Source organism: Cyprinodon tularosa, unplaced genomic scaffold (assembly GCF_016077235.1).
Source record: "Cyprinodon tularosa strain WSP-4 unplaced genomic scaffold, ASM1607723v1 ctg248, whole genome shotgun sequence".
NCBI lineage: Eukaryota > Metazoa > Chordata > Actinopteri > Cyprinodontiformes > Cyprinodontidae > Cyprinodon > Cyprinodon tularosa.
Genome location: NW_024038921.1, coordinates 235,790 through 494,798, shown reverse-complemented (window position 1 = coordinate 494,798; position 259,009 = coordinate 235,790). Strand labels below are relative to the sequence as shown.

General features: G+C 38.9%; 6 protein-coding genes across 12 annotated transcripts; 3 read left to right on the top strand and 3 right to left on the bottom strand.

Moving 5' to 3' along the window:
- The first annotated feature begins 9,134 nt into the window (after positions 1 to 9,134).
- LOC119785414 (E3 ubiquitin-protein ligase DTX3L-like) lies at positions 9,135 to 10,678 on the top strand. The gene is made up of 3 exons (XM_038288091.1): positions 9,135 to 9,905; positions 10,014 to 10,231; positions 10,321 to 10,678. Exons 1-3 carry the CDS (start codon positions 9,135 to 9,137, stop codon positions 10,388 to 10,390), a joined length of 1,059 nt encoding a protein of 352 aa, XP_038144019.1. The 3' UTR covers positions 10,391 to 10,678.
- Positions 10,679 to 23,381: 12,703 nt separating this feature from the next.
- On the bottom strand, positions 23,382 to 156,364 carry LOC119785421 (low-density lipoprotein receptor-related protein 1-like). Of its 4 annotated transcripts, XM_038288099.1 has the most exons (91): positions 155,827 to 156,364; positions 132,770 to 132,892; positions 111,783 to 111,920; positions 105,760 to 105,879; positions 105,086 to 105,214; positions 103,726 to 103,989; positions 88,755 to 88,917; positions 85,271 to 85,493; positions 84,138 to 84,327; positions 83,904 to 84,047; positions 83,279 to 83,515; positions 82,656 to 82,836; positions 81,646 to 81,868; positions 80,430 to 80,619; positions 80,225 to 80,350; positions 78,111 to 78,251; positions 77,784 to 77,909; positions 77,558 to 77,674; positions 76,128 to 76,208; positions 75,878 to 75,928; positions 75,236 to 75,403; positions 71,551 to 71,733; positions 71,282 to 71,479; positions 70,966 to 71,211; positions 66,142 to 66,339; positions 64,170 to 64,374; positions 63,922 to 64,086; positions 63,578 to 63,822; positions 62,646 to 62,777; positions 61,821 to 62,048; positions 60,726 to 60,900; positions 58,351 to 58,445; positions 58,102 to 58,251; positions 57,850 to 57,990; positions 57,563 to 57,688; positions 57,308 to 57,439; positions 57,049 to 57,183; positions 54,763 to 54,892; positions 54,513 to 54,639; positions 54,291 to 54,442; positions 54,081 to 54,205; positions 53,624 to 53,998; positions 48,183 to 48,372; positions 47,900 to 48,104; positions 47,596 to 47,788; positions 45,529 to 45,654; positions 45,109 to 45,237; positions 44,904 to 45,023; positions 44,627 to 44,740; positions 44,379 to 44,528; positions 44,148 to 44,270; positions 43,948 to 44,064; positions 43,502 to 43,630; positions 43,303 to 43,425; positions 43,065 to 43,205; positions 42,323 to 42,510; positions 41,893 to 42,076; positions 41,731 to 41,816; positions 41,524 to 41,643; positions 41,205 to 41,392; positions 39,661 to 39,866; positions 39,398 to 39,586; positions 39,176 to 39,324; positions 38,985 to 39,078; positions 38,781 to 38,897; positions 38,582 to 38,701; positions 36,242 to 36,364; positions 36,030 to 36,155; positions 35,833 to 35,949; positions 35,140 to 35,246; positions 34,922 to 35,054; positions 33,933 to 34,055; positions 33,712 to 33,834; positions 33,383 to 33,523; positions 33,173 to 33,310; positions 32,963 to 33,082; positions 31,096 to 31,361; positions 30,825 to 31,006; positions 30,631 to 30,737; positions 30,437 to 30,556; positions 30,165 to 30,341; positions 29,266 to 29,406; positions 29,014 to 29,187; positions 28,771 to 28,932; positions 28,401 to 28,584; positions 27,673 to 27,780; positions 27,518 to 27,591; positions 27,344 to 27,437; positions 27,166 to 27,204; positions 26,455 to 26,599; positions 23,382 to 25,058 (listed from the first exon to the last, which is right to left on the bottom strand). In XM_038288099.1, exons 1-91 carry the CDS (start codon positions 155,921 to 155,923, stop codon positions 24,918 to 24,920), a joined length of 13,761 nt encoding a protein of 4,586 aa, XP_038144027.1. In that variant the 5' UTR covers positions 155,924 to 156,364; the 3' UTR covers positions 23,382 to 24,917. The 4 variants fall into 4 exon arrangements, with proteins under 4 accessions (XP_038144027.1, XP_038144029.1, XP_038144028.1 ...); XM_038288101.1 differs by lacking the exon at positions 75,878 to 75,928; XM_038288100.1 differs by lacking the exon at positions 27,166 to 27,204 and having other exon boundaries at positions 155,827 to 156,363.
- LOC119785422 (delta-type opioid receptor) lies at positions 49,307 to 51,441 on the top strand. The gene has a single exon (XM_038288103.1). It carries the CDS (start codon positions 49,856 to 49,858, stop codon positions 50,891 to 50,893), a length of 1,038 nt encoding a protein of 345 aa, XP_038144031.1. The 5' UTR covers positions 49,307 to 49,855; the 3' UTR covers positions 50,894 to 51,441.
- Positions 156,365 to 179,223: 22,859 nt separating the features above from the next.
- Positions 179,224 to 229,109, top strand: LOC119785389 (RNA-binding motif, single-stranded-interacting protein 2-like). Of its 3 annotated transcripts, none has more exons than XM_038288016.1 (14): positions 179,224 to 179,411; positions 203,014 to 203,177; positions 215,928 to 215,986; positions 216,381 to 216,472; positions 222,051 to 222,208; positions 222,314 to 222,393; positions 222,490 to 222,599; positions 222,785 to 222,828; positions 223,026 to 223,119; positions 223,357 to 223,407; positions 224,712 to 224,822; positions 224,902 to 224,982; positions 228,568 to 228,655; positions 228,927 to 229,109. In XM_038288016.1, exons 1-13 carry the CDS (start codon positions 179,340 to 179,342, stop codon positions 228,646 to 228,648), a joined length of 1,197 nt encoding a protein of 398 aa, XP_038143944.1. In that variant the 5' UTR covers positions 179,224 to 179,339; the 3' UTR covers positions 228,649 to 228,655; positions 228,927 to 229,109. The 3 variants fall into 3 exon arrangements, with proteins under 3 accessions (XP_038143944.1, XP_038143943.1, XP_038143942.1); XM_038288014.1 differs by having other exon boundaries at positions 179,226 to 179,411; positions 203,011 to 203,177; XM_038288015.1 differs by lacking the exon at positions 228,927 to 229,109 and having other exon boundaries at positions 179,225 to 179,411; positions 203,011 to 203,177; positions 228,568 to 228,659.
- Positions 229,110 to 237,081: 7,972 nt separating this feature from the next.
- faim2b (Fas apoptotic inhibitory molecule 2b) lies at positions 237,082 to 242,942 on the bottom strand. 2 transcript variants are annotated; one of them, XM_038288012.1, is made up of 12 exons: positions 242,716 to 242,942; positions 241,722 to 241,770; positions 241,539 to 241,606; positions 241,388 to 241,452; positions 241,260 to 241,313; positions 241,118 to 241,168; positions 240,608 to 240,647; positions 240,475 to 240,512; positions 240,282 to 240,369; positions 240,091 to 240,186; positions 239,787 to 239,840; positions 237,082 to 238,049 (listed from the first exon to the last, which is right to left on the bottom strand). In XM_038288012.1, the coding sequence occupies exons 1-12, from the start codon at positions 242,728 to 242,730 to the stop codon at positions 237,900 to 237,902; spliced, it is 768 nt and encodes a 255-aa protein (XP_038143940.1). In that variant the 5' UTR covers positions 242,731 to 242,942; the 3' UTR covers positions 237,082 to 237,899. The 2 variants fall into 2 exon arrangements, with proteins under 2 accessions (XP_038143940.1, XP_038143941.1); XM_038288013.1 differs by having other exon boundaries at positions 237,900 to 238,049; positions 241,722 to 241,767.
- A 4,549-nt stretch (positions 242,943 to 247,491) lies between these two features.
- LOC119785409 (nuclear receptor subfamily 1 group D member 1-like) lies at positions 247,492 to 258,766 on the bottom strand. Its single transcript, XM_038288084.1, has 8 exons — positions 258,164 to 258,766; positions 251,892 to 252,203; positions 251,704 to 251,792; positions 251,451 to 251,595; positions 249,510 to 250,075; positions 249,212 to 249,397; positions 248,915 to 249,125; positions 247,492 to 248,690 (listed from the first exon to the last, which is right to left on the bottom strand). Exons 1-8 carry the CDS (start codon positions 258,180 to 258,182, stop codon positions 248,494 to 248,496), a joined length of 1,725 nt encoding a protein of 574 aa, XP_038144012.1. The 5' UTR covers positions 258,183 to 258,766; the 3' UTR covers positions 247,492 to 248,493.
- Positions 258,767 to 259,009: the final 243 nt, after the last annotated feature.

Below are 259,009 nucleotides of genomic sequence, written 5' to 3'. Positions count from 1 at the left end.
CTTTAGGGCTTATACCAAAGGCCACACCCGTAAACCAACAAAATATCAGGCAGCTCACATTATGAAAGTCCTTTCAGAGAAAACAGAATAGACATGTACAGTAACATTATTTTTACATTTTAGCATTCAGATTTCAGGGGGTCAAATTTTTGTAAAATCATACATCACTGTCTTTTTTGGATAACAGTATTTTTTTCAAAGACTTTCTACCATTTATTTCTGAAGAGTCCAAATATTTTCCATATTCATTCCATAATTTTGCACCACGATGCCGAAAAGAAAATTGCACTTGAGTTTTAATACTTAAGGGTAAATGAAAAGACAAAGCTTGTCTAGTATTATAAGAATGCACTTGGCAGTTCTTAACAAAATATTTCTTGAAAGTATCAGGAGACTGACCTTGTTTTATCATAAAAACAAAGGTACATGTTTGATAAATATTAATTTCAAAAATATTCAACAGCTGTAATTTGGAAAAAAAGAGGAGCACTAGCTGCATCAACTTTAGAGAATGTTGCTAAGCGAACAAAAGCTTTTTGCAAAAGTAGTATTTTTTTTAAGATAACTAGGAAATGTACTTGCCCAAACAATATTACAGTATGACAGATATGGATAGATTAATGAATAATATAGAGTTAACATCACTTTATTGTGAACAAAATTTCTAATCCTTCTCAAAATACCTAGAGATTTAGTGACTTTTTTGCAGACTGTACCAATTTGTTCTCTCCAAAGGAGTTTGTCGTCAAGTTGGACACCCAAAAAACGAACAGTAGAAACTATATCAATTTGTTGGTTTTGAATACAAATTCTAGATATTGTAGAACTTGTGACATTAGCAAGATCATTAATGTAAACTAAAAACAATAAAGGTCCTAGGATGGAGCCCTGCGGTACTCCAAATTGTATTGAGTTTTGCTTTGAATCAAGACCATTCATTGATACATACTGATATCTATTTTTTACATAACTAGTTAACCATTTATGAACAAAACCGTGAAACCCATATTTAAATAACTTTTTCAGTAAAATTTCATGATGAACACTATCAAATGCTTTAGACAGATCCAAGAACACCCCTATTGTATATTCATTATTGTTTAACGCAGTTAATATTCTGTCAGTAAGTTCTACAAGTGCCATATAGGTGGAATAATTCTTCCTAAAACCATATTGATACTGATAGATTATATTATGTGTATTTAAATGTTTTAATAATCTTTTATAAATCAATTTTTCTAAAACTTTTGAAAAACATGGTAAAACGGAAACAGGACGGTAATTTGTAAACATACTTGGGTCACCAGTTTTAAATACAGGGATGACTTTAGCTACTTTTAAATCTGTAGGGACAATACCAGTAATCATTGACAGTGCACATATGTGTGTCAGAGGTTTGCTCAATGGGGTCTGCACATCTTTTATCAGAGAGGCTCTAATGCCATCATGCCTTGGAGCTGAGTTTTTTAACTGCATTATAACCTCACACACTTCATTACTGTTTGGAAGATCAAAGCTATCCATTATTGGAAATGAATCTTTAATATAGTCAACTGGATCAATCGTTGTGTTTTGGATCTTGTTGGCAAGTGTGATACCTATACTTGAAAAAAAAATTATTAAAATGACAAACAATTTTATATGGATCAGACAGAACAGAGTTTCCATTAACAAAAGTTGAAGGAGTTTGTGAGCAAATTTTAATGACTGAATCCAACAGTCAAGTTTGTTTTGCTTGCTGCTGATAAATTATATAAAAAAATAAAAAATACTGATCAAAGGAACAAAGGTGAATTAAGCACATTTAATGTATTTCTGCTTCAGAGGAAGAAAGTGTAATACACTTGATTAATAAGTGACGAAAGCAGGAGAAAGAGAAGGAACCATCACAAAATTGTGAATATCAGTTTAAAGTATTGTCACATGGTAAATTAAACCTGGTTTAATTATAGCATCTATATGAAAATTAGTTTTACTTACAAAGAAATTCTTTTAAGATAAGGAGTTATTTGCCAAATCTTCTTGAAACATAACTGTTGGGATCTGGAGATCTACCACCTGTCTCCAGCAGAGAACGCCGTGGGTCTCCTGGGCTGGAGCCCTCAGCACACCTGAGGATCATCAGCCCATCAGGAGACCTTCTACATAAGCAGCAGTCAGACCTTCCTTCAACGCCACAGTGTTGACCAAGTTTGGTTAGCGAAACCTGAGCCTCTGTTGATCTAGAGAATCTTAGTAGACTCTTGAGAGAAACTAGATTCTAACCTGCCTCTGTCTTCTTTGCTCACAGAAAACCCGACTGAAGTCTGAAACTCTGGATGAGCTTTGCCTGGAAACCTGCCTGCCTGCCCAAGGAAGCCAAACCTGAAGATATCAGTCTGGATCCCTCCACCAGCTCTCAAGGAAGAGCTAGGAAACCAAGCCAAGGTCTGAAACTCACAAACCAGAAGCTAGACGTTGCTGCTGCTGCTGAGCTCCCTGCTGAATCTACAGTCTCTGGACCCAACCGGTTCCCCCTCTCAAAGGGATCTGCCAGAACCTCATCAAGGTACATTCTGAATAAAAACACTCGACAAACCATCGAAGCTGCCTGGCTAATCAAACTATCCATCTCTGCAGATATCAGTGATTCCAGTCCCGGACCTGTACCAGAACCAGTTCATATTACTCTGTGTGTGTTTCCTCAATAAACTCTGTTAAACTTTTACTCAGTTTCGTGTGGTGTTCTGCATGTGGGTTAAGTCTCTTAAGCCCATCATGACAGAACACTGCGGCCAAACACAAAACCCAGCAGAACACCTCCGGAGGAGGCTTGAGGAGCAAGCTGCCCAAATCCAAGGACATGCGCAAACCCTCCGTGAGTTAAACACTTATATCGAACACCAGAACCAGGTTTTGCAGGAATACACCCGCTACATGAGAAATGCTAATGCCGCGCCAGCTGTACTTCCTGTTCCGGAGCCACTTCCGCCTCAAAGGTCAGAGACAGTCACGTCACTTCCGGAGTTCCGTCCGAGGCTACCTGAAAAATTTTCAGGTACTCAAAAAGAATGTAAAGGATTTTTGTTCCAGTGTCATTTGCTTTTTGAAAACTCTCCTGTCAGTTTTCCAAATGACAAGAAGAAAATTGCCTTCATTCTCTCTCAACTCTCTGGTCGAGCTCTAGAATGGGCGGAGGCCAGGTTTTCAACTAAATCCAGTTTTTCTTGTACCTTCTCTGAATTTTTAACTGAATTTTCTCAGTTGTTCAACCAAGATTCAGACCAAACAATTGACTCCCAAGCCTTGCTCAGCTTAAAGCAAGGAAATGTGACGGTGGCAGAGTTCTCCATTGACTTCCGGGTTAAAGCCGCAGCCTCAGGCTGGAATGAGTGCGCACTTAAGAGTGCTTATTTCAAGGCTTTAAATGATAACATCAAAGACGAACTCGCCACAATCAACGAACCAGCTAGTTTGGAGGATCTAATCCGGTTAACCATTAGACTGGATAACCGACTCCGGACTAGAAACATCTCTAGACAAAGAAGCTTAAATTTTTCTGTTTCTGTTCCTGCATCTAACCACACCTCTGTTTTTTCTGGATCCCCAGAGCCCAGTACCAGGCCAAGAACTAAGTGTCAAACACCTCCAGCTCCTGTCCAAATCTCTCACTTTTCTTCCTCATCCACAGAAGGAGCGGAGGTCGAACCCATGCAGATTGGGCACACAAGGCTGTCACCTGAGTAAGACAACGAAGATTCAAGGGGAATCTGTGTCTGTACTTTGGTGAGCCTGGCCACTTTATTGCTTTATGCCCGGCTAAATCAAAAGCCGGGGTCTGTCAGAGGATGTGAGGAGTCTGACGGACCATCTAAAAACTGAGAAATCTCCTCATTTATTGTTACCTGCAACCTTATTTGTTTCTAACCAGACTCTTACATTGTCAGCCTTCATCGACTCTGGGTGTGAGAGAAACCTCATTGATTCAGATCTGGTTCAGCAGCTGAGGATTGAAACTATTCCATTGAAAAAGCCTCTCAGAGTTTCTGCTTTGATGGGAAGAAGCTACATCAAGTCACTCATCAGACACAACCATTAGAGCTTCTTATCTCTGGAAACCATCGTGAGACCCTAACATTTTTTGTTTTTCCCTCAGCATGCTCTCCTCTGGTGCTTGGATTCGAGCGGTTGGAACGTCACAACCCCCATATCAACTGGGCTGAACGCCACATTGAGTCTTGGTCTACTTCCTGTCACATTTCATGTCTTCGTTCTGCGGCTCCTGCTATTCAGTCCCCTAGAGGTAGGGGGGAGATGGACTCTCCTGACCTTACTTCTGTCCCCTTCGAGTATCATGATCTGGCATCAGTCTTCAGTAAGTTCAGTGCGACATCTCTTCCACCTCACAGACCATACGACTGCGCCATTGACTTATTACCAGGAGCCCCCCTTCCCAGCAGTATATTATTTAACATCTCCAAACCTGAACGTGAAACAATGGAGAAATATATTAATGAGTCTCTAGCTGCTGGTATTATTCGGCCATCTTCATCTCCTCTCGGTGCTGGTTTTTCTTTTTTGTGGGAAAGAAAGATGGTTCCCTCCGACCCTGTATTGACTACAGAGGATTAAATCAGATAACTGTCAAAAATAAATATCCCCTACCACTACTGGCATCAGCTTTTGAACCTGTTCAAGGAGCGACAGTGTTCACCAAACTCGATTTAAGAAACGCCTATCATCTCCTTAGAATAAGGGAAGGAGATGAATGGAAAACAGCTTTTAAGACCCCCATAGGCCAATTTGAGTACTTGGTCATGCCTTTTGGTCTTACTAACGCTCCTGCCTGTTTCCAAGCTCTAGTCAACGACGTCCTCAGAGACTTTCTGAATGTTTTTGTTTTCGTATACATTGATGATATCCTGATCTACTCTAAAAACCTCTCTGATCACAAGAAACACATTCGTCTGGTCCTTCAGAGACTGCTGGAAAACAAACTCTTCGTTAAGGCTGAAAAATGTGAATTTCACCAATCCTCTGTTACATTTCTAGGGTTTGTGCTCGAGGGCGGGCAGGTGAAGCCATCCGAAGACAAAATAAAGGCAGTTCTGGACTGGCCGACACCTGAAAACCGTAAGCAGCTTCAAAGGTTCCTGGGGTTTGCAAATTTCTACAGACGCTTCATCAGAAATTATAGTCAAACAGCTCTACCCCTCACAGCCCTGACTTCTGTGAAGAAGACATTTCAATGGACACCAGAAGCTGAAACCGCATTTAACAAGCTTAAGACTCTGTTTTCCAGCGCACCCATCCTGATCCAGCCTGACCCCTCTAAGCAGTTCATCTTAGAGGTGGACGCATCTGACTCCGGTGTAGGAGCTGTATTATCGCAAAAATCAGATTCAGACCAGAAAACTCACCCCTGTGCATTCTTTTCACACAGACTCTCTCCGGTAGAACAAAATTATGATGTCGGAGACAGAGAACTACTTGCCATTAAACTCGCCTTGGAAGAATGGAGACATTGGCTCGAGGGCCCCAAGCATCCGGTATTGGTTTGGACAGACCACAAAAACCTGGCTTACCTTCAATCAGCAAAAAGATCCAACCCACGCCACTCTAGATGGTCTCTGTTCTTTTCTCGCTTCAATCTCATCTTCTCTTACAGACCCGGTTCCAAAAACATCAAGCCTGACTCTCTCTTTCGTCTGTACTCCTCTGATCAACCTGAGACACCCGAGCCTGTTCTTCCTGCCTCATGCACGGTTGGAGCCGTTTCCTGGGAGATCACTGATCTCATCAATTTAGCCCTGGCCTCGAACCTGACCCAGGTAACGGACCTCCAAACAAAACCTATGTTCCATCTTCTGTTAGATCCCGTCTCATCCAGTGGATGCACGCAGCCAAGTTCTCAGCCCATCCCGGTGTGAGCAGAACTATCGCACTCATTACAAGACGCTTTTGGTGGCCGTCCCTTCACAAGGACGTGAAGGAGTACGTGCTGGCTTGTCCAATCTGTGCCAGAAACAAAACCACTCACCCACCACCTTTTGGGCTCCTGCGTCCTCTACCTGTTCCAACCCGTCCATGGTCCCACATCGCTATCGATTTTGTTACCGGTCTTCCAGTCTCCAGAGGTATGTCCACTATCCTAACCATTGTTGACCGTTTCTCCAAGGCCTGTCATCTAATTCCACCTCAGGAAATTACCCACTGCATTCCAGACCGCCCAACTCCTCGTGAAACATGTCTTCCGTCTTCACTGCATACCCCAAGAGATTCTCTCAGATCGTGGTCCCCAGTTCATCTCGCTGGTCTGGAAAGCTTTTTGTTCTGCTCTCAATTGCAAGATCTCCCTCACCTCCGGTTACCATCCACAGACCAATGGGCAGACGGAGAGAATGAATTAACAGCTTGAGTCCACTCTCCGCTGCCTAACCTCTAATAACCCGACTGACTGGAGTCAGCTTCTCTCCTGGATAGAATACGCTCACAACTCACAGAAATCCGCTGCAACTGGTCTGTCCCCATTTCAGGTCTCAATAGGATATCAACCTCCACTTTTCCCCGCAGACGACAGAGAGATAACGGTCAGGTCCGTCCATCATCACATCCGCCGCTGTCACCGCATCTGGAACAACACCATCACCACTCTCAACCGCACCTCCGCCACAACCAAGAAATTTGCCGACTCCAAGCGACGCCCTGCTCCCGACTATACCCTAGGACAAGAGGTATGGTTGTCAACCCGGACATCCCTCTTAAAGCCATGTCCAAGAAACTCTTGTCACGATTCATCGGTCCGTATAAAATAGCCCAAGTCATAAATCCCTCCACTGTCCGCCTGCACCTGCCACCTGCTCTACGCATCCACCTAACCTTCCACGTTTCACAGATCAAACCAGTCATCACCAGCTCTTTGTGCCCACCTTCCGACTCCCCTCCACCCGCCCTGGACATTGACGGCCATCCGGCCTTCACAGTCTGCCGGATCGTGGACTCCCGTCGGCGAGGTCGCGGTTGGCAGTACCTCGTCGACTGGGAGGGCTACGGTCTGGAGGACCGCACCTGGGTTCCTGGTTCTTTTGTCCTCGATCCATACCTCATCGAGGTGTATGAGAAGTCCCTCCCGTCCACTTCCTCTGGACCGCCAAGAGGCGGTCGTTGCGGGGGGGTACTGTTGGGATCTGGAGATCTACCACCTGTCTCCAGCAGAGAGCGCCGTGGGTCTCCTGGGCTGGAGCCCTCAGCACACCTGAGGATCATCAGCCCATCAGGAGACCTTCTACATAAGCAGCAGTCAGACCTTCCTTCAACGCCGCAGTGTTGACCAAGTTTGGTTAGCGAAACCTGAGCCTCTGTTGATCTAGAGAATCTTAGTAGACTCTTGAGAGAAACTAGATTCTAACCTGCCTCTGTCTTCTTTGCTCACAGAAAACCCGACTGAAGTCTGAAACTCTGGATGAGCTTTGCCTGGAAACCTGCCTGCCTGCCCAAGGAAGCCAAACCTGAAGATATCAGTCTGGATCCCTCCACCAGCTCTCAAGGAAGAGCTAGGAAACCAAGCCAAGGTCTGAAACTCACAAACCAGAAGCTAGACGCCGCTGCTGCTGCTGAGCTCCCTGCTGAGTCTACAGTCTCTGGACCCAACCGGTTCCCCCTCTCAAAGGGATCTGCCAGAACCTCATCAAGGTACATTCTGAATAAAAACACTCGACAAACCATCAAAGCTGCCTGGCTAATCAAACTATCCATCTCTGCAGATATCAGTGATTCCAGTCCCGGACCTGTACCAGAACCAGTTCATATTACTCTGTGTGTGTTTCCTCAATAAACTCTGTTAAACTTTTACTCAGTTTCGTGTGGTGTTCTGCATGTGGGTTAAGTCTCTTAAGCCCATCATGACAATAACTTACATTAAATTAAATTTCATGGGGATGCTCCTGTAAACAAAACACTTAAAGATTCTCAATTATACAAAGATGTTTTTACTAAGAGGTCGACTCCAAAAACAAATACATTGGTCTGAATCAGTGATGTCATTTAGAGTGAAGGAAAGTTATTCCAATGAAACACAAAGGTTTTCTAGAATAAACCTAAACAAATGAAGGAGTATACATATTTGTGCATGGCATTGTAGAGTTTTCAATGTTTTGGGAAATTATTAATCTTTTTTTTTTTTTTCAGTTTAAGATGATTTCTCCAAAGCAGCAAAATGAGGTACTTCTAACTCTCCCTTTAAAGTGGAGTGAATCCAAGAAATCTCAAATTCACCTGGAGCTTTCTCTTCAGTCTTGGTTCAACAAAAATAGAATTAAGGTTGACTGCTCAGTTGAAGATATCCTGGCAGATGGGAGTGCTGTGATAAAAATTCAACCTCTTGCAGGTGTGTTAAAACCAAAGAATGTCATTTTCCAAAACATCTGATAATCCAGTATCCTCATAGCAACAACAAAACTGTAAACAACATGAGCTGCATTAGTTTTATTTTGTATGTTTTACTCCTTTTAAGCCGTGGCTCAGCTCTGGAAACTGAGAGGTCAAACTTTAATCATGAAAGATGAGAGAAAAGTCACCATTCTTTCACTCAATCTGGGGGCACCAAATATTGATGAACAAACTGAAGATGGTGATTTAGTGAATACTGCTCCATCAGCTGCTTTAAAAAGCCCAGGACCTTCAGTGTCACAGCTGCCATTGGTATGTACTGAAACACAGCTACATTTAAAATTAATTATGTATTTTGCATAGCTAGTAACCTACTTCACTATTCTATAAAGGAGAAGATGCAGATTGAAGAACCAACAGACCAAGTTAATGAAGCAGGAAACACCCCTGCAGACAGTAAAAATAAACCTGTGGAAATTGTTGTCCCACTGGCTCATTACTGGTATGTGAGCCAGATCTACAAAGATGAAATCAGACGCATAAAGAAAGAAACTAAAGTTAACATAATGCCAAATGTCACTGTGACATTTAACACTGAACATGAAGGTGGAAATCCAAGTGAGGCTCTCAATAGGTTTGCAGATATTGTCCAAAAGTGTTTGTCTGATTCCTCTTCCTCAGTTATTCCTCTGAAGTTTGTAGATCCTGATCAGTGGGGTGATGCACTGAAAGTTATTAATAACAATGACAGCAAGCTTTTAGTCACTATGTCCTCTGAGGTAATGACTGTCTGTGGGCCACAGCATTTTCAGAATGTTCTCAGTTCAACCTTGAATGCAACACAGAAATTCAACTCTCCTTATGAAGAATTTGAAAAGCCATCTAGGTCTCAAAACTTCAATGAATATCTCGCCGATGCAGGACTAACCACAGCTAAGAACTCATCTGAAAGGTTGATTTCTTCTTATGGTAACCAACTTGCAAAGATCACAGCTAAGTTCAATGTGGAATCCACCATCAGTGGGAGCAAAGTTAATGTCAACGCTTTCTACAAGAGACCTGGAGGAAACCCAGCCATGAAGAGCCATGCTAACAGACCTCTGCTATGTCTGAACGAAAAGATGATGACGTCACACATAGACCATCCTTCACCTTACGGTGCCACTGGGCTCAGTGGTTCTGAAGAGGCTTCCAGCAGAGCTAGACTGAACAGTCATACAACACAGAACAGCGAAGAATCAGCTAGAGGGGGCGCAACCAATGACAACAAAGATGACCAATGCCCTATATGTATGTCTGTATTTACTAATAAGCAACAGCTGAAGTGTAAGCATGCATTCTGTCTAGAGTGCCTGCAAAGTGCAATGAAGAACATTGGACCAATCTGTCTTATATGCAAAGATGTGTTTGGTGAGATGAAGGGAAACCAACCTGATGGAACAATGAGATGGATAAAACATAACTATGGAGACCTCCCTGGATTCCCAGGCTGTGGCCACATACAGATCACCTACAATATTCCAGATGGAAAACAAAAGGTAAATGTCTTTCATGTTTTAATACATAAACACAAAAAAAAATGCAATTTTTTTACTCAGTTCTAAGCTGCCTGCAAGTGAGCAGTTTTTTTCCATTTTGCTTTGTAGGACATTCACCCCAACCCTGGAGAACGATATTGGGGAACCACTAGAACAGCATATCTTCCAAACAACAAAGAGGGGAATGAAGTTTTGCGCCTGTTGAAAAAAGCTTTTGACCAGAAGCTGATTTTCACCGTTGGAGCTTCTAGGACAACTGGGGCGAAGAACGCAGTGACCTGGAATGATATCCATCACAAGACATCCATGATAGGAGGACCAGAGTGGTATGGTTATCTGGTTTGATCTCAGTGTATCCCTGTGGCCGAGTGTTCAGTTTCACGCATTAATCCATTTACTTTTTATGTTTTCACAGTTATGGATATCCTGATGAGACCTACCTGAGCAGAGTGAAAGAGGAGCTGAAAGCTAAAGGCATCGAGTGAAATCTTTATTCTATATTAAGTGAATAAATCTTAAATTTATGAATATCTTCACAAAATCTCACCAAAAATGAATTTACACTTTGTTCTCATAAAAGAAAAACCTTTGTAGTAGATCTTAATGATTAGTTTCAAGTTCCCTGGAAGCTGTATCACATATCTTCTTAAATGCAGCTAAATGAATTACAGAAATTTGAAAGAATTTGTTGAGTTTTTTTCTTGATTAACTTTTCTTTAAATATACTCTATAAACCTTGGGTGTAATTTACAATAAACTGTGATAAAATGTCATTTAAGGAGATTCGATGTGAATTTTTTTTTTAAATAACTAATTACATTACATAAAAAAATTACTAAATTTATCCATTGAAGATACTTCCCTTTTGCAGTCCCTGCTAGGTCGACGACTTTAAAACAGAATTGAAGATTGAATTAAAATATTTGTTAAATTAGAAAATAATGAAGAAATAGTTAGAGAAGCAAAACTTATAAACCACAAGATGTTTACACATAAGTCGCTCAATCTATGTATAAAACAGAATTGAAGATTGAATTAAAATATTTGTTAAATTAGAAAATAATGAAGAAATAGTTAGAGAAGCAAAACCTATAAACCACAAGATGTTTACACATAAGTCGCTCAATCTATGTATTGATAAGTTACCATAGTTTCTTAGTTAATACAGTGAAATGATGTTATAACTTACTGATTCTACTCTGCTTAGAGATACTCTGATTAGTCTATTTAGGGTAGTAAAGTCCTTTCTGTTCAAAATAATAGTCCAACATCACCAAGTAGATCACTTTATTTGGGGGAAATTATATTTCTCAGTGGAAAACAACTAATTGACTGAGATGTAAAGTAGAAAAATAGAAGACCAACAGTCATGATATGCAAGGCAATGATTCTGTGTAATCTAATCTTTTTTCTTAAATTGTGAGTTGAAAATAGCAGTACAGCGATATATATTATCTCAGACCTCACCTTGTTTTCATGTACCAAAGCCACACATCTCTTCTCTGGTTATGGTATATATTTTTATGATTTAAAATGCTTTAAGACAGATTTAGACTTAGACAGATTTATTTTGTCATTTTGTATACACAAGTGTAAACAAAACAAAAATTTAGTTTAGAACAGCTCTCTAGACAATTTCATTTTTAAAAGTGCAGCCTTGATAAGGTAAGCAGCAGTGATAAAAAAACAAAAAAAAAACATTGTGATATTAAATCACTATATCTAGTTATGGAATGCGCATCAATCATTTTTGCTTGGCAGCAATTATGTCAGACGGATCTGGATAGGCTCTAGTATCCAAATTGGATTTTTACCCTGGTAGAAGAAGATCTGATGCTGGAGCGATTAGGGGCCTGTTGCCTGGGCTTCACCCCATCAGTTGTTGTTGAGCTGCTACTACTGCCTCACGCTCCTGAAGCACTCACTTTTCCTGGCTCGGGGGAGGAAGAGGACGATGATGACAATGCTGTGAGGGTGGTAACTCCCTGGGTTGAAGAAGCTGACGTGGTTGAAGCAGCAGTGGTGCCATCAGCAGGTTTAGCAGCGACAGACGATGCTGGAGAAGGTGTGGAAGCCGGTGGAGCCGGCTGGGGATGTTTCAGCATTTGGCAGGGAAGCATCTAGAGTGTTCTCATTTTTTACCCTGCGGGGCTGTGCTTCCCTTGTAGATGCTGAAGATTGCCTGGGAAACAACTCAGAGGAGTTTCCATTGATGCAGAGCTCTTTGTTTCTATTTGCGCTGTATAGTATAAGCCCTTCCAGGCTAATAGCACTGTCTGGTATTGCTGGATGCAGCCAAGACTCCTTCAGAATAATGTCGCAGCAGTTAAATATCTCCTTTTAGAAAAGAATTTGAGTTGGAGATTATCCATTTTGTTTTTCCAACGAACGGACATTGGAGAGCAGGATTGATGGAAGCGGTGGTCTGTGGGGATCTCTCTTTAGCTTCACAGTTAGACCCCCTTTGCAGCCCCGCTTTCTCCGTCTCGTGCATCTCTTCCTCCGTCCGTTATTATCCGCTGTTGTCTTGTTTACATCCGTCCATAGCACTCCGCAGCATTTTAATCGGTCAAAAAATGTAAGTATTTAAAACATTTTGTGTCAGTATCTCCAGCAGGCGTTGGCGATCATAGATGCGGTTTTGATGTCTAGTTAGTATCGTTTAAGCAGCATATTTTGTGAAATTGTCAAGAGGAGTTGTTCTTGGCCACTGCCTTGGAGCGCCGCCATGATAACAAGATGGAAACCAAAAAAAGAAAAAAATTGTAATAGAGTAGAAGAAACTTATTCCAATGGATCAAAGAAAACTCAAAATGGCAACAACTGGGACAATCAGCTTCAGAGCAACCAAAGTAAGTATCACCTATGTCAGTGGTCGGCAACCTGCGGCTCCAGGGCCGCATCCAGCTCTTTAGCGGCTCCCTGAAGCTTTTCAAAAAGTAATGAAAAATTTATTTTGTTGTTCTTTTTTTTTATTTTAATTTAGTGTACAGGAGGTCAAACACACATTCATTATGTTTTCCAATGCTGCAAACATTTTTATAATAAATACATTTAAACATACAGTATATGTATACATTTATTTCAACAAAAATGTGCATCATAGCCATAGAGATCAGTGCTCAACGCCTGCAACACGTGTCTTTCCCTTGCACAACACGTGTGCAAGGGAAAGAAAGTGGCGGGTGTGTCTTGGGCCATGGATCCCAAAGGGAAAAAAAGGAAGATAGATGATGAGAATGGGGATTCAAGGAATAATGAACTGAATCATTTGCTTTAAATATCAATGCAGAATAATTGCCTGCATTTTTGCTTTGGCATGAGAATTTGTCAAATAATAACAAATGTAATTTGAAAAGGCATATCCAGGTAAGGCTAAATATGCAACCGATCAAAAAGTTGTGAGTGAGAGAAATAATGCGATTGCAGAACTTTTGGATAAATTAGAGGAGAGCAAAGATAGATTTAAGAAAAACTCAACTGCTGCTGCTAGTTTTGCTTCAAGCATGAAAAAAACCATCCACAGATCAAACAGGCAGTGCTCTGATACAGGCATGTGAATTTTTTTCCCCCCAAATCCTCAAAATAAAAATAAAACCAAGTAACGCTGGTGACGAAGGATGTCGGATTTCTGGCTTAGAGAGCACTGCTCTGATGGATGTCAGTTCCTGCTTGGTTTCTCATGACTCAATCAACTCCTCTCAACAGAAACACATCCACCATAGAAAGATTCCTTTATTGTCAGGGGCGGATCTAGAAAAATATTTCTGGGGTGGCGAGAGGGGGGCAGGAATTTTTGAGGGGTGGCAACATATGGCATATGTTTACACTGAATTTAATCACAGTTATCACAGTTTGGTGAGAATAGTATGTACAGTACTAGTGTTTCATGTGAAACAGTTCATATTAATAATACATCGTACAATGTGATCTCACTTAATAGGAGATAGAAGAATGATAACACTACTTCTAGAGGGACCTTATGACAGGAAAGGTATTAAGGTAAGACACAGGTGCTGAGTCGCAGATGTGTGAGATTGACTGTCAGAGAGGCAGCTTTGCAGCATTTGCAAAGGAAGAAACTATAGAAAGAAAAAGTTTCCCATCAGAGATCTATGGACTGAGCTGTACTAAAGTGAGCATTACTACACAGTAGAAATAAATGGGTATTTGTTCCTCAGTAACTTGACATACAGCAGTTAAGGCAACATGAAAGGGATATTTCATGCATGTAAATATGCTGTAGATAGAGCTGCTGTATCAACAAATAAAAAAAAAAGGCAGGTACTGTATGTTACATCAAAATCTACACAAATCTGAAAGAAGCAACATAAAAATATATTTTGCTTCCAGTCTGAAAAAGTACAAAATATTTTGTGAGTAGGTTCAAACAGGTCATTTCTGGATAGTTTCATACTATATATACAAAAAAAGAAACAACACTGCTTCATATCAAGCAGGATTTACACCAGTATCACATTTTTAACTTTACTTTTAACACTTTTGGTTTTATTAAAGGAAATATCAGATTTTCTCTGGTGCCAAAACAAAATATAAACAGCTCTGTAAAGGCTCACCAGAAGGCATAACATAAAGTTGACATGCCTATAACAGCTGAATGAGATAATTTCCATGTTGCTCAGCAAAACGCTTCACAAATGTATAGGATTGTCACGATACTAAACTTTTCAACTCGATACCGATACTAAGTAAAATATTTGATACTCGATGTCATTTTCGATACCACAAGGATAAAAACAAAGACTCCAAAATTCAACAGAAACAATATTTTGAGGTTGTATGCTGTGCACAATATTAAGCAAGCTTGATAAAAAACTAAATTAAAATTAAGTGTTCCTTCCTTGGCTATGCTTTGCACACATAGCAATGACAATAGCCAAACCAGTTAAAAAACAAAATGAATTCTCAGCAGCTGCACCTGTTACAGAAAAAAGTCTGAAACCGAAAAGTGCACAGAATTATTCAATCACACAGTGTTCCAAAAGTGCCTTTTCCTCTAATCTGCGCATAAGATGAATGACTGTTTAGGTGCCACTGGTGGTAGCACTGTATCGATATTTTTGAAAATGAGTATTGTATCCGGTTGCAACTTTTCAATATCGATACTTTTGACAACCCTACAAATTTATTTAGATCCAATGCCTTTTTGCGTTTTGATTTGAGTACAACAAAAACTTGATCGTCTCTTTTCTGTCATAGTTGACCGCAAATATGTCTTTATGAGCCTGAGACGTCAGGCCTAACTAACATCATAGTTAGAGAAATAATGTTCTGCTACCTGATTTTTATCATCTCAAAATCAGCATTGCTGCAGCTATGCTAGCAACATTGTGCTTTCATTATGATTTCATTTCTCAATAGATAGTTAATCAGTTTTTACCCGTTTCATCCCGTGTCTCCTCTCCCCATGACCCCTGGCTCCCTCGCTTTGCCCCACTCGGTTTTCAAAACTAATCAGGTTCAGGCGCTCTCGCGTCATCTCATGCTGCATTCACTGCAGTCTGACATTGGGAATTAGCGGTCGTAATTCTCAAATTATCCATGATTTATAAGCCTTTCCACCCCTACTGCCAACTGGGGTGGCAGCAGGGGTGGCAAGGCTGTCATTTAGGGTGGCATTTGCCACCCTATGCCACCCCAGTAGATCCGCCTATGTTTATTGTGTTTCTATATTTTTATCAATGCAACAAATCTTGAACCGTGCGGCGAGAGCGTTCACTGCTCCTCCCTCACCTCATGCTACAATGTGACATTTGCTCCAGGATAAACATTTAATCATGAATGCTTGTAATATATTTAAGCCCAGGTAGTGCTTTTTTTATAGTGGGCTAATACACTTAGAGCCTGTGTTGCCATATAAGGCTCATAGAAGACTTTTACATTTTTGCGGCTCCAGACAGATTTGTTTTTTGTTTCTTTGGTCCCATATGGCTCTTTGAGCAGTTTGGGTTGCTGACCCCTGACCTAAGGTGTCTAGTCTAAGATGAGAAGCCTACAAATTCCCAATGGTTGATAGAATTGTGTGACAAAAGCAAGATAGGGTTAAGGAGTTGCAGTTTGTCAGAAGACTCCCAAACACTGAATTTAGGCTGCAGTGGTATCACGGTACATTGATTCTTCTAATACTAGATTTTGGACCTATTAATCACATACCAGGGATTCTAAATCAGTTTTCATATACGAAAAAGCTTCATTTTGTCTTAATCTAAAGTGAAAATGGCTTATAAATGTGTGCTTTAACAAGTCAACAACCTCAAACCCAGCAGTAAGCAAGCAGCATCTTTGCTCCAGACCAACAACTTCAATGGTATGGAGTGGTCAGCCCAATCCCTGGTTGTTGGTCTGATAAAAAAAACCTGTAGTGCAGGATAACATGAACACACACTCAGTAAAATGAAAGAAACAAAACGTTTATTCACGCAACCAGATGCGTGTTATCTGGTCTTTGCAAAAGGAAATAAGACAAGCAAAACGCTCCAACCCTTCCTTATCATCTGGAGGAAGACCTTTGTAACCTAGAGCTAGATAGTGCAGATATGACACCTACTGTACAACAAACCACTGTTTCTGCAAATCAGCCAACATAAAAGTGTAAAACTAATAATGTCAGTGTATGGACTGTCACACCCACAGTCACACCTTAATCTACACAGTCCTGCAGGAGGACATTACTCTATGTACCAGGGGGGGCTAATCAAGGTGAGGACAGGACAGGCTATACCAGGGCTGAGATCCTTTTAAGTGAGCAGATCTCTGCTTAAAATCTGCTAAGACTCTGTGGTGACATCAGCCCTTGTCTGTTGTCTGCTGGGCCCCTGGTAGCGCAGAGCAAAACAGAAGGGGACTGAACAAACTGGTGAGAAAGGTTGTCCTAGGCTACACTCTGGACTCAGGGGAGGAAGTGGCTAATAGGAGGGTACTGACCAAACTTAAATCCATCATGGACAACAAAAAAAAGCTGTCACATGTGGACGCACTATATATAATGTATACAGTAGTAGCCATTCAAATGTCCCCACTTTCCTTGATGGGCCCTTGGCTGGTCCCCTACCATGGGCGTAGGTTTGCATAGGGACCATAGGGACATGTCCCTACCAAAGTTTTGAACCGACCTAATTGTCCCTACCAATAATTGGATGTGAGCAACATGTTTATAATTTACAGCAGTAGTTGTTACAGCAGTGGCTTCTTTTCCTCCCGCAGCTCCTCTGCCTGGTCTCTCCTGTCGCTTTCACGTAGCAGCGCATGGAACTGTGCTGCGCTGTTTAACTCCACTCTCATTGGTTGTTCTGCCTTAGGTTCCGCCTTCTCTCTCTCTGATTGGCTGTTTTCTAGTCCTGGTGTGCTTGGAGCACAAAATTGAAAATTTTTTCACACTAGAATGCTGCGGTTACTACAATAAATATTAGGCTACAAAACTAGTCCCAATTAAAAAAAATGAATATCATGTACACTAAAAAACAAAAACCTTTTTTTTTCTTTTATAAAGCGAAATATTCTGAGTCAGCCAGGAGTTCTGAAGACACAAAATGGGCAAATAAAGGCTGTAAGCCATCAACATTTCTGATTCTTATCCACAGCCAACTAAAAAAGAAAAAGTGAGTGTTTCCTTTTTACCAATATTTAGTTGCTATTACTGTTTTCATTTTTTTATGACTCTTTGAGAAAGTTCAGGTATAATTATTAGCAGGTGTTATTTCTCTTATAGAGTACAACAAGAAATGGGGTCTAAACATCTGCTGTTTTTCATTTAAAAAGCATAATTAGGGTTCCACATAATAATAGTTCTATTTTATTGACTATTTATACTTCTAGAAATAGGATAAAGACAAGAACAAACAAAGGAAGAATATAAACATTGATTTTATCTTACATAGATTTCCACACAGTCTATAAGTAAATTAGTACAAACATTAATGTCTGGTAAAAATGCTTGAATCTGGCTGTTTATTTTGCATAATGTTAAATTACAGATAAGATAGTGTTATATTGTCTTTTATAATTGTTAAAAATTATTTCATATTTGAATACACTTAGGCTCATTCTTAGTGTTGTGTTTGTAGATGATGCCCATAAAAAAGAAAATAAACATACAGTAAGGAGCTATTTAAACAGTCAGACAGTAAGCAATATAGGACAATGATAAAAGGTTGAGTTACATTTAATCCTTTACTATTAAAATTGCACTTATACATTATATGATTATAGGAAACACAGATATCCAGTAATAATCATGCAGGGCAGCTTGTAGGTGAAGCAGCTGCCCTTCAGTGCTTCAGGTGATGTCTAAATAAACCAGGTGAAACTAAAATATTTCCACATGAGGAGTACTGGATGGAGAATATTGACAGACAAAACATTTTTTTTAATCTTATATATTATATGTATATATATATATATATATATATATATATATATATATATATATATATATATATATATATTGTATTTTTACAATTTTGGTATAATTACTGATCTAAGTGGATTGCTCTGTAGGGGAAAGGGACATTTTACATTTATATTATGTTTTATAGTCTCCATTCTCCAGTTAATGATTAATCACATACTAAATTAGTTGACGATTATTGAAATAATCAATTAATACGATTCATTTTTTCAGCCCTAGATAAAATAGATGAAATGGGCTATACAGAGTAACTACAGCCCAGATGTTCAACTTTTATAGTGAAGTTAATTTTTAATGAATGTATTATTTTGCTTGATACAGAGAGAGCATAGTAGGTAAAATATAAGATTGGGGTTTAACTCTGCACAATTCTGTATCTTCAAAAGAAAATACTGTATTTACCTTCTCTATTAATCATGCAAATGAAACCATTTACAAAGTGGAAAACAGTCCTAATTCCACATTCATCAGAGCCGGTGATACTTCAAACATTGATAAACAGCATCTAATGAGTGTAGTGCTTATAAGATTTTTATTAATGTAGCAAAATTATGCTTTTCTCTTTTAACAATGAATTCGTCTTATCAGTACGGATGCTCACATCGAGCATAAAAAAGGGCACGCATATTGCAGCACCAATGACACCCGATCAATAGTGTCCCCACCAAAATTCAAATCAAACCTATGCCCTTGTCCCCTACAATTATTTTTTAAACATTAATCTTTGTCCTAAAATTTGCTTTCTGTTATGACTGACATTAAGATCTAAAGAGAAACGTTATCTCCTGCTATGTTATTTCTAAAAGCGAAATGGCATATGTTAGCTATGATTTTAACACAAGATAAAACTAGTGGCTAAATTTAAAATAAAACCAAGCAAATAAATAAAAGGGAAGAGCTCTTTTGATTTTCTTTGACAACTCTGACCACTGAGGTCATCGCGACAGATTTACGACTTATCCTGACTGGTTAACAAGGCTAGCGTATTTGTCTTGCATATTTAAAAAACTGAATGGACTTAATTTCTTCCTGCAAGGTGAAAATACAAGTATCCTGTCCCTGAATGATACAATCCAGGCATTCATAAGAAAACTCCAGCGCTGAATTGTACATATTGAAGTGGGTATTCAATTAAATTCAGTTTATTTATATAGCGCCAATTCTCAACACATGTTATCTCAAGGCACTTTAAAGTTCAACCAGATCATACAGTTAAATTGATTCAAAGTTTTCTATCTAAGGAAAACCAGTTGATTGCATCGAGTCATTGACTCAAATGCAGTCCCTCACACTAAGCATGCTTGTAGTGACAGTGGAGAGGAAAAACTCCCTTTCAGCAGGAAGAAACCTCCAGAAGAACCAGGCTCAGTGTGAGCGGCCATCTGCTGAGGCCGACTGCGGTTCAAGGAGACAGAAGCAGAGATACAAAAAGCAGCTGTAAAAGGTTGCCTGGTCCAGGCACAGCCAGGCAGAAGAGCTCTGAGCCAGCTCCCATGTCAGAGGATGAAGAGAGCACATCCAGCCAGTCACAGTCAGAGAAACAGGACATTGGAAAAACTATTGAAAAAAATATTGACTTTTTTTTTTTTTTTTATTTCTAGATTGTTTTTGCAGGGTGTAGCTAATTAAGTTTTTTTCTTGGTTGATGCTAAGGTATCCAAGGCCACATCAAAACTTCCGTTTTAGGATTCTGGGACTATCACGGATATAATAAATATGTTATTTCTGCACTACAACATCACCTGTTGTGCACCTTGCTCTTGGTCAAGATGCAGAGCCGGTATTGGTTTTTGTGTCATTGTGTCAATCATTTATGTTCACACACACACTCCATGTAGAGATAGAGAGATAAAGAGGGAGAGATGCCTGACAACGGAAAGCATTATATGTTATATGCATGTACTTCTTCAGTGTAACTGCATGTGTTGGTTTTCTCCAAAACAGCAAGATGAGGCACTTCTAACTCTCTCATTAGAGTGGAGTGAATCCAAGAAATCTCAAATTCACCTGGAGCTTTCTCTTCAATCTTGGTTTTTTGCTTAAAAAAAGATCTACAAAGATGAAATTAGATACAAAGAAAAAGAAACTTAAGTTAGCATAATGCCAACTGTCACTGTGGCATTCAACACTAAACATGAAGGTGGAAATCCAAGTGAGGCTCTCAATAGGTTTGCAGATCTCATCATGTCTGATTCCACTTCCTCAGTTATTCCTCTGAAGTTTGTAGATCCTGATCAGTGGGGTGATGCACTGAAAGTCATTAATAACAATGACAACAAGCTTTTAGCCACCATGTTCTCCGGGAAAATGACTGTGACATGAAATCATGTCTGTGGGCCACAGCATTGTCAAAATGTTCTCAGTTCAACCTTAAATGCAACACAGAAATTCAACTCTCCTTTTGAAGAATTTGAAAAGCCATCTAGGTCTCAAAACTTCAATGAAGATCACAGAGTTGCAGGACTAACCACAGCTAAGAACTCATCTGAATGGTTGGCTTCTTATTATGGTAACAAACTTGCAAAGATCACAGCTAAGTTCAATGTGGACTTTAAAGAAACCACCATCAGTGGGAGCAAAGTTAATGTCAAAGCTTTCTACAAGAGACCTGGAGGAAACCCAGCCATGGAGAGCTATGCTAACAGACCTCTATGTCTGAACGAAAAGATGATGATGTCACGCATAGACCATCCTTCACCTTATGGTGCCACTTAGCTCAATACTTCTGAAGAGACTTCCAACAGGTATAGAATGAATACTGATTCAACACAGAACAGCAAAGAATCATTTAGAGGGGGCGTAACAGATGACAGCAAAGATGACCAATGCCCTATATGTATGTCCAGATTTACTAATAAGGAACAGCTGAAGTGTAAGCATGCATTCTGACCTCCCTGGATTCCCAGGCTGTGGCCACATAGATATCACCTACAATATCCCTGGTGGATTACAGATGGTAAAGTACCAGCTCATATCCGCTACATTGGGAACTTAACATATATTTTTGAAATGGCTATAATTTACCAGACCTTTTTTTCCATTCTATCAGGAAAATCATTCTAAGCCTGGACGGTACTATGCAGGAACTACTAGAACAGCATATCTTCCAGACAACACGGAGGGGAATGAAGTTCTGCACCTGCTGAAAAAAGCCTTTGAGCAAATACTGATTTTCACTGTTGGAGCTTCTAGGGTATTTGGTTGGGAGAACGCAGTGACCTGGAATGATATCCATCACAAGACATCAATGACAGGAGGACCACAGTGGTACGGGTATCTGATTTGATTCCTTTACTCAATTTTGTTCTCTCGCAATTTTGGATATCCTGATGAGACCTACTGTACCTGAGCAGAGTCAAGGAGGAGCTGAAAGCTAAACGCATTGAGTGAAATCTTTATTCTACATTAACTGAATAATTTTAAATAAATAAATGTCTTCTCAAAATCTGACAAGAAATTTACAGACTTTGTTCTTTCATAAAATTGTGTTGCATAATGTTGCATAATCAGACCTAAAGGGTTAGTTTGAAGTTCACTAAACACTGACTCATCTGTTAAAATGTAACTGATTAATATACATTTAGAAGGCTTTATACATCTGTTTTGTTGATTATTTTTTCTTCACATGTATTTTATAAACTACCAGGTGTAATTTAAAACACCTGTGGTTTTTGTAAATAGTTGAACTTTAGTCAACTATGTAAGATTGGATTCTCTCAAATAAATGATTAAATTAAACAGACCTCATTTTTTTTATTTGATTGAAAAGATATACATAAATAAGATTAGAACCTCATCCCACCCTATAAATCTGATCATTTTAACCATAGAAGCTTGTTTCCTTTCACAGTCGTGGTAAGATGATGGTTTGATGTAATGTTTTAACACTAACACATTATTAAACGCTAAATAATAAATTAGAAATTACAGAAGTGTTATGCAACAGTCAATCAATCTAGGTATTATTTGACAAGTTAACAATGTTTTTAATTAATACTGTTACTGGTATTAATATGGTTTAAAGTTGTTTTATCTATTCATTGTGGTGATGTCCTTCTTGTGTTTGTTCAGTTGGATATTTAATTATACATTTATCAAAGACAATGTTTTAAGAAATTTAAAATGATAATAGTCCAATATCTCCAAGTAGACCAATGACTATGGCATGAAAATATTTCTTCATGACTTCGAGTTCTAATAAGTTTATAGAAAATGAAAGGTCGTAACCTGTAACCTAATGATGTCACTAAGTCATTACTAAAAGTTTTGGTTGAAAATAATAGTATCAAGGAGAGGCGGCCTGTGCTTCTGTACAAAGGCCACAACTATATCTGCTGGTTATGGGGCTTACTTGGATGGTTTCTAATGTTTTAAGTTGGAGACAAGAAAAGAAACAGAAGATAGAAAAACATTGTTCTTGTGGATCACATATTAGCCCGAATAGCAAAAATGGAGATAGTGATTAGCTCCAGGGTGATTAAGAAAGTGTCATTTCTATAATAATTTATCTATATGAAAAATAAATTGAAAAGCATCATCAGACCTTTTGGTTTAATTTCGAAAGTACTTCCTAGTCTATAAAGAAAAACAAAACGTATCTCTAAGGAGTCGCATAACTCCTGCTGTCTGTGGATTGATAATTAATCAGATAACTACAGTTTTCTTTATATTTTGCTTGAACTAAAGAATAATAATCCAATTAGTGGTATGAAAATACTATTAAAAGCTTTAACTTCATAAGTTCATATGTTTTTCAGCTGAGCATCTGTGTGTTCGACTGTTATGCAACATCTAATACCTTTACTTTAATATTTTTTTTATTTGAAACTTTTAAACATGTATTATAATGAGGAACTTCTCAAACAATTACATCTTTCTACTTGTACTCTTGTGCCACCAGCTTTATAACATTTGGAGACCGACTCTGAAAAGTACATAGTTTAATCATTAACATTAAAATGCAAACAGAAACCATGAGAGCCGCTTTTCTTAGTGATTTACTTTGCTTTATAACAACAGGCTTTAAATAAAAAACACACACTGGCTGGTTGTCTGTACAATTCTAAAAAATTTATTTATGACAATATCTTATTTAGTTTGCAAAGTACTCCAGCAGAAATTAAACATTGTTCTTTTTTTCAGAAGAAAGTCAGCGTTTCCATGCATGGTGTTCTATATAAAAGCTATGAGTCATTCCTGATTTTAAAAATAACAAAAATGACTTATCCAAAAGAAAAACTCCTGGAAACGCATTTATGATTCAGCAGAAAGTGTTCTTTAGGTAACATGATTGTACTTCTCTGGATTTTAACATGAAAACATACAGCGTAAAATAACACTGAACAGGTAAGCAAAGCATAAACTCATCGTCGTCACGTAGAAAACTCTTATCGTCTCACTCCAGCGTTCAGATATGGCTGATGCTTTTCTGACAGAAGCAGCATTTCGGGGACAGAGGCCGAGTTTGAGGACCAACGTTAGCAGCAGCAGGGCACAGAGGAGAATAAAGAGGCGGCTGCTGAGGACAAAATGAACATAATGCACTTCAGACGGCGAGAGTGAACTTACAGACTTTGATTCTCAAAAGGCAAAAAGACACATTTATTCACACAACCAGATGCGCGTTATCTGGTCTTTACAACGGGAAATAAAAGACAAGCAAATCGCTCCAACCCTTCCTTATCATCTGGAGGAAGACCTTTGTAACCTAGAGCTAGGATAGTGCAGATATGACACCTACTGTACAACAAACCACTTTATCTGCAAATCAGCCACCATAACTGTGTAAAACATTAATAACGTCCGTGTATGGACTGTCACACCCACAGTCACACCAACACGCCTCCTGAACCTTCCTCACACTGTGTGGTAGAAAGCTAGCAGTACACATTGTACCGTAAAATGTGCGGTTCTGTGCAAGGAAGACGACACGATCATTTAATGAACATCGCTTTCTGAAGGGAAAAAAAAAATCTATGTTAAAAATACTGTTGCTGGCTGCTGATACTGACATTTTACATGTGCTATACACAAACCCCTACACAGTCCTGCAGGAGGACATTATTCTACGTACCGATTCAGAAAACTTTGACTCTTTCTATCCTTATCCTGCTCAAAGTCCACATAAACCACAAGCAGTTGGCACTGGCTGAGATCAAACATGTTTTCGTTTCTGTACAGTTCATACAAAAATAAAAAAATTAAAACTGCTCCAATGGTAGCATCTTTTCTGATTTTCCTGTTTCATTGTTTTGTTTTTTTTTTTATCTATTTTTTTACTCAAAGAGGTAGTGGCTATTTAGGTAAAGGGTGAGGAACGAAGTGTAAATTAAAAATCTCATAGAAAATGCTTTTATTTTGTTTTACTTTTGACCAGAGGAATCTCTAAAGAAAAAAATATAATACTGCAATCACATACAAAAGTAGTCCTTCATTTTGTACATTTATACAGTGTTCACACTGAAGCCATTTTCTCTCACACTTTGTTTTGATTTTTTTTTCTTCTGCTGTTGTAGTTTAGATTTTCTTTAAAAGGCGAGAAGATGGATGCGTTCTGAGGGGGAGGTTGTAGGATGAAGGACAGTCTATGCCAGGGGGTCTACCAGGGGCTCCTCATCTCCACGTGACAGCAGCTCCTTCTTCTCATCTGTGCTGGCCAGAGAGTTGCGGCTGTTGTGGGCGCCCATGTACAGAGTGGCGTATACGGGGTTGGTGAAGTTGGTGGGCTACAGACGAAAAGTTAGGAAATAAACAGTCAGTATTTATTGCCACTCAAAACAACATTTTTTATACTATGTCATGTTTTAGCCCCAAACTGCAATTATTTTAAGAGACAGATCAAACAGGGTTCCTCATTTTCTGCAAATACAATCTAAAAAGTGTTAAATGTGTAAAATGAACATAAAAACAATTATGCATCAAATTGATGGCAAGGAGAATATTGAACACACACACAAAAAACAGCCAATAGGCTCCCTGTAACTCTGGGTAAGCTGCAGAGGTTCACAGCTTAAGTAGAAGAATCAGTTTTAACAAACCTGAGGCTAAGAATCAGAAATAATCAGGCTAACATGACTGCTCACTGAGGGGGTCATTCAGAAAGGCACATGTGAAAGACTGGAATTGAAGAACCAAGGATTATATTCAGTGAAAGCCTTAAGCTGGGCCTACACTGTAGGATTTTTTTTGCCATTTCGGGCTGATTCTCCAGTTGTCTGAGAATTTTTTCGATCGGGCCGAGTTTCAGCCTCATCCTGCATTATGTAGTGTACAGGGGGTGGCGAGGGGTGATCATCCTCTTACGACACCTCAGGTCAGGGATCGTAAGGTCGGGAGACAATCCAACATGTTTGAATTTCAGTCCGCCCTCGTGTGGCGTTCGTAGGCAAATTCTGCTGTTGCAGCAGAACCATGAGCCAGGTTACCAGAACCTCGCTCACTGCACATGTGCAAACAAGGGAGTTCTTCTTCTTCCAGATTAACGAGTGCAATCAGCACCTTCTCTCGATAATTAGTTTGATGTGTGTTTTTTGGACGTGTAGTGTTAGCAGGTAGATCACATCAGAGCGTTGGTTCGTAGAGTGTAACAACATACAACATGAGCTGTGAACTTTTAAACTCTGCAATTTCATTGTGCAATTAGGGCTGTAGCTGAGTGCAACAATTAAAACTATACAAAATACAGTGCATGCCTGGCTTTAGATAGAAGTTCTACCTGCATTAAAATTCTGAAATACCAGCGATGAAGGAGCAGTTTGAATCAAAGCATTATTAAACATTCATGATTTAAAATGGCTCAGACCTAAACCCAATTCAGAACCTGGGAAAAGTCTCACAGATACTCTCCATCTAATCAGAATGTGCTTTACTTAGATAACAATGATGATGGACAAACATCCATGACTGCACTGTCCATGAAGTATTTATAGCAGCTAAATGCATATGGATGCAAAACTATGATTCTTTTAGCTGGGATAAAAAATAAACATTACATTCATTTTTTTACATTTCATTATTATTTGCTTCCCAATAAAGTTTGTGGGTTTAATGTGAAAGTGTGAGAAGTTCAAGGGCTATAATGCAAAGGCAATATAATCATGACTGGTGGCTGCTGGTATCTACCTTATCTGGATCCAGAGTGAAATCTGCGTCCAGCAGCTCCCCAGCATCATCATCAGGCTCACCCTCGTAGATCTTGTAAGCAGGGTTTCCGATCTCAACATTCATGGCCCCGTTGGTCATCCTCTGGTGCTGGAAGCCCTTTGCCCTATTAAAGAAAAAATAAAATAAAAATCAGATTCTCCTTTTCCTGATTGAAAATATTCTAAGCTCGATCAGTGGAAGCAGAGAAACAACCACCATCTAGGCTAAGCCACAACACAGACACAAAGACGAGTCACCGGCACTGATGCAGCAAAGGTCCAGACCCTGTGGACCTCAGCATGATCACTTATATTTGACAGAAAATGCATTTTAAATTGATCTCTTCCTTTCCCTATCACAATGAACCTCCTATTTCTCACTATGAGAAAACAAGGCCACAGTACAAACCACAGCACAGAACAAAACTGCACAATGATGAGCAAGAACATTAAAGATCTACATCCATGTTATAGACAGATCTATTAAATGCATTGTTTTCAATAGATCTGCTAAGAGGAAACTGATCCTGTAGGCTCAGAAACACCGGAATAAATGGCACAAACATTGACCATAGCACCAAACACTGCGCAGCAACCAAAACTCAGGATTAGGGAGAAGAGAGAGAATCAGAGTGCAAAACAGAGAAGAGCAAAAGTATGAAGGAAGGCGTGAACGCCTGGCAACTATTACCGCAAACGCTTGGAGCCGGTTTTTCCGGGCCGGCTAGACCTGAAGAGCAAACAAGATTAGAGAGAGAGGAGAGTAAAAGTGGAACCAAAGAAAAAAATTAGAGGTAAAACAAAGAGAGGAAGGGAGGGAGAGACAGAGAGAACAAAACCATAGAAAGGTGAGGGCTGCTGGTACTGACCCGCTCATTCTTTTCCTGTACCACAACAAGGCCCCGACAGCGAGGAGAATCAGCAGCAGCAGGATCAACACCGAGACCACGATAGAGGCCGTGTCTGCAAACACAAAAACATTCATCTGTGCAGCCACACCGGTTAGGAATTAGGTTTAATGCTGCTTTACAGAAACAACTTACGTCCACTTGAACTGGTGCTGTCAGCTCTGCTGGCCACAGACTCACAGCGATGCCCCGACCAGCCAGGAGAGCATCTGCACAAGAACAGGAGTATCTATCAATCCACTGAATAATAATAAAACCAACATCAGCTGCAGAAAAACAGTCCTCCTCACCTGCACTCTGGAAGGTGGGTGATGGCATTTATAGAGCACTGGCCATTCGCACAGTACTCATTTGTATCGCATGTATAACAGGTGGAGCGGTTTCTGCCATCTGTGCAGCTATGGCCGACAGAGGGGAACAAACATGGATAAAAGTTTTTATTTTACATTCAATATACAATGAGTGTTACAGCACATTTTATTATAAATGAATAGTCACAGACCGAATATAAAAAAAAAAAAAAAAAAAAGGAATATAGCCGTAGTTTGGTAGTGCAAATAATCTTTCTTTGTTAACATTTTCTTTCTAATCAATAATGTGAATTAGATGTTGATTCTGTCTAAAGTCATCGTCTTGGTGAAAGATCAAATTACATATTATTCGTATTTTAAAGGTAGGTAGCAAGTATAATTTTTTCTGGTGTGTTCTTTTTCTTTCCCATTTTGAAGACAGACTAAATATGGGTTTCTCTATGAAAACAAATCTATAAAACTGAAAAATCTTGATTTATAGCTTAAAACTAAGCATCTTTCATAGAAGTATAAAATGTTAAAATTCAAATATATTGTATATGAACTGATAAAACTGTGCCTGTTGGTTGTTACCCCTGCCTCTTCCCAACTTAATAAACATTTTGGTTCGGGATCATGCTATTACTCTAGATTAATTCAGTTAATTCAGACTTTTACGTATTTCTTAGCAGGATGGATTTGAAATATCTGTCTCTTAGTGCCCTTACCGACAACTGAAATCCCCCGTAGTCACAAACCCATCCCTGGGGATGCACTCGCCATCCCGACAGTAGTGACACCTGTCGATCTCGCAGGTGGCGCCGATGTACCGAGGAGAACAGCGGCAAGATTTAACGCCGCTCTCACTCTGCAGGCAGGTGCCCCCGTTAAGACAGTGGCCTTCACAGCTTCCTGCTCAGACAGAGAGACCCACACAACACTTTATAAAAGTTTCTAAATATTCAATCATCCACATCACAAATACCACACAAGATAAGATTGAATTGATCTGTATTATCTCATGTTGGTCTGCATGATAATGAAGCCAAACCCCAGTAATTGGCTTTAGCTCCAACAGTAAACCCTGTGAACACTCACTATACTGGCACTGGTCGCCCAGGAAGTCAGCAGGGCAGCGACAGGTGGGCTGATTTCCAGCACTGACGGTGCAGTTGCCACCATTCTTGCAGTAATTCTTACATGTGTGCAGGTTACAGGTAGGTCCTGTAAATCCTGTCAGGCACCTGCAGGTAGGAGAACCTGCAGAAGGACAGATGTTTTAGATGATCAGTAAGAACAAATGTTTCTTCGGAGGATGTGTCCTAAACCCTTATGTGTTACCTGTAGGGGAGGGTGTGCATGTGCCCCCATTCTTGCAGTAGTCCTTGCACTGATCGATCTCACATCGATCACCTCTGTAGTTAGGCTGACAGCGACACTTTGGCTGCATGTGGGCGTTCAGGATGCAGCTGCCACCATTCATGCACTGGATGTTACAGGGGCCACTGGGGGGAGCTGGAGAAAACAAAGGCTCAAAGTCACGTAGAAACACTCAAAGGTTTTCATATCATGATCTGCTGGCTGCTCACGTACAGAGAGGAGACAGCGTGGGAGTCGGCAGCTCTACGCAGGTGCCATTATCCAGGGTACGTCCATTAGGACAGGTGCAGACTGGCCCGCTGGGGCTGAGCAGACAGAGCCACTCGCATTTCTTTCTGTCACAGGGATTGTTTCCTGGCATGAAGATAAAGAGAGAGAATGAGCACATAGATTACAGTTCCCCCGAGAGCCACTAGAGGGAGCCATTCAGACCCTGAGTAAGAGGAGCTTTGCTGTTATGTGATCTTATGTGCTGTCTTTCTGTGCCCTGATATGAATCACCAAGCCCCTTTTCTACAAATTCTTCCTATTCACAACTGTCACTTTTTTCCCAAAGCTAAGCCTGATGGTTTCTAACTGTTCTTATGTAGTGTCATTCTATTTTATCTCTAGTTCTATGTGGTTCTGCTGTCAGGTCTCAGTTTTTTACAGGAATCAAATTTTTTACAGGAATTAAAATCCTCTCCACAGCATGATGCTGCCACCATGGTGTGTTATAGAACGTTTAGGGTTAAGTCGGTTACACATTCATTATTTTTGCCTTTTTTATTTGTTAAATATTCTGATTGGAATATATTGTCTAGGTTCATATTACTTGTTTGACATCGCGTTTTTGTGCCAAATTAGTTTCAAATCAAATATTACAGCTTATCCTGTCAAAACTATCTATACTGTTATTTTTAATTATCTATTTAAAAACAAATCAGAGGATTTATTGGGTTTTTGCAGCAGGTCTGTTTTAACATCAGTTGTTTGGGCAAGCATGGTTGCTATCGTGATGAAACGCAGGAGTTATTTTCTTTATATGCTGTTAAAAAGACCCTCCCAGCAGTTCTAGCTAAGCTGACTTTAAGCTGGTGATTCTGTTGGTTTTATTTCTGGGCTTCACTCACCATCAGGCTGCTTATACTTGTGGTGCAACACCAGATCTGTGGCATGGTTCATCCCATTCGCCAGGTTCTCAATAGGTCCCATCCCGAACTTATTCACTCGGAAGACGGAGTTGGTCATGTGGGTGACGCCGTAGATGTGGTCCTCGAATATGTCAATGCTGAACGGATGATAAAGCTCTGCAGGGAGACAGAGATGCAGCACAGACAGGAGGTGACTTCTGGACTAATGTAAAGTTTGCTCGCAGACCAGCATCTCAAAAAAATTACTCAACTGTTTTTCAAAGTGTTCACAGCCACGACCATATCACTGCCGTCTAGCCTCACGCTGCAGATCAGGGAAAGTTTGGCGTCGGCCCAGTACAGGCGCTCATTGAAGTAGTCAACAGCCAGACCTAGAGTAGAGGATGAGTTTTCATGGTGACCCTGATAGGATTGCCAGATGATCAGGAGGATTTGGATATGTTACCAGTTGGCCACTCAATGTTTTCTTCAACCAGTGTTTCTCTCATGGTTCCGTCCATAGCTGCTGTTTCTATCTTTGGGTGGTGTCCCCAGTCAGCCCAGTACATTTTCCTAAAGAATAAGAAGGAAATCGTTAACCAATCATAAAAACTGATACGGATCTACATCCAGCTCATATTTAGAAGTTCTCCCACTAACCCTCTCTGGGGGTCGACCACAATAGCATAGGGCTCATCAATCATGCCAGAGATCAGGGTCTTGTGGTGCCGTCCGCCGCCCATCTGAGCCACCTCAATGACATCCCTACCAGAGTCGGTCCAGTACAGGTTCCCTGCTACCCAGTCCACAGCAATACCCCGCGGCATCTTCAGCTCCGGAATCTAATCAGACAAATAACATGCATGCAAACTTTATATCAGCTCAGTCAATACTTTTGCATAAAGCGTAAAACATTAATCACCACCAGCACCTCGAGGTTGTTGACCCGGGAATCGCTCTGCCGTCTGTTCCGGTTGCTGTTTTGAGAGGACGATGAGGACGGCAGGTCGTAGTAGGAAATGCGCCCCGTGTGCCAGTTGGTCCAGTAAAGGCGACTTGTCTTCACATGCAGGTCCATGGCATCGATGCGCACGTTGGCGTCACCCTGGAAGATCAGCTCGTAGTGCCAGTTTTGCACAGAGGGGTCCAGGCTCCGGATTTCATTGTCGTCCCCGAGGTAAAGAACATGTCCCTGAGCTGTATGGGTGTGAAAGAAAACAAGAGGGAGCTCATAAAGGAGACTTTTAGGTACCCCTCCAAGACCTGAACAGGTAATTAAACACCCATCTTAGGCAGATTCACTACAAAGAAAGAGATTTAGTTCCATTAAATCTGGGATTACAGTTACTGTAATGAACCTGTTCTGTTCATGCCACTTCCAACACAAAATAAGCCACAAAATGTCATAAAGAAAAAAACTGTCTGTTTCCATATTGTGGTAAGCATGCAAATTGAAAGCTTAGTGGAAGGAAAACGTGTGGTGGAAAAAAGTAGTAAAGGCAAATGGGATAACCACTGGTGAAGAAAAAACTAGTGAAAAGTATTTAGTTAAAGCAGTGATTTATTTTAAAAAAAGCCACATCACACTGATGTGCACAGAATATGGCTACATTTTTTATATTCTTTTTGTTAGAATATCAAACATAAGCATCTTCCCAGAGGCATTACTGTTGCTTTTGCACCTTTTTCTGACATATGTTTTCTTCCACTCAACTTTCTTCTTAATGTTTTGACACCGAACTCTGAACAGTTAGTCTCTTTAGGTCAGCAGCTGCTGGGCAGCTGTCAAGTCAGCAGTCTTGCCTGAATGTCTAGACCATTCCTAAGCATTTTTCTACTAAAAAATCCATTCATTATTGCTCCTAGATTATATACCGGTATTTGTCTGAAAACCTGAAGTTTGGATTTTCTTTAATCTGGACATTTCCGTAGAAAGTACTAACCATCATATTTAATAGTACTACTAGTTTCCAGAATTAACCCAACTAAAGCCCTGTTATGGGCTGAAATGAACTTGTCAAATACGATACAGAGTACAACTGACTAATGGTGATTCTTTAAACCCTTTATTTTACATTTTAGTAGCTTTAATTCCTAAAAGTAGCTGTTTCACTGCCTTGCTTGGATTTAGACAAAATTTTTATATTTATGTCTGGAAACCAAACAGGTAATAAATGTATTTGTTTAATGGTGTGTTCAGTAAGTAAGCCAAACATCATCAAAGTGTGATGTGGCAAAATAAACATACATCTCATTATTTTAAAGGTATAGTTTAGGATGGTTTTTTTTTTTTCTTTTCAGGTGGATCATCAAAATTAGTGTTCCTCCTCATTGTCAATCGTTCTGGTGATATGTTTACCTAAGGCCGTCCTACGTGCTCGTCCCCATTTTCACTTACTGGTGGTTAGTCTAACATAGTGGAAAAATTGCAAATCTTCTTTTGGAAAGTAAAACAGAGCATGCACAAGGACAAATGGGCTTGTGCATGCTCTCATGTGTTTAATAGGTGTTCCCTCACGCAGGTACAGGGTTGTGCATGTACATTTTTTTAAAGTGAAGAGGGCGGTGCTTTTAAAAAAATTGCAAAAATCCTCCACTATACCTTTAAAGTTTATGTAGAGTAACTTAAAATTTAATCCAATATTTCTCCTGTTATGGAAATTGCTAAAATTGAATTTTTAAGACTATATAGGAAGCTTGAATAATTGGCTTTTATTGCTGATTTGAAATATATAAAGAAAATACATTATTTTAACGTATATTCACTGAGATGCACTAGTATGTCTCTTCAGCCTCACCATCAGCCTTGCAGGTGTTGTTTATTCTGCTGAAGTACTTGTGACAGCTGCACTTGTGGGAGCCTTTGGTGTTGTTGCAGATGTGGGAACAAACTCCAAACTGCTTGCACTCGTTCTTATCTGTGAAACATCCGAAGGCGATGTGACCGATGTTAGCCAAAACATGAAGGGTCAAGAGAAACACTGTGACAAGATATCAGATGTTCTGACCTTCACATCTATTCTGTCCGGTGGACTGGAAGCCGGGCTTGCAGGAGCAGAAAGAGACAGTGCCGTTGATAACACAGTGTGCTTCGTCTCCATCTCCACACATGGTTAAGTTGCTGCGGCATCTGTTCAGCGTCATATCTGCTGGACAGCATAAAGTAAGCACTGATAATGTCTCCAGGTTGCATCGAAAACAGCAAGGCTGCAACGCACCTTTCGTGTCGCAGCTCATTTCATCTGAACCGTAGTCCTCGCAGTCATTGAAGTGGTTGCAGAGCAGATCAGTGCTAATGCAGCGACCGTTAGAGCACTGGAATTGGTTCTTCTGGCAAACCGGCGTCAACGGAAGTGATGCTGGATAAAAGGGAGACAGCATTTAATGATGCTTCTGATTTTAAAAGGGACAGGAAAACATGTCTGAAAATGCTACATTGTAGGTGCAACAAACCAAAAGTTGTTTCTATTATTATTGACGCAGCATTAGTTTAGAAATGTACTAAATCCAAATGTTAGATTTAGTGTAGATGGATGAATAAACTCACGGCAGTTGAGCTCATCGCTGTTGTCCCCACAGTTGTTCACGCCATCGCAGCGCTTGGAGACTGGAACACACACCCGGTCGTTGTGGCAACGGAACTGCCTCATCGGCGGACACACAAATTTAACTGATGGACCATCAGAGAGGAGCGTTAGAGGGGAGAACAACTACATCAGTGACTGCTGTGGAGGGGAGAAATACAGGAGGAAATGTGGCAAACCTCACCGCACTCTGTCGGGTTCTCATCTGAATTGTCTCCACAGTCATCCTCACCATCACACATCCAGCGGTGAGTATTACACAGAGTGTTATTGCACTGGAACTCCTCCAGGGAGCAGTGTCTGCCCACTGGAATGCCACAATGACATAGAACACATTACACTGAGGTACTAATACCCCTGATGTTACAGCAACTTACTGTATTTTAATTCATAACAGTAAAGGTAAACTATGCTCTTTCTTTTTTCTTTACAAATAAATTTTTTTTCTTTCTCTTATCTCCAAAAAAGTTTATATTCACATCTGGATTAAGCTCTAAACTTTGACATACATACAGATTCAGATTTAAAATCTGGATAAATCTTCAGGGTTATTGTCCTGCTGGAAGATGAACTTCCGTCCCGGTCTAAATTCTAAACAGCTATTCTGCATCTAAAAAAAGGCATCTCTCCACAGCAGGATGTTTAAACCACCATGTGTCAACGAGGGGACCATGTGTGTGCGGACGGATCTGCACTGCAGCTTTACATGGAGGCCTGAAATATCCATTTTGGTCACATTTGTTCAGGGCACTTTGCTCCAAATATTAGCTGTGACCCTACATGGTGAACTTCTAATGGATTTTGTTCATCATCTGCTTTCGTCTTTCCACTCTGACATAAAGGCCAGATCCATAGAGAGCAGTTATCCTGTCTACAGAATTTGAATCTTTACGTCTCCTAAAGATTTACTAAGAGTCTCTCTGATTAATCATTAGGGATTAAAACAAATTAAATACTTGGTGTCTTTTTTTATATGCAGCTAAAATCCTTTAACGAAATCATTCTTTTTTCCTTCAACTCTACATTTTTAAGATGATCCGGAACATAGAGTGCAATCCCACTATGAAAGTCTGTAGTTATAGTGTGACAGAATAGGGAAAGTTTGAACAAGCTAACAGTGTGCTAAGAGATGAAAATGTGGACTGGTTTTAGTCAGCTCCAGCCTCCTCTCACCACTGCTGTCGCATTTCTCCTCGTCGCTGCCATCCACGCAGTCGACATCAGAGTCACAGCGCCAGCGGATGGGAATACAGTGGCCGTTTTTGCATTGAAACTGATCACTGTCGCATTTTACATCACAGCCATCCTAAAAAAAAAACAAACGTTTCCATTATTAAACGCTGTCGCTGTTGTTTAAAACAGAGATAGATGGTAAAATATCTGAGCCATACCTCATCTGATCCATCTGCGCAGTCGTGATCCCCATCACACTTCCAACGACCAGCGATGCAACGGCCATTTGTGCAGGCGAACTCGCTCTCTGAGCACTTCCTGGGCACTAAGGGCAGAAAAAAGAGAGGCTCAGAAGAACATTTGGGAAAAATTTGGAAAGAACAGAGTAGAGGGAACCAATAAGGGAAGGCTTAAGGGAAAGATAACTAGAGAAGCTCAGAATAGAATAGAGTAAAAACACAAAGTTAGGAAGAAGATTTAGGTTTATATAAAACAAGGCATTTCAATTTTATTATAGGGATGGTATCAATGGGTGAAGAAAGGAGGAGAAGGATTGAAAATGGATAATAAAAGCTGGAGGAGGAAAAAAAAGGACTTGGGAATTAAAAGGTTTGTGGTTGATCTGAAACAGTGACAGCACCTACCTCTGGCTCACAGCAACAGGCCAGTGTGGAATGCAAAACAGACATGAGATGATGTGAGATGTGCACTGAACCGACTGGCTAAACAGAAATCAGTCCAGGAGCTTCAACAGACGGAAAGTGAGGAGCGACACATGTCTTACCGCCTCTGCTATTCTCCCCACAGTGGAGCTCATGCAGAATTAGAAATAAGGCGGCTTTCATTCACACAACGAGCTGCGCTAACGGGTTATGTTTTATCAGAGGGTGACATTAAAACGAAGAACCTACCACACTTCTCCTCATCCGAGTTGTCTCCACAGTCGTTGTCATAGTCGCACTGCCAGCGGCCGGGAACGCAACGGTTGTTCTTGCACCGAAACTGGTAAGGCTCGCATGTCCGCTCATCTGTGAACAAACGGGAATGGTCAGGCTGCACGGGGTGAAATCAAAACACTTTGAGCCTCCTCGGCAGAGGTGACGCTTACCGCACTCATCCTTGGGTTCATCTGAAGCGTCCCCACAGTCTGCTTCGCCGTCACACTTCCAGAGCGCCGGGATGCAGCGGCCTGAGTCCTTGCAGCGGAACTCGTCTACGCCGCATGTCATTTGAGCTAAGATGGAAAGCAGGACATAACGGTTTCTACAGACTCACAGTGAGCACAGGTATGTCATCACTGACGTTAAAGGCAGATCTTACTGCAGTTGGCGGGCTCATCAGAGCCATCCACGCAGTCATTGTCCCGATCACACACCCACACTCTGGGGATGCAGCGCTTACTCATGGCACACTGGAACTGGTTTGGTGCACATGTGACCTCAGCTGCAGTAGAAACACACACAATGGAGTTTTCATCACAAACTATAAAAAAAAAAAAACTGATGGGGATAGTTAGAGGCAGAATAACTAATGTCTTTGTTATCAGTAGATGGCACTGCAGTCATTATATCACACAAATAGGCCTGAAAAATTGGCCATTGGAAATGTTATAATCAGTTAAATATGCTCTAAATAACATCAGCGTACAGCAGATTCATCTGCACTAATAATTACATTCTGAGATACAGAATAAACAATTAGATAAACTAGATCCCATATTATTAGTAGTTGGCACAGCTGTTGGTCCACTAGTAGTCAATCCAAAACATCCTAACAACCAATATTGGATTCTATCAGTGTGCATCTAAATTCACAAATAAAGATGCTGATTGATGAACTCTTCTCCATCTTTTTGTCCAGCAATGGAGTAGGAGCCATGTCAGCAGTTTGGCTGGACTTTTGGTTATGGTGCAATAAAATGTGAAGGTTTTTATGCACAAGTTTGCCCATATTTTTAGTTCTATTCATTTATATGTTTAGGTTGAAAGTTTTTGCAACCAATTTGTTAAAAATAACAAATAAATAAATACATAACTATTGTTGAGGAGTGAGGACTGTTGTTCTGTGAGTAATATCACCAAATCAAACTTTTTTTAACATTCATACAATGCCAGCAAGAAATATGATTCCTGCTTAAATCGTATCAGGTTATTATCAGTATTGGTCAACACTCAAATGGACTAACCCTGTAAGAAAGTACTTAGTTTCCCCCTGTTAGGTTTCATAAGGTTTGAGCAAACAGAGACAGGGCTCTTTGCTCCTGTTTCCTCAATCTGTATAGACCAGTGGTTCAGAGTAAGGACTCTGCTGGCAGTTAGCGGCTGTCTAACCTTTCAAGAAAAATAGCAATAAAGAATGTTTATGGTAGTAATATTGGAAGAGATAAAATAAAACCCCAAACTTATAAACAGATGCTGATGAAGGTTCTCAGTCATCCAGGTCATAGTCATTCCGTAAAAATTAAAAAAAATATCCACTGGACTTGGTTTCCAAGATTTGAAGACGTTTCGCCACCTCTACAGGAAGCTTTACTGCACTTTAAACAGAGGTGGTGGACTCAGATTCCAACTTCCAAAAACATACAATTCAATCATAGACATGATCCCTTCCAGATATCACCAAACCCCCCACCCCATCTCAGAGGAAGGAGGGACCTACCCGTTCCAGCCGGTGAACAATACCTCCTTAACGACCGACTCTTAACAATCATAGACAGGTTTCAGATATTACAGGCTAACGATGGAACCAAACGAACCATTCATTGGTTACCATTTGCATGTTTCCAAGCGATACAAGGCTTTGTCTATATAAGACTCAAACTCACTGCGGATCCAGACATTTGAATTGAGAAAGCTTCCTGGAGAGGTGGCAAAACGTCTTCAAATCTTGGAAACCAAGTCCAGTGCATATTTTTTTGGATTTTTACAGAATTATAAACAGATGATACCAGTGGGATACCAACACTGTTTCTGCTTTTATACCCTAAACTAATTCTCAGTAATTGAATAAACTGATCGGACCATTTTTCTCTTTAAGTCATTTTTAAGCCAGAAGCTGAAATATTTAAAATCTGCAGTCTTAGGATCTCTCTTATACCTTGTTCTTTTACTGCTCCCTTATGTTTTCTTAAAAAACTGAGCTCTGGGAGCTAAAATATAAGAAGATAAAAAATATTTTTTTTCTGTAGTGAACTATGTTTGTGCTGCTGTGGTTTGGATAATCGTCCTGTAGAACGACCCATCGATGACTCGTTTCCATTTTACTGGGAGAGGCAGCATGAGTTAGATAAAAAAAATCAGCAAGTTACCACACAAGCCCACAGCATCATAGATCTTCTACCTTACCAAACTGTGTGTAGTGCATTTACACATATTTACCCTTTGGAGTGCTTGTTGCTAAAAAAAATCAGAGAGTCCCAGTGAAGCAAAGTTAGTGCTCACTTTTGTGACGCAAGGAAGAAAAGTTTATTTCCTTGGCATCAAACTAAACCAATCAGTTGGTGTGGCAGTAGGTTGTCATGACGACTTGGTGAAAGACAGATGGGTATCTTTGTGATGTCTTCTTCAGATGCCAGAGAAACAATTACTAATTAAAATTCCTACTCCTGACAGGCCATCATGCAGGACTGAAACAATCCAACAAACAGCAGAGATGACTCACGGCAGTCCTTCTCATCCTCTCCATCCCCGCAGTTGTCCTGGCCGTTGCAGCGGAAGATCCCCGGGATACAGCGATTGGGATGAGAACACTTGAACTGACTTGGCAGGCACACGTGAATGTCTGAGAAAGTCCATAAACAATGAGTAGCAAGGGGGTGGAAAGTGTAAAACTGTGATTATATATGAACAGGTGTATCTACCGCAGTTTGCTTCGTCAGAGTTGTCCTGACAGTCATTGTCTCCATCGCAGATGTAGGCTGGGTTGGTACAGATGCCGGTGCCGCACTGGAACTGGCCTGGTTTGCACTTAAACTCGGCTGAAGGGGAGACAACACAGTACGTTGTCACAATCTAACCATCTCGAAAAATAAAAACGAAAAACAGCCCAACAGGAAATCCCTTACGGCAGTCTGCTGGCTCATCGGAGCGATCCCCACAATCATCCTCTGTGTCACATTTCCACCAAAATGGAATGCATTTGTCATTCTTGCAGACAAACTAAAGAAATAGATGAGAGATTTTTTTTTTTTAATTTACAAGTTACCATGTCCAAAAATAATCTTATTGTTAGAGAAACCCCTTTGCACAACCTCACCTGGCTGGCGGTGCAATTGGACAGACACTGTTTGCCATCAGAGGCTAGGTAGAAGTTGGTGGGGCATGCACACTTATAACCCCCACCAGGTGAGAGCAAACACAGGTTACTGCAGCCGCCGTTATTTATCTGACACGGATGGCCTTGCACTGGTGGAAACAGAGGGAAATGTAAAACCCGCTTAATGGAGAAGCAGCCGTTAAGAAGGGGACCTGTCTGTACCATCGGGCTGGCGGTATGGGTGGAACACATGGATGTCCATCGGCCTGTGCAGGGTGCTGATCAGCATGGTCTTGTTGGTGCCCTGTGTCTTATGAGCTCTGTTGATAGACTTTGTTTCCCAGTCGGTCCAGTAGATGTACTCCTCGAACAGAGTCATGGCAAAGATGTGAGGGATATCCTGAGAGAGGACTAAAGGAGAGCAGACAGACACGTGAAGCCGATTGAAAAGAACAAAAATGTGTTTTTTGATTTCGGTGTGTCACCTGTGTGCCTGTTGGTTCCATCCATGCTGGCGAAGGCGATGTAGTCCTCTCGAGCATCCGCCCAGTAGATGCGGTCGTTGATGAAGTCCAGGGTTAATCCGTTAGGCCAGGTGATCTTATCCTTAATGATGACGCTCCTGTTGGTGCCGTCCATCCCAATCCTCCCAATGTGAGGGTTGTCCCCCCAGTCAGACCAGTACAAGTACCTATCAGGGAAGAATAATTTGGAGAGTGCCCAATAGACCAACACAAAGTAGGAAGGGTAAGGATACAGTTTTTGTTTTAATAAACATATTCAGCTTTTATGGAACCATTCTAACACATCTCTATCTCTGGTTCTGGTTGTGTTTCAAAGCTTGTGGCCCAAACAGAATCTTCTTTCAAGATTCTCCCACACATTTAGCCCCATCCATCATCCCTTCCTCTCTAAACAATTTCACTTGGCCCTAAGAGGGAAAAACATTCCCACACCATATTGTCTTAAGTGACACATTTTTGCAGTTTTAGATTTCTTCCACAAACTGCATTTTTGTAGAAGTATGACAAGTTAAAATTTAGATCTAAACTGATGACTTTCTACACTTTTGACATATTCCCAGCATGTCTGGTGTCAGATTTGAACCGTTAATCTCTTTCTTTCAATAGTGGCTTTCTTGCAACTTTTTTAGAGAAGCCCTGAAAGGCAAGTGAGAAAAAAGAAAAAATCTGGGTAAGAAAATTAGCATAAAAAAACAACTGGTGTGTTGATAGAGGGAAAAAAGTTTTAGAAAGTTACATTTTTTTAGCAGTGTGTTAATAGAGAGAAAAAAATTAGAAAATTTCCCACTGTTGTTTGAGGTTAAAAACTGTTTAGCTTCCTAAAGAATTTTTATTTTGCTGTTATAAATAGATAAAATCATAAGTACATATATTCATATATAGATTTTACTCACATTATTTCTTACACCCATGCCTATTTTTTGTCACAAGATAAGCATTTACTGACCTGCTTATAAATGGGGAGTGTTTGCCTATTGGTTAGAGCAATGCGCCTGTGCTCTAAGAAGGTTGCAAGTACCCTGGTCGATCCCCACAGCCTGCACTCTGTGTATCTGAGCAAGACCCTTAACCCCACACTGCTCCCTGGGCGCCACACAATGGCAGCCCACTGCTCCCCAAAGGGATGGGTTAAATGCAGAGAGTGAATTTCCCCATTGTAGGACAATAAAGGGATTTAATTATTTTTTTTACATTACATTTTTTTTTTTTTACAATAAACAAGGTAGATATGATAATTGTATAGCGAGGCAAACAAATTAATAGTTTTTGTACCTCTATTGTGGCTTATCTTACTTTGCAAAACTCTAGTTTATAAATTGGGACAGAAAAAACCCCATTAAATTAGGTTGAACCCAATAATATCCATTAAACTGCGTAGTTATAACGGAATAATATGTCCCTTTGCAAGGCACTGTATGGTAATGTTCAAATATTTGAAATTAATATGAATATAAATGACACCACAGTAGAGATTAGAGACCAATTTGGCCCATGAAGGCTCTTACCCATAGCGAACATCCACAGCAATAGCACGTGGCTCCCTCAGACCGCTATTTAGCAGAACCGTCCGGTACGCTCCATTCAGCTTTGACACCTCTATTGTGTCCCGGCCTTTATCACACCAGTACAGGTTCCCTCCGACCCAGTCCACAGCCAGACCGTCAGGATTGTTGAGCAGCGTGCGGTGAAGAACCTGACAGTTAAACGGAAATGTGTTTAATTATCTCTACTGCATGCACAGCCACACACAAACATATTCTTGAGGATGAGGGAGTTAGAAAGACTGCAGGTTAAATCATCCTCTGATGCTTTAACAACACTGACCTGAACATTGCTGCCATTGATGTGCATCCTTCTGATCATGCTGCCCTGCGTGTTCACATCTGTCCAATAAATCATCTGCTGCCGATAGTCAAAGTCCAGAGCCACGGCATTGTTTAAGCCCTGCACAGGAGCCACATTAGTTTTAGGACAGGATAAAACTCTGGATGAGATTTTGCAGGATTCATCCAAAGGAAACCTTGGTCTCACCTGTTTGAGCAGAGTGTAGTTGGAGCCATCCAAGTTGAGCTTCCTCAGGTAATAGCGGTTGGCAAAGATGAGGAAAGGCTCCTCGTCTGCAGATCGACAGCACAAATGAAGGGATTTACCTGAAACACCTGGCTGGCTGTTATTAAACTGTCACTTTCCTACCAGAAATAGATTTGCATAAGGTTGGGTTCTCATCGCTGAGCTGGAATCCCTCCACGCACAGACAGTGGTAGCTGCCATGAGTGTTTATGCAGCGCTGTGTGCAGGGATAAGTGGTTGTGCATTCATCTATGTCCACACAGGTCTTCCTATCATCTTTGAGACGGAAACCCGGGTGGCATCGGCACTGTTAAAGAGCAGAAGAAACAGCTGGTAAAGCAACAGACTCAGAAACTAGAAAAGTTAACTTTGAATTTAAAGCTAAGATTTTCTGGCTTTAAATATGAAACCCAGCAAAAAAGAGACATGGATAGATGTGGAGAAGGACAGGGAACTAATAAGACAGTTTCCTGTAAATCTTAAATTAAGTTCCAAACTTTCCAGACCTTTCCAGACGACTCTGCCAACATTTCATTTCCTGCTCATCGCTCACCTTGAAGCCTTTTTTCAGGTCCTCACACTGCTGTGAGCAGCCGCTTAGTTTACTGTTCAGGCACTCGTTGATAAAGCAGTTGAGCTCATCAGAACCATCCCCGCAGTCATCCTTATGGTCACAGAGCAGAGCCTCCGCGATGCACTTTCCATTACTGCAGGCATACGCGCTGTCATTGCATTTCTTTTCTGTTCAGTGAAACAAAGAAATTGAATTAGAAACGTGTGAAAAGAAGAAAAATATTTGAAAAACTGAGGTTGTTTCTGCTCTGCTGAGAGATACTTCCAGCCGCCTGTTTTTAACACTTTCTGTTTTGAAAAGCAGAATCTATTCCTTTATATATTGTAATTGTCTTGTTTTTTTATTAAAATGAATTATAAAGTTTTAAATGAGCTTTTCATACTTAAGAAAATGTAATTTTAATGACTAAAGAGAGAGAACACCTATAGCACTGACTCCTTTATAGGCAAATTCTAAACAGTTAATTTGTCTTCATAGATTTTGATAAACAGATGAAATAATTAAAAGCAGCTGGTTGCTCAGTAATCCTCCTAGTGTTTTCATTAATATAATGTAAGAAAAAATTAACTGAGCAGCTTTAAAAACTTTTAAAGTTTTTACTTTTTAATTGGTATGAAATATGAAATAAATTAGGCTGATTGAGGTAGGAAAAAAGGAGCCAACAGATAATAAACAAATACTAAAAAAACTAAAGATTTGAAGTGTTCTGTGTCCCTCTAACCTGGACTTAAGCAGTGAGGGTTTAACGGGGCTTCGTCTGAATGGTCATGGCAGTCGAACTCGCCATCACACTCCCAGGACTTATGCATCAGACAGCTTCCGTTAGAGCAGCGGAAACTGTCAGGACCACATGGAGGGTAGTCTGTGGTGACAAACAGTGAGTGTTTTTAAATAAAAGTGGCAGCAGAAGGAAGGAATGGTGAAATGATTGGCCCATTTGGTGTGGCGGGACTCCTTACAGCACTCCGGGGACTCATCTGAGCCATCTCTGCAGTCTCTGTCATGGTCACACACAAAGTGCTTGGGGATACATTCCCGGCTTTGGCACATGAACTCATCACCGCTGCATGTGTCATTAAAGACTGATGAGAGAAAAATGTAGTGAGAGAAAAATCTAAAAAAGAGAGCGGGAGAGCGGGAGAGGTAAGGTGTGCTCACCACATCCTGCTGTGACGCTCTCATCGGCCCCATCAGGGCAGTCTTTGTCGCCGTCACATTTCCAACGCTGGGGAATGCACACGTTTGATCCAGGGCAGCGAAATGTTCCTGGACTGCAGCTTTTATTCTCTATCAAAAGAAAATATGACAGTTAAGCCACACAATTTTAAAGAGTCATAAAAAATGTAACACACCAAAGTGATTTATTCCTAATTTGTCCCCAGTGGCTTAAAAATGTAACTTCAACCTTTTAATATATATTGTCATGTTGCAGCGATAAACCTATAAGGAACTTTAACTGACAGCTCAACAGAAAGTAACAGCAGAATTTTAGTTTACTTTTATTTAGATTTTAGATTTTATATACACAATACTGTTATTTTCCAATTTTTATTACTTAATCACTTTATAAAGTTTTTGTAATGGAATAAATGACCTCCACTTACTGCAGTGAGCGCCCTCGTCACTGTTGTCTCCGCAGTCGTCAGCGCCGTCACACACCCAGCGGCTGTAAATGCAGCGGTGGTTCTTACACTCAAACTGTGACGGAGAGCAGACCTTATCTACAAAACCAAAGATATGAAAGAGGTATTACTCCTGCACGATTAAGAAATTCAGCTGGATCTGTGGTCTCCATGGTTCGTACCGCAGTTTTCTTCGTCGGCACCTTTCTCGCAGTCATTTTCGCCGTCACATGTCCAGCTCATCGGAATGCAGCGGCCGCTCGGACACCCAAAGTAGGGTAAAGCACACTTTGTCCTACCGGCCCCTGATAGAGAGACAAAAGGGGTTGTTTAAAGAAAATCCCTTACCATGCTATAACTTCATAGACGTTTTCGTATTTTTCAGTTTCTTTGGTGTAAACTAAGATGAATACCAGGGCAGTTCTTTTCATCGGAGAAGTCCCCGCAGTCATTGGCCCCATCGCACTGCCAGGTGAGGGCGTAGCAGAGCGTAGTGAACTCACACTTTTGAAACGTCACGCTCTTCACTCCCAGACGGAAGTAAGAGGAACAGTCCGTCGGAGCTTCACAAGGAAAAAAGAAAAAGCAAAGCTTTCTGTGCAACATGCTGATTTTTGCATTAAAACCAAATAGTCAGAGTGAGCTAAACGGAGGAACTTACGGCAGTTCATCTCATCACTGGCGTCCTCACAGTCAACCTTCTGGTTACACTTGCTGGAGTTGGAGATGCAGCTTCCGTCTCTGCACTGGAATTGATCGGCTGAACACAGCGTGGCTGACAGACATGGGAGGAAAAGACAGTGTTCAAGTCATGAGCATGAAGTCTTCCAGTTCATTTTTACAATTGTTTCAAGCAGCTAAGCCATCATGCAGTCCTCTAAAAAGATTTTGATCAACAGCTCTACCTATTTTCTGAAAGTAGCATAAAGTAGACTCACTGTTGCAGAAGATTTCATCCGAATTGTCTCCACAGTCATCCTGCCCATTGCACCAGGAATTATGCCCCACGCAGCGTCCATTTGCACACCGCCTGTAGCCCTTCTTGCACACGCGATTAGCTGAGATCCAAAGACATATATGAAATTACAAATATCAGGAATAAAAAAAAGGAAAATGTCTTACAGAGGGAAAGATTGTACTCACCACAGTAGGACTGTTTCTCGTCGGACTTGTCTTTGCAGTGAGCCACGCCATCACAAGTCTGAGTGTAGTTGACGCAGTCTCCGTTTCCACACTCAAACTCATCGACGCCAGTACACGTGGAGTTGACGCCTGAGGCAGAAAAAGAAACCAGCAGAAATGAAACACAAAAAATTTAACTGAAACAAAAAGTATAGCTCTAAACTTCTATTTCTTTATTTTTATTCAAAATGGAAACTGTTTTGTTGGGACTATTATATCTTCAACTGCTAGCTTTTCCATTGGTTGTGATTTTTTTAAGTTATGATCAATAAGCAGAAGAGAAAGATGAGCCGATACCAGAAAACATTCTCCTGAAATAAAGTCTTGTAAACACTGATGTTAGGCTAGATTTGGTCTTAATGAATGTGGTTCTGCTTGTACCAGTGCAGGTGTTGTCTTCCAGAAGCTTTCGGTCGCCTCGGCAGCTGCAGGTAACTCTTCCTTCAGAGCTCAGCAGACAGAGGTCCTGACATCCTCCGTTATTGAAGCGACACAGAGAGAACTCACCTGTTAGAATATTAGGATGTTAGAAACACACAATGCCACACATGATACTTAGAATTCAGTGAAATTGATGACAAAACACTTCATCAAATAATAATCATACAGGATCCCAAGAGGAAAGCCTTGATTTTTCTCATGCACAAATATTGAGCCTTAAGCTGCAGATTTCTATAGGTACCTAAATTATTTTATTTCAAATCACTCTATCTAGATAGTTCTATTTCACACCACATGCCATCTTTACAAGAACAATTCCATTAAAGAATTCACACAGAAAGCTAAGGAAACCTTCTATCTGGAATGAAAATTAAGAAAATCTTAACCAGACTTTTTTATAGAATAGGTTTAAGATAAACAATCAGTTTGTTTGACTTCAGATTTCCATATAAATATGTCAGTTACTGAATAAATCAAATATCCCTTTACTAAAACATTTAGAAATTTAAAGACAATATTTTAAAAGTGAAACATGTCACCAGAGGTATCTAGCATTGATATTCTGTTATTTTAACATAATATCTAGACCCCTAAGGAAATAATATTGTTTTACAAATTAAAGAGTAACTAAACCAGATGTAAAAGTATAACTCTGCCAAGAGATATTTTGGAAAATGTCACCATGGCTAACTACGGGGATGATTGCAGGGAGTTAAGCTGGGCTGTGGTTCAGATAAGATGAAGAGACAGTAAATTGAATATGACTAAATAATGGAAGGAGTAATAGGTAGTAAAAATGCACACCTGGGAAAAGCAGTTGATCAGTGCTCACTATTGCAGCAATTCTAACCCCTGAGTCACTATATGGCGTGTTCAAATGAGATTTATGGTGCGTTCAATTAATACTCAGAAATCATGGAGAGCAGTGTTTTGGTCATAGTTACGGTTGTAAGAGTCCTTCATAGCCATTTAAAATTATATAGTGATTACACTGATTAAATGTAATTGAATTAAAGAATGGATTTGTTAGAGCGAGATTGTATACTGTAATACAAGGGGACCTTATCTAGGACCTTGCCTAGACATCTTTATCCTTAGGGGTTAAAAATATTGGGCACCCTTCATAAATTTAGTAATTAAACTAAATAAGCACTAAAATGCTGCTGATTTCATGAGTAGATAAAAATTGGCATTTATCAGCTTTTTATTCTGCTCTCAGATGTGGTCTCCCCTCCCCTCTGGAGAAGCAGGAAAGTGTCAGCCTCTATGAGAAAATGTGAAGATATGAGCCTCAGTCTGTTGAAGTAAGCAGCAAGAAGGTAGAGCCCATAATGGATAACACTGCAAAATACGTCATTTCCAGTGATGTTAAACCTCTTATGGGATCTCTGGAGCAGGGGCGGATCATGAAGCGGGTTGCTTGATGCTGATTTGCCAACATAGTTAAGGATTTTTGACTGCCGGGGGCCAGACAGTGAGAAGGTTTTCCTCATGAGAGGGAAAAGTGATCATTCAGTCAGAACTGTAGTCTTGTGCTGAACTCTTGCAGTAGTTTCTGGAGTTTATTATTTTAAGAGAGCTTCACTGCAGCTATTTCACCAGTGATGTATTTGATGTGTTTTCTACATTTAATTCAATACGTGATGTTTGGATTTAATTAACACCATTGAGCCTCCCCTGTTTCAGAGAGCAGCAGTAGCCACTACCTGCAGGTAATTCTTGCATCCTTCTTTAGATTTACTTTTCACTCGTAGACAACAAAATCAATCCTTTCCTGTTTTTATCTTGTGGTCTTTCATTGAAAATATACATCCAGACATGGCAAGAGTGATTAGCAAAGACAAACCTTTTTTTGCTGAATTAATATATCATAATATGAACAAAAACTGTACCTAGATCAGACATTGACGTGCATTACACCCTTTAGAGCATCCATGCAAAGAGCTGCAATCAATAGTAACACAATCCCTCTCAGCAAATCCCACATCTCACTGAACCCAGACTTACAACTGTTGGTGTCATTGGCCACAGCGACAATACCCATGGGCTGCTGGGGGATGTCAGCACGCAACACCTTCATTTCACCACCAGTGTATTTGTCAGCCCTAAGCACAGCCCTCCTGACCCAGTCTGTCCAGAAGATGTAGTCTCCGTATACAGCCAGGCCAAACGGATGAACCGGCTCGTTCTTTAGCACCACCTAAGGAAGAAACAGTGATTCATTGGTGTGTAAGAAAATCAAAGGCACATTAAACCACTATTATTATTATACCATTAGCACAGCCAAACTATTTTCTGATATCTTTCTTACGTATCTCCGGCTGCCGTCATACTCGCAACGCTCAATCTTGTCAAGAGTGGCATCCGAGAAATACAGCTTCTCAGCTCGGTGGTCGATGGCCAACCCGTTGGGGGTTCTGATATGTGTGTTAATTATCACCAGGACGTTTGAACCTGCTAGTGTTGCACGCATGATGCTGGGAGACTGCTCATTCCAATTGGTCCAAAACATCAGGCTGTAGGCAGAGACAGAGTTATGTTAACAAGGACAGAGCTACGTGCATTTGTAGATTAAGCGAAGAGCATCAGCTGACCTCTGACACTCGTCAAGCACGAAGGCCCTTGGGTGGTCGTCTCCAGACATGGTGACCACGACGTTCCGATCGACAGCGCCCCAGCGGCTTTGGTCCACAGTGTGACGGGTGATGGTTGAGGTGGTGAAGCTGGTCCAGTATAACATATCCCAGCCCCTGTGGTATGCCAGACCTTCCACAGAGCCCACATCTGAGAAAGAATGGAGGAGACAGGGTCAGCATGTCAGTCACAGGTTATATTCAAATGATGGATGGATGAATGGATGGCTTGATTGATGGATGGACGGATGTTTGAATGGACGCTTTCATTTAATTTCCAAAACTTATTAAGACCTGAAAAACTCCTACATTGTAATGCCATGTTTTCCAGGATTCTGCAGAAACACTGTTTATAATACTGAAAGAAGTCTCTTCTCTGGGCTTGTTGTGACCTCACTGAGTCACTCCTCCCAACAACCCAGCGAGGCTCTCTGCCAGATGAGACACATCTTCAGTCTAACACCAGACATGATTCACTATTTCTGTTATGAATGTTGAAGTTTTGAGAAAAGCAATGCTGCTGGGAAGTTGAGAAACTTGCCAATCGACTCCTTGATTCATAAACCACTGCACAAAAAATCAATGCAAATATATTTCACTTTTTCCCATGTCATTTTTCTTTACAGCTTTAAATAAGTTGCAAAACTGTAACTTCTATTGCTTTAACCAAACCTTCCTCACCTTTTTGATGACCCCAAAGCTAAGTATCCATACATTTGTTGTATTACTCACATAGATGCCTTCCCTAATGGTGGCTTTTCTGACACGGATTGGAAGGTGGCTGCCTGCAATAGGTGTTATAGCTTCCTCACTGTTTGCTATCAGACTGGAAGTCAATAATTAGCCAGATTTTTGCAGGCGAACTTAGTTTCACTGACTCTTCTTGTTTGTTTACAGTATCTATGCATGTTTTGTACATGCATGCACAAGGACAACGCTTCTAAACAATCTTATCCTTTCAGATAAGGTGCTGATATGATGAAGCATGGGAAAAAAACTTTTCTAGGCCCCATTAGGTCCTCCCACAGAGAGCCGACCAACCCATTTCTGGCGTGATGTCTCATAATCAGTCCAGAGTTCACTTGCTACTTATTCGCTTACTGTCAAGCTTTTGACCGGTCTCCATTCACCTGCTGCCAACCTTTTTGGGATATCCCTCTCTCTCCCACGAGCAGGGGGTTGTGGATCAATATGTGGAGCTGCAGGCTGCTGTGAGGTGTCAGGAAATTACAGATCTCAACTGGCAGCTTACATTTCATCTCAACAGGATAACAAATAGGGGCAGAAGAGCAACTGGGGGTGTCTAAGCTTCTACAAAGGCATCACTGTACCAAGCTGACTGGAAGGTACATGGATAATAGATGCAACAATACACAATTGTGTCATGTCTTGATGGGAGCATATAAAGATGCAGGTGTTTATCCAGGTTTAACAATCACCTTCTCCTCTGAAAACCGGCTGGTAATTGTCAGCAACCTTTTGGTTGAATGTCTGGAAATCTGTGTGATGTTATTTCTCGGCAGACTGTTATTGACTATGAGTAATCATTCCTGTATTTATTATCAGCTGTTTTATGACTGGTTGAGCGAAAAGACCAAACAAAGCTAGCTTCGGTGAGTCTTATCAGTGTCAGGATGACCGGAACTGAGGACGGCATGCTGAACTCTTCAGGTTCCGATGGTTTGCTGGGGAACAGCAGCAACGCTGGGATGACCAGTGTGGAGCAGATCCTCGTCCCCATACTGGATTCACTCATTCTAATTCTGGGAATTACTGGACACACTTTAGTGATGGTGATACTGTGTGGACGGCAGAGGAGGGGTTTAGGACAAGCCCCCCGGGGCTCCATGATGAACACAGGGACGGACATACTCCTGCTGGCTCTGAGTGCGGCAGATCTGCTTCTGCTTTTCACAATTCCCTTCCAAACCGTTTCCATAGCCATGCAGAGGTGGCCCTTTGGGAACGTCATGTGCCGTCTGGTGGGCTTCTTGGGTTCTGCCTGCTCATCTGCCAGTGTCTTCACCTTGGCGGCTCTGGCTGTCTCCCGTTACCTGACCGTGGTGAAGCCCACCAGGGCGTACAGTTTGCTCACCCCCCGCAGGGTCTCCATCATCGCTTTCCTGATTTGGGTTCCAGCCTGCTGCCTTGGAGCCCCTCAGCTGGTTTTCCGCTCTGTGGGACCCCCTCGACAAACCCCTGACGGCCTTGCCTGTTTTGCATTCCTGTCCCAGCAGCAGCAGATGATCTATGGAGTATTTCATTTCCTCGCAGCCTTCATGCTTCCACTCATCACCATCGCAGTGGCATACGGCAGCATCTATGTGTTCCTGTGGCGGGGCCAACATGCCGGCAGGACCCCTCAATTAGAGCGCTATCAAAGCAAAGTGACCCAAACAACAGCCATGCTGGTGCTGGCTTTTACTCTGTGCTGGCTGCCCTCATATGGACTGACTCTGGCCTTACTGGCGGATAACAACTCGGGGGCAACAGGGGCCACGCCGCGTTACGGTGCCTTTAGTGTGTTTGCACGCCTAATGGCAACCTCCTCCACGGTAATGAACCCCTGCCTCTATGTGCTGATGTCCCAAAAGTTCAGACAAGATCTGCTGAGAATTTTCAAGATGAAGCGTCGAAAAGTAAAGACCAACGTGGCGATGTCTGCAGTCTGACTCACCCAATGAAAAAACTAACTTAATGAGCTCTAGATCCAATGTCTCAAAGCAGCAATCTGCTGAACTTGAAATATTAAGCCACTGTGTGACGGTCCCAAAGGTTGGGACCTGTGTCAGGTTGGGTTGTAAGAACAGTAGGAAAAACTCATTTTGAATCACACTTCCCAGGCAGAAAAGACAAAGAAAACACCATAAGAAAACTGCAGGGGGACACAGTGAACATACTAAGGAATGTGCCCTGAAACCTGACAACACATCACTCTGAGCTAAAACATCCCTGTATTGAAAAAGGGTGGTTGTAGTATCATGCAACATTTGAGTATTGATACTTTTTGGAGTACTGATATTTTTGTCTCTTTTGAAATATAACCATATTAATGGATTGTTTTGTTAACTGATGCATGAGATTTGTTGACCAGGCTAGCTACCATCAGCAGTACAAAGACCTCTTATCTCAACAGCACAGCAATTAGTTTAATAAATAATGTTGAGTGGTTGAAGTATGTGACTTATAGATATAAATTATAAGAATTGAGGAAAACAAATGTTGCTTTTGTTCTTATTTTACTACTTTTGTAATGAAGAAGGTTTACAAACATGGTGGCCATATTGGATTTGAGTTTGGGGTTGGTAACCCACTTGAACCTCTGACTATAAAACTGTAAATATCAGATTCAGAATAACAAGGAAGCATGAAATTAAACTGCGTTATCTGACTAATTATACAAAGCTATGGAATAATAACTAAACAACCTGTTTACGGCAGCCTAATTTCTGTCAGTGAGCCCCAGGGCAGCTGTGGTTACAATGCGGCTTGCCACCATCAGTGTTTGTGTGAATTGGTGAAACACTGAATGTAATGTAAAGTGCTTTGGTCCAGTCTCCTGACTATGTAAATATGGGCCATTTACCATATTTACTTAGGCGTTGTCCTTGCAATAAGATTTGAGACAACAATCATATTCACGAGTAAATGACCTGTTTAAAGTCCAAACTTATATCTAGTTTAAAAAATTGTGTTAACAGACATTTTTTGTCCAATCTTACTGAGCTATTTTGCGACACAAATCTTCATTTATTTTTCATTTATTCTTTAGTCATAAGAAGTCCTTTGGGTGTGGATGGTTATAAGCACAGTAGGAGAACCAATTCTCAATCACATTCCTTGTAAAAAGATGAAAGGAAAAGCACTTTGGTAAAACATTAACACAGCACCTGTGTTTTGTTGCGCCGAGATAAGGTAAAAGAAGGTCTACTTGTCCCTGGACCTGTTTATGTTCCTGCCCATTCTGTTCTCGAAGCACGGATCAAAAGAAATTGCTCTCTTTTTTCATTTTGGGTTTGGCAACGACTTAAGAAGAAAGATTTCCTGGTTCTGTTTAGATAAATGGGAGTTTTTGTCAAAATTCATGCAGCTCTCCTCTTCAGGAAGATTTCTCATCAGGGGGTTGATGTTTAAACAGAGGCCCACCTTTTTAGACTAAAGGAAAGAGACACGGGGGAAAATGGTTTTGGCAAATAACAGGGTTTGTGTCTTGGAGGAGAGTGTGGGAAAGCAAAAAGATAAATAGAGAAAATAGCAAGACCTTGCACATGTAGCCTCACCCTCAAACGTCTGTGTATTTATCCTGTTAAAAACATAAACTTATACATATTTTCATGCAGATTTTATTATAGAAACCAGGAGAAAGCTGTGACATGCACCAGTTTCCTTCACTCATGCAGCTAGATAATGTCTAGCCCAACCAAAAGCCTTCTATGTCAACTAATACGCACTGATACTAACATGGATCCATGTATTCAACCAACAGGGATCCATGTATTCAGTAAAGGCCTCAGAGTTTGGTCATAGAATATAGGTGATCAAACACCATCAGAAACACCAAGGACAGCTGATAAAGTCTGTCTCTAAATATAGTAAGGCTAGGATGCAAGGGTTTAGGTCTGAGTCTGAAACCTGCAACTAAGATGCCCTACAGGGAGTAACAATTATTATGGCCAAAAGTTATCAAGGCTGGAACTGTGTTTTAAATATATAAATGCAGTGAAAAGAAGAAAAGTTTCTGAAGTTTTTTTTTGCTGTTGTTGTTTTCTGGGGGGGGAGTTTTCATGAAATATCAATGCAAATTATTTCCACAACTAAATAACCCTTCTAGTAAACCAGGTAATTGTCAGTCTTTTGTTTAGCTGAAACAAGGTGAAAAGTAAAATTTTTCTTTTAAGCTTTCTAAATGGGGTACTATATGGCCTCTCTGACATTTTTGTTTTGGGGGCACACTTAATTGATTGTGAACATATTTGTGTAGATGGTAAAGACTGCTAAACTTAGGTTAAGGTTGATGAATAGATGTTGATTACTATAGTCCTGTCGAGACATAAGTTGCTCTCAATCAGTTCTGCCTCAGCCTATACTAATTAACAAAGGGAAATGCGTAGAAATTCCAGGCAATAGATGCACAAAGCTATTAGAGACAAAAACCAAAACACATGTAGCTGAAAAATGATTGATTGATATTTGCCAAATTTATAAAATGATATATACCTCTCCATCTACTTTGCACAAGTGCACTTATACACTACTTTGTGTTGCTTTGTCATATGACACCTAAATAAGATCCACTGAAGTTTGCTGGTTATGTTTCAAAATGTGAAAATGTTTATGAGGTATGACTGTAAAAGGTTGGGTTAAAGATCCAAAACCAGAGATGAAAAGTGGGAAGAACTCACTCTCTACAATGGTTCTGCGGTCCAACCCATCATCGCTGATCTGCTGGATGTTACCGAAGTGAATGTCGCTGAAGAAGATGCGGTTTGCTCCTTTACCGCCTCCTCCTCTATAATCAAATGTCAGCGCTATGATGTTCTTCATGTGATCGGGATCTTCAAACGGCTTTATGGGCGCGTTCAGGTTGTTCTCGTCCGACAGGTGGACGCTCTTTAGTATGGTGCGCTCCGAATAGAGAAGGTATCCGTCATAGTCGCGGCATCGGCAGCCATCTTCCGCTAGCATGCCATGAGCGCAGGCGCATGTGCGCTGGCCGTTGCCACGGTAAAGACAAAGCTGCTCGCAGCCGCCATTTTTCACTTTGCAAACATTTGTTCCTGTGAAAGATGGCAAAATGAGAAACAGTTTTTAGGAAAAAAAATCAAATTATAGATACTTTTATTCTTTGGTTTTGCTTACCTTGCTGCCTGGCTCTGTTGAAAACCTTGATATCTTTAAGCTGCACCCCAATACCAGTTCTCAGAGAGACGGATTCTGTTGCATTATCTTTACTGCCTCTCTTAATAGAACCATTAGCATGTGTCCTGTATATAAAAAGGAAGAATCGAACAAGAGTTGATGAATGAAAATATGAAGAAAAACATCCTGAGCAGCTGTGACGTATCTGACCTATCACTCCAGTAGATGTAGCTCTCAAACAGAGAAACAGAGAACATGTCCATGTTATTGCTGGCCAGCACCACCTCCCTGTTTTCTCCAGTCTCCAGGTTAATTCGCTCAATCTTGTCTGTCCTGGCATCACACCAGTACAGCAGACCCTCCTATGGACAAAAACAAAGTAATCATGCTCCCTGCACTTCAAATATAAGCTGATCATTAGTTGCGGCCTACCTTATAGTCAATAGAGATGCCGTTGGGCCAGCTAATACTAGCGTTGACCAGAATGGCCCTCTGTGAACCATCCAGGCGAGAGCGTTCAATGCGGGGGTACTGACCCCATTCTGTCCAGAACAGGTAGCTGCATCCAAGAACATGCAGGGAAAGAGAAACACTCTGAGATGGCTTCATTTCTAATCAGTACATACAAATCTATAGATGAGGTGGTTATAATGCACTGTGTGTATTCTTTTAGAAGCCTCACCCTTTCTCAGGATGTACTGTGATGGCGCGCGGCTTGTCCAGGCCCTGGGAGATCACCACATAACGGAAGGAGCCATTCAGTCGAGCCACTTCGATCACATCAAAACCTTGGTCGGTCCAATAGATGTTTCCTTTTGTTGGATAGAGGAGAAACATTGATCCATAGACAGATCTTTGGGCAGGATGTAACTATGTATGATGGAACACTTTTCAAATCTATTATCTCTGCCATCTTATTCAGCCGGAGAAAAGTCTAGTCTTTTTTATCTGTCTCCTTTTTATTGCAAGGTTGTCATATTTTGTCCCTAAAGAGAGCTGAGTCAACTTAAAATAAAAACATAATGCCATGATAGCAGGGTTTATTACCCACCCTAAGTGAACTTTTAAGCTATTCCTTAAAATTCAACCAGAGTATGGTTGCTAACAGGGATGAATATTATTTCTCCACTTTTCTTCAAGAAGTTATTAACAAAAAAAGATTTTGCAAACATTTTTCTAACAACTGTGACATATTTGCCTTTTCTGTGCATTTGAAGCTATATTATAGATAAGGCATCCAATTTTGTCATTTTAAAAAATCTTAATTTTTCCTTATATTGTTGTTTTTTTTCTTTAAAACGATATTCATAAATAAGAGACTGCAACGGCTGCTGCAGCTTCCTCTCTGTCTGCATCATGCTATTTGCATACTGCAGGAAATCACAAAACCTAACTAGAGCATGAGTCAGAAAAATTCAGGACATAGAGAAGCACTATTTCTTTAAGTTTTGTCCTCACGGTAAACTTAAAGAAGATACCACCAACTAAGCACAGCTTACCAAAGCACAGCAAAAATGCTACCATTAGGCTAAAACTTTAGCAATCTGCAAGAGCGTAATTTCCATGGAGGGATTAAGGGGATTATGGCCCCTATCCAATCAATATCATCCCAATATATAAAAAAAAACCCACATTACTAATTATTTATAAAATTATCTCACATAACTGACAGATTACTTTTATTCATTTTCAATTGCTAGTGAAACAGTAATTTCCCCTATGCTGCCCAAAACTAGGTCCCATTCAGCCCATTTACCAAGCATTAACTGTTTGCTGTACTTTTGACACAGTCGCTAGTGCTAGTGGTTGGCCTGTGAAACCATGAAAAGAGGCATAAAAAGCAGAAATAAATATTTTTTAACTTGTGACTATTTTTGATATAGCACAAAATCTCACAACAGAAGATATTTAGAACTACGTCTCTGCAAAAAAAGATGCATTAAGCTCAAAACTAAAAATAGGTTTTCCATTTTAACAAAAAGCATTTTCATTTTTCTTGTTTTCCCTATGATCATTGTCTGCTTTACTTGACCTGACTATGAGTCAAAAAGGAAAGAAGACATAACAATAGCTCCTTTCATAACATTGCACTTTGGCTTAGTGCTGTTCATGAATAACACAATGCTTGCGAAGACCTCAACCCCCCTAAAGGGAGACCCAAAGTTACGCCATCGACATGGTTTGAGTCTCACTGACATTATGGTTGAGTGTTGGATGAGGTATATGATAACAAACCATGGATACACTAGCTTTAATGTGATAGGATTGGTGCAGCGTACAGCAACTGTTCTGCAGAGGGTTTTGCTTCAAGTAGGGCCCTCAATGCCCTGAGGAACTGACTCCAGCAGCAGCACCACCTTAGTGAATCTCACTGAAAACTTTCAAGTGCAGTCAAACCTTCTAGTTATATGGTTATCTACGCAACTAGTGCACCCTCACAATACCAAGCCTCCATTCAACTTTCAAATGAATTAAAATGCTTAAATACAACGCCCTATGAAAAGTTAGCCTTCTTAGCAATGAGCCTTCGTGGTCCCCTATTTATGTTGCGGGTCTGGATAACTGTCTGCTGGACAGTCCATCCATCCATCTTCTGTCATGCTTTATCCCTACAAGATGATGTTGTACGACATAATGTAATGTTTCTTTATTGGGGTCCCTTCTTTATTAATTTGATATAACCTAATTTATTTAAAAAGGTTTGGGTTTTCTACAAATAATAGCCATTTAAATGAAAAGAAAAAAACTACTATAACTGTAACTATTCTAGGAGTTTCCTTTTAAACTGAATTAAAAAAAAATCTTCAATAATTTCTACAAAATTTTGACAGTAATGTTCTTGTTCTTAGTTTTTCTTTTTTTTTTCATTTGAGTTTAACAGTTGAAAAATAAAATGGTTTTCCAATAACTGAAGCATGTCTTTGTAAAGTTGTAAGTTGTACATTCAATCCCATTTGACGCCTCCTACCAGCTATCCAGTCAACAGCTATTCCCTCCACTCTCCCAATGCCGTTGGTAACCACGTCTTCCCTCCAGGTCTGGTCCCTCTTGGCTCTGCTGATGGTACTCAGGCCCATATCCACCCAGTAGATTGTGTCATTCTCTGTAGGAATGAAAAGAAACAAGCTTCCAATAACTCTAAATAATATAGAGTCCTAGGTTAACTTGTAAATTAACATTTTAACTTCAAGGATATAGAAAAATATAAGATTTATGGGCAGCCTTACCAGCATGAAAATCTATGCCAACAGCTAGTGAGGTGCCAGAAACTGGAACCAGTGCATCGGATTTGTCTGAAGGGTCCAAAGGAATACCCCTAATGCCTTCATGAACAGAGTACAGAAGGAAGGACCCCACTCCTGCAGCAGACAAACACAGTGACCCTTTCAAATCTCCAAACCACTCTCTGACCATTAATATCAGCTTGTGAAACAGAATTGGCTTGAAATGAGGATCTCTGTATGCAAGCAAGCACATCCTACCCTCGCAGGACTGCTCCCCAGTCCGTAAGCTGTATCCCGCAGTGCACATGCAGGCTCTAGTGGTCGGGGATGTGGGGAGGCACAGCTGGGAACAGTCTCCATTGTTTTTGCTGCAGAGATTGGTGCCTGGTAGCCACAAAGAAAAAATACAAAAAAAACAAAACCAAGATGAGTGACAGCAGCTTAAACAGAGGTGCTTGGGATAAACATTCTACATCCAGGCTTCAAATTAGACCCTCTGTGAGAAACAGATGCCCTTGTCTTATAAAGATCAAAAAAAGTTGCACCTTTCTGCACAGTTTCGTTGTAGATCTTCATGTGCATCATGGGTGATGTGCTGTTTCTCAGGACTTTCCAGTTGCCTCCATCTTTCTTATCACATGTTCCTATCAGGTCAGCTCCCTGATCTGCCCACCACAGCTTATCCCCTTTGGGTGAACATTACAAACACAGTGATTGGCAGTTTTTGCTGAAACCAAAGCTACATTTAAGCAGAATGGGTGACACTAGGTGGGTATAAACATTTCAGAAGGTCATACCCATAATAGCAAGAGCGCTTCCCTTGATGAGTTTTCCCTTAGCTGCTTCAAGAAACTCCAGTTCAGAACCATCCAGTTTACAGCGGTTTATGGTGCTGTTTCCTGAACTGATCCAGTAGAGCTGCTCTGTGTCAAAGTCAATGGAAAGGCCTGGGAAAGACAAAAACAAATCATATGTATGACCAACTTTCTATCCTCGCCACTAGGGAGCGCTGTCCTGACGTCAAACAGGGACTGTAGGTTTCTCACCGATAGGGCCTTTCTGGTTGGTGAAGAGGACCCTGAGGTTGCTGCCATCTGTGTTGGCCATACTGATGTTGTCGCCATCTGTCCAGTACAGCTTCCTGATGCAACAACACACATTTACAGGATTTTTAAACAAATAACACAATTTTTAGAGTTGCAAGCTTCATTTTACTATTCTAAGCAAAAGTATTCATACACAAGTTGTCATGTCAGTCTCAAACTTCTATGTCTTTCACAGGAATTTTGTCTGTGAAACAAATGATGCATGGGTTTCACATCATTTTTCAAATTAAAACCTAAAAAAAGGGCTTAGGATATGTTTCTACCACTTTGGGAGAACAAAATGCACTTTTAAAAAATGCACCAGTTCTTCGTAGCAAAAAACTCTGATTAAATAGAAAAAAGTTCAAAACATGCCAAAGTTTACAAGCTTGATTTAGGCTAATCATTCAGGCTTTATGAGGAGGAACTCAACTTTTAACTCTTCGCAATGTTCTTCCTGACCTGTCTGCTGTGTTCCACGTACTTCTAACAAACCTATGAGGCCTTTATAGAACAGCTGGATTTATTATCTTAAAAAAAGAAACAATCAGAGTTTGATATTATTTGCTCATTTACGGAATTGGTTGTGGTGGATGTTATTCAGGGGTGCCAGACTAAATGGAATGGATTCTTTTCACCTCACTTCCCAGTTTTATGCTACGTTTCTTTCAGGTAGAAATTATTTTCCCAATTTCATAACCTGCCTTTACTGTAACAGAATACCACCTACCAGACAGACTATAATATTGTGTTTCATTGGGTATACATTATCTCCCAGTGTATTACATATTAAATAGGTTTAACTTCCTGTTGATTGCAACGGGATCCAGACACACTCTTTAATACACTTGTTGACATGTTTCGAAATAAAAAAAAAAAAAGAGCTAAGGCATTAAAGCCCACTCTCTTATGATTTTTTTTGTACAAACACAAGTTTATCCTGCCCCAACCTTTCTTGACTCCACCCACTACAGTTGGGGTCAAGTGTGTTTGTGTGGCAGAGAGAGCAGACAGCCCCAGCACATGGTTCTAACATCTGCTTCTCATTTTCTCCAACGCCAGCAACGCTCAGATCGCTAACAGCCCTCTGCCTTACCAAGTCCTTCAAAGACACGACGCAGTAAACAACAACAGACACACTTTCCCAAATGCAAATAAAACACTGCAACATAGAAATTTTCGTGCATAACTTAGATACGGTGTATTTATAAGTACAGATGGTTTGTCTTTGCGCTGTCTGACTGAAAGGGAGGCTGGGGCCACGTTCTGTTTGGAGATTAGGGGGGAGGAAGTTTCAGGAGGGAGAAAAAAAAAATGAATGTTTTAAGTATCGCCAGAGGGGACAGGATGTAAGATAAACAAAGAGAACTGAAATGGAAAAAGAGACAGAAACACAGAGACACTGGCAGAGAATCAGACGTACAGTCTGAGTATCACAATAGAGAATAGAAGTAACCCAGGAGAATAATAAAATAATAAAATACACTGTGAGAAGCCTCAGAGATTAGCAACCTGTTAGCTTCAGTACAATTTAAATAATAGTGACCGCATGAAAGGGGAGGATAATAAGAATCCACAGTAGAGTGTAATAAATATATTTTTTTACATGGATGATATGTATCTTCGGCCAGAGCAGAAGACCTGGGTACCCAAAAACAAAGTTGTCTGTTACTTTATTCCAAGCAACATTTTGTTGAGTGTTTCGTTTTACAGATTAATTGGATGTCCAGTCAGTGGGAAACTGCAACCAGGGAATTACATCATGTAAGTAAATATGTCATTATAAGGCTAAAACCTGAATCTGAGTTAAAGTTTCCAAGAAACTGCAGACTTAAAGGGTTTGCTCCCATTTTCAATGCAAGAAACTGAACTGCATTTAATCAAGTCTATTTCTAAATCCCAAAAAAATCTTTATTAATCCTAAACTCACTTCTTATACACTCAAAAGAGATTCTTCAATAAGAATTTTTAAATGTATTTTCTTTGTGGGCACTTTAAATTAAGACAAGCATGCTTTACTTTAAGTTTGTCATTTCAGAAAAGCTCAAGACTGACTTCAAAATGATGAATCTGATTTTGTTATTTAGGTGTTTGACAAGTTACACTGTTATTACTGAATGGTATGACAGGCCTTAATTATGTCATGGGTGTGTATTTGCTCCTGTGGGGGAATGCTTGGGCCAGAAAATATGGGGGTTAGCCAAAGCAGCATTTATGGAGGAAAGGCCACTAGCTGAAAGAAGGAAGGTGCTGGAGAGCTACTTCCAGCTTCCCTACAACTGAGAGCTTTATGATAGGCCTGTTTCTCTTCCTTTGTGTGAGTGTGTGGTACTGACCCCAGGATTGGATGCATCACCAGACAGTGTGGTTTGTCCAAGCCCTGGATAACAGCATTTTTAAAGGAGCCATCCAGTCTGGCGACGTTAATCTGCTTCTTATTGGCATCATAACTGGTCCAGAACAGGTTCCTAGACACCCAGTCCACTGCCAGGCCGTGTGTATTGGGTAGATCTAACGAAACACAAGAAATTTTAATTATTATTAGCTCTGGTGTTTCTATAAAAAAATAAAAATAAAACTCCAAAAGCTTTTCATTGAATCAGAGTTAAGACTAGAGTGATTGTTACTTCAGTATATCTTCTTATTATTGCTGCAGGAAGCCTTAGGGGTTGTGTTGTTAATACGCCACTGATTTATGAAGATATAGTGTTCAGATTACTAAGAAATTATACTGGAAATTTTAACATTTTATAAGTAATGTGTCTATATGGAAAAATGGACCTTAGGATGCTTTGCTACCTCTTAATTTCTCACTGAAACTGTAACTTAAGGACATTTTCTTGTTTCTGTAAATGGATTCATTTGAACATCCATGTCCACTGATGGGTTGCTAAGCTTTCTAATATCCTCTCTATCTAAAAAAAAAAAAGGAAACTTTAATTTGTATCAGCCTTATTTTTATTAAAGAGTTGGAGACAAGAAGAACCAAACATCTCATCTTAAAAAACGGTCTAATTTGAATTTAAAAAAGGTAATGCAAATTTGTTAAATGTAATGATTTATGAAAATATTTGCATCAATGTTTTTATGAACTGGACTTTTCCTGTTGCTGCACAATATTAATACCATTTTCTGAACATTTTCAAGAGGGTATTTCCTTTGTTTTAAGACAAACTAGTCAAGCATGAAGTGGTTGGATGAATGTAATACAAATGTCTTAAATAATGCTCAGATAAAGTTTGTGTTTTTCTTTTTAGCATGTTTGACTGCAGACTTAAAACTCATATTTCTAATCATAAAGGGAAGTTATAGTTAAATAAAAAAAAATCAATATGAAACATCTGGGTGTAATCTGTCCAAACCGACCTTCCCTTTACTAGACTAACAAGCCTTTAAAAGATGCCCTGCCTTGTCCTCTATCGTTTCCTTACCAGCAGAAACAACAGTCTCGACTCCGGTCCCGTTAATAAAAGCTCTCTTTATCGTTTTTGTTCGCACATCTGACCAATAGATGCGGTGCTCTAGAGCGTCGTAGTCCACCACAGTCACATTGTCGATGTCTGGCACAGTGAAGGAGATGATGTAGTTGTAGTATGGGTTGTCAATGTCCACTCCCCTGATCTCTATTTGTCGAGCATATAGCAGGAACTGACGAGACTCTGCAGGTGAGACAAAATGGTGACAGGCCCCCATTAGTGTTCAGTGAAATCAATCTTTTGGTAAATGCTGCAACAAGTCAAAAGGGGAATCTCTGAGAAGGAACTAATGCTGCAAGGATGAGTGCTCCTTTGTATTATTCCTGCTGCTTGAACAAACACTTAATTCAATTGGACTTTTGACTGAAGTGATCATATCTGGCAGGGTAACGCAATAGCACAGCAACAGCAGTGGGAGTAAATTCAATCAGTGCAAATACATAACTGATAGCATGAATTTAACAGTCAGAGCTCATTTAAAACTTTACGGCTTCAGTGACAGACAGAAAGGAATTGAAAGAGGAATTGAGATTGGGGACTAATGGCTCTGTCAGAATGAAACAATGGGTCACCGGATCCAATATCAGAGAAGGTAATCGAGAAGCACACCCTGAATACTGCACTTTAACAAAAGATAAACAAGCTTGCTGCTACTTAGGGAGGAAAAACTATATTTTTTAGAGTTAAGACTTCCCCTCCACAGAGCTTCCTTTTTTGCAGACATGCAACAACAACAAAAAACAAACTTTTTTTGCTTTCATAATATGTGGTCAAACCTACCAAAGCATGTCCGTCTGTCGGGGCCCAACTTCATCAGGTGAGGACAAGCACATGAGAAAGTCTGATTGTAGTTGATCAGGCAGAGGTGGGAGCAGGGCTCTTTGCCATCTTTAGCTGCACACGGGTTGGGAGCTGGACAGATGAAATGAAAGAGTTCAGACTTGGAATGTGTACATGGTTATTTTATTTGGTGTAACTGATCTAGTATTTGTAACAGGAAATACTGATTAAGCCAGTTAGCATCCAGATAGGAGAGAAAAGGTTAAATACTGTAGTAATGGCAAGAAGGTTGGTATTTGCAAAATAGCTGATCTACTGGGATATTCATGCCCTGCCATCCTTCAGGTTTACAGAGAGAAGAGAAAAAACCAAAATAAACCTTATCGGTGAATATTTAATACCAGCAAATTGACTGATAGGAGTGCTTTTGCTCTTTATTTGACCCCTGAGGTGCTTAAAATTGAAGCCTACTGTTTGCCTTACTAAATAAATGTAGTTCGTATTCCCACCAAGGTTGATTTTATTAATGCATAGGAATATAAACAATATTATATGAATGTAAAAATGCATATATATGTGTGTTTCAGATGTTTATTTGAACTATAAAACAAGGATTACCCTGCTCCCTAGAAAGCAATTCTGTTGGGTTTCTAAACCACGATTTTTAACAATGCACTTGGGTAACAGTTCTTTTCTTATGAGTTACATTGGAATAGGTCATAATGGAGATGGCCAGGTTAGATGTGAAACAAATTGGAAATCAGTATTGACCGAGACAAACCTGCTTGATGCATCGCTGCAGTCAAAACAAAATGAAACCCGAAACGTGGGAATGTATAATACTAGAAGAATTGTGAGCTTTTCCCCTGTCTAGTAAATTTACAACAGATTTTGCCGCTACTAAGTGAGCAGTGAATGTGTGCACTTCCTACCTTGAGGCTGTCTGGATGGATGATAGACCTGCAGGTCAAAAGGTTGTGTATTGGTTCTCTGGACCACGGTCACATTGTTCCCAGTCCACTTGTTTGCCTTGGCAAGTGTGTTGGTTCTCCAGTCGGTCCAGTAAACCTCTCCACCGTACATGGTGACCGCAAATGGATGCGAGAGGTACTCATGGCCCCTCAGAACCTCGATCAGTCCAGAGCCGTCATACTTAGCAGAATAAATGGCATCAGATCTGTGTAAGTAAAAATGTTAAATAATTTATACGTTTTATTCTTGGAAAACCATTTAATAAAATGTGAGGATAAAAGGCTACTTTTGTTGTTTGTTTTACCTGGCATCAATCCACAGGATGCGCCGCTCCAGATAATCCACAGTGAGTCCGTTAGGCCAGCCTCCGTTGCCCGTCTCCTTGTGGATTGTCTTCCTGCCTTCACCACTCATGGATGCAGCCTCAATCCTCGGCAAACTGGCGTCCCAGTCTGTCCAAAACAGAATTCTGCCAAAAACATAATTTTATCATTATAAGTTGTTTTCCTTGCTTTACTTTACAGAGGTTTAAATAAGCAGTACAGCTGTTACCCGTCGCGAGGGTCAAGAGCAATAGCCCTAGGGTGTTCCACCTCCCCAGCCAGCAGTGTAGTCCTCATGGTTCCATCCAACTTGGCTACCTCGATCTGATCAAGGTTGCTTTCCACCCAATAAATGTTTCCTGCTATCCAGTCCACTGCCAGACCCTCAGGTGTAGCGAGACCGTACTGGATCACTACATCAAAGCTGGTTAAAGCTGTAGAACAGGTATAGAAAATGACAAGAATTCAATTCAACATGCTGATTTTTATCAGGTTCTTCATCTGCAGCCATTTATCAAGTTGTATCGACTGAACTCTTCAAAGTTTTTTTTTTGTCTAAAGTCAAAATCAATCTCTTAAATTCATTGTGCTATCAAGTGAAGCAGTTAATTATCTTGCGTGATTAAGGTATTTTGTTGTATTCTATTAAAATTCACAAAAGGTTTTGCAGGAATAATTCCGCTGATGCTATTTTTTTTCAGATGTACTGTAGCCGACAGCATTGATCAGCTGGGATTTAGTACTTAGAAATCATGTAATTGTAATAAGTATCACAAACTGTCCACTAATGAAGTGTTTAGATGCCACGTTGAAGAGGAAACACATCAGCAAAAGAGGAAGTGACAGTACAATTACAGAGTAGCGCTGTAAAAACTAAATATGTGGTGTCAGGGCTAACAGCCCCCCTCTAACCCTTTAATTTGCCACTGCCCCCACTAATGAGAGAGATGCATAATTATTTAGGATGAGTCAGTATGCTGTTCGGAACAATGTTAACACAAACTTAAAAGCCAAACAGCTTTCTGTACTTATTTCATTGTTTCCCTCATGGTCTTTGCCTGTGTTGCTGGTTATAACTTTTCTGAAATGGAGTTAATGAAGTCTTTAAAAGATAATCTTTTATTTTGTCATGGATGGTGCTCTCAGTTGTCTTAATCACAAGAAAAGACAGACATTTGGGAGACTGAAGCAAAGGCAAATCAGGTAATAGCTATTCAGCCAAAAGCAGGTAAAACTTAAAGGTATCCAGATTAAAACTAGTCAAGCCAAAAGCTAAATAAGCTCAGAGGTACAGTAGTTTTCTGAAAACTAGTTCATATAAAAGCCAGTTAAAACTAATTGCTAGTCAAAATAAAAACTAAATTCAGCTCATGGTAAGTCAAACCAACATCTAGTTAGCTACCTTCCAAAAATGGTAAAAAAACAAAACAATCAAATGGACTTTGCTTTTTTTAAGTTTGAAGATGTTTCACTTCCCATCCAGGAAGCTTTTTCATTTCAAAATGTCTGAATTAGCATTGAGTTTAAAGCTTTATAGAGCAGACCAAAACAGAGCCATGTTTTGGCTAAGAAAACATGCACGTTTTCTATATTTTGTATTATACTATGTTACTCTGAGCATGTGTAGTGATGGTGCCAAACGAAGACGAAGGTAAACGCATCAGCAAAGTCATCACTACCATTTTACACACTGCAGTTTAGTGCGTTTTATTATTATGGAATATAAAACATAACTTTTGCTTCCTCTTCCTGAGACACATTTAGTCACGATCAGGATGTATTACCGGCTGCGCCTCCATAAATGAGGGGATGGTACAGATTATTGGTGACAGATGGGGAACCAATTACCTACTATATCTTTCCACAAGAATGGAAAGCAAGGAGATGCATTTAAAATGCTTTTATGTACTTAACTGGATTAAAAAAACAGAAAAATTATCTCGTTTAAAATGGATGGGTTGTTTGGACATAGCCTGAGAGTAGTTCGTAATAAGCTACCTAATGTTTTGGTTTCGTCATCATTTATCCAATCTGATCTGTGTCTAAAAACAAAACTCCAGAACATATCTCTCTATGATCTCTCTATAAGCTCATGATCGCCACTGAAGAATAACATAGACTGAAAATGCTAGAGAAAAGTAAAAGCTGCTTATCTGACAAGTGACTAAATCAAACATAATGACAGAAAATAGAGCAATTACCTCCATTCTCAGACAACTTTCCACGATAGATCTTGTCTTCCACCACATCAGTCCAGTAGAGGGAACTCTGGTTGAGATGGAAATCCAGGGCGATGGTGTTTCTGAGGCCGGGCACCAAGACACTGAACTCCCCCTTGTTCAAATCAATGCGCCGAATTTCATGGCGGTTTGAGAAAATAATAAATGGCTTGAAGGGATCTATAAAAACACAGGAAGAAAAGATAGGAAAATATCCCGGTGTTATAGCAGTTTTTTCCCCCTAAAAATAATTTATACATTGTTATGAAATGTTTTACTTGTTCTTAATGAGGGTGATGATCAAGAGGAAGGTCACTAATTAAAAAAAATATATACCGGTATTTTTTTATTCAGCGTGTGAATTAGGACTGGTCTTTTATCCACATAGATGAAAACTTGCATTAAAGATCCTTCATAAAATCTATTTGTCTTAGAATCTGATGAGTCTAACGTCAAATTTAAACGTCACTATTCAAAGACGAATAAATATCTCACATCTTTCCAAACAAGGTAGATGTTTGTAACAGATATGGAAGCTCTGCCTGCAATGTTCCACATCAATTGTTTTCTTTTGTCCAGCCTTGACACATTTTTTTTGCAAATTTCCTTCTACTCTATTAACAAAGTACTCTCCAAAAGTATTGATACTTAATAGTATCATATTTTTTGCCTTTCAGAAATATACATCCAGTTCTCTCCGGAAGGAAGTAAAAGCTATCACATCGAATTGCTAATTGCTGACTGCTTCTTCCGTTACACAATGGATTCACGAGGTTGTGTCTTTTCTAAAGATAGAAACTAATAGATTTATAATGATTAGAAAAAAAAAAATTATAGTAACCTGCCACCATTTATTGACTTTTTTTTGGAGTGAACACAGCTAATTTTTTCGATTGTCTCTGCTCTGTTTTAACTTTTTCTTGCAAATGTCGGTATCTTCATTTACATCTGAATACACTTAAAAGTTTAATTGAAGTTTAATTGTGTATCAGACAAATATAAATACAGTTTAGTTAAAGGAAAATTCCGGTTTTTAACACTTTTAGCCCATTTTCTGTAGTGTCCAGGATGAAATCGAATGATCGACACCAAAATTTTGACGATTGGTCCTGTCTCTGCTATTTGGCTCATGCAGAATCCCCCCTGGCTGCTTCAGAATGGCTTCCATAGTGCATGTCCGATAATGTCCTTAAAACAACCTTAAACGTTCTTTTTTTAAAATATGCTACTCACCGGGTCATCAGCGCTGTTCAATGACGTTCCAAAAAAAGTTTCATGAAGAAAAACCGTTCCTGTAGTGTTTTATTTAGCATTACTCAGGTCATATTTCCCTAATATTGAAATGTTTTGAGGAACTGAAATCTGTTAGTCTGAACAAAAAAAATAACCAAGTGAAGTCATCTTCCCCATCTGAGAGCCAGTCTGTTAAATCCAGGCCACCGCTGCAAAAAGGACTTTTAATCTTACAACTCCAGCTTAAATACATGTATTCCGAGCAGTGCAGAAGAGCTCTGCCTTGCATTGTACTGAAGCTGGCAGTCATGTAACACATGCCCTGGGTGACTCTCCCTATAGAGGCTCTGCTTAAAGCTGCTTCAATCCTATGTAATGAAAACAGCGAGTAAATTAGCAGCAGTTATCTGGAGCTAACAGGCAGCCAGACAGGCAGCAGGATGAACAACAGCAGGCAGCTGGCTCATCTCTAAAGCCTGTCGGTGAGGAGCAGCCGGAGAAAGTCATGTTTCCTTCGTGAATATAGTTTATTCCTTTTATGCCGGTGATAAAATTGCAAACCATTTTAGAGGGCCCTGTTTCTTTTGATTGGACCCTCCAATTTTCAATTAATGTTTGCAGAAAATAACGTACCGGTACATTAAAAAAATTATAGCAGTATCTTTATGGTCTCTTAATGAACCTTCTGACCAACCAAAAACTTAGGTTGAGTACAGACATACTTTATGACTCTTTCAATCTGTAGAGTACATTATTTTGGGTTTGATGGTGTCATGATCTTGAAGCTGATGACTGACTTAATCATTAATTTCATTCACCTGTCCAATTCTGCCGGGTAGCTCATTACCTCTCATCTGATCCATCTGCTCCTGCCTGTATTTAAGGTGCTTGAATCCAGTCAACAGGGTTTATGTTGTTCTCTCTAGCAAGTGGTGAGAGGGTTTTTAGAGTTCCTTGGTGTCTCTCATTTTATGAGCCTGACCTGTTTTGCCTTTCAACCACTGAGGCTGCCTGTTCCCGTCTGATCTGTTTTCCTGAACTGTCTCTGGACTCCTGGACCTCTGAGCCTGTCTGTTCCTGGTCTGATCTGTTTGCCTGAACTGTCTTTGGACTCCTGGACCTCTGAGCCTGTCTGTTCCTGGTCTGATCTGTTTGCCTGAACTGTCTTTGGACTCCTGGACCTCTGAGCCTGTCTGTTCCTGGTCTGTTCTGTTTGCCTGAACTGTCTTTTGTCTCCTAGACCTCTGAGCCTGTCTGTTCCTGGCCTGATCTGTTTGCCTGAACTGTCTTTGGACTCCTGGACCTCTGAGCCTGTCTGTTCCTGGCCTGATCTGTTTGCCTGAACTGTCTTTGGACTCCTGGACCTCTGAGCCTGTCTGTTCCTGGCCTGATCTGTTTGCCTGAACTGTCTTTGGACTCCTGGACATCTGAGCCTGTCTGTTCCTGGCCTGATCTGTTTGCCTGAACTGTCTTTGGACTCCTGGACCTCTGAGCCTGTCTGTTCCTGGCCTGATCTGTTTGCCTGAACTGTCTTTGGACTCCTGGACCTCTGAGCCTGTCTGTTCCTGGTCTGATCTGTTTGCCTGAACTGTCTTTGGACTCCTGGACCTCTGAGCCTGTCTGTTCCTGGTCTGATCTGTTTGCCTGACCTGGCTTGGGACTCCTTCATGTTCTCCTGGGTTGCAGCATCTGGGACACTCTAGGTGGCGCTTGCTGCATCGGGTTGGCAACCCACCGGCCGGATCCTACCTCTTTCTCTGGACATGGACTGAACTTGAAAACCAGGTTATAGATTCACAAGGATAAGCATCCTCCATCAGATTATCATGGTCACTAACCTGTGTTTCTCTCCTGCAGAGGTTACAGTCTTAGATGCCCTAGCTGCTGCTACTCCGATCTGCTGTTTTTAAATTAACACTTTTTGAGTAAGCCCACTATCTGTCTTGCCTGAATACTGGGTCCTCTGTTCTGTGTTGTGACAGTCAGGCTCCACAGACAATGCAGTTTCTGCTAGGAGCTAATGTGTATATTCAGTCCGTGACCATCACATACAATTTTAAACTTCAGCTGAACTATGGCAACAACCATAATTGTGTACTTGTAAAGGTTGGGCTGTTATCCACCTCTGGGATATCAATTCCCAGAGCTATAGTGGCAAAATAGGACACAAAAACAGTTTCCAGCTACAGTCCTGTAGCTTTATCCAAATTCCTGTGGTGATATGACTGAAAACTAAAATACCCTACCTTTATATAGATCCCCTTACTTAATATAGAAAATACTCCTTTAGTATAATATCATGTTCAGCAAGACCCTCATCCTCAAATTAATTAACAGCCTTCCAGTTTAAACTTTCTACAACCTTTTTTTAGTATTAATTAGTACAAGGTTAAGGTGTACAGAGCGCAGGATATTAAGACCAGATGTTTTTGCAATATGTTAGAGTTTATAGTACTCTCATGCACTCTAAAAATAGTTTTAGGAGCCTCTTAAAGAGAGAAACAGGCCCACAGCATCACAAATTCTCAATCTCCACCAAACTAAACAAGAGACACGTTTTTGTTTCACACCAGAAAACAAAATGTTAATCTTCTATCAACAAATCCTTAAATGCATGTGAATATTTTCTAATGGCTGTCATAGAGACCTGGTGTCCCCGGATGCCACGTTTAGCTGCAGCTAACAGTGAGCTTTGGAGTTTACATACACCTCCATCCTCCTCCCTTTTTGTGACTGCAACATGAATGTAGGTCCTTGTCTAACCTTGTTTGCTCCAGCTCCTTTTCCATCAGCTTTCAAGTTTTAAATTATTATAGGGAAAGTTAGTCTATTTTCTTGCAGCCTTTTTTTTCTGACATATATATAAACACACATCATCTTTGGTTGAATGGCATGCTATCCTGTCTTTCCCATTTTGAAGAGTCGCTGTGAGAAATTGGCCTCAAATACCAGAAGGAAACAGGAAGTCATGGATTGCTTTGCAGGGATTCGAAGTTAACTTGAAAGTAAAGCATGAATTAAAACAACGCAGCTAGTGTTGGCATTACTTCCTTGGACATGGTGTAGGACGTGTGCTATTTAGAATTTCTTCTAAAAAAATGAATTTCTTAGCTTTTTTTTTTTAAAGAAATAATAATACTCAAATAAACCTTTTTTAAGTTTTCAAAGTGATCTACTGTGACAGTAATAGTATTTTAGTATTTTATAAAGAGGTCGCAATAGATATATTTTTGTGGGAGCGGTGGCCTAGTGGTTAGAGCTTGCACTCGGGTCCCAAGGTTCTGAGTTCAAGCCCCACTCTGGGTTCCTGAGCAAGACCCTCAACCCTGACACTGCTCCAGGCGCCGCACAATGGCAGCCCACTGCTCCCTAAGGGGATGGGTTCAATGCAGAGTTTATTTCGATGCTTTGTACTTATGACAGTGTAACAACAATAAAGTTGAATTCTATTCTTCTATTATACAGACAGCATTGTATAAAGTAATATTTTTTTTTTTACATTCACACTAATTGTTTAGATCGAACCCCATGTCAGGGCCCTTTTATCATGCTCTGTTTGAGTGGATCTGTTACCTGTGCTCTTGCAGCTCTCCATATCTGACTCAAGTTCCCAGCCATCGTAACAAGAGCATTTCACACTGAATTTGTCCTGTTCGCAGCGCTGACTGCACTTCAGGTGTTTGGCGCAGAAGCTCTGTATCTGACAGGTCTTGTTGTCAGGGCCAAGCTCCATGCCCAGCGGACAGGAGCACATCACGCCCTCAATGGGAGACACCGTGCAGTTATGGCTACAGTCGCCGTTGTTCATAGAGCAAACATCTACAAAGAAAGAAATGATGAGGCCATGAAGGTTTTCCCTCCCAGTTCCTGGATACTGTTCTTTTCTTACCGCAAAGTTTCTCGTCAGAGCCATCTGGGCAGTCGTCGATGCCGTTGCAGATTTTCTCTGCAGACAGGCAGATGGTAGTGTTGCTGGCACACACGTGGTGGGAGAGCTTACACACCAGGGCATCGCAGTTTTCCTCATCCGAATTGTCCTCGCAGTCGCTGTCGCCATCACAGACCCAAGCTTTACTGATGCAGCGAGCTGAGGACAGAAAGCCAGGTTAGGACTAAACTAGGCTTTTACCTACCCAATGTCTTTACGAGTCTCCTCACCGGAGTCTCTGCAGCCAAATTTGACAGTTGGATCACACATGGGTGTGACGCCCTCGCAGTTCTTCTCATCACTCATGTCCATGCAGTCGGTGTCTCCATCGCAGCGCCAGCGCAGCGGGATGCACAGGCTGTCCATCCGACACTGAAACTCATCGGTATGACAACCACCGGGTGGACGTGTGGCTATGAGGGGGAACAAAGAGGTTTTTTTTAGACATGAGCACGGTTAAAGTGCAAAACCATGAAGCAGAAAGGTAACAGGAAGGGCAGTTTTAGCACAACAGATTACAGGACACATGGATTAGTCATCACTCCAGCTGAGATGTGAATCATTTTATTCTCCTCTTGCTACGTAAAAAAGGTGAATTATAATCAAACAGTACAATAATGGGATTGTGTATGCATGAGGCATAAGGTTTTTTTTTTTATGTGGGGATTGCTCTTCTTGCAATAAAAGTGTAAAATAACAATCTGAGGTAAAATGCAACAAACTACCCATGATAATAACAAACATCTGCAACAGGAGACTTTGATGAGCTCAATGCAACAGATAATAAAGACAAACCTAATAATCAGCTCATGCTGTATGAGCCCTTAGTCTATCTCCGTATAAACCGGTATTTGTGCTATTAGTGCTATCAAAGGAGATTTTTATTTTAACCCATTGTAACGTTGCAGATTAGGGCTGAGGAATAAATGTTGGAAAATATTTAAAAGGCTCTTTCAAAAAAGTCACAATGACCATCAAAATTGTGGATAGATAAAATGTCAAAAAAAGTGGAAATGTCCTAAAATCAATTACAGTGATTCGTAAAAACTGTTATAATGTCAAGAAGCAATTACAACAAAATGAATCAAGGAAGAATGTACAACATTGAGAAAAAATCAAATTAAGGAAAAATCATGAAACTGGTATGAAAAAGTAAAGATTTGACTGAACCCATTGAACCAAGTTTTAAGCCTGATTGGCTCAAACATAGGAGATACAAGGGAGCTTTGTGATTGGTGGCAAACCATCCCGTTTAAAAAAATGCATTTGTGTATCGAGGCACGTCAAGGGAGTCTCAAAGATCCACACACAAATGCAGGGAAGTTTAAAGACCACTGGCACTTCGTGATATAATTTATAATTTTTTATGGACCAGAAATATTTTGGTGATCTTGTTCTGTGCATGTGTGGATCTTGTGTGCTTGTGTGAATCATTCTGTACGTCTTTGAATCTTGTCCTTTGCATGTGTAGATTTTTTTGTGCTTGTGTGAATCGTGCTGTGTGTTTGTGGATCATGTCCTGTGCATATATGAGTCACATATGTGTATTTGTGATAACTGAGACCGATCTAACTCCATACTATCTTCTTTCTCTGAGCAGTGAACAGGGCATACCAAACGTTATTAGGTTGCATTTACAAAAAAACCCTCTTTTGTTTTGAAAGTTAAAATTAGAAGCAGAGGGGACACAAATAAAGAGACAATTTTAAAGGAAGCTATATTTTATGACATTCAGTAGCAGCCATTCAAAAAGGCCCTTCCCAGTCAAATGCCAACAGAATGGCAACTCACTTCCATCCAACTTCCAGCCCCTGGAGTGACCCGCTCTTGCATTTCTTTTACTCTGACTCCACCCTTTCACTGAATTACAGGGTCTGACCAGGAGATGACGTTTCTCTTTAGATATTAATGTCCACATATCATGACAGAAAGAATATTTTAGTAAAAATATTGATCTTTAAAAAGAAACTGAAGTGGGACCAGTCAAAGACCAGCCAAGGGCCCATCAAGGAAAGTGGGGGGATTTTTAATGGCTACTACTGTAGGCAGACATACACTATATTGCCAAAAGTATTTGCTCACCCATCCAAATTATTGGAATCAGGTGTTCCAATCACTTCCATGGCCACAGGTGTATAAATTCAAGCACCTAGGCATGCAGACTGTTTTTACAAACATTTGTGAAAGAATGGGTCGCTCTCAGGAGCTCAGTGAATTCCAGCGTGGAACTGTGATAGGATGCCACCTGTGCAACAAATCCAGTCGTGAAATTTCCTCGCTCCTAAATATTCCACAGTCAACTGTCAGCTGTATTATAAGAAAATGGAAGTGTTTGGGAACGACAGCAACTCAGCCACGAAGTGGTAGGCCACGTAAACTGACGGAGCGGGGTCAGCGGATGCTGACGCGCATAGTGCGAAGAGGTCGCCAACTTTCTGCAGAGTCAATCACTACAGACCTCCAAACTTCATGTGGCCTTCAGATTAGCTCAAGAACAGTGCGCAGAGAGCTTCATGGAATGGGTTTCCATGGTCGAGCAGCTGCATCCAAGCCATACATCACCAAGTGCAATGCAAAGCGTCGGATGCGGTGGTGTAAAGCACGCCGCCACTGGACTCTAGAGCAGTGGAGACGCGTTCTCTGGAGTGACGAATCGCGCTTCTCCATCTGGCAATCTGATGGACGGGTCTGGGTTTGGCGGTTGCCAGGAGAACGGTACTTGTCTGACTGCATTGTGCCAAGTGTAAAGTTTGGTGGAGGGGGGATTATGGTGTGGGGTTGTTTTTCAGGAGCTGGGCTTGGCCCCTTAGTTCCAGTGAAAGGAACTCTGAATGCTTCAGCATACCAAGACATTTTGGACAATTCCATGCTCCCAACTTTGTGGGAACAGTTTGGAGCTGGCCCCTTCCTCTTCCAACATGACTGTGCACCAGTGCACAAAGCAAGGTCCATAAAGACATGGATGACAGAGTCTGGTGTGGATGAACTTGACTGGCCTGCACAGAGTCCTGACCTCAACCCGATAGAACACCTTTGGGATGAATTAGAGCGGAGACTGAGAGCCAGGCCTTCTCGTCCAACATCAGTGTGCGACCTCACAAATGCGCTTCTGGAAGAATGGTCAAAAATTCCCATAAACACACTCCTAAACCTTGTGGACAGCCTTCCCAGAAGAGTTGAAGCTGTTCTAGCTGCAAAGGGTGGACCGACGTCATATTGAACCCTATGGATTAGGAACGGGATGTCACTTAAGCTCATATGTGAGTCAAGGCAGGTGAGCAAATACTTTTGGCAATATAGTGTATCTGCTTTTCCTTCAAGCTGCAAAAAAGGAGTGTGAGACTTAAAACTGGCAACAGGAAGGCTCAATGGATTAAAGCAGAGATTCTTTGTTTTATTAAGATGCTAACTGCTACTATGCTAGAGTTGAAGGTGTCCTTTTTTGTGTTTTCAAATAGAAAAACATCACTCTATAGCAACTGCTTCCTCACATTAATGCTGACACTGCCTTCTATTGCGATATAAATGTTTAATGATTAACAGGAGAAAGTCTGGAAAGCTCAAAGTTCTGTCGAAATTAGAGATTGGTAATTAAGCCAAATTAACAACCTTTATTGAGGGTAATTTGACATTTTTCCAAGGTTTTGCACAGCACTGGAAATTGTTAGGCACTTCATTGTCTTTTGACATCCAATCTATTATGGACTACTATTAAGGCAGATGTGGTCATGGTTGAGTGCTCTGTCAAAACAATACTGGCTAGAATGTTAAATTATATAGACAACAGACTGGCTTAAATTACACAGTATGACTCTGGTGTTCTGCATGAAAAAAATCATCCTTAGTAACTATTTTAAAATGTGCTTCGAGCCGGTGAAATAGACCACGAGCTGATCAGCAGATAGAGACACAGACCCGTGTTGGTGCAGTTTGCATGGGTCTCGTCGCTGTAGTCCCCACAGTCATTATCTCCATCACAGGTCCAGTAATTAGGGATGCAGCGCCCGCTGTTACACTTGAACTGAGTGGTGGAGCAGGAGTGCCGACACCCAGCTTCATCACTGTTATCCCCACAGTCATTATCTGGAGAACAGACGGCAAACATCACTTACAGGTCAAACAATTGAGCAAATATAACCGATCCCTTAACACATAAGAGTGGAAGCAGACAATACAGAATATGAAAGATGAGAGTTTAAATGACAGAAACTGCATAGATCAGAACAGGCACCATTAGTGATGACAGATTGAGCTCTACGGCACAAAAACAGCTTTTTAAACTATTGGGTTTTCAAGTCTTATGAAAAAAAAAGATACTTTGTAACTATTTACAACTGATGTCTTGCTGATGTCACAAATTTGATGGTCGGATCAAGTTTGTGTGCAGCACATCAGGAAAGAGGCGGAAAGCTGAGGTTTGTGTTGGGTCCAACATCTGTTGGAGGCTGAATGTCGGTTAGAGAAGAATCCCTGGCTGTCTCTAAGCCTTCGCTGGTCAGTTTAAAAGCTTTGGCTAGCGCCATCACTGCTTTGGTGCATTCTGATCTATGCACTAACCGGTCAGCTTTGGACAATTCAACTCATCAGAGCCGTCGTCACAATCCTTTTCTGAAAGACAGAACCAACGGAAGACAGCACAGTGGGCGAACAGCACGACACAGGACAACAAAACCAAAATACACAAAATGAACAAGATGACATCACGCACAAGAGATAAAGGTCCGGTGATTAAACATGCAGGGCCAACTGTGACCGAGGGAACTACAGGGCTGCTACAGGATGAACCAAACAGAGAATAGACACTAACCATTATCACAGCGCCAGTTGATGTTGATGCAACGCCCATTGTTGCATGTAAACTGTGTGAGGGGGAAGCAGGTGGGGTAAGCTGCAAAAACAGACATTCAGAATTTAAACAGCGATCTGCTTTCACCTGATGAAGCAGCCTTTATAATATAACCTACAGTAACTAGAAGAAAACTAGAGTAACTTTCTGGATTTAATGTGTAATTAGAAAAGGAAGAGAATGAAAAGTGATGTGATTTCATTGTTTATACAATCTGCTCAGTTCTGCGAGGCAGCATCCGAGTTAATAATGTGTAGAACCAGCCTTTGCTGCAATTACAGCTGCAAGTCTTTTTAGGGATATCCTCAGCTGCTTTGCACATCTGCAAACTGATTACTTTCCTTTATTTTAAAACCATTAAACTCTGTCAGATTAAAGTGAGAACACACATAAGCAGATATTTTCACATGAATGTTTTCTAAACCAGAAATTGCAGCCCTTTGTGTGTTCACAGTTGTCGTTCTGGAAGATAGAAATTCGTTTGCAGCCTCTGCAGAGGTTTTCCTTCATGTTTGGCCCAAATGTTGCTCTTTACATTTCCTCATAAACTCTGTCAGGCTTCCCTGTAAAAAAAAAAAAGCATCCCCACAGGGTAAATCTGCCTCAACTCTGTAACACAGTGGAGTGTTCAGTGTCACCTGTCTTTGACACATTGGGGGGTTGGTGGCCTAGTGGTTAGGGCATAGAGCTTGGAATCCTGATGTTCTGAGTTCAAGCCCCACTCCCACCGACTGCCACTCTGGGTCTCCGAGCAAACCCCCTAACCCCACACTGCTCCCTGGGCGCCCCATGATGGCAGCTCACTGCCACCCAAGGGGATGGGTTAAATGCAGAGGTAAATTTATCCAATGTGAGATCAATAAATTTAAAATATTAGAATGACCATGTAGGACAAGTTTAATATTGAACACCTCACGCCTCATCTGTGTGAGTTTAAGAAGCTTTGGTAAACTGCTCATCTCCACTAGAATTACCATGGCTCTCTTTTCTACCTCCGCTGATTAATGACTCCTTATCCAGTCTGTCGGCTTAGATGAATGACCATGCCTTGATAGGGTTGCATACTTTCTATTAATATCCTTTTTTTTTGGCGGGGGGGTTCTTTCTCTTTGTGATACTTTTTGTTCAGTAATGTTTTCTAAAAAAAAAAACCTCTAAGGCCTTCACAGAAAAGCTGGATTTATAATGAGATTACAACACACATGGGGAGACTGTTCAATAATATTTCAATTGATTTCAGTTAGGGTATCAGATTAAAGTGTGTCGGACAAACAAAACATGTTGAAAACAGGTATTAAGAAGCATATTTGTGTTGTAGCAAACTATGAAAATGTTCCAGGTATATGAATACTTCTGCAGAGACCAAATGGCAGGACAATTAGTAGACCAACCACAGGATGCAGGCTCATCGGACCGATCGCCACAGTCATCATCCAGGTCACACGTCCAGGAGACGGGGATGCAGCGCCCACTAGTGCAGGAGAACTGGTTGGGTGGGCAGGTTCGGGCTATAGGGCAAAGAAACAAGAACGTGTGTGTTAAAAATTAAGAAGAAGAAATAAATGTTTGGAATATGATATAAATGATATAATATTATGACGAAGCATGTAGGTGCACCAGAGCAGGTGGTGTTGGATTCGTCCTCATCGTTGCCGCAGTCGTTGTCCCCGTCGCACAGCCAGCGCAGAGGGATGCAGCGGTTGTTCTTGCACTTAAATTTGTCAGCAGGGCAGGTGTGCTGGTCTTAAGAGAGGAAATTCAAGAGATTATTAATTTTTTTTGGAAGGCTGATTTAGTTTGCAAAGAAAATATGTCCGCAGTTGACCGCACTGAAAAACAGCTTTTACATATCCACAGTCACTGCTCCAACTCTACTTACACAACAACACACATTAAGAACCTGTGCGCTTATCAGGTTTTATATCTGGTGTGTTGTCGACTTACGACATAAATCTGGAGTCTCATCACTGTTGTCAAGACAGTCGTTATCCCCGTCACATTTCCAGCGCTCCTGAATACAGCGGTTATTCTTGCAGGCAAACTCCCCTGGCTGGCACTGAGGTGGCGGAGCGTAAGACGGGTTGACTGAGAAACAGGAGAGAATAGAAGTCAAACATTTCCAGGACACAAAAACAATCCTTTCCATTAATGAAAAGTGGAAGTATTTTGAGGAAAAGCTCATCTATCTAAATATTTGAAACCCATTTGTCAAACCTTCCGCAAACCGGTGGCTGAGCTGTAATTGCTAATAAATCATAATAGAGAAAGTGAACATTTAGGTTCATTTACAAAAAGAAAAAAAATCATATTTCACCCCTTTCTAATATGCAGCTGTTCTTCTAGTGGTTTACCCTACATCCATCGTAGTGCAAACAGTCCCAAAGCTCCACTTATCATGTCCCACCATGCAATGAAGCAAAACCGACCCTTTAAAAGACCCGACCTCTCCACTTTAAAAAAAAAATGCGAGAGCATGCACGGGCACAGTTCTCTTTGTGCACGACCTGTTTAAAATTAGCTGTTCTCATAGCTCAAACAAGCTTACTGTGTCCACATACAACAGGGACTATATTATGGACTTCATAGCCAACTCAGTTAACTGACCGTTCGGACAGATGATCACTGCTTTTTGCGCCATTGGTCACGTAACTTGTCCTCCACCGCATGGTGCCTGCGCCATTTTTGTTATTAGTAGTGACTGCCTATGGCGACTGCCTATCGCCTTATGTAAGCATATCACCAGAATGATTGATGATTGAGGACCACTTATTTTGATGATCCACCCAGAAATAAAAGATTGTCCTATATACCTTTAAATACCATTCTAAAGTAATCATATTATATTAAATTTGGATCAGAACAAATTGATCTTAAATAAATAACAGTCGTTCTCATATTTTGATTTAGTTTCTTTTAGTAACTAACTGTGGAGGAAGCCATATGCCGCATCATAAAAGTTAGACGAGCATAGCTGTAAAATATATCTGAGACATACTAAGAGTTAGAAAGTGGGGAGCAACAGCAGAAGCTAAACGTTATAGGACTGATCTTCAAAGGTTCTAAATAGCAGGTGATATTTGCATTTGCAAATCAGTTTGGTTCCACCCATCAGAATGAGTGGATTGCATGTTTACAGAAAGATTAAGAGGGGCCATAAAAAGATGAGGTTCAAAGCCATATACATATACTGTAGTTGCAGGTAAGAATAATAATGATTGAAAGAAATTATTTAAACGTTAATTATAGTTATAGTGTATCACACATCTCTCAAAGTACTACAAACAAAAGTAAAAAAAAAATACATTTATGAAAATAACAAAAGTGAATACATAAAAAACATGAGCTATCTACATAAATATAAATATTATATATATAATATAAAAATATCTGTAGTTATTATTGCCACAAAGGACTCATTGGTGGAACGACAGATGGTGGAGAGAGAATCTGTGCGTATGTAAACATAAAGCTGGACTGTCAGAAAACATATCAGAAAACATAAAAAGGCTGCGAGACGGTAGACAATCTGTATGCAAATAAACTACAAATGAAAAAAATTATGAAAATTAAATATTGCTGCATATCCATATATAAAATGTGACTATTAAAAGAGCCTTCAAAAAGAACTGCATGGCTTTGAAGATCATCTTTCCTTAATGGCGACTCTCAAACTGCCTGTGGAACATGCAAGCTGCTCATTTTAATGGTCAGAACTAAACCGCAGCAATCATTGTTGATCACCTGCAACATGCCACCTTATTGCACCTGCTAAAACAATTTACACCGGCAATTTGGCGCCTCTTATTTGGAATCTTTAAAGATCAGACCCTAAGCAGTGTAATAAAATCAGTAGAAGCTTTTACAAAGTATTTCTTTTTTCAGTAAGTGTGTACAGGATTATACATCCACCTTATAGTTTGTTTATTTACCCCCCAACATGTTTTTTCTTTATTTAGTTGTAGAGATTGTAGGTCACATTAAAGGGGGTAAAAATTAATAAAATAAGATATTTTAGTCACATTAGTTTTCATAAATCCTATATTTTAAAGATACCATACCTTTGCAAGTGGTATTGTCAGATGGGTCCAGTATTTGATCTTCTGCACAAGCACATTGTCTGCCTCCTGGTATGGCCAGACACAGACTGCTGCAGCCACCATTAAACACACGGCATTCATTAGATCCTGCAAAATAAAGGATATCAATTAATATTAATTCAGTGGTTTGAATTTTCAAAATTCTATTTTGAATCTTGTCCAGCACCTTGCTGCTGCTGAGCATCGTACATCCGAATTTCAAATATGGGAGGGCGCTCATTTCGAAGCAGGGTGGCCGTGCCGGTGGTGGTGTCCAGTTTGTAAATGCTGCCGCTTCTGTATTCGTTCCAGAACAAGAAGTGTTTATAGTGGCAGAGGCCGAAGGCGTGGTTCAGCTCGTTACCTTCGTACACCGTCTGATGGCAGAAAAGCACCCAGATGGAAAAGTTTACGTTTAATGATGCTAAAACATTTAGGTAGAACTTTTACAATCGAAACCTATCAAAGTTTTATCTTTATTTCACCTTCTGAAGGAAAAAGGGCAATGACTTAAGCTCACAACACTGCTATCGTATATTATTGATGAGTCTAAAAATTCATTTTATTTAGCCTTAAACCTGAATATATTGTGTTTGTTATTTTGTATGTCTAATTATGTTTGGTTTTGTATGGGGACTCCACGTAGAATAAAGTATTTCAGATGCATAGTGTTGTATTATGCTAGGGGCAAGTATTTTACTTAGGGTTCCGTTCATTCGTTGTTTCTAATAAACAAAAATTAAGGGTTTCATTTACAGTATATGATTGTCCTCAGGTGGTCGAATAGGTGAATTGATTGGATTAAACAGAAAGTAGGTCGGGTTGCTGTCAATTGGAACCACTTTCAACATTCTGCATTCCAAATTGAGGCAATCTTCATCAGTGCAAAGTGTTTGCACTGTGTTGCATGAGATTATGGAATGATTGCATGATCGCTGTACTTTGTGCAGCATTTGTCTAAACTCTGTATGGTATATGTGTTCAGTTTGTATAAAATAATTTTTTCATAAGGCTGTACCTCATCTGACTAAAGAACTGAATTGAGGCAGAGCTATTATTCCTTTTTGGGCTTCTTAATATTTCCAAAAAGCTTTTTTTTTCAAATCCTGCACATATTTTGTCCAACATAGAGCAGCTCTACATTTACTAACAGCTATTTAAACATCAGATCATTAGAAACCTGCTACTGTAATTGTATTTTCAAATGATAGGGAAAAAAATATAATTCATTTATTCAATATAATCATGTTATGTCAGTTACTGTATTATGTATTTTAAACATACTATAAAACCATCAGCAAAGGCTACAAAATACTTTATACCAGTACGTTCACAGAAAGATCCAGATTCTATAACCTAGTCTTTAGTTGCTTTAGTCGTTTAGAACATAATCCTGGTCAGACCTTTCGTCCAGAATTGTTGAGATAGACCATCTCAATGCGGTCATAGTAGGCATCCACCCAGTAGAGGATGCCCTGTGGGATATCCAGGCTGAGTCCGTTGGGCCAAAGCACCGTTTTGCTTGTCAGGAAGACGTTTCTGTTGGAGCCGTCCATCCAGGCCCGCTCGATTTTGCCTCTTTTGCTCTCTTTGGGATCCTCTTCCCAATCTGTCCAATACATCCACCTGAGAAAGAACATTAGTAATTGTCAAAGGAGAATCTCATGATTAAAAAACAATATTTGCCTTCATATTTTTTATCTTTTTTAGTCTTAAACAGTTTTGGAGCTTTGAAAAAAAAAAACAGACATTGGGAATCACACTTTCTGGCCCCCAAAAAATCCTTATCCCTCATCAATTAAATTAAACTTTTTAATCAAATTATAAAACGTTGCAGCATTTAGCTAAGTCTAATATTCGCTGTTTGCAGTAACATGGCAGATATAACCACTCTTTTTCTTCAATCTTTTTGTCCTTTCTTTTCTCCAAACCTCCCTCCACCCCTTCCCTCTTTCTGTGCCTGATGGATTAGGTGCATTAGTGGAAGCGAGGGCCTTTCTCCCGGGAGTTGTGCGGACACACATCACGCTGTCACCACCAATCCAAACAATGCGTTTGCAAACGCATGATTCTGTAAAGAAAGCTGGGAACTTCTTATCAATAAACACATCCACGCACACCAAGATTAAGTGTTCTCTGAAGCAGCAAAGGATGGATCTGCCTGCACGTCTGTTGGAGGAAATCAATCAGTTATAATAGGAGGGGGCATCAATAAGCATGATAAATGCTCTGTGAGATATGATGAAGAGATAAGCAACAAGATGAATAAAATAAATCTTTTTGTGTCGATGAAGCTGATCCAAATTGATGAAACAACTGCAGCTCTGGATTGAAGCCCTTTCAGTGGAACAAAAAACATCAAACACCCTCCATCCCGCCCACCTCCCCTGTTTCTCTCTCTGCCCACCCTCACCCGTGCAGAGGATCCACCACAATGGCACGAGGATGAGTCATTTTCCCCTCAATGAGTGTTTTGCGGGTCTGGGAGGCCTTTTCCAGCCGAGCTACGCTGATGGTCTTCTTGGGTCCGTCATCCGTCCAGTACAAGTTGTTTCCCATCCAGTCCACAGCTATACCTTCCACTGTGTGGATCCCTGAACCAGACAGGAAGGTTGATTGTTATATGACATGCTATTTACAATCTAGTTTAAACAATCTTTTCTTTTTCTGCTGGTGCATTTTTGTTCTTTTTTTTTTAACAAATCACTGATTTGTTACAAACGTGGGTTCTACTTTGCAAAAATGGCTGCAGAAAAAGTTGCATCTCAAATTTTTCTGTGATGTAAATTGATCTCACTGTGCTGATGCAAAATGCCTAAATTTAAATGATGGGTTTTTTGAAAGAATATCTATTTTAATGTTTTTATTAACCACTGCCCAAACAAGAAGTATGCTATTCTTAAAAAGCAATAACATTTAAAAGATCCTGTTTACCTTAAACTGAGAAAAATTTTACTTCACAAGAATAAAGGTATTTTAATGTAAAGACATTTCCTCTATAAGCATGCCTAGCAAATTAATCTGCTGTGACTTTACCTTCTTTCAGGATTGTATCCCTCTCTGTTCCGTCGATTTTCTGTCGCCCAATGATGTAGTTTGTGGCGTCAGCAAAGTATATGAACTCACTCCCTGCATGAAAGTCGAGAGCTCTGGGGTTCATCAGGTTCTCGATGGGGATCATGTATTCGTCTGGTACCTTGGCGTTCATGTCCATGCCCCTGATGACACCTGGGCGGCCCTTGCCATAGACCAGGAAGAGCTCATGCTCAGGCTCTGCAGCAAAACAAGACCAGCAGGGCTCAGACTAAGTCTTGTTAAGCTGAAGTTCCTAAACCAGTCATTAAAAAAACATCTATTGACTAAGAGAGTTCAGATATGCAAGTTGTGCCAAATTGGAAAGATAGTAAGTTTCCCTTGGTAAAATCAATTCTTCAGTTTTAGAAGTAAGTAGGTTAATAATGATTGTAAATTAATAACAAACAGATCAACTGGATCCCATTAATCCTTCTATCAATTCTGCTAGAATGCTGAGTTGAAAAGAGTTGAACTTCGATTAAATTCTGAAGCAAATTTATGGCTTATAACTTCTGATCACAGCAGCTGTAGAAAATGACTCGACTGCTTCTCATCCAGCCCTACGGCAACAATTTCTTGATCTTACTTTTGCAGGACTTCCCATCACTGCCCAGACTAAATCCAGAGCGACAGCGGCACGTTCTTGTCTTATGTCCGTTCCCGAGGAGACAGAGGTCTGAGCAGCCTCCTGCCTTTCCAAACTGATCCATCTCGCAGGCATGACTGCGTACTGGAAACCAGGAGAGGGCAGAAATAAAGACGGACTGCTACAATGGATGATAAATGACAGCATATGAGAGTGTGGCGTGTGGGTGAACACCTGGAGGCTGACGTCTCTGGTGGTAAACATGCAGAGCTCCTCCTTTGTCCACTCTGGTCACTACTTGGTAGTCGGTGCTGTTAAAGCGGTTGATCCTGATCACGCTGGTTTTAGGCTGCATGTTAGCATTGTCTGAGTTGGTGGCATACAGGTAGTTCTCAAACACAGTCAACCCGTACAGATGCTCAATCTAAAAGGAAAGAAAAACACAGAGTGGGATGTGATGGCACTTAGTGAAAAAAAAGAGCTTTATTAAAGTCCTAAAATTTGAGTTTGATGAAAGCTGCCATTAATTCTATTTAAAACTAAATCTAAACTAATCATTTTAAATCAGCAGTTAAATCACATCAGTCTAAAAGGCTGATTAGGGTTAAAAGACAGATTCACATAGTCTTCTAGACTGGTTTGTAGAATAATATACATTCAAATACATGTTTTTCTCTTGTACTGAGCTTGAAATGTAAATACTTTGATTATTTATTTAAAATATCAACTATTTTAAAGGTTGGCTAATATTCTGTTTAAGCTCTCAGGGTGTTCAATAACCTCCCTGTTTACACAGTTATCAACTTGCGATCAAATTAACACCCTAGTAGAGACTAGTTATAATTTTAGGACCCTCTGAAGGTAACTGGTTGTATGTGTGATACGATTTAGGGGTAGAGGGGGGACTGGTCGCATGCTTTTCAGATTTTCATTTGAAGAAATTTTGGTTTTCTGTTGTTCTGTAAAGTAAAATCCAAATAAAATACTTTCAAGTTTGTGTTTGTAAAGTGACAAAATCAAAAGAGCTTTAATTAGTATTATTTTCTAAGCTACTATATGTTCCTTTCCTAAACGGAAGGAATGAAAAAAGCGTAAAACATGAGAGCAAAAGCTTTGAGAATCACTGTGCATCAGCAGCGCTGCTACATTAAACAGCACTGGACACATTTATCCAGCTTACTTAATGAAAAAGCAAATGTCCAACAGCTACTCTCAGCTTGCAGTTTACTTGCCAAGAACACATTACAGGAGTTCTCAGGGGTAACATTGAATGTATTTAAGGCATACGGGGAACTCTAAAGGATATTACAAAGCTTTTCAGCTCATAATGAATAGCCAACGACTAAAGAGGGATAATCTCCTCTCACCAGTAGACCCTGGATGATGGTGTGACGGTTCTTGCCCTCATAGTCCACCACTTCGATGTAGTCCAGGTAAGCATCAGCCCAGTACACCAGCCTGCTGACGAGGTCCAGGGTGATGCCATGGGGGAACACGATCTTAGTGTCGACTAGTTTGGTACGGTTCTGGCCATCCATGTCACAACGCTCCACCTTAGGGATCTGACCATAATCTGTGAAGAAGACCTTCCTGTAGAAACAAAGAGAGCTGAGTGAGAGCAAGCAGACTGGCAGAGAGATGGACACTGAGAGAATATATTAGGGTAGACTGCATTAAAAGAATGGTTTAGAGAGAATAGAAGTACCTATTTTGGTACTTACTCCAAAAAAACAATCTGTATTTCCAATTTTATTTCCCTACTGATCTTAATGGAAGCAATATTCTGGACACTATCACTGGCTTCATAAAAAGCAGATCACGTCTAAATCCGTGTATCATTCGTTCTTTCGTTTTTCAAATTAAAACCCAAAATTAAAAATGGGAAAATGCACTTGTTGTTTCAATATTTGTTTTTGAAACAGGATCATGATTTGTTTTTTTCCTTTTTGTTTTGAAAACAAATATTGAGAAAAAAAGTGAATTTCTGCATCTTTTATTTCTGGTTTTAATTTGAAAAACAAAAGAACGAATGATACACGGATTCGTCTAACTATAAATGTCACTTAAATAACCAAGGCTGAGGCATAGTAACTTAAAGAACTGACTATAAGTTTCTTTATATCTTCTTCATAAGCATTATTATGATATGTGGGACTTTAAGTAATTCATTTCCTCCATTTTCTTTTCAATGTAGAAAAATTCTGCTACAACTTCAATTCAATTCATTAAACAAGTTAGAATTATTTTTTCTTTGAAATTTTTTGTTGTAAATGTAATGTAACATGCTTCCTTTTTTATTTATTTATTTATTTATTGTCTTATAATGGAATTTTTATAGCAGTGTTTTTACGTGTGAATGCAGTGAGACACATAGTTGGAATATGTAGCAGCCAGAATCTGTACCCAAATCAAATTTCCTTTGGGACAATAAAGTTAATCTTATCTTATCTTAATTTATTGTACATTCCTCAAATTTTATCAGGGTAAGATTAAGACACACAGGCTCCAATATATTCATACAGCCGGGCTAATATTATTTGTTTATTATGTTTAATGCACCTCTCTCACTGCTTGGTAGACATCAATAAGGTTCAACTTTTTCTGGTTTGAGCCACAGATTGTGGCTCCCCTACACTGGTTTTAAAAAGTTGAATGGAGTTCAGGGACCCTCCAAAAGCTTAAGATGAACCCGTTTCTCCCAATCCAACATTTTTAATGTATTTTTTGTAACCATTGTCCTGTAGAAAATTAAACATGTTGAAGTTTGACTCATTTGGCTGCGATGAGTTGAAGGTTTTTTGTGCTGTGCATGCAGATCTTGATAAAACTAATTCTACAGAACAGCACCACAGCCTGCTGCTTTGACTTAGGTTTGTTCACCAAGAACCTAGAATTCGATTGGAATCAATTACATTTTTTATTCCTAATTCTGATCCCCACTCTGCCAACAGGACAAAAACTAAGAAATACCAGTAAAGATGAAATCTGCAGGACTGTGCGCGCAAAAGTCTGTTTGGAACCACCTGTACGGAGCTCACTCCAAAGAAATCACATAAGCACTACCATCATGATTCATAAGGCAAAACGCATAGCCAATACACAACATTCTTAGACATTCTGCACATGTGTAGAAAGCACTTAAAAAACTGAGCAAAAGTCCAGTTGCCTCCCAATTCAAGCCTGTTTGGTTGTTACCATTACCCAGATGACTGACAATTTACACAGGAAACCATCTGTTGCGCTGCATCATTTAAAAATGTAGCTCAATATTTATTAAGCACTTGATCAGTCTGCTAAGTGCAACAATTGTGATGAAGTCATATTATGTAAAGGAAAAACGCACAGCAAACAAACCGCCGTCAGCCTCGTATTTGACCTACTGCACCAGTGTTGTGCTAACCCCCCCCTGAACTGTAGCGACCCTTCCTTAAGCAGAGCAGAGCCTTTTTGATCCTTTCGTCCTTTTGAATTTTTTAACAGATATCTGCCTGGTTTGTTACGGGCTCTTGATAACATGAAAATCATTATAATATAGATCTACTGGACTCAGTAATAATGTAAAGGGCAACTATATTCATTGCTTATTTTATTTCATTTGGGATCTGTTTTATATGATGATACCCACTAACTGAGCGACGGAGTATAAAATCCCATTGCTCCTCTATCCACAAAATGAAAACATCATTACTTCCTACTGTAGTGCAGTTGAGTGCAACTGAGTGGAACTCAGGTAAAGTGAACGTTACGCAAGCTATAAATTCTGTGGGGATAAATACTTTAGTAAACCTGTTGCACTGCATTATTCTTCAGCTCCTAGCACAGAACCACAATCAGAATCAGTTCAGTAAAATAACAAAAAAAGATGTCATGGTTTTGGTTCTGTTTTTTTTTTTCTTTTTGAGTTTTCATTGGTTTCATTTCCATTTTGTGTTCTTCTAGATGTTTTTGGTTATGGTGGGATTTTTTGATTTGTTGTGAAATTCTTTTTTCCTTTTTTTTGAGTTTTTACAGCACTGTGGGTTGTGTGCGCTAACCCCCGCGGCACCAAAGCCCGCCTGTGAAATCCTTTTTTCCACGTCCACAAACTCAGATTCACCTACTCGTTTAGCCTGACTGATTAACTAACAGGAATGATAGAGTGCTGGGTTAGAAACAACTGAGTTGGAGATACACACATTCACAATCAAAAAAACCAAACATGTCAAGTAACTAAGTTACTAGTTAATGTACTTCAGTAGCTTTTTTGGCTTTTTTGTTGGCATCTGTAATTGGGCCTTTTGTTCCTGAGGACTGACTAAATTTCAATACAAAAATATATACTATTACTATACTTTACTATTTTCTTTATCAAAACTGGGACGCTGCTTCTACACATCCTGTTAAAGAAATGATGTAACAGGTGCAGAAAAATTGGGAAAATCTAGTTTCTTTGCATAGAACTTTCTTTTTGTTTAGAATTTTTTGAAGATATTTTTTATGGTTAAAGGCAAACATTTCTTTTTACTTTTATACTTAATCACAATGATAAACCTTTACTTTTTAACTTTTACTTAAGTAAAATAGTTTAATCAGTACTTTTGATCTTACCGGAAGTTGTTTTATTTTACACGGGTATCTTTATTTCTAAGTGAATCATGCTAGTAATTTTTCACACATCTGCTCAAAACCTACAGTCTGAGAATCATAGCTTAGACAGAAGATCATCTGAAAGCAGCTTCTACCGCCTCCCCCTAGCCAATTCTAAATAAGGTGTTTCAGAACTAGTCATGACAAATAGCACCTCAGGCAAACCTTGAATAGAATAAAATCTCTTTAAAAGCTTTTTTGTATAAAAAGAAGAGCAGCACTGACCCCATGGTTGGATCCAGAGCAATGCCTTTAGGATTGTACAGCTCCTGGTCTAGGAGGGTTACGCAGGTCTGCCCATCTTTGTCACATACAAAGATTCTGTCATCCACATCGTCCACAAAGTAGAAGTTTCCGGTGAGCCAGTCAATGGCCATCTGTTCAACGTCTGAAATAAAAAAGGGGACATTAAAGGATAAAACATCAATCAGTGTTTAACCCTCACAGGAGTTATCAGCTGGCCAAAATTAGTCCAGAAGCACACCATAGACTCATTTAGAAGGTCACATCTAAAGCACTAAAGGCCTCAGCTGTCTTGTTGATTTCAGTGTTCATGGTGAATCACTAAGGAGCATCCGCTGCAGGTCCAGCAGGTTCTGCAACAGCTTTTCATCAGACTGTTGAACTTTTGAACTCTAAACTGGACTCAGCATCACACTTGCCACATTATACCAATGGCAAACTTTTATAATCCTTTTAAATAAGTCACATTTCAATGTTCTACAGCATTTTGCACAATACTTATTTTACACTGCACTGAACTTTTTTATATTAATGCACTATTTTAAACTGATTTCTTTTTCTCCTATATTGTTGCATTTTGATCATTGCTGCACTTTATATCGGTAATGTTTATCTTACTCTAGCTGCAATAATTACACTGCTGTGAGCTGTATGCAACACAATCGCGTTTTTGTATACACTCTGTCCATAGAAAAGGACAATAAAGTTTGTGTAAGTTTAAAGACTAGGCAAAGATAGCATCTATGGATGAGGGTTTTGTCCAGGAACCCAGAGTGCAGGCTGTGGGGATCAAACCAGGCTTACCGCTTCTTTTCTGCAAGTTTATTGATATAAATTAAATAAATCTTTGTTGTCATTGTCATGACTGCAAGGTACAATGCAATTTAAAATGCTATTTATGATAAAGAGTTTACTCCAACTAAAAAAGCTAATAGCATTAAAAGAAGGATTGAAAGGGGCCTGGTAAAATATTCAGATTTTTCTTACAAAGGCAAGCAACGAAACTTACAAAGAAACTTTCAGGATCTTAAACTAAAATATGGCCTCGAAAAAAAAAAGATCTCATCCCTTTTCTACAAATTCAGCACTATTTAGAAAAAACAAAGAGGGACCAGACAGTTGTTGATAATTTGAATATTTATCTAAATTTATACGAATCAGCCTCCATTAACAAATTAACATCCAAAATGTATTAGTTCCAAAAACTGGAAGGTAGGGATACATTATATATTAAGAAGAAATGGGAAGGCAAACGTAAGATCCACATGGATGACTGGTTCAATATTTCGCTTTGAACTCAGAGAATATGTTCTTTGGCAAACAAACTAATTGTGTGATGAGGTTTTGTTAGACATATATGCTTTATTTAATGCTAAATGCCTGTGAAAAAGCAAAAAGCATGCTGGAGTACTGGATTCATGGTCTTGAGGACATTTTCCACATGAAAGAACTGACATTTGTACGAAAGCTGGAACAAGACAGATTTGAAAAATGTTGGTCGCCATGGTTGACCTTCATGAACACTATATATGAAACGAAGTGACTCCGACAGTTCCCTCGCTACTCTGTTTCATTTTCTTTCATTGTATTGAAACATTGCTTCAATATGTTGATTTTTCTTTTTTCCTTTGCTTTTTTCTTTCCTCTTTTTGGCAGACTGAACAGAGAAGGTAGAACGGAGAAGGTAAGTAGTAGAGAGGAGGGATAAAGGGGTTAAAAATAAGAAAGAGGAGAGTAAGAAGAGGGTAGAGAGGGGCAGAAAGGAAAAGAAAAGGGGAAAAAGAGGGAGTCAGGGAGAGATTACAGGCAGTAGAAAGAAAACAAGAGGAGAAAAGGGAAGTCAGAAAAGTAGAGAACAGGATATTGGATGTTTAACAGTCCTATTGAAAGGTGGAATATTTACACTGTCCAAACTAACTGATGAGAGGCTTGATGGAGTTCAGTATACACACTCTGAACATATTAAACACTCTCTTGATGGTATTCCTAAAACAAATTTTAAATTAAACAAAATGCTGTTAAATTACTGTAATGAATATAAACAGTAGAATAGCAAAATAAAAGATTGGAAAAAGACTTAAGGCATTTTTCACTGTGAGTTTAGGACAACTATGGCCATTGTTACCTAAAGCCCAGTGATGACTTCTGGGGCAGATAGTCCTGGTTTGCATTGTTCCGCATTTCCAAATGTATGACTGTGTATTCATTCATAATAGAAAATTTCCCTTAGCGTCAAAAAAATAAGAAAATCCTGCAGGGCTGAGGGTGGAAAAGAAATACTGCGGTTTGTATTAAAAGGTCATGGAAATGACTCATAAACTTTGTGTTTCTTCTTCTATGACAAGTCAGCTGTGGCGATCCAGCAAAACAGCAGCACTGGGTCAGAGTTCCAACTCGAGCTGATCTCACTGGTACCCCACTGAGGAAAGATCCTGAGACCACAACATAACACAACATTTCATAGACAAGAGTACCCTGTGAAAACAGGGTACTGCCTGAAGGGATGGAGAACCACCGGTTGGGTCTTTAACCAAATAAATATCCCGACAGACATTAGGTATGATAAGAGGTAACACTAGAGTACCAGCAGCATTCACACAGTTGGGTCTCTTCTGCCATTGAAGCTAATTTGTCAACATTGTAGAAAATCACAAATATCCTTATCATTCCTGGTTGAAGCACTGCTTGAAGCAAAACACCTCTGATTTGGTGTTAATAAAACAGGGCTGTAAACCCAAGCACTGGTTGCCAGTTATCCAGGCACAGTGATTACAGTACACTGGGATTTATCAGCCTACCTGGAATGTCTATACAGGTGCTGGTCATAAAATTAGAATATCATGAAAAAATAGATTGATTTCAGTAATTCCATTTAAAAAGTGAAACTTGTATATTATATTCATACATTACATACAAACTCATATATTTCAGATGTTTATTTTGTTTAATTTTGATGATTACAAATGACAACAAATGAAAATCTCAAATTCATCATATCAGAAAATTAGAATATTACTGAAGACCAATAAAAACAAAGGATTTATAGAAATGTTGGCCAACTGAAAAGTATGAACATGAAAAGTATGAGCATGTACAGCACTCAGTATTTAGTTGGGCCTCCTTTGGCCTGTATTACTGCAGCAATGCGGCGTGGCATGGAGTCGATCAGTCTGTGGCACTGCTCAGGTGTTATGATAGCCCAGGTTGCTCTAATAGTGGCTTTTAGCTCTTCTGAATTGTTGGGTCTGGTGTATTGCATCTTCTTCTTCACAATACCCCATAGATTTTCTATGGGGTTAAGGTCAGGAGAGTTTGCTGGCCAATTAAGAACAGGGATACCATGGTAGCTTTGGCACTGTGTGCAGGTGCCAAGTCCTGTTGGAAAATGAAATCTGCATCTCCAAAAAGTTGGTCAGCTGCAGGAAGCATGAAGTGCTCTAAAACTTCCTGGTATGTGGCTGCGTTGACCCTGGACCTCAGAAAACACAATGGACCAACACCAGCAGATGACATGGCACCCCAAACCATCACTGACTGTGGAAACTTTACACTGGACTTCAAGCAACGTGGATGAAGTGCCTCTCTTCTTTTCCTCCAGACTCTGGGACCTTGATTTCCAAAGGAAATGCAAAATTTACTTTCATCAGAGAACATGACTTTGGACCACTCACCAGCAGTCCAGTCCTGTTTCTCTTTAGCCCAGGCAAGACGCTTCTGACGCTGTCTGTGGTTCAAGAGTGGCTTGACACAAGGAATGCGACAGCAGAAACCCATGTCTTTCATACGTCTGTGTGTGGTGGTTCTTGAAGCACTCACTCCAGCTGCAGTCCACTCTTTGTGAATCTCCCCCACATTTTTGAAGGGGTTTTGTTTCACAATCCTCTCCAGGGTGCGGTTATCTCTCTTGCTTGTACACTTTTTTCGACCACATCTTTTCCTTCCCTTCGCCTCTCTATTAATGTGCTTGGACACTGAGCTCTGTGAACAGCCAGCCTCTTTAGCGATGACCTTTTGTGTCTTGCCCTCCTTGTGCAAGGTGTCGATGGTCGTCTTTTGGACAACTGTCAAGTCAGCAGTCTTCCCCATGATTGTGTAGCCTATAGAACTAGACTGAAAGACCATTTAAAAGCTTTTGCAGGTGGTTTGAGTTAATTAGCTGATTAGAGTGTGGCACCAGGGGCCATCAATTTTGAACCTTTTCACAATATTCTAATTTTCTGATATGATGAATTTGAGATTTTCATTTGTTGTCATTTGTAATCATCAAAATTAAACAAAATAAACATCTGAAATATATGAGTTTGTATGTAATGTATGAATATAATATACAAGTTTCACTTTTTAAATGGAATTACTGAAATCAATCTACTTTTTCATGATATTCTAATTTTATGACCAGCACCTGTATGTCTTACCCACAGTCGTCCATTCCTTACAATATCAATGACTGTATAATCTACATTAGTCAGCTATGTATTGATAATAGATCAGTTCATTCTAATAAAGTGAGAGGATAGAATCCGGTGAGATCCTGCACAAAAGTAAGAATATAAGACAGTCTCTGTTTTCAGTAGTAGATTCATACTCCTTATCAGCTTAACATACATCAGCACATTTTTTTTGGTAATACATTTATATTGTGCTTTTTTCTGGCACTCGTTTGTTCCTTTCTAATGGCTCCCCTGGGTAACCACCCATACAAGAAAAAAATAAGTGGGTGAAAACTATACTTTTGGAACAGAAAAGAATTTGGGAGTGCAAGAAAAATGTTGGAAGGAGGGTTTAACAAGCCACAAGATCTCATATTTTCACAGCTGCTGCCAGCTCCACTCTCCACAGAGCGATCCTGACACACAAACACTTGAGGTTACAGTCATACTCCTCAGGCCTTTGTGTTTGTGCAGAGCTCAGTGCTGAGGATGGTGGTCCAACACGGCGGTTTCTTTTCCAGGCTGATCCTGTCCCTGCGGTGTTTTAGTGGAGACCAGAGAATCCATTTCTCCGACCAGAGAAGAAACACATTATGGCAGGAAATGATGGAGCACATTTCTAAGTGCAAGAGTTTGAATAAAAGTGGACATTATAGACCAATAAAACTGAGAGTATATCCAGTGGAGCTCTCTGTGTCTGAGAAAAACTCAATTTGGGTATTTTGTGTTCAAGTAAAGTTACCCTTAAAGTATAAAGGAAGAAAAACAGGTGAAAAGGTGAGAAAAGCGGGGAGGGAAACATTTGTATCTGAACTTGGAAACTTGGCCATTGTGCAATAACATTTCTGAGGTTTATGGGAATCTGGGAACTGATTGCAAAGCTGTTCTGAGTTTTTAACTCACATTTTTCAGCTTAAACGATTCCAGGTGTTCAACAACACACATTGGCCGATTAAGTGACAAAAAAACAAAGCCGAGGAGGAGAAAAAGGGAGTGTGCTCGGTCTGTCTAGATTATTTGCCTTCTTGGGCGCAGACCTGCAATTCTGCTGAGTTTGACAACAAAAATGTCCGGAGCAAATTAGGAATCTTCTCAATCACCTCCCATTCTTTTTCCTCTCCTGCTTGCTGCATCATCCTTTCCCTTTCATCTGCTCCCTAGAGGAAGGGATAGAGTCTGGATTCATTAGGCCCAGCTCTGTCCGTCTGAAACTATCCTATAAAGAAGGCATTGCGTAATTAAACAAAATACAGAACAGATTTTTTTTTGGCCTCATCCCTCTGTACTGTCTTATAGAAGAAAAATAAAAATCCGTATCCAGGTTACTTATCACACAACTGTAGTCTAAGGAAAAATAGAAGTAAACAAATGTGAAGGCGTGTAATGATGTCTTACATCCTAAACTTCAATTTGATTGAAGTTAATGTTTCGGTGATACTATTAAACTATCAGGACTGATTATTTAATAAAATCTTGACTAAACACAAACTAAAAACCTGTATAGAGTAAAATGGGAGGGAAGGTTAACTGGATATGAGTATAAAAACCAAACCGAAGAGTAAAAATCTACAAAAAGGAAAGTAGGCAAGAAGAGCCGACTTAAGGCTGACCACAGTGTTGGAGGGGAAAAAGGATTTGAAAATATTCTGTCTGGCTTAGCTTTTAAGTTCACACCACCTTAACAGGAGATCAATGTCTGTCCTAAGCAGCCAGCTCGGTGTGTGAGGGCAGCAGTGGAGCTCTGTGACAGCACCAGCAAGAACAGAGGGCCGCTCTGAGATCAGCCCTCAGGTAATGTGGATTGAGCAAAGCCAAAGGCCAGAACACACAGAATCTGATTTTGTGTCCGATCTGACAGAGGTTGTGCTCTTTAGCTCACATTGAAAGTCAATGGGGATGATCACATCCGGCCCGATTTCACGAACGGGGGCTTGCCTAACTCTGACTGAGATAGGCCCCGTGTCTTGTTTAGGCAGACTACGAAGCAATTAAGCTGCATTTTCATGGGTGACAGGAAGACAGACGCGGTTACAAAGTAAAACACATCCAATTGGGGGGAAAATTCCATTCCATTTTATTCCGCTTTATCTGGGGCCGGGTCACGGAGGCAGCAGTCTAAGCAGAGATGCCCAGACTTCCCGATATACACAACTCCTCCAGCTCTAGGGGGACCCTGAGGCGACACCAGGCCATCTAAGAGAAATAGTCCCTTGAGGGTGTCCTGGGTATTCCATGAGGCCTCCTCCCAATGGGACATGCCTGAAAAACCTCCCGAGGGAGGCAACCAGGAGGCATCCGGAACAGATGGCCGAGCCACCCCAGCTGGCTGCTTTCAACATGGAGGTGCAACGACTCAATCTGAGCTCCTCCCAGGTAACTGAGCTCCTCACCCGCGCTCGAAGGATGCGCCCAGCCACCCTGCAAAGGAAACCCATTTCGGCTGCTTGTATTACCATATTCGGTCATTACCCAGATGGGGGGAAAATAAAAAAATCTAATCTTTTAATCGCACAGAGAGTCAGTTTTGGAGTTGCACATTGCTTATATAGCACACAGGACAGACTCGTGCAAAAACAATGAATGACATATTAAAAATTATTTTTACCCATGATAGGAGTTCAGGAGGAGAGAAACCGGATAAAGAGGTGATCCTCTTTGAGCCTCGCAAAAACGAGGGACAGAAACCTCAGTTTATCAATCTCCTCAAAAAGAAAATAACTTCAGGAGGAGAAAAAACGGATTTAGTAAAATAGTGATCCTCTTAGAGCCTCACAAAAACAAAATAACGAGGGGCAGACAGAGCAAGTAAGCGCAGCGTATCTCTTTCACCTCTTTATGAAAAAAGAAAGAAAAACTTCGATAAACCTCTCTGATCTCTCTCTGAGAATCACCTCTCACTGCCACCGTCAACATATAAACCGTCCCACTGCATTTATTGCTTAATATTGGCATAAGAACATTTTCTGTCTGTTCTGGTTAGAGATGCTGCACAGACTCCTTATACGGGGCTTTGCTTTATAGCTTCGCCAGTGTTTTTTTCATTTGTTTAATAACATGTAGGAAATTGTTTTAATTTGTGTATAGCAAAAAGACAGAAGTATAAAGAATCTGTGCAGATCTGTTAGCCCTGCATAGTGTGAGCCTCTCTATAAGCAGTCAGTGTGACATGGAAAACAAAAGGATTGAAGATTAAAGTTGTACGCAACCTGCGTGTTATGGCCTCAAGGTTTTGTATTTCTGCAACATCTTTTTTTTCACATGGGAGGATGGCTGATCTTAACATAGATCTACAGCAGAGATCTAAGAATTAATTTAGATGTAGCATTACAGAGAGAGTAGAATAGGACAGGTACAGAAATGGTTCAAGCTGATTTGTTTCGATTCGTTTACATCATTAGGGCAGCTATGAAATCTATCGGCTGACCACAAGAAGTATGCTGCATTGAGAGGGCCTTGCAAAGGTAGAAACATATGATGTAGAAACCTATGGGGATTTTCATTGTTACAGAACAACACAAAGAGATGGGTAATTGTGACATGGGAGGGAAAACATTGCATGTTTTGCAATTTAGAGAGCGTGCAATCTATCTACTTTCCACATCTAGAAACTGAAAGTGTTGCCTAGTAACCTTTGGAGAAAAGCTCAGGCCCAGTCACATCAGGAAAGCCTCCTTAAAGATCACTTCTGGCAGTCGGTGGCAGTTGATTTGTTGTAATTAAATAAAGCAAAGTAGGGTTAATAAATACTTTGCAAAGCTTACAGCATCTCACCGTTTACTCTTAGCCTGGCCATCCAGACTAAGAGTAAACAGACTGACTTTGACGAGGCGTAAGTCAGTCTGGTAAGGCTCAGACTCTATGGTCTAAAAACAGAGAAAACATCTGTTGCTACCTGATTGGTTTTAACTTGTTTCCACTGACTCTGTTAGTTCTGCCCAGGTCCCAGACATCAGGCTCTACCCCCACCTTCACAGACTAGTTTATTCTATCATCCAAAAATTGAAAAAGATATGGGAAACTGGAGAAAGAAACACACAACTGAAATCCAACCAAGATAAACTCATCTAAACTGGCAGGACAAATATTAGCTGTGCAATCCACAGATCTGGACTTTATGGAAGAATGGCAAGAAGAAATGCTTTGGTGAAGAAAGCAAACACCAAAGGATCTGCAGCAGCAGTTACTGCAGTGAGAGCTGGTTCTGGGTACTAATAATTTCCCAAAGCATGACAACAAAATATAAAAAAGTGAATAGAGAAGAGGGAAAGGGGATAAAAGCTTATTTGGTTGTTTTTGCGTGTCTTTCAGTGTTAATCTTAATGAAAGCCATAGAGGGAGGACGTAAAAAGGGAGAGAGTAAACATCTGGACTGCTCATCTGTGGCATACTAAGGTCCTGAGTCACTCTAACCAATAACTTCCTGTTATAATAATATTCACTGCTGTCATTGGTTGCTGCTGACTGCTTCAAACCTCTCCTCCTCCTCTCTCACAGGCGGCCTGTGCAGGAAAGATTAACTCTTATGCCTGGGGACTCATATTATTATGGAAGATGAGGAAAGTCATGTTGCTTTACTTTTTCTAAAGCTGCACGATCACAACAATAATCATCTGCCGTGCACATTCTGTCCTCACTCCTCAGCGTAGTCCCTTCTGCATTTTGTCAGTGTGTGGGCACTCCAACATGCATCTGTTAGTCTGTCAGTGAGTCTGAGTACAGCGAGGAAAATCCAGATGAATCTTACAGGAATCTTTTTGCAAATTCTTTCTTTTATATTCGATGTGTCACTTGTGAGCAGTCAAGTCTTTACTGAGAGCAGCAGAGGATATTGACTTTTCATTCCAATTAGATGCATAATCAAACTCAAGAAAAGCTGTTGCCAAATTTTTTAAGATGAGCGTGGATGATTGGGGGATCTAAATATAATACCAAATGCTATCAATTTATTTTTTTATTTTGTTTAACGCTGTTTTCACCATTCTCTGCTTGTCTCATATTATAAGCAATAAAATAAACAAACTATGCTTTCAAATGACAGCTATGCCATAAGGAGCAGGCATCTGGAAAACAAAGCTGTCATCATGTGGACTTTTCATTTCACCGCTGACCTACAGAGTAAGTAAAACCTGTCATCTTGAATCTGCAGCCACATGGAAAGGGTTAATACATAGAGACAAGCCTTTACAGATCTGCTTGGTTTGCTATGCTTGTTTAAGAGAAAAGAGACAAGAACACAAGCAAAGTGATGGGAAAACAGCCAATCGGCTCCAGTTAATATAAGGCTTCTTTAACAATCTATTAAATGTTTGAGCATTTCTATTAATCTGGTGTGCATTTTTCTATTTTCTCTCTCAGTCAAATTTCTGCTTGGAAAAGAAAACCGTTTGGGATCCAGAGTTGAGCACAAACTGATAACTACAATTGGAAAACCTGAGCAACAACAAGTGTTTGATTGTTTTTTCATCTATTCAGAAACAACAATAGTAGATATGTTGTTTTAATTAAAACTAAACATCTTTGCATCATTGTAATTATATTTATTATAATTAATTACACCTATTATAAAAACTAATTTGACATATTTTCTAGGAAATAGTTTAATTTAATTTGTTAAAATACGTTTACACTGTTAAAGCACAAATAAAATTATAAAGCCAAAGTATATAATCTATATGCAGCACTAAAATATGAACCTTGGATATAAAGAACTCATTTCTGATTCCTTTGTAACCTATGGAGGCTCCTATCAAGTGAAACTAGGTTCCAATTGCAGGTCGAGCAAGCAAAGAATTCACTCATCTCAGCGGTGAAACTAGCTGTTAGCCACTGCATAAGCCCTCATATACAGTAGATTGCAGTGCATAACTACCAAAGGTGCATAGAAACAGCTTGGGTTGACGATATGGGGCAGCATGTTAGTGAGTGACACCTAATAGGCAGGAATTGAAAATGTTGTCCTCAAAATTCATGTGTTACAAGCAGAAAAACTAGGCAAGTGTAAGGATACCAGTGAACTATGAATTTATGGCAGATATTTCAACAGCACGCAGAGTTTAGATAGGGGACATGTAAAAAAAAAACGAAGGGTCTGGCAGAAGTAAAGAAGGAAGGATACAAGTAAGAAAGTTTGGGTTGACGGGATGATGAGAGAAATGAAAAAAGTTGAATAAAAGAAAGAGGAACCAAAGGGAGAAAGACGGAAGCACACGTAGGTGGAGAAAAATGGAGAAGGAAGGAAACAAGAACAGGACGCAAAGGGGCTACATTGGAGAATAGAAGAGAGCAAATAATACAAAGAGAATTAAAGAATAAAGAGAGAAAAACAAAGCAGAGAGTGAGGAAGGAATGAGATGGGTAAAGATGGAAGGAGGGAAACAAATAAGAAATACATTTAGCAAGGATACAAGGTAGGAAGAACACAATGATTTCAAGGCAGATAAAAGTAAAAAAATAAGGAAAGGAGACAAATGGGATGAAATGAAGGATAACGCATCGAGTAAGAAAGATAGAGAAATACTGGAGGGCAGACACAAACTACAAATTAGCTAAATACAACCTGTGGAGGACACAAGGAATAAGGAATGAAGGGCGCATAAAAGGGATACCAACATGATAAAGATCAATGGAACAAATTGAGGAATGGAAGAAAATGAAGGAAGGAAGGACTCATTGGAAGATGGAGGAAAAGAAGGAGACCAGTAAGCACAGGAAGGAGCAAAAGATGGAAAACCCAAAGAAAAAAGAGAGGTAGCAAAGACAATGAATGAAAGTGAGAAAGTGCACAAGCTAGGAAGGACTGCATTCATACATAGAGATAAGGTTTAAAATTTAGAAAAAGAAATATTTTTATCTTAAAAACCTGAAATGGAACATACTCATAGTTTCAAAGACTTGCACTTGTTCCTGTAAACAGGCCCAAAGCTTTTAGCTTCTAGCATGTGCCTACAGTGACTGTCTTTGGCGCTGCCATGCCGAGTCATCATTCTCCGACCTTCCAATGCTCCTTCATTCATTCAACAAAGAAAATCCCTACTCTATGACTTACAATGCAATCCCAGCGGGAATTGCTTTTATTTAATTTCATTGACAGAATATGTGAGGATTAGGGGATTACAGGGAGAGAAGCAGGAACAGACAATAGAATTGTGTTTTACTCCAAATTGTGTTTGCAATTAAATGGGACTGATAACTTTCAGCCCACCATTTCTGAAGCTTTAGGACAGGATTACTCTTTTCATGGCTTCTTTGTTGTCCACCTGGCTGGAAACACAGATGGATGATAAAGGGTAGGAAGTGTGTGGGTGTTTTTGACCTGCGAGCAGCTAGAAACACGTCTGCTCTGCATCTGGCCTGTTAGATCTCTTTGTCTTGCTAAGTTTCATTTATACGGGCCAAAAGACTCATTGGTGAATTTGCAAAGAGAAACTTAAGCTGTGGAAAAGAACAGCTGCTTTTTATGTGCTGCCATGATATTTATGACTCACAGGTTGCAGACAGGGCTGCAGAAAGTCTCTGGATGTCTATGAACTCTACTTTTGCAACAGTTAATTTCTGTCTGTTTGATTTTGCATCAGACTTAAGTCTCTATCAAAAGTGTGCACTTAAATTTCGGATTAAGGATCTTAAGCTGTGAAAACTGTTCATAGTTTACACACAGCCATCATGTGCATCATTCTTGGCTATTAAGGAAAATTTGAATAAGTCATTCTTTGTGGGAAAAAAGCTAAAAAAAATCTAAACGAGTTTTTTAAAAAGAAGAGTTGAGTACAGAACTTTTAGTTAGTTCTAGTTGAGGGATTATACATTCTGTCTAAATGATATACAAACACAGACACTAATCTTTGGGAAAAAAAAAAGATGCCAAAAAGCATAAAATTTGTGTTTGGAAGGGAAAATGGAAGATGGATTAAACTTCTAGAAAAGCCCAGACTTGAGCTCATCTAAACATGTATGGACTCTGTTTGATAGTGGAAACTGCAAACAAAACAACCAATGTAATGGTCTCTACTTTTTCTTAAAGGTTGAGTGAAAAAAAAGTTTCCTGTAATAATCCAGAAAATGATTGGCGGTTAGCCATTTCTGTGCCAGTTCATAATTAAAAAGAACGAGCTACAAGGTTCAGTTCACAGAGACGAAAATGAACAATTTCATGTTCATAGTTCACTTTTTCAAAAAATGATCTAAGTTCAAAAACCTATAAAGGAACTAGTTTAAGTTAATTTGGTAAATTAAGCTAAAATCCTACACAGTAGAACCTCGTATTTCCCCCTTTAAATGTGTGATCATAATATATATAGAGAAAAGGAAAATACTAGATGCAGTAAAGTTATACTGGATGAGTAGTGAAGCCTTTGTTTAGCCAAATTACACAGAACTTCAGAAACATGCAGGAACATTCAGGTTTTGATTTAAATGAATTCTTACATTCCTCATTCAGTAGCAGATATTTCCCAAGATAGCTTGGATGCTTTAACTCAACGTGTTGCTTTAAATTTGAAGTGGACGTGACTAAAGTACAGCTTGTTTGTTAAGTCCCAGTGGGCACAGTTTGCACAAATACGTTTGTTTTTTTTTCTGTCTGAGTCTTCACTTGATAATCTCATAAAACTCTGCCAATTACTCTGCAAAACTGTCATCAGAAATACCAGAAGATGAGTCTGGATCATGCAGACTAGTACTAGCAGTAGACATACTGGTCTGTCATGCTAAGTGCTGTAAAACCAGACATTATCCAATGAAAAGTATCGTTATCAGTTGAACGGGAACGCAAGCTGTGTGTCGCTCATTCAGAGAGTGAACGTCGCTCTCCTTCATGTTCATTACTTCAAAACTGCTCAGTTCAGTTCACCGTTCACTGAAAATATGAACATATTCATTGAACGCCGTTCACTGAACCAGTTTATGCACAACACTGCTGGCTGCAAAAACAAGTTGTTGTAGTTTAACTTTCAAAGCAACATTTGGACAAACATTCTTTAACCGGTCTACTTTATTTATCTATATCAAAATTAACACTTTAGCATCAAATCCTTATTTTTGAAGCCATCTCAGTGCCATGCTTTGGTTTTTCTTCTGTTTCAGTTTTGGACTTATTACTCCCACACCAAGGTACATTTTCTCTAGACTCTTCCCAACCACCAGTAAGCATTATAACTCGCTCCAGCTGCTGCCACTAATTATCCCCAAGTCTGTCAACCTGTTGCAGTCCCTTTATATACCTGCCTTACTCTCTACTTGCTGCCAGAATGCAAACTAATGACTCTGCTTGTATGTGGTGCCAGAAGTATGTTACTACCTGCTCCTGCCATTCAGCCTGATTAGAAACACAGCAGCTTCTGGCCACAACCGTCTGGACCACTGCAAGCCCACGTCTGACCCTCTGTGCAACTGGAAGCCCACGTCTGACCCCCTGTGCAGCTGCAGGCCAACGTCTGACCCCCTTGTTAGCTGCAAGCCCACGTCTGACCCTCTGGTTTGCTGCAGGCCCACGTCTGACCCCCTGGTTAGCTGCATGCCCGTGTCTGACCCCCTGGTTAGCTGCATGCTGACATCTGACCCCCTGGGCAGCTGCACCTCCACGTCTGACCCCCTGGGCAGCTGCACCTCCACGTCTGACCCCCTGGGCAGCTGCACCTCCACGTCTGACCCCCTGGGCAGCTGGACCTCCACGTCTGACCCCCTGGGCAGCTGCACCTCCACGTCTGACCCCCTGGGCAGCTGCACCTCCACGTCTGACCCCCTGGGCAGCTGCACCTCCACGTCTGACCCCCTGGGCAGCTGCACCTCCACGTCTGACCCCCTGGGCAGCTGCACCTCCACATCTGACCCCCTGGGCAGCTGCACCTCCACGTCTGACCCCCTGGGCAGCTGGACCTCCACGTCTGACCCCCTGGGCAGCTGCACCTCCACGTCTGACCCCCTGGGCAGCTGCACCTCCACGTCTGACCCTCTGGGCAGCTGCACCTCCACGTCTGCCCTCTGGGCAGCAGCAGGCCAACACTTGACCCACTGGGCAGCAGCAGGCCAACAGACCCTGTCTGACCCACTGGCCAAGTGTTCAGGGGGTCAGATGGGGGTCTGCAGCTGCACAGAGGCCTAGGATTAGCCTCTGCTAATCCTCTCTGCCCACTGTCTAGCCAGGTGCTGTCTCCTACACCAGTTCAGATCTTCCTCTGCATGAACTGTCAGACTCCGTCCCGCTCATCTCCAAGACCTGCCTTCACCCTGACTGATACATCTTCCCCGTTGTCAATAAAACATTAAAACGTCATACAGTGTCGGCTTGAATTACTGGGTTCTCCATGCTAAAAACAGAACACTCAGTTTTTTTTGGAATGATCGCAGAACGAATTGCTCAACGTCACTGATGCAGATGAAAGGATGTGATTTACCATAATATGGAGTCAGCTGAATGTGAACAACAAAAGTATAAAACTTGTTCGCATCAGTAAAGGTGTTAGGTTGTAGCTTTTTTTCACAGAGCATGTAAACCCCATGAATATTTTTGTTTTCTGTTAACTTACGGTGAAGGCTGAAGGAAATGTTGATGACTCTTTCATCTGTGAAGCTCTTCAGGTTTGGGATGGAGGCGCATTTAAGGTGTGTGGATGAGGGGGAGTCTCCCATGTGAATCCAGCAGACGGTCTCCTTAGCATAAATGAAGTCCATGGCCGTGGTTTGTTTGGTGCTGATGGACAGAGGGCTGTGGACCGTGGAGCCGCTCAGGGAGGTGGCTTGGATGTTCTGAGAGTTGGCTATCAGGAGGACAGGCAGCCGCTCCACCGGAACTGAAAACGGAGCATAGATATCTGCTGACAAGAGCAACATGGAATGATGCACAATTAACCAATTTATCTAAAGGATCCATTTCATCCAGCACTTATATGTTTGCATAATTTTGTGCACAGTTTCTGAGTCAAAAGGGGCAACAGGGGAGTTCCTAACAACCGATTCCTACATAAATTCAATTTTCAAACTTTTTAGAACACAGCTTTCATGGTTTTTTATACTTTGTCATAAATTCTGGCTATTGGATACATTTCGACACGTTTTACTGTCAACATCTTTCAATAATCAAGGGGCATTAAAAACCTGCAGTCCCCTTTGATTTAGCAGTGGTGCAAATGACTGTTTTGTTGTCTATTTATTATGGCATCTAAAACATCTTAGATAAGCTCTTGTCTAAACAAATAAAATTCATAAGATTCATTAAAACACAGTTTTTCAATGAAACACATTAAAACACAACTTTAACACCAACTTTTGTTACTAAAATTAAAAACACAGCAGCATTACAATAAATTTCTGGTATCTGAATCTAGTTTAAACTATAAAGTATTGATTTTTAGGATAAAAGAACAACAACAAACAAAAAAATCACACAAATGGCTCAGTTTCGTTAAATAAAATTGATGTTTCTGGAAATGCTGATTTATACTTTTGGAAACAAAATGAATGATGAAATCATGAACATTTTTATTCTATGCATTCCATTTCAATACTTAATAAGACTGGAGGAACGTTAATGGCCTATTCCACGCAGACTTTAAAACCCTGATCAAAGGGGGGCTGGGCGCCAAAAAAATAAAAGTAGTGATTATTTTTTTCTGAATTCTGTTTGGATAAATTTCCCTGAAAAAGTCCAAGTTAAAGGCATTGCTTCAAAAGCAGTGTAATGGACCTTTTATCTTTCGGAAATTCTGATTCTTGTCCTTTACATATGAGAAATATAGTGCAAATATCTTCTATTCTTAACAAGACTTCAAGAATTTGAATAAATAACATTTCAGACTTTTCGAGGCTTTATATAGAAACCCTGTAACTTCACTCAAAAAGAGCCAAACCCCCAGCTCTACAGAAAGATTAATGTCTGTTGATTCTCACCATTCTTGGCTTTGCAGGAGCGGTTGTCTGGCTGCAGCAGATATCCCTCTACACAGGAACAGGTGTAGGAGCCATTGGTGTTTGCACAGGTCTGACTGCAGGTCCCATACACACTGCACTCATCAAAGTCTGAGCCAAAGAAAGCACAGATGGCCACGGTGTTCGTTAAAGGATGTGTTTCAGATCGTAATAATGGAGCGAGAGAATAAAGCCTTAGAAAACTACAAGTAATGAGTATGAGATGAAAAAATAAGATCTCTTAGTGACATCAAAACTATTGAGATTACGTGATATTATTTTTCATTATGTGTCAAAAAAGAACTAAAGGTTTTGTTTTATCAAGCAAGCCTTAAAATAAATCTATCCTAAGAGCAGAAGCAGAGTTTGTTCTGCTGATGTGTGTTCCTAGATTCTCTCTCACACTATTTTAGATATCTATATTTATATATGCTTAAAGTAGGATTTCTTCACAAATAGTAATGGATTCCTCAAAATGTGCTATCACATGCAAACACAATTTATTGTAAGCCTTTTATAATTTATACACGGACGGCTAATGGTTATGGGAACACTGAAAGTACAATAAAGAAAATTCAGATCAGGACACACAAAGAAAAGCACTTTTATCTTTGAATTAGAGAGCAGTGTGAAGGTTAACAACAGCAACAACCTACCTTTACACGTCCTTCCATCGGGGCTGATCTCATAGCCGCTGTTACAGTAACAAGCGGGGCCCTGTGGAGTGATCGCACAGTGTTCCTGACAGCCAGTCAGCGAACAGTTGGATATATACACTGAAGGGAAACAAAAAGAGACGACATGGAAGAAGAGGTGACATTAGTGAACGAATAAACCCTCTTAACAATAGCCAGGATTTATTAGATGCTGTGACAAAAATATAAGCAGTTCAGTAAAAAACGTTAATGATAGCAGCAGCACGGGGAAATTTAATAATTATAAACGAGTCTATTTGATTTTGATCCACCTGGCTTTATTCATTTTCCTGATTAAAGTAGAAAGTAAAGTTTGCTGGTGCAGGAAGTATCAAACACAGGTGATCCCAGCAGAAAGTTGGACAGGCGATGGCAAAACGAACAGACGGATAAATGCTGCACTGTTGCATAATATTCCCATCAAAGCATAAATGTCACAGTGACATTAGCTCTTTATAGCCGTCTGATATCAAATCTGTTCACTTTATCTGGTGATTTGAGTAAAATCATGTTTCTAAGAGGCCACCCGGACTTTATGCACAGAATGCTTTTATAATTCCATCCTGATTGTTTTCTCTGAGTAATTATTTCTTTGGAGAAGGCTCAGGGCTGTCTCAGCTATGTGGACCATAATAATAAATAATATAATACAGCTGTCACCAGCATGGAGGAAAGATAAATTGGAGTCTAATCAGTTTGTCATAAACTGACAGGAGATATGATAACTTTTTTTTTTTTTTGAAAGCAAAGGGAGCAAAAGAAAAACAATTAATTTCAAAGGGGAAATATATCTTCTGCTTAGGGGGAAGGAAGGAAGGAAGGAAGGAAGGAAGGAAGGAAGGAAGGAAGGAAGGAAGGAAGGAAGGAAGGAAGGAAGGAAGGAAGGAAGGAAGGAAGGAAGGAAGGAAGGAAGGAAGGAAGGAAGGAAGGAAGGAAGGAAGGAAGGAAGGACAACGGTGACGATATATTTCGTTGATGCTCCTTTTTTTTATGACAATAACGATAACTGTTGAGCTAAACATAAATCTATGATGACAAAAACATGACGAGTCATGGATGTCAGTTTTTTTTGACGGGACAAGACTAAATGCAAATGTTAGCGGGTTGTCTGTCACACGTTTAAAATGCATCATCATGCTAAGCAGTAGCAGGTCATGTCGTCAACCTGGCGGGCAGCGCTGTACATTCTGCATAACCACAGATGGACCGTGGCAGCAGCGGCAGGGGTGAAAGTAGTCTGGAATGGTCTGGTGTTCTGTCAGATGAGCATACCCGCTCAGACCAGCATACACAAAGTCAATACCCGTTTGTCCCTTTAGTTTATTCCTTTAGTTTTGTACGAAAAATAGACTTTAAACTACCTCAACGGGCGTGCAAAAAATCTATTCAATTATTTACTTTTTGCTTTTTTTTTAAGCATATGTTGATCTGACCTTAATTTTTTTTTTTTTTGCGAATGACAAAAGGGATACACGCCCGTTGAGGTAGTTTAAAGACTGTTTTTCATACAAAACTAAAGGGATAAACACAAATCTGACCTCTTGTGCATGCATATTGACTATGGGTATGCTGGTCTGACGGGGTACAGTGAGCTGACAGAACACCGACAGAACACCAGAACACTCAACTCTGACAAACTCTTTTGCTTTTACAGTTGTGCTTGTGTAGAAATGTGTTTTTGCTTGTGCTTAGCTCCGAGTCTGTGCTTGTACACTGTTTCTTAATTTTTTTGCTTTGCTGTTTTCTTTACACTGGTCAAGTTAGCAAAAGTTGTTTATTTTATTCTGAAATTCCCCAGAACTCTGTCCCATCTGGTGCACTAGTTCCTGTTGCGTACTTTCCTGGCTGATGTATCCTCTGGTGTATGTCCCAGGAGCATTACGCAGCCTTAGTAGCCTGAGACAGACTGCACAGTGGATAATTTCAGCATTCACACTGACTTTAATGACTTTGGGTTCCATGCAGCATAAACACTGCTGCAGAACCTCTCTTTAGACTTATTCATACCCCAAAATATATTAAAATCAAATCCCATTTAGGGTTGAAACACTGAATTTGATCACTCATAAGTAATTATTTCTTGAAATAATTGTCAATTTGGGAATCAAATCGTTCACCTATACAGATTAAAACATCGTATTTGCTGAAAGACTAATATCCTCTATGCTTCTTTGAGAACTAACAGTTTTAGTTTCACCAGGTTCAGATCTGGTAACATAAATACATAAATGAACAAAAACAAAAACGAATTAAGTACTTTTTGATACCAAAACCCGACCAAATTACATGCTTTTATATACTAGGAAATGTGACAGATATTTGTTCCTTTCTACCAGCAACCAAATCTTTTTAAATGAAAAAGGAGACAATAGAATAAAGGAAATAGAGAGCTCAGGCTTGTCTGGTTCAAAGTGTTTGTGTTTAAAAGATTTTCTGCATGATTAACTTATATAAAAAGCGACTTTTAATGGAAAAGGCATATACCGGTAATATTCTAACCTACCAAATGCTGCATTCAAGCAGTCATATGCGGTTTTGAAGTAACTGATGCTGTGATGGTGATTGCATTTGATGTTATTTTTCTGCTCTACTTGAAGTTAAATGCACAAGATTAATAGAGTCAGTAAATAAAGCCCTAGATATAACGAGAAACCTCCAACATCCTGCTAAAGTGGACTGTATGGCATAGACCAGGGTCACTCCAATCCAGCCGGCGAAGCCCATAATAAAATCCTAAAGCATTGGACATCCTGTGATGTTCATTAGGACAGTGACTCATAGTCAAACACAGAGTTATATCAAACCCACTTAAGATCCACTTGCAATAAGTGATTCACTTTGCCCAGGAAGGCTGGCCGACCATCCTTCAGACAAAAACAACATCCTATCTTGAGGAAGAGATGAGATCAAAACCCTCTTCTTCACTCCAACAAGCTCCCGACATAGAAACTCCAAACTTCTCTGCTACAAACTAAATGTTAGACTCTATTTGATAAATAAAAAAGTAATCTTTTGTTTTTATCTATAACTCTTCCATCTGCTCAAAGATAGAACTGAACCTCAGCTGATTTACAGCTTATAACCAGTGCTCTGCTCATTTTTCTGCAACACAAGAGGAGTACACAGGTTTTACAGCTGCACTCCAGAGGTCTGCTGGGAAAACCACAGTTCAAATTACAGACAGGTACGAAATCTTCCAAAACAAGTCTGAGCAATGAGCAACAGAGACGGTTTTAGAAAACCAACAAAGGGAACAATGTAAACAGCCCTCTGTGACACATGAAGCAGATAATTGTTTTAGAGTGGCTGAAATGACATGCTATTTTGGTTTCAAAAGCAAATCCTCTTTATCATGTAGAAGACCCTTTAGTTAAATACTTGCACACATAAAAGTAGGGTCGGACATTATCATGTCCTGAAAATCTTAAGACTGATCTGAATTCAGAGAAACCCTTAAGCTGCTTGTATTGTGTTTCTTATCTCTGCACAAATGTAACAAGAAATGCTTTTTATGTGGGTCTTAATGTGAGGAAATTAAAGCTATTCTTTACAACCTTTGACATGACACTGATATGAACTCTGAGAGTCCCTTGCAATAATCGAATCTTTTGTGGCGAAGGGTTTGGCAGTGGGTTAAATTCATAACATGCATTTGGATAATTCCCATTTTTCTAAAATATTTTTCCATTTGGTTTAATGATCATCTTGGGCTGGAAGCATTTTGCTTCTGTGCTTTATTTTTCCCTGTGACCAAGAACAGAAGAGCAGGTATAGAAAATAACGTAGCTGCATTAAAAACATCTATGTACCGAGAGGGTATTGGTTTTGTTTTTATAGAAATAAGATTTAAGCATAACATATTCATCATTTGAGGTCAACCTTTTAGTGATTTAACTCAAAAGCAAAATAAAATGAATTTTCTAATTATAGGAGAGAAGTGGTAAAAATATATATATTTGTCTCTTTTTTTCTTCCAAAAAATGTTTACTTTAAGTTTAACTGTAAGGTCTTAGCTACAACTATTTTAATAGGATTTTTTTATTTATTTAATACAGCTATAGAATGTCTATATAGCACGTAAATAATTATTTTAGGCATTTTTACGAGTCCGAGGTTCATAAATGTTTAATTCTGGTTCAGACGCCAATGTCGTCAGGAAAGGAATCTGCACTAAGAGGATTAGAAGGTTGAGTTAACGCAACATGGAGCTCAGCGAGCATCCGCCCTGATAGGTGCCCGCTGAACCTAACGAAGAATTATAAATGACACCTATTTACTGATGTATATTTATCCTGCAGGAGATATGGAGGTTTACTGTACAATAACAAGTGTCTCAAGGGTCATCATGAAGAACAGAAGCTACGTTTACATGGACACAAATAATTGGACAGAAGATCTGATCAGATCAAAAATGTTTCATGTTAACATGTCCGACTTAAGATTCTTATCTGATTTGTTAGGATTGGAAATATATTTAATGCTAAAAGAGGTTGTGTTGGCTGATTTCCATTCCAATTAGTGTCCACATACACACCCATTTGGATATGTGGAGTAAAATAACTGCGCATAACATGACATTTTTTCCTGTTACTCCTGACCCTCATTCCCTGGCTTCTGATCCTTGGTGGAGGAGGTGAATCTAAATGTAATGTGATGACATGTGTTGTTAATTGGCGCTATATAAATAAACTGAATTGAATTAATTCTAAACATACAGCTCTGGGTTGATTAAAGGTGTAGTATTACAAATAAATTAATCATAGCAATTGATCACTAATGCACCATGAAAGAATTTAACTAAACTAATTAAACAAAGACCATTTCATTGTGTTTAAAGGATGTATTAGCTAGCCTCCAGACACCTTTGTATTTTTTTCCCCTGTTGAAAATCTTAAGGGCTGAGGGATAAATCCTTGCAGGAATTCAAGCATAATTAGACATGGTGTCAGAAACAGTTTTGGAGTGGAGAGGGGTTGATTGCTTTAGTTTCTTTTCAAAACCCAAAGAAAAAAAATAAAGCAGGTAAAATAAGTATTGAACACTTCACAATTTAAATATATATCTAGATATAGAGGTGCTATTGACATGACATTTTCACCAGATGTCGGTAACAATCCACACATACACAAAAATCAAACCATAGATGTGTAGAAATGAAGATATGTGTAATAATGCGGCATGGCAAAGGGAAAACTAGAGATTAACTATAGATTTGTTGCAGTATACGGAGCATGCTGGACCATTGTATACTTAAGGAAACATACAGTATGTTAGTACATCATTAGGAAGGCAAGCTACTATACAGTGGTGTGGCTACGGAATTAATTTTCTTGAAATTTTTCAAAATCCTCCTATTTTTCCAGAGAAAATTTGGTCTGACATGGGGACAGATACGTCTCATTGCTTTTTACTTTGTGAATCTGGCCCTTCCTCAGAAATACAATTGAAATGTTAAAAAAGAGAAGAAAATATGATGTTCTAAACAGCTATTTGTATTTAAAAGCAATATTAGGTTTTTTATATGTACAAAATGAGTAATGCAAAACTGAAGAAGGTCTAAAAAGTATCTACGTCTACTGATTTATTGTGCCATCTTTGATCATTTCCTCTTTCTGACCTTTAAAACACAGGGTATGCGAAAGGGGAAGTTTTTTCTTTCTGTATAATCTATTTCTATCAGTTCTTCGTACTTTGGTTCTTATTTGTTCCAGCTTCAGTCAGCAAAGTCAGCAGTTTCTTAAAAAGAAAAATTACAGTTCCTGGAGTCATCATAAACAGGTTCCTAATTTTAAGTTTCAGAACAGTTAGTTCCTTCCTTCGTGCTGAATAAATGCAACATTTGGTTTTGTTCTATTGTGGGAATATCCGGCGTTGAAGGCTTCATGCCTCTGGGGCTTAGTTCATAACATTATGCATTAATAAACACATAAATTGTAATTTTTATCTAGGATATCTTTCACATGGACATTTAAGACTTCACAAACCTCTGCAGTGAGGTCCCTCATCCCAGCCGTCAGTGCAGTCTGAGACCCCGTTGCACAGTTTGCTCATATGGATGCACAGCTCGGTCCCCCCACACTGGTACTCGTTGGGTGGGCAGCGTGAAACAGAACTGTGTGGACCTAAAGGAAGATGACCAGAAAAGTATTTAACATAAAAGAAAAAACAGAAGGGTTATGTTGAAATTAACATATCTCAGTGACAACATACTTTTAGTTTGTAGAAATAGAGCTGAAACGTTTTTGAATTTAAATAGAACGAGATGCATGAGTGAATGTTTCGTTTCAGTCAAATCGGTATGTTCTAAGGCGCAAAAAAAAAAAAAATTTAATAAAAAACCAACCCGTGTTCGTAAACCCCTCTCGCTTCCCCATCTCCATGTTATTCTGGACTTAGGCACATCCAACTGAAGTGCAAATCTTTAAGGTATAGTGAAGGATTTTCACGAATTTCTGAAAAGACTTTAATAAAAATAATGCACATGCACAACCCTGTACCCGCTCCCGCGATAGAATGTCTATTAAACGTGTGCGAGAGCGTGCACAAGCCCATTTCTCCTCGTGAACGCTCTGTTTAAATGTTGCCGTTTGCATCGCTCATACAAGCTTACTTTCCAAAAGAAGATTTGCAATTTTTCCACTGTGTCACTCACCACTGGTAAGTGAAAATGGTGACAAGCACGTAGGACGACCTTACATGAACATATCACCAGAATGATTGACAATTAGGGGGACCACTTATTTTGATGATCCACCCGGAAAAAGAACATATTCCACTATACCTTTAAGTAAACTTATAAAAGAAAAAGAAAAAAGGGAAATGTGAATTTGCTGTTTTCATTTGGTTTAAAGCAAACTAGCCAAGCCCCCAAAGCAAGTTGTGGGTTAGTCTGCTCGACACAGCTTTGACCATTTTGAAGGAGAAGTGTCGCCGAGAAGTGTTTCAAGCACACCGCAGCCACGTGACCGGGGCCTCATCACGTCACACTTCGTATTGCGCGTCACACTAACTTGAAATAATTTGGGCATTTCAATACTACTGAAGTATTTAAATGTCAAATTTCAAATCAGACTCACGGCTTAAACCGCAGGTTTTCCCATTTATAATTTTATTCAAAGACAGGGAAAGACATTTTATATTTAGTTCTAATTTAAAAGTGATTCAGAATAGTTTGCTTCATGCACATAGATCTAAAATAGACATAGATAAACATATTACAGACTCATACATCTCTACCCAACACAGTCATTCCACTATTTAATATTTAACAGATATTTATTCACATGGCACATCTAAACAGTTAGGCTCTAAAATATAGATACGATTCGATTAGAAAAACAAATAAATAAAAGATTAGGTTAGTTTAGTTGCTACTTGTGTTGTCTTGTGGTAAAATGTGTGTGACTGAGGAAAGTGAGGAATGAATGAGGGAGAGGCAGTACCATAGATAAACTGCTGAATTATTTAGTTATTGATGCTTCTCCTTTAATACAATCAGCTTTAACAGTCAGAACCACAGCAGAAAAGTGGGGAACCTGTGGGAACTCCTGGGCAGCAGAGTCGCTTCCAATCATTTAAACGATCAGTATTATTTAAAGGATAATTTAGTAATGAATGTATATGTATTTATATAAAACAACATATTTTGTCGTTTTTCTCCCCATGGCTAATATTAATGAGTTCTTTAGTTATATCCAGATTAATACTAGCCAGCAGTTGGTTTAGTACATAATGTTTAAGGGTAAAGTTTTCCAAAGAAAAAAACTCACTACGATCTGTGACAGATTTGGACCTTAGGCAAAGAAGACAAATGAATGGCACATCACAATTAATTGGCAAATCACTTTACTCCTGATAGCAACCAGTGTTGAAAAATATCCGTAGCTGTATGTATTTTGTCACTTTCTTTTAGCTATTTATCTTTAGAAGCAAAGCAATGGCACAGATGAAATGCAATTTGTTTTATGTCTGAGAATCTGGGCGTTATTTCATATCATGATCCATCTGACAGAGCATCTGATCAACGGCATTTTCTGTTTGCCTTCTGGTAATGCATCTAATCCTCTTTTTTTAACCTAATTTACAAAACACATACATTGTTCATGCTGAGTGACAAGTTAGCCTCTTAGCTAAATCTGTGAAGACGGGGATTTTTTTTTTTCAAGGAAAACTTTTGATTGAGAAAGTCTAACTAAGAACCAGAGGGTATATTTATATATTCATACATGCTGCCTAAAAGCCTTTTGTTAGATTAGATTAATTTCCTTCAAGCAGGCTGAAATAAAGTGGCTGTCTGATGGTGCCCTGCCAGGCCCACCTGGGCCTCCCTTCAGGCATCGAGAGCAGGATTGATAAAAGACTTCTGCGCAGCAGCCCTGAAAAGCAAGTGTCTCTTTATTTTACCCCTTGTTCCTAACATCCTTTCAATGAGAGGTACCACAGTTTTCACTGCCACCTTTGGTGCTCTGGTGTTATTTTTTCTCCTTAGGTAAAAAAAATGTCTTTTTGTTTAATGTAGATCCACACATTTTAAGGCAATTCATAAGACCAAAAAAGACAAGCGTATTGTGTAAATTCAAACTCACAGCAGTTATATTTTGCTTGCAGAATATTTTCTTTGTAGTTTTTTCTTGGCTTTAAAACTTTAATAACCTATGATAAAATCTGTCACACCAACAGGAACTTCCCTAGGCTCATAGTTTCTAGTGAAATCACAGAACACTGAAGTTCTTCTCATAATTTTTTTTCATATTTTTGTTTATTTTCGTGCTTTTAATCAATTATATATATTCTAACGGAAGTATTCTGCAAACTGCAGAAAGACAATAAGCCTAAATTTCAAAAAGCAGTGGGATGTCAGGAAAATCTGGAAACCAAGTCTCAGAAGCATTTTGCGAAGAGAATTAGGGCTGCATGGATTGGAATGAAAACTAGCACAGAGTCTAAATCAAAGGTTATATGCCATCATGGCAGAGGTAGAGAAATGTTAGAGGTCTGAATCTCAACCTCTACACTTTGACCAGATGTTTTGAAGACAGTAAACAAAACAAAAAAACTACCGTAGCATACCAGATCACTTGGTTATTTACGGCTGTTGTGATGTTACTGTAACAAGCACATAAAGAAGAAATGAGAATTGTGTATGTGTCCTTGTTTATGTTAACTATTTAGAACTGTTTTAGGTCTATTTATCAACCTTCTGGGGTCTAGCAGACCTTGTGGGGACCAAAGACTGCTCCTATTGCAGCAGACCCCCATTTCTGATGTAAGAGAGCTGAAGGTATACAGTACAGTGAAACAACTTTAGGTTAAATATTATTGTTAAAAAAAAACACAGCTTGAAATTTATTTCATCAATAAAGAAACATAACTTGTTATGTTTCTTTGACTTTGTAAGATCTATCACAAAAAAATAATAAAACCACCATGCTTGTTATTAACATCATGCAATTTTGATTTAAATTGTAGATTTATACAATGCTTCTGGTTTCATTCTGTCTTTCCTGTTGCCCTGCTAAACAGGCAGATTCATAGGACAGATATTCCAAGATGCAATGCAGCAGTAAAAGAGATCTGCTGGAGAAGACAGACTGGGGTAAAAACCACACCATTATTACATGGCTCGTCCAGGCAAATGGCCATCTACCCTGTATCTGCTGTGTAAACACATGTAACGCAGTAGTAAAATATTAGCAGCAAACATATCAATGCACTGACATATATGTTTGGTACATAACTACATCCTCAGAGGGAGCTTTATGGTTCTGCAAGAGAATATAAATAAGGGTGAATGTGTTCCTCCAAATAAAAATACAGTAAATACAACTGGTTCAAGTAAAAACAGGTTTTCTCTTCATCATCATATTCCTAAACTCTTTTTTTTCCAGGATGGATTTTCCAGTCTTGTGACTTTCGGTGGAATTTGATCCACAGCAATGTGATTCATCCCATTCTTTTTCTAATAAGTATACAATGTGCTTGTCAAACTACTCTCTGCAGACTCCTCTCCTCCAAAGACTAATGCAACTATTTAAAACATTAATAAAATCATATGTTTACTGCATGTTGGTAATCCTATGAAAATATTTATCATTTTGGGTATGACACCTCAGAGTAAGATATAAAATATGTGTTTGTTTTTTTCTTTTGGTACATAACACCATTATTTTGCATTTGTAATGAAAACAACTGAAACTTTATTTTGAAAAAAAGAGCGCATTGCCTCGTTAACTCTCTTAATTTAAGCTAAAACTAGGAGGAAATAAGCCTAGCATAAATTTAGCATAAAAATATTTTATGCTAGGCTAATTTTGCTATCTGAAAAAAACAAAACACCAAAACTACCTATCTAACTAAAAAAAAAACTTTAAATGCAGTTTATGCTCTTTAAGGAACAAAAGAAGGACAGTATTTGTGAAACTCTTTTCAATTTTTGCACCTAAACTTTGGAACGGATCTCATTTTCATGTACAGACCATGGAGACAGCTGAGACTTTGCTCCACACTTATTTCTATTCTTTGGTATTGGATTTAAAGAAAGTTTGATTTTCTCTCATAAGGACTGTTTTACTTTGAACTTTATTCTTCAAATACATTTTATTATTGTTATCTAGTACCATCGCCATTATTTTGGGACTGAGTGCTGGCTGGAATGTTAATTTAATTAACCTATCTAGCTCTTCCCTATTCCTCATCACATCCTCCTGTTCCTGTTTTCTATTTAAGCTGCCTTTTTCCCAGCCATCAGTGCCAGATTATTCTTGAGCCTTTGGAGTTGAGAGTTCTCAAGTGTTTCAACCTAATCACTTTCAGATCCATTTCTGTATTTGGACCTTTGAGCCTGCCTGCCCCTGTCTGATTAGTTTGCCTGCCTGTCTTTGGACTCCTGTTGGATTCATCTGTGGACTGAACCTGGATCTGCCTCTTGACTTCGCCCGGTGGATTATCCTGCCTTCCTTCGTCATCTCAAATCTGATCACCTGCCAGCGCTGCAGCCTTCTACGCTTCCCTGTCTGGAATTCCCTTGCAGCATCTGCTCTGTCTTGTCAGCCTACCGGCTGGAATTATCCCCTTTCTCTGGGCACTGACTGAACAACCAAACCAGGTTAGTGACTCACACGCTCATGATCTTCTGTCAGATTATCGTAGTCGCTAGCCTTTGTTTTTCTCTGAAAGACGTTCCTGCCTCAGACAACCTAGCCACTGCAGCCGCTACCACTGCAGATCCGTTCAGTCACTTTTTGAATAAATGCTTTTTTAAATAGTCCACTGTCTGTCTTGCCTGAATTCCGGGTCCGTTTTTCTGAGCCATTACATCTACACTCACCACTTTATTAGGTACCCCATGCTAGTAACGGGTTGGACCCCCTTTTGCCTTCAGAACTGCCTCAATTCTTCGTGGCATAGATTCAACAAGGTGCTGGAAGCATTCCTCAGGGAGTTCGGTCCATATTGACATGATGGCATCACACAGTTGCCGCAGATTTGTCGGCTGCACTTCCATGATGCGAATCTCCCATTCCACCACATCTCAAAGATGCTCTATTGGATTGAGATCTGGTGACTGTGGAGGCCATTTGAGTACAGTGAACTCATTGTCATGTCAACCACTTTGAGATGATTCCAGCTTTATGACATGGCGCATTATCCTGCTGAAAGTAGCCATCAGAAGTTGGGTACATTGTGGTCATAAAGGGATGGACATGGTCAGCAACAATACTCAGGTAGGCTGTGGCGTTGCAACGATGCTCAATTGGTACCAAGGGGCCCAAAGAGTGCCAAGAAAATATTCCCCACACCATGACACCACCACCACCAGCCTGAACCGTTGATACAAGGCAGGATGGATCCATGCTTTCATGTTGTAGATGCCAAATTCTGACCCTACCATCCGAAAGGTCGCAGCAGAAATCGAGACTCATCAGACCAGGCAACGTTTTTCCAATCTTCTATTGTCCAATTTTGATGAGCTTGTGCAAATTGTAGCCTCAGTTTCCTGTTCTTAGCTGAAAGGAGTGGCACCCGGTGTGATGTTACACCAACAAATTTATTCAGTATAATTTAAGTAGCCAGTCATTCATTCCTTTTGCTGAGCTTTTTTCATGGCTTATTACCATTGCTCTTAGACAGGAGCCATAAAAAACCAGCCATCTAAAATAATTCCTTAATATTTATTTTATTTTTTTGATGAAATACCCCAAGATGTGAAAGGTGATAATTTAACTTGATTTTCAAATGATAATGTAAGTGTCTGCTATTAATCCATAGTGAACTTTTATCTTTAAACTTTATAAGGAAGCTATTTACAAATCCCACATTACCAGAAGTCTGGAAAACAGGTTATGCAATGTTGATTGAATAAAAAACAAAATGGGACAACATTGTACCACTACTGTAAGACTCTTCTTTTAGAAACATAAAATAAAATCTGTGTATTGTTTTCCTTCATTGTATAATTCTGAAGTACTATGTGTTGTTCTATACCATAAAATACCAGTGAATTTGAAAATGTTCCACTGAGGCAATAGCTATTTAAAACCTGTTGCAGTTACACAAAGTTTTTTTAGGCTTATATTTTAACCAATCTCATGACTCCATGACTCAAATTTCTCTTTCTCTCCATGGAAATAATCAGTTTACTTCCCTACAGTCCTGATCGCTTCCCTATATCTCCACCCTTATGATTATTATTTTTTTAAGGAACATTTGCTGACCCATTTACAGTAAATGTTTCAATGTGATGCCTATGTGTGTAAAAGGAACGCTGTTTCTTAGGAAGCAAAAAGTGAGTAGCCAAAAGTATATAGCCAAGCCAGAAGACCATGTGGGACACCTCATCCAAAGAACGGTGGACAAAAGGGTTCATTCTAGCACAGTCTTGGCAGCAGGGGTGGGAGTCACAGTGGGAAAAGGCATTGCTAATTTAAAATAAACATTTAATTCAACATCCCTCCACTGTAAGTGAGCCAAGTTAGCAAGAACAAAGCTTTGTCATTTGCAAAGTTTCTTTCCTACCTACATTTCTAAGCATTCAGCTGACCAAATACCTTTAACTAGACTAATTATGGTGTCATTATTGCATAAAAAGTGTTCAAACCAATGTGGTATTGGTTTGTTTTAAGGGTGGAGATTTAACACTGACCTTACGGAGAACGAGAAATTGCCTAATTTCTAGAGACACAAATACTGTCAGATGTTTCCATTCTTCACACACTACCAAAGCTATTTCAGCCCTACTTCAAGTCTAGAATGTTCTTCTAGTAGTAATATCTGTATAGTGATAACCAGCATCCTTGAACCCTCTATGTTTATCTGGATAAACATTTCAAGTAAGTCTGAAAACCTCAAACAAAGACATTTTTCAATCAACTAGACCAGATTGAGGTAATGCAGGATTTTTGAACCCTTGTACGAACTGAGTCTTTAAGCCACAGCACACAGCAATGAATCACATGCTCTCTACTGGGCCAAGTAAAAGGAGGGAGGGGGGGCAGAGGGGCTTGTGAGTATTTTATTGTAGGTCCAGAGAACTAGGGCTATTGTTATGATCACGCAAATCGGCTGCGAATCCCTGCAAAATAGACTGAGCCATCGTGTCGTAAGCAACCTCACATGTGAAGCCTGACCTGAGCCAACAGATATGGGCGGGCAAACTGGGGCTGTTGTGTGGAGGTTGGAGGTAACAGGTACTGGTGGTGGTAGTGATATTTGTCCCTTGGATTAAAAAGTTTGTGATAATTTAAGAGATGGATCAGAACATAAGATACTTCATTAAGTGTCAGAAAATAGCAGAAAAAGTTTTGGTCAAGATTATTTAAATATAGTGGCCAAAAAAAGAACCAAAATCTGTAATCAATGAGCTCTTTCCAGATGTGTTCAGATGTGTACTATAACCTTTTAAATCAGCACACCACTTATTGCACACACCAAAAAAAAACAGGCCATTTGGCACCTTTAATTTGGTCTCTATTAAGATCCAGCCCTGAGCTTTGCATTGTAAAGAACTTCTGACAAAGTTGCATGTTCCCCGTGTGCAAGGGAACTATCCGTCCTGGTAGTCCTAATTCCTCCCACAGTCGGGTTCGGGTTCATTATGACCCAGTCTCTGGCCTTAGCCCTTGCTCCCTATACCTCAGAACCTCGAAAGGGAATAAATTGTAAAAATGAACTCTGGATGGACAAATAGATTCACCTCCAACTTTACTTATGACTTCATTCTTTTTTTTTTCACATTGTGAAATTAGTAAGAAGAAAAACAGAGCATTGTTTCATCTGTCAACAAACAATTGTGATATATTTTTGCTGATAACTGGGATTTTTCCATTGATGCCTTCGGACTATATGTGTTTAACAAAATGCAAGTTTCCCCAAAAAAACAACGATGGGCAGGGTAGAGCACAAACTGTTTTTTTATGTCTTAAGAACAAAAATCAACTGTGAACAACAATCAGGCTGCCTGCTTCCTTCAGTTTGATCATTAGTAATTTAGGAGCATCATTATTACAAGCAATTCTGTACACATATCTCCACAAGCGGTGCAGTAGGTTTCAGACAACTTAGTAAAAGTATAGAAAAGTTTTCTTATAATCATTATTTTACTACCATCACACTGGTCCTGTGCCTTAAATCGTATTAATAAGATGCCAAATTAAGAGTCATAACGACCAAAGTATTAACCGAACCCCTTGGAAAGAGCAGCATTATTAGAGAAGGACATGCTCTCCCCCCTTCCCCACCTGTTACTGGTTGACACAAAACAAAACATTTCCTTGGCAAACAAGAACGACTAATTTGGGTATTTGGAAACATTTCTTAAGCAGTGAGCTAAGAACTGCCTGTCTGCAGACTGGCTCCAACATAAGCTTACAGGACAAATAACCATAGATTAGGGTGTTATACTTGTGTTACTTCATAATGGGAGCTATATAAAAATGTGTAGAGAGCGGCATATAAAAACTCCAATATGAAAACATTGAATGAAAACTGCCTAAATCTTCAGCCTGTGTCTTTTTCCCATCAGTAGGGCAGTAAAAATGTTTCTGTTCCATTATGACATCATTCTTCCAGACTATTGGTCCCCTTTGTGTGTGCTTGTGCACATGGCTCATTCTCAGATGCAGCACCCACAGCCAGCAGCCCGAGGCACCCGATGACCTTAGCCTCTCGCCAGTCATGCCAAAATAAAACAAAAAAACTCCAAAACTAGGACATGGCACCGAAAACAAAACCCATCAAATTCACTGCTTTTGCTGAGTCTTCAAGTGGACAGATGGACTATGTTGAGATGAGATGGTAGCTTGTTTGCCCTCCGCAAAGCTTTGTCAGTCATGGATGATGGCAAGCCCCACAGAGAAAAGGAAGAACAACACCTCAGCTCCTCAGCACAGTTTGTTTCTGACAAGCATCCTAAAAACACTTCAGTCTACAGGTAAAATACAACACACTGACGTGCCACTCAAACAGCCCCTGAAGAACATTATTTACAGCATGTCTAAATGTAAATTTTTTTGACAGCTGCGGATCACTGGGCTTCTTTTATTCAGAAACATTCAGCATAAATGTTGTTTATTCCAATGATCGCTGGCTTTAACACTGGTTGCGGAGTGTGTGATGCATTCGCTGCACTCTGTGTTCGGTAGTTGGATCTTTGGCTATCCTTTTCCTCCAAGATATCAACAGCACATTTTTATTCCATCGTGGGGGGGAGGAGAGGGGTTGGTCCAGCTGGCAGTGTTACAAGGAAAGCAGGAAGGCTAAATCCAGCCCCCCTCGCAAGCACAGCAAACTAGTCTTCTCAAAACACACAAGCACCAGAGCTCCTTGGGGGGATAGCCGCCACTAAATAAACAGTTTGATCAGCAAAGTACACTGCAATACATAGTGAATAGCCCCCACCCACCGCCACCCACCCACCCATCATCAAATGAGCAGAAGCGAAGTAAACAGCACAATAACAGTACACACAAAGGAAATAAGCAGTATTTGATTTTTCTGTCACTTTAGCTATCAGTTACTGTATTTTATGATTAATGTATTTTTAAAGGATCTGTGTGTAACATACTTTGCTTTTATTAGCAGAAATCTAGTTTTATTTTCATAAATACATATTCAGCCAAAGTCTAATAACATCCATCCATCCATCCTTATTCTGTCACTCTTATCCTGGCTGGGGTCGTGAGGGGTGCTTGGGCGAGAGGCAGGGTGCACCTTGGAAAAGATCGCCAGTCTATTGCAGGGCAACACAGATACAAACAGGACAAACAACCATTCAGCCAGTGTACCCGGAGAGAACCCACGCATGCACAGGGAGAACAGGCAAACTCCATGCAGAAAGACCCCAGGCCAAGAATCAAACACAGAACCTTCTTGCTGCAAGGCAGCAGTGCTACCCACAGTTCCACGGTGCTAACAGACGAGGCCATGCCAGGTTCATATCCAGTCCGTATTCCCACCTATGCACTGTGCCAGATATTGAACAAAGACAGTTCTTACGAGGCATGTCATTTTTATTTTTAATCTTATCTCAGCTGCACTAAAATAGTTCTCTTTGTAAATTTTTTAACATTATAAGCAATTTGAATTCAGCTTTGCCTCCAGAACCCATAGAAGCTCCACAAAAAAAAAAGAACCATTGAATTTTATTTTTCAAAAGATCAGCCATCCAAGAAAAGACCAACTACATTCAGAGAGGATGTGCAGAACAACTCAGTTATTCAGGATTCATAAAGAGAGAACCACTGGGATGTTCTCATTTTATCATTACTTATCTTAATAATGAATCCTTTGGTCCATTGAATATGTTAACTTAATTTCCATCACATTTTCCAAATGAAACATCCAGAGAAGTGCTGTCTCCTGTCATGGTGAGTTTTTATCAAATCTACAGCCTCCTAGAAGGCCTGAATTGTTTAGCTGTTTTGTCAATTGTAAGAAAAACTAATAAAATAATGAATGAAGCTTTTAGCCTATTAGCCAATATTCATACACAGTGTAGTTTGCATGGGATTCGATTGCACTGGTTGTTGTATTAGTGCCAGTAACCCATTAATAACTTATAAGTTCCCCATTGTTTATTTTACTTAAACTGCAAAGAATAATTAACAAACAAAGTTGCGAAATTAAGTTTACAGTATATTTAAGATGCAATTATTTTAGTAGGACCCATACTACTTTACTTCAATTATCTAAAAATCACGAGAATGTAGAAAATAATATATATTGTTCAAAAAATGTTCCACATAACTACAGACCACTTATTGTTACTCAGTAACATTTACTGTGCTATTAAAATTCCACATTCTGACACTTTGTCTCAGTTAGATCCTCTGAAAACCTCCAACCTACAGCTGCACCTGTCCTCATAGACTTTTGATCGAATCCTGACAGGGTTTCCTCTCCAAACTATTTCAAATTCTCAGCCCAAGGTTTGGTGAAAAGTTGGCAGCCCTGTAATAAATATTATTATCTGGACACTATTAATATTAGCAGGTGAAATGCAGGTCCAGAGGAGTTGTGCGCTTGTTGATGTCACGACTCCACAAGTTTGCTTCAGTTCCAACCCACACAGATTTGTTCTGCATCCTGATATTCTCCCCGAGTCCGTACTAGCTGTGCTCTTGTGCAGAACGGATTTGGCGAGAAAACCAGTCCGTACCCTCGTTCTAGTAAATTCAGAATCAGCCTTTTTTTTATTATTTAAAAAAAAAAATTATAATTAAAAAAAAATGTTTAAAAAAAAGAAAAAATATAAATAAATAAAAATAATTCAAAATCAGCCTTACTCTGCAGAATTTACGTACGCCTCTTCCAGGTGTATTTTCAATGTGTTTGATCATTCATTTCAGCTGATTTGTGAAGGGTGATGGGGATTGATATGTTCCCTTTAGCCAGAAAGCAGAGACCAAACAAATAACAGCTTCAAGTTATGGTTTTATCACTAGAGCCACAAACAATCTAACACTAAAACATATCTTGGGTAATAGTTATTAACAATATGTCACCATCCCCACTTGAAAAATCAGAAGAAAATAAGCTTGGAAGCTTTGGGAATCAACGAAAATACTGAATTAAGTATCGTTCTGTAGCTCATCATCTGACGGGGCACTTGAACTGTGACATTGTCATATTTATGACACTCTGAGGCTTCCGTAGTAGTCAGTAACGCTTAAAAATGAGGCATCAGGCTGCGCATCTCTGGGGTTTATAATTCATTTAGTGCACCATTCAGTCGAGACTAATTCTTACAGTACACACTTGTGCCTTGAGTTTAATACAAATCATTGTGTAATTGGTGTCCTTTCTTAGCCTAGGCAACATTTCTGTTAAAACCATGTACGACTTGAGTCCAAAATCTATGCATCTCAGCCCAATGCATCATTTGAATGTTAAACGTTTCCATTTGCCTGCATTGGTTTATAAAATGATCCTGATGTGGAGCAAATACACCATTTTGAATTTTGTTTCCATTTTCCGATGGTTTTATTCATGTTTCGCCTGCTGATTCAGATTTCTCCTTAGGAACGGTGCTTCATAAGATGCAAAAACAGCAGTTGAAATTCTTTGTTTATACCTTTTTGGCATAAGCTGTCATTATTATTCATATAAAGACCTGTAATTTAATAGTGTCTTTAAAAGAGGAGTTGCTTGAAAACTGGCTTTTTCAGTAAACAAAAAGAATATTAGTTTGCATTTCAAACTCTGTATAACAAATTAGCATTTAGCATACTATTATTTAGTAGAACAGCAGTCTATGTGTAATAGCCTAACCTAATTCTATTATTTCTAAAAATGTGTATTTTTAAGGGTCTACAGTATCTAGCTCCGGAATCCAATGAGAAGCAAATTTTAGTCAATGGTGCAAAAAAACAAATTTGTTGCATTGGAAGTATGAAGAGACTTGAGTGATGCAAAGCCATGCTTATACAGACTATTTTAAAAAAAAGAATGTTTTCTTAATTTTTCCAGAACTTCCGACTTGGAAAACTTGTTTTCAGCCACAATAGTTCATCCGGACTTAGGGGAAAAAATAATTGGCCACTTGGGCCTAAAAGAATGAAGACCTTGACCTTTAGTTTGACATTTCAAAAGGGTTACCAACATTTGCAAATCCAGCAGTAAAACCAGGTTGCTAAACAAAAACACAAAGTAAACTTCTCTAAGACTCAGTTTACCTTTCTTTAATTCTGAAACCTCAGGCATGTCTCAGCATCCGGTAAGAAAAAAAGAAATGTTTAAAACCTTTCTAGGTCTCTGAAAATAGACTTTTTTCCCCATCTAAAAAAAATTACTACAACAAAGAGCATTACGGCTACTGATCAGAACAAGAAAATCCTTCTGTGATTTAGGCCTGGAAATCAAGTAATTCCAGAGACCAGCCAAATTTTCTATGCATATCTAACCATAGGTTAGCAACTTCTAATAAAAAAAAAAACCTTTGGTGCAATTTCAATTCTGGAATAATGACCAATTCCCACTGCTGACAGTGATTCTGTTACACGGAGCACTAGAAAGGAAATCCAAGGGGTAGATGACTAATTATCACAGAGAGGAACAGCTTAGCAAATATCTGAGGGGGATAGGAGAGAAGGATGGGACTAATTGTTATAGTAACAGAAAACAAACCAGCTGAGACTTAAGTTAAACAACCTCTGCCAGAGGAAAACGCAAAGTTAAATTATTTAGCTCAAGGGATGCAGCACTTTATTTATTCTCCTAATGAAATGCAGGTGCTATAGAACAAAAGATAAACCTTAAGGTGTTCTACATTTATTTTTCCAGTTTAAGAAAGGTGAATGATCCAATTACTATTGTTCATGTTGTTCTTTGTGTCTCCTCAAATTGTTCTTCCATCCCCTGAAGCGGTGCCCTTGGCCTGACCGGCTGCCGCCAGTGGAGAGATGGTGAGATTACAGATTGATCTGTTTCTACTTTTTTTTTCTATTCAAACCACTTACATTCTTTTCTTGGATAAACAGACCAAATTTATTGACCATTCATTAAGCCCTACTTTGCCCTTTCCACTGGTCATCTAAGAAAAAACTGAGATCCACATCCACCTGACCCCACAGGCTAAAACAGTGTAAAGATATAAATAATATAGATATTCATTTTTGATACAAAGCCTAAAGGCATTAATGTAGATGAAAAAATTACCAAGAAGAAAATTACAGGAGATTCTGTAGATCCATGGGTCAAAACATTAACAGATGCAGTCACCACTAATGCAGTTCTTTGTGGAAAAACGACCCTCTCAACTGCTAAGCTGCGTTTCAAGATGATGGGAACCTGGGCTGGAAGGGTTTCCCTTTTAGAGAATCTCATATATGTTTAAGATCTATCCAGAATATCCACCCGCTATTGGAAAACCAGCCTAGATCTACTTTAAAAACACATTTGTAAGTGAGAGATGACTCATCACTTCAAGATGACTGCCAACTAAGAAGCTTAGAGCAATATCACAGGTTTTGCATTCAAGATTCAGTTTGTATATATATTAAAGTTCATGGCAATAAAAGTAGAACAATACTGATCATAGATGTTTGCTGAGTGTCCCTCCCCCAGGGGACAGTCGCTTAATGAGATACTCCTTTATTGTATATTATTTCAACATGTCTGCCTAAATAAAATGAATATCAGACTTATCTTATTATTAAATGTTCATCCTCCTCATGATGAGTAGGAAAAAGTACTGTTCAAGCACATCTTGTTTAAATAATGACCAGATATCGGCTGCCTTTTCCTATAGAAAACATGAAGCACACAGGTTCTTAAAGCTGAATCTAAAAATATGGAATTCCGGTAGATAGACGAGAGCAAATGGGAGACTGCATGATCAGAGTTTCGTCAGTGGATGTTAAGGGGTTGTAATAAATCGGAAAAATAAATCAAAAAAGCAAATTCACAAAAATGTCAAGGCTGATACCAAGAAAGACCATTGCCTGGTTCCTTTTTTCCATAAGGAAATTATTAAACAAATACTTCAGGTTTCTCTATATATAAAATAGCCATCTCGCAAATGTCTTTAAAAGTGAGCTGAATCTAAAAACAGAAGCTTCCCTCACCTTATGCCTGGGTTGCTGTTGCGTTTTACACTCCCAAACTCCTGCAATCAACCAATCGCTCAGAGGAACTTTGAATTCTCCCCTTGCTCATAAAATACAAATACTACATCATGCATACAGGTGTTTTCATCTTTTGTTTTACTCCAAGGTGTCCCCATTATATCCATCTGACCCGTAGCCCTAAAGACAAAAGAAGGAAAGAAAAAACAGCCCCTAAAAACAGGTCGGTGTTAAGCCCTGTAGATTTATGCGACCTAAAAAAAGAAATTAAACCTTGAGTACAATAGTACAAAGACATCTCACTAAATATGATGTTGAAGCAGCATTAGAGCTTCATTTATAGAAGCAAACGTTTTTTAATGACTCTAAAATGCAATGTACAAGTCACCCAGGATTGTATGAATCATTAGAAAATAATCAGAAATTATTTTCTGGTTTCGATTTTCCCCATGAGATTTATCTTTTATTTTATTTTATTTTTTTTACAAATATGTAGTATTATCAGACTTAACTTTAACTTAATAAACACAAACTGAGGTAATTCTAAGAAAATATGTTTAGCTAGAATGTAAAACCAACCAGTCTCTGGGAAAAAGAATGCTTATCAGCAATAGTCTAAACAGTTACACCTATTAAAGAAACAGTCTGCTCATAAACATTTGGTTTAGTCAGGGTAACTGGAGAAAAATTGCGTTCAGGTTACTTTGTCCCAAATGTGTCTAATTTTTATAAAGGAAGAAATAGAGGACATATTTGCAAAGATTTAGAAAGAGTATATTTAGAGAAAACTAATCCCAGATTAGAACCTATGTACTTGGTTTAAATTCTGATTAAAATGTCTCACTTCTCTTGGAAAAACATACAAAAGGCCCCTACAGCATGCAAGTAATGGAAAAGATTACTTAAAAATATCAGAAATTTTAGCTTAAATTCAATCTTTAGTCATTTTTAAATGATTTGAAATATCTTGTGATGCCAATCTATAACATCTGGAGTCACAATTAGGCTAAACTATGAAAGCCAAGGCTGTGCCATTCAGCCTGGGAATGACCTTCATAACTGCGGTTGAGAAAGTTACGTTTTTTTTTTTGTTTTTTTTAAGCCTGGCTGAGCATCGCTGCTTCTAACTGCAGGTAAAGGAATATTTCATGAGACCTTTTTTTTCCCAAGCCTAGGCGTGTGAAGCGTCACAGAGAAAAAAACGTGGACGCAGATAACCACAAGGAAGGCTGGATCAGCTGAGGGGGGGAGCAGGTAGTGAGAAACAGCAGGTTTCTCCATTGCTCAGGGCAAGTCCTTAATGACTTCCAGACCTCTGCTTTCAGAGTCTCCTGTGTCTGGACCGCAGCTCCAGTTTTCTATGTGAGCTATCATCCCATTCGGGTAGAAAACAGGCTCACACGCATGGTGTCTAGCAGTATTATTTATATCTCTGACGCTTTTCCGTATTTTGACACGAAACCATAAAAAGAAATTTTAGGCAACAGATCAGAACAAACACACTCATCTGATCTATCAACTAATAAATGTTTTTTTTTTTTTTTTTTTAACAACCTGGAATATCTGTCCAACACGTGTCCTGTCCTGTTTTACTGAAAACTGTCTTTGTAAAATATCTGAATAAAACCTCATTCATTTTATAGATGCCCTCTTACCTCCCAGATACTTGCCTCCATTTCTATTCAGACCCTTTTACCCTAAAATACTGCATTGGAACCAACTGCTTTCTTCTGACTCCAAATCAGTAAATGGTTTCCATCTTTATGGGTTTTATCTCACTATTTTGTTTAGTCTAATCAGTAGCTGACAGCAGACAGGATAGGGATGAAAGTATGTAGACTTTTAAAAGAGATGGCAGGTTAATTAAGGTGGGAAACACTGTCCTGTTAAATAGAGGGCGGTAGAGGATGGGTGTTAAATACTTGATGAATGTTGCACTCTAAGATAAAAGAGCAGCCAGCTGCTTGTGCATGACATAATTTGACCGGATGTGGGCTCTGAGACTCAAATGATAAAGTTGTAGATGTCAACATTTTTCTGCAGAAATAAAAACCTATAAACACGGTGCAGGCGGGGAAGATGAGATTAGCCCAGCATAGCAGAAAATGGAACTGCTCAACTAACCCACCAAGACATTACTGTCTGCTTAAGCTGACAGGCCAGGTCTGCATTAATCAGAGCAGCAAGCAGCCCAGTTTACCTCTGGAGGAGCTGCTGCTCAACTGAGAGAATCTGCTGACGGGTCAGAGCGGCTTACTGGAAGGGTGGAAAGAAAGATGTTGAAAGAAATAAGCCTGGTTAATATGTGGTTAAAAAAGGGTGCTGTGGTCAGATGTGGCCAAAATATTACTTTCTTTGGGGTGCTCAAAAAAAACCTTAAGGGTCTTGTCGGATTCAGACTTAGGGGCATTAATTTGCTCTCTCTGAGAGCTACAAGCAAAAGTAAAAATAGAAAAATATCTTTTGTGAGAAGTAAGAGAAACACGTTCACAAACCCACCCCACAACTCCTTGTAAGCTCTTTTGATATTTATTTATGAACATACCATGATATTTAAGTTGCACCTGTTTTTTAGACAACCAAACGTGAAGATCAGGCCCTTAGAGTTTGTAAAAAAAATACTAAATTGTGTTTTACCTGCACACACATCGGTTTCATTGAAACAAGAGCATGGCAGCATCATGCTGTGGGGATGCATTTCTTTAGATGGGACAGTGAGGCCGCTTAAGGTTAATAGGATGATAGATAGAGCCAAATACAACACTGGAAGTAAGCATGTTAAAGCATTAACATACACTCAGAGGTTTTATAAACTGGTTCAGAGCAGATCACTGTTATGTGTTGCAAGTATGACTGAAACAATTCATCAGATTAAGCGTAATTAATGATTATTGAATCATTTTCAGCTAATTTAGTAATTATTAGTCATTAAATGGAGTCTAGCCTTTGCAATGTACTGGCGACCTGTCCAGGGTGCACCCTGTCTCTGGCCTATAGACACCTGGAGATAGGCACCTGAACCCCTCACGATCCCCAACTGGGATTAAGCGTGACAGAAAATGGATGGATGGATGGATGGATGGATGGATGGATGGATGGATGGATGGATGGATGGATGGATGGATGGATGGATGGATGGATGGATGGATGGATGGATGGATGGATGGATGGATGGATGGATGGAGTATAGCCTCTAAAACATGCCTTTAGCAGACAGAGTGACCAACTTAGAGAAGTAACTGTACAATTGTAAAAACGTACAGGTGCTGGTCATAAAATTAGAATATCATGAAAAAGTAGATTGATTTCAGTAATTCCATTTAAAAAGTGAAACTTGTATATTATATTCATACATTATATACAAACTCATATATTTCAGATGTTTATTTTGTTTAATTTTGATGATTACAAATGACAACAAATGAAAATCTCAAATTCATCATATCAGAAAATTAGAATATTACTGAAGACCAATAAAAACAAAGGATTTATAGAAATGTTGGCCAACTGAAAAGTATGAACATGAAAAGTATGAGCATGTACAGCACTCAGTATTTAGTTGGGCCTCCTTTGGCCTGTATTACTGCAGCAATGCGGCGTGGCATGGAGTCGATCAGTCTGTGGCACTGCTCAGGTGTTATGATAGCCCAGGTTGCTCTAATAGTGGCTTTTAGCTCTTCTGAATTGTTGGGTCTGGTGTATTGCATCTTCTTCTTCACAATACCCCATAGATTTTCTATGGGGTTAAGGTCAGGAGAGTTTGCTGGCCAATTAAGAACAGGGATACCATGGTCCTTCAACCAGGTACTGGTAGCTTTGGCACTGTGTGCAGGTGCCAAGTCCTGTTGGAAAATGAAATCTGCATCTCCAAAAAGTTGGTCAGCTGCAGGAAGCATGAAGTGCTCTAAAACTTCCTGGTATGTGGCTGCGTTGACCCTGGACCTCAGAAAACACAATGGACCAACACCAGCAGATGACATGGCACCCCAAACCATCACTGACTGTGGAAACTTTACACTGGACTTCAAGCAACGTGGATGAAGTGCCTCTCTTCTTTTCCTCCAGACTCTGGGACCTTGATTTCCAAAGGAAATGCAAAATTTACTTTCATCAGAGAACATGACTTTGGACCACTCACCAGCAGTCCAGTCCTGTTTCTCTTTAGCCCAGGCAAGACGCTTCTGACGCTGTCTGTGGTTCAAGAGTGGCTTGACACAAGGAATGCGACAGCAGAAACCCATGTCTTTCATACGTCTGTGTGTGGTGGTTCTTGAAGCACTCACTCCAGCTGCAGTCCACTCTTTGTGAATCTCCCCCACATTTTTGAATGGGTTTTGTTTCACAATCCTCTCCAGGGTGCGGTTATCTCTCTTGCTTGTACACTTTTTTCGACCACATCTTTTCCTTCCCTTCGCCTCTCTATTAATGTGCTTGGACACTGAGCTCTGTGAACAGCCAGCCTCTTTAGCGATGACCTTTTGTGTCTTGCCCTCCTTGTGCAAGGTGTCGATGGTCGTCTTTTGGACAACTGTCAAGTCAGCAGTCTTCCCCATGATTGTGTAGCCTATAGAACTAGACTGAAAGACCATTTAAAGGCTTTTGCAGGTGGTTTGAGTTAATTAGCTGATTAGAGTGTGGCACCAGGGGCCATCAATTTTGAACCTTTTCACAATATTCTAATTTTCTGATATGATGAATTTGATATTTTCATTTGTTGTCATTTGTAATCATCAAAATTAAACAAAATAAACATCTGAAATATATGAGTTTGTATGTAATGTATGAATATAATATACAAGTTTCACTTTTTAAATGGAATTACTGAAATCAATCTACTTTTTCATGATATTCTAATTTTATGACCAGCACCTGTATATAAACATTTTTCCTTTAGGACAAAAAAGATTTTTGTCTGTTTTATTCTATAACAAAAATCTTTAAGGAACCTTTTCCTATCCGATTATTAATGGATTACTGAAAAAAAAAAATCAACAGATTAATCAATTAGCACAATGATTGTTAATTGCTTCCCTAGTTGCAAAGACCTAGTCAAAGTAAAGACTGACCTATCTGGCACATTTCCCACCCTAAAACTACTCAGTAGTATTCCATACTTTTTTTCCAAATCTAATCACAAAAAAAAAAAAAAAAAAATTGGCAAAGTTTATGATTACAGTGTGCGGAAAAGCGAAATTAGTTCATCAAGCCACAGAAAACCCTGAGATGATCTCCTTTTTGCCTTTCGAACCTGGTCTTCTTAGAAAACTAGTACAATATTTCTTGCCCCAGATTGTCTGGCATATTGGGTCATGACTACATCCTCTGTGGATCTGAAGATGTGATCTAAATCAAATCTAACAAGGAAAGGCAAACTTTGTAAATCTCCTAATTAGGCATGACAGAACTGTTTAGTAGCAGCTGGATCGTTCTAGCTTGCTGACAGTGTGTACCATTGTTTTCTCTGCTCAGCCAGTGGTGAGCCAAATAAAAACAAGAGGCTATCAATCTCATTCTGTTGGCATACAGAGAAGCTTATCCAAGGAAGAAATCAGATGTTTTAACATATTTTCACTGCTCTTTGATGCTGGGATAAAATATTTACTTTTAATCATTTCATGTTTTTGGTAGCATTTAATATGCACATATATTTTAAACATTACTTACAGAAGATGGATTGTTATTCATTTTGAAAAAGCTTGTATTTCTTGCAAAGTTTTCAAAATATGACAAACTGGTTTATAAGGGGCTAGCAAGACTCGCATCTTTAGCCAGTATTATAAATGCTGGCTGTAACTTGACTTTGGCAGTTCTTCTTCAAATGTGACGAAAGAAAAAAAAAAAAAAAACACTTCAAAGCAGATTTGGTGATGTTAAAAATCTGTGTATTGGGGTAAATGTTTGTGGGAACTTACAAACATCAGGATCCTCATCTGATCCATCTGGACAGTCCTTCTCGCGATCACAGCGCCAGCCTTTAGAGATGCACGTCACCCCATCTTTACACACAAACTGCTTCGGGCTGCAACTCCTGGGGGCTGAAAGGACAAAAAGGGTGTAAAGAAATACATAATTTATACTAGCAGCCGCTCACTGATCTTTAGTCTAGAGATGTCATTGGCAATGGACTATCTGTTGGGAGTCTGGGGGACCACTATTTGGGAGTCAATAGTGGTCGCCTTTGGCCCTACCCTGTGTCTGACAGGAATTGGGAAACAGTACAAGAAAATGTAATGTCCAATTTTCTAGGCAGCTGGCAGTAGCGAAGCATTGCTGCGGGGCATCAGAAATGTCCAGTCCAAGGTTCTATGATCTACCCTCAGCCAAATGGCACGCTAATATATATATTAATTTAAGGCCTTTCATAGAAGCAGAGGAGAATTTAATCTAAATGCATCAGTCTAGACAGCCTCTTAAATGACTCCTACTGAGGGGTCATTTTGTTTGATTCCTCACTAAGAAGTTCTAAAAAAAAAAGAAACCTTGGTTAAACACACAGTTTCTCTCCAGAGTTGGCTTATTTAAACCAGGCTATTGATAGCAATCCCAGCATTTGCTCTGTTGACCACATACACCATTGCCTAAGCGCTCTCTTTACAAGGACTGAACCACCTGAGGTTTTTGGATGTTTCAACAAACCGCTGCTGTACAAAGAGTGACTACCGTGCCCTCATTGGCCTTTTTTTTTGCCGAAGAAAGAGGAGGGCGGGAACTCCTCTGGACTGGAAATTGAATTTGTCCCAGATATTATGACAGAACAGAATAGAACAAAATGCTATAGAATAAAATAAAATACAATATATGTTGTCCTTCAGAAGGGAAAATGAGGTATACCAGCAGCAATGTTACAGGCAAGTTAAAAGTATGCAAATTTACAAAAAGGTAAAACTCTAAAAACAGAAAGTAACAATAAGAGACTGTCCAATAAGAGGAAATATACAGCATAAGAAAAGAATGATTTGCAGTTTTTCAAAATTGTATATTTAGTTTTAAATAAATGTACAACTTATTAGGACTATAAAAATAAATGTACAAAATGTGTAAGTTTATCTGTGCATGAAAGACAAAATACTAACAAAAATAGGCTCATGTAAAATTTGAAACTGCAAATACCAGGATGGATGTAAAAAAGATGAGTTTGTTGGAAGGTGTGTTGATTAGGAAGTAAATGTTTGCTTGGAAGAAAGACCTGTGATAACGTTCATTTGTGTACCTAGAATGCAGCAGTCTAACAATGACGGAGCTTTTATATTCTAATACTCAGCCAAGATTATAACACCTTTAAACCATGTCTCTTTGAGTGGTTTCCTGTGGCAACACCGAAATTTGGTCAGTATAAATCTGTGCTTTGCCTTTTCTGAGTTTATAGGCCACTTGCGTTGGTATATTTTAATGCAATATATATATTTTTTTATACAAGCGTTCCAGCATATTTCCTGACTTCATGGCATAAAGAGTGAGAATATTTTTTCTAACAATCTTGAGTCTGTATTTTGAGATTCTGACTGAAAATGAGAGCATTATCTGAGCAAAGGTAAGAACTGCCAGTCTAGACAAAGAACAGCAGAAACAAGACAGTTTAGGATGGAAGAGGTTAAATGATGGGATGAGGTGGGATAAACAGGATGACGGCGTTACACGTGCAACAACAGCCTCAAACTCCCACAGCAAGAGGAATCACGAAATAGGCTCAACCCAAATAGCATAAATTCAACCTGACATATTACCGCTAAGATTCTCCATATGTTCTCATCTCCACACCGCTTTGAACAAAGCGCTCGTACCAACAAGCAGAGGGGAGACTTTATCTCTCTCACAAGTCAGAAGGTTTTGAATTATTCATGACATGCAAGCAGGCTCGTGTTAAAACCCTTCCACTTTGCTCCTCTTCTTCCCTCTTTGGAGCATGCTTGTTTGTTTGTTTACGGGGTGTCTTCAGCAGCTGTAGCAGGTGGGAAGATGTGAAGTGAACTGTTAATTCAGATGCCGACAAGAACCCACTCGACGTGCGGGTAACTTTACATTCAGTAATGGCGGTGGGAGGAGCAGGATCACTCACAAGCTGCTGGTAACAGAAACATGGAAGGGAGCAGAGGAAGTAGGTTAAAAGGTTAGTTAGCATGGGGTTGAAGTCTTACAGGGAGAGAAATGGTGTCTATTGATAATGACTTACGGTAATCTCTATCAACAATATACAATGGATTAAATAGATGGCCCCTTATCTGATTCTAAAAACATTTAAATCCTATAAAGAATATAAGAGTTTATGTAGTACCCTGAAAGGAACAGATGGATTTAAATCTCATAGGCACTAAAAAACAGCCACCCTTCCTTTTAAAGGAAAGGAAAACCAATTTTTTGGAATGTGTATCAATGCAACAAGCAAACCAACAAGTGATATTTGTTGGGGTAAGATGAGACAAGTTAAACTATTATATATAATTAACATAATGAGGGGGGTAACTAACATGGAGAAACAAAAAGAAAATCCTTTTATCATGGCTGCCGCTGTAGTTCCTCACCTCTCATGTTTTTCTTTATAAATCAGTCACTGGCAGCTATGTCGGCTAAAAACTCACAAAACATATCTGCATGAGCTTTAGGCCCCGTCCACACGAAGCCGAACCCTGGCCTAAACGCACAAATTTTTCACCAAACCAGCCTCTCATCCATACGAAGCCGGCGTTTCGGGGTCTGTAAACGATCTTTTTTTTATTCAGCCTTCAGAGTGGGAAGATTTTGAAACGCCGTTTTCGCGTTTCCATCTTTAAGCTCTAACCGCATTTTTTTTCTTACATGCATGCGTCATAGCGTCGCCTCTAAACACGCATGCGCGACACAGTATCACAACAACAATGGCCCCGTACTGTGTTGAATGGTTGCTGCTAATGCTACTCACCCTGCTGTCGGGCTTACAACAGAATCTTCTTCTGGAATATCTCCAGGAAGAACAGAGCAATATCAACGACATAGTTCAGCACCTGAATTTGACTGAACCACGAAAATGGACCCGCAGGGCAACCATGTATAAATATTAGTGGGCATGCCCAACATTTCGTTGCCTATTTTTGCTTTGGCACCACAGCGCCACTTACAGGCCTGGCATACATTTTGCAGCATTTTCATGCATTCATGTGGTCGATCACATTTATTTTACATCACCGTCTTTACGACAAACGTTCTGGAAAATATTAGCGTTTTGTGTTCGTTTTGACTTCGTGTGGACGGGGCCTTAAAGGTATACTGGAGGATGTTATTTTTCCAGGTGGATAATTGAAATAAGTGTCAATAATTCTGGTGATATGTCTACATAAGGCCGTCCTACGTGCTCGTCACCATCTCATTTCCCGGTGGTGAGTCTGACATAGTGGAAAAATTGCAAATCTTCTTTTGGAAGTAAGCCTGTATGAGCGATGCAAACAGCAACTTTTAAACAGAGTGTGCACAAGGAGAAATGGGCTCATGCACGCTCTTGCACGCGTTTCATAGGCGTTCCCTCTCTGGAGTGGGTACAGGGTTGTGTATGTGCATTTTTTTTTTTTTTTGTGCAGAGGGCAGATCTTTTCAAAAATTCTCGAAAATCCATCACTATATCTTTAATTCATTGACGAACTGAGGCGTTCCTGTTTCTTCACCTGCAAACAATTAGGTACCTTTCCCCCAAAAGGGGCGCAGCAGTTTGTAGAAGGAATGGATGCAAAACTAAATCCACCATTAACAAAAACCAACTTAACAAGTTGACCTCAAAGCTTTATAACCAAATTTAGTTTAGCTTTTTGTATTTAAGCCCAGTGCAGCCTACCTAACTTCAACACCTTCTTACAGCGTACAGTCAGCTTCGTCTGTGCTACCTTAAAGACTTACTGAACAGAAAATATGTTTTTCAGACTCCAGTTCTTCTAAGCTTGCTAAGTTATTTGTCAAGCTGAACTATTTTAGAACTTTATTAGCAAAGATGATTTTGAAGGACGGACGGTAGAATGAAAAACAAAGTGGACTGAAGACAAGAGATCACAGCGAACGGTTTGTGAAGCAGTAATCAAAGAGCTCTGGAGGTCGGGTGTGAATATCTGTGAATGTTCTGAGTGTAGCTGGAATATTGAGAAGGGATGGTGGAATGTCACACATGCTATCAATAAGCTGCCTGTTTTTCTTTTTCACCGAAGCGGAGTCTGTGTGAAGTCTGGACCAGGTTTCAAACCCCGCGTCCTTTTGGACCCATCTGCTCCTGCTTCAAAATGAGTTCAGCCTGTTTCTTTTCTTTGTGAGAAAGAGTCCTCTGCTAAGGCAAACACAGGCCTTCGCCGCAGTCCATGCACCATTTCCTCCAACACCCAAAGTGGAGCTATAAATAAGTTGGAAGTCTGCTTTGAGAGATCAAAGCTTCCTGCAGACACCGAGACCAGTACACACCAGTTAGCAGAGTTAAGAGGATGCCGGACTTCAGGTAAGAAGACATATCTGATCTTGTGTCTTTGCAGTAAGATCCCTAAAAGTTATGAAGTGCCGGAGATAAGCACAAAATGTCTTCCAAAAGCAGGCAGATCCTTTGATTTCTTACACATTTTGGCCCATTGGGACCTGGAAATTAATTTTCTGAGTATATGTGACACATCAACACGATATAGTGCAGATTTAACATGGGAGGATATATTGTTTTCAAGGTTCTTAACAGTTAAAAATCTAAAAAGTATGGTATGTATTTGCTTTTGTCCATCGTGGGTCAATGTTGTACTCAATGTTTACGACCAGCTTTGGACATCTGAAGGTTTGCTCAATTTTCAAGCTTGATCAAGTGTAGTCAGATCAGAACATCTATTAAACATCAGTTTTCAAACCTTGCCGCTAAACTAAATTAAGGTTTAGACTTTGACTTGACCGTTGTGACACTTTAATAAATCTAACCTCATAAAGAGCTCATTTGGAGCTCTGTCTATATGTTTAGGCTTATTATCCTTCTAGAAGGTGAGTCTCTTCCCCATAATCTAATGCCTTTTTTTGTACCCCATGACGAATTTTCTCCCAAGTCTTCCCTCCATCCATCTTCCCATCAACTGGCCAGCTTTCCTGCCCTGTGATAGGAAGCACATGCTGCTACCTATACTGAGATTGGTATGTTCACTGATCAACAGTGACAGATTTCCCCTCATACTCTTTTCCGTGTCGACCAAAACAATCCGTTCAGTTCTCATCTAATATTGCTCCGTGTTTGCAGTTCCCCCATCACGGTGTATGGCAAACAACAAATAGGAACAACAATAAATGACTTGACTGATTCTTCTAGATGAGCTCTACAGCTCCTCCACTGTTAAAATATATCTCTTGAATGCCTCACTGATAATTGCTCTCCTTTCTGTTTAGGTCAGGGGCATCCAAAGTGTGACATTTGTGGCCCATTTGTGGGATGTTTTTTTGAGGCCCTTCACCAGGACTCAGTGATAGTATAAGTATGTTTTGCCAGGCCAGAATGTTAATATAGACACCTATATAGGGTGTTTTGTTGCAGGTTTTCACCAACATTAGAGTTATAAACAATGATAGACTAAATAAACACTTATTAATTTACACAATGTATGGTTCATCACAAAGTATGAGGTTTTTCTTACAACTGAATTAAATTCACAAGCAAAACGGAAAAATAGCCTTTTACTAAAACTGAGACTAAAACAAGATAAATTAAGCAAAAGTGAGTCATATGCATATCCTGGTTCTGTTTCTAAACAAAGATAATGAACCTAAACGTTAAATTCTACTGAATGCTGTTTATTGTTTCGGTTTTTAAACAAGCAAACCTGCAGGATTATTTATAGTTTCTATCTACAATGACATATATGGCTACATGGTAGCCACAGCTGCCCTGAGGTTCACTGACAGAAGTGAGGTCTGGGCCCTCTGACCACTATCCATAGGGAAATAAGTGAAGTGTCTTGTCCAAGGACACAACAACACTAAAAGCCAGGTAAACATATCAATCCATTTCCAATAGAAAGTAGACCAATTCACATATTTTATTCCAATATCACAAACTCAGTTAAATGTTTAACTGCTTTTTTTAAATCTATTTAAAAGAAAAAAAAAATTTGAAAAACCTTGTGGTCCTTGAAAACTTTAAACAAGACATTGTTTTGCCCCAGTGGTAAAAGGTTTGGACACCACTGGTTTAGTAGAACAGCCATGTCTTGGTAATTCTAGATTGCTACCATAGACCTCACACTTTAGGATAAACATTCAAGCAGAGTTCTGTGAGACGGGGCGACAGTGGCATCAGATGAAGGAGTTTGCTTTGCAACTGGAGGTTTGTTGGTTCCGGCTCTGGCTTTCGGTATTGTTGTGTCCTTAGGCAAGAAACATCACCTACACTGATGGTGGACTGGTGGCGCCAGTGTATGGCAGCCTTGCTTCTTTTAGTGAGCCCAAGGGCAGCTGTGGCTACCATGTAGCTTGCCCCTGTGTATGAATGGTTGAATGACTTATTGTAGTGTCAAGTGCCTTGGATAAGTCTCCTTACTGGGAAAAAAAATGCTATATAAGTACAGGCCATGTACTATTTACCATGTTCAAAACAAGAAGCATTGTGATATTACAAATGCTCTTTCTTAAAACACTTTTGTTGAAACTGTTAGGAATCCAGTTTGTATGGGTTGTTTGTGTGTTTTTCTCTCTCCACCACCAGGTGGTGGCCTGTCCTCGGTGGGCCTCCCTGCACACCTGCGGCTCGTTGGATCATTACTGGAGGAGTATTTGAGCAGTGGGCTGTTACTACCTCGACGGCAGAGTGTTTGCCAGTTTTGGGTACTCTAGCCAAGCTGAGATTTGCAGAGTCTAACCTTAGCTTTTTTTTTTCTGAGTCTTATCTAGTTTTTTGTCTTTGCTCTTTAACAGGAAGCCTTACTGAGTAACTGGATACATGGACCTTCTCCCCCTGGAAGGATTAACTGAGTACACACTGAGCTGGGGTAAACCTCCACATGATCCGTTTAAGTCCTCATCGGAAATCCAAGTTTCAGTCCGCTCCTTTACTCCTGTGGGTCCAACGCTTGTCTATCTGTCCGCCCTCCAACGAGTTCCCTCTTCTCTGGATTAATCACCACAAGCTGGATTCAAAGATTGACAAGAGCCCCCTCAAACGTGAGTCTCTCTCCAGTAATATTCAAGCCTCATTCAAATTTCCTACGGTCCCTGAACTGATCACTGTGATCTCCCCTTCAGGCTTTCCAGTTCCGGTTCACCAGTCCACTGAGTTCCAGATCCAACTTTTGTATTTCATCTACATTTAATAAACCTGTTAAACTTTTTCCCTTGGTCTCCGAGTGGTTAACTGCATGTGGGTCAGATCGCTTAAACCTATTATGACAGAAACAGTGTCATGAAGATATGAGGTCCTTAATCATTGTGATACTCTTTGATCACAAATATTCTCCAACAAACTTCTGAGGTTTTAAGGAACAGCTTCATCTAAAATTAACATGCCAGGAAGTTAAACGTAAATTCGGGATTTTAATCAGGGTTAAATAGAGTAAGAGAGCGTGAATACAAGTTCAAATGGATCTCACATAGTCAGACCGTGTTTTGTGGGAGAGAAAAAAAATATATATATATATATCTTGTAATATGCTGAGCACGCTCACTCTACAGCTGCTCAGATTTAATGTGGTTCATCCCTTTTTTACTACCTAAATCCAGAGGAGGCATAAAACACAAGGTCAAAGCCTCAGATGAAGTAAATTGGTTGTGATTTTCTTTTTTTTTAATGGCCACAAACAAGGATGAAGAGTGTAATGGAAAAAAACTGTTTAGTCTAGAGAAGATAGCATTCAAATAACACACTTTAGCTGGTTCCCTTGGGGGGGCTATCCCACATTTCCTTATACTAGTAGTAGTCATTATACAGTAATATCAGTAATATGAAAACTTTTTGATGACATGACAGATAAAGTCAGAATATATATATATATATATATATATATATATATATATATATATATATATATATATATATATATATATATATATACGTGTATATATATATGCAGAAATAAACTGGGGTGGAAATGAAACAAAGTGGGATACCGTTTACTAGTTGACCTCTGGGCTGAGCTGCAGGTATTTTACTAAAAAGAAAACTACAAAAAAAAAACTTAACACCAAAAAATTTGGGCAGAAGGAATCGGTATGTTTTTGCTGTGGCTTGCCACCTCTTCATCTGCCTCCAGAGGTGCTTCAGAGTTGAGAAAGGAAAAAAAGCGAGAAAGGAGGAGAAAAAGAGGGAGGGGAAAACTGTTTTTTTATTTTTTCAGTTTTTTGCAACTGTTCGTGTTACCAAAGAGGGAAAAAGATGGCCCAGCAGTGCCTCCTGAGCCAGAGTTTCCAGTAGAGGCTGTGAAAATCTGTCTTTAATGAGCAAATAGAAATAAAAGAACAAACATGCAGCCTCCCAATTAAATGTGGATTAATATCTAGAGTGAAACACTGTAAATTCATGTGGTTAAAAAAGTTCTCTGCTACATTATGACATAACCTTTCTTTAAATCCGGATACATGTTAATGTTTTGCCTCATGTTTTGGGATTAATCTGCAGTTCCTATTTGGTTTGTTTGTGCTAAAGGCTGGTTAAATGTCTGTTCTGCATGAATTCATTTAAGACCCATTAAAGCATTATTTCAGAGTGCTAATCGAGCATGTCAGCTTTCTCTAATTGGCTGGGAGTTTGACCTCCTTCTCTTCCATGTTAAACCTATAAGTCATAGCAGAAAGATAGGGAACGAAGCAAACCCACAGAAGGTTTGAAACGTGACTATAAACCTGGTGAGTTTGTCCCAGCACCAGGGTACACACAGAAAGCAGCCCCAGCAGAGAGAGCAAATGACAATTAAGCCTTCTTAGTTCGCTACCGAGGGGAACATATTAAAGGAGATTATTTGAAATTCTTTAGAGCTTTCTTTTTTTATAAGACCGGCACAGTTTATAAGTCTGAGAGTGACTGAGCTCTATGTATAGAAGCTGTATTTGAAATGTATTTTTGTTTTACTGCTATGTGTAGAATGAGCATTCCTGACCTTTTATCTGCAGGCAAAACCCCAGCATGGCCAGGAGGGATGATCTCTGAACTGACTTAATACTGAAACCTTTGAATAGAATAAAATATATATATAAGAAATGAAATGCAGTTTGTATATAATAATTAAATATGAAATATGTTAAAATATAAGGAAATTACCAATTTTAAGCTGTGAAACATGAATCCAAAAAACTGTCGACTCTGGGCTTTAAATCAGCAGGTTTTCAGCCTGTTTTAATCGGCTGCTATCGACCTTAAAGCTGTTCCTATCCTTCTCTGAGTTGCTCACATCGACATGGAGCCCCATTCTTGTACAAAGTTTACTGTCATCGCCTCATGCTAAATCTCATGCCTTTCACTGGTTTATGGATACAGGGGGATTATTTTGTAGACAGGTTCCTCTATGGCCCACTGTTAGAGGACTCTTAGAAATAAAGCAAGCTCCTCCTGAAATTACTGCTGTGTTCTGAGGCTTTGCTGCTGAGTAGCATGCAGTTACTTCCGGAGGATGAAGAAGCAGATAAAAGCAATGACCAGGGAAATGCAGGAAAACTGTGGTAAGGCCACCTCTGTGTCCCTCAATGGATGGAGATAGTTTGAAGCATCTGGTCTGATGGGTCTCCTTCTATGTTTTTGATGTACTCGCCCACAGCTGTTGGTCTGGAAAGTGACATTTTTGTCCTCCTAGTGTCAAACACCTTTGGTAACTGGTTGTTTAAAAAAAAAAAGTATTGGACTTCCCTTTAAAGATGTGCCATGGACTCTAAGAGGTATACAAGTGAATAAAACTCCTCTACATTATAAATAAACAAGCCTGTTCTGTTTTAGTTATGGTGTGTGTAGGCTAATAACAGTGGAGCAAACAGCCGCCTATTCTGTTCCCAGAAGAATGAAATATGCACATAGTAGGGGAGACCACACTGCCTACACACAGATATTTAAGTGTAGGGAAGCCTCCGCACGAAGCAGGGAAATAACTGCATTTTACAGTGTTGATTTCAAGGTTTTACATTTATTATCATCTTATAACATCTAAAAGGCTTTAAGCTTCAGTTGTGACTCAAATACAGAATTGAGGGTGGACTAGAGTTGTTTTTTTTCTGTGCATATTTTCTATTATTTAAATACGAATCAGGTGCAACAAAACTTGAAAAGGTTAATGTTTAGAAATGCATGGCTAGCACCCAACCACAGTAATATTTTTATTTAATGGGTTTCAAAGACAAAATGAAACTTAGACTGTGTTATCACTCTGTTAATAGGGCCCCTGATTTAATTAGCATTTTGACAAATTGCTAAATGAATAGTTCCTTTCTCATCATAATAGACAAACTGTTTCTGCTTGTTCGCACAGCTAGTGCTCCAACATCAGAGAGCTGTTTTAGTAGGGACTTAGTAAAAATGAGTTGGGGCTTATCTGACGTATAAGAATGTGAAATAGGGAAGCGTACTGATCAAGGAAAACCAATGAGCTCTGATTCTCTGGCCACATTAGTCATAACTGTGGCTTTTTTTTTGCTGTTGTTTCACTTCCTGATGAAGTTTCGATGTGTGCAAAAGGGTCGTTACCTTAAGGCTCTCACATCTTCAACAACTATCAAACATTAAAAGCTAAAGGAAGATAACAGCAGATAAAAAGAAAAAGCCAAAAATAAATAAATAAATAATAGAATTACTGATTACCTCTTTTAGACATTTTATAAAACTGTGATTCTTGGTAGCAAGAAACAGGAAGGGTCCACGTTTTAACTTATTCTCTCTACAGCTTTCTATTAATAGGATTACCTAGAACGTGCAATCAACAAAATTCTTTCTTATTGTATGGAGAATACTTTAATGCACTGCTGGTCAGCTGGCTGAAAACTTTCGACTGTGCTTTCACTGCAAGAAAGATACATTTGATTGAGGACAGAACAACCCCTTATTATTTTTTTAAGATTAAACAAACACAGTTTTTTAAATGAAAAAATCTAGATAATTTTAAATACCAGAACCAGTCACTATTCCTTCTATGGTCAAAAATAAATCCAAAGGGGCTTTAATGGTGCAGTGGATAGTGCGCACGACCCATGTATGGAGGCCTTAGTTGTCCACACAGCAGACTGGAGTTAAATCTGATCTGTGGTCCTTTGCCATCCTTCGCATGTCTCACTAGTGCCATTAAAAAACTAAAAAAAAAAAAAAGAAAATAAATAAATCCAAAGAGTGCCTCTATAAGAAATCTGTGAAAAACACTTACAGAAAGAAAGGAACAGGTTTTTTGTACAACATACTGTAACCCTCAGAACATTAATGTAGGTACAGGAACTTATTTTTTTACTTTTTAATTTAGCTACTAAAGTTTTAAAGTAGCTTTTCGATTTTTATTTCAGCTTTTTAAAGTTTTTACTTAACTAATTAACATTTTAACTTTACGTATTAACTCTTTTTAAACCTAATTTACAGCAGGTAATACTGCAACCTTAGATTACTGGTGGTATTCTATGAAGCAGCAACACTCAGCTTTAAAACAGAGGTGAACCTTGCAGATCCTGCAGGCCACATTTGACCTCATGATTTCACTGCAAAGGTATACAGGGCTAACGTGTTTTAAAGAATTTTGTACAGTGTGTTAAGTTCAGAACTTTAGCAGCTGGATGGATATATATATATATATATATATATATATATATATATATATATATATATATATATATATATATATATATATATATATATATATATATATATATATATATATATATATAAAATCATATTAATGTGTGTATATATATATATATATATATAGGCCTATATATAAATACCCATATTAACTGAAAATGTTAAAATCCTCCGGCGAAAAATATTCAATTTCATATTTTGGTGTTTGCACTTTTTAACCAGAAACCAAAGAATAAACCCACATCATTTTCACTTTCAGACGCTCATGATCAGCAGCAGGAAATCCCCGACAACCAGGTCTGCTTTAGAGATCTTTCACTGAGGACTCCCAGCACTGTCCAACAGAGTACTCATCTCAGCCTGATAGAAAAAGGCTTTTTCATCTAACATCAGAGTCTGACCCTGCAAATGTTCTTGAAGAAGAAGGTCAATAATTCCCATAAACATGCTTCTTGTGGGAAGTCCTCCCTATAGATTTTAAGCTGTTACATCTGCATGTGGACTTTCACCAAATCTCATCATTTGCAATGGGAGGCTATTCAAGTTTATGAGTGTGTTAAAGCAGGAAAGCATATGTAAGCACATGCTTCACCAGTAGTTTGTGTTTTCAACAGAACTTAAACACATCAAACATTTGAGTATTTAATCCCTCATTGGTTCAATGTAGGTTCTTGTCGTGTTCTCACACAGACACAGCTGTCAACTCTCACCCATTGGGCGTGAGACTCACGCATCTCAGTGTCTTCACACGCTCTCTCTCCATATCCGCAATTTTTCACATTAAAAAATGACGGTCATTAAAACTCAACTCTATTCCACTTATTTATATATAAAAATACCATGCTGATAAAATTCCAGTCCTCGTTTTCAACACAAACTTAGTGCTAACACACAAAGACATGCCAGGTTCATATCCAGCCCGTGTTTTTGCACCAGCCCACCTATTCAATCTGCCTGCTATTGGAAAAAGTTATTATAAGGTAAGTCGTTTGAACTTTTTTCTTATCTTTATCTTAACTAAAGATAATTCAGTTTGTAAATTATTAAAGATTTGAGGCAATCTAGCACTTGATTAAATATGATATAATATAATTATGTACTTAACAAAATTTCTTTTTGTTTACACTTTTGTGTACAAAATGACAAAATAAAATCTGTCTAAGTCTAATATGAATAAGATATACAGCAGCTAGCTTAAATTATGGATGTGGAGAGTAGGATCACTTAAAATCGACATCAAATGGTTTGTTTTCTCTATATCTAGTTGTGTTTTTTGTTAGCTTTACTCCTTGTTTCCTCTAATTTAGCCACCTGATTAAGAGCTAGTTTTAGTCCATGTTTTGCTCACAAGTTAAATAAATATTGCTTAGTATAGTTGAATAATCCCTCGTTGGAATTTAGGACTAATTAAACCGACACAAATATCTGAATTATTAAAGATTTCAGGTATGCCTCACAAACCCATAGGAGGTCCACAAAAAGAAAAAAAACATCCATTGCATTTTATTTTTCAAAAGATAAGCCACCCAAGAAAAGACCAACCACATACAGAGAGGATGTGCAGAACAACTCAGTTCTCCAGGATTGATAGAGACGGAACCACAGGGATGTTCTCAATTTATTATTACTTATCTTATTCATTTATCCTTATTGTGGTCCATTGAATATGTTTAAAAACTTAGTTTCCATCACACCTTCTAAAATGAAACACCCAGAGAAGTGTGTGGTAAGTTTTTATAGAACCTACAGGCTCCTAGAAGGTCTGAATTATTTATCTGGTTTTCCAATTGTAGAAAAAAAAACTAATAAGATAATGAGTGAAGCTTTTTAATCATTAGCCTATTACCAAATATTCATACACAGTGTAGTTTGTAAGGGATTAGATTTCAATTGTTCCTGCATTAGTGCCAGTAATACATGTCCACATTTTTTTATTTTACTTGAACTGCATAGAATAATCAATAAACACAGTTGTGAATTTCTTAGTTTACATTGTATTTAAGATGCACATATTTTGGTAGGGCCAATTTTTCTTTACTTCAGTTCTCAAAAAACCACCAGAATAAATAAAATAATGTATACTGTGTGAAAGATTTTCCACAAAACTACAGACCACTTGTTGTTACTCAGTAACATTTATTGTGCAATACAAATTCCATATTTTGTCACTTTGTTGCAGTTAAATCCTCTGAGAACCTTCAACCTATAGCTGCACCTCAGAGCCTTTCAATCGAACCCTGACAAGGGTTGCTTGTGCAAACTATTTTAAAATCTCACTCCAAGGTTAGGAGAAAAGTTGTCAGCCCTGCTCAGAGGTGACCTGGTTAACATCTAAAATTATGTTTTCTCTTTTTAAATTCCTCAGCTTCCAGCACCATTTGACTCAACACAATGAAAAACTTTTACTTAACTTGCATTAAACAGATTCCTTGAACCTGAGAACAGTCCAGAAATGATCACCTGACTGCTGATCTCCTCATGTAACAGGAGCTTTAGTTATTCAGCTCATTGTTTTGGTTTTCTGACCAGAAGCTGAAACTGGGTCACCCTCACTGTGCCCGCTGGACCATTTTTCAAACGCTCCAAGAACCGTCTGTCTGTAACTTCCAAAAGCTCATTTTAAAAGAAAAATGATCAACCTATTCATAACCACAAGAGAATGTTTTAGCTTTAATCAAACTTCTGTTCTTTAAATTGAAAAAAGGTTGAACAAACACCAGAAAACAGGAAATTTAGAATAATGACTCTTACGTGTCTGATCCTACATAGAAAACATGTAATAGATTTTTCCACAAATAGGAACGCCTTAAACAGATTTGTATGTCCTCCTCTAACAAGCCAGCCATGCAGGATATCCATAACATCCAATAATCTTATTCTGTCATGGTAACTCTCAACAAATACCTCACATCAAGGCCAACGTCTTAAAATCGTTTTATCATGTTCTAAAGTCTTTTGAATCATGCCAGAGAAATTACCAGAGGGCTAAAGTTTTATTTTTCTGCTTAGCTGCTAACGCTCCTCTGAAGCTGCTCTCTGTCACTGCTTAAAGGAAGATTACAAGGAAAAGCAAATTTGTGCATTTGAATTTATTCCTGGTCACAGAAAAGGGGGAATCAGACAGAATAGAAAAAGAGGAATCACCAATAACTTGCTGTTTTGGGAACAACAGTTGTGACTTACAGGTACAATAGAGCTGTTGACTGCAAGCAGGCTGGCAGAGGAGATTGCCAGACTAATTATCCAGCTAGTAGTACTTTGTAAATTGGTTATTAGCTATGCAAAACTTTACAAAGGATAGAAGATAAAAAAAAAAAAACTTGAATATTTGTTGAAGCAGTGCAGACATATCTACTGGAGATTTATTTGTGATCAAAATCTTCCTATTTCACTAAACGATGTAAGAGGAATGGGTACTATATAACTTCCTGGGGTTAGGGCAGCTCCTTTGTTTCCCATCTTTTATTACTGGAATTTATGACTATTAATCCAGGTGTGCCTGGCATCAGTGCCACGAAAACACTGGCCAGATGCACCTGGATCAATCAGTTCATCCATCGGGGGAAAGGCAGGGATCAAAAGATCAAAAGAGTTGTGCATAGAGCCCATTACAGGCCATTGACAGGGATCTAAACTGAGCCAATATCAGATTGTTTTATGCTCCGATATCTTTTTTGGCTGATATCGGAGCGATTTTCAATATCAAAATTTTATCGGGACACTCCTGGTTAAAAATGAATAAAGTAATGTTCATATTTTATTATCTTTTAGATTACAGAATACAGCTGAATGTTGTAAAACCTCTAAATCATATCACAGACTCTGCATCAAACTGACAATATCAATCCAGGGTTTTTTTGCACCATGTTTTTCTCTCACAATTCTTACATTTTTTCCACTGATGCACTTGTCATGAGAACTGTACAAAATGAAATTTCGTTTTGCATATTCTCTGTATACAAAACGACAATAAAGTTTGTCTAAGTGAGTATGATTTCAATTCAAGAAACATATTTCCTTACCTATTTAGCTTAAAAATGATCAAATCCAACCATTTATTGCTCTTTAGTTACTAGCAGGGAAAATAATTGTTACTTCTTTTGTTTTAAATAATTTCCGTTATGTAATAATTAGTGGTGGGGCAGAATTGTTGTTAACATGCTGCATTAAGGGCAGACTCTTAACGGTTGATAGATATTGCCATTAATCTAATCTCAAAGCTGGTTTGGGAGCTGGGTCTATAGCTATGACAGCGCAAATCTGCCGCAGATGTATATCTGGGGGCGAGAACGAATCAGTCTTGTGTGTAGGCCTACTGTTAGCACATTGAATGAGATTATATGGTGCATCTATAAAGCTGCTGGGTTTGCCTAAGGGAAAATTTATTTTTCAAGAATGCCTATCAGCGCCCGATCAAGCTCGTTCTCCAGGCGGCCACAGGTGACCCATCTTAAAAACCACCCTTCATGACGAGCACACCACTAGTCATGTATTCTAGATTAATCTAGATTAATTCCAAGATTACAGTGACATTAATGTAGACTTCTTTTTTTATTAATCTATGCCTACCACTTGTAATAATATAAATTCATAAACAGCACAGTAAAAATTCAAAACTCTCTACTTGGTGGTATCATGCTGCCTTCACGTCTAACTGTGAGTTATATAAAAACGAATAAGTAAATGAAATTAAATTCAAAAATATTTTTAATTAAACCCAAAGGAACCCAAATGTTGTAGTTGTAAAGTATAGTTTCTTTCTCAAAGATTTGTTGCAGATAAATGAATTACAAAATATGATGTTACAACACGGGATAGGTTTGGAACTAAGTTATTTTTTTTTCTTCTTTTTAAATTACGTGCCAATCGTGGTCTATATTTCCTAAGAAGACTGACAGAAAATAAGGAGGAGCGAGGATGACAGCACAGGTCTCTCTAGGTCAGGACTCTAACCAAGGACAGCTGTGCTTCCATACATGAGTCACGCGCTTAGCGTTAGAACTGGGATACTGGGCTGGATGCTAAACAGATGATGGAACAATTTCCAAAATCTGCTTCCTCATTACAATACTCTGCAGTGCAGAACATTTTTATCACCATTAACCAAGACATTGAAAGTTAGAGCCTCTAATGATAAGGAACACATACAGTAAACTGAGCTTAAGAGTCTATATTTCGTTCTTCCTAATGTAAGAAGTAAAGAAGTAAAGTGTTTAGAAAGAGGAAACATTGAGTCAATGCCGCTTTAACACACAGTGGTGTTAAATCTGGTTGGGTGGTCTGAGACAAACTCATCTGTTTTGCTCCATTGAGAAGAGCACACTGCTCTTGGCTCCCATTAAACCTTATTATGACTGCAGTTTGGTCCCTGCAAACACTGCAGCTAAATCCTAGTGTGGCGTTTAGTCAGAACCCCAAACACTTTGTGAGGTAAACAGTTGAACAAACTCCTTCCTCTGTTCCATTTTCTCAGCCCGAGTCTCATAACAAAACTTTTGTAGGTCTCTGTTTTCAAAACTAAACTTGTAATCTCTGCATTGCAAAACTGGGTCTGGGTCCACAATGACCCAATTCCACAGCGTTAAACGATTAACGTTAAACCTTTTGGTCGTCATGCAGGGAGGATTTCTGTCAGTTTATCCCAAGAATGTGAATAATAGTGAAATGAGACAGATTTTCTAAGCAATGCTTCGGTCCGTGCAACAAGTCAAAGAATTCTGGCAGAGAAAGAATCAGTTTCAATGCCTAACTTTATTTATCCACACAGTTTATCTCTGATCAACAATAAACATTTAAAACTGTTGGTATTATTCTTGTATCTTTCATAGAGCACCACCAAACCATGATCTATCGTCCTCAGTCCACCTTAACCTTCAATTAAAGGAGCATGAGCCAAAAGTGGGTCACATTACTGCTCTGATGTATCTATGATACATGTCTTATATTTATTTAATTAAGGTGTAAAGGGACTGTCTGTAATTAATCTAGCTTTTAATTAGCAAAAATAAAGCATTTCTTTAATAAATATTCAATTTACTTAAGTCTAACAACAGTTACATGGCTTCTGTATAGTCATTACGTGACCTCTTGGTCGTTTGTAATTCATTTTCTGGATATATGTAAGGAAATGTCACACACAGAGGTTTAAATGAATCTGTTTCTATGAATTATAGAATATCAAACAGAAGCTGTAAAAAAGTATTTTAATAAATCCATGCTATTTACAAATTCAACATAGGGACTGCTGAATAACAGTGTTAACATACTGTTGTACCCAAGCATATAATGGAAAGTTTAGTGGAAGGAAAACGGTGCACAAGGTAAAAGAAAACCTCATTCTATTAGTGCTTACGGCAATCTAAAGCAGGGGTTGCTAATAGGCGGCGTTTGGTCAGGATTCAGACCGAAGTGATGTCTCATGTGGACCTGAAACTGATAACAAAACAGAAACAACCTAAAATTTTCTTGAGCATTTTCTGGTTTACCGGCACAGTTTTTAGAATCCTTAAGGTGGTGGTCGCGCATCCAAGGCAACCTACAGACAAATTGCATACGAGTCTGGCTATACCACGAGATACCACCCACCCAAGAAAGGAGAAAACTGATTTGCTGAGACAGAGAGAGAAACAGGTGGAGATAAAGGAGAAATACAGGCGTATGAGACAGAGGAAAGGACGGAGACTACAGATCGGGGAAATAGATATAAGTAGGAAAGGGACAAATGGCAGCCCCAAAAAAACTAAAAGTGGACAGTTAAAATAGAGCATTTTTATCGGAGTTCTGGACCTTGGCATCATGAAAATATTGTTGGAGTGAACCTCTTTAAGTTTTAATTGAATACCACTGGTCTAAAGCAACCCGGAGTTCTTCAACTTCTCACACTGACGCAGTAATTTGATTACTATATGATAGTGACAGCAGGCCACATGGGTTTAAAATATATCCCAGGATCATTTGTTGGAGGAAGGAAGGAAGTGGTGATTAAAACAAGCCAGCTCTTCATAAAAAACATCATCACCAACAGCACAACTAAAGAGGACAATAATCAAAATAGCAAGAAGAACATATCAATTAAGGTTTTTATGGAACCAACATTGGAGGGAAAAATATTGATATGTTTGAAACAGCAGAAGGAAAAATAACATCGATAATATCAGTTTGGGGGGTTTGCAGGTTTGATCAAGTATATATTATTTTATTCTTAACATCATCTTAACATCAGATTTGTTTCCCAATAAGCAGTGCTAACACTAGTCTTATTTTACTGTGCATAAACAGACTACTTTAATGGTTTTATAATCTGTTTTAATCTTCTTCTAAACAGGATTATATGCTTTTTGGAAACTAGATGTTTTGATCTAATATATTTAAAGCAATAAATGCTTGCAACATGTTACTCTGTATAATTGGTCTATGGAATATATGGTTGAATTTAGGAATATTTCAAGTAAAACCAATGTTTCCACCACTTTCTTCCTTATTCATTTATTCCTGGTTGTGATTTAAATGCTGCATGCCAGTAAAATAACAACGATTAGACAGATTAAGTCCAGTTTCCCCTCTCTCAGTAGACATCCAAGTGGTGAACTTTTGGCCTCTGGGGTGTCACTGTGTCAATATCACACCACTGACAGCCAAATGTTTTAACAAATGCTGCAGCACAGATGTCTGCAGGGGGTGGACTGCAGCATGAGCAGGAAGGAACCTGTGCTGCTTCAAATGAAGAAGGTTTGTTCTTTAACTGATGTCATTTCCGATAGATATCTCAAACAAACGTCTGGTAACTAACGTTTTGGTCTCCTAAAGAAGGAACTGACCAGTTAAAGCTCTGAGAAGGGAAAGACTGTAACATTTGTAAGGGGCCACAGCTTTCTTTTAGTCATGAAAGCGCTTCCAGAGAGTGAAGTGGCATGAATTATCTAATTAGGGTTGGGGGGTTTTTGCATTGGATGCCCAATTAACACAGAGCTCTCTGAATCAGTTCAGATTGTTCACAGAAGTCCCTTCTTGGGAACAAAGAGCACTTTAGACCCAATTAAACTTTAGAGGTAATAAGAAACCCAAAGCTTAAATAAAGCCTATGAAAGAGGAACACACCAACTAAAGGAGAAAAGACTTTGGAGCAGGTCTCAAGTAAACCTGAAGTCTAAATAAAACTCAATGAGTCAAATGGAAACAAGTGTCATTCATCTGTGGGAAAAGTGAAGTAATTTGACTGTGACTGATGGGAAGTAACACAGCTTGTTCTAGAGACGGTGCATCTCTAGAACAATTGGAAACATGGCATGATTGCTTTGATGCCAATAAAATCTCTTAAGTTTTTAGTCACGATAAGTATTTTGTTTTATTGCGTGAGGGTTTCATTAATGTTATTTACAAAGTCCTAAAAAATAGGCAAATTGTCAACATTTTTATTTTTACTTTTTCCCCATTGGGACATTGAGAAAAAAAAAAGAATATGATTAAGTGTGGTTAGTGTGGCATGTTTAGTCATATAAGTCATGCTTTTTTTATGCAACTGTTGTCCTGAAGAAACCTATTTTAAATCAAATCAAGAGCAGTTTCTGTGATTGTGGGGCTATTATTGCTGAGACAGAAAGACTATAATGAAAAGTTGTTTTATCCTTCATTTTATTGTTATCCTGAAAATATTATGAGAAGATTTTAAGTCTATACCCCCATCCTTAATTTGGAACATTGTCTTTTTATCTTTTAGTAGGCGTCTACATCTTTTCCAGTCAGAAACAGACATGAAATTACTTTTGAAACCAAAATTTCAGGGGTGAGTATAATTTGGAGCTTACCACTGTGTGTTGATCCTATTGGCTCATGAACTGACCATGCCTATAATTGCATTCAGAGCAAAAATGTAAAAGTTAAGGACTCAGTTTAATCTGCATACATCACTGCATACAGTGAGGAGGAATAAACAAAAAATAAAACATCAAAGATTAAATGGAGAGAGCTGCAGATTAGCTGCAGATTCTACTGCAACTAAAGATGAATGTATTCTAAGGTTTTTCACATGTCCATTTTCATTTCACAATATAAGTATAGCATTAATGCTAAAAATAAAGAAAACTCTTCACATTGAGGTTGAAAGCTGCACAGCTAAAGGCTGCCTGGTCACATATCTCAAAGCAATGCAACTCAGAGGGAGGAGGAACGTTTCACTGGCAGTAAGTAAATGGATGCATCAGGAGCCGCAGGACTGAAAAGACGCTTTTAACTGTAGGTACCAGGTTGATCATTAAGGTGGAAATATATCCTGGCTGGTTGATGAACAAATAGGACTTCAAATGCAAAAGATAAAGCATTTCTGTCTCGATGAATCTCACAAACAGGCACAATGTGGTTCAAACTGCTTGAAACTTCTACATTTAGAACAATTACAGGAACAGCAAATGTGATGCAAATGTGATCTTAATGAGAGATATAAAGTTTTAACTGAAGCTGCCTGTCTTATAGGTCTACTGTGGTGACAATCTGCTTCCATCCCACTAAGTATGGGAATGCAACCTGTAATCTTTATGGTTTCCACAGGTTACTCCATTTTGGGAAGACTGTTTTTCACAACAGCAGTTTCTAAACATTATTTTTCCATCTGTAGAACAGAACTCAGAGCTCTGAACATTTACTGACTACAGATATTCAACCGTTAAAGCGTAAAAGAAAGCTCACCAACTCAGAAGATCAATTTGAACAATTAGAGGGGAAATATGCTGCACAGCAATGTTTGAACAGGCAATACCCCCACATGAGGTAGGATGTTCATAAACATAAACTGTACATGCTACAAAAATTTATTTTTCATAAAAAAAAAATGTATTCCAGAATATCAAATAAATCTTGATATCAGGGAAAGATTTTCTGGGTAATACAAAATTCCAGTTTGAAATGATTTAATTTGCTAATCATTACTTATGATCTATCCAATTCAACCAAGCCCAAAATAAAAAAGCAAAAATGCATTGCAGAAAAACATTATAATACAAATGTCAAGCATTGGAAGCGACAGGATGATGGTTTCAGGCTTCTTTTTACTGATTCAGGACCTGTAGGACTTGATGGTACCATGAATTCTGCTGACTGTCCCTTTACCAACACTTGCGTAACAATATGATTAAAAGCAAAGAAACAAGCCCAAATCTGAATTGTTGGGGAAAAGAAATATGATTTTGGAGCAACCTAGTCAAAGTTAGGACTTAAATCCGAATAGATGCTTTGACATGACCTTAAAAAAGTCAGTCATGCCAGAAACCCATCAACTCTGACTGAATTAAATCAATTCAGCACAAATAAAGGGAGACAATTCCTTCGCCATGATTTAAAAGACTCATGACAGTTGTTGCCACCAAAGGTTGAGGAATCATTTATTAGCTGTAGGGGGCAGTGACTTCTCATTTGAACAGGTTGGTTTTGGATATATTTCCTTTAATAAATGCAAACTCAAAATTTGAAAACATTTTTCTTTTGTTTCTTTGCCTCTTATGTTGCTGTTTAAGGGTGGTTTGAACAATTAAAATCTAACCTACAAATCTACAGGAAGGAAAATCCCTCCTTACATTTATGTACATGTCTGGAATGCAAAGATCTATTCCTCAGCTCTCTATATGATACTAACATATCTGCTCAGCCTTGAAGCCTGTAATTTCAGCTCCAAATTTGTCCAAACACCCTCGTGATAAGACCAGACCTCCAGACTACATGTCTGTGATTAAAAATTTACAAATATTATAGATATAAGATGGAAATCTAGGTTTGGACCTCATTTAAATTTAGATCCTGTAACCTAAAGAGGAAGCAACACCCATGATATTGACACAACATTGAGTCACACCAATAGGCATTGATATGCATGCCTGTTGCTTGGCGTGAATCAAGGCAGATGAAAGAGGAACTGACTGGAATGATAACTTAGATCATTCAGGCGCCTTATTTTGCACCAGAGTGATGTTTAATGATGAGGCTGCTACATCAGATAATGGACTGAGTCAAGCCAAAAAAAACTCCTCCTGCATTTCAGGTTATAGACCAATGCTTCAGTTGCATCTCTGGACGTCTAAATAAAGGTCTATTTATGCTGCTGTCATGGTAAATAAAGCAAATTATTTCAATGTTTTTTTTAGGAAAAGGCAATCAAATGCATCCTTCTGCTCTCTCTGCATGCAGACAAGAAAGAGAATCAACATGCACACACTTTGTTATTCTCCCAGCATCTCACTCAAGGCTGTCTGCATGGGATCTGCTTACCATCCACAGCCCTGGACGGAGCCACCATCTCAAAACTGTGCAGTGATCCCAGGAAAAGCAGTCCTGCCGCCAACACGTTGGCCGCGATGCGCATCATTGTCTGCGGTGAAGGCTGCGCATCAACCCCTGAGCGGCTGTCAGGCTGCGGGGCGCTGCGCGCAAGGCGAGGAGCAGGAGAACCGAGCCCGGGGGAGGAAGATGCTCCACAGTCTGCGCAGTCTCTGATGGTGATCTAGTGTCAATGCAAAGGAGGTGAGGCTTCTCCCAGCCTGCTTCTGAGTGCAAGGAGAGCCCTGCCACAAAGGCTAGCAGGCTGAACTGAGCATCTAGCTAATAAACCCCGGTCTGCAGCTTAGATTGTGCAGGAGAAGCAGCGGGGATGGCGCCTGTGATCAAGCAGTTTGTCCGTCTTTTGTTCTCCGGTGAAGGAGCCACAGGGGGCGGGGAGTGCATGCATACAGACACGGATCAAATGCTCCTCTCCTCCCCACCAGCTCTGCTGCCGCTGGCCGCAGATTGAGCCTCTACCCTGGAGCTTAGTCTAAGTCTGACGTCGGAACATCAGCTGGCCCTCCTCCTCCTTCTCCCTCCTCCTCCTTCTTCTTCTTCTTATGAGATTTTATGGCGGTTGGCAAACTTGTGAAATGTGCATTACCGCCACCAACTGATATGGAGTAAAGCAAGGAAACAGGAAACGATTCACCCCCCCCAAAAAAAAAAAAAAAAAAAAAAAAAAAATACAATAAAATAACCTGTGTAACTTAAACCCACATAATACTAAATTATACTAAATTACATTTGCCCGTATAATTTTAATTTACTCTAGGTCATCGTACCTCTGCCAGTTTCTGATGGTCCCATTGGTCTTTCCATCATGCTTCCAACCATCTCCCAGTTCATATCTTTAACATCCAGATATTTTTCTGCAGCCTTCACTATTATTTTGATTTTTTCTGTTTTTTTTGTCGTCTGAGCAGTACAATTAATCACTTCCACCATGAAAAGAACAAAATTTGTCTTTTTAACAATTAGTGAGTCTTCATCAATTTTTGGAGATTTCTCTAGAGGTTTGAAATTTGCCGTGTGTTGAACTGTAGGTTTGGGTTTTTCTGACTGAGATGGGATCCTTTTTGCAGCTTCAGCATAAGTTATTCCAAGCTCAAATTTCATTTTTTTTATTTCTTCAGACCTTTTGCTTGCTTCACAGCCGCGATAAGCAGCAGTATGTTCTCCACCACAATTACAGCATTTTATTTTAGCTTCTTTTCCACATTTACCATATTCATGTTCTCCTGCACACCTTCCACACCTCTGTTTCCCTTTACAAACTGCTGCAATGTGTCCGAATTTTTGACATTTGAAACATCTCAATGGTGGTGGATTGTAGATTTTGACATTGTAACTGATGTAACCGATGAATACTTTGCTTGGTAATTGCTCTTCCTCGAATTTAATTAGTACAGATAAACTGTCAGATCTTTCTCCGTTTCTTGTTGTTTTTAACCGTTTTACTTCTTTTACTTTTGCACCGCTTATGTTTTCCAGAATCTCTTTTTCAGAAATTTTCAGAGGAACTCCTCCAATGACTCCCCTGCTGATCTTTTTGTTCTCCATTAGGCTGCACTGAACTCTTATCCCGTCAATTTTGTTAATACGTATTGCTTTGCCTTGCTGGGCGCTGTCTCTGCAGTTAATTAGCAGGTCTCCACTGTACAGAATTCTGGCACCTCTGACTTCTCCAACAAGTTTATTGATGGTTTTTGTTAAGTGAACCGGATTCCAGTTTGTAAAAGAGTCTGCCTGATTAACGACTTTGAATATGACTTTGAATTCATTTTGTTGTGCTGTGGAATGTATGGATTGATCATCACTGGATTGTTCTGAACTAGATTCCCCTTTAACTGATCTCTGTTTTTTCCGCTTTTTCTCATTTTTTGATGCTGCTATCTTCCAACCTTCATTGTCACTATTTCCCTCTTCCATCCCACAAGAATCGCTTCCTGTTTCCTCACTACTCACGGCCCAGGACATTTCTCCACAAGCAGAGCAGCTTCAAAACACGCGCCATGCACCAAACGACCAACGTTCCTCCCACGTAGTGCCAATCCCGCGGGTTTAAAGCCAAGAGGCGCGTGCGTCCCCTCCTCCTCCTCCTAGAGAGCAATGCTTTTATTCCCAATCAGAGCCCCTTATTTAGTTAATAAAAATAAAAAAAAATTGATGCATGCTTTTTAGAATTTAATGAGCAGATTTTTATGTGGACATACCTTACCTCTTTTGTATCTGTTCCTTCCTGTTAAAAGGGAGTTTTTCCTCTCCACTGTTGCTACCAGCATGCTTAGTGTGAGGGGTTGCATTCCAGTCAATGAGTCCAGGCAATCAACTGGTTTTCCTTAGATAGAAAACTTTGAATCAGTTTGACTGTATGATCTGGTTGAACTGTAAAGCGCCTTGAGATTACATGTGTTGTGAATTGGCGTTATGTAAATAAACTGAATTGAACTGAACTTATGTTCCTTGATTAGTGAAAACACATGTTAATGATGCCTAAAGGAAATAGATGATTTTAGGTTCAGGGTGAAGCTATAGAGATAGAAAATCAGAATCAACTTTATTGCCAAGTAGGACTTAAAAACCTTTTTTGTCACTTTATATGCACAGCGTATACAACACGAAATTTGCATTTACAAGGAATTTGACTTGTTGTTGATGGTGCTGACAATTTACAAATACAGGATCTATATTTATATACAATATAAAAAATACAATATACTATATACAATATATAATAAGGCTATATACTATATACACAGTAGGCTTTGTCTTAATGTAACGCAAGAGGTGTGGAGATGGTCTCTGGGCCTTGTTGATAAGGCTGGTAGCGGATGGGAAGAAACTGTTTTTGCGGAGTGAGGTTTCAGTCCTGATGGACTGCAGCCTCCTGCCAGATGGAAGACTCTGAAATAGTTTGTGGCTGGGATGCAAGGGATCAGCCACAATCTTCCCCGCATGCCTCAGAGTCCTGGAGGCATACAGATCCTGGAGAGATGGAAGATTGCAGCCAATCACCTTCTCTGCAGACTGGATGACACGCTACAGTCTGCCATTGTCCTTGGCGGTGGCACCAGCGCACTAGATGCTGATGGAGGAGGTGAGGATGGACTCAGGGATGGAGGAGTAGAAGTGTACCATCATTGTACTTGGCAGGATGAATTGTTTCAGCTACCACAGGAACATCCTCAAGCAGCATTAAGTTTTAAATTCCGTTGTTTTCTAAATTAAAAGAAAACTACTTTAATCCAACCAATCAAGATATTACTGAACTAATTACTGAACTAATAGACTGGGCAAAGAGAGCATTGATCAGAGGGATTGTGCATCAGAGAGAATCTATGAATTGATGAAATCTAGTAAGAAAACCAGTAATCGAGTTTGAGCCTGTGAGAAACAATATAAGGATGCAAAAGATGGTCAAGCTAATGCTCAGCAGTATCTTAGATGCATCTCTTTCCTATAGTGAACCATGGATGGGTTCACTATAGACAAAAGACAAACCAGCTCCAGATAAAATACACATATGCTTCACTAAAGGCCCAGTCAAAGTCAAGAATTTAATCCAATTGAGAAACAGTGGAAGAGAATAAAGAAATGTTCACTACATCCTATTTGGGTAGGCTTGACTTTGAGAGAACTTTGCCACTTCAAGAAAAATATGGAGAACTAACAAGGGGAAAATGTTATCAAGGCTAAATTGTCAAAGATCAAGAAGATGGATTTTACTATGGCATTAAACTCTCTCTCTCTCTCTCTCTCTCTCTCTCTCTCTCTCTCTCTCTATATATATATATATATATATATATATATATATATATATATATATATATATATATATATATATATATATATATATATATATATATATATGTATATATATATATATATATATATATATATATACATATATACATATATACATATATCTATATATATAATATGTAGACGGACGGACGGACAGACAGATAGATAGATAGTTGCTAACTAGCTGGCCACAGGCCATCCCCTCCTCAGCTCCCAAAGCTTGGACAGAGGCCAAGCTGCTGTTGTGGTTGCAGTTGATGCCATTAGTTTTAGCTGCTTCCCCTAATCATAGAAAGAGTAAACCATCCAGGAATGCAGCTGGCAGTAATGGAGTCACTGTTCAGCTCTGTAGCCACTTCCATTAAACATTAAACACAGGATGCTTTAGCTGCTGGGCCAGGTTGGAGAAGTATCGTCAGGTGAAAGACTTGGTATTTGCCTGACAAATATTTGGTCTTTATCACATGTGAGTATGATGTTTGTTTAAGAATCACAAAGTCATGAACACTTAGTATTTGTATTATCTCATTTTTAGATGATTTGGTGCCAGTGTGTCGGGAGCATTTTGCACTTTTTGACAATCGTGTGGAGTTTTCCTTGAAAAGGGAGAGAAATGCTTTATCATTCATATACAGATTATATAAAAGAGACCTTCAAGTACTGCCTTATTTTCTGCCTGGTTATCAGCATGTGAGCTTTTGAAGTATATTGAGACAGTCTTATTTATCTTAGCTCATTGTAAATAGGAAACACTGAGTGTAACACATAATGATAGATAAAGGATAATCTGTATGGTAAAAAAAATGTAATGCATTTAGCTTGGACATAAGGACTTTGAAGGGAGATTAAGATCATACTTACCTATCAAATGCACTGTTCAGATTCTAAAATAACTTTATCCATGCATCTAAAAACATTATAATTAAGAATAGCTGTTTTAAAAGACCCCATTTTCCATATGTGGGGGAAATTAGAAGCTAACCAGCGGCTTCTCTACTGCAGCCTCAAACGGTTTCCCTGAGTACAAAAACTAAAGTGGTTGGTTATAAATTATATATTGCATTTTTTTAGTCTAACCCTTAGATGCACCAGGAAATGCATTTCTTCTCCTGGTTTCAGCTGATCTGTCCACCTCAGTCTGATCTGTTCTGTAAAGAATTATATCTCTCTGTATTCCATTTAGGGAATAAGAAATGAAGAAATGCTTTGAAGGGACTTGAGTGGGAATATTTGGAAAAACGTGACTCCTGGAAAATATGCCCAGCTCTAATATGTCTACTTCAGACTCTGTGGTCAGACAGTCTAGAGATCCTCTGACGTCCTTTCACAGCCGGTCTCTCTAAAGAAAATAATATTTAGCAATGTAGTTACATGCCAAACAAGCTAAAAAATGTTTCCCTCACAAATGTAAAGGTTTTGTGAAAAATATTTTTCTTTTTATTATAAGATTAGGAGGTGGACTTGGCACACATTCCTACGTTCTTCACAAAAGAATAGAGTTATGAAACCCAAGCTCACCCGGCACTCCTCCTTATCTCTCTAATCCCTTTCAAACACACAAGGACACTTTAAATAGGCCCTTTTTTGGCCTGTAATCACCTCACATCATCTTCTTTTGGCCATCTGGCCTCGAAAAAACAGGCCTGTCGCCTTTAACTATCATGTTTGGCAAGATTCTTTTTCTTTTGACCCTGAGAAACAGACAAGTTTGTTGTTTTTGTCACAAACATGATTTTATAGTTAAGTACATTTGGAAGTCATTAAATATTAAATCGTGTTCTTCACAAAAACTTGAATATATTTAAAAGATTAATGAAGTTTGATTACAAAAGTTGAATATTTATTTATTGATTAGTTTTTTTATTATTTTTCTAAATCATAAAAAATTTAAAGTATATAAAGTGGAATCATGGAGATCAAAATTATAAATCCAGTGTTCACACTGTCAAGCTAATGCTTCATTGAAGCACTTTTTTGGTTTCCTTTCAGTCTCCATTGAGTGGAACATGTTAGCATCTTTCATATCTTGACCTCTTAACAGGTCCCTCTGGGAAACCCCACGGGTTTAGATTAAGTCCTGAATTCTAGCTTGGGCATTTAAAAAAACTTAAAATTTCTTCTCATGATGCTTTCATTTTGTTTTTTTGGTATTCAAGTCTGGACTCTCTGTGACACAACGAAAAACATCTCTTCATATTCATCTTTTTCTTCCTAAATACCTTAAAGTTTCAGGAGACATGACACCTCCACCACCATGCTTTAGAGCTGATGTTAAATGTTCTTATAGAGTCAGATGCACCAGTTGGATTTGAAACCAAAAGTTTTGCTTTGTTTGAATCAGAAACATTTGCAGCCACTTGTCATGCAGATTTTAGACAGATCTAAATATTTTTTTTTCTTTTCCTTTTTTTATAATTAGCACCAGCTATTGCTTCTTTTAATTGCACTCAACTGATCTTTGTTCATCTCTGTTGAATCTAAATCTGGGTTACCTGTTCCCTTACTGTCTGGTCCTCCATTTACACTCCTTTGGCCTAACTGGACTACTATGGCTTACTAGTTATTTTTAAATATATTTTCCAAGATGCACCAACTGGTGTCCTGTTGCCATTGTAGCACTGCATCGTATCACACTCTTATATGCACGTTCTCTCTTTTGTCTAGCCGTATAAAGAAAACTGAAAATATTTGTCTCACATGCAGCACAAACACATAGCAGAAATCCCTTTCATTTCATATTTCATTAAATAGTAAAAAAGAAGTGTTACTTAATCACTAGATTTGTAAGTTCATCTGGAACTTTACTGGAAAAAATCTCAGGGTGTGACTTTCATGGATCAGGTCCTGGTTGGGAGCAGTCCTGTAGGATTCTCTTTCCTTGTCGGAAGTCTTAAAGGTCAGACGGTGAAGGCAGTGGTGTGATTCTGTTTTCCTTGACTGACTTCTGTACTCTTTCAAGAGCCTTCGAGTCAGCTGAGGAGCAGCTTGTAAACCCCACCCAGATATTGTGATCATTCATGCTTTCAGCAGAGCATTTATGAAAAGACACTTGCAGGATCGGAGCTATAATAACCTTCTTAAATGACCTCAAAAAGTCAATTTGAGAGTCTGTGTGAGGTCCTGGGACATGTGTGTAATGACCCTCTCCACCACGTTCTCTCCACTCTATAGAAGGACATACTCCTCACTTATCCTCCTAAGGTCGACTACAGGATCCTTTGTTTTGGTCGAGTGTCAGGTTGGTATCAGGGAACCAAGTGGAAAGCTCTTAAACTTTATATTAGTGATTTCTATTGTTCATTAAACCACCACAGGGATCTCATCTGCAAACCTCATAAAGATGTTACCATCGCTGACAGGTGTGCAGTTTCTCTTTAAAGGATTGCTTCCTCTGGCCGGATTGTTATTATCCAACTTTTGGCAGAGTGCCCCTCTTCTTATGCAACTAAGATGCTGGTTAAATTGAGGAAGAGCAGTTCCTAAATGTGTGTAATTTGAGATCTCCAGCCACAGGAACATTTCCATCAGAATTAACAAACACTAGTTTGCTAATTGTTGTTTATAAAAATGTGTAGAGCTGTGCCAGCATTAGTGTTAGGTGAACTTTACAGAGTCATAACAATAATAACACCAAACATGCTAAAAAAAAAGAGCTGGCATCACTTAGTGGCTAACTCTAAATCAAGTTTTGTCGTTTTATCGTTATCTTCCTTTTATCTCCTCTTTCTTTCAACATTTCTCCTTTTTTTCTGTTTTTCTTTTCCTCTTCTACTTACATTGCAGTATCCATAAAATCTGTAATACTTCCTGCATGATTTATAATAAAGCTATTTATATACATAAATCAAGAGGAACACTATGGTGATAGCTGTACTGCTCCAATTGTGAAAGAAAAATCTGTTGGGCTCTTTCTGCTTAGTTGTTCTATCTTTTTCAAATTTGACTGTAATATGAGTTTCATAAATGAAATGTTTTTTTTCCTTTTATTTGAACAGATCGATATTTGAGCAGTTGATGCTTGTTTTCTAACCAGAGATAAGTGGGAGTTATGTAAAAAAAAAAAAAAAAAAAAAAAAATAGAGCTTTTTTTTTTAATGAATGAAATTAAGAATTATTAAAAAATGTTATGCCGCTGAAAATGCTCCTTGTAAAGGCTTGATGATACCAATGCGGCCCAATATTAAAATGTTGCACATTTTGCCTTACAGCGATGTTTTTTGTTTTTGCATTTATTTGTACTCTGTATGTATCTGTATCCTCCATTTATATTTAATTTGTTGTTGGAAAATATGAATTCCCCCACTGAGTCCAAATTATTACTTAATTCTATTCTATTCTATTCTATTCTATTCTATTCTATTCTATTCCATTCTATCCTATTCTATTCTACTCCCATTATGTCTGAAAGTGGACATGAATCTATGTAGGCCTATGTGTCAGGGATATGTTTGTTCAACAGTGACATCTAGTGGGTCTACATTGGAAGTGCAAGGTCCATGAACAAGGAGTTCTATGTTCCAGAAAAGAGAAAGAAAAACTGTTCCGAAAGACTAAATTCCAGGCAAAAATCCTTATTTTATTCATCAGTCTTTAAGACACACTGAGATACAGAATCTGTATATGTAACAACATTAAAATATCTGAGTGGGGCAATGTTTATCAGGACTTGTCAAGCAGGGCGACCTCAATTTCTGTCTAATTTTGGCCTCTTGGGAGGAAACTGAAACCCTGATTAAAAACTACTTAATTTGAGCATAATGAGGCTGTCACACTTGTAAAGGCAGACACTTGATACGCTACTTTAAACAAAAACTGTTTGATGAGAACTCATTTGGGACTGTTCATTATCCTCTCTATCCCCTGAACTCAATCCATTCAACACCAAAGCCTTTCTCTTTAACCAGCAGTTAACTGGAAACAGATGTGAAAAAAGCACAGAGTCACACAACAAATTTCAAAACAAGTACTCAAAGTAAACATGTAAACTGCTTGGACGTCATCAGACACTCAGACCACAACCACAGGCATGCAGCACACATGCTGTTTACATAATCCTGGGAGCTCTTTGCCTAAAGATGGCACTATTTTCCCTTTTCAGCTGTTTTTTGTAACAGAAAAAAACCTAATCTGTAACTTTCTGTTTTCAAAGTACTTTCAAAACTCTTTTTGGTCTCGTTTAAGCCACTAGTAAGTCACAAATACTTGTGATAAACTGGGACTATTTTATTCCTCTGAAAAAATATTTATTGTAAGATTAAGCCTGCAAGTCAATGTTACTGTAATATATCGACTTCCTAGCTGTTATGCATACTATTCATTTAATAACCTAAACATTATGAGTGCATGACTGTTTAATTGTATGCAGACCTCTACAGACCTGTTCTTGTTTCTACAGTCATATTTTAGTTTTCCCTTCTCTCCCTTGTTGATATTCTTGCATTTTGTAATTCTGCAATTTTGAAGATAAATCAAAACGGGCTTATCAACAGGAAATCCCTTTTGAGTTCAAATCTTAAAGCTACTACCCAGTGGTGTGTGTTTTTTTTTTTTCTTTTACCAACAAATTTACAGTATAAACAATATCAGGAAATGCCTAAAAAAGCACGAGGCACAACAACCAAACTTTCCAGTCGACACTAATTAACAGACATCCTGGTGGATAATTAAGGTTTGGCTGATTTCCATTAGCAATCTAACCTCTAAAAGAGCTCCAGACCAACTGCATGTGCTAGTGAGCATAGCTTTTGCTGTTAAGGTGGATGGCCAAGACATTTATGTAAACAATTGGCCAAGTAGAACAAGGCTTTTGTCCTATAAATCTGACAAGTTGGTAACAAGTTTAATAGACAAACCATTAAACTTTAAATGGAGCCTACATTTAGCTAAACTGCAGTGTTTATTATTTACATATAAATATGGTCTAACCTACTTATCCTACGTCCATCAATGTCTAAATGTGTGTGTGAATGGATCCTCAGACTTGGTAAAGAGGTAAAAAAAATGCTTGTCATGATCTTGACTTGCCATATTACTTATTTCATTCACCTGCCCAGCTCTGCCAAGTTCTCATTACCATTCATCTTATCCACCTGCTTCAGCTACTATTTAACTTGCCTTCAGACCAGTCATCAGTGCTAGATTATTCAAGCTTTTGGTGAGAGTTCTCTAGTGTTCCTGTGTTTCTGATTGCCTGATCCTGACCCATTCTGCCTCTGGACCTCTGACCCTGCCTGTCCCCCATTCTGATCTGTTTGCCTGACCTGTCCTCTGACCCCTGCTGGATTTGACCTGTGTACAGAACAGAGAACTGACTCCTGACACCGTCGAGGATTTCCCTTTGGCATCTCTTCAGGTCTCTGATCCTGGCTGTGACTCCTGAGCCCGTCCTCATCACCTTATTTGGCTTCACACTCTGGATTATCCTGCCTTCCTTTGTCTGCTTGGTTCTAATATCCTACCTGTCTTCCGGCCTCTTGCCTGTCCTCAGCGTCTTGCTGGTAGCCAGCTGGCTGGAACCAACATCCTCCTTTGGGCACTGACTGAACTTTAAGGCAAGGTTAGTGACTCACACATTGGTTATCATCTTCCGCTAGATAGACGTGTTCACTAACCTGCTGTCTCCTCCTGTTCTGAGCCTGACAATGCTGGCCATTTACCATACATTTAGTTTTTTGAATTTTATCTAACAGGATATTTTGCAGGAAACATTACTGGGACCTTTTCATAAAACACTTTACCGTGTTGCATGATTAAACAGTTTTGTTTACAACGGTATATTAATGCAAATAGGAAAGCTGGGTGTGAGTTGTTGTTCAGTCAATGACAAGATACATTTGAAACTAGTCTGATAATTCTGCAGAGGTCAGGCCTGTGGCTTAAATATGTGAACTTCAGGCAAGGAAGGGCCTCTAACCCGATAAACACCTCTACCTTTGCATTCATTTGCCTCAGCAACATTGTAATTTACATGTGTGTCAGCCAGGCTGAGTGTGTTTATAAAATGTTTCCAGCAGATGGAAGTATAAGACAGGAGAGGAAGTCCAGACAGAGAGGCGTTCCTTATGTCTTCACTTTGTAACCAGGCCTAATATCCATTTGCAAAACAACTGCTGAACCAAATCACTCTTTCTGTTTTAGACACATTTAACCTTCCTTCACATCTCTGCAACTTCGCAGAATGAACGTGTCAAAACATTGTCACGATCTGTTTGACTAATATCCACCTCAGCGTATCATGTTAAGGTCATTTGTATATGTTGGCTGCAGGAGACGGCGATAGAGAGAGAGATCATGAAGATCGATTCCAATAGGCTTATGGAAATACTCGCCTCTCTTACTCCCTGATATTTCTACTGTGCCTTGTAAAATCCTACAGATCACCTAAAACATTTTAAACCATTAGTGTTTAAGGAGTTGTTTATCAGGATCTTATAAAATCAACACTTATGATGGTGAAAGAGTGAAAGAAAAATTTATTTTTTTTCCTTTTTTTAGGAGCACCTTATTCAGTACCATTTAGAACCACTTTCTGATGCCATTAAAATTATTAAAACCCATGTAGCATTTTCCTTATGTAAAAGTATGCTCTAATTTGTTTTTATCCACCACATACAATCTCAGTAATATTAATGAGTGTTTATGGTATAAATGTGTAAGAATATGGACATGAATACCTTGGTGAGACAACGTACAGCTGTAGCTTCCCTGCACTATAAATGTATGGTCAATGCTGCAGTAATCTCTCTATGGTGTGCTCTCCAGCTTTCTTTAAAATAAGAAAATGGGGATGTGCAGGTAGTTAGTGTGCACAACCAATGTACGAAGGCCTTAGTCCTTGACGTTGGTGACCCGGGTTCGAATCCAGCCTGTGTTTCTTTCCCACATGTCTCTCCCTCTCTCTCATACCCCCTTTCCTGTCACCCAACTGTGGAGAAAAAAAAAAACAAGCCACTAGTGCTGTAAAAACTCAAATAAAAAAAGATGAGTCAACATTAAAGCATTTTATTCCTAGAAAACCAAGAAGTAAAAAAAAGGTGGGAAAACTAAAAGTGGTGCTGGGCTCTACTGGTAAGCCTTTGTTCATCGTTTAACAGCATCTGTGGGACCTTGGCATGGGAAACTTGTTGTTAATTTTTTACAGAACTGTTTGGTTTTTCTTCTGAAAAGAAAAAAAAAAGCATAACAAAAGCATAAAAACAGAAAACTGGCTGTTCCGCTGGTCGGTTTTTCTCCAGTGCATTTTTTATTGTTGGAGTAAGTGAAAACACAATTCATCTGGTCTGTGTCACGACTGGAGTGAGCATTTCATGCGTCATCCTTTCATCCAAAAGTGGAGGACCGTGAAGTTCCTCCGCCCAGTTTGGAGCAGCTATGATGGGAGCCAGGTCAAAGTCCGGGGACTGAGCCTGTGCATGCTTGATTAAACACCAGCTTATAAAACACAAATAATCAACGATACATTAATAAAGTCTGGTGCTTTCAGAAAACCTCTGATTAAACTTTCTTTCTTTTTTAAATATGTGCAGCATGCTTCCATCCCTGATTTACAACATGATTTGGACATACATCATCACTCATCTTCTGCTCTCCCCTTCACTGGTGCGCTCTCGTTCCCCTCCCTTTGCTTTGGAGCCAGATGGATTACCTCATCAATCAGAATCCCGACCTGTATTTGTGTGTGCATCCCACCAGTGCTGTGTCTCTCATCAAAAAGAGAAGATAGTATGAGGCTCCCACTGCAGCCATTTCAAAGGGGAGTAAATGACAAGCACAGCAGCTGTTTTGCCCCTCGCATCTGCAAAAACAAAACCAAAAACTTCTAACCTTTGCAGTACATAAAAACTCTTTAAGGTGGCAGAAAAAAGGCGATGGAATATTATCATTACTACCTGTTTCTTAATTTGTTAGTATACAATAAAACTATGATTAATCAAACAACTGTAAAGAGTTAGGGTTTTGATAAGGAGCTTAAAGGTAGCAAACAATCCTATATAATCATAAATAAAGCCTTGCACAGTTGGTAATACCTAAAAAAATAGGTTTATGTACCTCTAGAAAGATACCTGTGTCTTATTATTTTGTTAGATGAATCATAAATTTGCAGACATCTACAACGGTTTTGATGGAAACCGATTGGAAGTTGTATTGTTAAATTGAAAAATCAGACTGTTTTGTTGCATTTAGCTTCGATCGAAAACAGTCCTCACCAAACTTATTCAAGGATAGTTGTTAAAAAGCAGAAACAAGAGGTTGAAAACCTGGACAGCATGAGTCCTTAAAAATATGGCAAGGCCATTACTGAGCAAATAGTATGAATTCACATATTTATTACATATACATTACATATGTTTGATAGCAGGAGTCATTTTACCTACTGGTTAGTGTTTAGTTAACACCAACACCATTAAATCTCCAGAAAATAAGGATTTCATTAATTGGGTAAAAGTCAGTTCTACCTTTACATAAATAAATAAAAATATCAGAACAAAAAATATTGAAACCTCCTAAAATCCCCAGAATGTTGCTATAGCGATGGATCTGTTTTGTTTTTTGTTTTTATCTTTTTTTAAATACAGAAAAAAATCAGTAATTTAGACAGCTTAACCCAGAGTTAAATCTTATTTGAGAGTTTTGCAGTTGAAACTCTAAAAAACACATAAAGGAGGCAGATAAATTTTACACACATGTTCATGCTCTGTATTTGGGAATAGATAAAAAAAATGCAAAACACTGAAACACAAATACAAAATCGTGTCTTTTCTAAACGTTCACAGTTTAAAAAAAAACATTTTATATAGAGACATTACTAACTGCTTTTCAATGTAGATATTTGGCTCAGTTTTATTTATTGGACTCAGCATATCTTAAATTTTGAGTTCTTTGGGAGTTATTTTCCCTTTCTGTTTTTTTCGTTTTCATAGAGTAGTTTTTGTTTGTTATTATTATATTTGCTTTAAAAAAAAAAAAAAAGAAAAGCTGCACATGCTCTCTAATTCTGCTTTCTAGCAATCTTTGAATACCTCAGTCAACAATGTCACCATTGAGTTCTAAGCTCTTTGACCTCTTGCCTGTACAGTTGTAAAGTCTCTGCAAGTTTTCTTTTTTTTCTTTCTTTCTTCTCATTACTCCAAATGAACAATTATGGAGCAGGCATTGCTGATAACACCTAAGGAATTTGAAGCATGCACAAACAGCCCTTCCCCCATTCGCAAAGTGTCCCTCCCTCCTTCCCCCTAATGCCCACATCCCCCCACGGTCTCTCCTCCCACTCCATCAGCAGCCTCTCCGTCTGCCTCCTCAAACTCAAATCTGTTGCTCTGAATTCTTCCACCTGGGTACGCAAGGTGAACTATTGACAAAAAAAAAAAGTAAATAAATAGTTTAATCATATTAGTATTATCATTTTTTTGTTTGAGAAGTCTATATTTTATGTATTTCTTCCTCTTTGGAGTCAAGGGGTGGAGTTAACACCCTTGACCTAACATCTCAAGGTATTTAGCTAAATGTAATATCTTGATAGTTGATCAGTGATTTGGAGGTTAACTAATTAGATTCTAAAGGTATTTTTTTCCAAGAACAATGCAGCATAAAGAAACAAAATGAAAAAGTAGAAGAGTTTTGGTCAGAAAGGAGCGGGACGAACTGATGGATCGGTTTATCAGTCAGAGGAATATGGATGCTGCATTGGTCTATTAGGGTGATGAGAGAGCTGAGCCAAAAGGTGAAGCTATGGGTTCATATAGGCCAAATTTCATGACCATTACCAAAAGAACCTGATCATGAGTACAAGTGGCTGAAATTAGCTTGATCTGCAGCTTCGGCTGGGCACTCCTGTAGAGACAGGGTGTTTCAGCAGGCAACTAGTATGAGTAGAATTAAATATTAATAGACATGCAGTTAATAAAAAATAATAAATACTTAATTTTTTATAGGAAAAAAAATGTTCTTTGTTTTCTTAAGACCACATTCTAACTCTGTTTATGAATTTTTATAAACTATAAATCTTTAAAAGAATGGTACGTGGAAACTATGGTTGCGTGGCACTTTTTTTGACCACATAAATCAAAGAACCAAACCGTCTCATTTACATAAAGTCAGTTCCGAAATGCAACCTTTTGTTGAAAATGGGATCTTAGGTAAATTAACAAAATAACCTTTCTATCCATCCATCCAATTTCTCCAGCTTAGTCCGTGTCAGGGTTATGTAGGGGCCAGTTCCTATCTCCACCTCTCAATGAGCGAGAGGCGGGATACGCCCTGGACAGGTCGCCAGTCTCTCACAGGGCAACCCAGAGACACTAAAACACACACAATAATGCTTGCACACACATTCACACCTAAGGTGAATTTAGAAAAACCAGTTAACCTAACAGTCATGTTTTTGGACTGTAGGAGGAAGCATCCTTGCAGAAAGACCCCAGGCCAGGAATTGAACCCAAAACCGTCTTGCTGCAAGGCAGCAGTGCTACTCACTGCCCCGCCATGCAGCCCTATTTCCCTTCTATTCCTTTGCAATTGATGGCTAAAGTATCCTGATTTGTCAAAGCATTTGATAACTAAAATACTTTAAAACCTTTAGTCGTATAATAAACAAAATGTGTGAATGTCTAAGGAGTGTGAATACTTTTGCAAAAAAAAAAATCTATTTGACCAGGGCAACATTTTACAATATTGCATCTCATAAAGTACCTTTGTTTAATGGTGACAAAAGTGAAACACAGGAAAAAATGTTAAAATAATTTAAAAAATGTATCTGTTTAAAAATACTATTTGATTAAACACTGAACTGAAGGTTAAGAAGAGGAGTCTTTTCAGGGTTTTATAACCAGGTACAATCAGGTAAAAGGCTGGAACAGAAAGACTGGATGCTTAATTTCATTCAGACTGCAGTAGAAGGCAGCAACAACCTTAAATCTCTTTAAAACTCAAACTCATATAGCAGGATATAATGATATTTTAAAACATGCACATTTATTTTTATGTGACTTTTATGAGTATGAGAGAGTATGTTCTTTCAATAACTATTTGTTCCCCTTCCAAAGATTAAAAAAGGAACCCTCTGCAACACATCTGAAAAACACATTCCACCAGGAATGCCTGACAGATTGTCTGACTGTTTGTGTGTGTGTGTGGGTGTGCGTGTGTGTGTGTGTGGTCTGTTCTGCAGACATGTTAAGTAACTGTTCTCACGTGAAGCAAGCATGTACATCTATTTGTTTGCTAGTGCTTCACTCTGACCACATTTTGTCATCTTGTAAAACAGGGATGTAGCTCATGCCAAAATGTCTTCCCGTTTGCAGATTAGGGGAGACAGGATTTCAAACCTGCATATCTTATAACTTTTTCAAACAACGCAAGGACTAAATTTTGGTTTATTTATTTATTTAACCTTTGAAATGTAACTCATGTACAACAGTTGGATTTTATCCAAATGTATCTTGTGGTTTAGAGTTTTCTTATGCTAACTGCATGAAAAGCAGCCGAATGTTTCAGTGTCATTCTTTTAATGAATGTTTCCTCTACTAATTTGCACCCTCCTTCACCGCTGTTGTTATCCGGCTCTCGACCTTGAACCCCTCAGCAATGGTGACAATGACCAAGACCCTCAGGAACACATGAACTCCCTGAACCAGTCAACAACATTCATAACTATTCTCCTAACACAAGGTCCCCTTCCTGTGCTTTAATGATTTAGGTACACAACCGCCACATAAATGCTGTTGCATAAGTGTGTGTGTTTGCAAGTATGTGGGAGACTGGGTGTGTTGGTTGTTAATGCAGGCAAAGGGTGGGACTTCCTCAAAATGTGCTGTTGTCTTTAAATAGCTGTAAGAATGAAAGCTTTGGGTGATTTTTTTTTTTAGTTTTTTTGCACAAATTTGTACACATAAACAGCTTGATTACAACATCACGAGTATTATCTTTTCATTCTAGACAGGAAGTTGTTTCTTTTTTTTTTTTTTTTTACTTATCTTTGATTCACAATACAAAAGACTCATTTTCAATCACCAGTGAAGTCATTATAAAGTTTAAAAAAGAAAGCGACAGCAGGCAAAGCACTATCTACTCTTCTATGCGATACACAATATTAGGAAATTCTCCTCATCTGCAAAAATCACACATATAAGTATGCAGATGCATAAGTGGGACTACACAAGAAGCTTCATTACCCAGGAGGTTATGGTATAAATCCACATGCTGGAGCGCTCGTTGTGGAGGGGTGGGAGCTGGGTTCCTTAGCAACAGGCCTGTTGATATCCAAACAATGTTCATGTCGTCAGAGTATTGCTAGTCGAGCCGGACTCCGGTTCTGCTGAGTGAGACAATGTGACTGTGTGTTCCTGAATGCCAGTGAAGGAAAAAAGCGGCAGATTGGCCTCTAGACCAGAAGATAGTGGGACAAATGCAAAAGCCTGAATGGCAGAATATTTTTTCTTTCAGACCCTTTGTAGTTTCCATACATTTACAGTTTGCATTAATATATATTATATTCAAGTATAGAGGATAACGTTAAACTCAGTGAGAAGTTTCTCTTATCTACATACAGCAAAAAAATAAACAATAAATGGAAACAAAGCTAAGCGAAAAGTTATTAATTCCCTATAGATTTAAAAAAGCCATTGACTCTAACCCTATTTCCTCTGAATATATATATATTATTAACCCTTTAATGCTTCAGCTACTTGACTTGAGTCTTTGAAGTGAGCTAAATATTAGGGTGATGGTAATGAGGCCAACCAAGCTTAAAGACTTGCAGCTCATCACCATGAATACATTGTTTAAACCAGCAAAAGACAGGCAAAATGCTTAGGAGTTACCTTTTGAGAAATGCGTCTCTTATTTTCTTTCAGAAAGAAAGTTTGTGGTTGAATGAAAACAGTTAAATGTTTTTATCTGCTAGGTGTATGAATAATTCTTCATCTTTTGTTGCTATTGACATTTAGGCAAATGACCCTTAGCAGGTTGCACCTCGACCACAAGCTTATTGGTACACTCAGCAAGCTTATTATGTTGAGTTGAGAAGAAACCACATGCTATTAGCAGCCATCAAACAACTTCTGGTATAAAACAGGCTGGATCTTTGAATCACAACTAGAAGACCAATTTTATAATGGTACATTTTCTGAAAGGATTTATTTTGTTTCGTGCACAGTCCAGATAAATTTGAAAGGGCCAGAGTCCAAACATTCCCCAAGTGGAATCAGTTTTGATGTCTGTTTAAGATATTCTCTTCCAGCATCTGTTTTTCTGACAGCTGTTCATCTAAGATGAATGTTAAGAATTTGGAGGTTGCCCTCTCTCTACATTAAAGTTCCCATATTATTCTACATATGAAAATAAAATAATGTGAACAATGAGGCTCCCAGAGCAAGTTTGTGCGGAAATTCATCTCACATTAGGCACACAACCTTTACCAAAAATCTCCTTATTCAGCCCTCCTCTAGATTAGTTGTTTGGGCTTTGCACACCTGAAGTCCGCATCCCCACAACCTGCAACCATGACAACCAGCCAGAGTTTGCAAAGATAGCCTAGGAGCATGGAATAATACATCAGATGAAGTCTCTAGCTTGACCAATGGGCTGCTACAACTGCTCGGGACAGCTTATTTCCCCTTATGATGTCACAAGGGGAAATAAGCCATAGTGGTGGAGAAAGGTAATTATAAAGGCAAAAGGGTTTTACCAAGTCTTCTCTATACCATGTATTATTTCTACCCAGCCAGTGAAAGGTGGCAACTGATGTGTTTAAATAATTGGTAGCACAGGGAACAACACAGACCCTCACCATGATGATACCACCACCATATTTGTAAATCATTACAACTTTTTGTGCTTGAAAGTTTACATACCCTCCCATCCATCCTCTCCCTCTTATTCCGTCAGGGTTAGGGTGGGGCCGGTGCCTATCCGTGGGCGAGAGGTGGGGTACACCCTTTACAGGTCACCAGACACTCGTAGAGGAACATAAAGACACACAACCATGCACCCACACATAGTTGTATTTTCATGACTTATGGGGACATTTCATTGACTTACATTCATTTTATATGGCATAAACCTAACCCTAACCTGAACTCAAAGAACAAAACTTTACCATATGGGGACCCAGCTTTTGGTCCCCATAAGGACATGACTGACAGTGTAAACAGTTTAAAGTCCTCACATCATGGTAAAAACAAATCCACACACACACACACACACACACACACTCTAAACACACTTTTGTGATGACAATTAACCGCCATGTTTTTAGACTATAGTAGGAAGCTGGAGTACCCTGGAAATAAACCACTCATGCATGGGGAGAAAATGCAAACCATGTCAAAAGACCCCAGGCCAGGAATAAAACCCGGAATCTTCTTGCTGCAAGGATACAGTGCTACCCACTGGTCCAGTATCCAGCCCACATACCGTTCCATTAAGGTAAATTATGAATTCCCATAAGTAATTCAAATAAAACAAAACTGAAAAAGGTAATAATAATATAAAAAAGTAATAGATAATGTCGTACATTTAAACAATGATTTTTATTTTTTGTAAAAACAAAACAATTGAAAAATATCAAACTGTCCGAGACAGATTAAAGTATCTTGCTAATGAACAGTGAACCAATATACCTGTCAACAGGAGAAGAAATCTTAATTAAAATGTCCTTAATGTTACAGAAAATATTGTTGCTTGTAGTAGCATAAAACTTGCTGCAGCATAAAACTTGCTGCATGTGTTTTAAAAACTAGAATTATCCCTTTTGCCTGCAGAAACTTTAGCCTTTAGCCGAATCAATAAAACAACCTGACACAAAGACAGCCCTGCTGGTTTTATCTGTAACTGGGATTAACAGGACGGATGCATGTTGCATCGTAAACAGTTTATATTTATTACTTTATACTACATTTGTTTTTTAAATCACATGTTTGATCGATGACACCAATGAGACATTTTTAGAATAAAATACCCTACAATTAAGAATACATCTTTGAATACAGTAATATTCAAGTCAGAAGATGAAGCAGCAATGGATGAAAAGAGAGACACAGTTCCAGGACAAGACTCGTTCACACTCCAACGCCGAATGTTTTGGTTTAGTACCTTGTCTGTGTACGTCTGTGATTTAACAGCTTTCGTCTGTGACCTTCAGAGGAAACTACAAGACGTCATTCATGTGGGTATTTAACCCATGGCACAACTGCCCGCTCAAAATGACTGGATAGAGCTGTTTATTCACAAGAAACTGCTCCACAATGATGTGTTTCATCCAGAATGTCTGCACAGCCTCATTTTAAATGCTTTACCCCATTTTTTTTTTTTTTACGCTCTCGGTTTGTCATTTTTAGGATAGTTTTAAAGCCATTAAGGGAAAACAAGTGGGAAACAAGGACAGAAACAATAAAAATCCTTGAAAACATTGATGAAGCATCTATTGAGAAACACTTGATGTGAAATATGCTGAAAATATAGCTTCCCTCTTCTTTAAGACTATTTATTTGTGGGATATAAACTTAATTTCTTAAGTAGAAGGCAAGGAGACTTCTGTTGTTCTCTGAAGACATTTTAACTCTAATTCAAAAGGCTTTTTTAGAGTAAGAGGTTCCGGTAAGAGGTTTAAATACTCATTTAAACAATGCTTTTTGCATTTCAGGTCATCTTGTCTACTATTATCTGGAAAATATGGGGTGTTAGTTTCCTTGTATTTTGCACCACTAGCTTTAAACACTCCAGTTATTCAAATAATTTGTTTTAAAGAAACAACCAGCCAGGTACCACAGGATAAATCTTAGGCAATCACCTCAGTCACTAAGGTTCCCATGTTTAGATATATAAATTGACATTGTCTAAATAGAAACAAGCAACAATAACACAGTTTAAATGTTTTAGAACTGATTACTAATCAAGAAGTATTTTATTGTTGGAAATATGACTTTCTGCACGGGCGCTACAGGGTGTCAGGCTGAGGATGCAGCTTCACTTCTATAAGAAAAAGGAGATTAGAGAGGTTCTTCTTGTCAATTTCAAACATTTCTTTTATGATAACACAAAAGAAAAACAACATACGATTTAAAAAAAAACATATCACCATGTACATCCTGGGAGACAAATGGCACATGGTCCCTCACCACTCTATAAACAAGCACAGGTAAGAAGCAATTGGGAGATAGTCAGAAAACCAAGGGAAGAGTATTTAACTGATTTCCAACCATACGAGACCAGGAAGTACTCATAAATGATGTTTTATATAGTGAGCAATATTCTCCTATAATGACTATATGGGCTTGTATTGGTTCTAAAGAGCTGAGGGCAATTTTCTTTTATAGAGACAGTGGAACACAGTTTTAGGTTATCTAAAAAGGTGAGAGGACCTTTAAAATTAAAGTAACAATACGGTAAAACCTGGAAGTTAGCTGATATAGTTTTAATTTGCAGGTTGGGATACACCAGGTGAATTGGAATATTGGGTATGAAGGCTGCAGCAGCAGTTCTAGACCAAATTTACCAGGAGGCCAGGGTGGGGCCAGTGCTTTTTTAATGAGGACACAGAAAAAGGAAACATAAAACAAGAAAAAAAGGAAAAAAATCATTAAATCACTAATCACTAAAGAGCCACTTGTTATAAAGGAGAGCCCAGAATTTCCTAATGATAATTAAATATGAAACCGATCTTAACCAACGATTATGTCTATCTTTAAAAAGGTCTAAAAATCAGTTGTTATTAATACTCTAAACCTTTCATTTACATCTGAGAGCACTATCTTGTACAAGTTTTTATTGTTTCATAGGTATTGCTCTTTTTTGTTTAAATATAATAAGATTTAAACATACAAGGTGTGTTATGGTCCTATAAAAGCTCTCATAAAGAACATATCGGTTTCAGTCCAAATCAGTATCGACATGTCAAGATCTGTTATCGGTTAGAAGTACCTTCATTTTTAAATCGTTGCTGAAATAAAACGGTAAATGTACAAAAAACACCCTTAAATAGATCAAAGGAACCAGTCATATTGTTTCTGTACCAACACATATAATTATAAGAATACATTTAACATTTAGGGCCAGGACTTTAACGTTTTAATTTTGGTTAAATAATAAAACAAATGTTAAGGTATTGAAAAAATGTATTGCATTTTCATATATACATACTATAATCCTAAGCAGGAACCTTTTTACTCACTGTTTTTTTATACATGCTAAATCGAAACAACAAGTGGCATCACAATTTCGGGCCAATGAAATGCAGTGACTTATATGATGTCAGCGCATCTACCAGAGGCGGAAGTCTGAAGCAGAACAAACATGGCTGCAACTGGATTTGGTAAGAGTTTGATTTATCAGATAACTCTGTGAAACAAATAAAAAGTATGATACGTCTCAGCTACTACTGCTGCTGCGATTGGCTAAAAACTCAGCATGGGAGGCAGGTACCCAATCAGCTTGAAGAATGTACAGAATTGTACAGAATGTCCCTCCCTTTTGTAAACACTTTCTACAGGTGACTTCCATGATACTGTGTAGACTTCAAATTGAACTACATATCAATCTGGTTTATGCCAGCTTAATTAATCCATCTGAATACCCTTAAATGAATATGGATGTCTAAGGTACAGTGGAAGTGCATCTGTAAAGGCTATCCAAATACTTCTGTAATTAGGAAGGAACTAGAACATAGATTGTTTATTTTTGTAACTGGCTTGATGAGAAACAGCAGCCTCTGTGGTAATATTTTAATTACACTAATTGCTGCACATTGAATATTAATTGTTAAGATTTATGCACAGCTGAACTGTCATGGTTCTGTAAGTATTAATAACTAAACTTTATCGTCTGTTCACAGCAAATGTTAAACTCTTATAAGGCAATATTTTTTATATATAAATCTTTTTTACATTATTTAGTAGGAGGAATTGCGGTATGATTAATGTTTACCAACTGTTCCCTCTTTTCATAAAAGTAGCAGCTAAATGATTATAATTATTAACCAATTTGATGGTTGAACAACCTAAATAATCAATTAAATACAAGAAATATATAAGCTAGTGCTCATGAGATTAATTACTTTATAACTGAGGAGCAAAAAATGTTTTTTAGAAATGAAAACTTGTTTTCATTCTTATTTATTAAAATGCAATAAATAAATAAATCACAACTTAAAGAATGTGCCAACACTATTACTATTACTCCTTCAGCACAGGGGCCAGGGCCAGTTTTTAGAACTGCCCATAGGGCCATTACTTGAAGGATTGCAACAGTTACCCTTCCTTTTTTTAGGGATTATTTTTCTTTTCTTTATATTCTGAAGTATTGCTATAATTCTTTTAATTAAACAGAATGGGTCAAGTGATGAGTTTAAAAAAATGTTGGTGGTTAATTTAGCAACCCCAGGTTGTCCAGTTCATTCATGCCAAAGTCCCCAATGTGAATGAAATAACACTGTGAATGAATGTGATCTAGGCCTCCTCTGTAGGGACCCCTAATGGAGAAGAAGTGCAGGAGCCCTGCAGGGGCCTCAGGGCCAGTAGCGGGGCCCTGTCCTGCAGCTGCAGCAGCAGCAGCAGCACCACTCGCAGTCTAGCAGCGGGACTCCAGGTTCTCACTTCCCCAGCTGCTGACGTCAGCTGGCAGCCTGGGCTGAGCTCGCCGCTCCGGACATAGCGCCGAGGAAAATGCTGCTCTCCGTACCGCCAAGGGCAGGAATCAACCCCTACAACGGCTACAACAGCAGAAACAGCAAAAAGGTAAAGGCTTTCGGGCTTTTCACTCCTTTCGCTTCTGGCTTCTACTCCCCCCCCCCTCTCTCTCTCCCCCCTCACCCCTCGTCCTCCTCCTCCTCCTGCGGGGCAACAAACCCGCGTCCGTCGCGACAAAATATGGATCTTGTGACAGTGAGCCGCCGTGTCCTTGAAAAGCTAAACGCTCTGAATTGAACTTAAATAAAAGATGGAGTAAATGTGGAGCGACTCCCCGGTCCGCTGAGTGTCAAAGCTGGGTTTGAGGAGGTGGTGGGGAGGTGGGGGGGTCTACCGGAGGCTCCTGTCACGCTGGACCCCCGCTGCTGCTGCTGCTATCTGGGAGTATTTCTATGTGTGGCAGACACAGCGGGGATGTGGATCATCTGTGCTCGCTCCTATCAGAAACTCTACGGCGGGGAGCAACTTTTGCGTGGGGAACTCCACGGTGCTGGGATAGCGCGTCCGTGGCTGGATGTGTTTATGGAAGTGGGGGTAGGGAGAGCGGGAGGGGGGAGAATTTAGAACAAAATCTCTCCGTGGGCTCTGGGACAGAAATATGTGCTGGTAGATTCAGATCTTGGCTATTTCCGCCGCCGCGTGAGTTAGCTAAGTTTTTTTTTTTACTTTTACTTTTTTCCTCGTTTCCAATCTGAAAGCGGAATATGCCCCACCCCTCGAAAAATCCCACCAGACTATGATGACTACATTCCCAGATTATGAATTCCCTGCTCACGTTCATTTATGACTGTGACTGTTTTTATGTAACATCAGGAATACAACGTTGAATTAAAATTAAAACGTCAAAATTGATTTAGTTACAGAAGTGAGAAATATTTGTCTTTCCATTTAAAATATGAATCTTACGGAAGAGGATTAGGGACACTGAATTTTTTTTTTAAACTTGACTAATTTTTAAATTTTATTTCAGTTTAATATGTGGGCAAAGAAATCAGAATTCTGACTTTAATCTCAGAACTCTGACATTTTTTCTCAGAATTCTGACTTTTTTAAAATCAGAATTCTGACTCTAATCTTAGAATTCAAACTTTAATTTAATCTCAGAATCCAGACTTTAAACTCAGAATTCTGACTTTAATCTCAGAATTCTGACTTTAATCTCAGAATTAAATTATTTTTTTTCAGAATTCTGACTTTAATCTCAGAATTCTGACCTTTTTCTCAGAATTCTGACTTTAATCTCAGAATTTTGGATCTTAATGTAGATGGGAACCATGAAGGAAGAGATGTGGGAGCACTTGGCTTCACTGAAAAAGATGTGAGTTGTTTGGGAGCGTAAGTAACACATTAGTGGAAAATTACGCAATTAGGCGACTTTTTATGTGCCCGAGGGGTCCCCGGTGATGCTGTTACATTAAAGGAAGAGCAGAGGGTGATCTCTAAACAGACGTGGCTAAGGCTTAATGCTAACATGTTTATTAGCTCTCAGGATTCAGTCAGAATCCTGAGATTAAAGTCAGAATTGTGAAAAGAAAGTCAGAATTCTGACTTTCTTTTCTCATATTATAATGAAATGAAATAAAATTTTTTTTTTTTTTTTCAGTAGCCCTAATCCTCTACCGTAGAATCTTTATATCAGTCATTTATAGAGAATTGTGTTTCTGTGCTTAGTTTTCATTACATACCTTTTACTACAGTGAGCTTTTAATACAGTCAAGCACTGAGGCTTAATTCATGTTTTTTTATGTACATTTTATATATATTCACAACCTTTTTGTTTTGTACCACTTCAAAGAAATAAAGCAACAAACAATATTTTATTAAATATTATACTACATTAAAAACATGAAAAAAACATTTTAAAATAAAAAAAGGGGAAAGCACTACTCTAAAGGCTTATATTCACCATTCAAGGCTTTATGGTTGGATGAGGATCAAATCTTGGACAAAATTTCAGATTTCCATGATCAATTACTGTATAATAGATGATATTATCAAATTTATTAGTTCAAATCAGTGGGTTTTACCTGCTGTCTACTGTTTACGCCAATGTTTTAGAAGAGGGTTAATCTTAATCCCACAATTTGTGTTTTTCCTGATACATATCAATGCATCTTGTTTTATTTATCTGTCTGTCTGTGTGCCTGTCTATACAAAAGCAAGAAGTGATAACTGAAGTCTAGCTTTACATTTCTTTTTCTTTATTAATCTCACTTGATACAGTAAATAGCACATTATTGAGGCTGGACGATATGGCCAAAACATCACATTTTATTTCCTAATTTAGTTTGATATCATTTTGATATCAAGATTAAGAAATATAAAAGCTTTAGAAATATGCCTGCTCAAACTTATAACAATTATTTTGCCATATTTAAAAAAAGTCATCCAACATTATATTACATTATAGAAATATTAGCTATAAAAACAACACATGGAAAGCCAGTCAGGGACAAATGCTGTATCCATAGATTGTAATGGTTTTTGAAATATCGAAAATGTGTTTAAAAGCGATATCATTGATATTAAAATAACTAATATTGCAATATCCATTAATATTGAAGTATTATCCCGATTTAATTGAGGCTCATCAAAAACGCCATCTCTGATGATATTTTTTCGTACTTATCTTTGAAGCAGAACACAGTGCACACCTTAGGTTTGACTTCCAATTGAATTTTTGCATGTAAAGGTGTCCCACAGGACACTGTCGTATTACTACTGCATGTCATTCCATTTAAAATAAATAATAACATAGCCCCTATATAGCGTTATAATTATTTCAAAATGCCCGCAAGCAAAATAAACATACTCACATGTATGTTAAACTAGTTCTGCTCATGGTTGATCTACCGCCACACAACAAATTCACACATGCGCCAAAAACTGCCGCTTTAAGAGAAGAAAATTGCTCTCCGCATGTGCTAGCACCTCCCGCGCACGCTTGGGATCATGCTCGGGATCTCACCGCATGCACGATTTTCTATCCAGTGATAGAAAATGTGACGCCATACCTCTGAAGCAATATTTAAATCTTACACTGACAATGAAGTATTTTTTCTTTTTCTTAAAACTAAGTCATTTAGATATAGTGCAACTCCACCTGACTATTAGACTGGACTAGTACTAGTTGCACTTTTATCCACGTGCTACATACTGCATTTCAACCTACACTTGTTTCTTTTAAGGATGTTTTACATTTCTGTGTATTACATGCACTTATTTTTAATGAGTTCAACATTACTTTAAAGCTACAGTGTGTAATAATTACAGGGATATACAGTCAGAAATGTAATATATTATACATAACTATGTTATTTATCATCATCTACGAGCTCAGCCTCTTAACCTTAATATTTGCGTTGCCTTAGAATTCCTTATTTATAATTACATAGGAGAGGGTCTCGCAGCCATGGAGGCAGACATCTTTGCGCTACGGCAGCGCAGAGCCAACAAACTAGCGATTGCGAGATCGCCATTACGCTCGAAAGTAACTACGGCAAGTTGAGAGAGATGAACTGAGACGGTACTGAACACACAGACTAATGAAATACTATCTGTAAAATTATCAATGTAAACAAATCTCATCACTTGAGAAGGTAGGTGATGCGGACGTCGTGGAAGACATTTTGTCCAGTAACGCTCGCCGTACTGTTGGGGGGGGAGAAGCGGTGGGGGGGAAATATTCATGTTGCTGCGGTTTTCAGTCTGGACGTTAGATGTCGCTGAAAATTACACACTGTAGCTTTAACAGTTTAGCTGATTGTTGCATGTGAAAAAAAATAGAAAAAAAACTGAAAATAAATACTGGACTTAATCTGAAACATTTACTCATTAACAGCAATATTTTAAAGCAGTTAGCATCAATTGGCACCTATAATAGTATCAATATAGCAGACCATGACCATTTTATTTTACCACTGATAACTAAATCATGCAGGAATTTGCATGTATAAGCCAGTTTTTTGTCGGTTTGCAGCTGCTCAGTTTGCTTATGGCTTGGCTCTGCCTGCAGTGCATGTTTTTGTGTGGTCATACACATAACACATCATCCCTGTGGACAATAATTTAATTAAACATAGCATATGGTGACCTTCCTTTCATTGGACCTACAGTAAGTAAGCCCCTTCCCAACCCCTATGTTTTCTGCTCTCTGACGGCTCCTGTGATCTCCTGGACTGTGAGAGGTATTTTAAAAATGTATATCAGCATATTGTCTTTCTTTGATCCTTGGCTTTGCCTAGCAGCTCATCCTCACAGATCCTATTTGTGCCTATCAGCAAAAAAACAAATACTCTTGTTTTTTTGTTTTGTTTTGTTTTTTACACTCTATTGGAAAGCTTTTCATTCGTTCTATTTAACTGATATTCCATTTTGAATAATTGACTTTATTCATTTTGATGTATCATTTCAAACATTAAAAAAGAACAAAAGAAAAAGAAAGACAAAAAGAAAAATATGAAACATTTAAACAAAAATGGTAATAAACAAACACAGACGAATACAGAAACTTTAAAACTTTAGTATTGATACCTTAGTATTCATGTGAATTGCATTCAGTTCCTGTATAGAGACTCTATAAACTATCAGAGCAGACAATGTTTAACTCACTGGAGTCAAATGAACCGTCTAATGATGCTCCTCATAAGAGAGTTCAATATGAGTGTGTAGCTGGTCTATAGATGTGGGCACCTGCAGGTTTATCACTAAATCCTCAATTTTCTATTTAGTATTATAAAAATAGTTATTCAATTTCTTCCTGACATTAAAATATTATAGGGAAAGAAGATTTTCAGTAATCACACGGCATTTTGATTAACTTCTTATTCTTTTTGAGTATTTGTGCAGCAGGAACTGAGCTAATTAATTCCTTAAAACTGCATTTATAAAGACATGCTTAAGAGAAGTTTTCCTGACACGATATGATCCAAACATTTGTTCAGACGTGAGCCTTTACTGATTTGCTTGAGCAAATTGAAATCTCACAGATCACACACAGTGATTAGAAATTTGTTTCTGTTGTAGCTAACACCTTTTTGTGTTAATGAAGAAGAGTTCCCCACATTTATGAAAACAAGATAGACCTGATGGAGAGGCAGATTTTTCTAGACCTCTGTTAAATTAAAGAATGCATGAATCTTAAACACACAGTGTGTAAAACTAAGAAATGAATAAAATGTTGCAGAAATATCGAAAGATAAAAGAATCAGAATATTAGAAAGACAAAACATGAAGTGATTTGATTTTGAAACCTCTGTCCTGATGTGACACCTACTTTGTGGAATGACTATTACCAGTAGTGGTTTTTGAAATGGGCAATATGGCTCATTACCCCAGAGCTCTGTTTTGCTAAGGGGTATACTGATAGAGGGATTTGTCTCCTTCTTAATGTGTTAGTTTTACTGTTTCTATATTCTTTTTGGTCTTTTAAAATTGTTATTTGCTGCTCTTTGACTTAAAGTTCAAAAAGAAAACACATACTTATAGTTTCTCGTTTGATGTATGTACAAAATTGAATATATCACAAGTGAAAACATTTCCAGCATATGATAGCAGACGACGCTTATTTCCTCATTGGGTCACATGACCCACTGAGACGCATGCCGTGACGAGTCAGGAAGTAGTCATTTTACATAGCGAGACAATGTTTATTTACCTTTGTGATGGAGTTTTTATCCTTTAACGAGTACGAATACGAAGCAATCAGAATCCTAGTGGTTTTATTAATGCTTGCTGGTTTATTCCTCACTGCTAATTGTTCTTTGATCTTATGCAGAGCTGGTGGAAGTTCATCTTTCCGAACATTTTCCAGATGGATCTGCGCTTTAATTAGTTTAGATCAGAGTCTAACCTTTTGTTTGAAGATTGGATCAGATAATTCGGATTGCTTCTGTGGTCCGCTGGGTTTGGTTCGGTTGGACGCATGCTGCTGCGGCCGGGCGTGAAGGCTGGCCGTCAGTGTTGGAGCCAAGTGTGCGGTGCTAGGATTTTTTGTTGTATGAAATAAAATATTTAATAAAAACAATAAACAATGCTTTGAATCAGCTTTATTTCCATCAGGTACTTATACAACAGAGAAAACAAGCCGTTTAAGCGTTGGTATATTGAATCCAACTGATGCTGTGGGAGTAGGGGTTGATGATAAAAGAATCTGCCGTGATCCAAACAGAGTTTGCTGTATCGGCTTGGACGCCCAAAGATTGTCTGGGTAATTTTTGGCTAATCTGTTTACTTTCCGGATCGAAATTCGATGCAAAACCGGGTCCTTCGGATAATTAAACATTCCTTTTCCCAATCGGAAGCCATTCCTACAATTGGCATTACTACAGAGGACCATTGTAATGACGTTTTAACAATCCTTTCAGAGTGTTTAACAATGCAGGAAGTAGTATTTCTATAAAGCCGTCGGAGGACGTTTGACTACACTGACGTCACTGCTGTGTTTTGTCACGTGACTGCTATAGAGGAACTAGTGGCGCCCAGTATACTGTAAAATTCTCTCGATTTTTAATACTTCGAGCATTTTTAGCTCGATTAAATCAGCCACATAGAGAAAAGAAAGGATAATCTACCATCACACACGATAAAACTGCTCAAGACGCACTCTTTTCTATTTGAACTTTATGATAGCTGAGTGAAGATGGGCAGTAATATTGACATTAAAAATGAATATGTAATCTAGTGTTCCTGGAAGGCTTTAGCTGTAAATCAATGACTCAGTATGGTTATTATTAAAGAAAGATGGAACTACAAGAACTTTTCTGTTGTTCCTGAGCAATGTAATATTACGCAGTTCCTTACTCAAAGTCCATTTTTTTTGCAGTCTGAGGCTGCAACAAACGATTATTTTGCAAATTGATTAATCTGTCGATTATGTTTTCAAATAACTTATTAATAATCGGATAGCCAAAGGTTAATTCAAGAAGATTTTTTTAATGTAATTAAACCACGTTAAACTAAAGCTTTTCCACTTGAGGAGTTTTGAATAGAATATATCGACAAACAGAAAACGTTTTTTTTTTTTTATCCAAAATGTTTATGTATATATATATATATATATATTTTTTTTTTACAATTTTGGTATAATAACTGCTCTAAGTGGGTCCCTTTGCATTTTAAAAATATAGCTTGTTGACCGTTAGATTGAAAGGTGGATAAGCAGTAGTGCGATGGACTGCCTTCTCTTTCTGCTGATTGAGCTTTAACCTATTTCTGTTTCCTGTGATGGTTTTTTTATACCTATATCCTGTATTGCTACGTATTCCTCATTTCCACTGATAGATCTGCAATCTGATAAATTCTCCAATCTTTCATAAATTAATTCAAGAAAACATAATATAAATGACTGTACCAGTAATTGTGGTTTTGATCCTTGCATAGATCTCCCAATGGTAGATACTACATGATGATCACATTAACGCATTTCTTTAAGACTGTCCGCAGAGTAAAACGATCTCTCTGAGTCATCACTTGTTAGTGCACATACCAAATGTCCTCCTATAGGTGTGGTAAAAATTAAATAACCAAATAAAAAATTGACTAAGGGACAAAATGACCAGTAGCCTGTCATTCACTTTTCTGTGTATGTAAAGGAAATGTGAACTGCAGCGTGTACCATGCCATGCCAAAGGAGGCATAAGTCCTGGTTGAAAGCCACCACACATGGAAGCTGCAGCAGCCAATACTGTTTCTCTTTTACTGTAAAAGTTGTTATGAAATGTGAAAAGGCCTCAGACTGTTAGAGAAAACCCATATTTGTTAGAAAAGATATCCCTTTATTATATTTTAAAGATCTGACCAATAACAAGCACAGGCTCCTTCCAGGTTTCACTTTCATTGGCTGTTTGTTTTGGGTGTGGTGAGCTGCTTTGTTACTGTAAGGCCCTATAAATGCACACTCAACTAAAATCAAGTTGCTGGTATGTTACTGGGATATTTTACCTCAAATGTTCATTACCATTTTGTGCTCCTGCCAAGTCCAAGTAAGTTTGTTTGCTCTTTTCTGATCGCTGATGTTATTAATAGCCTTTATGTACATTTTAGTCTCACTGATTCTCCTTTTTAATTTTCCTATTTTTTTCCATGCTTCTAGATTGTAAAAAAAAAACTTAAGCAATTAAAGAAAAGGGATTATTATAATTATATTATTATGATATAGGCTGCTCAGTGGCGAAGTGGGTAGCACTGCTGCCTTGCAGCAAGAAGGTTCTGGGTTCAATTCCCGGCCCAGGGTCTTTCTGCATGGAGTTTGCATGTTCTCCCTGAGCATGTGTGGGTTCTCTCTGGGTACTCTGGCTTCCTCCCACAGTCCAAAAACATTACTGTTAGGTTAATTGGCTTCTCTAAATTATCCTTAGGTGTGTGTGTGTGTGTGTGAATGGTTGTTTGTCCTGCTTGTCTCTGTGTTGCCCTGCGATGGACTGGCGACCTGTCCAGGGTGTACCCCGCCTCTCTGGAGATAGGCATCCAGCACCTCTCACAACCCCAATTGGGACAAGCGTGTCAGATAATGGATGGATGGATATTATAATGTATATATTATAATTATTTACCTAAATTAGTTAAATAATAATTTTGAATATGATTGGGGGAAAGGAAATCAATATCTGCCCTACAAAAGCACGTAACTTAATGTCCAAATGCGTAATACACCCATAAATGGAGAGAAAAAAGTTCCCTACATTTTCCAAGAGTGAGTGAAAAGGTGTAAAGTTTCTGTTTTACCCAAACTCAGCCGCCCCTCCCATGACTCAACTCCTCATTTCCTGACTCAAATAAATACAATTAATGCTCTCAGATGAAATTTAGCTCATTTCCACAAGAAAAAAAAACCTTACTGGCTTAGGAGAAATAACAACCTGCGGCGTCTCACTTCTAAAGGTATCATTGGTCTCAGTCACAGCCTCAACCGACGGCATGTTTTTGTAGTTTTCATTGTGATTTTTTGTTCTCTTCCTGGCAGGAGACCCTTTCAGCTGATGTCTACTTACTGCTGTGATTTAAAGCTCTGGATACCTTAACATAGATTCCACAGAGCCAAAGAGCAACTATAGATGAAAAGAGTTGAAGGAAATGCGTAGACTGGAGCACTGAGCTGTGACTCAGACATAAGAAGGTTGCAGTTTAAAGATCATTTGTTTGAAGTCTTCTAAGCCCTAAGAACAGCAGATGTAACCTTTCACTCGAAACTATGAAAGAATTCAGACACAACCAAACTAGGCTGTTATCAGTCATGCTCCTTTTCACCCTATTATTAGGCTAATGCCTTAACCTTTCTTTAAGCTGCATTACAACACTCAGGGTTTGACTGCTACATTTGGCAGAGGCTTCACATTCTGACATAAACATAAAGCTGACCATGTTTTGAAATGGACCTATCTCTGCTTTTTGTAAAGCTTTAACTGGATTGTACCATTTCTTTCCCATTTCCAGTTAAAAGTAAAAGAACAAACGACAAACAAATTGGCCTCCTCTGATTGAGCCAATTTGTAAGTGAATATCTAAGTATATTGCATGATTAACCGGAGTCCTCCCAGGAACTAATTGCATTATAGTTTTGTTTTGGTATTATTTTGCTTATTTAGAATAAAATGTCTATTTTCACTGATTATATTTAGGGAACCCAGGTAAAAAGGAATTGCTGACCATGCAGTGACAGAATCTAAGCTTCAGCACTAAATATTTAGACTGGGATTGATTACTTCAGTTTTAAAAGTAGTTCAAGCAGGTTTCTTTCTACAAGGCTAACATGAAGTGAAACCAGATGACTTATGGGAAGGAAAGAGTCTAAATTTAAAATGTTTATTTTTAGTGATTCTGTCTAAAATAATAATCTGCATACCTCTAAAATATAATACCTCTCAAACAAATTGACAGAACGGCACTAGGTTGACTGAAACTGAAAGCCTTGAACTGAATTTGAAAACTGCTGGAATCAAATTTCCCTTATTAGCTGGTTTACTTACACGTTGATCTTAGATTTATACGCAAACATGCAGATTTAAGCATGTACTATTGCGATATTTGTCTCTGTAGTGACACATTGGGGTCTAAATTGAAATGGAGCCTCACTGCTATTTGCCTTCTACTCTGTTGACTTAAGACCAGCGTACACTGTGCGATTTTCGGGACGAATTCACAGTCGTGTGAGTATTTTCCGATCGGACAGACTTTCAGCCTGATAATGCGTCGTGAGTCATGTAGTGTACAGGAGGTTATGACCGGCGATCAGCCTCTCACGACCGCCTCCTGATCAGGAATCGGGAGGTCGGGGGAATATCAAATATGTTGGATTTTCTCCTGACCGTCGTTGGCAAATATCTCAGGGTGCATGCGCAAACAAGGATTCTTCTTTTTATTCCTCCTCTCAGATGTAAACACATCAGCATGGCAGGGATGCAATGAGTGAAATGCAGCTCCGTCTGCAAAATTGACGGACCGCAGCAACCACGCCTGCTCAGCCACGTCCTTTTTCCATAGACGTAGTCACCCTTTCTTTCTAGGACTTTCAGCACAAAATTGCACAAATTGCCAAGGCAGCGCGGTTTACTATAGTGAGCTTAACATTCCCCTTCTATTTGTTTGGCTTCAGGATAGAGAGCTACAGAGTAGCTCCATCCCACTGCAGAGCTGAGTCCGACGTGGTTTTTAGTAGGGCTGCAACTAACGATTATTTTAATAATCGATGAAACGGATGATTATTTTTTCGATTAATCGATGAATCGGACAAAAAATATTTTTTATATTAACCTCTTTATTCCAAAATAAACATTTTAGACAGAACAAACAAGCACGCAAGTACAGGTTTCTCATTAACTGTACTGGTGCAATATGAAAAATAAATGTTTGTGTTAAAACTACGCAAACTAGCAAGTTAATTTATTTATAAAGTAAATGTAAACACTGCTTAAGCTAATTCAAATGAAATTAAAAGTAAAATAAGTAGCCAACCTTATCACTGTCTGTAACCTACTAACAAGGTAAGGAAAGCATCAGATGAGCTACCTGAGAAACTAACGTTACATTTCCCCTCTTTAAAACCAAACAAACATGGTGGTTCCATGCCATGTTAATTTCTTTTGGAAAAAAGTTGCATGTTATCACTTTTTTCGCTTTACAAAGCGCAGGCTATTTTAATTATTGTGATCAATTTGTGCCGTCAATCCCGGTGCATGCGCGCTTCATTTGCAGTCTGGACGCTGAGGCTCTGACTGCAGCGCTGAGAGGGACTCCTGCGGGAAAACTCGGTTGGGGTGGGGGAGGCGCCCCACGGCAGAGTAGGAATGATACATGCTTTCACTAAGAGTCCCAAAAGCCGCCAGTGACACCGAAAAAAGTCGCCAGATTTGTCGCTAGTCGCCTTTTTGAAAAATAGTCGCTGATTTGGCAACACTGCACCTGCGGCGCTGACTCGCTCTGCCATGTTTTTTTTCTTCCTCTTTCAGTCAAGAGGCAGTGATGACGGCGCGGCGGATGACGCAATAATCGCGCGACACAACTAATCGATGATGAAATTCGTTGCCAACGCTTTTAAAAGTCGATTTTTATCGATTTTATCGATTCGTTGTTGCAGCCCTAGTTTTTAGTCACACAGTGTGAGCAGGTAGATCGCATCAGAGCGTAAGGCCGAACATAAATCGTGAGCTGTGAGCAGCAGATGCGTGCAACGATTGAAAACAAATTGAACAATGTACGCTCGGCTTAAGCTTCCTCTAAGGTCATATTCATACTTCATAACTGGTATTTTTGGGAACACAATTTGGGCTCATATCCTAAAATGGAAGGGTGAGTGCTAAGAACTACACCTAGCTTTTATTAGAAAGAACTCTTGTCCCTTTAGTCTACTAAAGTCTCACATGTTCTGAGCATGTATAAATATTTTATTTATCATGCCTCTCTCTACATTTCAGTTGAAAGACCATTACTGTGTCAGTTGTTAAAACGATGCTTTAATTAGGCCATTTATCCTGACTTTGAATCTGTGTGGCAGCTGCAGAAATTGTGTTTTTTAACATATTTAACTGCTTATTTATGCTTATACATCACAAAACTGTCCTTGAGTCAGAGCTATGAGAACATTTCATTTTAATAGTTACAGTCACTTGTTTAGGTGTGCATCTCTAGGTTCCCTTACAATTATGCGACTGAAATGTGAACATATACGTTTCCCGCCAACAGACCGGAGGCAACCTTTGCAGTCAGGGCCGCAGTGGCCAAAGGGAGGATCTTAAACGTCGGCTCTGTCAATCCAAACCGGCTGGGGTTTTTTGTTTCTACATTATAAAAGCCATAAAAGCCCTGGTACGAAGTTGCTGCTATTAGTGCGTTTCCACTCCACCGCAGGTGACAACGTGAGACTGGGTCAATCAGACACTTTGAACATCATGTGCTGATATTTACAGAACCCCCTTATATGAAAAAAAAGAGAAATTAGAGTGGGCTAAGTCAGGAAATATGCTTGAAAGAAAGGAGAAATAAATAATTGGAGTAGGGAAGAAGAAAAAAGTACAATTTTGAATTAATTGACTGAGTCTCTCCATTGCTTTGAAGTTAGGTCTTACAGGGTAACCTAACATAAAACCTTTAAGAGTGTTGTCCAGGGAAATGTGACTGCACTGGTAAAGGGTTTAAATGACGCATCACAAAGCAATGCATCTAAAACCTTTGGGTTGACATTTTAGTTTCTTAGAACACGGCCTCAAGAAAGCTTTAATGCAACCCTTTTTATTGGCAGACATGTTTTTTTTTTTTTTTTTACCAGGTCTGCTAAGGTGAGCACAAAATCTCTTGTCTGTTTCCACCATTATAGTTTTATTTGGGAACAATTACAAAGTGGAAAATACCACGAACAGCTACTGTTGTTCACCTCTCTACTTTTGTTACCATCCACTTTAACCTTGGTGAAACATAAAGTAATTGGTTTAAGGAAGTCTGTAGGAGCCTGCTACCTCTGGCCAATCACTTAGGCATTTAGGGAGTTGAGGATATAGATAACATAAGGAAGCTTATTTTTTTGATACAATAATATAAACATTAGGGGTGTGCAAACTCGGAAAACAGGTCATAAAAGAAGCTTTTTTCCCTAGAAACACTGGCAGCTGTGTCCACATTTTAAGTTCTAGATTTCCTTTTAGATTTTTAAAAATGTTTAATATAAACTGATTTTTTTTTTAGGATTGTGGTTATAAATGGGACAACGGTCCCGTTGGGATAAGTTTTGTTAATTTCATATCTATCTTTAATCTTAAAGGGTTTAACATTTAGGATGTGGACTCAGATAAAAAGGTTTTATAAAAAGAGATTGATTCACACAAACTCTCGAAAATGTAACTACATTTCCAAAGCATTGCCTGGTCCCATGAATCTGGATTTCTGTGGCAACTTAAGGATGATGGGTGTAAAGTTGCGGAGAACATCTCCTTTGGATAATACCCTTTGCACCAATTAAGAATTGCTTAAACATAACAGCCTAATTGAGTGTTATTCCTCTCTATTTGTGACTACAGTGCAGCCATCTGCTGATAGCTACTTCCTGTTGGATAAAGTATACTTATACTATGTCTTGATTAGGGATGCACGATATTGGGATTTTGGCCTATATCTGATATGCGGATATTTTAAAACTCATGTAGCCGATAACCGATATTGATACTGATGTTAAAGCTGGACAAACATAAGTAGTAATTGAAAATAGCAGTTTTGTTATCCATTTCTGACACTTTGAAAGATAATATACTTAATGATAATATATATACTTAATGATGATAATATATTTTCATATGCTGATATCAAATTTATTTTTAAAAACGCGGTATCGATCTATTTTACTTTCAAAATCTCATGAAATTTCATCGTTCTGTTACAAACTCTCGTGATATTTTGCAAATTCTTGTGAGATTTTGTTAGTAAAATAGATCGATACCATATAGCATTATTTCATTAGTAGAAGAGATTGATATGGTGTTTTTAAATGGCAATATATCAGCATATGAAGATATTGTGATATTTTAATGTATCAATATCTTTTCCCTCGTCTTTAGAAGTTTTTAAGTCTGTAAAAAATAAGTTTTTTAGGAAGAAGAAGAAGTGGTATTTTTTTTTTTTTTAGACTTTAGAAACTTAGAAGCTGATCAAATATCGGGTTAAATATCGGTGGGGTGGCCGATGTCCGATATTCAGTTTTAAGGCCGATACAGGCAGATACCGATAGGGGGCCGATTATATCGTGCATCCCCAGTCTTGATCATAACAATGGGGCCACTGTGCTCCAATGGCCCCTACAGTCACTAATATCTTAACCCAGTAGAGCATCGTTGGGAGATGCTGCAACAACTGCAAGAAGCTCTCAGGTCCTGATAGACCAAAAATCTTTATTGAACTTTGCTGAATATGTTGGAGTCAGTTATGAGTGCAAAATGACATTCAACCCAGTGTTACATGGTAAGTGCCTCAATTTGCTCCACACATCATTCATAACAATGACAACAGGAGACAAATCAGGAAGTAGAGGTGGGTAGAACACCCAAAAATGTACTCAAGTAAGAGTAGCACAGCATCAACATAGTGGCCCTCAAGAAACTATTTAAGTAAGGGTAAAGAACTATATGGTAAAAGTGCTTCTCAAGTAGAGTTTGGCATCGATAATTGATCTTAACTGATTCCAAACTTGCATATGCAAAACCCAGATATCGGACTCAGTGCCGAGAGATGCCGCTGGTCGGATTTGTCAGTGTAGAAGAAGAACTCCCTTGTTGCACAGTGTGTGAGGTTTTTAAATCATTCTCATCTCTTAGATGTTTTTAAGTTAATCAGCCCTCATAAGGGGGCTGACCGACCTTAAGATTCCTGATGAGGATGTGGTCACGAGAGGCTCATCACCCCTCGTTACCGCCTGTATACTACACAAACAAGGATGCATGATGAGGCCGAAACATCTATTCGATCCAAAAAATTCTCTCACGACTAGAGAATCGACCCAAAAAGGGCAAAAACTCTTACAGTGTATGCCCGGCATAATACCAGAGAAGAAGAATCTGCAGAAGTGTGTGCACAGACATCTGTTTGTGCTGCGGCATTTAAAAATGTGGCTTTAATTTCATGAAGATATTACCAATTGGCTACCTGTGACACTAGCTATGGTAGTATAATATGCAAAGGATGGCACATTGGTGAAGCGATTAATCCCAATGGGTGTCAGAGTGAGAGGATCGTCTTCGAGCCGCTGCACCGATGTAACATTAGGCTCCCTGAGGGAATTTGTTCCTCGGCTAAAATCGTAGCGCGGCTTCTGAAGGGAGAGCTGCGCCTTTTCCTACTTTCTTCCTCTTACTTTATGTCTGGACAGATACCTGCCTCATTTCATATCTAGATCTGCCTTACCTCATAATATTTTGTAAGTGTAACTTCATCTGTTTATTTTAGTTCATTTGGAATCTGTTTTATAAGATAAAACTTACAAACTAAGTACGAAAGCTGATACGGAAGCTGTTCCTCTGTGCGTAAAAAGCAAATCATCAGTACTTCCATGTCTAGTTGAGTGGAGCTGAGGTGCAGTAAACGATGCTGTAGATTTAAACTCTGTCAGGATGCCTTTCTGCTGCACTGCTTCTTTCTCCAGCTATTCTTCTTCTTAAAAGAATTGGAATCGAGAATCGATAGCAACCGGAATCGGAACAAGGAATTGGGAATCGGAACTGGAATTCTTCTAATTCAAAAGATGCCCAACTCTCAGTTGTCAAGTAATACTTCCTAACATTTGATTTAATAACTTGAAAGTATGTTATCAGGCCAAGGAAAATATACAGTTCTGTACAAACTCTGCTATTTCTTTTTTTATTGAAGTAAGAAAATATAATTCAAACAAATAAAACAGTTGCTGAAAAACAAAATAAGGCAGAAAATTTTTCCACATTATTTTATTTTCAATCTTAGATTAGATAATTGCTGTATGGGCAGTTATGTTTGAACTGGTGCAATAAGTTGCTTCTCATTTCTTAAACAACCATGTCAAACAACACATCATGGAAAACATGTCAGTCTGTTTCAGAACTGTCAAATCATTTGAATGCATCAGGCAGAGGGAAAATGCAAGGGCATTGCAGAAACCACCAAAATTGGGTTAAGAACTGTACAACTCATTACTAGAAACTGGAAGGATACTGGGGACGCATTGCCTTTAAGGAAAATATGTGGGTGGAAAAAAATCCTGAGTGACGTATTGACAAACATTTGGTGAAATCCAACCAAAGGAACAATAGAACTCCAGGCTATGTTTAACAGTGAAATGAAGAGCATTTCTACACGCACAATGCAAAGGGAAATCATGGGATTGGGACTGAACAGCCGTGTGACCTTAAGAAAACTGCTAATCATGGAGGACTCTGGAGCAATGGAAGAATGCAATATGGTCTAATGAGTTCAGACTTACCCGTTCCAGAGTGATGGAGACATCAGGAAAAGAAGAGAGGCAGGTGGATAGATGTTCCCATCATGTCTAGAGACTCCTGTCCGGTCTGTTGGGGCATTGCTATGATATGTGGAGGCTGCAGTTGGATGTGCTTAAAGATTGAGGTCAACTGACTACCTGAATACATTGAATTACCAGGTTATTCCATCTATGGATTTGTTCTTCACTGATGCCACGGGCATATTTCGAGATTGCAAAAACAGGATTCATCGGGCTCAAATTGTGAACGAGTGGTCCAGGGAGCGTAAGACACAATTTTCACCCATGGATTGGCCACCACATAGTCCAGACCTCAACCACATTGAGAATCTGGGATGTGCTTGAGTAGGCTTTCCTCAGCAGACAGACCATCAGTACCTTCATCAATGCAAGCTCTTTGTGAAAAATGAATGCAGCACTGGATGGAAATAAATCTTGTGATGTTGGAGAAGCTTATCGAAACAATGCCACAGCGAAATCAAATTTAAAGACGGTCAAACGAAACAGTGTGTGTGTGAACTTTTTAAAATCTGCTTTTTACTACGTATTCACTTTACTGATAAATATTAGTATTAAACATCAGAGTTATGACATTACATAAAAGTAAAAAGTACATTGCTTTAAAACTTCTCCTAAAATCTAATTTGGCAGAGTACACTTTAAGATGTCAGAAATGATTTTCTTTATTTAACTTTTTTATTTAATTACAGTATGCTTCATAATCATATGTTTCTGTTTGCATTAGCTCTAAAGCAGTGTATAAATTACTTATACTACATTAGCTGGGCAGCTTCAGTGTTTTTGTTCAAACCCAGCTCTTGTGCTGCAGTGAGTCTACTGTTACTGAACCCTGCTGTATTGCCACCTTTGCCCCTCTGGCATTTTGCCATCTATATGTTTATCTCTCTGTGTTTACCGTGTCAGATTCTTTGGATCTGTCCTCAGCGTGAGCGCCAATAAAATCAAGCAGGCAAGGTTAACAGGTAGAAATGCAGCCTGGAGTCCTTGGAGAGAGCACAGCTCTTAGAAATGTGATGCCAAGTACAGCGGTTAATGCCAGACGCTCAGTGTGTCTCACATTTTGTTAGATCTCAGGCCGAGCTGCGGGGCCAGTGTTTTCAGATATCTGATTTCTGGCTCTCCAGCTCAACCCGACCTGACTTAAAAGCTTTGCATGCATGTGGATTTGCGCACAGCATGTGTGTCAAGGTGTGACCGGCAAAAGTCAGACAATCCGAGGGTTACCAGACAACCATAAAAGCACAAAAAAAAAAGGGGAGGGTTGAAGACAGACAAAGAGGAGGACTCAGGAACGAGTTAGGGCGTGAGTTTGGTGTCCCTGTCACCTGGTTGGAATGCAGGTCTTCTTATTGGTGATAAGATCACGAGCAGACACAACGGATTTCCTTCCTGCGCCTGTAACATTGGCAACATCTTTAAAAGACACGGAGTTCAGCCACAATCCCCTCAAGCTAACACAGAAACATTTTACAATTTAACAAATAACATGCTTCTACTTTATTTGGTAACTGTAACTGAAGTTTCCATTTTGCCTTTTAAGTATTGCTTAAAGAAAACCAGCTAGGGACATACTGAAAGCTGGGTCCTCAGTCAATCCAGTCATAAATCTATACCTAAGCATGTAGTGTAAGCCAGTCAGCTGGTAGGACAGTTGTATCTCTTCCCCCTCCCCGCCTGAGGAAATGGACAGGAGCTTCAGCAGAGAGCGGGATGGTAAAGGAAAACAGACCTCCCAGCAGCCAGGAAATTCAAGGAATCCCATGGGTCATATCAGGGTCAGATGGAGAAGTCTCACAGGGAGAGAGGGAGATAAAACAGTGGTGTGACACTAAAAGGGGAGATTTACCAGCAGTAGCCCTCCACTGATACACTATATTGCCAAAAGTATTTGCTCACCCATCCAAATTATTGGAATCAGGTGTTCCAATCACTTCCATGGCCACAGGTGTATAAATTCAAGCACCTAGGCATGCAGACTGTTTTTACAAACATTTGTGAAAGAATGGGTCGCTCTCAGGAGCTCAGTGAATTCCAGCGTGGAACTGTGATAGGATGCCACCTGTGCAACAAATCCAGTCGTGAAATTTCCTCGCTCCTAAATATTCCACAGTCAACTGTCAGCTGTATTATAAGAAAATGGAAGTGTTTGGGAACGACAGCAACTCAGCCACGAAGAGGTAGGCCACGTAAACTGACGGAGCGGGGTCAGCGGATGCTGACGCGCATAGTGCGAAGAGGTCGCCAACTTTCTGCAGAGTCAATCACTACAGACCTCCAAACTTCATGTGGCCTTCAGATTAGCTCAAGAACAGTGCGCAGAGAGCTTCATGGAATGGGTTTCCATGGTCGAGCAGCTGCATCCAAGCCATACATCACCAAGTGCAATGCAAAGCGTCGGATGCGGTGGTGTAAAGCACGCCGCCACTGGACTCTAGAGCAGTGGAGACGCGTTCTCTGGAGTGACGAATCGCGCTTCTCCATCTGGCAATCTGATGGACGGGTCTGGGTTTGGCGGTTGCCAGGAGAACGGTACTTGTCTGACTGCATTGTGCCAAGTGTAAAGTTTGGTGGAGGGGGGATTATGGTGTGAGGTTGTTTTTCAGGAGCTGGGCTTGGCCCCTTAGTTCCAGTGAAAGGAACTCTGAATGCTTCAGCATACCAAGACATTTTGGACAATTCCATGCTCCCAACTTTGTGGGAACAGTTTGGAGCTGGCCCCTTCCTCTTCCAACATGACTGTGCACCAGTGCACAAAGCAAGGTCCATAAAGACATGGATGACAGAGTCTGGTGTGGATGAACTTGACTGGCCTGCACAGAGTCCTGACCTCAACCCGATAGAACACCTTTGGGATGAATTAGAGCGGAGACTGAGAGCCAGGCCTTCTCGTCCAACATCAGTGTGCGACCTCACAAATGCGCTTCTGGAAGAATGGTCAAAAATTCCCATAAACACACTCCTAAACCTTGTGGACAGCCTTCCCAGAAGAGTTGAAGCTGTTCTAGCTGCAAAGGGTGGACCGACGTCATATTGAACCCTATGGATTAGGAACGGGATGTCACTTAAGCTCATATGTGAGTCAAGGCAGGTGAGCAAATACTTTTGGCAATATAGTGTATGTACCAATTATCAGATGTGCAGTTTTATTGAGAATAAACCACTTTTTGTTCCATTAGAGCATGAATTACTCATACTTTGTTAGAGTCAAAGATTAAAAAGTCAATAGATTTTATTTATTTAAGAGCAAAAATCCACTTGTGAGTATTACAAAAGACAGCTTTTTAAAGATACACATTTTGTCAGTTTGATGGAAGTTCATGTAAAGGTGCTGGGAAATCTTCTATTTATAGAGATGCTCTTGATTTTTTTTATATTTAGCTTGGTGTTATAAATAATCCAGTGCTATTTGCATTCTGTTGTGGAAAGAAAGAAAAAGGAACGCTGAGCTTTTAAATGAGTTTAGCCATTGAAAGCGTTATACAGCAAACATGTGCCAGAAAGCTCAGTTTAGAAACGGTTGAATCTGGAATAAAGCATTAATCAAAACCAACCCAAAAAGTTCTCCATTATGACAATCTAAATGTAAGGGTCTGCAGTCATCTAAGGGTTATAAAAATTAATTACAAACAATCTTTATAGAGAATTTGTTCAGTTCGAAATTTTTACAATAAGAATATATTCCTGTCAAAAATGAAACATTTTGCTAATATCATATTTTTTGGGTTGATGTAATTATCAGCTAATAATCCTAGTTATGAAAACACACTTTAATACAGTTACAGTTAAAATGCAATTCTTTTTCCTTTGCATTTTTAAGGCATAAAACATTTTTTAATCAAAGTATAGGCATCTCAAGAATTTTCTTATGAAGATACCTATAAAAGTTATGTATTTTATAAAATATGTTCTACATGTTTTAATGTGATACATTAAGACATTTGTATTAAACTAGATATCTCAGATGTCTCTGTATTTAAAATGATACGCGGGTTTAGTGTTTTGGGCTCAAAATAACGACAACCTTTTATAATCTGTAATGTTTGTAGTTTCACTACCGTAGCATTTTATGATGTTTTTATTATATCACTACTATACCTGCTGACAAACAGAATGAGAAAGCACTGGGGTTATTAAACTGGATCAAATCACCAGAGCATTACTAAAAACTTTACTTACCAAAACCATCCACCTATAATGAACTCACACTGATCATTATTAAGTTTAATTTCCCCACTCAGGCTTTTAAAGCTCTTATGACTTATGAAACTAGTCTAGATTGAATGAACAAGAATGTGTGTGTGTGTGCCTTTAGTTGAAGCCGGATGATTTAAGGAGTGTTGTTGCAATGACATGCTCTTGGTTTTGTCTGGAGTATCACTGGGACTTGGCACTCTGGTAAAGGCTGTATGAATGAGATTAAAGGTCTCTGCTTTCCTGTTCTTTCATTCACAAATTAGCCGCCTTCAGACCATATTCATTGGGAATTACACTGTGAGACGACAAACTCCTGCTGGCAGTCTGTGTTTACCAAGCAGTTTGGAAGTTGGTCACACAAAAGATATTAAGAATAATCAAAATTAAGAAAAATATATATTTTTAGAATAAAATTACCATTGTCTATGGTTTAAGAAGTTAATTTGTTGTGGAAAAATTAAAAGAATTGCTTAATTTCAAATAGAATTCACTCATAAATCTATTCTATCATATCTAATTTTGACTTTAGCTGTCGGTCATTTTAAGACATAGTTGAGATATTTACAATAAACTACAAAAAAAAAAAAAAATACCATTTCTCCCCACCTGGCATTAAATATTAGTTGTATTTCTTTCTCTAGAGTCACATGCCTACACATTTTCTGCAGCATCCTATTGCATTGGAGCTACATCTTTATGTATTTTATGGTGCATCTCAAACACAGGACTGTCTGACATTACAGAAAAATATTATATCATCCAAGATATCAGAAAAGACTTGTAGGTCTCCATCATTAAGTGTTAAAACCAGATGCCTAGAGATTTTTTGTTCAGACAAGTTAATATACACTTTAACACAGTCTGGAAAAAGCTAAGAGAACAAGATGTTTTGGTGCAAATATGGGTATCAGTTACAGAACAAAAGCCCAAAACATGCTGGCTGAAGTGGATAGGAGGGCATCAGGAGGAAGCTTTAAGACTTAAGGAAAAAACATTGTGGGGCAATATTAAGCAAACATCAGATAGCTTTAGCACAAAGGATTTTTCTGCAATGAAAATTACTCTAAGCACTAGATATAGTCTTTAAGACAACAAAGTCAGTGGTTTGGACTGACCCTTAGAACGGCTTGATCTCAGTCTCACTGGGAATATTGGACAGACCTTAAAAGGCAAGGGGGGCTTCAACCCTAACTCCCTTTACACAGGTTCTGACAGAAGGAATGGGAAAAAAACTTCAGCAAATTAGTGTAAGAAAATCCATTCCTGATGCCAGTCAGGAGTGGGCACAAGTATACTTATGTCAGCTTCTGAATTGATATTGGAGTTTAAAAAGTACTTGTAAATACAGCTGTATGTATGTGGAATTCCAATGTGTGTGCTTGTTCTACATGTGAATAAATGTAGGAATCTATGGAATGTGAAATATGGTAGGAGATAATACAAATGATCTTTTTTTCTTCTCCTCCTGAGAACAAGGAGCCTCTGTGTCACCTGTCTGTCATGGCAGAGCATCAGTAGAGGTTAAGGGTCTTTCTCTTTTTTGCTTTCTTGCTGTCAAACAAGCAGAGGTCAGAGGAGCTGTCTTTGCCTCACGAATGGTTTATAATTGGTGGAGTGGGCTGATGTTGTAGGTGGTCCTTGTTTGAGCATGTCATCCTGCTGAGCTTTTCCTAAACACTACCAGGTTGACAGTGACCTCTTTTCTCTATTTAATTAACCCATTGTCCTCTTTTTGCCTCAGTCAAATCAGTTAATATATCTTCAGCTGATTTCTTCACCTCATGCCAAAGACATTTGCTTATTTCTTTATGCCAAATCTCAAATGAAGTAATCCAAAATTGTGAAAGTAAAAATCCCATAGAGAAATCTACTAGAATCATTTCTGAAAAAGAGAGTTCCTGTTAATTAATTAAAAGGCAGAGAAAGTAAAACAAAGCCAGCTTAATTTATTCCATCAAAATAAACATATGTGTGATTATATAACTTTTTTTTTGTCTCTTAAGACAGCCACAGTCCCATGTTAAGATGAGGTTATGAGATGCACCAGTCATTGTGCAACATCCTTTTATGTTGCTTGTGTTAAGTCATGGGCTTGTCTACCACTAGAGCTCACGAATTGACACCACTGTATTGACCGATTTTGTGTGCACAATCAAGGGATCTGACTTTGGTTTCATTCCCTGGAAATTAAAGGAAATTGCAGCTACTCTGTCATTTAAAAAGTTGAAATACTGCCATTAAAAGTAAGAAATACAGAGGTCAATACAGATGTTTGCCAATTGACAAACGTGCTGTTGACATTATGTACAAACTGCTCGCAGTGTTGTTATTTCTATCTTGGTATTACCTTTGTGTCTCTTGTATTTGTTTTTTATTTAGCTTGAATGTAACCCTGGTTCTGACTTTTGCCTGTTTCAATCTTTTTGTTCCTCTTCATAAGTTTTAGATTAAAGATATCAGATGTTAGAGATTGAGCAAAATGCAAGTTTGAGCAAATGTTAAGAATTCACCTTTGGACAATTTGCCTTTTACTTGTAAAAAGTCCATGAAATTGTTGGATTAAACGTGAAGCCTAGCATATTTAGCTTCTAGTGTATCATTAATTTCTTTTTAAAAGGACTAAATGAATGTTTCCTGGTATCCTTAAATCAGTGTACAAATACCTTCACTAGTAAGAAAGAAGTTACCCAACATTGAGAAAGCATAAGAGGCCCCATTTTCCCTGCATGGAGCAGTCAGCCAAGAGGCCCCACATTCCACTTCAGCATACTGTATTAAAGAGTGTTGACATGCGGGCTGCATGATATCAATTTTCACAGCTCCCACATAATCAACTGTTTGATGCAGGAGTACTTTCCGTCTCTCCACATGTGAACATTCTGCTTAAGGATTCTCAAATCTATTGTCAGCGAATAACAAATGCCAGTAAGTTTTCACATAGTGAATATCTCATAACTGTCTTCTTCTTTGTTTTTTTCCCAATTCCAGCAGGCCTATGTGTCCTCCAGCCACCAGATGGCACCCCCAAGTCCCAACACAAACAGTAGTAGCAACAGCAGCGGTGGAGGCGGAGAACAGCTCAGCAAAACAAACCTATATATCCGTGGCCTCCATCCAGGAACTACAGATCAGGACCTGGTGAAGCTCTGCCAACCGTGAGTGATTTTAGACCTTTCATCAACTTTTTGTATTCCTGAAAGATGCCTTATAGACAAGTTTGCCAGCCAGAACCATTGAGGCCGCCATTTTTGTATGTTTCTGCTAAGAACTTAAGGGAGTGATTTGAAAAGTGCTCCATGGTGTAAAACTACCATTCTGGTGTCTTTTCTGTAGAAGCAGGTTACTTCAGAATGAGGGAAATGAACCAGCTTAACTTCCTAGTTACATATACCCCTTTCCAATTGTGTGGAAAACCCATTTAATTCAAGGAACAATAGGCTTTTAGTGGCAGTGGGAAAAGCTCACTGACACGTCTACCCAGGTCAAACAACTCTGCAAGTGACCCGTGTTAAATTGCCTGGGCTCTGATCGGCATGTTGTGGGAACACCAAACCCTGCCCTGCCCCAGTCGCTTCTGATCTAAGAAGCTGAAAAAACTCTGATTACATTCAATAAACATGGCCCAGCACTGGTGAGAGGGATTCGGACAGATAAAAGAGCGAAACAATAAAGAATACTGACTATGCTCTTGCTCCAGCCCATGTTGCTCTCCATTATTTACTTCCCTGATTTCTGTCCCCCCATCACCAACGCTCACCCAATGTGATGGTGTCACCAGACACACAGTGGTAGAAACAGTGGCCATGCAGCTTGCCAGCAGGGGGTCAAAAGCTGAATGTTAGTTGGTCATTCCGGTTTTGAAAAACCCGGGTTTTCAGTGTGAGAGCTGCTTTAATTAAAGGTACCCCATGCTCCCTATGAGCATAATCTGACTGGTTAACAAAAACTTAAGATGGTTTCAGTCTAGTTCTAGATGGTTTTACCACAGCAGGATTAACACATCATCATCAAGTACCATCATGTAAAGTAAGTAGAATGTTCTTAAATAGAGATAGTGAAGCAAAATGATATTTGATGGTTTACTAAACACGTGACTGGCACCAAACCTGTTCTTAAGCCTTCCGGACTTTTTTCAATGAGCAATAGCCATGATTATAATGTAGCTGTACTGTTAGGTTGTTTGTGCTTTTGACTTGACTGGTGCATCCTTGTGGCTTCTGGCCTAAGGTTAATTTACTGAACATATGATAAAAAGCATATATAACTCAGTCTATGCTGACAGACCATAAACACTAGGGATGGAACGGTTTATAAAAACCGTCCGAACCGTTCTGTTCGACTATCTCGGTTCCATTCGCGTGTGTTGCGTTCGGTTCATGTGCTGCTCCTTTTTCTCATAGGCAAAGCGTATACACTCCAGAGGAGAAGGTGGCGTTACTTTGACCAAAGCCAACCACCCGTAGTAAACAAGAAGAAGAAGCGAAGCAGCGTAGCTGGGTGTAGCAGAAAAAAATCCGTTGTTGTGGAGAACTGTGTGGGTATGGCGAGTGGGAAAGAACTGGAGTTGGAAGACGCGCCAGCAGCACTTTATAGGTCTGCTGTATGAGACCACTTTGCATTTAGAGTGACCTACGATGACGGCAGAAAGAAAGTTGTGGATAAAAGTGCAACAATGTCCAAGCATTGTGCAACACATTTTGTTTATGGTAACAGCAACACAATTAACATGTCAGGCTAACAATCAACATATACCGAACCGAACAGAAAACCGTGACCACGAAACCGTGAACCGAACCGAACCGTGGATTTTATGAACCGTTCCACACCTAATAACACCCAAAAGCTACATTAACATGGATACAAATAATTGGATTGAAACCCTGATCAGATCAAAATTGTGTCATGTCTGATCAGAAAGAAATGTCATTCTTAATGAGAGAGGTGGTTTTCTCCGATCACCATTCCGTTTGGTCTTCATGTACACACCCATTAGGATGTTTTGAGTAAAATCATCCCTGTGCATGTGTGCAACATCAGCGTAATGCTTTTCTCTGTACTAGCCTTCATTCACTGGCTCATGGTCCAGGATAAAGGAGGCCGCCCTCTAGCCCTGTAGATAATGAGCTTTAGCATAAGCTACTGTACTGCTGAGACATTAACTAAAATGACCACTAAAATAAATATGCAACAAAAGTCCATAATTGAAAGAAAACTACATCAACAGACACCACTTAAGACCGGGAGAAAATGAAATACCAGGGGCACGAGTGGCTAAAGTTTTGGGAAAGCAGACAGATACGGGTTTGTTTACAAAACTGGGTGCTTCTTCTTCTTCTACTAAATTGTTTCAGAAAGTTAGACAGTTCTGCAAACATTTGGTACATGATTCAACATGTCCTGATTGGATAATTTTATTTAGTGTCCATATAAATAGAGATTTTGAGCTTCAGATCAACCATGAGTTAGCTCGGATCATAGACATTTACTGCATGTAAATGTTGCTAATGAGATGGCAACCCTATCAACAAATATAAACATGATTAAACATGCTGCTAACATGCTGTTAGACACATTGGTGACAGCAGCAGGTCTGAACTGCTACATCTCCCTGTATGTTTCACACATTAACTCAAACATTTAAAGCACATTATACTTGCTGTCTGTCCAGAAATCCCTACATGCTCTGCGCAAAACAGTAACAAACACATAAGCTAATGAATAAACAGAATAAACTCGTTACAGTGTTAGTTTGATTTTTTTTTTCTTATTGTGTTTTATTCAGATTTATTGTTTTTCTTTATATCGCAGTATTATTTGTGCTTGGAATATTTTTTTTTGTTTACTGTACAGTGCTTCAGTTTAAGAAATAGTTTCCCTAATGTGGTTTATATATAAAAGAGATTCATATTTGGACACCCAGACTTTGTTTAGAACAGAGGCCTTTAGCTTACTCCTTGAAAGCTGCTGTGCGGCAGCTATTGGACACATCCATGCCAAAGCAAACCTGCATTAAGCGGCTGAATTACCTCTTTAGCAGGTCTTCAAGCTCACCAACTCCAAGAATGGAAGCATGCCAGTTCATATCACTAAGGCTTGTATACTTTTAAAATGACATTTCTTTAAAGACATCCCTGTTAGTTTCCACTTTTTGACTTTCCAAACTGAAGAAAACAACAGCTATGTGTTCAGGCAACTAATAGTGTACAAAAACAGGTGAAGGAGGCTCTGCTACAAACATCCAGAATGAACTCTGCCTATTCCACAATTAAAATTGTCATAAAAACTTATAGTATACAAAATTAGCCTGTGTAGTTTGTTTTCTGAAAAAGACAACGTGTACCCTGTTTAGAGAAGGCAACCTTCAATGTCTTACGTGGTGATCAGGCACATTTGATCAAATAGATCTTTAAAGCTGTGCAGGCTAACATATTGGATAACATTGTTCTGCACTGTTTTTATTTAAAAGAGGCTGGGCATGTGTTTATTTATTTCCTTTTGATCAATAATCGTATTGTGTGACCAGATCTAGCCAAGATTTCTAGCCCACATTAAGTGAAATAAGTTTTAACTTTGATACTGGATGAGTCCCACAGAAACCTGATGTTAGGAAACGTGTGCTGTTCAGATCTGGGCCCTTCATCTTTGGGACAGATGATTAAATTTTAAGAGCTGTTTTAGGCAGGAAAACAACAAAACAGATACAGTACCTTGCTTATTATTTATAGCTATTGTACCGAGTCAAAATACAAATCACAACCATGAACTTGTATCTAGTTTTTGACAAATAATCAGAAATATGCACCTTAATGAGCTCCAGTTACTCAGATTCCCTCACATAAAATCTGGTTAATCAATTACCTTTAAAAGGCCTATTTAGTTACGGTTGCACAGCTTGTGTCTTTAATTTAATCCAGATGTGAGGGCCTTAGAGGTTTGCTGGAGAACATCAGTGAACAAATAACATCATGAAGACCAAGGAGCACAGCAGGCAGGTCATAGATGACGTCGTGGTGAGATTTCAAGCTAGATTAGGTTACAAATGTTTAAACCTTCCAACATCCTGCAGAATGCTAATTAACCCATAATCTACAGGTGCTGGTCATAAAATTAGAATATCATGAAAAAGTAGATTGATTTCAGTAATTCCATTTAAAAAGTGAAACTTGTATATTATATTCATACATTACATACAAACTCATATATTTCAGATGTTTATTTTGTTTAATTTTGATGATTACAAATGACAACAAATGAAAATCTCAAATTCATCATATCAGAAAATTAGAATATTGTGAAAAGGTTCAAAATTGATGGCCCCTGGTGCCACACTCTAATCAGCTAATTAACTCAAACCACCTGCAAAAGCCTTTAAATGGTCTTTCAGTCTAGTTCTATAGGCTACACAATCATGGGGAAGACTGCTGACTTGACAGTTGTCCAAAAGACGACCATCGACACCTTGCACAAGGAGGGCAAGACACAAAAGGTCATCGCTAAAGAGGCTGGCTGTTCACAGAGCTCAGTGTCCAAGCACATTAATAGAGAGGCGAAGGGAAGGAAAAGATGTGGTCGAAAAAAGTGTACAAGCAAGAGAGATAACCGCACCCTGGAGAGGATTGTGAAACAAAACCCCTTCAAAAATGTGGGGGAGATTCACAAAGAGTGGACTGCAGCTGGAGTGAGTGCTTCAAGAACCACCACACACAGACGTATGAAAGACATGGGTTTCTGCTGTCGCATTCCTTGTGTCAAGCCACTCTTGAACCACAGACAGCGTCAGAAGCGTCTTGCCTGGGCTAAAGAGAAACAGGACTGGACTGCTGGTGAGTGGTCCAAAGTCATGTTCTCTGATGAAAGTAAATTTTGCATTTCCTTTGGAAATCAAGGTCCCAGAGTCTGGAGGAAAAGAAGAGAGGCACTTCATCCACGTTGCTTGAAGTCCAGTGTAAAGTTTCCACAGTCAGTGATGGTTTGGGGTGCCATGTCATCTGCTGGTTTTGGTCCATTGTGTTTTCTGAGGTCCAGGGTCAACGCAGCCACATACCAGGAAGTTTTAGAGCACTTCATGCTTCCTGCAGCTGACCAACTTTTTGGAGATGCAGATTTCATTTTCCAACAGGACTTGGCACCTGCACACAGTGCCAAAGCTACCAGTACCTGGTTGAAGGACCATGGTATCCCTGTTCTTAATTGGCCAGCAAACTCTCCTGACCTTAACCCCATAGAAAATCTATGGGGTATTGTGAAGAAGAAGATGCAATACACCAGACCCAACAATTCAGAAGAGCTAAAAGCCACTATTAGAGCAACCTGGGCTATCATAACACCTGAGCAGTGCCACAGACTGATCGACTCCATGCCACGCCGCATTGCTGCAGTAATACAGGCCAAAGGAGGCCCAACTAAATACTGAGTGCTGTACATGCTCATACTTTTCATGTTCATACTTTTCAGTTGGCCAACATTTCTATAAATCCTTTGTTTTTATTGGTCTTCAGTAATATTCTAATTTTCTGATATGATGAATTTGAGATTTTCATTTGTTGTCATTTGTAATCATCAAAATTAAACAAAATAAACATCTGAAATATATGAGTTTGTATGTAATGTATGAATATAATATACAAGTTTCACTTTTTAAATGGAATTACTGAAATCAATCAACTTTTTCATGATATTCTAATTTTATGACCAGCACCTGTATAAAAGGAAAACGTATGCTGCAGTTGATGGCCATTCTCCTAAACTGACAATATAAGCAGAGAGAGAGTTAATCAGATAAGCTGCCAAAGTTCCTCTAATATAACATTGGGAGAGCTGCAGTGATTCACAGCTACTGACTGGACAACTCTTCAATTTGGTTTATTTATATAGCACCAATTCACAACACATGTCATCTTAAGGCACTTTAAAGATACATTGCAACCGGATCAAAGATTGGTTCAAAGTTTTCTATCTAAGGAAAACCAGCTAATACCATCCAGACATTGACTTTACAGGAATTAGTCCTCCTGGAAGAGCAGTTGGGAACTGTAGATAATAGTTTGCATTCCCTCATTGAATCTACAAGAATCTCTCACACTGAGCATGCATGCAGTGACAGTGGACAGGAACAACTCCCTTTTAACAGGAAGAAACCTCCAGCAGAACCAGTTTCAGTGTAAGTATAAATGTAGAGCAGTCATGAAATAAAACCTGTTTAAGTATGATAGACGCTTAAATCACCTAAGGTACAAATCCATGCACCGCTTTTCTTACTCGCATTCTTTTTCTATCCACAATAATCTGCTGCCATGTGTTGATATCATACACAAGCAGGTGTAAAGGTGAAAAAAGCTCAAAGGGAATTAATCTATTTTCAAAAAAACTGTGTATTTGTCAACAGTTAAAGAGAACTATATACTTTTCTGAAAAGTATTAGAAACTCAGCAAGGTATGATCAAATCAGTCTAAACCAAAGGGCAATGAGGTAAGCCCAAAGGAGAGATGGAGCAACAAAAAATACAGGAACCTGTATTTTTCACTTTTGATCAGAGATTATACTTCCTGTGTCAATAAAGTGTCTCAGCAGCAGTGAACTGAGTTGACCTCATTAAACCAGTAGACCTGCGTGTGTGTTCTTATGAAGTCAAGGATAAAGCTTGCTATAAAGCACCCTAACTGGTTTGGCAGCTGTAGGTCAACGCTACGCTGTACGTCACATAGGTGACTGTGAACTTTAGTCATGTATTCTCATTTCCAGGATTCATTCACATGAAAACCAAGTCCTTCAGTGAAGAGGTGTGGACCAGTCTCATAAATCCTGGCTTCATCATGTGTCTGGCATGTCAGCCAGCCCCACCCTCTTTAATTACTGTGGTTTTGTTAACATTGTAGCCAATTCAGACATGTAGGTATGTATAAAAGGTTAGAGATGTTAAACTCTGTGTGTCCACAGGGCTCATTGTGAAACTTATGTAAGATTAAGGCAGCAGTCAGAGCCGGTGGGAAATCTCTGGTTACTGCTTTAAAAACTGAAACCTTACTGTAGAAGCAGACTTACAGTAACATCTTTGTAGAGTGGAAAGAAATGACTAGAGGACGGAGGCTTTAGAAGTGACTCCTGTTAGGGGGGGTTGGTGGGGGGATCTTAAATGATGTGGGAAACAAGTTGCATAGCCTGCAGAGAAAGAATGGCAGCTGCCTTCATATGGGCTAAGGTTGTCTTTGAAGTCCCTGTAGCATTAATCGGGTAGGATGGTGCTTAGCTGCAAAGGGGCTACATTTTAAACTCTCTTTGCAACTCTCTGGGAGTTCCTGCAAAATCTTATTTTTTGCATTATATTATTTAGATAAGGCCACACAGTGAAACAGTGGGTAGCACTGCTGCCTTGCAGCAAGAAGGTTCCGTGTTCGATTCCTCCCACAGTCCAAAACATGACTGTTAGGTTAATTGGCTTCTCCAAATTCTCCTTATGTGTGTGTTTGAATGGCTGTTTTTCTCTGTGTTGCCCTGCGATGAACTGGCGACCTGTCCAGGGTGTGCCCTGCCTCTCGCCCATAGACAGCTGGAGATAGGCACCAGCAGCCCTCGCGACCCCAGCAGGGATAAGTAAGACGTAAGATGGATCGATGGATTATTTAGATCAATTATCAGGGTTTCCCCGGGTCATTAAAAATCATTGAAAGTCATTAAATTATTATTGTTTACATTAAGGCCTTAAATGGCATTAAAAGTCATTAAATGTGTTTATTGTGGCATTTAAAATGCTTTAAAAAAAAAAAAGTTTATAAAAATAATTTCGTCAGACGTTATATCACAATATATTTGCGTGGAACTGCTTCCGGTTGATCGCAAAGCTGTATGTTCAGAAAAGAAGTTTGAGTCGGAGAAAAAGCTAGAGAATGGGGAGAAAAAAGCACATTTCAACAAAAGTGGTTGGAAAACGAGGAATTCGGGACCTGGCTGCAGCCTGTCAACGGATACCTTTTGGTGGAATTAAAATTATTTTTAAGAGCATTAAAAGAGCATTAAAAAGCATTAAATTTGAATTATTCATTCCTGTATAAACCCTGATTATACATAAATACAAATGCATCAAAAAAGTGAACATTTTATCAGGCTTTACAGCAAACACAGCAGATCATTGTCAAGTAAAAAAAGATCAAATAAAAACAAGTCCTATTTCTGCTTTAATAGGTGTTGAGTAGAAAAATTAAAGGCAGTTATTTTAAAATATATTTAAAAAAATTGTTGTATAATGCTGCAAATGACACCACCAAATGTTTAAATAATACAAAATGTTGTTTGTTAAATCCTCATGTTGCTTTATTGATACAACATCCATCCATCAAGCCGATCCCAAGCGGGGCTGGTGCCTATCTCCAGCTGTCTATGGGCAGGAGGCGGGGTAGACCCTGGACAGATCGCCAGTCCATCGCAGGGCAACACGGAGACAAACAACCATTCACCCACACACTTACACCTATGGAGAATTTAGAGAAGCCAACCTAACAGTCATGTTTTTGGACTGTGGGAAGAAGCCAGAGTACTCGAAGAGAACCCACTGCCCACTGCGCAGCCCATTGATACAACAATGATAAACAATATTAGACTTAATGAAATAAAAAGAAAAATACAAAACTCTTCAGATGATGGTTTTTTTTTTAGTGAGAGGAGGAATTTATCATAAACTAACTCGGTCCTTTATCTAATATCTGATTCCCCCGTTCTTGGGACAAACAGCTTGGTAAAGATTAGCTGTCATGGGTTTTTTTTTTTTTTTTTTTTTGTGCATGTATATCTGGAGAATTTTGCCTTGCTCAGATTTGCTTTAATTCTGCCTCACTGGAGGCTGTGTTTTAACCATGAATGGCCTATTTAGTAAGTAATAGGAACCGAAAAGGATGTTGTTAATAAGGACTATAGGAAGGAGGAGGGGTATGGTTTAAAAAGTTTCACTACCTCATACTCCATGACACACATAAGCACTAAAAAACACATATATTTTAATATCATTAATTTTTATTCATAATGTTTGTATGTGTTGAATTTTTCATTTAGCTAGATTGCCTGAAATAGTCATTCATTCATTCATCCATTCATTTTCAGGCCACGCCTTAGCTAGACCGCTTCAGTAACTTTTTTTTTTCTTATAAACTCTTTATTTTTAATCAAATTCAAGTCTCATATTCCTGAAGGCCTACAGTCATTCAGATGTTGCTCTGGATTGACTCAAAACCTTTTGAACGAGTCATTGACTCGTTGCTTTGGGGTAAATTTGGTATAAAGGCCGCTCCTTGGTGGCTTCACCACTTTTGCTTGTTTATATCTTGATTTATGGCAGAGGTTGGAGATGTGAAGTCAACAAGTTATCTCCATGCCGTGTCTTCATTCTCTCGGCCTCTGACCCAGGGGAGTCCTATCTGCACAGTGGATTAAAGTGCAGATTGACTAACTTTTCCCACATGTGATTTATGGATTATAGGTTTTTAATTGTATTTCCCAGAGCTTTATTAGTGTATAGCTCTTCCCTGTGTTGCACATTTTTTCTTGAATTCCTTTATTTTGGGGCATGTGGTGCTGCTATTAAAGATCTTTCACATACATTTGTGTTGTTAGGCAGTGATGTTTTACGATGCAGGTCTTACAGAATTTAGGTCAGGGTGTGGGGATTTAAAAAGAGCACAAGTTTTCAGATGCAGGTATTTTGGTTTGGCCACTTAAACAATAAATAACATTGACCATATAATAACAGTTTTAGAAAATGCAAATGCTTTATTGCTATTTGTAGCAACATAACATTCAATGGGAGGAAGACACAAATTTTCTCCATCTAGCCCTTTAGGGTAGTATGCCTTCAGCTGAACTGCTGCCAGACAGAAGGGGAAAGGTTCAGGTAGCTTGCAGATCCATGAGTGTGAGCTTCAAGGAAGTAGTAAAATCCTGAGATAGTCGACTCTGGACAAGAAACCATTGAAGGCTATTACACAATGCTTTTTTCTGCAGGGGAAAATACATTCAAAATACAATCATAATTTTGTTGAAAAAAAATGTCAGTTTAGATTTTTGGCTAAATTGCAGAGCCTGACTGAGCATCTGATACAAAGAATGATTAGTTTTGTGGCATAATAAGGGTTTTTATTACTAACATTAAAGTGTATATGCCCTGAAACATCTACTTGTGATAAATATATAACAAAAATATGTAAGGGAATGAATTTTACTGCTGTACCAATGGCATATTTTAGGTGAAAAGCCTATCACCCTTGTTGCCTTAATGTAGGTTCTATTTTCAGGTTGTATGTTAAATATAGCTGCAACAGAAGGTAACATTAATACAATTAGGTCCAAATGATTCTGTAATTTTTTTTATATTTAAGAACTGTGGGTTGACCCTAGCAAAAAAAATATTTAAATATCAAATAGTATATTCTGTTTGCTTCTTAAGGCCATAATAATTCATATAGAGAAAAAATTGTGTGAATAGATCCTTTCAGTAATTCAGTTTTGATTTAAATCCCCAATAAAGTGAGAAGACTATATTTTCTTGTTTTTTTTGTGTGTAAATGTTAAAGTGTATTGAATGTAGAAACGTGTGATGTTTGGAGTTACTGTATCTTCCTATAGTCTCAATACACACATATGCAAAGCAATGGCTCCCCTTAATGACACAATATAGGGCACACTTGCAATGTCTTTCTTTTACTCAAACTTGACTTTATCTAGTTCTAATTTTAGGTTTCAGTACATGCCTTAAACTGTCACACAAACAAAGCTTTCTTTCTTTCTTTTAACAATTATTTTTAACAGCATGAAGATAGGAATTGTAGAGCTGTATTATTTACATTGGAGCAGAGTGGAAACAACATTGTTTGATATGACAGGCTATATCACTGTGATAAAAATAAACAATTTTTCTCACTGTAGACATCTATAAATAGATATAGAGCAATAGTTTTTACCCGTCAATCTAAAACCAGATATCAAATCCTAATTTAAGTTCTGTTTATTACCCTAAAAGCATATAACTTTATGGTTATATGCAGGAAATATATTACAGCACATTACAACCATAAGCAGTGACATGGGGAGCCAAATGGATATGACTAGCTAACTTTTACAGCTCGACCCATGTAACTTTTTAAAACCTTGCTATTCACATGGGTAACTCTCTAATACTTCAATCCAAGCAAAATAAACAGACAGAGAGAGCAGTAAAGGCTACGGCAAGATGGGACCCGCTCTGGAGCTACAAGAGGAGAACAATTAATGAGTGATTTAACAGTCCTTCTAAGGACTGAAAAAAATGCATTTTTAAAAGCCACCCACAAACATATAAGAGCATTCCTTCATCCTGTGTCAGCATTTTTCTTTTCTATCTTCCATTTTGATAAAAAAAAAACTCAGTAAAATTTGTTTGCTTTCATCACAGACTTAACTTTTGCACGGGCTTCCATCTATTCACTATAATTGCGCTGCTTCATTCGCTAGACCGCGTCCTTAGTGTCCCTTATGCATCACTTTGCTCCTGAACACACTTCGATTAACATTTAGATCACCTGCTCCAGTCACGTCATTTGTGTTTTGTCTGCCCCATCAGTCCGATTGCCATCGTATTAAGATAAGAGTAAATGTTGGAGATGCTTTTTTTAAACATACAACTATTGACAGGTTTTCCCAAAATAACTTTAATAGTCATAACTTTGTTACCCCTGAGCGAATAAACTCTAAACTAAGGCTTATGCAATTGCAGCGGTAGATGCTTTTCATCCTCTCCCACTCCCATTATTTCAACTTCAATCAGCTGTTATACAAATAAATGTTAGTTTAGTGAATGCAAATAGAAGCTTATATGCATTGTTTTTAGATGTCTTTCGTTTTTTATAGGTGTCTATCCAAGTTATCTGGAGGAAAATTCCCTATCCCTAGCAGTTTACATTTAAAACCAGGTGACATTTGTTGTGACAGAGGTTATAGCTGTCTAGCCTGGTCTGAGTCAGCTGGTTAAATGTCTGCTGCAAAGAGACGGGAGTGTAGGACCCAGCAGCTGTAACATGAGGGTGGAAAAACAGCACGAGGGAGGGGGTATAGAGGAAAGGAAAGCAAACTGGAGGGGTGAAGCATCAGGTTTCACTGTACATTCCAGCCAGACGCTATGTCGCCCGAACGTAGGAACACCGGCCTCCCTCACAGGCTAAAGGCAAAGTAAGGTCTAATGTGGAGCTGACCGACTCTCCTATAACACTGCATTCCAACGAGCTGCATGTAACGCCCATAGCTGTCTGCTTTTAAGCTAATTTTTAAACCATGAATATTCATGAGACTGCATTAATGCAGTAACTGACTCCACTGCTTTAGGGACTGGCCTTTAGTTTTTGTTTCTGTTGACAACCACAGCGGATAAACAAAAAACAGGATAATAGGTTGTTTGATGTGCCCCATTCCTCTGTTCCTTCATAGATAAATTCAGAATAGAAAGAAAACATGTTTTTACCACCTAAGACTTCTAAGCATTATTTAGGCCATAAATATCCCAAAGGCAGATCTGGATTTCAAACCCAGGCGTTTTGGGTGTGATCCTGTTTTATTTCCTTGGTGAAGACAGTTTTGCAACAAATAGTTTTAGTCCCTCAGGCCCTGTCTCCTGTCTTTCAAGAACAGCTTCTAGGAATAGAGTTACTGTACAGTCCCCAAGAGGGGACAGAGACAGAAGGGCGGGGGCACAGAAAGTTTTCTGTAAACCCTTAAGATTAAGTTTATGAGACCGAGTTGCTCACAGGAAGGACAGAGTATGCATTCATGTGAACGTCTGTAGTCTGGCACCCTGAGGAAATGTGGAAATGTTGGTATGCATGTTGTAGGAGCAGATTCCTGTCTGTGTCTCTGAGTCACCTCATGATTCTGTGTTCTTTTGTCCCTGAAGGTATGGAAAAATCGTGTCCACTAAGGCCATTTTGGACAAAACTACCAACAAGTGTAAAGGTGAACCATGTTTCAATTTATTTAATAACTATTTTCAATTAATGCTTGTTATCCCTTTCCTTGATTTGTCTTATATTTACAGTACTTTTCCAAATTTTAGAGCATACCTCATTATACTGACAGCGAGCCTGACTGCCCTGTAATCTTCCTTAGAAACACTTAAATATACTTTTTATGAATTTTTATATGTAATTTATTGAGGATCTATTCATAAAGACAATTTTGAAAAAACAAAACTAAAACACTGCCCATCTGGAAGCAAAGAAAAAAAACCTTTGCACAGTAGTGTATAGTTTGTTCTATCAATGCTTTTAATTGATTTTTTAAATTTTTATCCAACTGGAATAAAGATTATTTAACACAATCATTTAACACAATCTGCTCTTATTTGCAGGGTATGGTTTTGTGGACTTTGACAGTCCAGCTGCTGCTCAAAAGGCTGTCACAGCTCTGAAATCCAGCGGGGTCCAGGCTCAGATGGCCAAAGTAAGAATCACTCAAGACTTGGTTGACTTTAGTGAAACACATCTCAATCGAAGTCACTGTTCAGGACGAACAGTGACTTCAGAGCAGACCAGATCATTCCAACACATTAGTGAAGGGAAAGATTGTGGAAAAATTGGTATGATTATTTTTTTGTGTGAACCTGGCATAATCTGTTTCTCCATTTAGACCTCTTTCCAATGGTTGAGGAGGGAGGCTAGGGTGATTTTAAGGGCCCTTGACTCCTGGGGGCCCAAAAAAAGAAGAAAAGATTTGTCCCACTATATTTTTCAAGTATAAAAAAAAAAAAATCCAGTAGTAAAATAAAAAATAATAGTCATGTTCTCCATCATTTTTCAGCAGTAAACAGTGAAATATATTGACACACCCTCTCCTGGGAAATTGCAATAAATGGTTTGGTCCTCAGGTCCTGCATTGCATCAGGTCACCCCATTTGTCACCGGAGGTGCGCTCGTACTGGGGCTACAATCCCACACGGATGTCATTTGACATAGTGATAACGAAATCAAATCATGAATGATGCAGACCAGCTGGGTGCTGTCTGAAACGGAGCATGATTGCAAGTTTTTTATGACTTAGTTGTGTTTCGTTTTTAGTTTTCAGGGATTAATTCAGCATTAAATGACCCTATTGTGTGTCTGTAAATATCAGAGAGGCTAAATAACTAAGCCAGAAAGCTCACAGAGCTGAATTGACCTTTACCAACCAGAAAATGCAACAGGAAAACGCTATGGTCATCAGAGGGTTAACATTAGCTAAACGCTAGTAGATATTTAGCAGGATATTCACAATAAATAACTGTCTTTGTCCCTCCTTCATCATGTAAACAGATGATCTACCACCAGTTTCTTTAACCCCCCCACCCCACATTATTTTTTTAATGATGATAACTATAAAATGAAATGGCCTCTAGTTTTTTATACTGTATTCTGGACAGTTGCAGTTAATTGGGTAGCCTCCAGCAGCCTGTATCAAAATCTGTGTCCATATTAAAATAGTTTATTTAGGTTTTTTTATGACTAATTCTCATTAACAGCCTGAAGCCACATAAAAAAAATGCATGTTTTGTCCTTAAAAGTACAGATGAATAAAAAAATAAGTTCTCAGGGCCAGCATAAAAATAACATGTCCTTTAATAAAGCTATAGTGAAACCTAATAGGTATATATTTTCACAATCCTAAACCTCTTTTCTATTTATGTTTACATAGATAAGCTGTTATTATTTTGATAGCATGTAAAGTTATTACATTAAGTTATTAAGTTAATGTATATTTAACTTTTTCAGGTTCTGTTCATTTTCCTTTGTAGTAATATTACATTAAAAATTACATTAATATTGAATGTAAATGATACACTTCAATGCATCTTTATATCAATGTCTTCCATGGGGCCCCAAGTTCCTGGTAGTCCCCCTGCACCAGGATGTTTGATTGGCCCCCTTCGGTTTTCACATTATCATCAGGATATAATCTGATTAACCTTAGATATTAGCCCGTATAAAAGACCTCAGTAGTTCTTATCAGTTAAATCTTCCCAGTAGTATTTTTAATTAGGCCTAAATCTACCGTAAATTTGATCTCAAATATATCTAAAAATAAATTTGGGTAAAGTAATATTCTAAGTTCTTAGCCCATTAATCTTAGATTTTTTTTTCACTTTTATTGTTCTAAAACACAGATGAAAACAAACAGTTTATTTTCAGAGCTTTTAAACTAAATTTCTCAGACAACACAGAACAAAATTAGGGTTCGGGGTAAGTCTGTTCCACTTTACTGATTCCCAAACAGGCCAATGCTCAGTGTTCACCTAACCGACTTCTATTTATTTTCATGGGTGATTTTTTAATTTGTATTATAAGCACAACTTCCATCCTCGTGTAGTCTGTCTCCGTCCTCCTCTCTTCCTTTCCTCTCTCCCCCTAATGCTCCCCCTTCCAGCCTTACTAACCTGCTCCAGTTGTAGTGCTTGTTCTGAGCTCTTTGTCAAAGTGTCTGCAGTCAAAGCAACTCTTGTCGGCCCATTAAGCTGATCTCTCTGGCTCATTCTCCCCTTTGAAGAAACCCTAGGGAGGGTGCCACTACACCCACTGTCAATGGGACAAGCACAAAGACCCAGCATTGTCCATCGTGCAGGCCAAAGCTGGTGGCTGACACCACCACTTAATACACTTCATCCTGGTTGGCGTCCCAGCCCCGTCTCCTTTCCAGAACCCCAAACATAACCCACTGCAATGCAATACCAGGGTCTCCCTCAGCCTAACTCTGGAAAACTGTCAGAGATCAATGTGGCAAGCTGACCTGAACCAGTACACCGCAACCAGATCTAGTGTCTTAAGTTTGCTGCAGCTCCCCTACAAGAGTGCCACACAATCCAGTATATCTTAACACACGACAAGTGCAACGGGACACCAAAACTTGACTCACCCAGACAGCATGTGCCCTGTCAGACGTGTTGATAACTACTCTATAAACCTAAATATAAACAGCTGCTTGGTGTCACTGGGTTACTGTGGTTGAAAGAGAAAACTGCTATCAATCCAATGTTGTTTTTTGATCACTTTTAAGGGAGAATATACTGATCTAACTTCAAACATGAAATTGGATTTTTTATGATGTATTTGGTTGTTTGGAGGTAAAACCTGATGAAAACACAACATTATAAACACAACTGTGCATTGGTTTCAATGGAGAATATGAGTTGAACTCTCAAACAGTAAATGCTTATCCTTACATGACTCTTATCAGGACATCCCTGAAATCCAGTTAAGCCTGACTTTCATAGACCTTCACCATAGTTGCTGAGCTGTGCGGTTCACAAACACGGTAAACCACACCTTACAGTCACTGTCCTCTGAGTACGCTCAGTTCCTGAACAAGCCACGCGGGACCCACAGCCGCAAGCCCGGCGGAGCTGCATGTGTTGGGGCAGCAGAACAATGGTGAGGTTATAAATAGATCCATTCTTACCTCCCGTGTCAAACTCAGACGTCACACATGCTGCTCTACACACAAGCAAGCAAATCTGTCTCCACAGAGGCACACCTATTACAGATGTGGCTGAGATACGGCCTGGAATGACAATCAGCAAGGATGGATTTGTGTGTGATCTCCAACGAGCCTTTGCTTTTTACTTAAGGTTGGGGGACAGTAAATAAAAGTTTCACCTTAGCTCAGGCCGTCTTCTGTATGCCTCTTATATAACAAGCATTCAGATTGACTACAGTAAGTGAAAACAGGTTACATCCTCTTTGCTGCTGCAATGCTTTAATGCCATAAATACTCTCAGGAATTTTTGCAGCGTCATTTCACACCTCTTTCAACTTTCAACGTGTGCCGGTGGAGGATGCTGCGTGTTCTCTCCTGTTTGCTCCACACAAGGTTCCAGTTCACATGATTTTCAGCTGTATCTCTGACAGTTTGCCCATTTCACAATGAAGCCTCTAATATTAGTGGTGGCTTGGTAATCATATATCAGTTAGCAGCAGGGAGAGGAGACGTGGATGTTGGTAATATATTAGATTTAGATCAAAGGCAGGACCCTGCTGATTAGTTAAAGCAAATCTGCCTTCCCTTCCTGTTTTGCTCTTTTCTGTCACTCAATAGTTTTAATGACCAACATCAAATCAGACATTGGCTATATCCCTTTCTTATAGTCGTCTCTTCCGTACAAAATATCAGCCTTTTGAGCTGCTAATTCCTCCCACACCCTCTCTGCCCTATCCTCTTCTTTCACTCTCTGTTTTCCCTTCCTGTCTGTTTAGTCCAGCCTCCTTTCTCCTGGTTGCCAGGCTCCTGTTGCTCTGTGAACTCTTAAACTTCATGCCTGGCTTCCTGTGGGCTTCTGCACACTCACACAAACACACTTCTAAGGCATTAAAAAAAGGCCTCTGAATAACCTCTCTGCTTGATTTATTTACCGCCTTCAAGATATCCCCATTTAAACAAAATTAGACCAAGAAACATTCACAGATACTATGAAAAAACTTTTTTTTCTTAGTATCTGTGAATGTTATTCAGTGTGCAGCAGGATGTAGCAGTGACTATCAACAAGCAGTGTCAAATTATGTTGTTTTCAATTATATTGATTAGGTTAAACTTATTTAAAGCCAACTGATAGCAGTAATAAGGAGCAGCACTCTGGCAAAAATGTAATGCAGGAAGTATAGAATTTAATGAAAAGAAAGATCCAGCAGCTGCCTGGACAGGAATCTTCACGGAGACGTTACAGAAATTTCAGTCTGTTGCATAACAGCCATGCACTTAAGTTATGTTTATTGGAATTTCACATGATAGATGAAAAGAGCAATGAACCAGTTTCCTTTAGGAGTCACTCATTTAATAAATAGAGTCCATGGCACTATATATGTAGCACTGCACGTAATTCTGTATGCATGGTTCACACTATGAACCATGGTACTGGCAGCATTATGCTATGGGGATGCAGTTTTTTCACTGGAACATAAGGTTTTATCCTTTTATCCTGTTGTTTTTTTCATTCATTTTGAAGTATCACATTAGAAGAGCTTGTTGGAAACAGCAAAACCTCCAATCACCTTACAAAAGTTTACATTTTCTATTCTGTTTTACTTAAAAAAAAAAGTAAATGCACATAAGAGGAATGTTGAATAAGTTCTGACATAGAAAATGTTAACCTCACAGGACAGATCAGCTGTTTCTGTCACTGACGTCATATCTCTCCCTATAGTTCCGGATTGCATGCAATTAAGCTCGCTAATACTAGCTGACATGATAAAGTGCAGCTTGCCTAATTGTAAAGAATTCATTAAATCCATTACTGATCTGTGGTCTGCACTAATTTTCTACCTCCATTTCCTGATCGTTTGAGCAAAGCGTGACATAAACATTGCATCATTTACTTGCTCCAAGGGGTGTAAATGCATCTAATTCAGATTTTATTTTTTCAACATTTTTAATGTTTGCTTAGAACTCACATCTGGATGGAAACCAATCTGCTGAAGCTCTTTAGAGTTGATGTAGAGATGGGTGGAGAATTATACCCTAAAAGAAAAACCTATTAGAGAACTGGGTATTAGGTTCACCTTCCAAGAAGACAACAGCCCTAAATATGCAGCTAGAGCTCCAATGAATACCTCGCCTCAAAGCATATTTATGTGTAAAAATGGTCCAGTCAAAGTACTGAGCTAATGATAGAAGTTAAAAGCTGCTAAAGACCTGGTGCTGTAACTGCAGTGAAAAGTGGTTCTGCTAACTCTTAACTAAGGGTGGCAGAATACAGATTTAGGATTTTTAAGATTATTATTTGTGAAAAAAAAATGAAAACCTTTACTTTTTGTTTTAAAATAAATTCTATTTTATGATAGTTTGTCACATAAATTCTCCATAAAATACATTGAAGTTTATGTTTGTACACAAAAAGTGAATGTTTATGGATGTCTGAATCATTTTGACACACTAAGTTTTGCAGTGAGACATTCTTTCTCCTTCTGCACAAATCAGGTTAATAAAAAGCAGATCTTTGACCATAAATTCATGTTGAATTAAAATGGCTTATAAACAAACTGTTCTGTCTGCTCCGCAGCAACAAGAGCAGGACCCCACCAACCTGTACATCTCCAACCTGCCGGTGTCCATGGATGAGCAGGAGCTGGAGAACATGCTAAAGTCTTTTGGCCAGGTCATTTCTACACGCATCCTGCGGGATGCCAACGGCACTAGCCGTGGTGTGGGATTTGCAAGGTGAGACTTTTTAGTGTACATTATAATCTAATGCTGCTAAATCCATCAAACATGTAATGTAAGGAGACTTCTGCAGTGGGAACTGAGTTAAACTTTGTGTTTTAGAATGGAGTCCACAGAGAAATGTGAGGCCATAATTCAGCATTTTAATGGCAAATTCATCAAGACTCCTCCAGGGGTGCTCGGTAAGTGGAGGCTAGCCTTTGTACTATAGTTGTGATGTTGTTGTGTTTTTGTTCCCTGCTGTGATCACTTACTTGTTTGATCTGTTGCTTTCTCAGCACCCACAGAGCCCTTATTATGCAAGTTTGCAGACGGGGGTCAAAAGAAGAGGCAGAGTCAGGGGAAGTATCTCCAGAATGGAAGACCCTGGGCTCGAGACGGAGATACGGTAACTACGCTTTAATCATGTGTCTCATGAGGAACCTATAGGCACATTTTATTTGTTAAGAAAGTTTTTAGGTGTTTTTTTTTTCCTGAAACTTTCTGTGCTAGCGGGCTGTTTTCGAATACATGCTGTTTCGCGCCAGTGTTTGCATGACCTCACTGGTTCTGAATCCTGTGTTGTTTTCCCAGGGAGGGATGACGCTAGCGTATGACCCAACAGCCTTACAGAATGGGTGAGTGAGTGCTATGCATGGAGTGACAGAAAACAGCCCCAGCCCTACAGTAAAATAAACACTGCAAATAAAAAAATAAATTGTGAAAGGTCGCCCTCTGCTGGTCAGCTTAGCAACATTGCTGATTTTCTTGTAGACATCCTGTGCATTGTTTACTTGGGGAGGCCGTTCTCACTGTGTTCTGTCTGTTGCCACAGTTTCTACTCCTCACCTTACAGTCTGGCTCCAAACAGAATGATCGCTCAGACGTCCCTCTCACCCTACATGCATTCTCCTGTCTCCTCCTACCAGGTGAGACATTACAAGATAATTATTGTTTTCAGCATCACAGTCTTTTTTAATCTACTTAAATAAGAATGGTTTCATGTCTGAGCTTAACCCCTCATTACATTTGCATTATTAGGGAGGATAGACCTGCATTTCCTCTGGTTCTTGCTTTCCTTCTAAATCTTTTCTCCAACTTTTTAGTGGCCATTAAAATGTCAAGGGTGAACAAATTAGATTTATAATTGTTTATTCTATTTACAGGTACACAGTCCGTCCTGGATGCACCACCAGTCATACCTCATGCAGCCAGCTGTGAGTATCTCACAGAAGTCAGAATTTTGCTTCCGCCCGCCACCAGCATAAATACAGCACCCATAGAAAAAGGAATAGTTAACTTATACTTAGACTTCTGGTTTACTAGCGCTCTAGTTTAGTTTACTTCCTTATTTCAAAGGAAGAGCCGATAAAGACACAACGTAATAAACTGCTCTGTCGTTTTAATGCGCGGTGGTCACACCAGTGGGAACAAGTCAAAAGCTCTGTTCTTGTATATGTGTGGGTGTAACTTACAGTTGCATGTAGGCCATCTCATTAGATTTTAGTGTTTCAGGTACCTACAGGCCTTTACCTTTACCTTTCAGTCACCTAGAGGTCAACAGATGTACATTCACAACATTTTCAGCATAATATTAGTTCGTAAGAAGGTTAGAGTCACTCCTGATCCACGCATGCAGGGAGACAGCAAGCAAACTCCGCTTAGAAGGAGTCTGAGTCTAGATCTGACCCTCTTCCTGCAAGGCACAAGCTTAAGCTAAATCTCCTATTGGAAAGTTCCTTCAACTACATCCACGTTTTTTATGTTTCTTATGGAATATGTAGAAGAGAGGTTAGTTCACAACAGTACTTCTTGCACAGGTGGCATCCTCATGTGAAATTTACCAAGCTCTTGAAATCGACCCAGCTAATCAGCCCTGGTGCTGCATTTTATACACCTGAATCCAACTATTTACATAGATGAGCAACGTTTTTTTGGAAGTACATTGTCAAGGTTAAGGGTGATTGATGGCAGGAATAGTGCCTAAGAATGTATCTAAGGAACTGATTGGTGTTAGATGCTAAATGTAGTGATGCTGTTACTGAAGATGGAGAGAATATGCCACCAGAAAGAGACAAAAGACAGAACTATATCAGGTGTCTGGAAGCTTAAAAGTAGGATGTTTTAATCTGAAAGCCCTGGTTCCCTGTTGCTCTGTGGCACTGCTATGTCTAAGTACATGGAAGTTACATTTATTATCATCAAGAGCATCTTTGTTGTTCAGAAAACTATTTTATTGCTCAATACAGTGTAACAGAGATGGGGACCTGAAAGTTAGGAGGAAAAAGCTGAATGAATAAAATCTTACTTTGAAGTTAATATATAATCCAAAACAAAAATTCAAGTTGCAGATTTTTCTGTTTACTCTATCAAACCCTGTCGAGGACCATGGGTTGTTGAAAATGGATAGCAGCTCTTTATAAATTTTGCATTTTTAGTTGACTGATTAAGAAAGCCTGCTGTGCGTTTTGCTAAAACTGTCAGAGATTAATCAGGTGTTTCCTCTTCATTCCCCATACAGGGTACAGTGCTAACCCCAACAATGGAGCATGCCATGTCCATCCAGCCCACGTCCATGATGGGGCCTCTCACTCAGCAACTAAGCCACCTGTCTCTGGGCAGCACGGGCACAGTCAGTATCACTGTCACATCAGTATGGCTTCCTGAAATCCAAAGCCTTGTTTATTCAGTTCTCCATGTTTTCCTTGCAGTATATTCCAGCCAACACTACTATGCAGGGGACCTACATCCCCCAGTACACCCCAGTGCCTCCCTCTAATGCTCCAGTAGAGGTATGCGACTCCTCCAACTGCCTGCTCATTGGTGCAAATCTGTGATGTGCACCAATAATAATTCACACTTTATATGACAGAACCTTAAGTTTCTAATAGTGGTCGAGTCCAAATAGCAAAGAATAGAAAGTAAAATTTGTTGATCAGTAGGTTAAACACCTTAAGTAAGGTTTTCAGTTGTGCAGCTGCCAACGATTATTCCTGATCCCCTAATCAGTTAATTAAAGAGTAGTTTGCAGTTTAGAGCCTCACTTTTATCGGTGTTTAGAAAAATATGTCAGCATTTGAGTTTGGAATCAAAATAAACTTACATATGATCTATTTTATGTTGTTTTTGTGACTTTTAGTTCTGTATCTAAAACAGGACACTGGAAGTGATGTAATGTAGGGGAGTCCGCTTAGTTTCACAGCAGTACAAAATGGATACCAATGCTAATTCTTTAGAGACTTTAAATGTACAGAACTACACGTATGATGGACCACAACCCCTGTAGTTATGAGCCTGTTGCTCAAGAGACTAGGGGTAGAATTAATGCATTCCTGTATTGGATAAGTAAAGTAACTCCTGACAGTCACAGCTTATCTTCAGAGGTAATTTCACCGTGATAATTTATTCCAGTAGCAGCCTGCTATTTTTCTGATCCACAGATGTCATTCTAAGAGATTTTGCACAATCATCTGTTTTAATAGTTTGAAAACAGATCACAGCACAAAATCTCAGGAGGTAAGCAGTGAGAAACAGCAGCTGCCGGAGGTGAAATGTCTGCTGCTTTCTGTGCATGGCGCAGTGCTGCCAGAGAAAATAGATCCAGTTTTCTTCCCTTTATTTAAAGTTTCTCCAGCATTCATATTAATCCTAGTCAGCCTTCCACTAGCAAGTGATCTCATGTTTACTTAGCCATCTGCTCCCGTAAGATTTACATTGGGACTGAAACAGCTGTGGGATCTCGAGTTCATTCATTTTCAGCAGTTTTTGACCATGTTTATGATCAATAAATGCAATCTCTAACTCCTATCAAACTCACTTATTTGTCCGCTCTTCCCAATACGTACCCAATCTCCACACAGAGCTAAAGCAGCGCCAAACATTTGACATCACGTCGGGGAGTCAAATGTAGCGACTTGTTTAAAAAAAAGGCTGTTTTTAGAGACTTTACTGGTAAATTTACTTCATCATGGTGGCCAAAAAACTATAAATCTTACATAAACTTTTCAAATCAAATACGATCCATGAAACATCACTTAGTTTGAATTTTGTCAGGAATGTAACCTGCAATTTGCTCTTTAAGGGGAAAATGTTGCTCAGTCAGAAACATAATTCCAAGTTTTTATTTTTATTTATTTTTTTAATTTAATTTAACCAGGAAGCCAGATTTAAAATATATTTTACAAAGAAGACCTGGCCAAGGTAGCAGCTAAATCACAACTTATATGTTCAAATTTAACACTAAGGTACATTTTCATGATAAAAGATAAAAGTACAAAATGTTAAAACCACAGTAAGACTTTGAAGGACAAAAGAAGTACATATCTCCATCACAAAATTTACGGTTTTAATTTGATTAAGATGTAAAAATAAGACAAACCGTTTTTTCTCAGTTCAGCCAAAACTCATGACACATTTAAACTGTGGCTGGAGTTGCGGGTTTAATTCCTACTTTTACATCTGTCTCTGTCTGTGTGTCTGTGTATGAGTGGCAACACAAGCATGATAGAAATATATAGTAACGTTATAGAGGAGTGGAATTTCATATTCAATTATTTTCTTTTGTCTTGGAAATATGAAATGCTTTCAAGTTTTCGACATATTTAACTCTCTTTTTCACCAAATATTATAAAGGGTTTTTTTTTAAGTATTTTGGATTTTATATGAAAGATGTTAATAAGATTGTCAGGTTTCAGTGGTGGTTTGAGGACCCAAATGCAGAGGCAGAGGCTGTGGAGATCTCTTGCAGCTTTAATGAAATAAACAGAGGTAACAGAGGCGGGAATCCAAAAATCCAAAATCAAACATGAAAAATATAAAGCAAACCAGAACTATGGAGACATCTGGGGAAAACCAAACACGAGGAGCCGGGGAGAGATGAGGAACGTAGACCACAGCATGGGAAGACAGCTAAGACAAGGAACCAACAAAGAGTGAGAGCAGAGGGAGAGCATATATAGCAGAGAGAGACAAAGGGAGGGCTAGCGAGCTGACAAGGAGCAGGTGTGAGAGGAGACAACGAGGGAGCCAAGGGGAAAGGAACACACACACACACAAGAGAGCAACAGAGGACAACAGAAAAACATGAGAACTAACATGAATCTAGAAATTACAACAAAACTGGAATTAAACCAATAAAACTAGAAAACAAGGAGCAAAGTAAAGAACAGCTGGACCAAGACCATGACGAAGATAACTTTTATTCACCCATTATTAACCATTATTACACCTGGGTTTAATGAATGAATGAATAGGAATTTATTTCACACAATTTAAGACACAATTTGACAAACAACAATAAATGAATCAAACAAATACAGAAAAAGACTAGTTAACATCAACCAAACCAAACACCAATTTCACTAAATTAAAGCTACAGTGTGTAATAATTACAGGGATATACAGTCAGAAATGTAATATATTATACATGACTATGTTATTTATCATCATCTACGAGCTCAGCCTCTTAACCTTAATATTTGCGTTGCCTTAGAATTCGTTATTTATAATTACATAGGAGCGGGTCTCACAGCCATGGAGGCAGACATCTTTGCGCTACGGCAGCGCAGAGCCAACAAACTAGTGATTGCGAGATCGCCCATTACGCTCGAAAGTAACTACGGCAAGTTGAGAGAGATGAACTGAGACGGTACTGAACAATAGATGGCAGTATTAAAATTATCTATGTAAACAAACCTCATCACTTGAGAAGGTAGGTGATGCGGACGTCATGGAAGACATTTTGTCCCGTAACGCTCGCCGTACTGTTGGGGGGGAGAAGCGGTGGGGGGGAGATGTTCATGTTGCTGCGGTCTGCAGTCTGGACGTTAGATGTCGCTGAAAATTACACACTGTAGCTTTAACCTGATCATACATAGCAAACAAAAAACACCTTCCACCTAATCAATCACATAACTACTTCATAATTACTTTTTATCTTTAAAAAAATACTCTATATAAACATCTTTAAATGATTGAAAAATACAAAAAAACAATGATCTGGTTTCTAGCAACTACAGTAATTCATCATTTTCTCAATGGCTTACCCTTTTATGGAGGCCTTTGTCATCGACGTGGCTGACCCGGGTTTGAATCCGACCTGTGGTCCTTTGCCGCATGTCTCTCCCCTTGTACCCCCTTTCCTGTCAGCCCACTGTACAAAAAACAAGCCACTAGTGCTGTAAAAACCTAAAAAAAAAAATAAAAAAAGCTTTTTTCGGGACCGTTTCTATTTACCTGGTATTAAGTGCGTACATCAGCGATCCTCCAGTCATTACAATAGAATAAATTTACTTTAGGATTAAATTTAGCTCCTTTCAGGGTTTTTGCTTTTCTGAAGTTTTTCTTCTTATTATCTTTCTCCTGTGTTTTCCTGTCAGGAGAACAGTGGTCAGCAGCAGCAGGTGGCCATGGAGAATCCGGCAGATCATTCAAACTACTCATATCAACACACCAAGTGAAGCTAAGGTGAGAAAGAGACATTTTAAGGGCCCAGGACTAACAAGCCTGGTGTTAATATTACTAATTCAGGGGGTTTATTTCTGGGTATCAGAATAAATGAGCAAAATACTTTTTGATTTTTTTCTGGTGTAAAAATTTTTAGGACAAAAGCAATGATTACAAAGACTTAAACATTAAATATGCCTATCCTACATCTTAATTTTTTTTATTGTCTAAATTATGCATATTAATTAATGTGCACCTTCAGTGTAACAATGCAGAATTGTAAATTTTCCAGCTCCCACCAATGAGAAGAAGCCACAGGGCACGAAACAAATCCAACCAAAACAGGATTAAGCTGAAAGAGATCTCTACCATAACCAAGAACCGGGGACTTGATCATGGATGACAAAAGGAACACGCGTGTGCCAGTGAGTGTGTTTGTGTGGGCTTGTGAGTGTGAATGCGTCTGGTTTTTTTTTTTTATGAGGGGGGGAGGGGGTGTTATTTTCTTCTTGTTTTTATTCTTTAAGGAAAGGACAATAATTAACTTCATCGGACTCTTCAGCTCACATCCTCAAGAGTTGACCAACCAAAGGTGGGAATGTTCTTCAGAGAAGATTGGAACTATTTTGAACACTGAAAAAGGAAAGAATACATAAATAACAGAGTTGTTTAAAAAAAAAATGTCAAAAAAGAAACAAGAGAGGAAGAAACAACACAGAGCATTATTTTTGTGCAAGTGGTATTGCAAATTCTTATTTTAAAAAAAATCCATTCTGGATGTTTCAGAGTGATTCAAAGAAAAGTTGAAACACAATGTGTCTTTTATTATTTTTTTTTTGTAAAATATGCAAACTTTTTATTTCCTCATGTCTGTTGTTTGACATTCTGTTTGCAGCAGCAGCAATTTTAAAAGCTGGTCTAATGTGTGTGGAGGCATTCTAACTGTGGGAGGTAAACCGTTTAAAGCTACTTCTTCTTGGAACTGCTGCAAGCATTTCTATTCAAAATGGATGAAAATAAAATTGTTCATAGCTTTTGTTTATTTAGACCATAACGGAACAAAAGACAATCGATTATTTATATTTATATTCGTATCATAGTTCTATTTTTTGGAGTTTTAAATCATTGAAGCATACATTTATAAAAAAGAAGACGTTATTTAATCTAGTCTTTAAAGACAAGCTAAAATGGACTAAAATTCTTGACCTTACAAAAATGGGTTCTCTAAAGTGACTCGATATTTGAAGGCTTAGTGGCAAATATCTGTGGGCTATAAGGAAGGTCAAGATGACGTGTTCATTTTGACAGTCCTGGTGCATTAAATTGCAAAGACATCATATTGTCTATGAGTAGGCATGGGCCGGATTCCTGTTTCACCTCCTTTCTTCTCTTTAATATATGTTTTAGATGTTATGTTGAATCCAAATTTAGCATTAGCTTGCCAGGCTCTCATCAACCTTTCTTTTAAAAGAGCCAAAAAACAAACTTAGCCCAAAATGTCCTCTTTTTAGCCGCCCCACTTTAAACTCTAAATTGTATTTTAGTACTTTGGTTTTTATATGAGAAATATCCTGCATTTATACTAATTTGGAATAGTAGATTTTAAATTCAAATATATAAAAAAAACTAACAGGGAAAAGTTTCTGCTAACATATATGGGTACATCATTACTAAAATGGCTATAAATGTGGGTTTTTATTATGATCGCTACAAAACTCATCAATATTCTAGCCGATGAAGTACTGCCAATGTTTTTAGATCCAGGATGCTCCATGCAGATATGGGTCACTAGCATCAGCTAGCAACATTTTAATATAAAACATTTAACCTTTTTTTTCTCTGCTCAGCTCTCAGTCAGTTGCTGCCTGAATGAATAGCAGGCATGACTTGGTAGAAACCCAGCTTCTAAAACATTTCTACTGACTTCATGTATAATGAAGACTTATGCTGTTACCCAATTCTGGTAAAAGCCATTTTCTTGGTGCTTCTCCTTTTTTTCACATTCTAGTTTCAATATCTATGAAACCATTGTATCTGTCCATTGCGTTTTAGGCCACCAGTTTCCTCTCCGGCCCATGTCTATCTCTAAGAAGTGGTTTTAAGCGGTTTTGTTGCAGCTGCCATTGGGTCTTCTAATTCAACCTCTATCCCAGGGGTAAGGTGAACCTGCTTTAGAACGAAGCAGTTAGATATAAAGTGTAAAAATAGCAATGCAGTTACTAAATTAAAGTGTAATTTAGTAAAAGCAAAGAGGGAAATGTAATGGAAGGCTTAGAAATCCCTCAGAGTGATTTAATCTGGTAGGAAAGGGACCGATAAGTCTTTATTTTTAAATGCTGCTGTCACCTGAGTTTGATTCTGTCAGTGAGTTTTAGTTTGTAGAAAGGTATTTTTGTCTTTTTTTTTTTTTGTTTGTTGCTCAAAAGATTTGCCTTTTTGATGAAATATTCTTAGATTAGATTTTAGCTGTAGAGTTTAGCTCCTCACTTAGATGTTAGTTTTTCTCTTCGAATGGCTTAAGGCTGTTCTCTTGGCCGCATCAAGTTTTCTTTTGTTTTACTTTCATGTAAATTTCCATTCAAAGCCTTGTGTTGTCTGTCAGCCTTCGTATTGTTTCAGAACTGTTTTTAAAGAGCTCAATCAAACTGACTTAGATATTAATCCTGCTCGCTGCTGTATCAGTGTCGCATTGTTCTGATACCAGTCAGCACATCAAGTAAAGCGAGGCTCTTGTCACCATGTTCATCCAAATAAAAGTTGACCTGTACATTTATTGACACCAGAACTGTAGATATGTTAAGTAGTAGTTTTTACAAAGGACTGCTCACAAGACCATGGAAGTGCCATTACAGACGATTCTTACAGCCTTAGTGAGACTGCAAATCTGAATGGTGTGAGAGATCCAAAATTCAGCAAAAAAAAAAACAACATAAAATAAAAAAGCAAAGCCTTAATAATCCTTCTGTGGATAAACTGCCTGATTTCTCTCATAATTCACTTTGATTTGTATACTGTATGCTAAGAAAATTGCAACAGGCTTCTTTGCATCCCATCAAGTTATCTGTTACATCAGAGAAGCTGCTGGTTCTTAAGGACCTTTTTTTGCCTTCCTGTTTAAACGCCCATCTTTCAAAGCAGTGAGGGCTAGATAGTGTCTGTCTCAAGGCTTCAATGTTTAATTATTCTCATTCTGTTTTGACCTTTTTTTTTATGTTACCTTGTGGCTGTTTTGCTGCTTTACTTTTCTGCAACCAAAGATGTTGTAGTCATCTCCGTTCTTGCGTCTCTCACACACATTTTGTTTTAATAGGCAACTTTTTTATATTCAGATGAGCTCAGACATTCAAAATAGGGTATCAATTGTGCAATCATGCTCTCAATTATGACTTCAGTTTAAGTTTTCATGTTTTTTTTCATTTGCAGTCCTGTTAAGATCATGTATCATAATGTTCTCCTGATACATTTTTTCAACAATGTGTGAAGGAGTTTCCTGCACTGTAAATAGCCGAGGTTTGGTGTGCATTCAAAGATGCTGTTGAATTTATGGGGGCTTAGTGCACATCTATGAGGAACTCTTTATGGTGTGACAGTTTTCAGACACGAGAGCTACTTTTGTACATAGCCTTAATTTCTCTTCTGGCTTTTCATTTCTTTCATCTTTTTGATTTTGTGTGCTATGATCTGTCCAGATTACATTGTGACTAACAAGTTTTCAGTTTCAGTGCACCATGAAGGAAATATCCAAATAAATGCTATTCCATGTGTCAGCCACCACTTTTAATACAAAAACCATGTTGTTTGAAACTATGAAATGACCATGTTAGTTGCAAAGCAGTGTTTATTTATTTTTTTTACAGCAGAGATGATGTTTCAAGAAGTTTGTAAATGAACTTGTCTTTTAATTGCAATATTATAAGAGAAAATACTCAAATTCTGTAGATAGTATACACAGTGATAAATAAAAAAAAAAAGATTTGTTGCACTTACTATTTCAAATGCTCTTTTTAGAAAAATCCATCCTAAAGTCAGTTTGATGGCTTGTTTCATAGTTTCAGATTGTTTCGCTGCTAAGATAGGATTTCCAAGCAGATGGTTTTAGGTTGTCCTGTCTGGATTTTCACACTGTTACTCAACCATTTTATCTAATACTGTTATTTTTCTAGGGAATTCACTATTGTTTAGAATCAAGGGCCCAATTTTTTGCCGTCTCCTCTTTGAGGGGTCCAGGATAAACCAGGGTGAAGACAAAAAGAACAAAATGTCTGCTCTAAAGCAAATGTTTGTTTTTGTCACATTGGAGCTGCTATGGTAACATGATGGAAACATGTTTTGGGTATGAATTGTTGTTTTGAGTGATTTATAGCAAACAGTTAAGATTTTATTCCCCCCTTGTAAAAATAGTGTTAGCTTTATATCCAATTAGATCAACTGAGATGTGCTCAGTGCACTTTTTTATTGATGAAAGTGCAAGTCAAGGAAATATTAGTGAACTCGCCAACTTTAGTTAAGCATTCTGAAAATCCAACGGGTTCATCAACCTTCCCTGTTTGCGAACATTTAATTATTTATACAATAACTCATTGTACAGTTTTGTTAAAGGAAATAGGTTTTCTATTTGGTTTATTTTGCAAATGCCACTTGGCTACTTTTGTCTTCCTGTGCCAGAGTTGCTAAACTGTCTTTAACGTGTTCATTATTTTTTTTTTTATTATTGATTGAGACAAGATTTTACTTCTTTATTTGATTTCTCCTTGAATTTGTCTTGTTTTTTTCTCTTTTTTTAATAAAAATCTGGTTTTGATGTTGGAGTGAATTGTTTTCATTTATCAAAGGTGATGAATAAAGGGCTGGGTAGAGAAGCCAAAGATTTTACTCAATTAGTGGAGTATTATTACTTTCAAATAATGAAGTTCAAGTAGAAACAATTTTTTTTGTTTTTAAGAATTACTCAAGAGAAATATATAAATTTGTTAAAACAAGACAGAAGTGCAATCATTTTTATTTAATGTGTAGTTATTTATTGGTTCAATCTGAAAAACTCACATGAAGAGAAAAGACAATAAGAAGAAATTTATTCATACAGTTACTTGGTCTTTGGTGCTCAGACCTCGACAGGAAACATAGCGCTTGATGAAGTTGGTCAGTCTGTAGACTGCTGGTTAGTGAGACGGTCTGCTAAGCTTAACGGGGAGATCCAGTGGATTGTGTGAGCTGATACTAGCTTCACTCAGGGACCTGGAAGATGGAAGCCCAGGTGGATAACACCGGTTGAGAGAACCTGTCCATGATGAACAAGCATGAAGCGACAGTGGGGAGGAAAAACTCCCCGTTGGGAAGAAACCTCTGGCAGAACCAGGCTCAACATGGTGGTCTTCTGCCGGACCAGTTGAGATGAGACGCAGAATCCAGTAAGAGTCCAGGAGTAATGAAACACTGATGAAGTTTTAGCTACGATGGTGGAGAAGGGGCTGGAGGTGGGTTGAAACGGTGTCATCTGAATGTCACACAACGCATCCACCGCCTGCGCACCAGGCAGCAGACAAGTTATGGATTGGAGTCCTTTTAAAATGAGCTTTGCATGCCGATTGGCTTTGGAGGTTTGGTTCAAAGCTAATTGGCTGTGTCGTAGGTGGATGCAGGAGAGCAATCAGTTTCTTCAGTTGAACTTCCATCCTCCATTTTTAAAAATAAAGTGTTGGTCATAAATAGATAATTATGGGCAAATAATTTATGTGTTAAAAACATTGAACTTTGAAAAAATTTTAAATCATAAGAAGCCCATTTTTCCAAAAGACACTTTTTCACAACATAAGTTCTAGGTAGGAGGAATGCTATATATTCACTTGAGCTTCAAAGAAAAATTATGTACAGACAATACAATTATTTTTGAAGAAGGAAGAGTCAGAAGTCCAATGTTAATTGTTTGCTGCGTTCTTCACAAATATTCAGGGAAAAGTAAAACATGTAATGCAGTAAATCTACTCTTAGAAATAAGTTTACTCAGTTGTTAGATGTATAAAAGGGCTTTTAGGACTTCTTCCCACGGCTCTTAAAGAGAAAATAAGGAGGCCGGAAGAGCTTTGACTGTGGAATCAAACAGGTCCAGCCTTCACAGCCGGTACGCTCTGTCACCTAGCACCTATTACAGTTGACACACAAAGCAGGCAAAGAATGGATAAAGACCTTCCCACTACTGTTCTGGGTGCTATTTACATTTCGGAGGAGCTTCAGCAGGAGTACCTTCATCGCAAATTTCAGATTTATAGTCCCCACACTGCAGATTGCATATTGGAATCTGTGCTTTAATGTCTGCCAAACCCATTTACATAGAGATAGTTAAAACCTTTTAATAAACCAAACATTACCTGCCATATGTCTGACTCAAACATTTTATAAAACTATTTTCATTAATTTCAGAGGGAACCATTCAAATACTTACTGTAGTATTATATTTAACTGCACTTACAATATTCACCACTGTTTGGCACCATTTCCCTTTTTCCTCTGATCACGGAGCAGCTGGCTTACTTGGACTTGCAATTAATACAGGACATCCAAGGCTACATAGAATACACCAGACCCATCCCTTAAAACTGGCAAAAAAAGGGCTGCATTTGTCAGCAACAAAACGAGGAGTCTTCCAATTTAAGTAAGCGTGCGTGGTGTAATTGTGGCCGATTACGCCACGCTTAGTAAAGCTGTGACAAATCTGACCTTCAAAGGAGGCAGCCCTTGAATTCAAACTCAGCACTTGTCTGTTTCAGCTTTGATATTTTTACAGATGCTCCCTGAGACACGGTAGAATTCATTGTGGATTTTATCATGATTAGCCGATCATGACACTTCCACCTCCATGCTTCACAGGTGATAACAGGCTCTTTTAATGGTGTGCTGTAGTTTTATTTCAAACAATGTCCTTTTTTAGTCTAATCTTTATTCATGAGTTCTGTTTTTTTGTCTAAATTCTTCTGGGCGCCTTCTAGTACACTTCTAGTAAACTTTAATCTCACCCATTTTTTTTCCTTTTTTGCACCCCTCCAATAAACGTTTAACATGTGTAATGTATGGTTACATTAGAAGGCACTTTCATAATCACAGTAACAATAGCCTGCTACAATTTCCTTAAAGACATTCTAGTGTTTTAAACTTCCTTTAGCATCTCTCGATCTACCCTCAGCGTGAACTTACTTTGATTCCTTCTTGAATGTCCTTTACTTTTAGACGTCTCATCAGACACATTACGTGCTGAACTCTCATTCCTGAAGATTTCAGACAAATATTTGGGTCTCACCAAGGTTTTCGGTCTTATTAACAGACGCACCTGAAATGGTACTGTAGATTAGAGCAGACTTCTGTAACACTGATGGTTATGATTTTTAGAAGTTTAAAATAGAAATAACTGTTGGATTTTCTTTATTTTTGGAAAGTTTTTCCTTTTAAATATTTTCTAAATAGTCTGAATAGCTGAAATTGTTATCCATGTGTCCGCATATAAAAAAAAACAAAAAGACTGTAATAGGATGACCTATTTGTTTCACATAATTCCATTTATTTTTTTATCCTCAGCTGAAAGCCTCCTGTGTCTCAGTGAAAGAGTGTGGTCTGAGAGCTGCAGGCACAGCAGAGGAAGGCCTTGGTGCTAGTTTTCAGAACAGCACCGAGGATTATATACCGTTTACCAGATCTGTACTCTGTTTATGCCTTATGAGTCTAAATAAAGCGGCCCGATGCATTGCCACCATTCCCTTCCTTCTTGGAAATCCCACTCACAACAGAAAAAGAGTTGAGCTTCTTTAAATCCTGAAAAAACAGAAACATTATCTTTCCCAAAGCTTTGAAGGCAGTCGCCAAACTGTATTCTGATGCTTAGCTCCCATCTCACCTTAACACGGACACAAACACTTCTCTCCTTAAACATGTTTGAAGAGGGGAACAGGATCACAAATCAAACATAACACTTCTACTGAAAGTCAAATCAACCACCAGCCTATTTCATTGACTTTTTTTTTAGCACAAATTGAACTTTATGTAAATATTTCAATGAACATGTTTTCTTTCTGGGGATATTTATATAATCCACAGTTGCTTCTAATCTTTCAATTTTTTTTTACTCTGTTTACACATTTTATTATCTGCATTCTAAACTGAATATCAACAAATGTCATTATGGTCTCATGATGACAGTAAAGGCTATCCGTTCTTAATAGCTACATTTGAGGGGGTAGGGTATGTTTTAGGCATTGATTTTAAACCTCCTTAACAAATTTTAAATTGCACAAATAATATTTCCAATAATATTTCAGCTACAATTTAGACCCATCTTCTAAGAAACACCATAAGGAAAAAAGACAACTTTTTACTTTAGCATGGTACAGGCAGAAATAAAACTTCAACATCATCTCCACTGCATTTGTAATTTGTAAAAAGAAACATACATTTCTCTCTGCTTTGGTTTCAAAGTCCCTTTTTTATTATTCACATGAAGCAAACAATGTTTTTCACAAGTCAGTTTTTGTCATAGAGTCAGAATAAAATGTACACAGTGTCTGGTTTGTAGAACAAATATTTGCATTTTATGTTTTATTCACTACATAGAATCTCCTCATGCTTAAAAAAGTCCTTCATCTAAAAAAATACATTTCTATCTCACATAAAAGGCCACAATAATATTAAGTCAGAATTAAGTTTAAAAAAAAAAATTCTAACCAATTAAAAGCACTGTAACATGTTAGACACACATTTTCCCTTTTTAGAACATTTAGAAGTTGAAGGTTTCTCCTTAAAAAGAAATCCTCTATAAGATGTTGGTGTTCATCTGGAAACATTGTTATACGTAGATATTGTACGCTTGCTAAATACTGAGCAAGCAATCTAAAGTGATTTGCAATGCAAAACAAGCTATGAAGGGAAAACTTAAGTAACGATTAAATAAAATCAGCTGGATGAAAAAGACTAGTGCCAGGCTTGATTACTGGCTGAGTGTTGTTTAAATAGTAATGGAGCCCATAGAGTCAGCTCTAATGGGTCAGATGGTGACTGCTCAAAAATAAAGGGCAGGTGAACCCTCACATCAATTCCCTAACATCTAAACAGCAAAGGTCAGAGAGTATCGTGCAAAAAAACAAAATTCCCACAGGTGACAGGATGGAGAATAAGCCTGCCTGCTCCAGAGTCTGATCCAATATTATCGATTTGTTTCTCTACTGCTGGGAATTGAATCCAAAGTTGTTCTGGAGGTTCTGAATCCGACCCCAGAACGCATGCTTCACTCCTGGCCACCTCCTGTAAGCTGCAGCAAGAAGCTGAACAGGTAGATGATGTCCAGATAGAGGCTGAGAGTGGCGAAAACGTATTCCTCTGGACTGATAGTGTAGCGCTTGTTTCCTAGGAGCTGCTGCGTGTCGAAAGCCAAAAACTGGGAGAGGAAAAGATAAAGACGGAGGAAATTAGAGGAAAAAGCAAACTGTACTGCTTAATATAGGAGTTCCTTATTAATAATCTTAGAGGAAACGTATCAGAACTGAATTAAATCCAACTCAACGGATTGCCTTGGAAATGTAAACATAGTCCACCAGTCTGTACGTAAACTTTCAGCATATGTTCTACAATGAGCTCAGAGGCTTTCTATAAAACAAGCAGCATCACAAGACCAAGCATCACTGCAGGCAGCTCAGTTATTTAAAGCAGAGTTAGCTTATAAAGCAACATCTGAAGCATCTCAATGAGAACTGTTAAGCTCAGAATCTGAAAATAGATTATAGTGAAATCACAAACCTACAAAATCATAGACATCTGCCTAAGCCTTCAGGGTGGGACAGGAGAGCGTTTATAGGGGTGTTCAAGTCCAGTCCTCAAGAGCTACCATCCTCTAACTTCTAGATGCATCTCTTCTCTAACACACCTGAATCGAAAGGCTCAATCCCCTCATTCAGCTCAGCAGAGGCGAGGTTAGGAGCCACTCATTTGTTTCAAGTGTGTTAAAAATGGGTTGCATCAAAAAGTTGCAGGAGAATAGCTCTTGAGGACTGGACTGTAGCACCCCTGGTTCAACATATAGGAGGCCATGGTAAATCTAGAGGAGCTGCAGCTCAAGAGGGAGAATCTGTCAATTGTAAACATGTGGAGGAAGTAATCTGGTCAGATGAGACCAAAGCAGAGGTGACAAAGTTATTAATGTTTTTTACTCAAGTAGAAATAGAAAAAAAAGCACTGTTTAAAACATGTTTGTAGAAATTAGAGTATCAACATACGGCAAGCTTTTTACTCAAGTAAAAGTAGCATTTTTAAAACAACTTAAAGTATAAAAGTGAAATTAACGCAGGGGAAATTGTTAATGACAGATGCTTTAGTGCACTAACCTATTAAAGGAAAAATGTTCTACTATTTTGGATGATAACCTCATTGTACTTCATTTTCGTAATTTTATAATTAACGGCAGCTGTGTCAAATTTAACATGCACAATTTGGGACAGAACTGAGTCCACCACAATGAAATTAATTGTCTGAAAGAAAAAGGTAATAATGTAAATGAAAACTAAAGAGTCTATTTCTATGTAAGGAGTAGAAAGTAAAGATAATTGCAAAAAAAATGTAAAAAGTAGAAGCAAAAATTGTCTTAAAAAGTAATTACTTCAGTAAAGTATAGACAGCTAATGTAACAAAGTATTTGCACAGGTTGCTGGATTACAAGTATGCATAACAGAAAACTAACTGAATATCACCATGAAGACACTATCCTCACTGCCCAATAAAATGGTGGCAGTGGCTCTATGTAAGTTCCTTAAAGAACATGAATCTGATCAGAGCAGTTCTAGAAGAAAGCCAATGGTTCTACATGGATGGACTAAAAACATTCAGCTACACGTTTATGTTGGTATAATCCAGATAAATCCATCTGTGGCACAACTCTAAACTCTTTGTTTAGAGTTGCTAAGCTGCTTTCCAAACAAAGATGGATAGTTTATATGAAAGTCAAAGAGAGACACTAAAAATACTTCACTGGTTCTCAGGTGTTGAATTTGGGCTTTATAAATACAGTAAAATTATCTGATTTTTATCTAAATAAAACTGTATTTATTCATCACTTTGTCTATCACGTACCCCCCAAAGAAGTATGTGGATGTTTGTGTTTTTTAACATAACAGACTCTTACCAGAGTGAAGAGGATGGCTCCTATCACCGCATAGATGGCGTGTAACCAGGGGACCTGTGATGCAAGACAGACATCATTACCAAACACAGTCGGGAAAGTGAGCAGTGTGCTAATTTAAGAAGAAGAGAACAAGATTATCTGCTGGGTCAATCCTGTCTGACTGCTGCATAAGTGAAAACAGCCTGCAGCACCTGAGGCATTAAAGCTGCAACTGTAGTTTAACCCATCATTAACCTCAGCTAATTTAGTCTTCTTCTAGGAGGTTCTGCAGAGAAAATAAAAAAAGGAAAGATGGGTAACTTACATATCCGAAGGGGACGACAATGGAGATGGTGATAGCACAAAGAAGCATGGCCATACACAGAGAGAACAGCACGCCCTGGCAGGAGGTTACATCGATCTGTAATAGGAGACGGAAAAATCAAGCAGTGATTCCACTAAATGAATTCTGCTCTGCCCTTTGGCAGGACGATGGAGTTTCTTCTGAGTCCTCACCTTGCTTTGGAAGCTGAACACGGTGACGGAAAGACAAACCAAAGCTGTGATTCCCAGACACAGCATTACAGACTTTGTGTTGTAAAAGCTGCAAACATATTAAAGGAGGTTAAAAAAGAAGCAGTTTCTCACAACACGCATACAGACATCTAAACATATGTAAAACCTAGTCTACATGCTAAGGTACAATTACCTAGAAATAAACCCCATCATAAAGGCCATGCTCAGAGTCTTTGAGGAGAAAAAAAAAACAAGAAGAAGCAGAGTTAGGGTGAAGAAAATGGAAAGTAGATTAAGATTATTAGTACTGGATGGAAAATACTCACAAAGAGAACTAAAAGGATGATATTCCATGGAAACTGCCTCCTGTTCAGCAAAAAATAAAAATACATGTCAAGTTTTCTTCAGATATGATGCATCATAATCTATGTTTTATGCACTTAAATGAACATGAGTCTTTCTGTGACATATAGTCATATAAATAAATCAGTTTGAAATAAAAGATATTAAATAAAAAAATGGTAAAAGTGGCTTTCATATCATATTTCATACAGGTGTGCCTCTAATGAAGTTGATTTGCTAAACACACAAATTCTCCATTAAAATGCTGCCTGTGCGACAGTAAAGTGTCATTTGTCAGATATAAGATTTATTAATCCTGTTAGAGGGAGCATCGTGCACGTTTTTAAATGAACCCATTTTCTTCTTGGTTTGGATAAAATACGACACTAACAAGATTCATTTCCACATATTTTGTGCAAATGCTCTGCCAGCTTTCTAAATATGCAAAGACTTCTGAAATTTGACAAATGTACATAAATCTAGAAAGAAATAACCTCAGGTCTCCACAGCAGCCCAGTGCGATGTAGGTCCCAAGAAACATGAAGCTGGGAAAGTGAGAGAAATGTCAATGAGATGTGTAAATGAGCAGCGTTAATCATGATATGATGATTTTTTTGTGCGTGTTTTTTTACTCACTAAGATGCCATGTACAAGCTGGGGTTGGTCTGAATAAAAAACCTCACAGGCTCGCTGAAAAGAAAAGCAGAGGTTAGATTTTGTTAGTTGTGCATCAATGAATCAAAGCCGAAATGGGACCAAGTTACCAAAAGGTGAAGAGGCAGACGACCCCGACAGTCACAAACAGCTGGAACATGAGGATGGCGTAAACCTGCAGGCAGAGGTTCACTTTGTCAGATTCAGGATTTGTTTCTCCGTCTGTGTTCAAAGTTGTTTTATTGGACTGTTTTCAGTCACCTTTCTGATGAAAGTCCTCCTGATGGTCTTATCATCAAATGCAAACTGGGCCTCCATCTCAGGATACCCTGAGAAAAACGTTACAATATTGTCATCATCAAGCGATCGGGTTAGACCTTTGTGTCATCCCATTAACAAAAGAAACAGCTTGAATTGATGGTAAAAGATGATAATCTTCTTCACCTGCAGTTGCTTCCTGGTAGCTGGGAGGCTCAGCCTCATCCCTCACCTGCTTGGAAACAACAAGAGAAAGGCAGGATCAATAAACCCGGGCATTACACCATCTGCTCTCGTTTCAGGTTCACTGTTTGGATCGGTCCTGGATAAGATTCAGACAGTAAATATAGACCGAATCTGACCATGGAGCAGATATGATATGTTTGAATAGATTGAGGAGTTTAAATTACCTTTATGTAAGTGGAGAAAACCAGTGAAAGCTCTAAAATTGCCTTTTTGGATAACAACTTTGTTTTCTGATCAAGTTTATGATTGATGTTTGATCTGACATGCTACCTGTGCTCAAACATAATTTACAAAAGAAAAACTTGATCAGTTTAATACATTATTATCAAAAAGTAACATTGAATAACTGTTGAACAAGGTTAGAAATGTCCTACTTAGTAAAGTAATGGCTAAATGTGGTTCAGATTTTCACAATTAAAAGGAACCAAATCTACTTTCATAATTAACCCGTTTTATTATCCATCAATTAAGATTTAAAAGTTAAAGCTAAAACACGAAGCTATGGTTAAAGGAAAGCTAAAACAGGAGCAAGAAACTGATATTTTGATGCTACCAGGTTGTTTATTTGTTTCAGATTGATAAAAGTTAAAGGTTTAAAAAATGTATTAATTGGAATAAAGCTAATTAATTAAAGAATCTAAATATTCAGATCAATATTTGCTGCACACATTGGAGAAAGGTGGAGATATCATCTCCAGTATGCCTGCCCTTCCTACTGATTCAAGCGTTATTCTCTACTAAAAAAAAATGAATTCTCAGAAGATACCACTTTCCAACAAACACCAACATGGATTTATCATCAAACAGCTCTGATTATGTTTCATCTTACAAAACATTTCTTTCCCCAAACTCATAGATTTATACATAGTTATGACATTACTATCCAAAACAGGACTAATTCTATTTTGATATAAAGCATAGAGGCCTTTAATACCTTAGTTTTTTTCATTATTCTCCCCTTCTGCTCCTTACTGCTGCTGCTGATGATGAAGGTTTTGCTCTCAGTCTCCTGATGTGTTGTTCTCCTCTTGCCTTGATCAAAATCAGTTAGTCTCGGTTAGTCTTGCTCTGGTTATATAGCTCATGTGACTCAAACACACTGAGTTTGTTAACAGGGATGCTGCTTGCGGAGGAGTTGTCGCTCTGAATTTGTGCGGATTACACAGCTTTATAGGCCTGTGTTATAATCTCCCCCTAACCCTGATCCCTCTCCGCCCCCTTAGCTTTGGCCTGATCAGCTCGCTCCAGCACTCTCCAGGTAAACCCAGACGCTGCAATCCAGTCAGGTTCCATCGTTACATTTTGCTAAACAGAGGTTGTTTATGTAACTGACTCAGAGCCTCTTAACAGGTTAGGGTCCGTAATTGTTTTACTGCTCACCTGGTAGACTTAAATAACTTCAAATACTGAGTTACACGTGCATTACCTAATAGTTTTAGTTTGCTATTGGGAGCACAGAATGGAAGAAAATACAGAACCTATTTATCTACATATAACCTTTCATATTAGTGCTGTTTGATTAGGATAAAGGAGGCATTCATTTTTGATTCATTTTTTTGTTTTTCAGCTTTTTTTTTCTTTATATTTTCACAAGTACAGCGCAATGAAATTCACTCTTCAAAAGCATTTAAAGGCATTTAACCAATCCCCTTGGAGAGCAGTGGGCTGCCATTGTGCAGCGCCCAGGGAGCTCAAGCACCCAGAGTGGCAGTCTGTGGGAGTGGGTTTCAAACTCACAATCTCAGGATTCCAAGATCTATGCCCTAACCAATAGACCGCCAATCCACATTAATGCATGATGTGTTTTTTTTTTACACACAAGTGTCATTTATTCTCAACATCGCACAGGTATTGACAATAATATAAGGATCTCTGCAGTTTATTTTTGTTGCCTCATCACTGTTATCTCAGTCGTTGTGTTGCAGTAAAAACAAATAATCAGTCAAACAAACCCACAGTGGAGTTGGCTAAGCTCTGGCTTAAGGTAGATTCTGGAAAGTTTGGTTTTAGAAAACAGTTCAGGTAAGCTAATGGCATCATTCTTTTATGTAACTGCACAGGTAAAAGTCACAACAAACTAATAGGCACAGAGTTAAGACTATTATGAAGTTCACATTAGAAGATTTACTCGAAAGGGCAAATCTTCTTTTGTCTCCTGGTAATCCTTTCCAACAAAAACTGCTTGAAGAATTATACAACTAATAAGAAAATATACCTAGCATTATTCTGTCCATAAACTCCTCTTCCTCAACTATTCCACTACAACTACTAATTTCACTACTACTGATACCTCTAATAATAATCATAAAGACAATTATAATGATAACTATTTAATTTAAAAGCAGGAGTGTTGCTAAATGTTTTTCAAATATTATATTTACTGTAAATGTAAATGTCTATGTATTTAGGTATAATAACCACAGCACAAGCAGCATCATCACATGCATATCTGTCAGACTAAAATTAATGATCCTTCTGTCAACAATATGTGAAATACTTCTAAAAACATGTATCTAATTGATGTAAGGTAATCTATTCCCAAATAAAAGAGGGAATAAAAAAATGGCTTAATATAAAAAAAAATGTAAAATGTATTTTTTATTTTATTTTTAAACATGAATCTTGGTGTATGACCAAGCCCCCTCCCCCTTTTTTTTTTCTCCTTTTTTCTTTTTAATTTGTTTTGGCGGAAAAAAAATACAAAAAGGAAAAAGGGGAAAAAAAATAGGGAAAGGGGGAAAATTTTGAAAAAAAAAAAAAGCTTGTGTGTTTTAATTTTATATCACCCATAATGACCACTAGATGGCAGTATAGGACCATTAAATTTGTCGGAGAGAAGCTGACACCAGCTGCTACCCAAACTAACATTAGGCCTAATGTTTCACCTGTTTTTGCAGTTTGCTTCTTTTCAGGGTCTAACCAATGCATGCGCTTTGCCCCGGGGCCCTGCTTAGGGCCCCAGGACAACTCCCAAAACAATTAATTCTTTGTTGTTTTCCTTTTTGCATATATAACGCCTTTGTTTTTGTTAGTAAACTCACTAACAAAAACACTCAATTTAATGATATAGTTACTTTTTTTTTCATGGATATCTCTTTAATCATAAAAAAAAATTAAACAAAACAACATGTATCTTTTACAAGTCTTCCTTTGACTGCAGAGCAGAACTTTTCCAAACTGAAATTAATACAGACCCACCTGAGTTCAATTATATCTGCTTTTGTATAATTTCTTATTTTGTTTATCAAAGCTATTTTATCTGTTGATGTTGAGGCATTTTTCACATTGCCGTTGCAGTTGGAACCAAGAAGTATAAACCATATAACTCTTTTACTGTGAATAAACTGCATACTAGTTTAAATTATTACTTTAAGTGACGTGAGATGATATATACATATAGGAGGCTGTAGACAGCACTGCCACAGCTGCAATAATTTATTAGTAGGTGTGTGAATAATGTGCATATATGGCTGTTGCTTGCAGCAATAGATGTTGTAGACAGAAAAAGAGGCAAAATCGGATTTTGTTTAGGGCCCCATTGAGGTTTGGGCAGGCCCCACTTCTCTTTATATAAACTTACTTTGTATTCACATCTTTTTTCTTCTAGACTAATATTAATATATTTTAAACCAGAAGCTGAGGATAAATGCAATTATTTAAATCTAAATAAATTTGATTTTAAATTAATTCAACTCATTTTACAAATGAGCAAAACATTTGTTTAAACAGAAACTTTGACCGACACATTTTTCTTTTGTGGAACCAATTCTATATGTTGACTATATAGAATGGTCAAAATTTTACTAGAACTTAAATGTGTCTAATATATATAAGGGTTTTACAGCATTGTACAACATTTTAATTTTTGCTTGATTAAAAATCAGATAAAGTATCAGTCCTTTTACTTAAGACAAAATATTGTGCAATTAACTCGTCCACTATCAGTCCAAACAATCACGTTCTAAACAAATATACACCATTGATAGACACACTTTCTTAGTTTTTTGTACTCAAGACTCATTGACTAAATGTTATTTTCCATCTGCTGAATCTGCCGCGTTATATGGAGGTTTGGAGAAAGTACAGTACAAAGTATACTGTAATTGAACCTATTTTACATACTGCAAGTGTTGATTTTTCAAAAGTTTTATAACTCAAAAATGTATTTCAAAAAGTATTAATTTAATATTCTTTGTAATATAACAGTTTTATTTAACATATATCTTGATCTTTGAAAAATCAGTGTTTGCAGATCACTTAATATGTTCAATTGTACATAATTTTTTTAAATATTAGGTCAGTTGTTATAATCATGGGTAGTAAGTGGTTTGGTTACTCAGTACTTGAGGAGCCTTATACCAAATACCTTTTTACTCTTTACTTTGGTAATTTCTTTAAAGGCTGCTTTTTACTTAGTTTTACAGATAAGATAAAGTAATGCTATTTAATACTATAAGTAGTATTATTTAAGAGCATTTTTTGTGTACTTTACCAACCTCTGAATATGGATGATTTAAAATGAAGTCCAGCTCTGTTTATGCAGCATAGTAGGGGTGTTGTCAATCAGAAATCAAATAACTGCTATCTTTATTGTTTTTTTCGTTCTCAATGCAGTAAAAATAAAATAGATATTTAAAATCTTTTAAAATAAACACTCCAAAATGGCAGCCCATTGCTTCCCAAAGTGGTGGGTTTAATGCAGAGAGTTGCTTTGTGCTTGTGACAGTGTAATGACAATAAAGTTAGATTCTATTCTATTCTAAAATGTCCTTTTTATTCTTATCCTCTCCAGCAGGTGGCAGACAGGGACCTAAACTTAGACCTTATAGCTGCAAGTCTCAAAGTACCAGTTTATGCACTGCTGGAGATCACCAGTAATGTGTTCTGATGACAGGGATGATATTATAAAACAAATAGTGGTGATAGTTTTTGTCTCTGTTTTATCATAGTATTAATTCCTTATCATTCGGGTTAAGCTGAGTTACTGACACCTGTTTTTTTTTTTTTTTTTTTATCATTTTATTTTTTCTTGTCCAGGCCAGATCCATGTTAATACAAAAAGTCATTGATGTTTAGAATAAATTAATGCAACAGTTTGCTGCAATCAGATATCAGTCCTCTTAAAAACCTACCAACCTGCTCTGAGCATAAATGTCTGCTTTTATCTCCTGAAGTTCACGCAGGGCTCCATCATTCCCAGTCCACGGGGTTTAAACAAGGGTGATACCAGTGAGTCATTAATACGGCGTGTGGAGGGCAGAGTTGCTGTTTATGGAAACTGTCTCCAAACATTAATACTAAGAGAACACCCTGTTCTGCAGCAATGTACGCTCTTTTTTGCTGCTCCATAGTTAGTCTCTACACATCATGAAGACATTTGAGTCCCTAATTAAGCTACGATGCAGCCGTTATTTCTGTTGCATATTTGCATATACCAACTATATCCAGCTTTCCATCTTTCAACCCCTCTAAAAAAATGACCCTGTGCTCCATTTGCATCACTTCCTAAAATGTATCTACAGGAATATGACATCTTTGAAATGACCTGTTATTGCACAACAACTCAAAGATAAAATATTTCCTTTTTAGAGGGGGGAAAAAAACCTTGACTGTCAGATCTGGAGCACGATTGGCCGATTGGCTCAGTTGCTAGGTTACAGATCTAAGGGTATGTCTGCATCAGAGGGGAAGGAAAACAAGCACAAAGAGAAACGCTATAGAATATCTTTTAATAGTGGCTCTCTATATTGAGGCTATAGAGATTTACAAAATATACATAAGCTCAGTTGACGGTACATTTATTTCAGGTGCATATCTCCAGATAAAAACCATATCCTCCACGCACATGGTGGAAATCCTCTGGCGACTTTCAATAATTCTATTTAACATATACATCTATCTGCATCTATTTAATAAGCAACTACAACAAGTTCTGTACAAAATATACAACAGAACACCTTTACATATACATAAATCCATTTAAACTTGGTCTAAAATGACCAATATTCATAGCGTGTATAAATACAACTCATTCCTTAAAAATATCAACATATCTCAACCACAAATGGATGATTTGAGTAAAGATTTTCCACATGATATCATGTTGTGAAAATAGCTTATTTCATTTAGACCGGGCAAACACAAGCAGCCCTCCTAACTGGATGTTAGGGATGGTCTTTTCCTATGACAAACTTTATAGTCAGATTTGTTTGTCATACGTGGGAAGAAGATAAAAGGAAGTCTCTATTGGCAAATGCTTCTTTTTATCTCTAAAACAGTGTGCGCTTCCTTCCTGTTAGCTTCATGAGCTGGAAAAGGAGAACATAGAGTGATGAGAAAAAGACAAGCTCTGTCCTTTTTTGTTGTTTTTTGGTCTTCAGTACAAAAAGTTTTTCTCTGATAAACTCTAGAGGCCGAGTGAGTGAAAGGTGACTGTTTGACACTGACTTGAAGAAACTAATGGAAGAGTACAGTCTGTTTCTTCTGGGCAGTCCAGCTGGAAGCCCTATAGTTGAGAAGCATCCACCTCCTGCTGCGCTGAGGTTCTCCTCTGGTGTTTTTCCTGTTCAAACCCTCGCCTTTTTAAACTTGGCACCGCTCCTGAAACAGCTGTCTGTCCTGCAGAGGCCAGTGCTTAATCTAGCAACCTGGTCCTCACACAGAGAGGACCCCAAAAAATGGATGCCTCATGACTCCGCCGTGAAATGTTAACTTAAGGGTCTATGCGGAAAGCTAATAGCTTATCGGAGTGCTGATTGTTCAGTGTGCGTAGGTCCGGCAGGCGGAGCAGCAGCTTTGGGAAGAGTGTGCTGTCGTCCGGCCGGCGACTAGTGATGAGGGAACGCAGAGCTTTAATCAGATTCTCCTGCAGCTGCTCCACTGCTCCCACCTCTATGATGCCGGAGCGGTCTGAGGGGAAAAAAAGGGGAGGAAACAAAACATTAAGACTGGAACATTTGTTTTTTTTAAAACAGATTTTAAGTATCTGTCTAGAAGCTGGATGCCTTGGTATTACAGAATGCTTTATCTTAAAGAACAATGATCGTATCAACTAAATAAAACCTGACTAGACATCCTTTTTTTAAATTAATATTTAAAAAATCATTGTAGTTATTAATGCTTCTCTGACTTACCAGCAGACACCAGAACAACCGCCATGAAAAGAGCCATCTCGTCTTGTTCCAGACCCAAAGACCCCAGCTTTTCACTGAAGTCAAACATGGAGTCCAACAGGGAGCCCATTCCCAGAGCCCTCAGTGATGCCAGTGAGTAGGTTTGTCTGTTAAGGAAGGTCACCGTCCTCTCTTTGGGTTCAAACAACGAGCAGAACCTCACCATAAGAACCTGTGCGAAAGAACAAGACCCTGTCAGCACCAGAATAGACGGGGAGTTTAGGACAGGTTGAGGAGGGACCGTTTAGATGGACGTACCTGGAAAGTGCCAGATTTAAGCAGCATGACCTGATCGTGCTGGCTCAGAGTTTGGAAGCCCGGTATGCTCTTTGCAAACTCCACCACTTCTTTAACAGCGGGGGTGAAGCACTGAGAGAACGACTCCCACACCTCCTGACTGGAGCGACTGGCCGGAGCCACGGGACACGAATTGAGAGGACACGCCTACAGAGACAAAACAGACTCAACAGATTAGCACTGATAATGTTAAACTGACACTGAACTGATTTCTAATGATTTAAATGGGACAAAAAAACAACAACAAAAAAAAACTTACAAGCACTTTGGCGCCTCCATTCAGCTTCCAGGGGCAGGATGTTTGGTTCTGGTTATCTCTGTCTGGCATGACACCGTGACCGGCTATGAAGGTCTGGGACTGGACGTTCCCACTAACCGGACACTGGTTTTGATTGGAGAAGGAGTAGTTGGCATTGCTGACATTTGTACTTGTGGAGCTCGCACTGATGCAGGGTGCAGCATGGAAGTTAGCAGCGAGATGATAGCTTGCTGCTGCGTTTTGCTGCTCCACATGACCCCTGTGCTGTGCCGCATTCTGGCTCTGAGTTGACAGGCCAACGTTCTGCCCCCCAGCACTCTGGAAAGACGGAGTCGCCATGTTGCTGCCGCCTGCAGCTATCTTGAGCGGCTTCTCTTCGCTGGGGTAAGACTGCGATAGGGTACCGTGTCCGGCGTCCGTCTGGCTGTGCGGACTGCAGGGGCCATCAGAAGGAGGCAGAACCTCCATCTCCATGGAAGCAGGTCCATTCATACTGTTCATATAGCTCTGCATCTCATCCATTAGTCTCTGTTTCTCCCTCTTGGGAATACGCCCAAAACGAACAGCTGAGGAGCAAAAACAAGAGAAAGCCTCTGTTAGCATAAACTGAGACATTCATTAACAGGAGATGTTAACAACTTTAGAAAGGGAAAATTGACCAGATACTTTTGATAACATGTTTTTTTTGTGATGCATGAGGAAAAGTAACAGTATGATCTCTGATAAGGAGGCAGCGGTCTGAGAAATGCTTTTTCAGAACTGGTAGATTTATAATTAGCAGGTTAAAGCAGGAAATGTTCACATCCTGATAGTAACAACTTGTTTAAAATACATCTGAAATGTGCAATGCGAGGACTTATCTGTGCATTAATTTAATCTGTCAGTTGCAACTGTTCCACCAGATCTGATCCTAAAACCTTCATCTCTGCCTGCTTCTCTTCTCTGCCTGTCGCAGTGCTCCCTTCCCCCTCTTTCGCTTGTGCACCTTCACTGGCTGTCCTATTTATAGTCACCACCCTCGCACCCCCCCTCACCCTCTGCACATTTTCCCTCTGTTTCTGCTTTTTCAGTTTAGCTTTGCAGCGGAAGTAGGTCACTAGGTCAAAAACATTGAACCTAGTATCATTAGAGAAGTGACAGCATGAATGAGGGCTAGAAAGGTTAGAGACGAGGGGGCAGATATGGGGTTGTGGGGCAACTGAACAGGCCAGATGCCGGGAAATAAAAGTCATTAAAAAGCTGATTTTCTTTAGAAAAAAAAAGGCTGTATCTAAATATAAATATAGCATGGTCAGGTTGCAGTTTGATAAATTAGGAGGTTTCTTCGCTTTGGCTTTTTTGGGTCAACTAAAATTATTTGCTCTGGGAAAAAACAAAACATGATTTATTATCACCCAGTTTAGTGTTTCCCAGAGAGACTGAAGAGTTGAAGTGAAGATAAAATGCAAAACAGCAGATTCAAGGGAATTCTATGTTATTTCATAGGAAAGCTACAGTATAAAGATTTACATGACAGGATAACAACAAGTCACAGATGATTTATAGCAAAGATTGTAAATATTGCCGTCCAGGAGGCTTGTAATCAACTGCTTCGTGTTCTGGTTTTAAAAAGAAAACTTTTTTTCCCTGCTTGAGCAAAAACGAATACGACAGAGAGCCTAAAGCTCCTCTCGACATAAATAAGATGGGAATGACAGGAGAAAAGAAGGACAAACATTTAATGTAATTTATTGGTCTTTCATGTGTGCAACTTTGTGTGCATATATATTTACCCCCTTTACTCCAACATCCCTTAAAAGGAAATTTCCTCAAGATATCAGCAATCTAAATTATTTCATACGACTCTAACTTTATCTTAGTAAGAATTAGGAAGACACATTGAAGTTAAACAAGAACTATGAACAGACGTTCAGTGAACATTGGATATGAACAGTCCCTCACCATCTCTGGACATGCCCACAGAGAGACACTTCTTGAAGCGGCAGTGCTGGCACCGGTTACGGTTCATACGCATGATAAGACAGTTTTCATTCTTCACGCACATCTTGTAGTGGATGTTCTGCTGAATGCTGCGTCTGAAGAAACCCTGGAGAAAGAACACAAAAAGGTATAAATGCTTTGAAGAATATCGTTCTTATTCTTGTGGCTTAAAAGGAAGGGAGATAACATGTTTTTTTTTTTTCTCTCATCTTACCTTGCAGCCCTCACAGGCGTGGACGCCGTAGTGGAAGCCAGATGCGATGTCTCCACAAACCTTACATAAAAGCACCATGCCTCCAGTCTCTGTAAACAAAGAAAAAGAATGAATAAATAAAAATGCAACATCATTCAGAGGAGAGACGTTCAATAACAGCCTTGAGAACAAGAGGAGGGGGAACTTACTGGTGAATTTTCCAGTGAAACTGCACGACCTTTTGGCAGCTGTGGGGTGATTGTAGGTAGCTGATGGTGCCGTGGTAATATGAGCAACATGTGCATTATTCACTTCCGGGAACTGGAACACCATTTTAGGAGAAACGTTTCCTCCCCCATGGTCCCCTCTCTGCTTCAGCATCCCGATCTCGTGGAAGGAGACATCCTCCGGGGATGAGGGCTGCGAGTGTGAGGACGGCGACTGGGTCTGGTATCCGCTGGATGGGCTTCCGGGACTCGGACTGGAACTACCAGATGAGCCGGCGTACAGGATGACACCACCTGGAGGAGGGGAACACAGACGGCAGTAGAAACTTAGTTTGGCCCATCTTTATCTGGGTCACGGCCTGCGTGCAGCATGTAGGTGAGAGTGCGAGAAGTTGAGCAACGCTCTCCTCTGACGCGCAGAGCTTACTTGGCAGACTTTCAGGGAGCACAAACAAGAACGCGACCGTGTTGGGACAGCTTGAAATTAAATATGATGAATACTTTCAGAAAAATTAAAAATTATATGAAAAAAAAACAAAAATACTAGTCTGAGCTGGATATTTGAGTCTCGGAGTCTGGAGATGTCTAACCAGATAAACAAGACCGTTAAAGCAGAAAAGAAGTCCATCTTTTAAACAAGAAAAACTTCTCAAACAAGAATCTTTAAAGAGTTTTGTTGTTAAATCATTGAAAAACCATCTGCTAGCTGGCTGACACAGTGCATCTCATTCAGTAAAGTGTGTAAGGGTCTTTTTACTGTCAATAAAGTTTATCAACTTATGTGAATATATATATATATATATATATATATATATATATATATATATATATATATATATATATATATATATATATATATATATATATATATATATATATATATATGTTTGTGTGTGTTTGTATAGTATCATATCACACAATGACAGAAACCCACAGTGTGTTGGTGACTTGATCCTCAGATGCTCATGAACAAATCCTTTGTTTCAGGATGTCACATTGGATCGGAAATGCACTACAGCAACCCACTCCCACACTCCCTAAGCTCCACCCTCACGCCTGCTTTGTTTTGCAGAAAGCGTTCTGCCCCCGCAGGATGAAAGACGGCCCCTCACGTGCAGCCCGCTCTCTGCCAGCTTCCTTTCACAGACGAGCCTTTTCTGTACTCCCCTTTTCATTTTTTTTTTTTATCGTGCTGCACCCTCCCATTCTTTCTTTCCCTCCTCCTTCTCTTCTCCCTCCCTCCCCTGCTCTCGCTGGCCCTGAGCATACAAACCCATCTATCCGCCAGCCACCTGACCAGGAGCTCACATGGACTCTTGACACAGTTCCCGCCTGACTCACAAGGCTCTTTTGCGCAGTCTCGTGTAGACAACAGCCGCAGCGGCAGCATGACAAGCGCCAGAGCAGATCACGTTTGGAATAGAAGAGGCTTATAATGCTGTGATTACAGAGTGAAATGAGAAAAGCAAGCCAGGACACAGCAACCTTGTTCTCTTATTAAAAAAAGCCATGACAAACGGTAAAGACATCATGCATGTTTGTGTGCCCTTACATGTACTTACAAGCATACTGACTCATTGTGAAATAAATGGCAAAAATTGATAAGGAAGATATTTAGCAAGAAACAATATTACAAAATGGTATTTAAAAATGCACAAATGCACAAGCCTGATGCATCAATTACCAAACAATCCAATATTTTCTTTGGATTTGCTCTGCTTTACAGCTGGATTACAGTCTCAGGTTTCTGTGCATGCAAATACACTTTTCACATGGTAGATTCTTTATAATGGTTACTCATTAGATTACCATCTGGCCATGAGTGGTACTTTGCAACCTGTTAATCAGGTTTGAACTATAGCACACACCAGAAATCTGCACTGTGCTGCTAAACAGGTAACTGCAGCCCAGACTAACAAATAAAAATGTCTGGTGCAGCTACTCTAAAGAGACAACACCCGCACCAGCCCCAAAAAATTCTCTGCATGTTTCCTCCTGAATTATCTGAGGAAAGGACTTCTTTTCTCTTGTACTTTCTTCCCCAGTAGGGATCACGTGTTGCATTTCTGTTTAGCTCTAAGAGCCTCTGTATTCCCACGTGAGGTACACCAGCTCGTCGCCTTATGCATGGCAGCAGATCTAGCAACAGATACAGATGTTGCTCGCAGACATTCTTGTTTTCGTTGCGCCGGGAGATAATAGAGTTATATGGATGCAGGCAGAACACAGGGTCATGCCCTGCTAGAAAACAAGCGCCACACCCACGTCCCCTCCCACCCGGAGTAAAAACATTCCACATTTTGCAGTAGCTGGCTGACAGAATAAAGTGCAGGAATGTGATGTGTGCTGTATGCAGGCACAGGTAGCAACATGTGACCTGTTTTTAAGGAAACGCAGTACAAACAAAATCCCTAACACCCCACCCTTCGTACTTCCTCCTCCACGAGGAACCTCCCCCGTGTGTGGGACTATAACTGTACAAACATCCAACCACATGTCATGTTTGGGTTGGGAGACACCCTCTTTAAACTTCCCTTTTTGCATGGTTGCTAAGCCTGACTCCACGTGAAACAGTTGGACCTATATCACGTGAGGAGAGGTGATCCAGGATGATTAGCTCTTTGTGGACATCATTAGTCCATTGATGGGTTTTTTTTTAAGGGAATTTACAATAAAATGTAGAATTATTTCCATGATTGTTTTAAAGTTAAACCATTTTTCTTTGTGAAGCTTTAAACCCGCTAAAACAATTTTTTTTCCACGTAAAAAAGTAATTTTAGTTTAGGGTACAAGAACAAAACCTTCAAATTCTTATCATGCTACTAATCCATTTTCTGCAGAAACTTAACTGAGAGTTTACTGCCAATTACTACCACAACTCACATTCCCTGTAGCTATTAATCATCAACCAGCAAAGATAAATAAAAACCTACTATTTACACACAAAGAGATCATCTACTGCACCTCTCACTGATAATCCAGTGTGACAACGGGTCTCTAGGGAGGGAAACCTACTGTTCTGCCATTTATTATTAAAGGTTGAATACACAAAAGCTGACTCGCAAATAGTCATGTTCCCATTTGGCTGCTTTCTATTCATACTCATAAGGTGAGAAGGAAGCTGGAATCTTTACCTTTTCATTGCTCTAGAAGAGTAAACCTCCATCGCTGTCAGAAAAAATGTTTTATTTAACTAAAAAGAATAAAAAAAAAAAAAAAAACTGAAATGCTTAAATAAAAGATGCCAGTAAATAGGAGATTCCTATTATTTGAAGGAGAAAAATCGTATAGCATCACTGTTTTATATCTATACCATTATGATTATGCTTAGAGAATTTAAGATTAAATTAGGTGTTACTTTCTATAACCTGTTAGAGAAACAATGCTGTATTGGATTATAACGTGCACCTGGCCTTTAATCTGAATTCAGTCCAACTAGGTAATTGCACTGCATTGGTAATTGTATGTAATTAAACCCTTTTGTCATTAAAATGCCTCAATAATTGAAATATATTTACATTTATGAATTGGAGCTTTAGAGAATTGCCGGCCTGACCTGACGTGAACTTTCATAGTCAGTTGTAGTTTGTGACATGGGCTGACTGCCTAAGGGCGGCTCAGTCCCAGGCGTGGCATTAGATTAACCGTTTGTTTAGTTATCTTTCAGTTCTGCTCATTGCTTGTTTACTTCTCAGTGCACAATTTATGCCCTTTAAGAAAATATGATCTTTTAGGCAAGTCATACGGTGAAGGCGTTGGAGTGGCATATCAAAGTCTGCAATTAAATCTCATTAATCACTATTCTGTTTATGGTTAAAAACCTTCAAACCTGTGAGAAGTAAAACTCTCTCCATAAAAGATGGGACTAACAATAAAGCATCATTACCATTTATAATAATAATAAAATAAAAGTTGGAGCTGCCAAGAATGTCTAAAATATGTTAGATTAAGATGTCAGTTTTTTACTGTATAATTTTTGTGAGATATCTTTTGATGGTATGAAAGATATATGTGTCATAAAAAGTTGTCAGCAAAAAGAAAATCTGTAAGCAGGCAAGTACATTTCAGCAGCACTGTATTCTACTTTATGGATTAAACTGTTGCTAGGGAGCAGAGGTAGGGAGCTCAGCATTATAAGCAAGATCCACCCACTGTGAGCCCAACATATGTGATGCTGGGTTTTATTAGATGTGGTTCAGTTTCTTTCTTCTGACAATATCTCGGTCTGTTGGTTTTATTTTTGAAGGCGTCATAATGAAACCCAAAGGCTGGTTGTCTGGTTTAAATCTTGGTTAATGTGGCCATTCGCTCTCATATATCAGTGTGTCAGACTAAAACCAAACTCTTTTACTTCTCTGATAAATGGGGTTCCAAACTGGTAGCAGCCCAGTAACACTGCTGACTGGGAAGGCTGCAGTACCCCTCTGACCCACTGACCAATCTCTCAGTGAACACTGAAGAATTCCCTGTGCACGAGCTGAGCAGCTTGCACACGCAGAGGAGGAGGCGGGGTAACATGTGCGGCACGTGTATGCCGAGGCAGGTTCCACGTGCGGCCTGCTCGAGGCATGGCTGCGTGTGATTCTCAACAGTTCAAGGACTTTGTTGAGGACTACGTAGAGATTAATGAGTCATTAGAGGTTTATAGTATATATTACTGTATTCCAGTATCTTAGTGCTCAGACTCTGTAATGAATGACACTACAGCTGAATCAATATCATTCCATTTATAATTCAGGCTAATGTCATATTTAGCGGCTGTAACAGTATCCCCTGTTTATCCCAGTAAACTGACTCATATTGACTGGCACCATCCACTAATGAGCGAAACATGATGTGCTCATTCATCATCTGCTCTCACACTACATTCAGATGGTGCTTCAGTATATTCCTTGGCAGTACTGCCTGTTTCCGGGACAGATATGGAACCATTTTTGCTCCACACAATGTTTTGACCCAGTGGCCCTGACTGTTCCCACCCACAGAGTCCTGACTAATCATGTATGTAAGAGAAGAGACAGAAAACAAGCCGATTAAAAAAGAAAAATGCAAATCCATATGTACAGTAGTCTAGTAATGTGTAGCACCCTTCCAGACTTGGCAAAGGGGAGCCAGAAGGGGGCAGCTAATGTCTTCAAAATCCAAAACCATAACAAAAGTTTAATTGAAGCATGCTGATATGATCTAGGTCTGACTTAAATAATAAAATATGATACCTATATGTCCCAAGTAAATATATATATATATATATATATATATATATATATATATATATATATATATATATATATATATATATATATATATATATATATATATATATATGTGTGTGTGTGTGTGTTGGTCATTGGTATCAAAAATTAAATATATAGTACAGCACAAGAGATAGTTGGAGAAGTTAGAATATTAATAAATTGGATCCAAATATAAAACATATACTAAGAAAAATATCAAGTTAGCAAATGATAAAAAGTATTATAATGTAAATAGAATGATTGCTGATTGATGAAGATCTCTCATTTTTTTTAAACTAAAGAAATGTCATTAACTTATTCTAAAATACATTTTTTTTATTACATCCGATATAAAAGCATGTTTTCCTCAATCTGGAGGAAAAAAGATTTCAGTGGAACTTGGTGCCACACAATACAAGGGATATCTGCTTTATTATTCAAAAATGCATACATTTTGAGCCCATTCCTGCCCCCTTTAGTGGCGCTCCTGCTGGTAGGTATCAATTCCTAGATCTGCTTAGTGTACAGCTGCTTTCCTATTTATATAAATATATTGCAAAAATAAATATGATGTGAACTACTCAGGTAAGTGGGATAGTGTGGAAGGAGAACATTGTCGGTCAGAGGAGGTGGGCTTTATAGGTCGAGCTTCACGTGAGATTGTTTACGTGGAGAGAAATCGAAAGTCCAGGAAAAAAAAATGTCAGGAGGATTTCCCTGTTTCTGAAACCCCTGCGATGTCTGAATAAATCACCAAATCTCCTCATCAAAGCTTCCAAAGTTGGAAAATTTGCATATATATATATATATATATATATATATATATATATATATATATATATATATATATATATATATATATATATATATATATATATATTAGATGTAAATTAGTGAATTCGGTAAATTATAATGCTAAAAAAAATTAAAACAATAACAATTACAGTCTGCTTTAGCCAAAATACATGGATAATAAAAAGACAATAAAACAGATGTGACAAAATATTAAAATCTACTTACCACCGGGGCTGTTTTCCATGTTGTCTCTTCCAAGTGGAATAATTGTTGACTTTTTAAAGCTGGATCTCTTTCCGCTGCTTCTTACTCAGGAGTTTGGTGAACACTAGTGAGAGGCTGAGGAGCTGCACAAGCATATGTACACTGTGTACTATTATGGAGCTGTGCGCAGAGAAACTCAGCGAAGCGATGAAATATCAACAAGAAATATTTCTCTGAAAAATGAATAATAAATATGTAAATATCTCATTTAAGAAGTATGGTTGTTGATCAGCTGATGGTCCGTCTGTATCTGTGGCAGGATGTGAATGTCTGAGGTCTGTGTTCTAGATTGCTCCCCTCCCTGTCATGTACAGTCACCACCATTAACGCAGCATCAGAGTGGAAGTTGATTAACCACGCCCCTCTCATCAATAACCAACACGCGTCTTAAAATAAGCCGCACGTTTTCAGGTGCCTGAGAGAAATGTGACCGGTTCCTTCGTCATTCCCTCCCTCCCTGCTTGTTTGTTTGACGGGAATCAGGGATGCTCTCTTTCTCTTTATTGCCCCCTCCAAACCAGTCTGTGTGAAAACATCCGCCCTTATTTCACTCTTTCTCACTCTTTGATTCGCTCACGGCCCGCGTGGGTCCGGTGCATTGGGCTCGTTCGACATCGGAATGCTTCTTAAAAGCTCAACAACATGTGCGCGTGGCATGTGAGCTCGAGCTGCCCTACTGACATACATTTTATGTTAATGAGCTGCACAAGCTCGGACATAAGCACGAGGAAGCAAGCACAGATGGGATAAAGTAGAGAAGAGGTATCACTCTGATTTGTTTTACCACGCCACACCATATGCGGTAAA

Bases quoted from the DNA above. Each gene is read 5' to 3' on its own strand.
- LOC119785414 (XM_038288091.1), top strand. From the start codon at position 9,135: ATGTCCTCTGAGGTAATGACTGTCTGTGGGCCACAGCATTTTCAGAAT. The intron at 9,906-10,013 runs GTAAATGTCTTT...TTTGCTTTGTAG, and splicing joins TTCCAGATGGAAAACAAAAG to GACATTCACCCCAACCCTGG. The intron at 10,232-10,320 runs GTATGGTTATCT...ATGTTTTCACAG, and splicing joins ATGATAGGAGGACCAGAGTG to TTATGGATATCCTGATGAGA.
- LOC119785422 (XM_038288103.1), top strand. From the start codon at position 49,856: ATGACCGGAACTGAGGACGGCATGCTGAACTCTTCAGGTTCCGATGGT.
- LOC119785421 (XM_038288099.1), bottom strand. From the start codon at position 155,923: ATGATGCGCATCGCGGCCAACGTGTTGGCGGCAGGACTGCTTTTCCTG. The intron at 88,918-103,725 runs GTAAGTTAACAG...TTTTTATTTCAG, and splicing joins CATTTCCTTCAGCCTTCACC to ACGTTGAACAGATGGCCATT. The intron at 42,511-43,064 runs GTTAGAGGGACA...TTCACTGAACAG, and splicing joins CCCTCACTGCTTAAGTCCAG to AAAAGAAATGCAATGACAGC.
- LOC119785389 (XM_038288014.1), top strand. From the start codon at position 179,340: ATGCTGCTCTCCGTACCGCCAAGGGCAGGAATCAACCCCTACAACGGC. The intron at 216,473-222,050 runs GTAAGAATCACT...TCTGCTCCGCAG, and splicing joins TCCAGGCTCAGATGGCCAAA to CAACAAGAGCAGGACCCCAC. The intron at 223,120-223,356 runs GTGAGACATTAC...TTCTATTTACAG, and splicing joins CTCCTGTCTCCTCCTACCAG to GTACACAGTCCGTCCTGGAT.
- faim2b (XM_038288012.1), bottom strand. The intron at 241,314-241,387 runs GTAACTTGGTCC...TTTTCTTTTCAG, and splicing joins GTCTGCCTCTTCACCTTTTG to CGAGCCTGTGAGGTTTTTTA. The intron at 240,370-240,474 runs GTAATTGTACCT...ATATGTTTGCAG, and splicing joins ATGATGGGGTTTATTTCTAG to CTTTTACAACACAAAGTCTG.
- LOC119785409 (XM_038288084.1), bottom strand. The intron at 251,596-251,703 runs GTAAGATGAGAG...TTCTTTCTCCAG, and splicing joins ACGCCTGTGAGGGCTGCAAG to GGTTTCTTCAGACGCAGCAT. The intron at 249,398-249,509 runs GTAAGTTTTTTT...TTGTCTCTGTAG, and splicing joins ATGGAGGCGCCAAAGTGCTT to GCGTGTCCTCTCAATTCGTG.